Here is a 241,929-nt window from a genome sequence, read left to right as displayed (position 1 = left end):
CTAGAGAATTGTATACTCCCAACTTTGTGGTAACAATTTGGTGAAGGTCCTTTCCTGTTTCAGCATTAGTGTGGCCCCATGCACAAAGTGATAAATAGTTTGTGCATTTGGTATGGAAGAACTTGACTGGCTTTCACAGAGTCCCGGCCTCCACTCCATTGAACACTGTTGGTATGGTTTGAAAGAGCAATTGTGAGAAAGGTGTTATCACCCCCAACATCGCAGCCAGTCCGTACTAAAGATCGTATGGATTATTGCACAGGTTCTCAAACTCTGTCCTCAGGACCCCAAACAGTGCATGTTTTTCAGATCTCACAGAATCACTAGTAAAATAATTAGCTTCACCTGTGGATCTTTTAAAATGTGTCAGTGAGTAATGAATACACCTGTGCACCTGCTGGGTGACCTGGAAAATGTGACCTGTGTGGGGTCCTGGGGACCGAGATAGAGAACCACAGGATTAATAGATTCAAATTCCTGCAGCCATGTTTCAAAATCTAGTAGAAAGCCAGATGTGGGAAGGCTGCTATAGCAACAATGGTTGGCCTACTCCATATTAATGCATAGGGTTTTGAAGATGTTCAACAAGCACTTGTGGGTATGATGTATGGGTGTCCACGTACTTTGTCATGTAGGTTATATCCACCCTTGCAATCAATGAGCATTTTGGGGAATTAACTGAGTATTTCTACTTCAGGGTCCATAGGGTATCCACAGGATACCTTGGGGTATAGGTGTGACGTCAGTCGCAGGGCACCAAAGAGTTAAGCTTTCAGCCTCCCAGGATGCACTAGGTCCCCCTCCTATACCCCGCCCCCGGGCCAAGGCACCTCAGTTTAGTTTGGTGCCCGGCCGGAGTCGGGTGCACCTGTTGGAGTGGGGGCTAGAAGAGCCCCTGAAGCTTTTTCTTCATGCAGCTGTGGCTGCACATCTGGATGAACAGCATGGACAGTCAGTCCTGACGTCCATGCTGTCTTCCCTACACCCCGCCGGTACCAGAACGCCGGTACTGATCCGGGGATGCTGGTGGGCATCTGGGGTCACAGCTAGCGGTGACCCCAGATGCTCCGGACCATGGCCGGATTCAAGGGGGACAGAGGTAAGCAGCGGGGTCCCGCGGTGGGTCCCCGCTGATCACATGGTCCTAAGTCCCCAGGCAGGGGGCTCCCTGGGGACTGGCTGCAGCGTGGAGCCAGGCGACCAACCTGCGCTTCCACTACCCCCTGGGACAGCGGACCGCAGCAGAGCGGTAGCGCTGCGGCGTCCCAGGGGTTAAATGCATGCCAGGGGAGCGCGCCTTCCCTGTCTCACAGCCGGCGCCTCCCCCGCTGCACACAGCCCTCTCTGCACTGTGCTGACTGGTCCTGTGTCAGCGCTCCTCCCCCAGGCCAGCTTCTCTCTGCTCCTCGGCGGCCATCTTCTCTGCAACGCATGGTGAACGCTGCTGGAAGTCTGGAAGGAAGCATCGTGGTCTGGGTCCCCCCGCATACCTCTCCTCCGCTGTGGCTCAGGTCTGTGTATGCAGCGCTGTGTCCTACCAGGCCCTGTGTCTGTGTAGTTGAGTGATCAGCGCTGTTAGTGCAGGAATTGTTATTTCTCTGCATTGTATGTGACTGTGCTAGCGCTGCCTGTAACTTTTCTTCTCTAAACTGTCAGCTTTATTACTGTCCCTGTTCTTTCTGCTAAAGCCCTTGCGGTGCGGTGCTGCAGGGTGGTCTCTCGCCTATTTAATACTTAATTGGTGAGAGAGGTCACATACGTGGTGCCATAATGTCTGAAAGTGATTTTCCCCTCCGGCTACAGTGTACCACGTGCAAAGTACCGTTAGCGGAGGGGGAGGGTAGCGCGGAGGGCCTTTGCCGGCAGTGTTTGTCCATGGCGCGGCCTATTACGGTTACAGCACCGGTACAGGAGCCGCCCTGGGCTTGTTTCGCTCAGGCGTTAACAGCTTTAGTGGGCCAGTTAGCTCCGCAGCCCGCGTTTACTCCGATGGGTTTGTCCCAGCAGTCTGTGGTGTCGTCACCCATGCAGGGGTTCCCACGACAATTGGTGGTACCCCACAGTCTCCCTATTTCCCCGCTCCCGGGTTCTCAGGAGCCAGCGTGGGTTAACTCCCTGACGAGTTCTGTACAGCACTTGTCGGATGTGTTGCAAGGGGAGTCTGTGATGCGGCCTCATAAAAGGCCGGTGGCGTCTCTGTCCGCTCCTTATGAGGATGACGAAGGGACGTCTGATGATGGGGAGATTCTGGATCCTTACGATCAGGAACCTTTCCATACTAAGGACGCTGATGCTAAGTCCAAAGTATATATTCCTGGACTTATTCGGGCGGTCCGCACAGCCTTGGTGATTGAGGACGAAGTTCCCCCAGCGGCTAAATCTAAGTATGCCTTTTTCAAAGATGTGAAGGGCGATGCCACAGTCTTTCCTCTTTCGGGTCAGTTGGTGGACCATTTAGAGGAGGCGTGGAAACAACCTGGCAAAAGATACCAGCCGCAGAGACGCCTGGCGGTGGCTTATCCGTTCGCGGATAATTATTTTGCTAAGTGTGAATCCCCTCCACAGGTGGATTCTCACGTGACCCGTCTTGTCCGTAGTGCCACATTGCCGATGCCATCCATGTCCTCCCTTAAGGATGCTACGGACCGCAAGGTAGAAATCTGCCTGAAGTCCGCTTATTCCCTTGCAGGGGGGGCAGCACGGCCGGCTATGGCCATTTGCTGGGTTGCCAGAGTGATGGAGCGCTGGGCGGATTCATTAGAGGCTTCTTTTGAATCCGACTGTCCGGCCGAACAGGCGGAGTTGATTGGCAATCTCCGTGATTCGGCCACCTACATCAACGAGGCGGTTCTAGACATTAGTACTCTGGTGTCTAGAATTTCTTCAGCAGCGGTAGCTGCTCGTCGCACCTTGTGGCTGCGATCCTGGAAGGCGGACGCAGATCCAAGAAAGGTCTGGAAGCGTTGCCGTTTACCGGAGAAGTTCTCTTCGGTCCGGATCTGGATAAGATTGTGGCCACGCTGGCGGCAGCCAAATCTGCTTGTCGGCCGCTGCTCCTTCTGGTTCTGGACCATCGTCCTTTCGGTCATCTAGGGCCCAGGGCAGGCCCAAACCACAGTCGTTTCCTCGACAGGCTGGCCCTAAGAAATCGGTCAAGCCCCGGAAACAGGCATGGAGTACCAGACGTCCGGCCCCCAAGCCAGATGACAAGCCTGCGGCCTGACGGTCCGGGTCTCCCCTTGGGGGATCCCAGGGTGGGAGGCCGCCTGCTGCAGTTCTCCCGGTGTTGGTCGTTCACTACGACAGACACTTGGGTTCTGGAGGTGGTCTCTCACGGGTACGCCCTCTCCTTCCGGCACAGACCCCCGGCTCGATTCTTCACCACGGGTCTACCATCAGACCGGAACAAGGCTACGGAGCTGCGGAAGGTATTGCACACTATGCTCCAGGCTGGAGTTATAGTGCCTGTTCCATTCTCCCAGAGGGGCCAGGGTTTCTATTCAAATCTATTTTTGGTACAGAAACCCAATGGGTCATATCGTCCGATTCTCAACCTCAAAGCACTCAACAAGTCTTTGCGGGTCCCGAAGTTTCGGATGGAGACCCTACGGTCCATCATTCTGGCGCTGGAACCTGGGGACTACTTGGTGTCATTGGACATACAGGACGTCATGGCGGCTTCTCTGCGGCTGCAAGGAGTCCGCATGTTGCCGTACTTGGACGACCTGTTATTGGTGGCAGGATCTCCAGAGCTCCTGTTACACCACTTGGACCTGACCATTGCACTGCTGCAACGGCACGACTGGCTAATCAACTGGCAGAAGTCCACTCTAATCCCGTCTCGGAGGATTCTGCATCTTGGAGCCTTATTGGACTCGGGACAGCAAAGGATCTTCGTGACGGAGGACAAGATCTCTGCTTTACAGTCAAGGGTGCGCAGTTGTCTGCACAGCCGCCGGGTGTCCTTACACTCGGCGATGAGGTTACTGGGCTCCATGGTGTCGGTGTTCGACATGGTGGAATACGCCCAGTTTCACTCCAGACCTCTGCAGCACCTGATCCTGTCCAAGTGGAACGGGCTGCCTCAGTCTCTGAAGTTCCAGACGATTGTGCTCACCCCGGAGGTTCGCCTGTCCCTTGCGTGGTGGTTAAAGACGACCCACCTCAACAAGGGACGTCCGTTCTGGGTTCCAAATTGGGTCCTGTTGACAACGGACGCCAGTCTTCGGGGCTGGGGAGCAGTTTCGGGTCCACACTTGTTCCAGGGCAGGTGGACACCGACAGAAGCGGAGCTTCCAATAAATATCTTGGAACTCCGTGCGGTCTTCAATGCTCTCCTGCAGGCACAGCGGTTTCTCCAGGGTCACCCGGTGCAGGTCCAGTCGGACAATGCTACCACCGTGGCCTACATAAACAGGCAAGGAGGAACTCGCAGTCGGGCGGCTCTCGTAGAGGTCTCTCGGATCCTGGTTTGGGCGGAGTGCAATCTTCCAGCCATATCAGCGGTCTTCATCCCGGGAGTGCTAAATTGGGAGGCGGACTTTCTAAGTCGCCAGGACGTTCATCCAGGGGAATGGTCCCTGCACCCAGACGTTTTTCAACTACTGGTGGACAGGTGGGGTCTTCCAGAAATCGACCTCATGGCGTCCCGGCACAACAACAAGTTGCCGGTGTACGGGTCTCGCACAAGAGACGAAGGGGCGTCTCTGGTGGATGCTCTGTCCGTCCGGTGGACGTTGAGGTTCGCATACCTGTTCCCTCCGGTCTCCCTTCTTCCACGGGTAATCCGGAAATTCAAACAGGAAGGAGGGACGCTCCTGTTGATAGCTCCCGCGTGGCCCAGACGGCACTGGTTCTCAGACCTTCAGGGTCTGTCCGTGGACAGTCCTCTGCGGTTGCCGCTACGACCGGACCTTCTGTCTCAGGGTCCTTGTCTTCACCCGGACCTGACTCGGCTGTCTTTGGCGGCGTGGCTGTTGAGACGGCCATGCTGAGGTCCTGGGGGTTTTCCAGCTCTGTGGTGCGTACCATGTTACGAGCTCGGAAACCGTCTTCCGCGAGGATATACCATCGCGTGTGGCATACGTTCTTCCAGTGGTGTCGACCGAGAGGTTATGCACCGCGGGAGTTTCGTCTGTCTCGGATTCTCGCCTTCCTGCAAGCAGGACTAGATCATGGGCTTCGCCTTGCTTCTTTGAAGGTACAGGTTTCGGCCCTATCTGTCTGGTTTCACCGTAGGATTGCTACAATCCCGGATGTGCGCACCTTTATGCAAGGTGTTCTCCGTATTCAGCCGCCCTTTGTTCCACCTGTGGCGCCTTGGGATTTGGCTGTGGTCCTGAGGGCTCTCCAAGGACCGCCGTTTGAACCACTGGGCTCAGTGGATATTAAATGGCTAACAGCTAAGACTGTTTTCCTTCTGGCCGTTGCTTCAGCCAGACGTGTTTCTGAGTTAGGGGCTCTTTCTTGTAGACCCCCTTTCTTGGTTTTTCATGGGAACAGGGCAGTGCTCCGCACTCGGCCCGAGTTTCTTCCCAAAGTTGTTTCCCAGTTTCATGTTAACGAGGAAATAGTTGTTCCGGCCTTTAACTCACCGGGTCTTTCCGTGGGTGAGGCCTCTTTGGATGTTGTGCGGGCCTTAAGGACTTATGTTGACCGCACTTCTTTGTTTAGGAAGTCGGACGCTTTGTTGTCCTCTATGGCTTCTGTAAAAAGGGTTGGCCTGCTTCAAAGCAAACTTTGGCAGCCTGGATCCGTATGGCTATTTCTGAAGCTTATCTTCATGAAGGCCTACCGGTCCCTCCTTCTCTGAAGGCTCATTCCACTAGGTCTGTGGGTCCTTCGTGGGCAGCTCGACGTGGTGCCTCGGCAGTTCAGATCTGCAAGGCTGCTACGTGGTCTTCTGTCCATACCTTCGTGAGGTATTACAGGTTTGACACCTTCGCCTCTCAGGATGCTTCCTTCGGGCGGCGGATTCTCCTTTCTGCACAGGAGCGTCCCCACCCTTAAAGGATACTGCTTTGGGACATCCCCAAGGTATCCTGTGGATACCCTATGGACCCTGAAGTAGAAAATATGAGATATGGTAAGAACTTACCCTTGTTATCTCTATTTCTACGAAGTCCATAGGGTTCCACAGGACTCCCGCCCTGTCGCACCTGTGCTGCAGATGGGCTTTGCTCTGGTCACCGGTTTTCCGTCTCCCTCTGGTGAGAATGTGATTCTTGTATGTGTCCAGATCTTTGTTCTCTCTCTTCCTTCTCCTCCTCCGGCCTATGGCTTGGTAACTAACTGAGGTGCCTTGGCCCGGGGGCGGGGTATAGGAGGGGGACCTAGTGCATCCTGGGAGGCTGAAAGCTTAACTCTTTGGTGCCCTGCGACTGACGTCACACCTATACCCCAAGGTATCCTGTGGAACCCTATGGACTTCGTAGAAATAGAGATAACAAGGGTAAGTTCTTACCATATCTCATATTTTCTGACTCCTTTTCATCAAATTTACCTACATGTAGGGATTATTCACTTTTTTTAATTTTTATTGAGCAAGTCAATGTAATAATGTGCATTACCAGATAGACTACAACACACATTTGCACACCACACTGTCAACGTCATTTGTGCCAAAGAAATCTGCTAATTTACGTATCTATTTTTTTTTCATGCATCTAACATGCAATAAAACTGGAAGAAGAATGGGTAGATGAGAGCTGGGTGCAGCCTCTGACGGTGGCATTGGTGTGTGCATGCATAGAAGGCTGCAAGCTATTGTCACGTAGGCCTGAGGGGATTTAAACCTTTCTTTGCTCATCAGAAAGAAATATTGTTGGACATTAACAAAATATGTTCAGGTTATTTGAAAAATTAAATCCAGTTCTGTATTCTGGGTTTGGGGGGCAGTGTGATGTTGTACCCGGCTTGCTGACATGCCACCAATGCAATGTGAAGAATTGGAACGTGTCGGCTTTACAACTTTAAACAGGATGGTAAAGCATCAAGTTTAAAGTTATAAAGCTGACACTGGTACAATGCATTAGTAATATGTCGACTTGCCAGGATCGATATCACACTGTCAGCCTTATGATGGTCAATATATATCACGTTTCAATGAGAGAGGCAGGAGAGATGCATAGTCAGGTGACTGTACCAACCCTTTAAATTGTTTCTATGCAGGTTGGGGGCAGGGATCTGGTGTGCAAGATCCATGCACCAATTTATCACTGGTATGTTGCTGGCCATGTAAGTGTTTCAAATGGAACAAAGTTAATTTAAGAATTATTAATTTTGATGGAGAAACCATTTGGTAACCTCCTTTTATGGGGATTAATCTATGCGTTATTACCGGTATATGTGTGATAATAGTCTCCCAAGCAAGACTTCAACTGCGTGCTTTCCACCACATGTAACATCAGGCTTCCTTCCTGGTCCTTGTGCAAGCGGTAAAAGAACATTTTCCTATACTCAAACACCTTACCCAGCAATCGGAAGAGAAAGAAGCAATTTAGGGGAAAATGTGGGATTGTTTCTTTTATCTGATCAAATTAAAGTGTTGTACTGTTAATATTCATTATTTTCAATGGGAATACTTATGAGTGTGCCAATCCATCCAATGTCAGACATATCCTACACTATTATAGTGCCTTTGGTTTCCCTTGAGCATTTTACTTGAATTATTTTGTTGTACATAGCCTAAGTGAAATATATACCCTGAGTGGCTGACATTTCATGTGTTCTCCCATGGTAGATCCTTCTATACATGCAGCACAATACAGAAATATACAATGAAAAAGAGTCTATCCACTCGGTATGCAGTCGGCGGACCTAATCCCGACAGCCGGCTTCCCGACTGTCATATCCCGGCAAGGGTCTAAAGACTGGCGTCGATATGCTGACGCCTGTCATTAGACATACGTTGGGAGACCGACGCCCTGCATCCCGATCGAAGGGACGCCAAGCGCGGATAGCTGCGCAGGGGGGGGGGTTCGACTTAGGGTTAGGCACCCCTCCAGGAGGTTAGGGTTAGGCAGCGGGGAAGGAGGGGGGTTAGGTTTAGGCACTTAGAGGGGGGATTAGGGTTAGGTACTGGGGGGGAGGAGGTTAGGGTTAGGCACCCCTAAGGGAGGGTTAGGGGGTAGAACTAGGTTAGCTAATACTTACCTGGGGATGATTGGGATTTCTACTGCTGCCGGGATTCCAATGTCCGGCGGTAAATCAGACCGATTCCATCCACTCTACTACTTTTGCCCAGTATTGGAAAAACTGGACTGGATAACACCTAGAGAAGCATACTTCACCATTTCACATACATTATGGACCTCATTTAGTGTTGCTCTTGTGCGTCTTTTGCCCTGGCGACTTAACTACATTTTGTACTTGCAATGGAGACGGGATGGGTGTTGGATGGGGAGTGAAAACCTGAAATACTTCCCATGATAGCCACCTAATAGATGCAGATGCGGGGGATGACTTGCAGGTACTCGAACCCTGGGGTAAGATGCCCGCTCATGATGACTGCCACTGGTCCCATGTGATTCGCCATTATGCAAATCTAGTAAATTGCTGTGACTGCAATCTATTAGCAGGATTACATTGTACTGAACACTTCGTTTTAAAAATGTAGGAGAGGAATGCTGCTAATATGGTTATTTGTGCAAACAATTTTATATTTGCATCTTGTTCAATATGCTTTTAATAGGCTCCATTTAACACGCATACTAATCTACACTTTCTGCCCACTTACTGTAATGTGTGAAATGAATTGTGTACTGTTTTTACCTATGTTTTGTACATGGTTAAGGCACACCTCCTGTTGCATCTGCTTCTATTATTTTCAGGGGGTTGAAGGCACATTTGCGATCTAGGCAGAGTTACTCGTATCTAACATTTGTTGCAACTTTGAAAAGGTCTTAAAATTATTTAATTTTTTTCCTCCTGGGCGCGTTTTACATTTGCATTTAGACGGAAGTTGTGTCCAACACTGAACGAGGTACTATATGTCCAAAACAAAAAATAAACATTTTCATTTGTTTTTAAATACCCTTGTTTTGTTCATCTATGTAAATATTATTTTTTTATAGTAATGGTGCATACACACTAGACAATGTGCTCACGATGCGATATTGTGAGCAATTTCCCTTGAACTCTCCCCAGCACTCCAGGACACGGTGTGCAGCAAAAGCTACATGATGTTTCACAAGATCTATTGTGCACGATCTAAAGATTTGCGATCTTTAGATCGTGCAGGATAGCAGACAGATGCTTGCACGGAACAGGGATATCTGTGATGCATGCATGTGGCTGTAGTAAAAATAAACACAGATTCACGGACAGATCAGTGAGATCCGTCTGTGCTGCTGTGTTTAAAAAAAAAACTGTGTGATACAAAAAAAAAATAATATATGGTGTGCTACCCTACCCCCTCACCCCCCAAAAGAGCAACCAGCCCCGACTTTAGTGGCCAAGTGCGGGTTGTGCAAAATATGGGGAACAAACAACGTAGGGCTCCCCCGTATTTAAGCACAACAGCATCGGGCTAGTCGGAACCTGCCCTGGTTGGCAAAATACAGGGGACAAACAACGTAGGAGTCCTCCGTATTTTCTCAACCAGCACTGGGCTCTGATCCGGTTCTAGAAATACAGGGGGAAAAAAAATAGAAAAGGGGCTAATGCCACAGCCAGGGGAGCCCTATAACCGGGTCCCCTGGCCGAAGTATTAACCCTGACCGCTAGTCAGCCCAGGCGTATGTGTGTCCTGTGTTTATTTTAATATTGCTTTTGCTGTAGAACTACAGGTACCGGCAGGCCTGTAGTGCCCTCCATGCTGGTACTTATGGTTCTCCAGGTACCAGCATGCGGGGGAGGCTTTGTGTGACCTGTAGTTCCACAGCAAAAGACAGTATTTTCAACACTTTCAAATGCACTACACTACATAATCAACCCCGCACCCACCTCCCCGTGGTGCCGGGGATAGACCCGGGCTATCAGCCTAGGCCTGGGGTGCTCTGGAGAAGGGAACCCCTTTATTGGGGGGTCCCCAGCTTTCCTGCCTGCACTGACTAGGGGTCAGGGTTAATGCTTCAGCTGAGGGACCCGATGATAGGGTTCCCTGGCTGTGGCATTAGCCCCCCGCTAGAAAATGTTCAGTGCTGGTTCTGGTAAATACAGTGGGATCCTATACATTTTTTTTCCCCCTGTATTTCCAGAACCGGAACAGAGCCCAGTACTGGTTGCGCAAAATACGTGGGTCCCCTACATCGATTGTCCCCTGTATTTAGCACAACCAGCACTGGGTCACTAGGCCCGGGGCTGGTTGCTCTTTTGGGAAGGATGGGGGGGGGGGTGCGTGTGTGTGTTTCAATTTTTAGACACAGATGCACAATCAGATCCGTCCATGCATCTGTGTCTTCATGCTTGCTGCACGGATCTCCCTGATCCATGCCTGCAAGCATTGTATGCGGATCCGAATGACATATCGTACAGACATAAACACTGTACGATATGCCGCCGGATCGTGTATGAGATTGGCAGATCTTGCCTGCTGTAGGCAAGATCTGAAGATGCGATGTACGACCTGCAGGGATGCGCATCATGATCGTGAGTGGACACTCACGATTTGGACATATTTTACACGATCTGTCGGAATTGGGCAAATCATGTAAAATATCGTCTAGTGTGTACGCACCTTTAACTTAACTTCTAAAATAAATATCAATGTAAAAGTTCTTAGCACTTTCCTGTTCCTTTCCTTACAGGGCTGTGCTCCAGTTTATCTTGTATATTGTGGCTTTGATGTAGAACACCATTAAATAGGCTTCTAATAACACTTGTAAACCTTCCTCTTATAAAGACAGACAGCAGTGGCCCTTATTCACAACTTCAATGGCTCTTCTAGCACATTTTCAGTTGCCTATTTTTCAGCAATCTATAAAGTCTTCCCAGGTATAACGCCATGTGTTTCTGCTACTGCTTTTGCTGAGTAAAGAGGACCTGGTTCAGATAATGCCGCAATAAAACATCAAACTTATAGATTATAAAGTCACTTTTTTTTTTTTTTTTTTTTTATCGTAAACTGAATCAGCACACCACAATAAAATGTAGGAATTATTCTGTTTGTAGAATGACTGTCTATAGAAATGTCTAATACTACAAATAATGGGAAACAAAAGAATTTGAATAGGGCAACAAAGGCCATTTTTATAGCCTAAAAATACTAGTATAATAGATGTAAAATTATAGGAAAGTTCAATCACAGACATCTTGAAAAACATTTTACTTTGATAGTGTGGATATTCTATCTTTCAAATTTATTGTAGATTAACCCATGTGCTGTAGAGGATGAGTAGGGGCAGAGGCAGAGGGAGGGCGGTTCAACTGGAGCGCAAGCTCCAAGCGCTGAAGTTGCCAGAGGGCGCCCTGAAGTCGGACTCTGGAACCAACTGACAGCCTGCCAGGTGCTGTGGATACAGAGCAAGAGCAGCAGCTCCAGTCCTGCCTTCCTGCTGCTCTAGTGAGAGACTCTGTGGTCAGAGGAGCTTGTGCTGAGCCCTGATTGGTGGATCTCAGTACATGCTCATCTGACCCCAGCAGAAGGCGGGGCCACAGCAGCGTCAACAGGGATCCATCCTGTAGGAAGCTGTTGGGTCCACATAAAGGTGAGAGAGGTACCCCAGTTATGTCTATCTCCCTCCCTCTGTGTGTGTATAATATATATATATATATATATATATATATATATATATATATATACACACACACATATATATATATAATATATATATATAATATAAAATGTGTGTGACCCTGCCTGTGTGTGTGTGATATATATATATATATATATTATATATTATATATATTATATATATTATATATATAATATATATAATATATATATTATATATATTATATATATAATATATATAATATATATTATATATATAATATATATTATATATATAATATATATAATATATATAATATATATATATATATATCACACACACACAGGCAGGGTCACACACATTTTATATTTATATATATATATATATATAAATATAAAATGTATGTGACCCTGCCTGTGTGTGTGATATATATATATATATATATATATATATATATTAGCAGTTATATAGCTGCTGTGTGTGTATATATATCTCTACATATACAGCAGGTAAAATAAGTATTGAACACATCAACATTTTTCTCAGTAAATATATTTGTAATGGGGCTATTGCACAGTCCTCAGGACCCCAAACCGTGCATGTTTTCCAGGTATCCTCACAGAAGTTAAATAATTAGCTCCACCTGTGGATCTTTTAAAATGTGTCAGTGAGTAATGACTGCACCTGTGCGCCTGCTGGGTGACCTGCAAAACGTGAACTGTGGGGTCCTGAGGACCGAGTTTGAGTACCATTGGGCTATTGTAATGAAATTTTCACCAAATGTCAGCAACAACCCATGCAATCCACACATGCAAAGAACTCAACCCATATATGTCCATAAATTAAGTTGTGTGTAATATTGTGAAATTACACAGGGAAAAAAGGAGGCGCAAAAATCATGGAAAGCCAAGACACCAGCTGAAATCTATCAGTAATTGGAAAGCAATCCTGCCCCTTGTCAGTGCAAATTAATATAAGCTGGTTCAGTCCCAAGTGATGGCCTATAAAAGGTGTCTCATTACCAAGGTGTCATACAAAAAACATCTCATGATGGGTAAAAGCAAAAAGCTCTCAAGACCTTTGCAACCTTATTGTTGCAAATCACACTGATGGCATTGGTTACAGAAGGATTTCTAAACTTCTGAATGTTCCAGTGAGCACTGTTGAGGCCATAATTCGGAAGTGGAAAGAACATAATTTCACCATAAACCAGCCACGACCAGGTGCTTCTCGCAAGATTTCTGACAGGATTGAAAAGAATTATCAGAAGAGTTGTCCAAGGACCATTAGTGGAGAGCTTCAGAAAGACCTGGAATTACGAGGTACAATTGTTTCAAATAAAACAATAAGTAATGCACTCAACAGGCATGGCCTGTACGGACGCTCACCACGCAAGTCTCCAAATTTCTGAAGATAAAGCATGTTGCAGTTTGTTTACAGTTTGCTGCACAACATTTGGACAAGCCTGTGAAATACTGGGAGAATATAGTCTGGTCAGATGAGACCAAAATTTAACTCTTTGGATGCCATAATACACACCATGTATGGAGGAGAAATGGCACTGTACATCACCCCAAAAACCCCATACCACCAGTGAAGTTTGGAGGTGGGAAAATCATGGTGTTTGTCTGTTTTTCAGCATACTTAATTGAAAGAAGAATGAATGGAAAAATGTACATTATTGATAAAAATCTGCTGCCATCTACCAGGATGCTGAAGATGAAACGAGGGTGGACATTTCAGCAAAACACAACCAAGGACACTCTCAATTGATTTCAGATAAAGAAAATAAAGCTGCTAGAATAGCCGAGCCAATCACCTGACTTGAATCCAATTGAAAATCTATGGAAAGAACTAAAGATCAGAGTTTATAGAGGAGGCCCACGGAACCTTCAAGATTTGAAGTTTGTGTGGAAGAATGGGCCAAAATCACACCTGAACAATTCATTCGACTAGTTTCTCCATACAGGAGGCGTCTTGAAGCTGTCATTACCAACAAAGGCTTTTATACAAAGTATTAAATACATTTCAGTAAGTGTGTTCAATACTTTTTCCTTGTGTCATTTCACATTATTACACATAACTTAATTTATGGACATCTATGCTTTGATTTAATTGCATGTGTGGATTGCATGGGTTGTTGCTGACATTTGGTGGAAATATGATTACAAAAGCCCCATTACAAATGTATTTACTTAGAAAAATGTTGATGTGACTTATTTTACCCGCTGTAATTATAGGCAGGGGAGGTGGTTGGCTGGAGTGTCGTTTGGGGATAGAGCTCCCTCAATAAATATACCCTGACATTTTATCCACATGGACATTGATCGGGAATAGTAACCTGCCCAGATCCGAAGTGTGGCAACGAAGCAAGCCCGCAAAGGTTCAAGTTTTTAAAAGTGATGTTACTTGAGGGCACCTCACTTCCGCCCTCACTCCATGTCACATCCAGGTACATTAATTGAAGGGGATCTATACACAACCCTGGTGTGACGGAACTGAAGAGAAAGGGGACTAGAGTGATGGGGCTGTTGTATGATGATGACATTGGTTACATTCCTACACAAACAGGCATCTTCTGGACCATGTGATTTCCTATATGAAGAGTGAGTACCGACTGAAGACACTGTCTGCCCAGAGACAATCAATTTCTATAGAGGTTTCCTATTGCAGAGAAACCACCATATAGGTAAGGTGTATTTTTATTGAGTACACACAAAACTGGATTTTATTAGTGGAATTACTTAGTGGGTTGGAATATATAAATACCCTTTATGCCCCAGTTTGATGCTGTCCCTAATGTTTATTTCCCTTTAATTTATCCCCACATGCTGGACACACCACCTCTCTAGCACATTTGGGGGAGAGGGTGAAGCGCCGTAGCACGCACGTGTTCCAGGTGCCCTGGCCACATGCTACACCTCTGAGTGGGGGTCCCCGCATTTGAGCCACAGTGCACTCGTCCTCCACAACAGCTACTGAGAATCCGGAAATGCAGGCGCTCGCACGTGCGCCGGAGCACTGCTGTAAAATCAATAAAAAAATTGACAAGGGAGGTATTTTAAATCCCTCTATCTCCCCCACCATATAACCTATAAATATGGGTATGCCTTTGTTTGAAAGAGGAAAGATCACCAGATATTCACCCCCTGCTCTAGGGATAAATAATATAGTGCAGGCATGGGGGAAGATCTCCGCTAACCTGGCTACCAAGTAGCAACCCTTTTTAGAAAGAGATGGGTCTACTCTTTCTAATGAAGGGACCGCTTGGTACTTATAGGCTGATGATTACCCTGTGCTATGTAAACACATGTTCCATATATGGAGGGGTGGGCACTATGTATTCTATCGCCACCACAATGACACCAGCATCTGTGTGAGCACCCATAGTTGAAAGAGAGGAGTGCACTACTACGTGCCCTATCATGCACATAATTGCATTTATTAATGTGGTGGCACCTTTAGCAGCTATTGTCTGGTGATCATAAGATATCATCACCCAGCACTACAGAAAAACTTCCATAGATAAGGGACGAGCACATTCTGCCCTATCTCCCGCATACTGGCCCACACACACATGGGGGCACCTTACTTTGAAAAAGGAAACTTCTTTCAAACAATGTGCCCGCTTAGTAGTTATTGTCATGTGATTACCAGACAATGAATGGAATAATCCACTACAAAATCACATTTTCCACAATTGGGGGTGATTGAAAGCACAGATCTCTCCATCTTGTATCAAATAAAAAAAAAGGGGTCCCCTTATTTAATGCGGTAGGTTATATTTTTAAGGAATGTTACAAATAAGTATATGCCTGGAGTTTTTACAAAGGTTAAATATCTGAAAATTGAAATGAGAAAATATAAATGGATAGAGGTGATAGATGTGGGTGGATTTACTAAAGATAAAACAGGTAAGTGGCCCATAGCAACCAATCAGATTATGTCAATCATTTTCTAGAGCAGTGATAACTACAATCTGACTGATTGCTATAGGCAACACCACCATTTGTCTGTTTTAGAAGCTTTAGTAATTCTACCCCCTAGTTAGTTGTTAAGACCACAGGTTCTCAAACTCGGTCCTCAGGACCCCAAACAGTGCATGTTTTCCAGGTCTCCTCACAGAATCAGAAGTGAAATAATTAGCTCCACTTCTGTCAGTAAAATGTCAGTGAGTAATGAATACACCTGTGCAGCTGCTGGGTGACCTGGAAAATGTGACCTGTGTGGGGTCCCGAGGACAGAGTTTGAGAACCTCTGGTTTAGACTATATACTTGTTCCCCTTTCTCTCTCCAGGAAGCCCTCAGGTCTATTTGTCCATTGTACTATGAATGTTTGTTGGTAAAACATATAGAAACCTGCTATTTTTTTTTATTGCCATTTCAGAACTGCACCTTTGTATCATTGCAGCTGTATCACTGGGACTTGCTGTGTACTGAAAATATTTTCTTACTGCGATTAAATTTATCATGTATATTTTACTGCATTGGTATCTAGAACTTTCAAAATTGTTTCTCATAAATAGTAAAGAGCATGTTCTGTGTAAAACAAAATGGCAGTCTGTGTAGGCGATTGCTGTTTTTTAATTATTAAGGCCATTAAAGTTCTTTGAAAGCAAAGGAATCCATTGTATTACTTATGCTGGGCATACACGGCCAGATAAAATGTCTGTCAGATCGACAGACATTTTATCTGGCACCCTGCCAGCCGCAGATGTCGCCGGCATACACTGAGATTTCTCTCACAGTGTATCAGCCCTACATCCGCGCTCCGTCCCCGTGGAGGAGACATTTCCCTGTTCCTTCCGTAGGAAGGAACACAGGAAATGTCTGTCTGCCGCGCTGGGCATACACTGCCCGATGCGGCCGACAGTTTACCGGGTAAATATCGCATCAGACGGGCATGCTGGACAATCCTGCATGCCCAACCGAGCAATATTTAACCCTCGGTCGCACGCACACATGCTACAATTATCGGGGCGATCCGCCGATATCAGGCGGATCTCCCCGATAATTGTAGCGTGTATGGCCAGCATTACTAGTGTTATTTTGATTAACTATTGCATATAAAGTTAGAAAGCCGACAATGTCTCCTTTTTTATATTATTGTTATGCTCTACAGTTATATTTTAATTTGTAACTATATAGAAAATTTATAAATAGAATTAAATGAAAAAAAAAAAAAACTTCCATGGGTGTTGCAAATGACATTTTACTTTGCAGATAAAGTTAAATATTGTCAATATCTATAAAATATTAAAAAATAGTATTCAAATTAGCAGACTATTTCAAGTTTATTTAAAAAGTTGAGACCCCCCCCTAAAAAAAAAAAAAAAAAAACTTAATAATTGTATTTTAAAACTCTCATACAAAACCTTAACCCTGGCTAGGTCCTGTGGCTACAGAGCTCATTGTATTTGCAAAGAGTAAAGAAAATCTTGTGTAATTTAAAAATAAAAAATGTTGTATATGCAGGTGCCAACATGACCCTTTTAACACTAACTGAAAATACAGGATGGTCCAAAAGTCCTCATACTTGGGGAAAATTCCATACATACTAAAAATTAACACTTAACATTAAGTTATGATAAAAGTGAATTTTGATATTCACAAAATGCAGATACCCTTTAAGAATGCCTTTGTTAATAGAAAAACATATAGGGGGGGGGATTGTTTTATCGCGACTGTAATGAATGGGTGCCCGATGGCAGGGCCGAAACTAGGATATCTGTCACCCGATGCAAGGCAGCAATTTTGCGCCCCCACCCTTCCCGTACCTGGATTTTGTCCTTGCTCCTCCATAAGGCAGTGCACTAGTCAAACGTCCCTGGTATAGTGACTTACATTATTCCACACACTGTAATGCCTATTACAAAAGTGCCACTTACATATTTGCCCAACACCATTTTATGCACACGGTAAGGCTTCTAATTACTTTAAAATTACCTGTTTGGTGTCAGGGGTTCCATGCTCGTTGCCAGGGGGTTTCATGCTCATTGCTATGGGGTTTATGCTCGTTGCCAGGGGTTACATGCTCGTTGCCAGGGGATTTCACGGGAGAAGATGCAGCTTTCAGCATCTTCTCCTGGCATCTGCGCTGGCCTAACAGACCCTAGAGGTCCAGTAGGACATCTAGTGTCTGTCTCCTCCTTGATGGTGGCCATGTTTAGATGACCGTTTTCAGCAGAGTCCATGCGGACGGCTAGTACGCATGGAATCTGCTGAAAACGGCCAACCAAAAATGGATGCCGCCAAGGAGACAGACACTAGAGGTCCAGTAAGGACCTCTAGCATCTGTCTCCTCCTAAGAAGTGGTCATTTTTGGATGTCCGTTTTCTGAATCTGCAGCCCCCAAGCCACCGTGAGTCAGCCCTTTTTCACCCCCTGCATTCCGGCACCCGGTGCACGTGCACCTCTAGCCCCCCCCCCTTGTTGCGGCCCTGCCGATGGAACAATTCGATTGTTGCTCCTATCGAACCCGAGTGCCGCAGCTACACACATTTCTACAGACGAGCAGAAATGTGCGAAAAGTCAGTAGTTTGTGTGCCCAAATGGTAGTGTGCTTTTGGGTGCGACAAGTGCGATAATTAATTGACGCTCAAAACAATTGAATTCCCACCAATCATTCTGATGGCTGGAACTGGAAGCGGTCGCAAAATTTAACAGGAAACCTGGCAAAAACATCACACACACAACACTGGGAAGGTCAAGACAACTGGGAGTGTTATAGACCAAACAAGAAACGGTAGTCTGCGCATGTCAACTGATGAACGTTAAGTGATCATTTTCTCTATGCATGGAATTTTCCTTATGTATGGAGACTGTTGGACCACCCTGTACAAAGATTTGCACATATATATGGCAGGAGGCAGATAAGTCAGTTTGCAGTTGTTCTACAAAGGCAAGATACTGATACACACCTAAAGTTACAAGTTGATAGAAGAATGATGGATTAGTGTGCAGATGCTTATTATTTTCTTCCTGGTTTTGGAACAAGTTGTAAGAATTAAAAATTAGATCTAAAAAAGGCCCAGTACTGTGTAGCCATTGGTACCACCACAAAAAAAGCACAGGGTTCACACATCTCTACATAGGTCAACATTTTTAGATACATTGTGTAATACAATAGGACTTTACGCACTGATACTCTTCCCTTTTATACATGTACTATACTCAGACAATGGTGTATAAAAATAGGGACCTTTCCATGTCTTTCAATTTAGTGCTGCATATTTCTTTGACAAGATAGAAGATACATTGATGGAGGGGCTTGCTGTATATTCCAATGAACATGTGGGAGATGAAGCTACAGTCTGCTGCAAAATACTTCTACATTTTTATTCGAACTTACAGCAAGTCTGTAATCATGTTACCAAACACCACAAGTCGCATATTCAAAGTATTAAGTAGGGAATATTTAAATAATGGGCTGTTTATTGGGTAAACAAACATGAATAATATTGGAGTGGAGAGGTACATGGTATTTTTAATCATATTCTTAGCAAGCCACATATCACACCCCCATTTCATGTCACACTGGAGGTGTGTAAATAGCTTTCCCAGCCTCGCAGAGCAGGCTAGAGTGTTCCCTTCCCTACCTTTCCCCCCAAAAAGCAGAACAGTTCCACCAAAATTTGGGTGGTTGAGGGGGTAAGCAAACTTACACAGGGCAGCATGTATCATGTATACATATTTATATGCGATACATTCCGACACTTACCGTATGCAGTATCGTTTATTAACGCCGTATGCATGAAGATTTGCGATTTATGCAAAGGACGGCTATTCCGATAAGAGCTGTCCTTTGTGATCTGAGGACTTCCAGGTTTATGACCTGGGGATCCTACTGCACATGCGCAGCTGCTGGGAGGGATCCTATTGTAGCCCTTTTGGGGAGTTATAGGCAACGCCATCTGTAGAAGGCGTTGGGTATCTGGTATAAGCTCCGGAAAGTTTTGCATTCCAGAGCTTGATACATATGGGGAATGTGGTCAAATATCTGAAAATAGACCGCACTTTGCAGTTAGCACATCTTGCCAATAGTCATGCACATATACACTTACATAGTCACACATATATACAAATACATAGTTGCACACATATACACAGTCACATACATAGTTACATGCATACAAACAGACACTCTTATTCACAAATAGTCACACACACTAATACACACGTACAGTCACATTAATACACACACACATAGCCACATAGGGTGGGTAAGGGATGCCGCACTCGGGATCCCGGTGGTCAAATTCCCGACGCCGGCATCCTAACCCTACACCCCCCTTAAACTGGCTCTGGTAAAAATCCAACATGTTGGATTTCACCGATTTGCCGATCATGATCAAAATATGATCATGATTTGCAAGTTGGTGAAATTTAGCATGTATAATTTCACCGACCCTCCAACGGATCGCGGACGGATTGATGGCCCCCGGTCAGCATTTCCGACCGGAAGATCGGTATTGCCAATCCCATTGCAGGATCCAGCAATCCATCGGATAGTGTATGGGGGCCATTACCCAGCCTCAGATTCAACAGGAAGTAGAGAGAATGTCTATTAAGAAAAAGGACGGCTTAAGGAACAAGTTCCTTATTGGATATATTGCGGCATTTCCAAACCTATGGAAACTGTTACAGATATTTCAAACTCCAAAAGAGGCAGCAGAATTATTTAGTCAGGGCTGTCAGATACGGGCACAAGAGAACACTGGCCCTGATTCAGAGCCGGACGCTCTGAATCAGGGCATATTTTTTCTTTCTTTTGTGCGGCCTCCTGGCCGTACGCATAGCTGTGGGTGACCACCCACAGCTATAGCGAGCGGCCAGGTTGATGGTCGCGATGGTCAAGACCATTGCGACCACCGGGCTTGCGACGAGACCCTTGTGGTAGGGTCTCGTGGCCGCAAGCCCCAGAGAGATTTCGGCTCTAACAGAGCCGGAATCTCTCCACTGACATCACTCGTGATGTCAGTGGGGCCGCCCCCAAACGGCAGGCGTTCACATGGGAACGCCTCTGTTTGGGCGGCCACCCCCTCGGCTCGCCCACCAAAGGGGGCGAGCTGTCACTCAACATCGACAGCTCGCCCCCTTTGGTGCGAGACCCGGAGCGACGGATTGCCAGTCGCTAGCCGGGTCTCGCGCATGCGCACGACGGAGCCGGCTCCGTCGTGCGCATGCGCTGTGGGCCACCATCGACACGGTTGTGAGTGCTCAGCGCTTGTGACCGGGTCTGAATCAGGCCCACTGTCAGCTGATCCATGTAGTAAATGTGCCATAAAGCAAATTCAGGAAGAATTATGGATTTTTTCTATTAAATCTCTATTCAATCAATATTCAGCAATGTTCCTCTGTGAATAGCCCCAAAATATAGGCAGACGAGCATTACGTTGAAGCATGTAATTTGTGGACTGCATGACATGGACACAGTGTGTTTTTAAATCCCTACAGTCAGTGCATTAATCTCTCTCCACCCATGATGGATTTCACTACGTCTGTGCACTAGCCAATAAAGGATAAACCCGCCATACATGCTGTGACATTACTGGTTCCTGGAAGCTCATTAGAGGGCGCTGTACATGTTGTTTAAATACATACATCATAAGAAATATAAATATCCAGTTTGCAAGTGGAATGGAAAGGTAGGAATGAGAGGCGGTATTGTTGAGGGTCTAAACCAGGGGTGGGCAATAAGCGGCCCTCCTGCTGTTGTTGAACTACAGATCCCAGCATGCCTTGCAACAGTTTTAGCATGGCCAAATAGCAAAACTGTAACAGGGCATGCTGGGATATATAATTCCACAACAACTGGGGGGGTTATTGCTCACCCCTGCACTAGGGACTTGCCACCAAGTTGTATTATGAGAGGATTGTTAGACATGAATAAAATTGTCACAGGGGTTCTAGGAGAATAATAAAAGATTGTTTAGAAGAAATGACAATCTCAACTCTGCTGAATGGTGACTTGAATATACCTTCTTCTCTCGCTATTTACATGATACAAATGCACAGGAAAAGTAGAACTCCACTACTAATATTAATTACACTATGAGAAATTTGTATTTTTATTTTGCAGGGCAGCTTATTCAGCTGTGCCCTATAGCAGGCATATGATCTGCTATGGGCTACCTATGTCTGTGGCACTGATCACGGCTGGGTCTAGTCCTTTTGTTGTGTGGTGGCAGCAACTGAAATGAAGCTGTTCTCATCCCATATACAAGTTGACATAAGCACTTGTACTGATGATACACATTATACAAGACAAATATTGGGGCTTATGTACAGTTGGACAGAATTTGCTACTAAATTGCAAGTGAAAAATGCACTGCAAATAAGAAGCATTGTGCTTAGCTTGCATAGCTAATACAGGGTGTTCCAGCATTGCAAGGGTAGCCAAAGCCGATGCTTTACACCAGGGGAGATCCGTAGTATATGCACCTGGCTCACAGCAGGAGATGTGGCTTTATAGTGGCAGTAGTAAAAGCTAAAATTACAGTGCACAATTCATACATATAAAACCTAGCTAGACAGTGTAACTATTAACTAATAATTCTACATTTACCATATAATAGGAAATTAGAACAAGATGTAAAGACAAAATGAAAGTTAACGTTTATTGCTGCAGACCAATTGAAAATATCACTGTAATAATGCAAACTGATAGCAGCAGAGACATTACTATAGTATTAGCAGAAGTGGGATTTAGATGCACTCAGCCAATCAGAAGCAGCCGTTGATAAAAAAAAAAAAAAGACAGTTGACAAATCTTTTAAACTCTAGATGATCCCATTGTGAATTCCTGGATGTACCAACAAAGTCCATTGTAAAGCCATTTTTATGTTCTCCAATATCAGACACAATAGTCATTATTTTATGAGATATGTATACTCCTATTGACATTACATGAAGGCTCACATGATTACTGTGCACTTTCAATAAGTAGTACGTTATTACAAATAACTTAGAGTAGGATAATTAAAGCAAACCTGCCACGTATACATTAAACATACGTGTAAAGAGATAAAAATACAGGCTGTAAAATAATGGGAAGATGTGCCATCCACTAAACCCAACATGAATGACTTAAGTAAGATGCCAGCTGCCAGGCTCTTTGAATTTGCCATTATCCATTTTGCATTCTGTTGTAACTGTATATATATTTGGTTGTTCATCTTGCTGTGACTTCTGCCATTGTTGGTCAGTTATCTTGTAATCACGAGTTTCTGTCCCGACTACTGGCAATGTAAAGTCCCTAAATTCCCAAATCTGCATTTCTACCAGACTAAGGCATGCTGGGATGTATAGTTCCACAACAGCTGGGGGGGGGGCGCTAACTGCCCACCCCTTGTCTAAAATGTGAAAGGTCCTGTGTTTCATCTCTAAAACAAACTTAATTTATCTACAACTGTCCCATAGACATTTCTATTTTTTTTTAATTCAATTATATTCTATGTACACACACACTAGATGATGTATCCAGTGGGGCCCCCCCCCCTCCTCCTTACTCCATCTCTCTCATCACCCTCATCTATTTCTTTTATCAACACTTGGTTTTATGCATTATCCTTAGTATTCTTTGCAGTTGTACTTTTTGAGACAGCCTTGTTTTTTTTCTCCTACATAGGGCGGTATTCAATTCGTCGTGATAAAACGTTTTTTGCCCTATCCAATTACAAAACACGCGATAACGCATATGTGCGATAATTGCGCATGGCGACACTAGCGTAAAACTTGCGCAGATACTGTATTCGACACAGGAAAGTGTTTGTTAGTTGACCAGCCCTTCAGTCCCTCTATAGGACATATAAGGAATCCGTTTTCCTGATGGAACCAGTGCGGTCCACGTAGATCCTCAGAGCACGGACCACATCTAAGGAGGCCTCACCTGCCGAGAGGTCTGGTGATTGGAAGGCCGGAGCTAAAATTTCCTCATTAATGTGGAAACAAGAGACCACCTTGGGAAGGAAGCCAGGGCGAGTTTGAAGAACAGCCCTGTCCTGATGAAAGATCGGAAATGGGGAGCGACAGATGAGCGCCCCCAAATCTGACACCCTACAGGCAGATGCGATAGCCAGAAGAAAAAGCTTTGGTAGTGAGCCATTTGAGGTCTACTGAGTCTAGGGGTTCAAACAGAGGCCCCTGAAGTGCATGGAGAACCACTGACAAATCCCACAGAGCCACAGGAGGGACAAAGGGAGGTTGTTTACGGAGGCCACCCTGGAGGATGGTGTGAACATCCGGCAGTGGAGCAATTCTGCGCTGGAACCAGATGGACAGAGCAGAGACGTGTACCTTCACATAGGCCAGGTAGAATCCGAGATCCAATCCAGCTTGAAGAAAGGCAAGGATCTGAGAAAACCAAAAAACCTGAGGGTCATAGCTTCTGGTAGCACACCACTGGAAGTATGTATGCCACACCTGGTGATAGATCTGGGCGGAGGCCGGCTTATGTGCTCTGAACATGGTCTGGACAATGGAGCGAGAAATCCCTTTGTCTTGGACGGCATGGCTCTTGAGACATCCCTCCTAAGGTTCAGACGGGCCAAGTCCGGATGTAGACAGGGACCCTGAGACAAAAGGTCCAGCCGTTGAGGAAGTTGGAGAGGAGCATCTAAGGAGAGACTTTGAAGATCAGATTACCAATGGTGTCTGAGCCAAGCCGGAGCTACCAACAAGAAACAGTGCCCCCTTCTTGCTTCAATTTCCGAAGGAACCGAGGAAGAAGGGAGACTGAAGGGAAGAGGTACGACAAATGGAAGGTCCACTTCACTGACAAGGTGTCCACGAAGGCTGCTTCGGGGTCTCTTGTTCTGGACCCGTACACTGGAAGCTTGTGGTTGTGTCATGAGGCCTTGAGGTCCACGTCCGTGAGACCCCATTTGTCCACCAAGAGCTGAAAGACCTCTGGTGTAGAGACCACTCCCCGTCGTGCACGTCGTGACAGCTGAGGAAATCCAATTCCCAATTGAGAATCCCCGGGATGAACACCACAGAGATGGCTGGGAGTTGACGTTCAGCCCACGTGAGAATGCGTGCCACTTGGCCGCCCGACTGGCGTTGTCGGATTGTACTTGTGCTGGCCTGCCCTGAAGAATGTCCTGAGCCAGAGTGAGGGCTCTGTAGATGGCTCGGAGCTCCAAGACGTTGCTTGGTAGAACCCCCTCGGTGGGAGTCCAAAGACCCTGGAAGGAGTACTGGCTGGTCACTGCACACCACATGCAAAGGCTCGCGTCTGTGGTAAGGAGCACCAAATCTGGGATCCAGAATGGGCGAGCCTTGTTTAGGTGGGACGTCTGTAACCACCAGGAGAGGGATAGACGAACTTCCGGAGAGATGACCATCATCTGGGATCTGATCAGATGGGGCAGCCCATTCCACCTGGAGAGGATTAGATGTCGTAGGGGCCTGGAAAGGAACTGAGCGAACTCCACCATGTTGAAGGTGGATACCATGGACCCCAAGGTCTGCATTGCTGAGTGAATTGACACTCGGCGACTGTGGAGTAACCTGCGCAATTGTTGCTGCAGTGCGGAGAGTCTGCTGTCAGGAAGATTTTCTGAACTTGAGAACGAGAAGGGCTCCCAGATGTACCATCCTTTGAGAAGGGGTCAGGGAAGATTTTTTCCAATTGATCAACCAGCTGTGTTTTTGTAGAAAGGCCTTGGTTATCTGAAGATGGCAGTGAAGGCCCTCTGGAGAGTGTGCCAACAGCAAGAGGTCGTCCAAGTGTGGGAGTAGCCGTACCCCCTGACGACGAAGGTGGGCCGCCATAACTGCCATGATCTTGGGAAAGACCCACGCAGCTGTAGAAAGCCCAAAAGGCAGTGCTTGAAATTGGAAATGTTGCTGTAGGACAGCAATCCGGAGATATCGCTGAGGAGACGGCGCTATAGGTACATGTAGGTCCTGAATGTCCAGAGACACCACAAAGTCCCCAGGTTTTATAGCTAGGACAATAGAGCGGAGGGTTTCCATACAAAACCTGGGCACTCTGACAAAACTTGTTCAGAGACTTGAGATTGAGGATCGGTCGATGAGACCCATTGGGCTTCTGAATCGAGAAAAGGGTAGAGTAATAACCGGTCCCTCGCAGTGACAATGGGACCAGAATTATCACCCTCGAGTGCAGCAAGGACTGAATGGCCGTGGGAGGAGCAGGGCTATGCTCGGGTCTGATGGAGGGCCTGTGTAAAATAACTGCTGGGGGGGGCCATTTCAGGAATGAGAGGGCGTACCCGTGAGACCACTTCTTGTACCCAGGCGTCTATGGTGGTCTGACGCACGAACTGGGCGAACGTAAGAAGCCGGCCTCTCACCCTGGGATCCCCCAGGGGAAGGCCAGCCCCCATCAAGCTTAAGGTTTGTTCTCAGATTTGGCAGTTGTACCTCTAGTAGCCCAGGCCTGCTTGGTCCTGGGCTTGGAGGCCTTTGTGGAAGCCGACTGTCGTGGAACGGACTGACCTTTAGCTTTTCCCTCAGGATGAAAGGTCCTAAAGGACAACATCCGAGGCCTTGGTGTAGATGCTAAGGGCAGGAAAGCAGTCTTAGAAGCCGCCAAGGTAGCCACAATCTTGTCCAACTCTGGGACAAACAGGATCTCCCCAGTGTAAGGCAGTAATTCCAAGGCCTTCTTAGAGTCCGTGTCAGCCTTTCATGAATGAAGCCAAATGATACAGGAGGGCTACCACTAAAGTAGCAGATGCCTTGGAAGCTAAGAGACGAGTATCCAAAGCCGCTTCTCCTAAATAGGAGGCTGCATTCCTGATGTGCAAGATGTAGGACAGCTGTTCCCGAGAAGCATCAGAGGGAAATGAGTTCTCTAGAGCATCTGCCCAGCTCTCAATGGCTTGGCCACCCAGGCAGTAGCCATGGCTGGACGAGTAATAGCTCCTGTAAGAGAATACACAGATTTGAGGCAAGCTTCAATCCTTCTACTCCTTTAAGGAGGATGCTGTAGGAATAGGTAAAGTAGAACTTTAAACTAGACGTGTCACGTGGGAATCCACTGCTGGGTGAACTTCCCATTTAGCTCAATCAGCTGCTGGAATAGGATAAAAAGAAACCAGACGTTTTGGCAGCTGGAACTTTTTACTTGACAGCTGGGGAGGGGAGCACATCGAGGCTGCGGAAATATGCACAGGTGCCCAAGCCCCTTGGGCTTGCTGCTGATAATGCTTATTGTAGCTGCAATACAAATCTCTCATCCATGATCCTCCCTGTCCTTCCTAACACATCCCAATGGCCAGGCCCCAGCCAGCTGCAGGGCAAGCAGCAGGTGGGGTTATGGTGACACTAGTGAGATGCAGAGTGCAAAAGTGAGCAGGTGATTGTGGTAAGACGCAGGGGCCTGTTGTGAGATGCAAGGGGCTGTGGTGAAAATTAGAGTTATGGTAGATTGATCTAGATCTTCGGTCTATAGGGTCCACAGGGATACCATGGGGATATTATGGTTGGAAAGATCCAAACACCAAACAGTTAAAGCTTCAGTTCCCAGGATTCCTCGGGTCCTCCTCCATATATACCCCGCCCCTAGTCATAGGCCTTCAGTTTAGTTAACAAGCCTCAAGGCAGGAGAAGGAAAGAGGAGGAAGAGCAATCGTACACCAGAAACACTCTTATGTAAAATGAGGGAATCTGTGACCGAAAGAAAAAATTACCCATGCAGCCTGGTGCGTGAGGGTGGGTGCACTGTGGACCTCAAAGAAAAGAAGTTATCTAGGTAAGTCTACCATAACTCTATATTTCTTCTTCAGGGTTCATAGGGATCCACAGGGATACCATTTAGATGTCCTAAAGCAGTTCTCCGAGGGTGGGGGACGCTCATGAGCAAAAAGGAGAAGAACTTGTCACCCAAAGGAAGCATCCCGAGAGACAAAAGTATCAAAGGCATAGAACCTAAAAAAAAGTGTGGACAGAAGACCACGTGGCTGCCTTGCACAATTGTTCAGAAGAGACACCACTACTAAATGCCCACGATGGCCCTACAGACCAAGCAGAATGTGCTGTCACTGTGTTTGGGACAGGGAGATCAGCCTGTGTGTAGAACTGAGAGATAGTCATGCGTAGCCATCTCGCCAGAGTCTGCTTATTAGCTGGCCATCCTCGTTTGTGAAAACCATATAATACAAAAAGAGCATCTGATTTTCTAACAGAGTTTGTGCGCTCCACATAGATACGAAGAGCACAAACTACATCCAGGGAGGCTTCACCCACAGAAAGATCTGGAGCCTGAAAAAGCTGGACCTACAATTTCATTTACATGAAAACTGGACACTACTTTAGGAAGGTAACCCTCCTTTGTACGAAGAACAGCTTTATCCTGGTGAAAAATAAAAAATGGAGCGTGACAAGAAAGCATTGTCAAATCAGAGACTCTGCGAGTAGAAGAGATAGCGAGAAGAAAAAGAGTCTTCGCTGTCAACCACTTCGAATCTACAGAGTCTAGAGCAGTGTTTCCCAACCTTGGTCCTCAAGGCACACTAACAGTCCTGGTTTTAGTGATATCTATGCTTAAACACAGATGGTTAAATAAAAATAACAGAGGTACTATTTAAGTCACCTGTGCTCAACTATGGCTATCCTTAAAACCTGGACTGTTAGTGTGCCTTGAGGACCGTGGTTGGGAACCCCTGGTTTAGAGGTTCAAATGGGGGAGCTTGTTGTAGCCCCTTAAGAACCAAAGACAAATCCCACGGTGCTACTGTAACAAAAGGAGGCTGAACTAGCAGAACTCCTTGGAAAAATTCTAACATCTTGTAATGAGGCAATCTTCCTCTCGAACCAGACTGATACCCCTTTTACACCAGAGCTAAAACCCGTGTTATTGCAGAGTTAACCTGGGTTGCTTTTGGGTGTAAAAAGGAACAGGGTTGGAATCCTGGGTCGAGTGACCCGGCAATCCAACCAGGTAACTTGCAGAATTTAACACGGGAACGACTCGTGAAACCCTGCAGTGTAAACAGCGTGATCCGGTCACGATGACCCAGATCATGCCGCATGCCTGCCAATTGGTCGGCTTTAGTTGTGCTTGGAGATTACGTCATCGTCTCCCAAGTCTCCTTCAGCCTCCCACGTTTGTTCCAGCCCAAACCAACCCTCAGGCATGACAATCCATAACTCATTCAGCACCTTTGATGAACACCCTTAATTGTTCTTTTTGTTCTCTGCCAGTAAATGCACCATGATGTTTGTCAATGGCTTTTCTTATGTGGGGTACACACTTGGACAACGGATTACCGACCGATTTTGGTAAGCAGTCACAGTTACCAATCAGCTGCACGATATGACTAGCCAAAGAAAAAATCCATTTCAGTATGCCCGCTCAGTTTTGATGTAGTTTATAATGGTTCTTGCTGCAAACATAATATACGGTCGTTTGTACACACTATAAGATGTGAACAATATATCTATGTGGTATATCGCATCTGCCATGTAGCATGTCCGACATATCTGTGAAAGTTGTTGTTCACAGATCTATTGTTTACAAACACGTGCAGTTGGACTGAACGATATATCCAGTGTGTACCCAGCATTACCTGTTAGGGGTTTTTATTCCCCAGACTTCAAAGGTGCCACACAGCTTGTGTGTGTTAATATAATTATAATATAATTACTGGCTATAATAAAATTTCAAAATTGAAATGAAAACAAGTGATTTAGTAAAAGATTTTAATAAATGTGTCCATAAATAAACATGATACACTTTAATTCCAACAACGTTACTTACATTAAAAAAAGTATACATCTGACTCCATGGAGTAGGAGTGGAATAGATTTGCAATGCATTGGTGTAAATGCATTTACTTAGACTCCTATACAGCGATAACCCCACTCTTAAATTCCAGTGCAAGGGGCATCTATTTTACAAAAGGAGATTTACAAGTGGTGTTTGAAGAGACCCACGATCTTGGTACATGAGCTGGCTCTGACTCATAACAATCTGTAGCCAGGTAACGGTGGTAAAACTTTTTTCTTTTCTTGAACAGTTAACACAAAGTCTAGGATTAATCTGGTTGAGGGCATTCTACAAAAAAGAAAAACACCTTACAACAATGGCACTTCTGAAGGCAAGTATGTTACAGTTGGGCCCTAAGATTAGGACAAATAGTCCAATGGCACATTAGTGGAGACTGCCTGATCGATTTGCCCTGCATCACTATATATTCGTTCAAGAGGCCACAAAACTTCATGCTATGCTGGATGTTCATGTGCAGAAAGGATCTTTATCAAATGAATAAACATACATGTCTGCTCAGCATGCACATGTTCCATGTAAAAAGCGAAGTTAAACATGCTTTAGAAGTGGTCACACACAAAATATGGGCTCATAATGTAGTTTTAATTAACTGTACATGGAAAGATTGGCAGTTGACCCTTAACCCGTGTCCCCAGAAAATTACCACTGGTATCATACCTTGCAAATATAACTTTCTAATAGTCGTATACAAAAATATTTCTGCTTAATGTATGACAAATTATTTTCCGCCTGATTTCGGAAAGGCTTATGTTCTGCATGGTCCACTTCTAAAGACATACAAAGCTCAAAAGTTGAACAGTGTAAGAGCCAATACAATAAACATTACCAAGCACATGCCCTTTGATTGTGAAAAACATTGTCCTTGAAAGGTTAAACTTTTGTTCCAGTGTCAACCTTTTACAGCTGGTGCTTGTGGTGCTGGAGGAACCATTGGAGGAAGTTTCAGCAGAACTGAGGCTGGTAAACCTCAAACTTCTTTGCTTTTAAGGCCAAAATTGTCTTTCAGGTGCAGCTTTAAAGGCAAATATTTTATACATTATTTTTAAATTAGCTGATCTTTTGCAGCAGCTTTTCCTCTATTTGTCCAAACTGTACAATTACAGACATTTCGGCTATGAACTGTTCACAGCTTTCTTTAGTAACCTGCTTGCAGAATCGGAGGTCAATCAGACAGATGTTGCCACAGCGTTTGAAGTACGTCAGGCACAAGTCTGTAACGTTATTGCAGTCTGGAAATAAAGACAGAATCAGTGTGTTATCCAAATTTAGATGCCTTTACAATTTTAAATACATTGGTTTATCTTTCTAAGGGCCAAATTCAATTCAATGTGATGCTGAATAGACCTGGGAGGGAGCTCCTGAAGCTATTCAATATACCGTGCTGTTTGGTCGGTGTAACAAATCTGACAAAAGTTCTGGGTGCACAGCTGTTTGCCGGCTTAGCGCGGTGCTAACAGCCGCACGGTCAGCACTTTAGCCGCAAGAACCGGCATTCTCCAACTAATCACCCAGGTTAAGTCGCGAGAACCGGCATTCTCTGACTTAACCAATTCCCAACTAGGCAAACAGCGCAGGGTATTGAATAGCTGTGGGAGCTCCCTCCTGCGGCTATTCATCATCGCATTGAATTCGCCCATAAGTTTGTTTGGTCTTTAAAGCAGGCAAAACTTTAGTAGCTGATAAAAAAAAGGTGGCCTGGCTACAACACAGCTCAGCTTTGATACAACTATGTCCAGAGAGCAGCTTTATGTCAAATCTACTAAAAGATATAAATACAAGGAGTCTGAACAGCACAGAAGTTATAAAGTAAACAATAGGGCATTTCCAAGCTAAAAGTAGTCAGTCATTCACTGTTATGGACATTTATTTTTGTTTCCCAAATTTTGAATTGCATGCAACAGACCAAATATCATCCCTAACTAATTTGTTATGTTGTTTAGCAGATTGATTTTATTGATAGCTGAACATGCAGAAATAGAAAAACCTTCTATCTTAGGAGGCAAGTGTAGACTGCAGTTCTCATTACTTGCCCACACTAACCATCATCTCATATGTCTACATTATCAATTTATAAATACCAGGTACAAACTGATCATTTTTAAGTCCTGGCTAGTTTAGGTAAAGAACTATACTGTAGGGCAGGCTTACATATTATGCCGTTCCCCTGAAGAAAATAGGATCTAGGCAACTAAGTTCCCATCGAACTTGTATTATTGGTTTATAGAGACTATTAGGAGTAAATTTACTAAAGTGAGAGTGTTTAGAAGTGAGTTTTAAAAGTGATGTTGCCCATAGCAACCAATCAGATTCTAGCTATTATCTTCTAGCTATTTAAATGTTAAGTAGAATCTGATTGGTTGCTATGGGCAACATCACTTTTAAAACTCACTTCTAAAAACTCTCACTTAGTAAATTTACCCCTTATAGTCATTTTGATCAAATTCTGAAAAACAGGTCTACAATAATTGACATTTGTTAATATCGAATCATTAAAATTTACGCACCAGTATCAAAGATAAGAAAAGGAATTTTAAAGATACCAAATATTTGTGAATGTTTTTGTTTAATTGGATCTGAATATTTATACATTTTGGCATAGTAATGCAACACAAGAATCTTGTACCTTCCATGTATAACTGCTACTTCACATTTGTTGTACATACTGTAACAGTGTATTCACAGAATTTTTTTTTAATGTTTTTTAACTTGCCAATCATTTTTTATTTAACCGTTTGTGAGTATATGTATGTATTATATGGATTTCTAGCCACCTAAAGTATAAGGTTCGTAATTATAATCTAATATAATAAACTTAAAATCTCCTTTGCTCTGCACCTCTCATTACCTGATAAGTTCATTTCTGATAAAGAATCCCTGGTAGATGTACCCACTGCAGTTAGCAAGTTAATAGACTGATCAGTAACATGATTACAGTAACTCAGGTCCAGTTTGGCAAGAAGAGGCATGTGCCGAATCATGAGGCGTAGGGAGGCGTCAGTGAGGTCCAGTCCTGCTAGACGAAGGTCTGTAATATTCCTCAGTTTGCTACGGTTGTCTATCTGACCTGCAGGAATATAATGAAATTGTATAAAGAAAGCTGCAGTTTGTTTAGTTATTTATAATCATTCTGTATTTTAACTAGTAATCATTGTTTCAATGGTAAAAAGAGAGCATTAGTACTGTAGGATAAACGAATTGTATTCACATTTAGAAAGGAAAAAAAAAGTGAAGAGATTAAAAAAAAAGTCCATGTTTAATTGAGCTCACGCACAGGAAGATATAGGCTATTCATATTTATAGGTTTATCCTTCTGAAAAGGCTATGAGCAAACTTAGGGCTGCCGTAACTAGTGAGCTTTCTCTGCACATGAGAGCTGGTGCTCTAGCTAGTGAGCATTTTTCAGCACATGAGAACCGGTGTTCTAGCTAGTGAGCCTTTCTCTGCACATGAGAGCTGGTGCTGACTAGTGAGCCTTTCTCTGCACATGAAAGCTGGTGCTCTAACTAGTGAGCCTTTCTCTGCACATGAGAGCTGGTGCTCTAGCTAGTGAGCCTTTCTCTGCACATGAAAGCTGGTGTTCTAGCTAGTGAGTCTCTCTGCACATGAGAGCTGGTGCTCTAGCTAGTGAGTCTCTCTGCACATGAAAGCTGGTGTTCTAGCTAGTGAGTCTCTCTGCACATGAGAGCTGGTGCTCTAGCTAGTGAGTCTCTCTGCACATGAAAGCTGGTGTTCTAGCTAGTGAGCCTTTCTCTGCACATGAGAGCTGGTGTTCTAGCTAGTGAGCCTCTCTCTGCACATGAGAGCTGGTGCTCTAACTAGTGAGCCTTTCTCTGCACATGAGAACTGGTGTTCTAGCTAGTGAGTCTCTCTGCACATGAGAACTGGTGTTCTAGCTAGTGAGCATTTTTCTGCACATGAAAGCTGGTGTTCTAGCTAGTGAGCCTCTCTGCACATGAGAGCTGGTGCTCTAGCTAGTGAGCATTTTTCAGCACATGAGAGCTGGTGCTCTAACTAGTGAGCCTTTCTCTGCACATGAGAGCTGGTGCTCTAGCTAGTGAGTCTCTCTGCACATGAAAGCTGGTGTTCTAGCTAGTGAGCCTCTCTCTGCACATGAGAGCTGGTGCTCTAACTACTGAGCATTTTTCTGGTGACTGTACTGTGACATGAAAAGAAAAAACGTAGCTACAAATTGTTCCCTAACAGCAGTGATTACGCTCTAGGGCTGATGCAGAGTTTAACTCAAGTCCATTTGGAAATCCTGCATGTATTCGCACTGCACATGCTTTGCAGCCAAAGCGTAAGCAAATACGGTGATGTAAAGTGTAAGTGGGCTGTAACAGGGCATGCTGTACGCCGAGAGGGTTTATTAATAGAACTGTGGATATGCAAAGCTGTGCGTACAAGTCTGACTGTTTTCAGACGGATCTTTTGCACCAAGGATAGGACTGCTTGAAGTGCACCTTGATAATGGCAGCTATGAAACCAAGCATATGGTTAAGGGCAGTCTGGTCACAGACATGTGTCCTCCGCTCTATAAGGGGAAAATAATCCTATTACGTTATGTGCACTCAATGCAAGAGCAATTATAGGCAACTCTGAATCAGCCCCTCTGAGTGCAAAGTAATAATTACTTTATTAAGTTTATCTTACCCTCAATAGAGCCACATTTTGCAATATATTTTACCTACTGGGCTAAATATCTGAAAGCAGCATCTTCCAGCGGATCCCCTGGTAACATTGCTAGTGTGACATCCTGCGCTAACATCTGACGCAGAGCTATAGGAACATATTTGCACTAATTTTCAGTTGTGATTTTTACCAACTTAAAATATAATAGAAATGGCCAGTAAAGCCCCTCTCATCCGCTTTCCTTGTCACAATAATATAGTCTGAGAGGAGATAAAGGGATTCTGGGAAAGAAAATAACAAAAACAATGGAACTGTACTAAACTGTTTAAACCCAAGTCCTTTAACAAGAGTTCTATACATTACTCATTATTGACATTGCACAAATACAAAAATCCTTAAGGGGATAGGTGTTCAATTAAGCACACTTTAATATATAGCGGTACAAACAACATAGCTTACCGTATATACTCGAGTATAAGCCGACCCGAATATAAGCCGAGGTACCTACTTTTACCCCAAAAAACTGGGAAAACTTGTTGACTCGAGTAGAAGCCTAGTGTGGGAAATGGCAGGAGCTGGTAGTGCCCCCAGTAGTAATTCCCCCTGGTTGTGCCCCCATTAGTAATCCCTCCTGGTAGTGCCCCCAGTGGTAATCCCCCCTTTCAGTGCCCCCTGTAGTAATCCCCCACTGGTAGTGCCCCCTGTAGTAATCCTCCCCTGGTAGTTCCCCCAGTGGTAATCCCCCCCTGTAGTAATCCCCCCCTGGTAGTGCCCCCTGTAGTAATGCCCCCCTGGTAGTTCCCCCAGTGGTAATCCCCCCCTGGTAGTTCCCCCAGTGGTAATACCCCTTTTAGTGCCCCCTGCAGTAATCGCCCCCTGGTAGTGCCCCCTGTAGTCCCCACCCCCCAGTAGAGCGAGACGTGACAAGAATAAAAAAAAAAAAATCACTTACCTGTAACTCCCGCTCCTGGTCCCGCCGCTGTCCGCTCCTCCGACCGCTTTGCATGGGAGAGACGTCGTCATGACGACGTGTCTCCCATCACCCACTGCGGGAGCCGGAAGATGGCTCCCGCAGTGGGAGCAGCAGCAGCCGCTGAGAGTCTGACAGACTCTCAGCGGCTGCTGATTACACCAAACACGCAGCTGCCGGCTCCGGCGGCTGTGTGTTTGGCAGTGTGTAGCGCTGACCGAACTCCGTCCGGTCAGCGCTACACTTGACTCGAGTATAACCCGAGGGGGTACTTTTTCAGCACATTTTTTGTGCTGAAAAACTCGGCTTATACTCGAGTATATACGGGTATTTTTTATTTATTTTTAAGACCTCATTGAAAAAAAAAGAAAAAAGAAAAAGAGGATTGTTGTACTTCCATTAAATCCTTGCCTCTGAGTGCACTGGGTGAGGCTGAGAAGATGTTGGGTATGGAGGGTGCTGAAGGAGTGCAGGCACTTGTAATTCTAAATACCTTTCTGTAGTTCTTACCACCTAAGCCTCCTGGGAGCACTTCAGCTATGTTTTACCAAAGCCTCACAGGGTAGGAAAGAAATAAACAATCACAAAGGACGAAAATAACATCCTATTAAAATAACCAGCTTAACAAAAAACAAGATCTAAAAAGCATATGCGCAGTGTCCCAATGGACTAAAAATACAGGCTCCTTAGACTCCATATAAACTTCTCAGCCACAGGGGCCAGTGCACACAAACTGCCAATGACAAACTTCTAACATCCATATTATCAGCATCCTAAGCAGCATTATCCAATTACTCTAAGGCACAGGTTCCCAAACTCGGTCCTCAGGACCCCAAACAGTACATGTTTTCCAGGTCTCTTCACAGAATCACAAGTGAGATATTAGCTCCACCTGTGGATCTTTAAAATGTGTCAATGAGTAATGAATACACCTGTGCACCTGCTGGGATGACCTGCAAAATGTGAACTGTGTTGGGTCCCGAGGACCGAGTTTGAGAACCACTGCTCTAAGGTGTCCTGAGAATGCTCCTCTAAGGTAAGCAATTCTATTCTTGGTCTATTGGGCTGTAAGCCCTGAGAGAGCTCTACCATCCATTGGTATCCAGCACATTAATCACCCACGTGGAAGCATAATAGGCCTAAGGGAGTCACATAAAAAATGGATTGCAGGAGACCCTCCACCCTCTTATCTATCCCATCCTTAAGGAATGCAGCTCCAAGATTGGGAATGGTGGCGGACTTGCTCAAAATAGATGCATCCACCAGCAACTAAGATTCCCACTGAGGCTAAAATCTGTGCGGGACTTGGAACTTAAGTCCGGCTTCACCTATGCCTGGGTAACCAGATCTGCAGAAGAAAGAAATTAAACCATATGCTTCACTGTACGATATAACAAAGCAGCATTGGTAACTTCCAGAATCTCAGTTTCCAGGATGTCCACCAAATTAAGATTTCTGCTCACTGCCAAACCCAAGGAATTACCCGCAACCTTAAGAGGAAACCTTAAAGTATGAATCACGCGGTACATTGTCCTCCTCATGGGATGAAGCACTAGAGGCCTGAATCACCAGCAACATTTACACTTGTGCAAAATACCTGGAACATTCAAACATTTTTGCAAGGAGGCATCAATCATCCACTGTACAGATGAGGCTTGACCTATAACCCATGCTCGCTCCACCTGAGAGGGCTGCTATGGAGCTTGAAGGTTCCTGGCCAACAAAACCTGGGGGACTAGAACCCAACCTTAAATTCCCTCACAAGTAGCTGGAGGAAAGTCAATGAATCTGGCTAAGGATGGTTCTTCCACATCAGATGCAGTACAGGAGATGGGCAGCAAATGATAGTCCCACCTGCAGTTTAGTACGGCAGTTAGGGTAGGTAGCTCCCAGCATTTGCGCTGATCTCATATGACAGAAATTCAGACTAACTGCCATAGGAGTATTGCAGAACACAATAAGAGAAATGAAGGTGAACCTGCAAGGCCACCCACAGAGCCCAGTAATTCTGAGAGCAAAAAATGCCACCAAACTGTGTACCTCATTGCAGACAGGGGACAGAAGAGAGTGCTGGAGCATCTAAAATGGCTGCTGCCTTTGGTTAGCTTATGCACAAAGGACAGTCCACTCTACCAGTCTTACTCCATAGTGGGTCATCTTAAGGAACACTAAACAGTCCAGGTTTAAAGGTAACCCATATTTGAGCACAGGGGACTTAATTAGTACTTTAGTTATTTGGATTTAAGCATCTGTGCTCATACATGGATACCCTTAATACTGGACTGTTTCGTTTCAGTCCTAAAGGCACACTGACAGTGGTCCCAGAGCCCAAAGCAGCCACCGCACAGCAGACTGGGTCTCTGCCTTCCCTGCCAGCAGCCCTGCTCTCTCCAGCCCCCATACCAAGCCCGGGCACAGCTGTCAAGTACTGTCTGCAGAAATAATTTGACTGCAGCCACAAACTTGAGCAATGAAAATAAAAACACAAATAAAGTAATAACATAAATGCTGCAGGGGTATACCTAAAATAAACCACACTCCACTCCACCTTATCTAAACTGCTCCAGGCAGGTATGGGGTACAGGAGGACGGGCAACAAGTGTTTAGAATTCAAAGTTGCCGCACTCCTCCTGTACCAAACGTGTTACCAGTGTCCTCCAATTGAAGAAATAAGCATGCTTCATACCAGTAACAACCCAAGGAGACACATGCTTAATTGAATCTGGTACTTAAGAGTACATGAAACTTAAGTTTAATACGATGGGGTATTTAGAAAAATTAGAGAACAGGCAAACTGAGATGCTGCCTATAGCAACCAATCAGAGCCTGTGTGTAATTGTTCTAATGCAAATTATAAAATGAAGGCAGACTGTTGTTATGGGCAATAGCTGCTTTTAGGACCGATTCTGAGTTGGACGCAGCTGTGTCAGTTCTCGATCACCCATCTGCGACTCTATACAGATGTTGCTACAAAGCCCTTCCCTGGTGCACATCTGTGCAAGGACTGAGACACCCACTGTCAGCGTAGATAGGCGCTGACATACCAACTGATGCATCTTTAGACGCCACCATTGGTCACACTTGTACCAGCCCTCTGGCAGCATGGCCTCCTATGTGAGCATTAGGGCATCTGTGTGCGCAAACACTTTCACCGATACGCCCGCGACACTCCCATAACTTGCCCATAAGACGTACCATCTCAGAAACACCGCCTACAATTTTGACATTTCTAAAAATGTATCCTTTGTGCCTCAGTCGCTACTCTGACTCTGGGCCCACGCCAGCTGGACACAAGGGCAAGGGCGACATACAAGTACGTGCAGAATAAAAACAATTGCTCCACTGCGTCAGACATCGGTAGTGTGCGCGTCTCAGAATCAGGCTCTGTTATGTACAATAATTTTAATAAGTATCCACAAATGTATATTTGAACGAACAAGAAACAGTGTCAATGTCTCTGCACCTAAAGAAGCACATTTCTGTTTTTTCCAAGCATACCTGGCCGGTTATCTGTAGGTGGGGACAGGAGATCCCTCATCTGTGCATCTTTTAGCCCTTCTACCCACTGGACATTAAGAGACCTCAGTAACGGACAGCTGGAACTGCAAAGTGCGGAAACGGCAATCCAAGAACAGCCAGATAAATTAAGATCTCGTAGAGCTAAAAATAGATGCAAAGAGAATATAGATCAAATTGCCAACCTGACTTGGAATAATAGTCATGTCGCTGAAATAATCATTACAAGGTGCCTTCCAATCACATTTCATTCTTCAATCACAGCCTCATTAACTAAACACTATAATGACATCTGGAACATAAAACTGAATAATGTGGAATGTCAACTAGTTCAGGCGCTTATGGCCATTTATAATCAAATGTGTTACATGTGGAAGTGTTGTTGCATACACACAAAGGAAGCGGCCATTTTGGTGAGCCCATGCAATATTCATAAGAATTAAAGCTATTGATTAAATGAGGCACTACAGGACCAATATGCACAAGGCACAGACTGTTGCATTCTCATGAATTTTACTTTAACTGGAAAAAAAAAATGGTTGCCTCCAATATCTGTATGTATCAGGTGCTATTATTACGGATGAGGAATATTTAGACGTGGCTATTTTGTAGGTAGACAAGGCGTGATCACAAACTGAAATGGTAAGGGTGGTGCTCCTGACAAAAGAGGACCAGTCCACTCAGAAACCTCCATGATGTTTATTTAAGCAGACATCATGAGAACATCTATAAAGGAAAGATACTTCCCTCCGATGTTCAATAATTTACCTGTCGTCCTCACTTCAAGTGGATGCTCTCAATAATAATGATAATGTTCATGACATGCAGAGAGAAAGATATACAGAAAACACAGTGTAGTATTTTACACACAGATTTATTGTTTTTACATATGCTAAACAAGATCTAAAACCGTGGTATGATCCACATAGACAAAAAACAGATTGGAGGTCCTGGGAGAGGTATCCGGAGACCTCCATCTTACTATTTACAGGCCCATTTTATTGGATATCCGGTAATCCTCGAATCTGTTTTTTGTCTATATGAATTACACCACTGCTTTAGATCTTGTTTAGTATATGTGGAAACAATAAATCTGTGTGTAAAATACTACACTGTTTTCTGTATGTCTTTCTCTCTGCATATCATGAACATTATCATTATTATTGAGAGCATCCATTTGAAGTGAGGATGACAGACAAATTATTGAACATCGGAGGGAAGTATCTTTCCTTTATAGATATCTATGCAACATTCCCTTACATTATATACCTATCTCAACAATCACTATCATTATATTTTCTATATGCATGTCTGGATATTAGGGTGTGTCCTTTTGTGGTTGTCTTGGTGCCACTGTGGTTAATTGTTATTGCGCCTGGATGCATTCCAGTTATATCCCTATCATGAGAACATTATTTGGTGCTTCCTGTCCAACAATGACATGTTATGGTGCTATTCTGATTTCCAACTGGTGTTTAATCTGTATACACACTAGGACAATGGGCAGACAGGGTATAGTACCTGGAAGTCTGTTCATGAGCCAGCTGAGCTGTTTCTTGGATATATTTGTCCAGCTTAAATCTAAAGACACTGGCTGTCTTCTGATGATTCCACTGAGCATAAGAGGAGTAATCGATTTGCAGCGGTTTAAGTCAATATGTGTCCACAATCTTTTATCACAACACCTACAAAAGAAAAATAAATTACAATCAGACTATCATATGAAACATCCATGGGAATTTAATAGTTATTTTGCAGTAATAATGAGAGATATGGTAAGCACTTACCTTTGTTATCTCTCTTTCTACGAAGTCCATAGGGTCCACAGGGAGACCTTGGGGTATAGGTGATGGAGTCATCCGGGCACCACGCAGTTACATTTTTCTCCCAGGATGTACTGGGTCTCCCTCCTATACCCCACCCCAGGGCCAGAGGAACCTCAGTTTCGTAGCAAGCCAAAGGCTGGAGGAGGATAAGAGAGAGAGAAGAAAGTCTGGAACACTCAAGAATCACATTCTCACACAGAAGGAGATGGAAAACCAGTGACCAGAGCGAAGCCCATCTTAACCACAGGTGCGTCAGGGTGGGTGCCCTGTGGACCCTATGGACTTTGTAGAAAGAGATAACAAAGGTAAATTCTTACCATAACTCATTTTCTACTTCAGGGTCCATAGGCTCTACAGGGAGACCTTGGGGATGTCCCAAAGCAGTCCCTTTAAGGGTGGGGACGCTAATGCAGAGAGGAGAATCCGCCGCCCAAAGAAAGCATCCTGAGAGGCAAGGTATCAAATGCATAATACGTGGCCGCCTTACAAGCTGAACAGCAAAGGCGCCACGGCGTGCTGCCCACAAAGGACCCACAGACCAAGTAGAATGAGCAGTAACAGAGGGCGGCACTGGAAGGCCCTCATGAGTGTAAGCCTCAGAGATCGCCAAGCGAATTCATCTAGTCAAAATTTGTTTATTGGCTGGCCCCATCCCTTCTTGAGGAATCCGTAGAGGACAAACAAGGAGTTTGACTTCCGAAGGGAACTGGTACGGTCCACATAAATCCTGAGGGCACATACCACATCTAACGAGACCTCACCTGCCGAGAGATCTGTAGAATTAAAGGCCGGTACAATAATTTCCTCATTAATGTGGAAACTAGAAACCACCTTAGGAAGGAGCAACGGGCGAGTCCGAAGCACCGCCCTGTCCCAGAGAAATGGGGAACAGCAAGAGAGAGCCCCCAAGTCTGACACTCTTCTGGCGGAAGCAATAGCCAGAAGAAAAACAGCCTTAGCTGTAAGCCATTTGAAGTCCACTGAGTCCAGGGGTTCAAATGGAGGGCCCTAAAGACAACAGCCAAAGCCCAAGGCGACACAGGAGACGAAGGGAGGCTGAATGCGAAGGACACCCTGTAGGAAAGCGTGGATATCAGGAAGAGGAGCAATCCTTCGCTGGAACCACACTGGAAGAGCAGATGCATGCACCTTCAGTGTGGCAAGGCGGAGAACAAGATACAAACCCACCTGCAGGAAAGCCAAAACACTGGATATCTGAATACCTGGGGGTTGTAACCTCTGGGACGACACCATGGAAAGTAGGTGTTCCACACCCGGTGGTAAATCCCGGCAGAGGCAGGTTTACGTGCTCTGAGCATGGTGTTAACCACAGAGCCAGAAAAACCCTTGGACCTTAGGAGGGATGTCTCGAGAGCCACGCCGTCAAAGACAGACGACCCGGGTCCGGCCAAAGGCAAGGGACCTAGAGACAACAGGTCCGGACGTTCAGGCAAGTATCAATGGGGAGACTCTGAAGAGCCGAGTACCAGTGACGTCTGGGCCACACTGGAGTCACCAGCAGGGCAGTGCCTCCTTCTTGTTTGAACTTCCGAAGTACTCGAGAAAGAAAGAGTGGAGGAAACAGGTATGCAAACTGGAAAGTCCAGTGGACTGACAGCGACTACCAAGAGAGCCCTGGCGTCTCTTGCCCCGGACCCGTACACTGGCAGTTTGTGATTGTGTTAGGCCATAAGGTTCACGTTCGGAAGGCCCCACTTGGAGCTGAAACACTTCTTGGTGGAGAGACCATTCCCCGGGATGCATGTCGTGACGGCTGAGGAAGTCCGCTTCCCAATTGAGAACTCCTGGAATGAACACTGCCGAAATGGCTGGGAGATGACCTTTCAGCCCATGTAAGAATGTGTGACACCTCTGTCACTGACGTCTGACTAAGAGTTCCTCTTTGATGGTTGACGTAAGCCACAGTCGTGGCGTTGTCTGACTGAACTTGCACAGGCTTTCTGTGAAGTATGAGTCTGGCTTGTTGCAGAGCCCTGAAGACCGCCCTAAGTTCCAAAATGTTGATTGGCAGGGCAGCCTATATTGCTGTCCACCGTCCCAAAAATGTGTGGACCTGCCACTGCACCCCAAGCCCAGAGAAGGACCCAGACCGGAATCCAAAAGGGGCGCCCCCTGGTGAGGTGGCCCGTCTGCAACCACTAAGCAAGAGACAGATGCACCTCCGGAGAGAGCACCATCATTTGCTTTATCCGATGGGGTAATCCGTCCCACCTGGAGAGGATCAATTTCTGCGGAGGCTGGGAATGAAACTGGGAATATTTCACCATGTCGAACGACGACACTAAGGAACCCAGTAACAGTACTGCTGAGTGGATGGACACTCGGCGACTGTGGAGGCATCTGCGTACTTGCGTCAGCTAAGTGGAGACCTTTTCGGTAGACAGAAAGATCCGCTGCTGTTGTGAATCCAAAAGAGCTCCCAGATGTAGCATCCTTTGGGATGGGATCAGAGAGGACTTTTCCAATTGATTAACCACCCGTGCATCTGTAGCCTAGATATAGTCAGCTGTAGGTGGTGAAGTCCCTCTGGAGACCCTTCCAACAGTAAAAGGGTGTCCAGGAATGGTAACAGGCAGACCCCCTGCCGTCGCAGATTGGCTGCCATTACCGCCATAATGTTGGTAAACACCGGAGGTGTAGTAGATAGGCCAAACGGAAGAGCCCGAAACGGGAAATGTTGTTGCAGTACAGCAAACCTGAGAAAACGCTGGTGAGCCGAAGCAATTGGAATAAGCAGGCATACTTGAATATCCAGAGACACCATAAAATCCCCAGGTTCCATAAACCAGTATTATTGAGCATAGGGTTACCATCCTGAACCGAGGTACCCTGAGGAATATGTTCAGGGACTTAAGATTGAGGATAAGCTGGGATCCAGTCGGTGTTTGAACCAGAAAGATTGGAATAACCACCCGTACACCACTGGGTCAACGGGACCGGTACTATGACCTCTGCTTGAAGCAAGGATCGTACGGCTTTCTGGATTTGTAAGGCCATGTCGTCCCATGAGAGACTACTTCTCTTACCCAGGTGACTACGGTGGTCCAACACCAACACTGGACGACCTGAAGAAGTTGGCCTCCCACCCTGGTATCCCCCAGAGGGAGGCCCATCCCATTAGGCTGAGGGTTTATCCTCTGACTTGGAAGTAGGACGTCTTGTAGTTCAGGCCAGTTTCTTAGGTTTGACAGCCCTACTGGAAGCAATACTTTTCCAGTGTATGGGAAGCATTGTAGGCCTTTCTTGGAATCAGCATCTGCCCTCCAAGAATGTCACCATAGGGAACTGCGAGCCGACACAGCTGCCACCGAGACACTGGAAGTCAGGAGACCGATATTCAGAACATATGTGTGGCGGCATCTCTGATGTTACCAACCAAAAAACCTCTGAGGCCTAGAAGCATTTCACGGAAGGTATATAGATTTCCAGCAACCTCCACCTTCCTAACCTTTAGGGAAGAATGAAGCACTTGTAATTAACCATATTACATGTGAATCCACTGAAGGGGATGAGATCCATTTTGTGCAAGGAACTTCAGGAAATGGATAACACGCAGCCAAACGTCCCTGAGAATGATACTTCTTACCGGGCGTTCGCCAGGCTGTAGCCCTGCGATCAACTAATTGATCTGGTAAAGGGAATTCCGCAGAAGTAGCACTTTATATGTACAAACAGAGCCTGTTGGAACAGAAGAGCTGGTTCGTTATCCTCCATGACCCATACGGCTCTGACAGTTCACACCAAAGCAGGAATAGTAACCCCAAACCAAGTCTCATCTCCAGTGGAGGGGACTCCTCAGAGAGTTGTGTGGACTATGATGACACCAGAGGACGCCTAGATGGCTTAGCGGCTTTCTCCTCCTGCAACAAGTCTGTAGAGCAGTAGAGGTATCCGCCATCTACCCCCACGGGGGCACAGTATATGTGAGATATCAGAAACAACCTGACTACATCTGTAAGCAGGGCATGAATCAGAGAAAAGGTAGAAATGGCAGTTTGGTACTGACAGTTTGTCACATACAATGCAGAAATGAACCTGCACCATGGCACTATAATTAACTACGCAGACTCAGTGTCTGGTAGGCAATATTGCTGCATACACTGACCCAAAAGGGAGAGGTATGCAGGGGGGACCGGGCGCACGCTGGCCAGAGGGAGCCGCGACATTGCCACCAAGAAAATGGCAGCCGGAGACCTCAGAGGTGGCGTGGCCCGAGGAGGAGAGCAGCTCAGCGTAGCCAGACCGCAGTAGAAAGGCGCGCTGAGCTGAGAGGGGGAGCCGGTTGTTAGATAAGGAAGGCAGCCTCCCCTGGCCGGCGATTAACCCCCGGGACGCGAGTCCAGCACGTGTCCCTGGTGATCTAGTGGAAGTACAGGACTCAGTGCCTGACTCCACCCGCCGTCATCCCCAGGGAGTCCCTCAGCCCTGGAGGAAAAGACTGCGTCCCAGCGGGTCAATGCACACGATGACCCGCCGCTTACCTGCTCCTCGTAGCGCCTGGCCGCAGTCCAGGGATCCTCCGGGGTCCCTGCTAGCCAAGACCCCGGACGCCCGCCAAGATCCCCGGAGCAGTATAGGCGCCTTGGTGCCGGCGGGGTGACTTAGCGGTAGCGCGGATGCCCCCTGGACTGTTCGCGCTGTCCGCTCTGAAGAATGAAGAAAACTTCATAAAATAATAAAATCTTTACGAGCTGGAACAGCCCCACCGCGTGAAGTGACCCGACTCCGGCCGGGCACCCAAACTTAGGTGCCTCTGGCCCGGGGTATAGGAGGGAGACCCAGTACATCCTGGGAGAAAAACGTAACTGCGTGGTGCCCGGATGACTCCATCATCACCTATACCCCAAGGTCTCCCTGTGGAGACTGCAAAATCTTAAGTGGTACTACACATAATATAGCACTAGGAATGTCTGGACTTGTTGAGATTAGAGGACTAAGTCAGAGTTGGGAGCGGAGCAATAAGAGCAAGTAACTCTGCACCTTGGTAAAACAATGTTGCACTTCAGGTGGGGTAAACGTAACATGTGCAGAGATATAAATTTGAGACGGGTGTGTACAAACTCATCTATATTGCAGTAGAACTATAAAGCTGTCCAGCAATTGTGGGCTACATGCAGAAGCAGCCAGTATTTATTTACCCTGCAAAAAACGAAATACCTATACACCCCTTGCATTGCTGCATGATTTGTTCCAGATACACAGTTATTTGCTTTTTTGTTTTGTACCCAACTAAGAATTACCTCCTATAATCTATCACCTGTCAAATGATAACCGGGGAGCTGTGCACATTGTGCTAGTGCCAGTCTGTGAGCATGGTATATTAATAAAGGATACGTTATTCTTAGTTTAGGGAGGAGATAACTCAGAAGAGAGATAACTCAGAAGAGTATGTTTTAGGAATACAATTTAGCGGATTATTATGGAACACATGCCTGCATTGTGCAGCAAACATGATAGTAAATTAGCTGACAGTGTTATCTGTAGCCTAGTTCGGTGGTTCTCACATTTTCTTTGCCAAGACTCACATGCTAAGAATCGCACCTCAGAAAAGACAAAAACATAACCATAAGACCCAGCTGCACTCCCACTGTAGAGCTGGGCTGTTTGTACAGAGCTGTGTGTAGCATCTAACATACACGAGACGTATTTCTATCCTCTCTCTGATAAAAGATTATTTGTTTTCTATTTGATATAGGGAAGAAGAACCACTTTGTAGGGTGCTAGAGATCACAAATCATCAGTGCCTTTTATATCATATGTGTACCTACATTTATTCATAAGTACTCAATGCTGCTTTCTATTGATCACACTGGATTAAGGATACAACGTTATATCAGCATTCTCCTGTTTTCTATATTTCAATTTAAAGGAGGTCCCTGTCTGGCTGAATAAAAGTAGCAGCCACACTGTCTTTCATTGGTGGTTGTTTGTATGGGCATTCATGAATTATAGGACTTATTTACACACAAATACATTTATATGACCCCAATAAGATGAGCAGTGACAATTAAGACTGTAGAAGGGCCGGTGAGAATATACAGAATATTCCTACTAAAGCACAGCACGCAGATTCTCCCAGGTGTTATTCTGTTGTATTTACAATTTAGGGGACTAACATTAGATCCCATAGGACTGTACAGGATAATTTCCCCCTCTGTCTCTAGGAAATAAGAATGTACTGCTATCTGTACAGGTGTGCGCCAGCACAATGGTTTAAGAATTCATTGTTAAACAGCCTGATTTATTCTTAGAACAGGGGCTATAAATAACCACCCAGAATGCAAGTGCAGCAGTGTATAATGCAGATGTATTTATCAGGGATTGTGCACACAGCTGATAACCTATCACAAGGTTATATGTCTGACAATACTATAGCTTATTTTAGGTCATTTCTACCCTAGCACAACATAAATGTAAATGCATAGTCTTCCCTACAATATTTTACATGATCATATTTCAATGTAAAAATGCAGATGAGCATAAATCAAGAAGTAAATATAGATCCATTAAGGTTTATTAATTAACATGCTGCAAAAACGAATACCTAGCACAGATTAGAGAATCAGAGCTTACATTACTTACCATGAGACACAACACGGTTGGTGTAATGGTTAGCATTACCGTCTCACAGCACTGATGTCGTGGGTTCGATTCCCACCATGGCTTTTACTGTGTGGAGTTTATATATTCTCCCTGTGCTTGTGAGAGTTTCTTCCCACGATCCAAAAATATACCGGGCAGGATGCAGCAAGGTGAGAAATGTGGCCAAACCCCGAAAATACGTGTGTGACAGCATTTCTCATATGAATGCGATGCACTCCGGGGTTTGGTTGAGGTGGGTAACGCCATCTTCCTGATGGGGTTACCCATAGAAGTCTATAAATTTTCTGTAGAGGGGCTTCTGGGTCCCTTCATCGCAAAGAGCCGCTCTTACAAACCCCCATGCCAAGACCGGCGGGATGCTTCGCATCCAGAGTTAAGGCCCCCATACACGGTGCGATTGCACCATGCGAGGCGATAGGGGATCAGTCGTCCGACATATCGGGTGGTCCGCACACAGTGCGATCGGGTGGCCGACCGTCCGATATGCGGGCTCCCTCCTCCTTCACTCGCATAGCCATGCATGGGATCGCACATCGCATCCCCTGAGCTTTCGGTCCTGCAGAAAGATCAGGGGATGCAATGTACGACCCCACGGGAGCGCGCTTAGCCCGACATCAGGCAAATCGTACCAATCAGTTGATCACCTGCTTTATCGACCTGTGTATAGGGGCCTTTAGATGCGTCATGCTTTACACCCACTGGTAGATTAATTGGCTCCTGACAAAAAAAATAATCGTAGTGTGTACATGTAAGTACATGTGGTAAGGAATATAGATTGTTAGCTCCACTGGGGCAGGGACCGATGTGAATGGCCAAATATTCTCTGTAAAAGAGCAGCAGAATATGTGTGCGCTATATTAATAACTGGTAATAAATAAAATAACAATAATGGATTGACACCACCATCAACTACATCACTAAAGTAAATACAAGAAAATGGATGTTTAGTTACCATCTGTTCCATGTTTTGCAGACTCTCATACAGATGCACAAATCCCTGTGGCTGAGGTAGCTAAAGATGGCCATCCAGACCTCTCTCTGCATCATGTGAGTTGCACCATTCTCCAAGGGTAGAGAATCTGGAGGAGGGCTAATTGGAGGAGGCCTTATTACGTGACGCTCCATCTGCATACATTTGGGAGGTGACAAAGAAGGAGGGGGGCGTGTAATGACCCTTGGTGTGGTCCTTGGACTTGGGAAAGCTTGGTGTCTGAACTCCTTTGTAGTACCATTCAGTTCTTTGCTGAATCGGTGCATTCTCTCCCCATTGCTATTCATACATCTCTTGGGCTCTTCATCCTCACTCTCTGGTTCTGATTTGATGGGATGGTGGTTCTCATGAGCCAGGCTGTTCTCGGTTTTTTGTATCTCTTGGTTCAGCTCCTTGCTCAATTCTTTACTTAATTCTTTGTTAAGGACTTTCCTTTTTCTTCTGTTTTTCTTTTTCTCCTTTGGCTCTGGACCCTCTGTGCTGGGACCTGCAGTAGGTGAGCTGGACCTTGACTGGTCACTCTCCTTTGCTTTTGGGACTGCCTCCGGTAAGTCATCGTCTGGCTCCTGTTTTATACGCCTCAATGTTTTGGCCATAAGTGCCCGTTCCTCAGGTGTCTTCCAGGTTCTCTTCTGAAAAACAGGAAGCACTGTAAAAGCTCTGTTGCAACGGTAAGCAGACATGAGACTGACCTGGACAATAACTCTAATTGGGGATCTATTAAGACAATTATTTAAAAAATATCTAACTTTTTGATAATGGACTATCAATTGCAAAGCATAAAAGTCGCTTAATACTGAATTATTAGGTAGCATGGATGTCAAAACAGGTAGTATGAAAAGCAAATAATTGTTGTAAATCAGACACAGTTAATGCTTTTCCACACCATCCATCACATGTGCCTTTTATAGAACAAGCAAATACGTGGAGCAAGCATTCACATCATGAAAGTTCTGGGTGCCAATATGTACATACATTTAGCAAGTCTACACAGTTGTTCTGAGAACATAATAGTTGTTCTATGACATTACATGAAAACAGTGTTAAAAGCACATGTAATTATGAAGTTTCACTGAAACAGAATGTAGAAAATTATTGTGAACAAAAGGTCACCACTATACATCGGGAAAAATGAAAGCGGTGTGTTTGTGGAGTTAAAGGCATGCTGGGTAGCCAATGACCCATAAACCCTTGTACAGAATGTCGTATAGGCTCTTAAAACAATTTATATAAATGTAGGACTCTAATATGACTTAGATTTATGTTACAAGGTTGATCAAAAAAAATTAAGTACGTTAATGGACAAAAGTTAGTGTTATAGAATACATCAACAGATAAAGTTCAAGAAAGCAGATAACTACACATAAAACATTCTCAGAACCTAACGACTTCATGCTAGAAGGGTAAAGTGATGCAGTTGTATTATCAGAAAAATACTATCCAATTATAAACAGAACACACGCAATAATGCAATAACTTTGGAACAATGTATTTATGACAACTGGACGACTGAGTCTGGACAGGCAGAAATTTTTCAAAACAAACTAACTATCTATAAATACCACTATGTATAAAAAAAATTATGATTTTTTTTTAAATGTAATATTTTTAGTGTCTGAAGTGTAAACGGCAGAGGATATAACTGCTGACAAGGCTATTTGTGCAGCCTTGAAATCTAAATAAACCTATACACTACAAGGGCACTGAACTAAACCGAGCTTCCTGTAGGAGTGGGGTATAGAGGGGGAGGAGCTACAGGCATGGTTAAAATTTAAGTGCCCACACTCCTGGATCCACGCTCTCTAATGTCCTCAAGTAGGATATCTTAAGGTGTCCACACACTGAACGGCTCGCAAACGATGCAAAGTCGTTAAACATATCCCTTGAACTCCCCGGCAGCTCCCTGGCAGTCCTGGACTGACGATATCGTGCATAAAGTGTTAATTTTGACAAACGATCTACTAACGACCATTCATGCGTCCTTAACTATTTCCAGTGCATCGTTAACGAGATTGCCAGATCTTACCAGCAGGAGGCAAGATCTGAAGCTGCGATGTACGACCCCGGGGTACATGCATCGGCATCATGAGTGGACACTCACGATTTGCACATATTTTGTACGATTTGTTGTTCCGATGCGTCGAAATCGGCAAATCGTGCAAAATATCTGACAGTATGTGGACACCTTTAGAAAATCATATTATTTGCAGGTAGTCAGGAGCAGGTTTGAATATCAGATAACGACAGTAGCCAGCAATAGTGTATCACTTGTATTTCGTGGTTTATAAACATTTCGCTGAGGCAAATTGATGATCTGTACATCAATTGGGCATATATAATGCTCTTTTGTCCGTAATTCAGCAAAACTTTTTTTTGTTTTACATAAGACGAGTTGTTTCTGCTTAGAGTCTGATTCAGCAGTGTACGCAATCTACGTATGCAGATCGGCCGATCGCTCAGCACTGCACTAGGCGCTGCAGTCGCACTGCGATTACGCACGCAGAGGAATCCATCGCAGAGTGAGTGATAGGCTGTGAGCGTTTGGGGTGGTGACGAGGGAGTGGTTGGAGAAACGCAGGCGTGTCTGTCTGTGAACGCCACTGCAATTGCATACGCAGCTTCAGTACGCACTGCGTGTGACGAGACTTGCAGTTTCTGCGACTGGTCAGAGCTGCTGTAATTGTGCGTGACGGGCTGGTGTGCTTCTATGGTCCCAATGTATTTGCAGGACTGCAAGGTATTACGGATGTGAGAAAGCAGTAGTGGTCGCCTCTATGCTGGCTGAGCTGTGTCAAACATTAGCATATTTTCGCAGCTGCATTGACTGCGATTACGCAGCTGCAATCCATACTGAATCAGGCCCTTGATGTTTTTCAAGTTTAATTAATGCATGACAGTAAATGTGTTTGTTGCACATAAAATAAATGGTCAACAAACATGAGAATGTGGGATTTCTAGGCGTCTATAAAGGGGTTTGGTACTGGATCCTGGCGGTCAGAATAAAGACAGCAGCAGCCTGGCACAACCAAGTAAGTAAACCTACACTAACCCCTAAAACTGCCCCCCCTGCGGCCTAACCCTATCCCTCCCCCTAGTGCCTTACCCTATCCTTAATACTTATCGTCGGGATGCCGGCGGTCGGGATCCTGGAGGCGGTATTCCGACTGCTGTCGGGATTCCAGTGCCAGTATACTGAGCGCCGACACCGCAACGCCAACTACATCCCATGTAAAGGGTGTCCGGCATAAACCAAGCACCTATGCTATGATTGCTGACAGCTTCCTTTATGCATATGGTCACACCCGAATTTGGGGTGCATTTGTAGAGAACGCCCATTATACAGAACATACAAAGCTTTGTGTGCAATTATTGCAATCCATGACTGCAGAACATGTTCTAAATCAATTATTCTGGAAAATATCCACTTGCTAATAGATTCAACAAATACAAACATTTGTCCTACCCACAAACCCATAGAAGCTATGGGAGTATTCTATAAAAGCATGAGAAACTGAAAATGCTGTTTTCAAAATGAAAATGCTGGAATAGCTATACACCTGTAAACCATATAGTTTTATACTAAAGTCTTTAATATGGTACAAATATGTCATTTGTTTTTCTTCTTAAAAATGTAGTTTATTTTTCTGGGTATTACGGAGTAAATAAACTCTACATATGTCCTAATTCTCTATAGATTGTGTGAACAGTGACTTTTACCCCTTTGTTGGGCTTACTCTACAGTCTCATTTTATTCTTTTTTTTGTTAAAAGCTTACATTCTAAATTCTCTACCACACACATTCGTGTCCAATTAGAATAGGAAATGCTGCCTTATATCAGAGTCAAATATGCTGGCCGAACAAAAAACAAAGCTAAAGCTGCATACACACAAAGATTTTCTGTCCAACTATTAGATTGGTTGGAATGAAAATCTGGTAAGGTATGAAAGTAAATGACAATCTGCAATTTGCTCCCAAACGCCGGAAAATGGACAAAAACTGTTGTTTGTTAAATGTTTGATCTAAACAATTCGTTCAAACTTGTCTGAAGGACCATTTTCTTCTGTTTTCTGGCATGTAGGAGCAAATTGCTGATCATCAGTTACTCCCATACGTTATCAGATTTTCATTCCAACCAATCAATTAGTTGGATTGTTGGACAGAAAATCTTTACGTGTGTATGTAGCTTCAGAATCAGAAAGACCTGCACCAAATACAATACACCCAACAGTGCATTTTGATAGAAACACTTTCTTTCCGTGAACACAAATAATTTAAAAAAAGAAACATACTAGAATAGATAAAAGAAATATGGAAGAAAATTCAGAGGCAAAATTGTTCTTCTCCAAAATATATTTAATTTATATAAAGTATTTTTCTTTTCGATAACAGTCTCGAGCTCCCAATCACACAAAGGTGCACAAGCAACTGAACCTGTTCTAGAAATGGGTGTGCACATCTTTTGACTGATACCAATTTTGGGTATTAGCAATAGGCGTAACCACCTTTCATTATTGAATGTACCTTTTTCTTGAAGAGTTTCTCTTCTTTGCCAAGTTTTAACTACAAAAACAAAAACACACAAAAAATGTGTTTATTACATTCAGCATAAAAAACACCAGTAAAACAGTTATACTACTGTCTGAAGTAACTGTCCATACTAGGGGGTAAATTTGCTAAAGTGAGAGTTTTTAGAAGTGAGTTTTAGAAGAGATGTTGCCCATAGCAACCAATCAGATTCTAGCTATTATCTTCTAGAAGGTGCTAGTTAAATGTTAAGTAGAATCTGATTGGTTGCTATGGGCAACATCTCTTCTAAAATTCACTTCTAAAAACTCTCACTTTAGTAAATTTACCTCTAGATATCAGTGAATGCAGCCTGTTAGCGTCGACCTAAAGAAAGTTGGTCAGAAGTTCAATAGAATATTGCAAAATGATAATAAGACTAAAGTCAGTCATCTGGGTCACATCTACAGCAGTGCAGGCTACTATAAAACAAAACATCAACATTTGTAGCTTAAAAAAAAAATAAAAAGACAAAATCAGTGTTTCCCAGCCCATTCTAATCTATGTAGTTACTTGGATTCTGTCACACGCTCTGCATTTACATAACTGTGATCCATAGATCATGTGCTATCAACATATGACAGAGCTTCTGGAGCCAGAGATTATGTTAATTATTAACCATATAATTGCGTTTAGTGGCATATTTGATGTAGAAATTAAACACCCGCCGTCCAATTCCAGGCATAATAGAATGCAGCACTACCAGCAAGTTCTCACTAAATCCAGCAGTTTCCTAGTTCACCCGTCTGTCCCTGCAGGCTATCATTTTAAATAACCGATCCTTAATCTTTCCCAATTTTCCTGCTCACCCGTTTCCTGACTGCAGGATCCGGATTCTTTTCAAGCGGCCGTTTCCTCTTAAAGGGACCATCCTCAGATTTCCGTTTTACAATCCCTTCCATGATCTTCTTTTTAGGTTGCTCCTCAAGATTCTGCCTAGGGGTCTCTTCCCGTTCTCCTTTCTTTTTCACCAGTTCTGTTAATTCCTTATTATCCCGATTCATCTTCTGCTCCTTAAGCAGAGACCCAGGCAGGTTGGAAGCGTATTTAAATCCTGGGCCTCTTTTTTGCTTGTAGGCCAAAAAATTAAAAAACAAAAACGACTTTATATCTTATGCCTAAATATGAACAATTTGTCACAAATTCTTTACTAAACACTAAGTATACAGACACAGTACTAGAACTGGGTACACAGTATACAATGTGACAAACGATGCAATGGTCGTCCCAATTACACGAATTTCCATAACACACGATATAGAGCGTACACACTATGCAATCTTCCGAACGACAGCACAATATATTTTGTCAGGGGATTGTATCCAATTAATAGTTTCTCCAATACACTATGTGCGATTGTGCATACACACTACACAAGGTGCACCATAGCAGATAGGACGACGCGATGGACGACGGCCGGGAACGACGGACTGAGTGTACACACTATATGATGAGCACAACATTTTATTCCCATATGTCAATGATATTTTGGACAATATATATTATAGTGTGTACCCAGCTTAACATTAAGTAAGATCTTGAAGTCAACATGAAAGAAAAGCTCTGAAGGACTCAATATTCTCTGTAAAGCAGTGTGGGTTATGTGTGTGCTATATAAATAACTTAATACAATAAAGCCAAGTGATACACCCAATCAGAAGGATATTTATACTTCAAATATAAAGTTCCTAACTTTGATCTATATTATTTGTCAAATAATTGGCACATAAAATTAGCATTTGGTGCCACTTTGTGGCCTACATCCCGGTGCAGTCCTAGCAGAATCCAACAGCACCAAATTAAAAGAAAAATATAGTGAGCTCATCCCCCCAAAAGATGTTCCAAATGCACTACCCCCACTTATTTAATTAACAGAAACTTGTGTGCCACACTAAATTGGCAATCTGTGTAACTTTGATTCATAAAACCAGTGCCATTGCAAAATCTATTGACAATTCTAAAGGCAATTTATTACAAAAATATTACAAATTTCATTAACTTCAAAATAGTCCTAAATGTCAAATATCTATGTTAAGCCATTGTGAGCGGTTTTGTAAATATGTATTTAGTACATTATTACTCATTTTGTCAAGATGTAAAGCAATTTTTAATGTGTTACAACGGTATGAATAGGAGTTCACACAATGAAAGCGTTACAGACAATCTGACATTAAAACCATTTTTATATTTAATCTATTATTTAGGGGTATTTAAATATACAGCATAACAGAAAGATATATATATATATATATTAGGGATGTGCAGGCTCGGATAGGTTCGAGTTTGCACGTGGAGTTCGGATTTTTCCCTCCAAAAAAACGGAACTCAGAAAGAGGCAAAACGTCATCTTACATGGACGAACATCATCATTCCTGGACTTTTGTCCAGGAATGATGATGTTCGTCCATGTAAGATGACGTTTTGCCTCTTTCTGAGTTCCGTTTTTTTGGAGGGAAAAATCCGAACTCCACGTGCAAACTCGAACCTATCCGAGCCTGCACATCCCTAATATATATATATATATATATATATATATATATATATATATATACATAGAGAGAGAGAGAGAGAGAGAGAGAGAGAGAGAGAGAGAGAGAGAGAGAGAGAGAGAGAGAGAAAGTGAAATGCCAAAAGAAAAAGACAAATCCTTTTTAAAAAAAAATTCTATCACTTTAAAAGATAGTCTTAATATGATGCAGACCAAACAATTTTATGCTATTGTATATGTACCCCCTAGAAAAAAAAAAAAAAAAAAAGAGTAAAGCTGGGTACTCACTGATAGATATATTGCCAGTTCCAGTGAACAGGCAATATACCTATAGTGCATCGCAGAGTGTGTACAATAGATGTATGTCAACAACGTCGTTCACATACATATACGATCTGCTGTGCTGCACAGCAGATGGCCGATATATCTGAAAGATATATCGTCCATCTGCTGGTGAGTATGGGCGACCCGCCTATCGCCCGTACACATGCTGCAGGGATCTAGCGGTGATTGACAGCGCAACTGGATGGGCAATTTAAATGCCCGCCCAGTTGAGCTGTCAAGCCTGGCCCATCAGGCAGACAACTGGTAAGTCTGACCTAGTGTGTACCCAGCTTTGTAAACTTCTTTTACTAGAAGAATATTATATATATATATAAATAATATTTGTTTATTTTTTTTTTTTAAACTCCCACAAAAAAGAATCTATGGTGGGTAGTATTCATTGGACCTTGCTGGATTCTGTGGACAATGGGACGGATTCATCAAGTATCGCAATTGCCACAGCGTACACAGGGCCTGATTCAGCTTCAGACAGAATAGCTAAGCTGCTCGCAAGCAGCTTAGCTATTCCATCTGTGCTGATATGGTAATGCAGCAGGAGGCATCACATCTCCTGCTGCATTACGTATCCAAGCTGCGTTGTTTAATGCAGCATCAGATACTTTGCGGGACATCAGCCGGCTAAGGTGAACCATGGGGACACGCAGCCGGCCCCCACAGTTGAGATGAAAAAGCCAGGAAATCTCAGTCAGCCGATGGAGATCCTGGCTTCTTACCTCCCCCCCAACGGCCGAAACGCCTCCATTTCGGGGAATGGAGGGCATCGATGCCCCCTCCCCGCCACACAAATGGCAGCAGACTGTCAATCACTGATAGTCTGCGAGCGGGATTGCAGACCCGTTCTGCACATGCGCAGAACGGGTCATGCGTCTGCGCTGATTCCCTAACATCGGGAATCTGCGTGCACTACTGAATCAGGCCCACAGATCAGCCAATGGTGCGTACTGCACATGCAGTGCGCAGGCCAGTATTGCAATCACACTGCGATAACTTATACAGATACAAAGCCATCACAGAGTGAGTGACTGGACGTCAGCAATTGGGAGAGGTGACGGGGGAATGGTTAGGAAGGCTGCCATCAGAAAATATGGGGCCCGGGACAAACAAAATAGGCAGGGCCCCAACCCCAAACACTTACCTTAGTTACCGCACTCATCTTTCTGTTCTGGCTGCTCCTCAGTCCTCCTCTCTCATTCAGCGGTGCGGCGTGCTGTCATAGGGATATTAGTCAGAGGCGTAACTAGGGTAAATGTCACCCTAAGAAAAATGGTGCCTTTAACACTACACCCACCCGGCATGTAGTAGGACATACTGTACTACATACACACTGTGACCATTAGCTGTCTGTAGATAGTCCTGGGGGACCCAGACTTTTTACATGGCCTTGCTACCATATACAGGTAAATATACATGTTATAGTAGGTAAGTGCAACTCTGACTGCCTTACTATACAGAGAATAAGAGCTTGCAGCTCACGCTATGCAGTGAACGATGGTGTGGCAGCAAACCAAAATGCAGCTGTCTCATATTGATATGCTCCTATGCTGCCTGTTGAATGCCCACTGGCAGCAGGTATAAATGCAGAATTTTTTGCAAGGGAACTTTTAAATGTTAGATTTCGCTATAAAGGCGAAAAATAAAACCCCTTTTGACAGACAATATCAGTATATTTACATTTTTTTTATAATGCCCCCCTGTCTGTATTATTCTTCTGGTGCCCCCTTAGAATGCCCCGACTGTATTTTTCTTTTAGTGTACCCCTGTCTATTTTTTTTTATAGTGCCCCCCTTTTTTATTTTGCCCGTCCCCCTATTTTCTTTACATACAGTAGCTTCTCACCCCATGTTGTTTTTTTCAATAATGTGCTCCGTCCTCACCCTTTTCTCCACACACACACGGACTCACATACACACATACACACACACACACACACTCCTCTCCCCTACTGCCACAATGTATACTCTGCTCCCCTCCACCTGTATGTTCCTAATAGGGCTCTCCTTCGTATCATGCTTCCCCAGGGTTCCGGACTACAGCCTACTTACCTGCCAAGTTCCTTCTGTAATCAGCCAGGCGGCTCCTCTGAGGCGTTGTCGTCGCGTTATGATTACATCATGAGCACAACACTGCCGAGAGCTAGGTGCAGTTGCCTGGTCTGGAGACCATCGGCGCCAGCTGTTTTTAGGAAGGAGCACCGGGCTCCTGTGCAGCTTTCATCTCACCCTCGTTGTGCCACTGAGAACAGTAGCGTGCGGCGAACACTACTAGGAGCAAGCAGGCAGCCCCCCCTCCCACCCAGAGTGTCCGGCATCAATAGGAGGCGGAGCGGGAGGGTGTTCCTGGGCTGGGTCTGTCAGCTACTCACCGGAGTCCCTGCTATTGTGCGGCAGCAGGGTAGGAGCATGGGGGCCCCCCAGAGTTCCGGGCTTACAGTCCCCCCCCTGATGGCGGCCCTGGTGGTTAGATAAATTCAGGCGTGACAGTCAGTTTCAACACTGTTTCCTAGGCGTGCATAAATTAGCCGCTGTGACGGCATACGCAGCTTGAGTACTCACTGTGTGCGACAAAAGTTGGAATTTCTGAGAAAGGAGAGACCTGCTGTAATTGTCCGTGATCGGCCGGTGTGCCTCTATGGTCCGATGTTACCGATGTATACGCAGGACAGCGAGGTCTTACGGAAGTGAGAAAGCAGTAGTGGGAGTCTCGCTGCTGGCTGAGCAGTTGCAGACATTGGCATATTTTCGCAGCAGAACTGCGTATGTAATCACAGCTACAATCGCAGTAACGAACCATAATGAATCAGGCCCAATGGGACAAAGCACTGTTGTTTTTGCATTGCTAATAGAATCATTAGATAATGAACAAAATAAAGGGTGGAGCAGTGCTATGGGAGCTATATTTTGGGAAGCGAGTATTCCAATTATGCTGCCCTGTACTACACTCTGCTGTGTCAGAGGCATGCAGCCCTTTATGTTCCAAAAACCAAGATGTATGGTGATAGCCGTTATTATTAGATTTGCACCAGTGGTACAAAACAAAGATGTATAAATATGTAAAACATGCAGTTAGGGGTCCCTGGGGACTGGGTAAACACTGACCAGGTATACAGGCTCATGTCTAATGAATGACTGGTATTTGCAAGTGGTGAGTGCTGTGGAACTTTAAATCTACATTGTTGTAATATGAATAGATGTCTCTTTCTACATGCACTAGGTAACCAACAATGAGAATTAGCTGGATTGCTAATTAGAGGTCTGCAGTCAGAAGCAGGTCGTCAGTGTTTGTGCTGAGTGCAGGAGCTACTATGCATTTGCATTATTTGAAGAGAAAACCATTTTATAACCATCATCATTTTTCCTAAAACATACATATATGGTAAACGGTGTGTACTTGTGTTTGAGGAACATTTACTTCCTGCAGCTAGAAAAGTTACACATCAGCTGACTGATAACCAAATAGAACATACAGTACACTTCATAATGACAAACATGCAGTTACTATAGTAGACTCACTTTCCCAGTTTTTCCAGCATGGTTGCATTTTGGACATTCCCAGCAGTTTGGAAGTTCATCGTTCACCACACCATCAGATTCCTTTATCTGCAGAAATATATACATTACAAATATTCTGCTGACATTCAGTGCCCACTTCCTGCATTTACCACAAATACTAACAGCAGCTTTATTTTTACCATACATCACAGCGCACTACTACACTACAGACAAGTGATGCTTCACCGTGGCCACTGACTGTAACCGTGATCACAATTCAGAACACACACACAAACAACAGATATTAGAAACACACCAGCAAATGTGATCTGCATGCTGCCAGGCACATTGTTTGAAAGTAAAAATGTTGAAATTGCAAAAGAAGAGAAATAACACAAGAATTATAAATGGAACTACAAGTCCCAGCATGACCAGAGTTCCACAACTACTGGAAAAACAAGGGTTGCTTAAGTGTGAACAATACCCCCAAACATTTCTCCTTTACATTAGACTGAGTCAGAGAATATCAGAAGCCAGGTAAGAGGGGAGGTTGGATGTGCTGGATAGTAGGGAAGCACAGAAAATTGGGGAGTTTTGAGAGACGGGACCGGAAGAGATAGTAGAAATATATGTTTCATTGGAGCAGGTGAGAGGCTGGAACTAGACACTACAGGGGTACGTTACAGTGGTAGAGGAGAATTCTGGATCTAGACACAGAAAGGGGACATGTAAGTGAGGAAGGAATCCAGATATTGACCCAACAGAGTGGAGGGAGCAGGAATAAGAGAGAATGGAAAACAGAGCTATGGTCCAGGCACAACGAGATAAGGGATTTATGATGATGATGATGATGAAGTCGTTAATTGAATACAGCAGTGGATGACTTGATGTGCAACAAGACACAATATGGGGTGCCTAATCAATTAAGCTGAAGATCAGACAATTGCAAGTGAGAGGGGAGGAAGATAAATCAGGGAGCAGAAACAGCAAGGCTAAAGCTGGCCGCACATCTAAAAGATTATCTTTCCAACCAGCCAACTAGGTGGCCGGTTGGAAAGATAATCTGGTATGGGAGCAAACTATATTTGGCCATTTGTTCTCAGACACCAGAAAACAGACAAACAGTTGTTCAGACAATTTAGTTAAATCCATTGCATGTAACCAACTAGTATGAATGACTGTTTAAGTCTGTTTTCCGGCCTTTGGGAGCAGCTTTAGGGGCCCTATGTATCAAAGCTTGATGAGAGAGAAAATTGTGAGAGAAAAGGTATTAACCAATCAGCTCTTAGCTGTCATTTTTCAAACACAGCCTATAAAATGTTAGCAGCTGATTCGTTGGTGATTCATAAACAAATGTTATCTCTCATCAAGCTTTGATACATAGGCCCACAAATGTGAGTTGAGAAAGAGAGGGATCAGGTAAAGTGCATTTGAAGTTAGATAAGAAGAGTTAAGCTAGCTACACACGGTCAGATTTTTTTTTAATCGGGACGAGGAACGGTACGATTTTTCAGAAAATTGAAAGCCCCAATGTCTGTGCTACACATTAGGCAATTTTTCCATAGAAGCTAGCAATTTTTCACCACACCACACTGATTTTGCATATATTCACCCACAAGTTCTTGACTGACAGATCAGATAATCGAAGAAATGAGTTTGTGGATGTTCTAACAGTTTTATCGATGAAACGATCGTCCACACACTATGAAATAAATCAGCCCGATCACCCGATTATTTGCAAATCGGCCCGATAATTGTATAGTGTGTAGGTAGCTTTAGACCATGGGAAATATGTAATATCTTGCGATCTTCACCGCTGCGGATATTTATGCAAGTCTCCCTGTATTTTTAAAGTGGCAATCATTTTAAAGGCAAAACCAAGCTGTTTTTTTAGTCAGGTTTAGCCACTTTTCGAGGCTAAACCCAGTGCTTTTAGGCAAGGTAAACACTAATAGGTGTCTGAACAGAGAAACAATTGAATTGGAGGGGGGGGGGGGGGGGGGGAGCAGCCAAAACAATCAAAAGGAGATGATGCATGTGAGGTGAGGAAGCAAGGGGGAAATTGGAACTGGGCACATGGTGAGATGGTGATGTAGAGGCAGGGAAGGATGTGATCAGGAGAGGTCATGGAAAACACGGGATGGTGGGTTCAGTACACAGTAGTAGTTTAGTATAGCTCAGCTGGCATGCCGGTAATTGTGTGGCATGGGCAGATCTCATAGCAATTACGGAGGCGTGTCTGTGTGAGAAGTGTGTCCTTATTGGGTGCTGAGAAGAGGGCCATATTCACAACATCCATGAAATGAACTGTTATTTTCATTTAGTAAATAAAATACATATAGAACCACAGTACTGCACTCTAGCTGGAGATTAATTAGAAATTTCCACATATTCAGAGTAACAGTAATCAAAGTCCACATGATGTATAAATATAAAGTGTTCACATTAAGATGCAGTTGGTTGAGCTTTTTTTTTTTTTTTTACCAACTTTTAAACAAATATTAGCTTTGTCTTGAATAGCATGTACATTTACATAATACAGTCACAATTCATGCATACTTATTGATACACTAAAAAAGCAGACTTTCTAAACAAAAAAAATTCAGTTTCAATGCATTTTTTAAACCTCTTGCACATTATAAAATGAATGAATAATAGCACATTAAAATAGTTTGTGAAGAGATTTAGGCACCTATACTGATTCCACATGAATACAAAGACAGATTCTGGTGGAACTTCCACAACACTGACCCTTATTAAGCTTAAACAATTTAAGACATTGGCCCTCATTCAGAGCCACTCGCTATTTGCGGTCGTTCGTTCTAAAACAAGGGGTGGCTATTCAAATGAACCGTTCGCTGTTTGCGGTCTGTTCACGCCTCTAGGTCTGAACGAGCGAACAAAACTTGCGTTAGTTTTTTGGAAAAATACGCCCCCTGGCCGCTCGCATCCTACGTCATGTCCGCTATTTATTAGATTAATCGAGTACATCGACCAGGGTATGAACTGCTCGCTATTCTTGTGGTTGGTTTTTGCTACCACAATTTTGCGAGCAGTTCTGGCTATAAAAGAACCCAGTGATGTGGTCAATGACGCTGCTGTTTTAAATATGCACACCCATAAAACGCCCGTTTTGACCTTTAAGCACGCCTGCGATCGGATCTCCACTCCCCGTTTTCAAGCACCTTCCCCTGTTACCACCCACATACGCCTCTTTCTGTCACTCAAATTATCAGGCATTCGCTATTTTGCGAGCACATGAATTTCGGCCGCACTGAGTGGTTTGCGCATGCGTATTACGATCCGTACGCATGCGCAGTTGGGCAAACATCGCTCGGAGCGAACGAGCAGCCACTTGCGTCCAGCTCTGAATCAGGGCCTTTATCTTTAAATGACACGATTATCCATGTACGTATTAGCAGAGCAATGTATGTTTATAAAAATGCCAATATAGATGACTTGGTGGCTCACAAAATCTAATGCTGGATTAGAACACCCTTTCCTGTCTACATGTTAAGAAATGCAAAAGCTTGTTTATTCCAGCGTAAAATATTTGTACAATTACTATTCGCTATAAGAACTTCTAAGGCAGATCTTAGCTTTGTAGTTTAACAACAAAATAAAAGGAAAAAATCACTCAGCTTGACAAAACCGCTAAAAACAAACACTGCATCAGCACAATATTTTTTTTTTTGCATTATAAAGGTCCTTTCATATAGCAGAAGTCATGATTACTGCATTATTTAGTCTTTTTGTATCAGATACATTGAAGGAACAGAGCAGATGTTGGCACTTGCATAAAAAAAAGTAATTATAGCCGCAGAAAGCTACTGAAATTTCCTGCAAAACTATTAAGCATGGAACCCTGCCAAATAAATAGGATGTGTGCTAGCAGAAATGAAGGTTGATCAAGTGGAATTCTTACATTACCCAAATAAATGTTAAAACAATTCTGAGTTTATTTTATCATGTCATATATAAGTTGAATACAACCTTGCACTATTCTCTCTTACCTTAAGGCATCCTGGGTGGATTATTTCATTACAGATGGAGCATTCCATCAGCATTACATTAAACTTTGCTTCTGGTCCTTCTACACAGTCCTCCTTCCCCGCTTCTCCACACACTAGACAAACAGCTGTATGAGGCAGCACAGGCTAAATAAAGAACAAAAAAAGAAGTATAAATCAAAAGGTGCATATAGAAGGCTACAGTTATAATGAAAGGGAAACTAAATACAAGAGGCCATCTATGAATACTGCTATCTCTGCTGGTAAACAGGTTAAGAAATGTATGCTTCTTCTAGTGGGACAGTTTGTTTATTGATCTGTGCCAATGACTTGGGGTGTGTGACGGAATTTAATATACACGTCATAGTGTAGTGACCAGTGGCGTAACTAAGGGGGGCGGGAGAAGGGCATGTGCCTTGGGCACCGTGGCAGGCCTAGCAGAGGAGGGCACCGCCAGCCAGGGCATCATACCCGCACTGCCCGCCCCGCCACCATTGCGCTCGGACCGAAGACTTGTCACTCTAATAATGTAATGAGCAGGCAACTGTGCCTGCTGGTGCTGACTGTAGGGGGAGCTGCAGCAGAAGCACGCAGCCCCTCCCAGGCAGTCATTCCTATATTGAGAGCTGCCGGATGAGAGAGTGACATTTCCTTCCTCGGAGCAGCGAGGTGAGTATTCGTTGTTTTGCGGGAGGGGGGGGGGTGTACTGCCGCATTGGGGTGACCGTTAAAAACAATTGATGCCAGCGATGTATTTATTTGAAAGTGTGTGTGTACCTGTGCTAGTGTGCTGAGAGAAGACACAGGGGGGATGAGAAATGGGTGGCCCACCCCATTTTCAGTAGCCATGCCCATTTTTTTCGGTGCGCAAATATATTTTGCTGTGTTTGTGTGTGTGGGGGGCAGCGCCGTTCTTCAACTTGCCCTGGGCTCCAAAGAGCCTAGTTACGCCTCTGGTAATGACTAACACGTGACTGTTTTTATGAGTAAACCGTTCAGAATAATCAAAGATAAAAGTATATCTCAGCAGGGCTGGATTAAAGTTTATGTGACTCTCCACCAATAAAATAGGCTGGTGATGTAGAATGTGTAAATACTTCCAGCACCACAAATGTGTTAAACAGACTGCAGTGCCCCCAGTTCACATTATGCCACACAAAAATCCCAGTTCACATGCCACAGTGCCCACTCACTGGTGATGTAGCTTTGTGTGGAGGATCCCCAGTGTGTGTGGGCCCCTGAGCGACTGGCCCGGCCTCAAGGTTGTTAATCCGGCTCTGAATCCCAGTACATGGGAGGCGATGCAATTCAGCGGGAGTTGAATAGCGCTGGGAAATTGGTCCCGGAGCGATTCAAATCAGAGCGCTGTTAAGTTCGACACTGGCAAGTTAAGTTGGAGAATGCCAGTTCTTGCGACTTAACCTGGAAGTTAAGTCATGAGAACTGGCATTCTCCTAATAAAGCGCCAGCCGCGAGGCTGTTAGCGCCATGCAGAGAACAGCCTCGCGGTGGACACTTTAGTCGGACTTCTCCTCGCACCCTCATTTAGTCGACCTAACAGCGTGCTGAATTGAATAGCTGCGGGATCCACAGCGCTATCAACAGCGCACTGAATTTAATCGGCCCCATGGATTGGAGAACTTTAACAGCTGTGCACAGAAGGCAGCAACAACAAACTATGATATAAACTAACAAGCAATGATTGGCTCTGTTGCCCCAAACTACAGTGAACCAAGAAAGGTACCGCTAGTTTAATGGACATGGGGCCTGACTCAGAGTTGCACGCTTTTAGCACAGCAGCTGCTAATATATGCAAATGCCGTAGGCGCCTCCTGCCAGCTTCTGTGATCCGCTGCTCCGTACAAGGATGCATGCACTGGCTTCAGCACTCCCAGAAAACGCCCCCCTTTTCTGGCATGCTGCACTGTCTCCAAACGGATGCAGCCTGTCAATCACACTGTGGCGTCCGGACACTGCTAGTGAGCTTACAGAAGGAGATATGCACATGAGCAGTACAGATCCTATGCATGTGCAGATCTCTAGACATTGGAGTTGTATGCAAACCATCAGGTTTGCATACAACTCTGAATTAGGCCCATGGAGGGTGACGGCAGCAAGTACTATAATTTCACCTGTCAAGCTAAAAATTGACAATTCTTATTTTTAGGTGTGAAACTTCTAAAATCAGAAGAAGAAAACACGTGCATTAGGTATAGTTCCATTTAAAGCAGTGAGAGAGACTTGGCTGTAGAGTGTAAAGGTAAATAGAAAGACAGTTTAAAAAATACATACAAGCATCCTTACACAAGAGACATTACGTACAGCTATACATTGCCGCATGATACACGATTGTTTCATTCTTCCTGGTCCCCCAAACTTCTTCATGTCTTTGCAAAAGTGACACTCCCCACACTCTGTGCGTAAGCAGGCCTCACACTTGCGACATCGCGTCCGTCTCCGGCGTGCTCCAGCACTGGTCCTGTTAGCAGACAACTTTACTGCAGGGGAGGTGGCAATTTTCCCTTTTGGCCTTCCCACAGCGCGGTTCTATACCGGACAAAAGTAATTGTTATTTCAAAAGATGAAGTAAATAAAATGAACTTCTGCTCTCTCTCATTTTGAGTAGAAAAAGATCAAAAAGTATAATACAATACAATACGTTTAAATTTCCAATCCAGGGCCAATCAGCTACACAGGACATAAACAATTGTTTCTCAATGATTCACAATGAAAAATATGCTTGCAGCAATTTGGTAACCGAGAGACATTTTTCTAATCGTGCTGTTCCCAGGCATACAATACTAGCGCATCTCAGATTCACAAGCAGCACGTTAATGCCGAATAAATAGTTTTCAGTTGAAATATTAGACAGTGCCTTGGATTCAGCTCTTAACTAGACATCAATAGTAACTTGCATCTCTGCTATACTTTAAAGTACAAACATTATGGAATGCTTATTCAAGTGCTAAAAGCTTAAAAAAGGGACAATGTATTGGTTAAACATTCCAATAGTACGAATTGTACACATGATATTAGCAAACAACATTTCTATGCTAACTTCCATCTTCCAACAATGGCACAATTTTTTCCTGTGCAAGAACCAATATTTTCTATTGAAGAATGTAAGACTCATTTATACTATGAGCTTTTATATTAATTCACTGTGAATCTATGACCCGGCAACATGCCATGGGTATAGAATTAAAGACACACATACATCTATACAAGTTTTGTATTGTAAACATATGAATCCTAATACAAAGCTAGACTGGTCGACCGTGGCGGACTGTAGCATGAAGGGCCCACAGGGGAATGCAATAATAAGGCCCACAAAGGGGTGTGGCCAGTCACTGGAGGGGGTGTGGCCAACTAGACTGAAAAAGTATTGGTATAATATATGTACTAACATAGAATACTATAAAACTCAAGTTCAGATGCTGCAAATTAATTAAAATTTATATATACACACACACACATATATATATATATATATATATATATACATACATACATACATACATACACACACATACCACTACACATGTACTAACATATTCGGTCAGGTCTAACCTTGATGCAGCTTTTGGCTACCATACACCTCTTATTTTGTCTCAGGCTATTCTTCTGGCTTTGCATCCTGCACGCTGTAGTGCCCCCACATTATGCCACCCTGTAGCAACCGCACATTAAACCACACTATAGTGCATCCACATTATACCACACTGTAGTGCATCCACATTATGCCACACTGTAATGCCCCCACATTATGCCACACGGTATTCACCAAAAGCAAGAGTCACCTCAGGCAACTGGCAGACCAGTCACAGCCTCACAATGAGCCACTCCCATGAGGCTGCTCTGCTGTTCACCTCCATGGGTCAGAGGAGCATGTGATGGGCTCCTTCAATCAGAGATCAGCACATGCTCCTCTGACCTCTTTGCAAAGTCTCCTGGAATTTATTACCCAGTAGTGCAGTGCTGACTGCAGTGTCCCCCGATCCTCTGTGTAGCTACCGACCGAGTCAGTCACAGCCTTGATGACTGACCGGCAAGCAGCTGTACTGTGCCCTGCTATAGTGAACGGCGCCATAGGCCCTGCCCTCCCACGATTGAGGGCATGGCTACATATCAGTGGGGATCTCCCCGACGGCCCAGTCCAAGCCTGCTGGTGGGCCGTGTCTAAAGCTGGGTACACACCTCAGCGACGCAATGTCACGATATATCACATCGCCGTACACACTGCACAATACGCCTTATGACTATGCAATATATAGTTACATGCTTATTGTAACACCGCGTTGTCCGTGGCATCATCCCATCTGATTAGACGAGATGATCGCATTAGATGGGTAGATGCGACCACCCAATTCATCAAACAAGTAATTGGTTGGATTTGGGGGTACACACTATATAATGGTTCTTAAGATCCATCACAGATTGCAAGTTCGGCCAATATATCATATAGTGCATACCCAACTTTAGTGCAATATTGTTGATTGACATCTATTCAAATCACCTTATAACAGTGGTTGGTGGTCCAGGACCAAATCAAATTATTTATGGTTCATGTGATAGGCAAAACCAGTGCTGGTGGCTGCCAGTCATAAAATATATGGACAAACAGAATCGCTATCCTGTCCAGCACCAGCACATAACTGAACTTAAGGATGACATGCACTATTGACTTAATGTTTGCAGAATTTGTCAATAAGAAACTTTTGGCCTAGTGGTGCTGTGAAAAAAATGCTAATACTCTAGGGAGCCATGATTCAAAAAAGTTTGATAACCACTGCATTATAAAACGAGTGTAAACGCGTCTATTAATTGTGTGGATTTCAAAGTATTACAGAAAACATCAAAATCCATAGTTATGAATGTATCCTAAAGCAATGGGCACAAATGTAAATCAAGGATGCTTTGAAAATAATTTACTCAGGAAAAAAGCACCAATGATATTAGCAGTCAAAATGAGGGAAACTAATCTTAAGGTGCCTACACACTTGGCGATGTGCTCGCGATCCGACAATGTGTACGATTTCCCCTTGAACTCTCCCCGGCAGTCGTGGGCACGATTTGGTGTTAAAAACTGTCCAATCTGACAAACGATCTATCGTGCCTCCTAACTATTCCAGTGCATTGTGACTGAGATTGTCAGTTCTTGCCTACAGCACGGCAGATCTGAAGATGCGATGGGCGACCAGCGGGTACGCACATCGGCATCGCGATCGTGAGTGGAAACTCACGATTTGGGCATATTTTACACGATTTGGGCATATTTTACACGATTTGTCGTCACGATTCGTCGGAATCGGGCAAATAGTGTAAAAAAATCGCCAAGTGTGCAGGCACCTTTACACTATATAACCATACAGGCTGTCTGTCCTGTTCAGATGGAGAAGATGTTAATCTCTTGTTGGTGAACATCTAATTATCTTCCGTGTGTTTGGTCTACACAGGGTCAAGACTAACAAAGCCATGAATTTAAGACCCAAATGTTCAAATCAAAAGTGATCACATTAATAGAGAAAACCCTCAGTATGTTCTCTATGTCAGACAGTAGAAATATAACTGTCATTTAACATAAAGCGTTGTCATGTGCCTTTAGATAACAAAATACCACTTTATCTGTAAGCAATGCTGCTCACATCCTGATACTGAATGATTAACTGGGCCTCATTAAATATTCACATAGCTGATGTGTGCCATTGATGTGAGATTCACATGTCTACGAATAGCAGCGTTACCATGCCTAGCATGATCGATACATACATACACTACCATTTTTACCAGAGGAACATGTGAGAGCATTACCCGGACACCAACGTGACAAAACGGTAACACCACAGTTATTATACAGCAGATCAGTGAATTGTTGCGATGTATGGAATAAATAAACATAGAACGTAAAACCCCAATGAAGACGATCATTAATTGCTCCTGGTAAGTCCCTCCTCCACCTCCAATGTATTCTAAACTAAATCCCCCGTTTCCCACAGCTCACTATTCGGAGGGCAATGCCCGGGCTAGCATGCGATGGCACCGACCTGATCCTGCTCAGAATCGTATTCCTCATCATCGTTGCTCAGAGAAAGGGCCATGTCTCCTCCTCCGGGCCCAGTGTGACATAAAGCAGGGACAGTGCTGCAGACTACGGAGCCTGCACGGGCAATGGAAGGAGGCGGAGGAGGAGGGCTGCCGCTGGAGGAACACACTGCTTGCACAAAGGGGAGGAGGGCTGCTAGGCTGCTGAGTATTCATGAGCTCGGCCCAGGAAAGGGTTTGCCACCTGCTGCTCACCAATCAGTGCCCTGGGCTTGGCGGAGAGCTGCCAGCAGTAGGATGGAGAAAGGAGGACAGCAGGTAGTCTGTGTGCGGGCAGCCGGGAGCGTGTGCTCGGGGCTGTTTCCAGAATACACATCGCTGCCGGTGCCTGGAGACAGCAGCAGCACAAAGACTAGAACCTCCCTCCCTCTGCATCATATGTGTCAGCCTGGTCATCGCACTTTAGGATGCGTATATGTACGTACTATACAGTAACTTGTCACACGTATATTATTCTGTTAACACCTTCTGAACCAGTTACATCATCCGGCCTATACACTCTAAAAAGCCATTTTTTAACTGGTAATTACCTACGTTGTAGTTTTCCCAAGTGCATTTCCCATATTACTACTTGCTTTTGGTAGTATATTGTGAAATATATTTACCATTAAAAAACTTGCAAGAAAGGAAAATTAATGCACTAAACAAGTGGTTCCCAAACTTATTTGAATTACGGGGCTCTAGAGTAATGGAGCATACACACGGTCAGATTTATCAGACTTGTCAGATGAACGATTGAACGATGGACGATTCCATTCATTTTAATGCAGTCAAAAATCGTTCAAAGTCTGACTGCAAACACATCAGATGTCAGATATTGTTATCTGACCATCGGGAACGCGCATTGTAGATCGTCCATCATTCAGGCATGTCAGATTTTCCTTCAGATATGAACGACTGAACGATTTTTAAATCGTTATCGTTCATATCTGAAGGAAAAATCTGACCGTGTGTATGCACCAACAGAATTGTTTTCACAGCATCCCTAAGTTTAAGGGACCTATGTATCAAAGCTGGGAGAGAGATACAATTGTAGAGATAAAGCAGGGGTCAGGGAACTTTTTTATTTTTTACCCCAAAATATATTTAGATACGCCGACGTTACCCCCTTGATTTGAAAGGAAGGAAATCCTATAGTAGTGCCCCCATAGTTATGCCCCTGTAGCAGTGCCCCCATAGTTATGCCCCTGTAGCAGTGCCCCCATAGTTATGCCCCTGTAGCAGTGCCCTCCTAGTTATGCCCCTGTAGCAGTGCCCCCATAGTTATGCCCCTGTAGCAGTGCCTCCATAGTTATGCCCCTGTAGCAGTGCCCCCATAGTTATGCCATAGAAGCAGTGCCCCCATAGTTATGCCCCTGTAGCAGTGCCCCCATAGTTATGCCCCTGTAGTGCTGCTTGTACAAAAAAAAAAACTATGGGAGAGACGTCATGATGTCTCTCCCATAGTGCGCATGGGGAGAGCCGGAAGCTGGATTTCAGAAGAGAACTCCAGCCTCCGGCTAACGCGGCACTGCAGGGAAGGAGTCGGGCGCCCGCTGGTAATAACATCTCAGCGGGCGTCCGGCTTAGAGCCTCCCTGCGGCGCCGAGCTGGAGGTCACTGACGCCGGGTGCAGCGGGTGCACTCCTGCACCCGGTGCCAGTGACCTCCATTCCTGGGGGTAATGGACGGACAGCTGGGCATGCAATGATTCATATGCATGTCCGGCTGTCCGTCCATTACCCCCAGGAATTTCAGTTTTACCCCAAATGGGGTAATTTACCCGTTCCCCGACCACTGAGATAAAGCAGTTTAGCCCCGGTAGTTTACACCATCTGTGAAAGACTTCTCCAAAATGCACGCAGGGACAGCTGTCCCTGCGAGTTCCCGGTATTACATAGTTGGGATATTTTTATTAAAAATAAAATATTCACAGTGAGTTTGATTGTCAATAATTGCGGCAGTACCTCGATTAGTACAATACATAGGTCCCTAAATCTATCATTTATAACGTTTATAGTGATACTGTGTGTACTTTATTAGTTATGTTCAATACTGTCAAAATAAATATCATGTTAATGGAGTGTTGTGGTTTTGTTGCTTTTAATAGAAAGAACATGCGTTTATAATGTGCAAAACAACAGTTTTTAAGTACTGTACTGTAGCTGACAGTTACCACATACTCCCATACTAGGGGCAGTCTCTGGCTCCTACAAGTCTGAGGATCTCTCCCTACTTGATGGTAATTCAGGTGCTGACGTCACTGAGGTGCCCAGGTAGTAAGGAAAGAGGATAGTGAGTGTCACTACTTAGTGTTTTTCACACTATGGAGTCTGCAATAGAGCTCATCACAGATTTTGAGAAAAACCCAAATACCGTCTTAGGATGGTATCATGTGGTCCAGCATCCGAAGTCTTCTTATTATGTACTGTGTGCAATGTTCCCTTCATGCACATGTGCGGTACTGAAACTGGTACAACTGTCACAGGGCATAAACAGCCTAAGCAGTTTGCGCATGCCCAGTATGGAGATGAGGTTACATTTTTTGGGGTCCCTGCACAGTCTCTCTGGTCCTTGCTTGTGTGCTAGTTCATTACTTGCTTCCATCGCAGGTTGTTTTGTACTTCACGAGGACCTAATTTTGTGGACCATTTCACAAATGGTCTAAGTTAATATATGGCAGAACCACATTCTGTATCACTACAGTATGCAGTCCTTGTTAAATAGACCCCTATGTATAGTACAATGCATTTAAATCTACAAGTGGTTTGCAGAGTTGTTTATACAAGTCTTTTTAGAAAAATCTGTGCTAATTAGTGCATGAATAGCACATTAATACCAGGTGTTTGTAAACTGGCCTATATGGTTCCTAGGCAGTGCTCTGGATTTCTCCAACATGTAACTGATGCTTGGTGCACTTAAGCATAATGCTGCATTAAGGGGCCTATCCCCTAGGCGACCTGAAAGACTGAACGTCTAGCATTCAGACCTTCAGGTCGCCGAGGTGCGGTGCCCGCACTGAACGGCGTTCACTGAACATCATTCAGTGCAGGAGCCCGACCTATCTCTGAACATGCCGAACCTGACTAGCGTCGGTCAGGTTGACGGGCATGTTCAGTAGATAGTCGGGGTTGGCAAGGACCCAGCGTCCACACACACCGCTGGTCCTTGCCGGCTATCCATTACCGGACTTTGTGAACAATTCGACCAAAACCTCCTGGTTTGGTCGTAAATGGAAGAAGTTCAGAACCACCAGGACTCTTCCTAGAGTTAGCCGGCTGTCTAAACTGAGCGATCGGGGGAGAAGGGCTCTAGTCAGGGAGGTGACCAAAAACCCGATGGTCACTCTGTCAGAGCTACAGCATTCCTCTGTGGAGAGAGGAGAACCTTCCAGAAGGACAACCATCTCTGCAGCAATCCACCAATTAGGCCTGTATATTAGAGTGGCCAGACGGAAGCCACTCCTTACTAAAACGCACATGGCAGCCCACCTGGAGTTTGCCAAAATGCACCTGAAGGACCCTCTGGTCTGATGAGACAAAAATTGAACAGTTTGGCGTGAATGCCAAGTGTTATGTTTGGAGTAAAGCAGGCACCGCTCATAACCAGGCTAATACCATCCCTACAGTGAAGCATGGTGGTGGCAGCATCATGCTGTGGGGATGTTTTTCAGCGGCAGGAACTGGGAGACTAGTCAGGATAGAGGGAAAGATGAATGTAGCAATGTACAGAGACATCCTGAATGATAACCTGCTCCAGAGCGCTCTTGACCTCAGACTGGGGCGACGGTTCATCTTTCAGCAGGACAACGACCCTAAGCACACAGCCAAGATATTAAAGGAGTGGCTTCAGGACAACTCTGTGAATGTCATTGAGTGGCCCAGCCAGAGCCCAGACTTGAATCCAACTGAACATCTCTGGAGAGATCTGAAAATGGCTGTGCACCGACGCTTCCCATCCAACCTGATGGAGCTTGAGAGGTATGGGCATGGAATGGGCGAAACTGCCCAAATATAGGTGTGCCAAGCTTGTGGCATCATATTCAACAAGACTTGAGGCATCATATTCAACAAGACTTGAGGCTGTAGTTGCTGCCAAAGGTGCATCAACAAAAGCACTTAGCAAACGTTGTGAATACTTATGTACGTGTGATTTTTTTAAAATTAAATTTACAAAAATCTCCAAAAAAACTTTTTAGACGTTGCCATTATGGGGTATCGTGTGTAGAATTTTGAGGACAAAAATGAATTTATTCCATTTTGGAATAAGGCTGTAACATAACAAAAATTGGAAAAAGTGAAGCGTTGTGGATACTTTCCGGAAGCACTGTATATTGTACTAAAGTTCAGGCTATTAAAAAAAATTCAAACCGTAATCTTCTGCTTTGGACCATGTGAACATATCACAGCAGCCACACTAGGGAAAAAAAATAAATATATATATATATAAATATAATAATATATATATATATTTTTTTTTTATTTTCATATTATTTTTTCACTTGGGAGGGATCAGCAAGGCAGAAGTTGTTGCAGTTTGTCATCATTGTCAGCGGACAAAATCACCAGGAGCCAAGCTGCCTGGCAGACTCATGTCTACAGCTGGGTACATACTGGGCGATATATCAGTTGTTTGCAAGTGCGTCGGCGGGTGTGTACACCTGATAATGTCTGTGAACGTTGTCGTTCACAGACATATCTGGCAGATATATCGGCCATTTCCTCAGAGGGAATAATGTGGAAAACGGGCAAGTTTATGTGGCAGAGAAACGTGTATCGGTCTTCTCAGGCATCCTCTGAATTGGCAAGCACCCGCTCTGGTCACAGTATTGCCACCAGCACTCACGGCACATAAGAAGCCAAGAGCCCGCTCCTGAGAACCGCATTAAGGCTGCAGGTCTGGCTACAAACTGCAGTACAGCTATTCACACTGGGGACACACAATCAGCATATATCCTTATCCCTGCACGGTCTGCTCTCCACTATACAGTTAGCCACAGCTAAATTTGAGATATAAAGAATTTAATTCAGGAGCAACTTCTAGGATTTGTGAGTACACACAGCTATCCATGCATCTAAGCCTCTTTAAATGGATAGTCTCCCTTGAGACATACCAGATACGTATTATTGCATTTATTGTGGATACTTTACAAATATTGTTTCAAATGGACTGAATCATGTGCTTGCCTTTCTATTTGAACAATTTCTGGATATGGTCAACATATGCGCATGTGTCCTTTTTATATATATATATTTATTAATATTCATTTTTCATTGGTGTTTTATTGAGTGGTAGAAGAGAAGGTACTGGGAAGATAGAGGGGGGAGCAAACAAAAAGCTGGATCACAGACTCATTAGCTCATACTCCTGCAGGAGAGACTCCATTAATTATGTCATCCAAAAGGTTACTTGGTGCAAAATTCCATATACTGTATTAGTTGTAGTCAGGCCTGTACAGCACTGATCAAGAGCAACAGAATGGCCAGGTCCAACTAACCGTTACTAACTATTTCTCGAGGACCGGGTTGTCAAGCTATGGTAGAGCATCTATGGTATTGGATTGTTCTTGCTTCTGTAAATGTATGAAAGCTAGCATAACACCCCAGATTCATCCAATAAAAGTCTACTGTGGGCATTTACAGGTAACATATGTTCATACCCATCAGCCACTAATGCCCAACAACGTATGAGCCACTTAACTGGCTAATATCTTTTCCAATAGCAAGGTGTAATTAGACTTGCGCTCTCCTGTGTGATTATACGTGATGGTAGCTGCAGATTTATCAGAGAAACACAGAATATAGGATACATAAAAGAAGGGGTAAATCTGCACTCAAAATTAAGAGATGTGCATTATATACAAATGTTTAATAATGAAAATATTTTATTGTATAATATAAAGTGCCAATCTCATCCTATAATTCAATAATGTAGCAAAGTGGCCATGTCACAATTTGTGTGTCATGACAGACAACAGATACCGGAACTGGGATGCATCAGGGGCATTAGGGAGCACCTTTAAGTGTCATAACTGGAGGCTATAAATTTCCCGGTCACTCTGTGCACAAAGTCACTGTAATCATGAGTGAGCTTAAGACCTGATTCACTATGGAACGCTATTGCGATCACGCACGCAGGTATGCTGCATAAATATGCTAATGACTGCAATCGCAAAGCTAGTATAGAGACGCCCAAAGCCAGGAGAGACACCCCACTACCGCTTTCGCACATCCGTAATACCTTGCAATCATGCGTATACATCGGCCCCACACGCACAATTACAGCAGGTCTGACCTTACTTAGAAACTGCTAACCTTGTTGCATGCAGCGAGTACTCAAGCTGCGTATGCCATCGCAGTGGCTAATTTATGTATGTACACCCAAGTAATAGCGTTCAAATGGACAGGCATGTCTACGTTTCTACGACCACTCCTGTCACCACCCCCAAACGCTGACCTGATCACTGTGTTTCTCAGTAGCATCTTGTTGTGTTGTGTATCTAGTTCGCATATTTACCCCTTTTATGTATAATAATTTTTCCAAATATATCCCCAAAATTGTCGATTTTTTAATTATGTAAATGGTCGCTATGTAAACCAGATCTACTATATAATTTTATTAATAGATATTTACCAAAAACTTTTTTTTTTAAACTATATAAAGCATTTTCTTCCACTTCTTGTAGGACTACACAGTCCTAAAAGATCAGCCAGCAGCAGGGGCAATCCTAAGGATCACCCATGACTACAGGCTTGGTGGGTGGGTGGGAGAGAAAGCAGGAGGAGCAGGGGTTGTTGTAGTGCAGACAGCCCAGGCTGTTGGGCAATCCTATTAGGATTGTTTTTCGCAGTTCCCTGATCCCACTGATCCCAGGTTGCAGGAAGAGTGTCTTCCTGCAGCTGCAGGTGTGCAATCCTTTTCCGATCGTCTTCTGTACTCCAGCCCTGGGGGAAGGTTGCTAGGGTAACAGAGGGGTGGGTTGAGCCCAGCAGCTTCCGGAAGATTAACTTCCAGCAGTCGCTGCAGGCGTTTCTGCTATGCTCGCATCAAATGCAACAGTGTCAGGGAAAGCCCAGCTTGGCTTGGTCATATCTGATGCGACAAAGACATTTCTACCATCACAATTAATTCCAATAAAGGTAAACGAGCAATACATTACAGCAGTATTTTCCAAATACAGTCCTCTGTGAACCCTAAACAGTGCATGTTTTCAAAGTCTCCTCACAGAATCACAAGTGAAATAATTAGTACCACCCATGGATCTTTGTCAGTGTCCAGCAAGGAGATATGGAAAGCATGCACCGTTAAGCTTGACACACGTGTTAGGATCATTCCAACCAGCTAACTAGTTGGACCGGAAATTTGGTCATGTATTGTAGATAACGATAAACTAGTCTGTCAAAACATTTTACAACATTTTTCAGGCAAACAGACAATTGTCTTTGCTCCCATACTTTACCAGATTTTTGTTCCAACCAACCGACGAACCATCTAGCTGGCTGGAATGATAATCTTTAGACCAGTGATTCCCCAACCTCGGTCCTCAAGGCACACTAACAGCCCTGGTTTTAGTGATATCCATGCTTGAGCACACATGGTTAAATAACTGAGGTACTAATTAAGTCACCTGTGCTCAAGTATGGCTATCCTTAAAACCTGGACTGTCAGCGTGCCTTGAAGATCGTGGTTGAGAACCCCTGCTTAGATTGTGGCCAACGTTTGAGTTCCCTGAAGACTAGATACAGAATATACTGCATTAGTGGTTGTATAACTGGTTTAGTACTTACCTTTGCAGTCTTCTTGGGCCAAGACACCACAGGTACCCCAGAGATTGCCAGATTCTGGTCATCATCTGCATGTTCTTTCAGTACAGTCTGCATTACAAAAAGTCTGGTTAACTCCAACTATAACATTACACATACTTTATATGCATCTTTTCTCCCCATCCAATGTAACCTCCAAACAAAAAGCAACAATCTTTCAAGCATGGTCTCAAAAACCAATTGTTCACTATAGTGCAAAGGGGGCCAAAGCGTCGATCGCGATCTACTGATTGACCGCAGACTCTCGACCAGTCGATTGCAGTGGCCCATCCAGCAGTAGTTTAGAAGCGACAAATCAGAATCAGTATGATTCTTACTGGCTGCTGAGCTGAAATCACAGGCGGGGTGCTGAAGCCCCCTCCCGCCGCCTTCAGCCATATTTACTTGCAGTCATCTGTCCATCAGCAGCCAATAAGAATCAGGGTGATTCTAATTGGCTAGCTCAGCTGAGCAGAGCTGAAGCCGCGGCTGTCTCTGTCGGCTGTCACTGTGACAGCAATAGCCAATAAGAATCAGGTTGATTCTTATTGACTGAGGCTGTCACGTGTAGCAGTCTACAATGAGCCAGGTTAAGGGGGGGGGGGCACAGCCAGATCAAAGGCACCCTGGACCGATCAAGACTGGCAGGCTGGCACTGAGGCTGCTGCTGGACTGCTGATGTCACCCACAGCTGAGGGCAGGAAGGGACTGGGAGCTCCTCTCTCTCAGTCATGTCAGTCGTCTGTGGGGGGCATTGTGTAATTTCAGTAGAACAGTCCCCACACCCCTTGCTGCGAGGTCATGACCCACTTTTTTTGTAGATATTTGGTAGATCACAGCATATTTTTCGCTTTGAAAGTTGCTCAGAGTCCAAAAGGCTGGCCACCCCTGCTATACTGTATACTAATCCTACCCGATACTACTCCCTGTGGGTGTACTACTAGCTACTATCCACAGCACTGTCCTCTCTCTCTAGATCGCTTGCATTCACGAGCAGAGCCTTTTCCCTGTATTTGATATGATTTGTTACACAAACACAAATGATAAAAACAAATGATAAACACAAATTATAGCAAATAATGTTGGCAGGGGTAAAGCAGAACTGCACCAAAGCAAAGCTTTTAGAAAAGTTAAACTAAAATGAGATTTACACATAAATAATTTTAATATATCTAGCAAAAAGGAAGAAAACCTCCAAGAAGTAGTATCGTTACAGGTTGAGTCTCCCATATCCAAAATTCTTGGGACCAGGGGTATAATTTTGGATATGGGATTTTTCCGTATTTTGGAATATTTGCATATCATAATGAGATATTTTGGGAATAGGACCCAAATCTAAACAAAATTCATTTATATTTCATATACACCTTATATGAATAGCCTACAGGTAATTTTATACAGTGGGGGAGATGTATGAAGTGCCAAAGCGGCATCAGCGCACATTATGTGCCCTGATACCGCTTCTCCCCGATGTATGATCGGGGGGTTTGGTGGTAAATAACAGGGGCGCTATGCGTCATTATCGGCGCTGCTATCTACAAGATAACAGCGCCGATAGCCTGGGCAATGTATGAACGGTCAAGTCTGCCTGACAGTTTTGCCCGCTGTCGCTATCGACAGCCTGGCGATGCCCTATCCCCACAGCAGGGACAGCACTGTCCTTGCTGCGGTGGCTGCCGGCCCCAGGGCTGCACGCGGGATCTCACGATACTTGCAAGATCCCGCGCATGCTCAGTGGAGCCGGCCGGGACTGAGATACAGCGCATCAGCACTAGGCTGATGCGCTGTGGTCTCTAGCGGGAATCGCTGGAGGGGGGAGTTAACGCTTTCTCGCTCCGGCCGATGAGATGTTCATACATCTCATAGTTAGTGCTTCCTGCTTAGCCGCTATAATACATCTCCCCCAGTATTATTAATAATTTTGTGCATCAAAGTTTGTGTACATACATGAAATTCATTTATGTTTCATATTCACCCTATACACACAGCATGAAGGTCATTTTATACAATATTGTTAATAATTTTGTGCCTTAAGCAAAGTTTGTGTACATTGAACCATCAGAAAGCAAAGGTTTCACTATCTCAGTAATGCTTAAAATATTTTGTATTTTGGATTATTTGGATATGGGAGACTCAACCTGTACTATGTTTTAATTAATTTCCTTGAAATAGTTCATGGAGCCGTAATGGATGAGTAGGGATAACAAGAAAAAGGAATACCCTGGAAGTTCTATATAATGACTCCTCCTACCCTTTGGTGTTTCTGAGGAATCTTCCAAACTGTCCAATAAAACATACAAATACCACAGTTGGGAATAATCTGCTGGCAGTACAAATAATTGCAAAAACACACAACTTTTTATTGAATAACCCAGAGGTTCCAAAAAGTGGTCCACAAGGCTCCCCAACAGTTCAGGTTTAAGAGATATCCATGGTTGAGTACAGGTGACTTAATTAGTACTTCAGTAAATTTAATTTAACCACCTGTGCTCAACCATGGATATCTCTAAAACCTGAACTGTTGGGGAGTCTTGAGGACCACATTTGGGAATCTCTGGAATAATCAAAAGGATATTCCTTCCAAGCAAAAGATCTCACCAGAAGATAACTGTCAGAACCAGCTCTTACACAGATGCAGTGGCAAGGTTCTGTGCAATACCAAGGTTTTCGTGAGCCATTTTGTGTGTCAGACTTTATCGCTCCTACCCTGTGAGGTTGCCCTGGTACAGGCAGTTCGCTCACCAATATCGGTCACAGTAGTTTGTTGCATTGACAACAGATGTGCCCAGTGGCTCCACCCACGAACTGCCTCAGTGATCCCATGGGGCATGCGTGCCGCTCCGGGCCCTTGACAACTCACCTGGATGACATCACAACACTCTAGCACAGTGTTTTTTTAACCGCTGTGCCGTAGCACACTACAGCGGTTGTCAAGTGTGCCGCGCTGTCAGAGCCGCCAGTCAGATCTGCCTTTACTGTGTACTGCGGACCGGGCATCGCTGAGCGCTGCTCTGGGAGGCTCAGGCACACCCGGGCTGTGACCTATGTAGACGTAGCGTTGTGAAATCATAGGCCACGCAAGCCGCGTTTCTTGCCAGCCTGCTGCTCACATCTCTGCACAGTGTGCACCCCTAGCCAATGAGGGACAAATGTAATTCTTATGTGGGAGCCAGTGTGATTTGTTTTTGTGGGGAGTGATGTGTTTTGTATTTTTTCTGTATGGCCAGCCAATGTTATTTTTTTTCTGTGGGGAGTAATGGGTTATAGTTGTTTTTTTCTGTAGGGAGCAATGTGATTGTGCGTTTTTCATGGGAAGAATAACAAATCTCAAAATATATTAAATGTGTTGAAATTTGTTATTATATTTAATAAAAAAAAAACAGATGGTGTGCCTTGGCAATTTTAAAATCATGTGTAGTGTGCCTCGAGTTGAAAAAGGTTGAAAATCACTGCTCTAGCTTAATTAAAGTATTTTGCCAAGCTCTCCTGCACTGTTTTGCAAGTAACCATTTTTCACCTAGCTACTGTTCCTGACTGCCGTCTTGCAACGCTACCTTTAGCTTTAGTTACTGGGTACGTCTCCTGAATTATCCCTGCCTGTTGTTCCTGGCATCTCAAACTTTGTGTGCCTATCTCTGGTTATACAACTGACCACATCTTCTCAATATCTGCCTGTTGTTCTGCCATGGTGTCTAGACATTTGTCTATCCCATTGGATATGCTCTACTACCCATCTGCTATTCCACCATAATGTATTTATGGTATATAGACCCTTGGCTTCCCTTACTATCCCACCTAAAGTTTCAGTAAGACATTTGCTACTCTCAACCCACAAACAATCAGGTACATTGTGACAATGTCTGATAAAAGTATAAAGAAAAGACCACCACGCCACCTTGCATAATTCAACTGCTGAAGCCTAAGCCCTGCATGCCCAGGAGGTAATAAAAAAGCCTATTAGAATGTGCCATTATTACTACTGGTATCTTATGCCTGTTCCCTATGTAAGCCTGCAAAATGACATTCAGTATGTTTGGACGGAGAATGCACTCGATCCACTTTCCTAAATTCTGAAGATGTACACAGAAAATGCCAAGACAAGATCCAGTGTATATAATTGTTCTTTTTCATTGGTTGGATAATCTCCTTACTGATATGAAAAGTATAAAAGTACCTCAGGCAGAAAAGACAGGCTAATTCACAGCACCACTTTATCCATCCATATGTAAAAAAAAACAACAAAAAACTCTTTAGACCAGGGGTGGGCAATAAGCTGTTTTAGAACTACACATCCCAGCATGCTTTATAGTTTTGCTATTTTTCCTTGCTAAAACTGTTGCAGGGCATGCTGGGATGTGTAGTTCAACAGCAGCTGGAGGGCCGCTTATAGCCCATCCATGCTTTAGACCAGGGGTGGGGAATCTTTTTTCTGCCGAGGGCCATTTTGATATATATAACATTATTTGCGGGCCTGGTGCAAGCCAGGCCCCCTCCGTGTGATGTCACATGGGGACGGGGCCACAATCGCCGGTGATTACAGCAATGCCCGAAGCATACTGAGGATGCTCCGGGGAGCTGTAAGGGCAGCGGTGTGACCGTCTCAAGCGTCCCAAGTACGCTCCAGTAGGCACTTCTGCATAGATTCTGGTTGCTGGGTGCCATTCTTGGCACCCTACTAGCCTGGCGAGGCTAGCACAAAAAAGCTCCAAGGGCCAGACCAATTGATTCCGGGGGCCTGAGGTTCCCCATCCCCGCTTTAGACCATAAAGCACGGATGGCAAAAGTATCAATTGGGCCACCTGACCGGTAGATTGTGGCCCAATGCCCTCTGACGGAAGTCAATGGCATACACATGGGGTGTGCAGGGTATGCGTACCTCAATTTATTTTCAGACACTCTTGCATCTTTGCAATGATACCCTTAGAAAAACACAGCATTTGGATTGGGATGCAGATCTGGTCCCTGGTGCAGCAAACCTTAATGACATGGCAGAAGCATTCCCCAAACCACTACAAACGGCATGTCCAAAACAAAAGCACTGCTATGACCTCTACTCCTTTCTTGATTCGCTCTACAGTGAGGGCAATGAGAGGAAAAGGAGGGAACATAGACACTAATTGAAAGTTCCAAAGAATCGACAGCCTATATTGGCTTTGGTCTCTTATCCCTGTGATGGGAATAAAATTGAGTTACCTTAATTTTTGGATCAACATCAATTTAAAGGGAGTCCATACTGTACTAAGGGGTAAATTTACTAAGATGAGAGTTTTTAAGAAATTGAGATGTTGGCCATAGAAACCTATCGGATTCTACTTAACATTTAATTAGCACCTTATACTGTAGTAGATAATAGCTAGAATCTGGTTGCTATGGGCAACGTCTCCGCTTCTAAAAACTCTCAACTTAGTACATTTACCCCTAAGAGTTGAAAGACCTCTTCATGTAAGGTCCATTTTCCTGGACTTAAAATCTACTTAGATAATCTGCCAGCCTGTCTGTACCAGCTATGTGTAATCTCTTCTGATCATGACATAATTGTTGACATACACTTTCAGCAAGGCAAGGCGGAGTGCAAGCTCTAATCCAGCTTGAAGGAAGGCCCGGACTCTGGAAATCCTAAACACTTGAGGGTCGTAGCTTCTGGTACGACACCATTGGAAATATGTATGCCACACTCTGTGGTAGATCCGAGCAGAGGCTGGCTTACGTGCTCTGAGCATAGTCTGGAACACAGAGCTAGAGAATCCTTTGGACCTCAGGAGGGATGTCTCAAGAGCCACGCCGTCAAAGACAGACGACCCAGGTCCGGGTAAAGGCAAGGACCCCGAGACAACATTGAGGCAGCAGGAACGGAGTGTCGATAGAGAGACTCCGAAGATCTGAGTATCAATGATGTCTGGGCCAAGCTGGAGCCACCAGCAGGACAGTGCCTTAGTCTTGTTTGAACTTCCGAAGAATTTGAGGAAACAGGGAGACTGAAGGGAATAGGTACGCAAACTGGAAGGTCCACTTCACTGACAATGCGTCTACGAAGGTTGCCTCGGCATCCCTTGCTCTGGACCCGTACACCGGCAGTTTGTGATTGTGTCGGGAGGCCATGAGGTCCACCTCTGGTAGGCCCCATCTGTTCACTAGGAGTTGTAAAACCTCTGGGTGAAGAGACCATTCCCCGGTATGCACGTTGTGATAGCTGAGGAAGTCTGCTTCCCAATTGAGAACTCCCAGGATGAACACCGCAGAGATGGCTGGGAGGTGACCCTCGGCCCATGTCAGAATGCCTGACACGTCTGTCATTGCTGCCCGACTTCGAGTGCCTTCTTGATGGTTAATGTAAGCCACTGTTGTGGCATTGTCAGACTGTACCTGTACAGGTTTTCCTTTAAAGTATGTTCTGGGCCAGTATGAGGGCCCTGTATACTGCTCAAAGTTCCAATATGTTGATTGGCAGCGTTCATTCGACCGATGTCCAATGGCCCTGGAAGGAGTGAATGTTGACCCGTCACTGCGCCCCAGCCCCGGAAACTGGCGTCCGTTGTTAGGAGTACCCAGTCCGGGATCCTAAAGGGGCGACTCTTGGTTAGATGAGATGTCTGTAGCCACCAAGATAGGAACAGACGAACCTCTGGAGAGAGCACCATTATATGAGCTCTGATCCGATGAGGCAACTGTTGCACCTGGAGAGGATTAGCCCTTGCAGGGGCCTGGAGTGGAACTGAGCATACTCCACCATGTCGAAGGTGGACATCATGGATCCCAGAACCTGCATTGCAGAACCTGCATTGCGGATTCCTCCACAGTCCTCGTGGACTGTGGAGGAATCTGCGCACTCGTAGTTGAAGTGTGGCGATCTTGTCTGATGTCAGAAAGATTCTCTGATCCTGAGAATCTAGCAGGGCTCCCAGATGAACCATACTTTGTGAAGGATTCAGGGAGGACTTTTTCCAGCTGATTAACCAACCATGCTTTTGAAGAAAAGCGATGTTTAGCTGCAGATGGCGTTGAAGCACCTCTGGGGATCCTTCTAAGAGCAGGAGGTCGTCCAGATATGGTAGAAGTCGGACACCCTGACCATACAGGTGGGCAGTCATGATAGCCATAATTTTAGTAAATACCCGTGGAGCTGTGGATAGTCCAAAAGGGCAGAGCCTGAGACTGGAAGTGTTGCTGCAGTATAGTAAACCGGAGATATCGCTGATGAGAGGGCACTATAGGTACATGTAGTTAAGCGTCCTGAATATCCAGAGATACCATAAAGTCCCCAGGCTCCATAGCTGGGATGATAGAGTGTAGGGTTTCCATCCTGAACCTGGGTACCCTGAGGAATTTGTTCAGGAATTTGAGGTTGGGGATAGACCAATGAGACGATTCGGCTTCTAAATCAGAAAGAGAGTAGAATAATAACCGGTCCCTCGCTGAGATAGTGGGACTGGCACAATTACCCCTGCTTGCAGCAAGGACTGTATGGCTTTCTGGATTTGTAGGGCCTTGTTTGGGTCTGAAAGAGGGCCTGTGTAGAAAAATTGATGGGGTGGCCATCTTAGAAGTGAGAGGGTGTACCTGTGAGAGACCACTTCTCTTACCCAAGCGTCTGTAGTAGTTTGACACCAGCACTGGGCAAACTGAAGAAGTCGGCCTCCTACTCTGGGGTCCCCCAGGGGGAGGCCCGTCCAGTCAGGTCCTCGGATTTTGAAGCAGGGTGTCTGGTGGTCCAGGCCTCCTTGGTGGCCCTAGTGAAACAGACTGCCTAAGAAAGGACTGACCTTTAGGATTTCCTTGAGGACGAAAAGACCTAAAAGATGTAGTCCGAGGCTTTGTAGTAGTAGTCGCTGAAGGCAGAAATGCAGTTTTTGATGCCACCAATGTGGTTACAATCTTGTAAAGGTCTGGGCCAAGCAAGATCTCCCCGTTGTAGGGCATTACTTCTAAGCCCCTCTTAGAATCCACATCAGCCTTCCATGAGCGTAGCCACAGGATACAGCGGGCAGACACCGCCGTGGTCGAGACTCTAGAGGTTAGGAGACTGGCATTCAATGTCGCTTCTCCAATATAGGAAGCTGCATCTCGTATGTGAGCTATGAAAGATATCTGATCCCTAGAAGCATCTGAGGGAAAAAGAGTCTTCAAGTGCGTCAGCCCAGTTCTCTATACCTTTAGCCACCCATGCAATAGCCATGGTCAGACGAGCAACAGTCCCTGAAAGAGAGTACATCGATTTAAGGCAAGTTTCAACCTTTCTATCTGTAGGGTCCTTCAGAGAGGATTCTGTAGGGATAGGTAATGTAGCGCTCTTAAATAATCTCGTAACATGGGAATCCACAGCAACGGGAGTCTCCTATTTTGAACAATGAGCCGAAAATGGATAACAGGTGGTCAGACTTTTTGGGGCTGAAACCTCTTACCAGGCGTCTGCCATGTGTTCAGTTAGTTGACTGATAGAGGGAATTCTACTGAAGCCACTTTCTGTTGTTTAAACAGTGGGTGTTTTGATTTAGGGCCTGGTTCCTCATCTTCTATTAGTAAGATGGATCTAACAGCTCGCACCAAAGCAGGAAAATAAATTTTTGAATGACTCTCTGCCTTCCCTGGAGGGGAGTCAGTGTTAGAGAGATCAGCATCTTTTGCCTCCTCAGATGACACCTCAGAATCTGAGAGCTGCGTGGACTGTGAGGATAACACAGGACGCTTAGAAGTTTTACTGAGTAGGGGCTTCTCACCTTGCAACATAGTTTGAAAGGCTGTAGAGGTAGCCACCAGACTCTGTACTGAGCTAGGACTACGTCTACACATGGAGGCACATAAGGTACCTGTATAGCCTAACCTTGTTGTGGCAACCCCAGAGGGGAAAATAAAGCCTGTTGTGGCAACCCCCATAAGGGGAATTACAGCCAGGACCACTAGGTGGTCCGCAATAGTAGCCAGCACCTGAGAAAAGGAAGCCCAGGGCGGCTCTTGTGCAGAAGCTGGGGCATCTGACTGAGCTGGTGGAGTATAACAGCTAGCACATGACCCATCTTGTGTCAAATCCTCCTCACTTAAGCCTGCAGCACATCATTTGCATGACAGCAGTATGGGTGCAGATGCTTGCTTGCTACTCTTGCTAGACATAGCTGCAGAGTAGTATAACACACAATATGGCACTGGGTATTATGCAACCACTAGGTATGTAGAATACAAGTAGGAATGCAATATACTGATCCTGTCTTATGCTTGGGCAAGCTGCAGGAGCGCACAGCACAAATATGGCACAGTGCAGTAACAAACTGTATGTGACAACCCTCACAAATACAAGATATGTGAGGCACAAAAAAACCCTAAATACACCTGTATGTTAGGGCAAAGTAAGGAAAAAAGGGAAAGATATATACTGACAGTATAGAGACATATACAGACAGGCAGCGCTAGCACAAGTCACATACAATGCAGAAAAAACAATATAATTGCAGAATGGCACTACAATCAACTACACAGATTCTGTGGTCAGAGACTCAACATCTGGTAGGCTATAGCGCTACATAACCTGACTCCAGGGTGAGGTATGTTGGTAACCGGACCCAGCGTTTCCCTGAGAGAGTGCTGGCTGAGCCTGGAGAAAATGGCCACCGAAGACCTCTAAGGGGGTGTGGTCGGAGGAGGAGAGCAGCTCAGGGAAGTAAGAGTTCAGAGGAATGGCACCCTGAGCTGAGGGGCCGCTTTAATGGGGAAAGCTGACCTCCCCACGCTGATTATTAACCACTGGGACGCTGGATTTGTACCCTGGTGGTCTAGTGGATCACTGTGGACAAAGCCTGTGTTCACTCTCAGCACCTCTGGTCTGTCCCGAGTTCGGGGGCAAGACTGCCAATCCGCGGGTCACCACGAGCGGTGACCCGCCTTACCTGTCCCCTTGTGTCCGGGATGCAGTCTGGGTCCGCCCGCGGGACAGACAAGGTCCCGGGATGCCCGTCGGAGGGGTGACGGAGCGGCAGCGCAGATGTCTTGCTGCTGCCTGCTCAGCAGATAAAGTACTATAATTAATTAAAACCATTAAAACAAAGCTATTTGGGCTGCCTAAGCAGCCCACTGCATAATGGTGCCCCGACTCCTGCCGAGCACCGATGAAACTGAGGTGCCTCTGGCTCGGGGGCGGGGTACAGGGGGATGGACCGATGCATCCTCGGAGCTGAAAGCTTTAACTGCGTGGTGCCCGGTCTTCAACCACCACCTACACCCCAAGGTCACCATCTGGAGCCCTGAAGAAGAGGATTTTTTTCAATTGATGATCCATCCGTGCTTCTGTAGGCAGGCAATGGTCAGTTGGAGATGGTGTTGTAAAAACAGCCGGAGATTGTGCCAATATCAGAAGGTCAATTCCCTGACGCCTGAGGTAGGCCATCATAATCGCCATTATTTTGGTAAAGATCCGAGAGGCCGTTAATAAACCAAAGGGTAATGCCTGAAATTGCTAATGTTGTTGCAGGACAGCAAACCGTAGAAACTGTTGGTGGGATGGCGTAATAGGCACATGCAGATATGCATCCTGAATGTCCAGGGAAACCATAAAATCCCCAGGCTCCATTGCCAAAATAATTGACCAAAGAGTTTCCATACAGAACCTGGGTACAAGGATAAACTTGTTGAGGGTTTTTAAATTTAGAATAGGGCGATGAGACCCATTCGGTTTCTGAACCAAACAGATTGGAATAATAACCCCTTCCTTGCTGAAACACAGGAACCGGGATTATCACCCCTGCCTACAACAGGGAGTAAATGGCCTCCTGAAGAGCCAAGGCCTTGATGGCATTGGATTGGGGATTTGTACAAAAAAAAACTTCTGGGGAGGATGCCTCCGGAAAGTGAGGGCATACCCCTGAGAAACCACTTCTCGGACTCAGGCGTCTGTTGTGTTTGATACCAATAATCCGCAAATTGAAGAAGTCGGCCTCCCACCCTGGGATCCCTCATGAGGAGGCCCACCCCATCAGGCAGAAGGTTTGTCGTCTGGCTTAGAAGCTGGACGTCTGGCCGGCCCAGCCCTCTTATACTGCATTTATACGTAAAGTCCGGGTCTGAACCGGGAGGTTAGAACAGGGTTCCAAACTGGATCAGACCCGGAATTTAGCCCCGTGCCGACCCAGAAGATTCCTGAGTCAGCGCCGTTCACACCGGAGTTAGGTCTGCAGTGACCCGGCTCTTTCGGCGTGGACGCTTGGAGATGACATTATCATCTCCAAGCGCCATTGAAGCTGGCCAATCTATTTCCGGAAATAGTTATCTAAAATGGCCGCTGGACGCATGTGACATAAGCTGGAATGCAAAGACCGGAAGTAGCGGCAATGAAGCCTGTGGTCTACAGGATGAGTCACAGCAGCACCTGATTCTACAATTACTGAGGTAATTAAGTGGGTTTAAAAGTACCGATTTAAATGTGGGGAGTATTCTGAGAAAGCCGCTGAGACTCACAGAGAGATGGGGAAATGCATTACAACTCCAACAAGTGTGTCGCACCACACTGCATGCAGTGAAAGGACATTCAATCTAATTACGCTGGCGCTGAAAAAGGAAGAAAAAAATCTCCTATACAAAGGCTCCTAGTGAGTATTATCATATTGATTGAGTGATACAGGTCACTGGAGGACTGAGTTATTATCCCACCAAAGTGGGCTACGGCCACAGAGTGGGCTGATAGATTGGACTATCTGCATCTGTGTAATTAATATTGATACACCGATCAGGAAGGAGCAGATTGCTAACAGCCCTTGTAAAATGGAGATGATCCAAGAATACAATCTATCAGTGAAAACACTGATCAATTAATCTATTTGTGACTCCCCGGTTAACAAGTGCATTACAAGGGAGAAGGATCATTATCTCTTATACAAAGAGCAGCAGAAAAGCACTATATATACACTCCAGTTTAGGAAATTAAATATATATATATTTATTTTTTTTCCCTAAACTGGAGTACTGAACAAGTTTTAACCATTCCAAGGAGAATTAATCCACAATGAGTGGACAACTAGTCATTAGGCTGGTGGAGATGCGATTGTGTGTTTTAATCAGTCTAATAAGGAGACACTAGCAATTAAAGCCTGTATACGTATTTACTAATATCCTTTTAGAGAAGTGTGGAGCTTTTCACAATTAATTGGTAGCTATTATATTGGTTGTTTGGGTACAGGAACAATTAGCAGTTCAGGTGCATATGTATTATGCTAACCTGATTGAGCCAGTATTCTATGTATGTTTGTTATATTTGTTATTGGTCATTTTTAGGGGTATATATCATTATATTGTCTACTTTTGATAATTTATGGCCATATTTTTTTATGCATCAATAAAATATCTTAGAATTGCTTGAACAATGTGTGAGTAACTTGACCAATCAGCAGCACTCCCTGTTATATATATATATTTTGTTTCTTTGATTCTGTGTAATTAAGAGGGGTGGCAATTCCCTCTAAACAGGAAGCTGCAGCAATAATTGGTTCAAGTGAATATTGTTATAAGTTAGACTAGGCGCCAGGTTGTCTTTTTTGATTTATCTTAGTTTGTCGCCTGATCGTCCTGCGAAAACAAGACTGCCTGGAAGAACACTGCTCCCTTTGCTCGTCCCAGGGGATGAAAGGACAGAAAAGAAAACTGCCTAGACTTTAATGTAGCCGTAGATGGCAGACCTGCAGATTTTGAAGCTGCCAGAGTAGCTATTATTCTATATAGCTTTTCCCCAAAAAGTATATTTCCATAGAAAGCTAAGGATTCCAGAGCTTTCTTTGACCCTGTATCAGCTTTTCAGGACCTTAACCAATAGGACCCTAACCAATCAGATTCTAACTATTATCTTCTAGAAGTTGCTATTTAAATGTTAAGTAGAATGCTATGGGCAACATCACTTTTAAAACTCACTTCTAAAAACTCTCACTATAGTAAATTTACACCTAAGAGTACCTCATCTATTGCAGCTCCTCCCAAATAGGAGGCTGTTACCCGAATGTGGCAGATATATGGGAGCTGTTTTCTGGTAGCATCTGGTAGAGAATCCTCCAATGCGTCCATTCTTCAACCGCTTTGGCTACCCAAGCCCCAGCCATAGGTGGACAAGTAACAGCTACAGATGATGAAAATATTGTCTTAAGACATGTTTCAATTTTCCTATCTGTAGGATCCTTAAGAGAAGATGCTGACGGAATAGGCAACATATTGTAGCATTCCTGACTAAAGCTGGCCACACACACACGGCGATATTTTACATGATTTGGCCGATTTCTACGAATCGTGATGACAAATCGTGTAAAATATGCCAAAATCGTGAGTCCCCAATTTGGGACACAATGCACTGGAAAAAAAATTAAGATGCACGACAGATCTTAAGTCAGATTGGATGCTTTTTACTCCAAAAATTGTGTGTAAGATTCCCGGGGAGCTGCCGGGGGAGAGTTCAAGGGAAATCATACACTATGTCGGATCGTGACCACATCGCTATGTCTATGGCCACCACTAGTGTGTCACATGAGCATCCACAGTAAAAAGCTGGGAAAGGATACAATGATGCTAATCTTTTATTCACATAAAACAGTTTATCTGGGTTACCCCATGCCTCTTCCATAAGCTCAGTGAGCTGCTCTGATTTAGGAAACTCAGCTTTTACCACCTTCTGGTGTTTAAACACTTACTAGGAGCTGGTTCATCATCCTGTATATCTAGGATTGATTTGACCGCCCTCACCAAAGAAGGAACATCCACTGTGATCCTTCTCTGCCGAGCTAGACCTCGAAGAAGAACCCTGCGCATCATCCAATTCCTCCGATTATGCGTCTGAATCCATATGCTGAACAGAACGATAATAAGATAACTTCCGTTTAGGCACCTTATACCCCTTTCAGACATACTGAGATTCCCGGGATTTTGGCCTGCCTCGGCCAAAATTCCCGGGTCTCATGTCTGTGTGAAAGGTACCTACCCGGGATCACACGTTCCCGGGTAGCCGCCCCTGCAATCGACTTAAACTGCACCAGGCAGTTTCTGATTGGCCCTGGCTCCGACTGAGCCACCAGGGAGGCGGCACCAGCGGCGGTAACAGCGCCCGCACCCCTTCCCATACTCAGCGCTGGCAGCACTGAGAGCAGCGCCCCCCCTGTCCCTATAATTACCGGCAGTAGCAGCGCCGCTGGTAACAGCGCCCGCACCTCCCCCCCTTCCCATAATCAGCGCCGGCAGCACTGAGAGCAGCGCCCCCCATCCCTATAATTACCGGCAGTAGCAGCGCCGCTGGTAACAGTGCCCCCGCACCCCCCACTTCCAATACTCAGCGCCGGTAGCACTGAGATCAGCGGCTCCTCTGTCCTCAGCCCCAGCGCAGGAAGTTTCCGGCTGTCACCAGGCAAAAGTGGAGGGAGAGATTACAGCCTCCCCGTATTCTCACTGCTGCACGGAGCTGCGCTGGGAAACTACAGGTACAGTGTCCCTCTGTCACTTTCCCCACCTGTCCCTCTGCGCCTTACCATCCACTTTAATAAAACTGTCTAAAACTCTCAAAAACCCTGCTCTTGTCTGAAAGGGGTCTACCTGGGAATTTCCCGGGTAGACAGTGTAGTGTGAAAGGGGGGTCTAGACCAAATACCCGTGATTTTTCACAGGAGAAATTCCCGGGTCTGTGCAGGAAATTTCCCGGGTTCTATGTCTGAAAGGGGTATTAGTGACTACCGGTCTGCTCGCAAACAGCTGACTGACTTGAGTGGGCATAAGCATCCATCCAGGAAGGATGCATAGGAGGTGCAAACATAACATGCTGTGGGTACCCCATACAAGGAAGCAGTGTGGGAGTAGCTATACGATCCACAAACTGCTTCAATACCTGAGACAAGGAGGACACCCAAAGTGGCTCCTGTACAGGGACTGGTATACTGGACTGGTGAGGTGGCTCTTTACAACAAACAGCACACAAGCCATCCTTTATAAAGTCCTGAGAGGACAAGCCCGCCAAACAGGATTTACATGAAATCAGCACAGCCCTCCCCCCCCCCCCCCCTTTCCCTCCTGAATCCCATTACTTTTTGGCATATCAGTTATAAAGAGAACAATGCAAAGTAATGTAAATGTGACAGCCTTCACAAAAAACAAGTAAACGTGAAGTATATAGTAAAAATAATTAAAAACATACATCTGCAACAGATGGATGAGGAGAAAAACAGTGATAGTTATAACTGACAATCAGAAATAAAAGGCAGTATCAACACAGCAGCTAGCAAACAGTCACATACAATGCGTATGCAATTTAGTTGCAATGGGCTCTGAATCAACTACTCAAAACATGATGCTTGGTAGGATATAGAGCACTGTCAGGATCTGGCGGGGATCGGCCTTTACTCACCGGTGAACTGGTGTCTTTAGGCTCCGAGGCGTTCAGACGCCAGTGGCATTGGTGGGTTATGGCTGAGGATTTTCCCATGGGTCCGGTTGGACATCCATGCATGTGTCCGGACTCCTGTATTAGCAGGCATGGGCGCAGCCATGTTGGTTCCTCTCACCTGACCAGTCTCCTCCAATGGCAGCCTGGCAAGTCTCCCAGCTGATCTCGTGATCCAATGACCAGCTGCCTAGGGGTATTTAGGACCGACTCCTGCAACAGGAAGTTGCTGTTCCACATCACCGTATGACTGCACATAGTCATTCCTTGGGACAACCGTCTTATGCTCCAGAGGCTGTATTCCTTCCCTTGGTGTTTCCTGGCAATCTGTGTTTCAAGTTGCACCTCCGTTTATCCAGTCCCTGTGACCAGTACTATTCATCCGGTGTGTCTCAAGTCACTTCTGTGTATCCAGTTCCTGTGTCCAGTACAATTCATCCTGTGTGTTTCAGGTTGCACCTCCGTTTATCCAGTCCCTGTGTATTTTGTCCCTATGCGTCTGTACAAGTTGTCCATGCCTCAAGTTCGCCCCGAGTGGCATCTTTGTGTACTCTGTTCTGGAATCTCATAACTTCATCTCTGCACTTTCAGTACCTTTCCGGAGCATCCCTGTGTATTCAGTCCTTGTGTTTCAGTGCAAGCCATTCCTTCAAGCTATTCCCAGTGTTACCTGTGTTAGTCGTGTTTAGTATACTATCCTATTCTTCTGTCACTCCCAGGTACCTGTCCAGAGGGCCGCGACCTTCTCACTTGGTGTGGCGAAAACCATATCCCAATTGGAGAGGTCACTGGAGAAAACCACCAGGTGAGTTAGACTCCGCGCCTTTGGGTAGGTCTCGCCAAACCTGGGTTTGACCGCAATTGGCAGACAGTCTGTCAACCCCGTCATTCCTCTACAAATATCCTAAACCCCTAAGTGCCCGGTTGTGACAAGCACTATATACCTGACCCATGGGAGAAAACCTCCTGAGACCAACTGCTACAGCAGCGAATCGATAGTGGACTGTGAGCATCTCATATACACGAGGCGGTTAGTAGGAGCAACCCAGACGAAACCTTTGAAGGAACTGCGTCTGGGTCGGGGAGGAGCTGCCTGGGGAAAACCTACCTCCCCTAAGCTGCATCAACCAGCCGGGTACGCTACCCTCATGGCAGCAGAAGCATCTGCTGCCAATCCCTGATGTCAGACGATTAGGCCCCGGTAGTCTGGTGAGGACGCAGACGCTCCGGGCCCCCCACTGTAGCGGCTTCCAGTGCGTCACCAGAAGTAAGGACTGCCACGCGCAATTTCCCTGTAAGTATCATTGCTAGCAAGCTCTGCCATGACCCACCGAAATCACCAGAGAGGTTACTGGTGTTGCGGCTCGTCGGCGATAGACATGGTCACAGTGCAGGCGTCTTAATTCAGACGCTCAGCACTGCTAACTCAAAAACATAGAAAATAAAATAAAAACAACTAAAAGCTTAGGACTGCCTGAGCAGTCCTGTTACAACAGTGCGTCTGAATCCTGCCGCACCAAACGAACAACTGAATGCCTGTGGCCAAGGGTGGGGTATATGTGGAGGAGCACCAGAGGCATCCTGGGAGCTGAAAGCTTTAACTGTTTGGTGCCTGGATCATTCCAACCACATTATCTCCCCATGGTATCCCTGTGGATCCCTAAGGAACCTGTAGAAGAAAGCTTACTTAATGAAGTTGTGTATGTAGATATATTGCTTGTAGTTGAAGAAAGCCATATTGCCGGAGTCTAATTGTTGCTGAATGAAAGGTTCAGACTCAAAGGCTTCGGGCCGGAACACCAACTGCTAGGTCTGAGAATCATACAAAATTTGAATGCTGGGACTGTTACTATAGACCAAAAAGGATACATTGAGGCAATGCTGATCAAATTTTGAATCGCAGACGCAAAACCTGTCAGTACACCAACTGACAGAAGCCCAAAAATAACAAAAGCTATGGTCCAACAACAGAGGCAGAAATAGAGGAAATGAGGAGAGTTCCTCATCAAAGTGCCATAGGAACTTTAATGTATGCAAGTGTTGGTACACGTCCAGACATCACACATGCGCAGTCAGTTGTGTTATCCATATTGCAATCAACCCTGGAAAAGAGCAATGGACTGCTGTTAAAAGTATCTTGAAATACCTAAGGGGAAAAAGTTCCTTAATACTGCAGTTTGTAAAAAAAAAATAAAAAATGGAAGTTTGGAATTACAAGCTTTCAGTGATGCCATTTGGAAAGCAGATGAAGACGACAGATGTTCCTACATCAGATATCTGTTTGCTTTGGCAGGCGCAGCCGTCAGCTTGGTTAACAGGAAACGGCCTACAGTTGCCTTATCCACTACTGAGGCGGAGTACATGGCACTTCACAGAAACAGCCAAAGAGGTGTAGTGGCTAAATTTGACTTCGGTCTTTTAAATTCAGAAAACATGGTCAGCTTTGCATGTGACAACAAAGGCGCAACTGATCTGTCTTCCAGCACTAAACATCATGGCCGGTCTAAACACATTAACATAAGACACCATTTTATAAGAGAATAGGTAGACTGTAAATTGATTAGTTTAGATATGTAACAAGTATGGAGAACCTTGCTGATCTGTTGGTCAAAAATCTGACGTCACAAATGTAGAGTAGAATGCATTTGTATTTATCTATACCGTGTGTTTCAGTTACAAGTAAAGCATCCAAAATGTGGAATGTTGTGTCATTTTACTTTACATCTTGTTCTAATTTCCTATTATATGGTAAATGTAGATTAATTAATAGTTACACTGTCTAGCTAGGTTTTATATGTATGAATTGTGCACTGTAATTTTAGCTTTTACTACTGCCACTATAAAGCCACATCTCCTGCTGTGAGCCAGGTGCATATACTACGGATCTCCCCTGGTGTAAAGCATCGGCTTTGGCTACCCTTGCAATGCTGGAACACCCTGTATTAGCTATGCAAGCTAAGCACAATGCTTCTTATTTGCAGTGCATTTTTCACTTGCAATTTAGTAGCAAATTCTGTCCAACTGTACATAAGCCCCAATATTTGTCTTGTATAATGTGTATCATCAGTACAAGTGCTTATGTCAACTTGTATATGGGATGAGAACAGCTTCATTTCAGTTGCTGCCACCACACAACAAAAGGACTAGACCCAGACGTGATCAGTGCCACAGACATAGGTAGCCCATAGCAGATCATATGCCTGCTATAGGGCACAGCTGAATAAGCTGCCCTGCAAAATAAAACATTCTCATAGTGTAATTAATATTAGTAGTGGAGTTCTACTTTTCCTGTGCATTTGTATAATGTAAATAGCGAGAGAAGGTATATTCAAGTCACCATTCAGCAGAGTTGATATTGTCATTTCTTCTAAACAATCTTTTATTATTCTCCTAGAACCCCTGTGACAATTTTATTAATGTCTAAAAGGGAGGTATCCATTAGGTGATTTTAACAAGCGGTTGCACGATAACGTCGTTATCGTTCAATCGCTTGCAAATCGCGCATGCATCGGGCATGTTTTGGTCGGAAGCGAGCAATGATGCGCGTGCCCGCTGGTCGCTTCTGACACCCGACATCGCCCGTACATGCTGGTCAACCCGACGATCTCGTCAGGTTCAGCATGTGCGGGGATGGAGGGATGTGCCTGGACTGAACCTTTACTCTAGGCACATCACTAGATATACAAACGAGAGCACGACTGAAATGTCGTAGTCGTGCTCTCGTTTGTATATCTATTAGTGGATACCCGCCTTAACAATCCTCTCATAATACAACTTGTGCAGGTGTGAGCAATAAGCACCCCCCCCCCCCCGGCCCCCCAGCCCCGCCCCCCCCTCCATTAACAGTCACACAGATTTTCTTTTAGCAATCTGCTTCCAGTCACTGCTGACCATAATTAAGCCAATTGGAAATGCAAGTGGAAAATAGTTTCGCTTAAATCATTGAGATCTGGCAATTACCAGGCACGCAAAGCATAGCACCGTTCAGCAACGATTTGTAGAAACTTTTTGTTCAAAACCCAAGATTTACAGTATCAATTAACAGAGGAAAAGTTGCTCATAAATATGAAATCCGTGACTTTTCCTGAAACACCAATGTGACAATATCCTGTGCAACAGGCCCAATAGATTCTACATTGGTGGCAACAAAAGGATTATTTTTTTAAACACATACAATAAATTCAACGCATTTTCCCCTAAAATAAAGTAACCAATATGTCAAACTACTTTGTAAGACAGGGTAAGGAATGCATTTTGGAAGGGCGATATAGCATCATAACTAAAAATGGACAGACTTGTCCAAGATATTAGTTTACTCATTACCAGCTCAGCAGCCTGTGGCCCCCACCCCAGCACACTTTACCCAAGTATGCGATTCATAATATTTGTCAGAAAGATAAGCTGTTTCCCTGCGTTTAGAATACAAAGGCGGGAATTAGAACATGTCATTATACTGCTTTATTACTAGAAACACCAACCAGGGATTCCTTGGCTGCTGCATTTGTACAGCATGTTCTTATACTGGAATTTAAATCTGCACAAACCAAGTCTAAAGCCGGGTACATATTAGACTATACGTCGTCCGATCGGGCGGATTGGAAGACATATCATCCACATCGGGCAGTATATAACCCCTATGTCGCGGACTATGTGCGCTCCTGCACGTCGGACAGCGACATTGCCCGTCAGACCTGCATGCAGGTCCGTCGGGCGATATAGTCAGTGGGGGTCATGCTGCTGAGTGCACCATGGCTCCCGCTGTCATGCCATCGCTCTCCCGCCAGGACCTGCCACTTCGGCTGGGTACACATAGTTAAGTGTGTACCCAGCATAACTGTTCGTAGCCTACACTAGATGCACGGCTCTGTTTTCTGTACGGGATAAGAACATTATGCATACAGAATGTCAAAATGGCCTGAATGTAGACAATATCAACAATGACAGAATGTTGGCATGACAAAGTCAACATTGTGAATGTCGACCAATTATTTTTTCTGATTTCAGGGTTAGAATTAGGCTGCAGTTAGGGTTAGTTAACACGTCTATGTAGAGTTTAGCAACCATCGATGGTCTGAGGCCTAAGGTGAGCCGATGGTGGCTCACAAATGTCGACTGCGCATGTGCAAAACACAAACCATCGGTGGCCAATACCAAGTCTTTGAAAAATCACACGTTGGCATTCTGGCACTGTCGACCTCCCGCCCATGTCGACATTCTCAATGTGAACACTCCAAACCACACCCGAGAGAACATGCTCTGGACATCACAGTGACTCCATTATTTATAAAGTTGTTGTTGATGGCAACAAAGTAAACACACACATAAAAAATATATGTAAAGTGATTATAGTATTATGCAACTTCACACACTTTTAATTAACCACTTACCTGGTCACAACGTATGTGATGTGGCCAGAGCCAGCTGTGCTTCAGCCCTTTCAGCTGGCAAGGTTGCATCACATATGTTTGCGCCGTCAGGCTCTGTGCCCCAGCTGCAGAAGAGGAGGATCTCCAGAGCATGTTCTCTCGGGTGTGGTTTAGAGTGTTCAAATTGAGAATGTCGACATGGGCGGGAGTTATTTTAGAATGGGGCCTATGGACACTGAGGGATGGGGAATGGTGCAAAACACCACCTTAATATATATTTTGAAATAAAATATTTAAATATATTAAAAATACTTTTAAAACTTTATGAAATAAAAAAAATGAATTTCTGACCGGTTTTGTAGAAAAATAGTCAGTTAAGTGGTTAACAAGAACTTCAAGCTGTACGCAGTTCTTACCATCATAATCTCACAAGGGCATGGCTGAAGCCTGACCAGTAATTACACCACATTTATGCATCTAAATAAGACAGGATGAATTCTTTTTTTCTCGATTGGCTTTTATTCACTCACTTGTAGGATTAGTAAAAGCTTTAAAAAATATATTAAACCGCTATTTGGTAATACATAGAAAAGGCTAGCGTGTTTATTTGTAAACTGTATAATATACATGAAGTATCTGGAGTGCTTGTACTCAACAAATGAAACTCTCCATGCTCTTTTTTTACTCCACTGCAGCAGGAAAAGATTCAGTGACAGCTCTGCAAACATGCACGGAGTGGATTGGGCGATTCATACAGTGGCAGGGCCAGCAGTGTAACAGCAGAATCTGCTTTTACACCTGTATGAAATCTCATTGGGACACTGCTAAAGATGTGGGAGAAATGTAATCTGTTTGGTAGAGGGGTGAGGACGTAATGCTTTATGCAATTGTATACCAGGATAACACCAAGCAATGTAGTTTACTTCCATAGCACAAATTTGAATATTTCAATGTTGGGGTTTAGTGGTCCTAAACACCACTAATTAGTATAAAAGGCATGAAAACAAAGTATTGCATACCAACCTTTATGTCCTCCAAAAGTGCGTGTGGATTTTCAATTCCCTCTGGGACACATTTCTTATTTTCAGGAAGAGACTCTAATTTCTCCACAAGAGCTTTCAAACCCTTCAGTTCAAACTCTGTGAGGTGTGTCCACCTGGAAGCCACCTCATTGGAAGGAGATCCTGATGGGGTCTTAGGAAAATCGCTGTGGACCACGGATTTTGAGCTTTCGTCTGAGTCATTGGACAAAGTCCTTTTTAGGTATTGCATCAATGAAGCTTTTTGTTTCTTTTCCACTGAATCTTTACCATCCGAATTTGTACTGTTAGGCGTTAAGGGTTCGTCACCTGACAATTTGGATACCTTTTCACCATTGTCATCTTTCTCTTCCAGCATATGAGCATCACCCGACTCTTCCTCCATTTCTAACCAAGAATCTGAGGACAAGCTGTCTATACTGGGAATTCTTGATGAATCTAAAAAAACACAAATAGAACACGTTACTTACTGGACCTATGTTTTCACTGTGCAATTAAATACATTTTACCATCACACCCTATAGCAGGCCACTTCGCAAGGGAGCGCTACTGCTTTGGATCTGCACTACCACCTACTCAATGTATTACACTAACCTCCTTCCTCTGGCAGGATCAATTTTGTTTGTCACATTAAAATGGTAACAGGGGAAAGAGGAGGAAAATCTACGGACCATTCACAAGCTGCATTGTGATTGGCGGGATCCTGGGATTTTGGGGAAAAAAACTGCGGAATTGGAACCCCAGGATTGGTGCTTCCAATCCAGGTGATCTCCGGGAGTGAACCACGCATGCGCAGTTTAGCTGGGCAGCGCTGAGCACTTTCCACTGAGCGCGCTGCCCCGGACCGTGACGTCATGGAGATCATGCTGCACAGCCCTGTCACCAGCCCACACACTCAACAGCCATTCTCGCGCAGGTGAGACACCGGTGATGTGATTGAACCTAGTGATGAGTGCCGTGTGTGCGCCTAATGACACTAGCACTATCACACAGTGTCATTCTGAGGGCGCTGAGCCGCCGTAGACTCCGGACTGTCACTGCCCTGCCTCTGAGTGACTTGTTGGAGGGGCGAAGGCTGAGGCATTGAGTGAGGTCTGAGGAAGACTGGGTGGACTGGCATAGTCACAGACAGTTGCGGCTCCCGGGTACCTGCTGCTGCGCCAGTGAAGTGAGTGCCTGGAACTCCCTGCAAGTGCACTGTTTGCTGAAGACTGAAGCTGAGGAGTGAAGAGTCTGATAGGGGTATTCAATATGGGTGCGATAACATCCTTTTTTGCGTTAATATCATTGGTTTTAGTTTTACACCGTATTCAATTTCAAAGACTTATCGCAGCTTTGAAAAGTCTTTGCTAAAAAACGGGGATAAGCTTTCACCATTGAATAGGTGTCGAAAAAAAGTGCAGAATTGGGGTTTAGGGGTGCAGGCTTAAAAAAAATAGCCTGCACCCCTGGGAATGACATTTAAAAAAGAACGGTGTCAAAAAAAAGTTTTTTTAAAAAATAGGGACACCCCAAAACAATTATTTAAAAATTGGGGTGCAAAAAAAAAAAAAAAAAGTGAAAAAATTGTTAAACAATAGGGAAATAGGTTCAGGGCTATTCTGCAAGTATGCGGCAGATGTTTTCTAGAATAGAATTATAGCGGCAGGTGCACAAATGCAGAAATTAAAAAAAAAAATTACTTTAGGGACACCAAAATATGCTAGTACCCATTTTCATGTACCCCAAATTTGATGGGACCACTTAAAAAAACGAAAAAAATAACCTAAGTGCTCTTCTGCATCACTTCTTCAATGTCGGAAAAAAAAAACACCTGCTGCGGCTATTTAAATCCCCGACTTTCAATTAAAGGCTAAAACGGGGGTATCCATAGTGTTCCCCAATGTTTTTGCAACTTTAGGGGGATCTTACAAGTATTTTAAGGAAAAATTCGTAACTTTCCGCAAATCCAACTTCGGAGTTTCCCACTTTCGTTAATTTTATTTTGAATACGGGGAGAAGCGGGAGCGCGCACCATACCTTTACGCAGAAAAAAACTCCGATATGAAACGTTAACTTCGCCAGGGAAGTTAACCTTTCATATTGAATACCCCTCTGTGTGTGTTGCACTGCTGCTTTCAACTGGACTGGAGTGAGTCAGCTCTAGAGGGTAAGTCAACTGAATATTTATTTCATAGTGTGGTGCTGGGCTAGCTGGGGGGAGGGGGGAAGAGTTTTTTTTTCCTGCAGGCAGGTGGCCTATTTTCATTGATCTACCTAATCCTGGGATTGAGATATTTTTCACTCCAAAACCCGGGACTTGTAAAAAAAAAATTAGGCGGCATTGGCGTTTCTAGCTGCAATCAACAGATTTCAGACCAGGCTATAAGAAGAAGAATACTGGAACAGCCCCCTTGGCCTCCAGCTATTGTAAGGAGACAAAGTAAAATATGTCTAATAAATGGCAGCTCTAATGTTCGGCAACTTTCCCCATCAGTGATGAACAAGAAGATATTTCCCCAACATTGACAGAGGTGGTCTTGAGGGGTATTTTTCACACCTGTTTTAAGATGTCACAATGTCTAATGCGGGCCAAACATCTATGGCCCCGATTCCCCGTTTTGCTGAACCAATAATCGGGATCGGTGAATCGAGGATTTCCAACATGTTGGAATTCCCTGATAGAATGGGGAATTGGGCCAATCCATCGCAGATGTATGGGCCCCATTAGTCACGCTGAAATGATTTTCAAAGTATTACATAGACTCTACCAGACACCAGATAGGTAACACAAGATTTGGCCAGCACATTCTAAGTATTGTCGGAGAAACTGTGGCCAGGTTGTAAATATCTTTCATGCATTCCGGGTGATGCTTGGTCAATATGTGTGTGTAGTGATGGGGAGTGGGAGCCTTTTGACTGATTGCGAGGGTTACGGGAGTGTCACTTACTCTAGAGTTGTTGGTGGCACGCTCATGTATATACTGGGGTTCAGTGATGTGCGGTCAGTTGAGGCAGGTTAGCAGAGCCTTTCCGGTCATACTGGCCTCCCCAGCCATTTACCTAATCGCAAGTCACTGCAGGGGTTATACTTGAGAAGATCATTAACCAGTTACCTAGCATGGCCACCTTCTACCATTGCTCTATGGTCCAGTTCTGACACTCATGTGCCCATTGTAGGAGGTTTTGGCGGTGGACAGGGGTCAGCATGGGCATTTTGACCAGTCTGCGGCTACACAGCACAAAAGCAGCAAGCTGTGATGAACGGTTTGGTCTGACACCTTTCTATCATAGCCAGCATTCAGGGATGGTTCTAGGGGCGGGCTAACAGGGCCGTTGCCCGGAGCTCTGGCCCTTAGAGGGCACCGCCGAGTCCCCATGTATTTTTATTTATTTTTTAATCACAGTCTTGGTGGTGGCAGCAGGTCCTAGCTGCAGCCCGCGAGTACCCCCGGGGCCCCCTACCTCCGACCCAGCTCCTCCCCCCCTCCTCCCTGACAGGAGCAGTGCGCTCACTGCACTGATTATGACCGGGCTCCCCTGTGCTTGCGCTGCTGCACTGCAGTAATCAGGCATGGAGGGCCAGGGCCGGGGATCCCATGACCCGGCACAATAAAGTTGTTTTTTTTCTTACCCTGCACTGCGCGCGTGACGTCACGAGCGCTCTGAAGAATAAAGACAGTCGGGTAGGAGCCTGCACCCGTGAGGAGTATAAAGAGAGGATTCAAGTAAGCGAGTCACACTAGTTGTAGCCAGGAGTAGGATGTGGATATGCGAAGGGGAGACTTGTGTAGGATGTGGATGGGGGAAGGGGAGCCATGTGTGGGATGTGGCTATGGGAAGGAGAGCCATGTGTAGGATGTGGCTATGGGAAGGGGAGCCAAGTGTGGGATGTAGATATGGAAAGGGGAGCAATGGGTTGAGCAGCACAGACAGTGTAATGGTTAGCACTACTGCCTCACAGCACTGAGATCGTTGGTTCGATACCCACTACGGCCCTAACTGTGTGGAGTTTGTATATTCTCCCTGTGCTTGCGTGGGTTTCCTCCGGGTACTCCGGTTTCCTCCCACACTCCAAAAATATACTGGTAGGTTAATTGGCTCCTAACAAAAATTACCCCTAGTGTGTATGTGAGCATGTGGTAGGGAATATAGAGTGTAAGCTCCACTGGGGCAGGGACTGATGTGAATGGCCGTATATTCTATGTACAGCGCGGCGGAATATGTGTGCACTATATAAATAACTGGTAATAATAATAATAATAATAAATGTAGATAGGGGAAGGGGAGCCCTGTGAGGGTTCTGGATGGGAGAAGGGGAGAACTGTGTGGGTTGTGGATGGGGTAGGGGAGCGCAGTATGGCATGTGGATAGGGGAAGGGGAGCGCAATGTGTGAGATGTGGGAAGGGGAGCGCAGTGTGTGGGATGTGGACAGGGGAAGGAGAGCGCAGTATGGGATGTGGATAAGAGAAGGGGAGCGCAGTGTGTGAGATGTGGGAAGGGGAGCGCAGTGTGTGAGATGTGGGAAGGGGAGCGCAGTGTGTGAGATGTGGGAAGGGGAGCGCAGTGTGTGAGATGTGGGAAGGGGAGCGCAGTGTGTGAGATGTGGGAAGGGGAGCGCAGTGTGTGGGATGTGGATAAGAGAAGGGGAGCGCAGTGTGTGGGATGTGGATAGGGGAAGGGGTGTGAGATGTGAGAAGGGGAGCGCAATGTGTGAGATGTGGGAAGGGGAGCGCAGTGTGTGAGATGTGGGAAGGGGAGCGCAGTGTGTGAGATGTGGGAAGGGGAGCGCAATGTGTGAGATGTGGGAAGGGGAGCGCAATGTGTGAGATGTGGGAAGGGGAGCGCAATGTGTGAGATGTGGGAAGGGGAGCGCAATGTGTGAGATGTGGGAAGGGGAGCGCAATGTGTGAGATGTGGGGAAGGGGAGCGCAATGTGTGAGATGTGGGAAGGGGAGCGCAGTGTGCGAGATGTGGATAAGAAAAGGGGAGCGCAGGGTGTGGGATGTGGATAAGAGAAGGGGAGCGCAGTGTGTGGGATGTGGATAGGGGAAGAGGAGTGCAATGTGTGAGATGTGGGAAGGGGAGCGCAATGTGGGAGATGTGGGAAGGAGAGCACAGTGTGTGGGATGGGGATAAGAGAAGGGGAGCACAGTGTGTGGGATGTGGATAAGAGAAGGGGAACGCAGTGTGTGGGATGTGGATAGGGGAAGAGGAGTGCAATGTGTGAGATGTGGGAAGGAGAGCACAGTGTGTGGGATGTGGATAAGAGAAGGGGAGCGCAGTATGGGATGCGGATAAGAGAAGGGGAGCGCAGTATGGGATGCGGATAAGAGAAGGGGAGCGCAGTATGGGATGTGGATAAGAGAAGGGGAGTGCAGTAGGGGATGTGGATAAGAGAAGGGGAGTGCAGTAGGGGATGTGGATAAGAGAAGGGGAGTGCAGTAGGGGATGTGGATAAGAGAAGGGGAGTGCAGTGTGTGGGATATGGATAGGGGAAGGGGAGTGCAATGTGTGAGATGTGGGAAGGGGAGTGCAGTATGGGATGTGGATAAGAGAAGGGGAGCGCAGTATGGGATGTGGATAAGAGAAGGGGAGCGCAGTGTGTGGGATGTGGATGTGAGAAGGGGAGCGCAGTGTGTGGGATGTGGATGTGAGAAGGGGAGCACAGTGTGTGGGATATGAACAGGGGAAGTGGAGCGCAGTATGGGATGGGGAAGGGGAGCTCAGTGTGTGGGATGTGGATAGGGATGCACAGTATGGGATGTGGATAGGGGAAGGGGATCGTAGTATGTGGGCTCTACTGTGGTGTAACATGTATAAAATGTACTACTGTGTGGTATAATGTGTATAAGGAGTACTACTGTGTGGTGCAATGTTAATAACGGACACTATTGTGTGGCGTAATGTATATCGGTATTATTCTGTGGCCACGTTCCTTTCCCATTAGGCCACGCCCCTATATGTTTTTACTACGCCTTCGGCACACACTGTCCCTTTTTCAGTTATGGGGGTGCCAAAAGAGACATTCTCCCTGAGCTCCACAAGATCTAGAACCTGCCCTGCCAGCATTACCTTCTACTGCAATTTGTGCTACAGCAGCTCTTCTGTAGGATAGGTCAAGACAGGCTAACCATCGCTCCCCATGCGCATCAATGAGTCTTGGGTGTCTATGACCCTGTTGCCGGTTCAACGGTTGTCCTTCCTTTGACCACCACCGCATACCAGGAACAAGACCTGTCGTTTTGGCAATGCTCTAACCCAGTCATCTAGCCATCACAATTTGGCCTTTGTCAAAGTCGCGCAGATCCTTACACTTGCCAATTTTTTCTGCTTCCGACACATCAATTTCAAGAACTGACTGTTCATTAGCTGTCTAATATAGCTCACCCCTTGACAGTTGCCATTGTAATTAGATAATTACAGTTATTCACTTCATCTGTCAGTGGTTTTAATGTTATGGCTCATAAGTGTATATATAGCCTCCAATAATTTGTCTAATAATAAATAATTGCAAGCTTTCACATTAAGCTCTCCTTTGACAGACTGTCCTTAATGTTTGCATTAATTGAACCTCTTAGATGCAGTGCACTTACCAAATAGCATCGACTCTTTCTGAAAGTCCTTACTGAGGTGACAGCGCTTGGTTAAGGTGCAAACATATCTCTCCAAGACATACCAGCACATCTCATAATAGAAGGGATAGCGGAACTTGGCATGCACCTTAAAGAAAGATGAGTTAACTTCAGACATTATATTACCAAAGCCGTAATTCACTAGAGAGCAGTACAAGCAGTTGCTCATGAGTGGAGGCAGTCATCCAAACCCTCAAAACAGATCTCATGGTATTATACTTTTTGTAAGAGCAGTTCAACCTATTAGCAACAGAGCAGCCTATATGCGATCCTCCTCATGTATTCGGGTATTATTTCTACGCAAATAAATAAATATATATATATATATATATATATATATATATATATATATATATATATATAGCAGGGAGGTAGCACTCTCCGGACTTTTCAAACAGCGCCAGATATTATCGACGTTTCAAGTTTATTGAAAACACGTTCTTAATTTATATACACAGCAAGATCTCATACATACACACACAGTACTTTACAAAAGTTTTAGGCTAGTATGGAAAAAATTCTACAAAGAAAGAATGCTTTCAAAAATAGTGGTGTTAATAGTTTCTTTTTATCAATTAACAAAATGCAAAGTGAATGAAAAGAAGAAATCTAAAACAAATCAATATGTGGTGTGACCACCCTTTGCTTTCAAAACAGCATCAATTCTTTTAGGTACACTTGCACAAAGTCAGGGATTTGTAGGATTACAGTCAGGTGTATGAATAACGAATCATACCAAACAGCTGATAATGGTCATCATTTTCATATGTAGGTTGAAACACAGTCATTAGCTGAAACAGAAACAGCTGTGTATGAGGCTTAAAACTGAGTGAGAAACAGCCAAACTGCTACAAAGGTAATAATGTGGAAGACCGTTTCATGTCACAGGTCATATACCATGGCAAGACTGAGCACAGCAACAAGACACAAGCAAAAAGACATCAGCAAGGTCTCTCCCAGGCAAAGAATTCAAAGCAGACTGGGGTTTCAATATGTGCTGTTCAAGCTCTTTTGAAGAAGCACAAAGAAACGGGCAACGTTGAGGACTGTAGACGCAGTGGTCGGCCAAGGAAATTTATTGCATCAGATGAAAGACGCATCATGGACATCGGAAGATGTCCAGGAGTGCCATCAGATCAGAACTGGCAGAAACAAGTGGGAGCCATATCATCACTACCAGAACTCCTTGTTGTTTTTTATGCTGAAGAATTAACAAAATCTATTGTTCGAAGAAGTCTGGCCAGAGTGGTCTTCATAGAAGAATTGTTGCCAAAAAGCCATACCTTCGACATGGAAACAAGGCCAAGCGACTCAACTATGCGCACATAGGAACTGGGGTGCAGAAAAAAATGGCAGCAGGTGCTCCGGACTGATGACAAAATTTTAAATATTTGGCTATAACAGAAGGCAATTTGTTCGCTGAAGGACTGGTGAGCGGTACAATAATTAGTGTCTGTAGGCAACAGTGACGCATGGTAGAGGTTCAATGCAAGTTTGGGACTGCGTTTCAGCAAATGGAGTTGGGATTTGGTCAGGATTAATGGTGTCCTCTATGCTGAGAAATATAGGCAGGTACTTATCCATCATGCAATACTATCAGTAATACGTCTGATTGGCTCCAAATTTATTCTGCAGCAGGACAATGACCCCAAACATACAGCCAATGTCATTAGGAACTATCTTCAGCATAAACAACAAGGAGTTCTGGTAGTGATAATATGGCCTGCACAGAGCCCTGGATCTCAACATCATCGAGTCTGTCTGGGATTAAACGAAGCGACAGAAAGATTTGAGCAGAAGATCTGTGGTTAGTTTTCCTCCCTTCAAAAACTGTGTGCAAGTGTACCTAGAAGAATTGATGCTGTTTTGAAGGCATAGGGTGGCCACACAAAATATTGATTTGATTCAGATTTCTTTTCTGTTCATTCACTTTGCTAAAAATAATCTATTAACACTTTTATTTTTGAAAGCAGTCTTACTTTGTAGCATTTTTCCACCCCTGCCTAAAACTTTAGCACAGTACAGTATATATATATCTATACACACACACACACACACACACACATATATATTATTGTACTATATTACAGTTTTATTTTGTGGCACGGTGTAGGATTTGCGGATGTTGGCATCTTATTGCTGTTACGACTTACTGTTTTAACGTCACTGGAGGCTGCCGGAAGTCATGCGGGAGCCGCAAACGGAGCCAGTGAGTGGCAGGCATCTATGGGGTGATATTGTGTATATAAAAAGGTAAGAGCTGGTTGTATATTTTTTGTATGTCCTGATAACGGGTTTTCAATAAACAGGAAACGTCTAATATCTGGAGCGGTTTGAAAGTCCTGATAGTGCCACCTGTCTGCTTGTTGTAAATCCTCAGGCTGAGGACAGTGCCCGAGTGCCGCATCTATCCGATAAGTATCATTTCACATTGCGGGCACCGTGTTAAGTTGTTGTTTACACCTGGGTGAGCCGGATATATTGGTTTCATTATATAATATATATATATATATATATATACACACACACACAAAGATATACACACACTGAAGCGCCAAAAATCATGGGATAGGTGCCTAGTATTTCAGAACAACAGTTACGAGCCAGCACCAATGTGTATGTATAACATTTCTCTTATCCAGAGAAATAAAATTATTTGTTCTTAATGACCTAGAGACCTCATTCACGTAATTAAAAGATAGAGATAAAATATAATATCTCTCTATCTATCTATCTATATATCTATATATCTATATATATATCTATATATATATATATATATATATATATATATATATAGTTAGTATTCCCAATTAATGATTTTATGGAGGTGCTAACTGCTAATCTTGTAATTAGACAAATGAACTAACAACAGAAAAAGGAAAAGATTTTAAATCCCATGCACGGTTGTTAATTAAAGTGCCTAGTATTGTGTAGGACCCCCTCTAGCCCTGCAAGGTGCAGCAACTTGACGTGGCATTGATTCCACAAGTGGACGGAAGACCTGTGAAGAGAATGGTGACCCATGCCGCTTTGATAGCTTCCCACAGCTGCATGATACTTGTAAGGAGCTGTGGGAAGCAATGGACCTGTCCACCATGTCCCATAAATGCTCAATTAGGTTCATGTCTGGCGAACGTGGTGGCTACATCATTCGTTGAAATTCTCCAGAATGCTCCTCGTACCAATTCAGGACAACTTAGGAATGATGACACTGTGCATTATCCTGCTGGAATAATCCATCGTTGTGGGGGTACAGGAATCCTTGAATGGCTGCAAATGGTTTTCAAGCAATGCAACATAGCGGTTACTGGTCAATGACGTGTTCAGGCGGACCAGTGGACCCAACCTATGCCACGTGAGCACACCCATACCATTATGGAACTACCACCAGCCTGCATGGTGCCTTGTTGACAACTGGGGTCCATGGCATCATTGGGTCTGCACCACACCGGAACCCTACTATCAGCCCCAAAAAAACTGGAACCGCAAATCGGACCACACCACATTGCCAGTCCTCCAGGGTCCAATTAGTGACGTCACAAGCCCAGGTGAGGCGTTGTGTCCATTGTCGTAGTGTTAACAGGGGCTCTCTGGTGGGTCTTCTGCTCCCATATCCCATGAAAGCTAAAGTACGCTGCACTGACCTGCTGGATATGCGTCTGTACCTCCTGCATTGAATGCGATTTGAGCCAGTGTCTTTTGTCTGTTATCACAGACAATTCTGGCCAGACGCCGCACGTCGCCTTACCATGAGCAGCTAAGCCAGTGTTCAAACTGATTCACATGATGTGAGATTTTAAGTGATCCAGGTCTGGGTATGACCAAGAAATCACAGTACGTTGACACCATCTACCATTACCTTCATATACTGCTATCCCATGACTTAGCACGTCAGTTTATATACTGTAATACCATCAAAATATTTGGGAACAAAAAAAAAACATATATACGTCTCTCTGGTATCTTTTGACGATTTCCCAGTCCAGAATAAGGTATCCTGTTCTGATGCAAATATCAATCTCCAGATGGTTAGCAGACTTGTCTCTTTCCCCTCTATTTCACCAGTACAATGGATCCTGCTGCAAAGAGTTATGCGGCACATCCACTAAGCGATATTAATGAGCAATTGCATGATTACGACATCGTAATCGTGCAATCGCTCATTAATCGTGCACTATAATGACCAGCGATGTGTGTGACAGAGTCTCTGAATTAGTATACAAAGTGCTTTGATGCAGCTGCTGCAGCTTTTTTCCATGCCAAGTTTCGTTTACTCAGGTGCACACAGATATACAAGCATTGCATATCCAATTAGTCAGTGAAGTTTCCTGGTGTGTCCTAGTCGCATTGCATTGCTAGGAAGATGCATTTTCGGACAAACAAAAAAGATGCCTGACGCAGCAGACTAGCACGGGACCTGGCAGCACACTCGCACCAGGCATCTTACGCTGCGTAGCGTATTAAGGCTAGATGTATGAGGACACATCTGTATACTGACTATTTATATTTGGTACGAGGGCCTCCCTTTATATATTTTTTTCTCCCACATATATTAATATTTTATATTTGATGGTATTACGCTATATCATTTTATTTCATATGTATTGAAATCACTGGATACTTGCCTGTGAACTACATTTTTTGGAGAATGAACAAGTGATGCACAGTGGTATAGTATGTGTGTGAAGAGACCAGTTATATAACACAGATCAAATTATAGCTAGATGATCTATATGGAAAACATGTAAAGTAGTAATGGGAGAAAGTAATTTGTAATCATCGTCTAGGGGTCTATTCAGCAAAAGTGACGATGTTGCCCAGAATATTGTCGGGCAACAGTCACGATTTTTTATGAATTATTAAAATGTATGGATGCTATTCAGCATTATTTTATGCAGTGACAGCGGTTGCAATAACACGCTGTCCATGCGATGTTACAGAAGGCATTGTTATCAGTTTCCGAAAACAATACCTTCTGCTTCTGCTACTGCGCATACTCAGTCATGTGCTTCCGAACAGTCTCCGTCCTGGCTTCGAGGTGACCGCAGACGGGTAAGTGTAAATACAGCCTGTCCAAAGTGATTGACATGTGTACACAGGCTTTATATTAGTCTGTATACATGTATATTTATGTGCTTTTATATTTAACATTTATATATAAATGTTAAATATAAAAGCATATAAATATACATGTATACAGGCTAATATAAAGTCTGTAAACACGTCAATTACTTTCGGCAGGTTTAACAGGCTCTAATTGGTCTTACCTGCCGGTGGTCACCGGGAAGCAGGGACAGAGACTTGGCGGTGTTACAGGATGTTGCAGGGACTTATGGGAAAATTTCCCACTGTCCCGGCAGTTTTCGGGCAATTTAATGTAATTTCTTCATATAACGCTATTCTGAGATGGCACTATACAAAGTAAAGATTTATCGAGTGATTTGACACTTTTTGCTTTAGCAAAAAGCGTTAAAGCACTGTAGAGAACAATGGCTGATCCCTACAGTGCGGTACTCTGTGAAATGGGAATTATTGGAGAAAATAATTACGTTATCTTCTCCATTGCTGAATAGGGGATTTATATTAAAAAAGCCGAAATTTATGATTTGATGCAAAAAAGATCATTGCTGAATAGACCCCTCAATGTTTAACGATCACCAAGTTACAAGTTGTTCAGTTTCTCTTTCCACTGTAGTTATACCCCACTCATTACATTAACGACAACGATATGCAGTCATAACGTTAGAATGTCGACACTTGCATAATGTCAACCTAGTCAGAATGTTGTCATCTGATTTTAGGGTTAGGCTTGAATTCAAAGTGAATGTAAAAAGCGCACTGTCTACATGCAGACTATTGACATTCACAATGGGGACAAAATGTCGACATTTTACATGTCGACATTCTGGTGTCAATAGTCTGAATTATTCCACACAACTAAATACCACAAAGGACAGTTCTCAACAGTGATTAAGGCTGAGGAAAATAAAAGCAAACACGTTTCCTTCAAAATATAGGCAATACAATTTGTAATTAACTTCTGAACCATTTATTTGCCATCAACAAGAGTACCACTATTTTTTCTCTGCAGTGATAACATTCATCTTTAAAAAGTATATTTTTCCTTTAATTGGGTTGGAAAGTGATCTGGTTAAATGGGAACAGTGTATTACATTTAGGCCTATACATTGTACTAAAGCCTTACTCTCAATAACCTTGTACTCTGTCTCTATAGTTCAAAGGTCATAGTGACAGGCTGTCGTACTGTACCAGTCATATCAATCACTCTTTACGACAACAACAAAAACTGTACAAAACATATCAATATAAAGAAAGGTCAAAGAAAGGTTATACTGATGCATTTTCCCAATGGGCTTCAGTAAGCGCAGATTACGTACTGAGCAATATAGTGTCAGGAAAAAAATATTGCAAAGAAAGCGTACACAAGGATTCCTTGGAGTCACTTGAATTTACACACCATGATTATTTTAATGTTTACAGTCAGCTGTACATCCAAAGCCATCAAATTGCAATCTGTAAACATGATCAAGTACTGCACGAGTAATTCATATTTAAATTTGTAATAAGTTTGCATGAAAACTGAAAATAAAACATAGCATTACATAAAGTAAACAGGTCTTCACGGAAAACAAGACCAAAAACTGTATCCTCTAAGAACTACAGTAATCTTACCCTTGTTCGGTCTTCAATTTCATATACACGAAGTTGCATGGGAATATTAAAGCTGTGCAGTATGTTGCCACCAAACACCAGTGAGTCTGCTGGAGTGTACACAGCATGAATCCATCCTAAAATCAGAAAGTAACCAGCTGTGAGAAGGTCTGTAGATGCAGATAGAATGTGGCTTCAGAGTAAAGGTGGCCTGCGGCAGGACAAAGCCGGCGTCTTCCAGCAACTTGACAAGTGGAGAGCTGCACATTGTGCTTCATTACAGAGGTTATTGCTGTAATACCTCTCTCCCTCCTTTTCAATCTATTCTCATTCAGCACTGCAGTTAGACATTTTTTTTCTGCACGATATGTAATGCAGGGAGGCTGCCTCTCCACAGCTAACCAGCAGGAAGAAAACAGGCGGACTCTCAGTCCAGTGAGAATGAAAGGATTCACTCTCCCAACCCCCTACCGGAGGGGAAAAACACACACTTGAGCCATTAAACATGGTCTGAGCTATGTGTGCTCCAAGGAAGCAATTCCAGGGCAGTTCAAAGGGAAAGGAAGTTTAGAAAAAAAAAATCCAGTGAGACGGCTTATACGATTTCGTCAGACACTATGCATAGAGGACAGGCAGATCAGTCACAGCTCTGCCATTAGGTACAATTGTAGAAGAAGTCGCAAACCTAATTCCTTAGGACTGTCAGTATTTGCATGAGCATTGTCATTGTGGAAAGGAATAAACTGGTTTATTTTATGGCACATTGCAAAATAAAAACCCACAGAAAATCTCCATGGTTAGTTTCAGTTGGACATTCAACCAGTTTCTAAGGACAGCTTCATAAAGACATAGGAAAAGAGCATATCATTTTGGTGGTTTGTAGACAACACATGTAGACATCAACAATGGGGACAGAATGGCGTAAAGATGCCCTGTACTAATGCATTTCTGACATTTATCTTATTATTCATACATATGGTCAAACTAGATTTCACGACTGGGTATAAAAACAAACATTTTAAGCAACCTCTTATACGTCTAAAATCAAATACTTTCACCAGTCTGCTGTTGAATAGTTTTTATCTATATATTTTATTCATGTGCAAATCTCCTATGCTATGTACCTCAGCACTGAGCATTCAGAACTGAGACTACTTTACGGAGTTCTGTTTTATTGTGCATTTCTCTGAAACTACGGAGTATGCTGGCACTGAATACATGTAAATAATATTGTGGAAAGAGTATAAAAATGGGTATTATAAAAATAAAGGTTAAACCCACATGGCATCCCCTCTCACCAGTACTGGCTGGACTAGCCTTGGCTGGGTGCCCTATCTTTAGAAGTGTCCTATTTTAAAAGTGTCAACTTCTTTTTAAATCGATTAATTGGCATTATATCAGCGCTAAACAACAGAGAAACAGAAGGAAACCGACCAAACTACAAACAAACAACAGCCTCACCATTAATTGGACAAAGTGGAATGAACAATTGTGAGTTCACAGTCTCCATACTTCTAGCTCCTGTGGATACATAACCAGGACTTTCATTATTGAACTCCCTGTCTGGTGGCTGCATAAACCTGGTGCTTCCCTTCCTACTATTGCTGCTGGCTCTGTGCTTTACATATAATCCTGATGCATACTTATCTGTGTTATGTCAGTTTACCTCTATAATAATGTACTTTTACCTTAGCTCTTTTTCTAAGTCTTATATCATCTAGCTCCTACCACTGTATATTTTACTATTTAATTTCTGCTCCCACCAAATCTCCACTTTTTTATACTCAATAATAAACTTTTGCAGTACAGACTCTTTCCCCACACTGTACTATTACTTGCGTTTCTGGAAATCTGCTCTCTCCTACATTCTGTCTTCATTCCTACTTTTAACTTTTCTTCCCCTATTTACATCATCCTTACTATTATCATGTTTTCTTCAAATCCCACCTTCACTCAGTGTCTACCTAATCTTTTGTTCTGCCCCTTGCTTCCACCTTTATCCTTTCCCCCTTGTCTCTTCCATTTCCTCTTCCCCTTATCTCCTCTCCTCTGTTTACCTTCCTCCCCATCTTCTCCCATTACTCCACTTTCATTCTCTTATACTCCACAGGGGTCCTACAACCTCACTGCTAATCCCTCCTCCCACTCCCCTCTCCATGTCACTTTACCCCACATCATTAATTTCCCTTCCTGCCCACCTTCTACTGGCTCCCCTTCTAGCACTGGAGTCCGCACCATCGCTACACTATATTCAGCTCGGTCCCCCAAATTAATCTCACCCCCACGCTACAGCAACCCTGATAATCTCATTCAAATCTCTCCAACAAACTCTGTCCCTCTATCCTGTGCCCTCTGGAATGCCAGGTCAGTCTGTAATAAACTGGTCCCGACCCATGACCTTTTCATCTCCAACTCCCTGAATCTCCTAGCTATTACTGAAACCTGGATTTCACCCTCTGACACCGCTTCTCCTGCAGCTCTCTCCTCTGGGGGCCTCACCTTTTCTCACACCCCACGACCTGGGGGTCGCCATGGTGGTGGTGTTGGGGTCCTTCTATCACCTGGTTACTCATACCAACCCATTCCCTCTGAACCATCCCTCATTCTCTTCATTTGAAGTCCATGCTATACGTCTCTTCCACCCAGTACACCTCCAAGTAGCTGTCATTTACCGTCCCCCTGGCCCTCCCTCCAAGTTCCTTGACAACTTTGCTTCCTGGCTCCCTCACTTTCTCTCCTCAGACCTTCCCTCCATTATCCTAGGTGACTTCAATATTCCAATTGATATGCCCACAGAATCCTCTGCCTCCAAACTCCTCTCCCTCACATCGTCACTTGGTCTCTCCCAATGGACCTCCTTACCCTCCCATGTGAGTGGCCATGTGCTTGATCTGGTCTTCACACACCGTTGTGATATTTCTGACCACCTCAATTCCCCATTCCCTCTTTCTGACCATCACCTTCTCTCTTTTAACCTGTCCCTCTCTCCTTCCCCTCCTCTACCTCCAAAAGCCTCCATTACTAAGCGTAACATTGACGCTATCGACACAGGTTCCTTTTCTTCCCTGCTTGACTCACTTCTCTCCCCTATCCTCTCTCTCTCCTGCCCTGAACAAGCCACTTCCCTATACAATGCCTCCCTTACTTCTGCTCTGGACTCTGTTGCCCCAGCGATCACTATTCACACGCGCAGATCTACTCCTCAACCCTGGCATTCCAAATGCACCAGATACCTGCAAAAGTGTTCTCGAACTGCCGTGCGACAGTGGAGAAGATCACGCTCTAAGGCAGATTTTCTCCATTTCAAATTTATGCTCTCATCCTATAGTGCTGCGCTCTCCCTCTCTAAACAGTCATACTTTAAGAACCTCATCTCCTCTCAGTCCTCTAATCCCCAGCGTCTCTTCTTCACTACTTTCAACTCCCTCCTTCGCCCACCCCCTCCTCGTCTCCCCTCCTTGCTCACTGCCCTTGACTTTGCTACCTACTTTACATCTAAAATTGATTCCATACGTCAGGACATCATATCCAACCAGTCCCCCAGCTCTCCACCTCCTCCTTTCCCAAATCACACCTCTCCATCAACTTTACCAACTCTAACATCCTTCTCCCCTGTATCTGGAGAGGAAGTCATGGCCCTCATCCGGTCCTCCCCCCCCTTCCACCTCCCCCCTTGATCCCATCCCCTCCCGCCTCCTCTCTCTCTCTCTGCCTGCTCCCATCTTGCCCACCTCATTAACCTCTCCCTCTCATCAGGCACTGTTCCTTCTGCATTCAAACATGCCCTTGTCTCCCCCATTCTTAAAAAACCTACCCTTGATCCTAACCTTCTTTCTAACTACCGACCCATCTCTCTCCTCCCCTTTGCCTCCAAACTCCTTGAGCGGATTGTCTACAACTGCCTTACCACTTTTCTTTCCTCCCACTTCCTCCTTGACCCTTTTCAGTCTGGCTTCCGTCCTCTCCACTCCACTGAAACTGCCCTCACAAAAGTCAGCAACGACCTCCTTGCTGCCAAATCCCAAGGCCACTACTCTCTTCTCATTCTCCTTGATCTCTCTGCTGCTTTTGACACTGTGGACCACCCTCTCCTGCTGAATATCCTTCACTCCCTTGGTCTACGTGAAACTGCCCTCTTCTGGCTGTCATCCTACCTCTCTGACCGATCTTTCTCAGTTTCCTCTCACGACTCCTCTTCCCCCCCCCACAGCCTCTTACAGTAGGTGTTCCCCAAGGTTCTGTTCTTGGTCCTCTCCTATTCTCCCTCTATACTTCCTCTCTAGGTGAACTCATCAGCTCTTTTGACCTACATTATCATCTCTATGCTGATGATACTCAAATCTACCTTTCCTCCCCTGATCTCTCCCCCTCTCTTCTGACTCGTATCTCCAACTGTCTCTCTGCTGTCTCTTCCTGGATGTCCCAGCGATTTCTTAAACTTAATATGTCTAAGACAGAGCTGATCATCTTCCCACCCTCCCACATCACCTCACTTCCCACTATTTCTTTATCAATTGATGGAATAACTATCTCATCTAGTCCCAAGGTGCGCTGTCTTGGAGTTATCCTGGACTCATCCCTCTCCTTCAAACCACATATCCAGAACCTTTCACAGTCCTGTCGTTTCCATCTCAAAAATATTTCTAAGATCAGACCCTATCTCACCCAGGATGCTACTAAAACCCTCATACACTCAGTGGTCATCTCCAGATTGGACTATTGTAACCTCCTCCTATCTGGCCTCCCCAAATCCCATCTCTCTCCTCTCCAGTCTATCCTTAATGCTGCTGCACGGCTTATCTTCCTCTCCAAGCGCTCTACATCTGCCTCCCCTCTCCTACAAGCTCTCCACTGGCTCCCCTTCCCTTTTAGAACCCAATTTAAGGTTCTCACGCTCGCTCACAAAGCCCTCACCCAATCTTCTCCCATATACATCTCTGATCTCATCTCCCTTCACGCTCCTCTCCGCCCTCTTCGCTCAACTAATGCATGCCGCCTTTCATGCCAGCTGATTACTTCCTCCCACTCCCGCCTCCAAGATTTTGCCCGCACTGCTCCCTACCTCTGGAACTCTCTCCCACTCCCCATCAGACTCTCCACCTGTTTGCAATCCTTCAAACGGGCTCTCAAGACCCACTACTTCATCAAAGCCTTCCAGCTATCATTCTAACTCCTTGCTCCTTCGTCCCCATCTGTGTCAACCCAGTTTGTCTTCCCCCACCTTTTTAGAATGTAAGCTCTCACGAGCAGGGCCATCTACCCTCTTGTGCTTCTCCTTACTATAGTGTCATTTACTTCTTACTCACCACTAGGGCACCTAACACTGGGTTGCTTATGCTCTGTTGCTTATCTGGGTGATATGGTCGCTAATGTAGCAATATATATTATCCATGTCCTGTATTGTATTGCTCTGTAAGTCACTTGTATACAATTTGTTTTTGTACTTTGTAAGGCGCTGCGGAACACTTGTGGCGCCATATAAATAAATGATAATAATAATAATAATAATACTGTTCAGCATTCACTATTGTATATGATGCATTAGGTATGTTATGCTTTCAAAAACTAAATGCCACCAAGTGGACAACTCCCATCACCTTATCTCCGTTGTTTCACGATGTGCTCCATTGTGTTGTTGGTTTTTACCCAGTCTGGTTTTATTGAGCTCCTGTTTGGCTGGAGGGTACCTTATCTTATAGCACTTTTGATGCATGCTCCTGTCTAAACTATTCTCCTTATTGCTAGATCCGTGATCTTTTATGTGTTTTAAAGCGCAGTGCAAGGGGGTGGGATTTGCCTTGTAGAGGAGCGTGGTTGTCTGTGTAGGGTTTACAAGGTATGCTGAAGTTGGGTATACAGGGTAGGGAGTGTGTCTTCCTTTAGTTGGGGATTATTACGTATATCCTTGTATATTTAGTTTATTCTTCCATTTATGGTACAGCACTTCTATTGTTTATATTAGGCTTTAGGTTTCTATTTGTAGTGTAGCCTGATGTTGGATGTTTGTCTCCATATTGATTTTCTGCTAGGGGCAGCCCTATTGTTTATCCATGTATCTGGTGGCATTTTGGGAAGTAATTCTATTTCTGTTGTGATTCTGTGTCATTTTAACCTACTTGGAAACATTTTAGGCCCAGTTTGAATGGCACAGTCAGGCCCTTATATGCTTGCTTGAAATTCTCTGGTTTTTAATTCGGTGGGTCATAAGAAGTTTGCACATTTTACTAGATACATCTTTCCTATATAATATGGTTAAATTCTATCTTTTTATGTGATTATTATTCCTGGTTGGATGCCTGCTAGCTCCGGTATTAGGCGATGCCATCCGGCATTGGGTATTATGTCCTTCCTTACAATGTATATTAACATTATCACTGTTTATTGTTATTCTACTGCTTCTATACATTGTGATTCTATGTTGACATATGTGCTGTGCTTTCTTCTCCTATCCTATATATTTGCTTATTTACAGTCTTCTAATTTTCTTATTGTTCTGTGTATTGTGTAATCTTAAAACAGCTTCTATAAACTCAATTATCATCAGTTACTTCATATTACGTTGCGCTTTACAATTGGGAACAAACAGTAATAAAGATTGGGTAACAACAGACAGACATGGAGGTAAAAGGGCTCTGCTCGCAAGCTTACATTCATTCACCAGGTAGGTCTTCTATGTCCTACTAGGTAATTTTACTTGGCGGTATCTCCTGTAGGGGACACCGCCACCTGTAGCTCCAGAGTACTCAGATGACCAAAGGCATCCCAAGAACTTTAACAGACTGCTTACACAGAATTTGTGGAACTGGCCATGTTGTGCCAGAAATACAGCTGTAACAGACTACATATGGTTAAACTGGGAAATGTCTCAAGGGGACCCAGGGGGATGATGTGATTTGTGTTCCCTTTGATGATTAAGGGGATACATCCAGCTAAACTGCACAGCCACTTACCACAGTGTGCCCACTGTTGCATGGGGATGGAAGGGAGGCGATGACAGCTTATCCAACAAAGCTGACACCAATCTTGAGAATATATGTCAAAGAATTGCCCTGACGAGGCAACGCCACCATGGGAAAAGGCTGGGCACAAAAGAGAACATCACCGCATTCTCTGTGTATTATGTTTAGACAATTCAAACTATAGGTTAAGGCGTCTGGTGGATTGTGCAGGCTGCAGGGAGACCGACCCCTAACAAGCTGGTAGAGGAGCAGATGACCATGGGTCAGCAGCCGGGACAGTTCCATCTGGGAGCAATGACCACAGCTCCTTTTAGAAAGGGCTAAACGAGCCGTTAATTAGCAAAATTAACACTAGTGTAATAATAATAATAAGTTTGGTGTAGCAACCCACTGATACTTGTTGCTGTAAAGTGTTGCTATAAAGTGCTTTGACAATAAAAGTTCTTTACTTTACCCATTCATTTCCTAGATGATTTTGAACACAAAATTAGTACTAGGTGCTTTCCAGTAGCACTGTGGTTCTCAAACTTGGTCTCCAGGACCCCAAACAGGTCACATTTTCCAGGTCACCTAGCAGGTGTATTCATTACTCACTGAAACATTTTAAAAAAATCTAATAATAATTTCACGTGATTCTATGAGGAGACCTGGAAAACATACACTGTTTGGGGTCCTGAGTTTGAGAACCTGTGCACTAGCACATAAGGTTAGCTCCTTGTAAACCAGCTAACTTGATGCCACAAAAGAGCTAAACATATCTCTACCCATCAGCGCCTTCACAAAAAGTAACTCCCCCTCCCTTCCATTTGCCCTATTTGTTTGCTCTATGCTTAGAGATTGGATGTTTAGTAGATTCCCTAAATCAAACAAACACAGATACTAACAAGCAATGAAAAGAACTCCACATAAATTGTAAGCTTGCGAGCAGGGCCTTCCTACCTATATATCTGGCTGTTATTACCTGTTTTGTTCTATAAATGTTTCTAATTGTAAAGCGCAATGGAATATGCTGTGCTATATAAAAAACTTAATAAATAAACTCACTTGTAGGTGGAATTCAATAAGCAGCCTAGCCAGTGTTCAAACTGACTTACGATATATCAGATTAGAACCAATGCATGTCTGGGAATTTTTAAGATGTCACAGTACGGTGGATGCCACCTACCATTTCCTTTACATACTGCTATCCCATGACTTTTGGCACTTCAGTGTATCTACATTTGCAGTCTAAGGCTGGGTACACACGTAAAGATATTCTGTCTAACCATCCAACTAGTTGATTGGTTGGAATGAAAATCTGGTAACGTATGGGAGTAACTGATCAGCAATTTGCTCCTAAATGCCAGCAAACAGATGAAAATGGTTGTTCAGACAAGTTTGTTAAATGTTTGATCTAAACAATATATTCAAACAACAGTTTTTGTCCATTTTCCGGCATTTGTCATTTGCTTTCATACCTTACCGGATTTTCATTCCAACCAATCAACTAGTTGGATGGTTGCACAACCAAAAAATGAATATGTATGGGCGCTAGCCTATAAAGATGTTAATGGAGACTCAAAAAATCATCAAATATGTATAATGTTCGATATCCAAAATGGCTGACAGCAGCCCTTATATAGATGGGAAATTTGCTGGATTCCCATAAATCAAAGAACATACAGACAAAGAATATATAGGCGCTGGTCAGTATAAAAAAAAGATTTAATAAATATATATGAAAGAGACAATATAAAGAAAAAATACTCTAAAAATTATATAAAAAACTTATACTATAAACAATTAAAAACATGGATCGAATCTCAAGTAAAATATAAATTAGACTATGTAAATTGGTGTATATCAGTGTATCAGTTGGGACTGTATTATTGACTGGTGCTTGTTTAGTCATTCAGTGGCTTCTTCAGAACAGTGTGTAAGGGTCCTCTCCCATCAGCTCTTTATGAGCCCTGCTTTGCTGATTTAGAAAAACAACAGTGAATTTACATCAAATACTACGGTATAGGAGGCGACACATACGAAGAGACTGACATTAGCCAGCATCCGCCGTCTGCGGAGGGAGGTATTTTTTCTATTCATTTTTAACCCCACCTTATTGCGGTCCCGTAGCTGCTAGATACGGACAGCAGTCGGGCCACTAGTCAGTATAAGTGGTACCTACTGACAGAGTGGACGCTCTCCTGATCACGTAAGGATTTCATTTAAAGTAATCAAAAGGATACAGGTTATATAACCTATTTTTTGCATGCATGTCTTTTTCCTTTTGTTCTATTCCTGAGAACTCTACTCTCCACCAATTGATATCCCCAGAATAACGGGGCATAAAAAACTCTCTTTTTGTGTGATACAGAGTTTTAACAATTATGTACATAAACTAAACACTTGAATCATCAATATCTATATTGGATCAGATGTACTTCCCTTGTATGCAGAGAAATAGAACCATCTAAGAAACCTCTTGCAGTAGCATATATGCAGGGGTAGAGTTAGAGCAAAATAGCTAAGCATGCATAAAGGTGGCTGACGAATGCATGGAAGGCCTATGAGTTCCAGTGAGGGCATTATTTATCTATTTTTTCTGGACAATATTACAATTATTAAATCAAAACGCCACAATTGTGACATCAATTGTCTGTGGTTTATACCCCCCTTTTTTTTGTTCAACATTTATTATTTTTTCTGGACTATATTATAAAGATTTAATCAAAATGCCATAATTGTAATAATAATTTTCTGTGGTTTATATCGGTTTTTAGCAGGATGTGTCTCTCATGAATTATTAATTTTTCTGGATAAGTTTTAACCAAATGCTGAAATGATATTGGGAATAATAATTTTCTAAACACTGTATCAACTATCGAATTATCAATTTGTGGTTTTCTTAAGTACCTTTAGTTTGATACAATGTTCTGACACCTTCTTGTTTTTCTTTATTTCATCTTGGTATAAACAGCCCTTGAGATGGGCAATATAACTGAATTTACTAACCAGATATCATCTTTGACACTAATCATCTAGACCAGTGGTGATTATTTTCATATAGCAAATCAGTTTATAGGTTTGACACTTTTTTCTCATTAACAAGCACCAGTCAATAATATAGTCCCAACTGATAGACTATATATATTGGTGTAGATCAGTGTAATATATATATTACTTGAGATTCGATCCATGTTTTTAATTGTTATAATATATGTTTTTTTATATAATTTTTAGAGTATTTTTTCTTTATATTGTCTCTTTCATATATATTTATTAAATCTTTTTATACTGACCAGCGCCTATATATTCTTTGTATGTTAGTTGGACAGAAAATCTTTACGTGTGTACCCAGCTTTAAGGCTTTTAGAAAGATTTGTGGATCATCTGTGACTTTTTGCCTGGCGTTGCATACAATAAACCTGCAATGCCTTCCATTTGCTACAAAACACAACTGCACCAGTGGTGTTCCATGCAAACACCAGCAATGCCTCCAGTGTTTTCCGTGATAACATGCCTGCACTAACAATCCACCGCTTTCATTGTCCAGCTACCTTGGTATAACATTTTAAAAAGGAGGGAATAGGTTTCATCTATGCACAGCCTGATATGACAGATTAAGCGCAGCTCCTGAATATCAGAGAAGGCGGGATCTCTATATTGATAGAAGAAGTACTGCTAACTTAATGTGAGAGCAAATTCCTACCAATATATGGCAGAGCTGCTTAGGGGAATCGGTATGTAGTGCCGGCTGTCGGGATGCCTCCTGTCACAATACCGACAGCGGCATCCCAATGGTTGGTATCCCGACAGGGGTCGGGTAAGTATACTAACACTCTCACCTTACCCTCCCTTCTTCTAGCCCAACACTAACCCTCCCCACCCCGCACCCTAACCCTCCCCGTTGGGTTAGAGATGGGCATGAAGGGGATAGACTTAGTGTCTAAAACTAACCCCCTAGGGGTGCCTAACTCTAGCATTTCCCCCCCAAAACCTAACTCCGCTATGTAACCTAAACCTAGGAAAGTGTTTGTCCTTGCAGTGCTTCTTGCGCTTAAACCTATAAAGGGACATGTGTGAAGACAGGCGCACAGTTAACGAACATAAAAGTTGATGTATCCCAGATCAACCAATTAGGACGCTTGTTTCAGTTTCTGAGCTGCCATAGAAAAATAGCAATTACAATATACTGTATGTTCTGATGGGTTATAGGATTTTATTTATATGTACACTATTACGGGTTGGGTACGAAATACCGGCGGCTGAATGCCGCCAGTTCAAATCCTGATGCCGGAAGCCCGATGAGTGAAGATCACGACAGGGGCACACAAGTACCCTATTCCTTTCCTGTCCGCCCCTTAACTTTAACCGTACCTGAATGGTGCCTATCCCTAACCCCCCTTTCCCGCACCCTAAACCTCCCAGGTGGGTGCCAAACCTAACCTCTCCCAGTGGTGCGTAACCCTAACCCCCCCCCCCCTCCCCACAGCCTAACCCTAATTTCTTCCCGGGGGTCCCTAAACCTAATCTCCCCATCCCCGGGCTAACGCTGATACTTACACGGATCCTTCGTTTGGGATTCCGTCGCCGGTATCCTGATTCAATTCAGGATAGCGGCATTGACATTTTGCTGGCCACCGGGATTAGGGCGATGGTATATCGGCGGCTAGCATCTCGTCCGCCAGCATATTAACTACATTCCCACTATTAAATGCTTTAATTCAAGGTGGCAGCACATGTAACACAAGTAATCATTCTATGAAATGTGCTTTCATGCAGATAGCCCATAAAATGGGTGTGTTATGAGAACACTAAATAAGTACATACACTGTGCTGCAAGGACAGCTCACTAATGACTTTAATAGAGTGAGTACATAGTACAAGGTTTTACCTATACACCTGGGCACTTATTTTCAATGTCCATATGTTTGAGCCCTAAGACTGAAGCAGAGTGAATACTTTGTGTTTCAGCTGCCTTAAGGGCCCTATACATCAGACAGTCGTTTCTCCAATTCGACTGGAACAGTCAATACACCGGTCGTAAACGCCGATCCGTCAAGGAAATTCTTCATGCTGAAAATCCCTATTTTGCCGATCCCGATCAGATGATGGGTAAATCAGGGAAATTTCAAATATGCACGGAGGGATCTTCCTGCATCATGTAAATCATTACGGAGTTTTCCTAAACAATTTATCTGCAAATAAGCACTGCCATTACCTGATGGAATAAAGAATGTGTGACCCTGCTTCAGTTCAATCTTCTGACACCCCTGTGATCGGTCTCCCAAAAATATGTCCGTTTGCTTCCCTGATAAAAGCCATTCCTCATAAAGCTGTAAGTTATGCACAGTGGGAGGAATCAACCAAAATACCTGTGGAGGAAATAAGACATGTCACGCCAAAAACCAACCATTAAGTAAGCAGGAGCAATGTCATGCACAAATCTGGCTGAAAACTGGGAAAAACAAATGTACAAATAAAGCCCATCTGGCCTACATTCCAACAGGGAATACTCAGTGATATCACATAAGGTGGTCATATCATTTCCCTTTTTAAAGCACATACATAAACTGTATAAAAGGTCTCTGGCGTCATGGACATTTATAAATATCAGGTAAGAGATGCAAGTACCTTTATGAACAAATATGGCACATGGACTGTATGTTACACAGATTATTCTTTACCCAAATATATATTGCATATTTGCAGTGGTTTAAAGAGAGATAGTCTCTGGTAATAAACTACAGATGGTTTATATAATCTGACTAGCTGATGTAGACATTTGTCATTTGAGGAAAGTAGCCCAGTCAGTAGACAGGGGGTAAGAGCTAGAAGGGATGAAGGTGTAAGGCTCTGAAGCTGTCATTGTGGAGTATCACCTCAGATTGCCATCTGCAGCTTACGTCTGGTTGTAAAGGTGCGTACACACGGTACGATATCTATGAACTATATGAACGATAACGATATATGTTCATTTTTATGCAGTGAATGACCAACGATGAACATTCCTGCATGAACGATAACGATATCTATGACCATCCGTACATGCAGGCCAATTTGCACGATACTGTCAACTTTGCCTTTTCAGAGATGTGGCAGGATGACTTCACTGTAAGATCTCTTTCAAGTCGTTGGTGGTACAGATTGTACCGTGTGTATGCAGCTTAAGCAAACCACTGTACTGTATGTATGCAGGCTATCCAAATGGTATTTCAGTATACGCCATAAAGCATCTGGAACCGTATCCACCGTAGAAGCTAACAAATGACAGACCACTAGGATCTCTTTTTTTTAATTCGCTAGTAGTGTATAAACTACCTGTAAAATACCACATGCTCTATACTAGGATATAAAAGAAATACTGCCAATAAGATACAATCATATTAGGAAACATACTGGATTGTAGACTAAAAACTACGAAGATTGATTGCATACTTCCCAATAAGCTTTGGCACTCAATATCAGCCAGCAACAAGGTGGTTTGAAAAAGGAAGAAAGCCTTCAAGCTCGTATTCCATACATTGAAATAAACAATGTGAGAAACTGTAACAAGATAGGGCTTTAAATATGTACCTATACAGTTGGATATACAGAATCGTGTTCCTGATTCATAACAATCTAGTAAATTGCTGTGATTCGGTGTAAGCTTCATCTGAGGAAACATTAAGGGGTATCAAAGTGCTTTCAGTATACCCACAAATAATCCTAGACCACACTCATAGTAGTGTTCATTTTAACACCCTGCATCTGCCACAACCCGTGCAGTTCCTCTGCAGTTCCTCTTCCCTGCCTGGGGTGTCCTCTGCTCTTCTGGTGCTTCTAGCACACTCAGCTGATGCAACAGACTGCTAAGATTCTAGTACACTTTGGTCTGTATCTCAGCAGTTTGTTGCATAAGCTGAGTGTGCTAGAAGGACCAGAGCAGAGAGGGACACCCCAGGCAGGAAAGAGGAACTGCACGGATTGTGAAGGAGAAGGGTGCTAGGATGAACACTACTCATAGTTTGGTTACATAAAATAGGCAGCATTAAGATTATTACTACTATAGATAATAGGAATAGTAGCAATTATAGACTCATGGACATTAGTCAATTGGTTTAATGATAGCTCTGCTTTAAAACAAAACAAAATTGTATCTGTTATAGTACAATTGCTTTATTGCCTGAATAAATCATTAGAGCTGCCTCTTTGCTAGCTGGATTGGTCAGTCCCTCAAAATGGGTGTGCTCTTCAAGACAAGTGTACCCCTGTCACATCACAAAAGTAACCCGGGATATTGCCGGGTCGAGGTGCAGTGTGAACGCACCAGCAGAAAAATTGGTCGAACACTGGATCAACCCAAGTCGTAGTGCAGTGTGAACAGGCCCTACCCAGGTTATTCAACCCGGAACACCGCAAACACAGCTGATTGGATGTTCCTGGGTCTCACTTGATGATGTCAGCAGCCAGACACACAGGCAGCACACTGCAGACAACAGCAGATGCAGAATTCCAGCAGTCTGAAACGGGTTAATACCACTACTGTCATTACAGTGAAGGTTAGTTGGAGTGAAGAAGTGAACTGTACACTATGCTGTCAGAAGCTGCATCATGCTCTCACTGGCTGAATCAAATAGCAGTAAAGCACAAACACTCATGAACTCAGGCTACACAGCGGTAATCAATCAGCCATGATTTCTGCAATGCTGGGAGCAGTCCCCATCCCTCCCTTTTGTCATCTTACCTTTGTGAGCCTGAAAAAGTAAATGTTTAATTATATTCATAGGGTTTTACAGGGCTGACCCAGGTTCAGTGTGAACGGGGCCAACCAAGGAATAACCCGGGTCGAAGGTGCAGTGTGAAAGGGGTCTGATCCGGGTCGCAGCTGGGTTGGACCAGTGTTCAAAATCCCAGGTCAGAGCCTGGTTTGCGATGTGAAAAGGATATAAACTACATAAAATCCCAAATTATAGCTGCCAGTGAACGCTGCGATATACTAACATTTTCAACTTATTTGAGAGATCATCATAACAGCCCCAATAAGCAAACAATTAAGCTTGTTACACACTATACGATGTGTGTACCCAGCGACAGTGCGATGCAACTATAAATTGTGTGCGCTGTACAAACTACACAATCCGGTGTACGACGGCATGATGTATCATTACATGCTGCATGCAACTGCATCTGGTCTTTCACCGCATTTTCCCATCTGCTGTGCAGCGCAGCAGATGGGACGACACGATGAACGACCGTCATGCACACGCAATCAGGCGTACACACACTGCATCATTCGTACAATATGCCCCTCCAATCTGCGTCTGAGCGATATACCTTAAAGCAGCGATTCCCAAACTTTGCCAATACAGTCCACGTTTTAGGATATCCATGCTTGAGCACTGGTGACTTAATTAGTACCTCAGTCAATTTGATATAGCCATCTGGACTCAAGCATGGATATTCTTAAAACCTGGGCTGTAATGAAAAGTTTGGAAAACTCTCCAAAAGTGTAGAACCTGAATGGTTTACTTACCTCTAACATGGGGTCTTAATTTTGTTACATTTTTAATAATCATTTGTATTGTATTCTAAAAAGTACTTGTGCCAAAGAAAACAAAACAATCATGGACTTGCCTTTCCACCACGAAAAACATGGTACCATACGGATGTCCCTCCAAAATCAATATGAAAGTCTGTGAAACAGCCCTTCACGCTCATCAAACAATACCTGTGAAATACATCAGTTGTTCAAATTAAGTGACATCAGCAATATTTGCTAAAAATAAAGACGCAAAACTGATTTTATCTGCTTCAAAATGATCAAGCAATATGGTATATTACACAAAGTTGAACATTTATAGTGAACCACTCATCTTCTACAGGTTACACGTACTGATTTGTGTTAGAATTTTATTGCCACTAACACAAATTGTACATGTAATAGAATGGTCTTTCCCACTGTCCCACTCAGTTGTGTAACACCCCTCGTCATCAATGCTGCTTAACAATTGTTAATTGAATCTCTCCAACAAAATTAAAGTATTTACTACACCTGGTAATTTCTCCACCTATATATAGCCTAATATCAGACATTAAAGCTGGGTACACACTGAGTGAGCTGTACCCAGCCCATATGTCGGCCCGACATTTCGGATCATGAGAATGAGGTAATGAACGACAGAACGATACCTTGTTCTGTCCTTCATTACCTGCAACGGGGCCACTTGCGATATCGTCCGGTAGAACGTGTAGCACGGCCAACCGGACTATGCCGCAAGCGTCTGCAGGAGCGCGCATATTGGCCGTACACACTGAGTGATGCGGCCGATATGTAATTCCGATTCGGCTGGAGACATGTTGTGCCAACATCGCTCTAGTGTGTACCCAGCTTTAGGTTACAGTTGGTTAGGTAAATCAAGGTGCATTCTCCCTGAGTAACTTTTGATTAACGTGTATCTATTGTTTCCTTTTTAAAAAGGTTCTAAATGTTAAAAATGCAGTTTCTTCCTTCAGATCATTGTTGAAATCGGACATATTGTCATCAGAGCCCCAGATAAAGAAATGGCTGTGTTTGCCCTTATCCTATCTTGCTTTGGCTACAGCAGCTTCACGTGGCTTACCAGGAACCCCTTCTGCACTCAGTTCTGCCTGCTTCTTCTTAGTTAAACTGTACTGAAACCTCTCATCCAACTCATAAAAAAAAAAAAAAAACCACACCGCACCTTGGGCAAAAATTTACTAAGCAGCGGGTTCTAAACCCCAGGGGTTTAGTGGCGGCGGTTTCTAAATGGCAGCCCTGTTCTATTCTATTATTTGTCTTGACGGTGGTTTTGCTCTTAGTAAATCTGCGGATAGCAAAACCGCCATCAAACCGCCGGGGTTTAGAACCCGCCGCTTAGTAAATTTTGCCCTTGCGTCTCCACTTTCCATAGGTAGGCTTACTGTACTCATAAATTACACAGGTTCTGTGGCTGGCTGACTTCAAGTCTGCATTTCACCCGGTTTTAATCAGCCACAGAGCCTGTGTAAGTGTCCCGGTTTAAAAGGATAGTATGGCAAGCCTATCCTTAGAGCAACTCCAGTCCTCAGGGAACTCCAACAGTGCATGTTTTCCATATGTCCTTGTTAGAGCACAAAAATATTTATTACAGACATATTTTAAAAGAGCCACAGGTGATACTAATTATTTTCACTTGTGTTTCTGTGTGGAGACCTTTGAAAACATGTTAAAGATCCCTGAGGATTGAAGTTGGGAAACATGGCCGTAGACCAGGGGTTCCTAACCACGGTCCTCAAGGCACACTAACAGTCCAGGTTTTAAGGATAACCATACTTGAACACAGGTTACTTCATTAGTACCTCAGTTAAGTTATTTTGATTTAACCATCTGTACTCAAGCATGGCTATCACTAAAACCAGGACTGTTAGTGTGCCTTGAGGAACAAGGTTCTGAATCACTGACAGACCATAAACCTTGTTTATGTGTGTAAACTTTTCATTCGCCTCATACAAAACAAAAAAATTGCTACTAGGAAAGGTCATAAATGTAATGGAGAAGGCCAGCTATATAGAAAATGTCACTTTTTTTATATTGTACAGCAGTAAATTGATGAAGTAGTAAGTTAAATAGAAGTCTTAATCTATGTTAACAATCCAATAAAGATGTGGAACTTGATATAAAAGAAGTTGTATAATGTACAAACGAAAAGTAATTAAAACAATAGGAAGAAAGCATGAATTAAACTATTGAGGCACTCATGTTTGGCAACATTATTTAAATGTGCAAATTTGTTCTATAGCACTACAGAAACATATCAGTTGTTTGCTTTCATTATAATCAGATTGAGCGTTATGCATTTGCATCTAATACCCCTTTCAGACAAAGCTTCTGGCCTGGGATATTGCAGTGGGACCTTTCTCTGTGTGAAAGGGTCTACCATGGTCCAAATTGCCGGGGCCTCAACCCTCTCGCTACCAGGGTTACTCCCGGGTTTGACCCAGGATGCCTGTAGTCTGCATGGGTGCAACCTAGGTTATTCAACCTGGTTTACAGAATAAGGATCTCATTGGCGGTTCAGGAGTGCTGACACCCACTTTTCATGACTCATCTTTGTGACCCTGTAACAAATCATCCACTTCTGATGACTCACACATTTGGCAGGGCTGACACGGGTTGTGTGTGAAAGGTGACTACCAAGGAATAACCAGAGACCAAGGTGCAGTGTAAAAGGGGTTTTGGAACTGTGACCAGGGTCCAACCCATGTTTAATAACCCAGAAAAAGCAGGGTCGAAAATTCAAAACCTCAAAACAAAAATGCTGAAAAAAAAACAAAAAAAAAAAACAAACAATACCACAGTGCTCGTTTAGTACCAGTAGCATATAAAATGTGTGACATCCTGAATAATACAGTGTATATTTTAATATGCAAACATTATTGTTAGTACTACAAGATGATTTTTTGTCACTGCATTTTATAATATATGTATGCCTACATAATGTAGTGTTAGATATTAAGATTATTTATTAAGATAATTAATTCACACTATATGTAAGCTGGTCAATTTCGTATCAATATGGAAAGTCGATTTTAGCCAAATGTTAATTTTAGTAATGAATTTCTCTCTTTTTTTTAAAAAAAAGTTATTTTTTATGAATTATGATTATATTACTGTTTATATTCTGATGCTTTAAATCTTTGTGATTTTTAATAATAGTTTACTATATTTATATTACATTCCTGACCACAACAAAATGGCCACCGTCTGTAAGAAATACAGACTATTTGTAAATGGACTACAGCAAAATGGCGCTGCTACTAAATAGAACTAATGACGGAACAGAGAATGCCGCACTTGTGGGATAGGTATGCTGGCACTGTGACCAGTTGGACCTCTCCACGCATGTGTGGCGGAACCCGAAAGTCGCGGGAGTTAGACTTACGGCGCCTGGTTATAACGTCAGCAATAAGGACATCCGGCGACCGCGAACAAGGTGGATCGCGGGTGTGCTTGGGTAACTCCACGCATGCTGAAAACAGTGACGAAATCGGGAATACCCACATGTGCTCCGTCTGCCATCATTGCTGCAATGCTGTAAGCAGTTCCCACCCCTCTCTTTTGTTGCCTTTTGTGACCTCATCTTTGTCAGCCCTTAAAAAAAGACCATTTTTAATTACATCTATAGGGAAAAGCAGGGATTACCCGGGTTCAGTGTAACGGGGCAAACCCGGGAATAACCCGGGTCGAGTTGCAGTGTAAACGGGGTCTGAAGCAAAGTTCGACCCGGGATTGACCAGTGTTCAAATTCCAGGGTCGGACCCGGGATTTTGGTGTAAAAGGGGTATTATTGGTGGTGGAATAATATTTTTTGTTTTTATTGCACTAGGAGGCGCTGTTTCACATTTTCTTTTTTAGATACCTATTTTGAACTGTTGGGGCAACGGTTGCCTGGAGAATAGCAGCCCCATTTGAAGTAGGGGAAGTGCAAGATCATTGGGACAAAAAGAACTGTCCAGGACTGATAAACAGCCACAAGGGGGCTAATTTAGATATTATTAAGTGAATAGTAAACCAGCGCCATACGCCATATTTGTGATATATATATATATATATACATACACACACACACACACACACACTACCAGTCAAAAGTTTGGACACACCTTCTCATTCAATGGTTTTTGTTTATTTAAATTACTTTCAACGTAGTAGATTAATACTGAAGTCATCAAAACTATGAAAGAACTCACGGTTATTATTGTATCCAAATGTGTATTTAGCAAATATTAAAACAAAGAGATTTCATATGTAATTGAATGTATGAAAAAAAATTAAATTTGGCACAGTATTTTGTGTTGAGCAATGATAAGAATTGTCCAAAATCTATTTTATTTCCATAATGTAAGAAATCAACATTTCAAAAATGCCGAAGTGGGTGAATATTTCATAGCTAATGTAAGGGTCACAAGTTATCCCTCCAGACTGCAAGCAAAGTCTACCCTTGAGAATCCTTTCCAACTGCCCTAATTTAGGAGAGACCGTGCAGGTAAGCTCTGTTCACCATCCATCTACAGACATATGTATATCCATGGTGAGAAGGTTAAACTGAATGTAGAATGGTCAGCTACACATACACACTTGGCCATAAAAACGAAAATAGAAAAAAAAAAAACCTTTAAAAATGTAAAAACAAAATTATTCATCCCTCTAAACCATTTGCCCCGCTGAGCACTGTGGAATTTCCGATTAGCATCATCTGATCAGATGTGAGTGGCTCCTTGCTTATCTCCCAGAAACCACCGGCTTTGTATCATTATTTGTCCCTGGCTCATATCACCAGCACAGGTGTAAGGAGGACACTATTATCTGGATATATGGGTTTCAATCTATTAGCAGTAAGCTCTAATGGTCATATTTCCATACTATCTATCCATTCCCATTGGAGGAGGACCTTCATATATTTCATGTTATTTCTATTATTTATGATTATTATACTTACATCAAGTCACATCAATATGGACACGATTGACAAAATTGCCCATTAGTGTACAGTCAGGTGCATAAATATTGGGACATTGACAGAATTTTCATATTTTGGCCTCTATTCACCACCACAATGGCTTTGAAATGAAACAAACAAGATGTGCTTTAACTGCAGATTTTCAGATTTAATTTGAGGGTAATTACATCCAAATCAGGTGAACAGTGTAGGAATTACAACGGTTTCTATATGTGTCTCCCACTTTTTAAGGGGCCAAAAGTAATGGGACAAACTAAACAGTCCTAAATCTAACTTTCACTTTTTAATACTTTGTTGCAACTTCTTTGCAGGCAATTACAGCCTGAAGTCTGGAATGCATAGACATCACCAGACGCTGGGTTTCATCCCTGGTGATGCTCTGCCAGGCCTCTACTGCAAATGTCTTCAGTTCCTGCTTGTTCTTGGGGCATTTTCCCTTCAGTTTTGTCTTCATCAAGTGAAATGCATGCTCAAATCGGATTCAGGTTAGGGGATTGACTTGGCCATTGCATAACATTCCACTTTTTAGCCTTAAAAAACTCTTTGTTTGCTTTTGCAGTATGCTTCGGGTCATTGTCCATCTGCACTGTGAAGCGCCGTCCAATGAGTTCTGAAGCATTTGACTGAAGTGTTTCGGGCAATATTATATGCTCATATTCAGAATTCATTCTGCTGCTTTTGTCAGCAGTCACATCATCAATAAATACAAGGGAGCCAGTTCCATTGGCAGCCATACATGCCCACGCCATGACACTACCACCACCGAGCTTCATTGATCAGGTTGTATGTTTTGGATCATGAGTAGTTCCTTTCCTTCTCCATACTCTTCTCTTCTCATCACTCTGGTACAAGTTGATCTTTGTCTCATCTGTCCATAGGATGTTGTTCCAGAACCGTAATGGCTTTTTTAGATGTTGTTTGGCAAACTCTAATCTGGTCTTCCTGTTTTTGTGGCTCACCAATGGTTTACATCTTGTGATTAACCCTATATATTCACTCTTGTGAAGTCTTCTCTTGATTGTTGACTTTGACACATATACACCTACCTCCTGGAGAGTGTTCTTGATTTGGCCAACTGTTGTGAAGGGGTTTTTCTTCACCAGGGAAATAATTCTTCGGTCATCCACCACAGTTGTTTTCCGTGTCTTTTGATGTTGCTGAGCTCTCCGGTGCGTTCTTTCTTTTTAAGAATGTTCACTGATAGTGACAGCTCTTTGGATCTCATATTGAGAGTCGACAGCAACTGATTCCGAATGCAAATGTCACACCTAGAATCAACTCCAGACCTTTTACCTGCTTCATTGATAATGAATTAACGAGGGAATAGCCCACACCTGTCCATGAAATAGCTTTTGAGTTGATAGTCCCATTACTTTTGGCCCCTTAAAAGTGGGAGGCACATATAGAAACCGTTGTAATTCCTACACCGTTCACCTGATTTGGATGTAATTACCCTCAAATTAAATTTGAAAGTCTGCAGTTAAAGCACATCTTGTTTGTTTCATTTCAAAGCCATTGTGGTGGTGAATAGAGGCCAAAATATGAAAATTCGGTCAATGTCCCAATATTTATGCACCTGACTGTATCTCCATATCCTCCATACAAGGAAGTTAAACACTGATCAGCCACAACATTAAAACCACCCACAGGTGAAGTGAATAACGTTGATTGTTTCTTACAATGGCAACTTTCATGGGGTGGGAAATCAGGAACACTCAGTTCTTGAAGTTGTAGAGTTGGAAACAGACCATACGTAAGGATCAAAAGAGCCAAACTGATAACTAGACGACTGGGTCAGAGCATCTCCAAAATGGCAGGTCTTGTGGGGTGTTCCCAGTATGCAGTGGTTGGATCCTAATAAAAGTGGTCCAAGGAAGGACAAGCGGTGAACCAGCAACAGGATCATGGATGCCCAAGACTCATTGATGCGCGTGGGGTGCGAAGGCTAGCCTGTGTGATCCAAATCCACAGAAGAGTTGCTGTAGCACAAGCTTCAGAAAAAAAGTTAACACTGGCTATGAAAGAAAGGAGTCAGTGCACAGTGGACTGCAGCTTGCTGTATAGTGGACTGTGCTGCCGCAGACCAGTCAGAGTGCCTATGCTGACCCCTGGCCACTGCCGAAAGTGACTACAATGTGCACATGAGTGTCAGAAGTGAACCATGGTGTAATGGAAGAAGGGTCTGGTCTGATGAATCTTGTTTACTTTTACATCATGTCGATGGCCAGGTGCCTGCATGTCGTTTACCTGAGGAAGAGATGGAACCAGAATGTACTATGGGAAGAAGGCAAGCCAGCGGAGGTAGTGTAATGCTTTAGGCAATGTTCTGCATGAAAACCTTGAGTCCTGCCATTCATATGGATGTTACTTTGACACATACCAACCTCCTAAACATTGTTGCAGACCGAGCACACCCCTTCATGGCAATGGTATTTCCTGATGGTAGTGGCCTCTTTCAGCAGGATAATGCACCCCACACTAAAAAATGTTAAGGAATGGTCTGAGGAACATGACCAAGAGTTCAGGGTGTTGACTTGGCCTCCAAATTCCCCAGATTTCAATCCAAATTGAGCAATGTGCTGTAAAAACAAGTCCAAGCCATGAACACCCCACCTCGCAACTTACAAGACTTGATGGATCTGCTGCTAATGTGTTGTTATCAGATATCACAGGACCCCTTCAGAGGTCTTATGGGGTCCATGCCTCGACAGGTCAGAGCGGTTTTGGTACGAGGGGGACATACACAATATTAGACAGGTGGTTTTAATGTCTATTAGTATGTAGCGTTCCCGCTAGGCTGTTTTAGCGGGGCGCGGCACCCTGCCCTCCTTCTGGAGGGCAAAAAGCACCCTGCCCTTTAGAGACATGACCACGCCCCCTTTTCGGACGCTCACGACGAAGGCGCCCCCTTTTCGGACGCGCACAAGGTTGCCCTCTCTAGCTCCGGCGCTCTGCCTGCCGCCAGAGCTAGAGTGAACACGAAGTATGTAATCATTAACATATATAGATCTGTGCTGTGGAAGCTCCATGTATACACAGATGAAATGTGCCCTAACAATTGACTTTAAATTAGCCTCTACCTGTGAATCATTAAAAAAAAATGTCAGCTTTAATGGGCAGAAGACCCCCGAATTCAAATAACATTGATCATACTGTGAATCTAAAAGAAAAGCTGTGAAAATGAAGACCAGAGAGCATTCCAAGAAAATTAAATATAAAGTTAAAAACACATGCACAAGAGAGGAAAAGGCTACAAAATAAATAAGTACTTGAATATCCCAGTGAACACTGTTGGATCAATATCAAGGATAAGGAAGCTGCATCATACCACCCAGCCACTTGCTAGATAAAGTAATCCCTCAAAACTCTATCAGAGCAATGAACAGATGTGTGAGGAAAGCCACAGAGAAACCAACTACCACTTTGAAGGAGCTTACGAGTTCAATGGCTGAGACTAGAGTGGATACAACTGGAGAGTATAGGGGCCTAACCATTAGCAGATAAATTGAACGATAGAAAGATATATCGTTTAATTTATCTGCTACAGGATAGGCCCTGAACGATGACAGATGCATACTCCCGCGGCCGAGAAATTGAATCTTTCATCTCTCGAACATGTTGGTCAATTATCACATATAGCTGCCAGATATTACAAATATCTGGCAGTTTATATGCGGTAAACGACGAAAGATTAGCAGCAGCTACAGAGCGGTGCAGAGAAAAAAAAATCCACTCCCTGAACGATGTCATGCGATATCGTTCATCGTTCGGCAAAATCTGTCATATACATGACAGATATCGTTCAGCACAGCCACCAAAATTTTCAAATGATATCTTTTGTCTTTCATCGCTCAGAAATACATCTGCTAATGGATAGGCCCCTTATGAGAGAATGGCTAGAAAGAAGTCACTATGGAATAAACACCACATCAAAGCATGTCTGGAGTTTGCCATAACACATAAGCGTGAGTCTGCTAAAATGGCATATAGTTTTGTACTCATACCAGACAAAAACGTAGCTCTTTGGCTCCTATTCAAACGATGTGTGGTGCAAACCAAACACTACCCATTCCTGGGCAAACACCATTCCAACAATAAAAGTATGCAGGTGGCAGCATCATGCTGTAGGGATGCTTTTCCTCAGTGGGGACTGGACATCTTGTAAAAAGTAAAGGGCAAATGGATGGTGCAGATCACAGGGAGATATTTGCAAGACCACATTCTTCAGTCTGCTTGAAAATAAAAGCTTGGGAATAAGGTCATCTTTTATCAGGACAATGATCCCTAGCAGAGGGCCAAAGCAACATTGGCATGGTTGAATAGCAAAAAGGTTAACTTTCTATAATGGCTAAATATAACTCCAGATCCAATTGAGAATCTGTACCACTCTGAACAACCTAATCTGCAAGGAAGAATAGGCAAAAATCACTCACAAACAGCGAGATTCAGCAAGGATCGCAGTTGCTAAGACGCACGCAATCGGCCGATTGTTGCGTAGTGTGCATGCATTGCAGTGCGTGTGCGCTCAGTGCTACGCAGACCCATCGCAGAGTGATTGACAGGAAGTGCAGTTTGTGGGTGGTGATGGGGGGGGGGCGGGCAAACGCAGGCGTGCCACTGCGTTTCAACGCTGCTGCATGGACGTGCATAAATTATCCACAGCGATACCATACGCAGCCTGAGGCCTCATAGCATGCACTGAAGTAAGCAATTCCTAAGAGAGGTCTGACCTGCTTTAACTGTGCGTATGAGTCCGATAGTACTCAATTGTACAGATGTTTTCACAGTCTTGTGAACCATTACGGATGTGCGTGTAGGTGAAGTTGGCGTCCTTCTGCAGTGCTGTGGCGGCATTGCGATCGCTATTGATTAGCATACTATTGCAGTTGAACTGCATGTGCACGCTATATTGCGATCCGTAGTGAATCAGGCCCAGTGTTCAAACCTTTTGGAAACTTTACCCCAATAGACTACTTTTATTGCGACAAAAGTTCTACAGAGCACTAGTCTGCAAGAGCTGGATACTTATGCAAACAGCGTTTGAAAACTTATTTTAAGAGCATACTGATTCGCAATAAAAATACTGTGTAAGTATCATTTGTATTGTAGACATAACTGTTGATATTTAGGGGGTTGAATGCTTTTCTAAGCCACTATGGGGGGGAATTCAATTGCCCATGATAATTTATCGTGCAGTAAAAACGGGACTGTACCACAATTTTTTTTCCGGGCAATTCAATTAACCTCTGTTTTTACCGCACTAAAAATTCCTGTTTTGGCTGAAAACACAGAGGATCCGGGATAAGTTCTCAGATCCATGTCTTTTCGCGATTGCGGGCGCGAAAAAACGGCACTTATCTGGGGTTTTGTTTCACCTGCCTTCGGGCAGATGAAATAAAATCACCAAAGGTGCCAGCTTCCGGTCAGCAGTCTAGCACACGCTGTGCTGGGCTGCAGTGGGACAAGGAAAACTGCTGCCGCTGAGCAGCAGGCTCCTCTCCTCTGGCCCACCTGGATTTGCCCCTGGCCTCAGCGCGGCTTTTTCTTTGTCTTTTTTTCTCTGCGGGGGGTGTGGCCACGCCTCCCATGATTCGGCCATGCCCCAATAAGTCCAAAGTCTTCAGGTCGAATTTAATTAGCCTGGGGAATCAATTGGCCGGCGGTAAAGTACCGTGGATAATTGAATTCCCCCTTACATGTCATTTCTGGAAACAAATCCCAAACTAAGGGGCACATTTATCAATAAGTTTTATCATTCACAACGAGAGATAAAACTCCTTGCGTATGATAAATGGTGCTCCAGCCAATCAGCTCCCAACTGTCCTTTTTCAAACAGAGGACAGTTGGGAGCTAGTTGGCAGAGCACCACTATCATATGCAACAAGTTTTATCACTCACTGTGAATGATAAAACTTGATCATCAATCAGGCCCTAATTTTTTTACACATTGATAGTCAGCACTCCTGGCTATATGAAGTTACACAGCGATCAGTTTACTGTAGACTTCCCGCATTGAGTTTATAGTTCAACTGACCATGGTTATTTCAGATCTAGAAGCAACAGAAGTTTAGTATGTTTGTTTTATTGATTGATCCTGTTGACATGAAAGGATCAGTTGGTTTTAGAAATATGAGAGGTTTAGCTCACCTCTAGAAATGCTTTAGGGTAACTAAAGCTGTAGTAAAGCACGTTGCAGCAAGTTCATACATAGCAGGACATTGATATACAGATGCTACCATACAGATTGCAGAAATTTCATCCAGAAAATAGTTAAGATATCCAGAACATTCCAAAACAGAGAAAGCTGCTGCTTGGTGTTAATGTCAAACACAGACATGATCAGTACCTTCTTCCTACTGTCTCTCTGCAGAACCTTGCTAAACTATTAATTAGGAAAAAAGACAGTCATTTTTAATTGTAACACATTTTAGGCAGTGTTCCAAAATGCAAAAAAATCCCTTAATTCTGAAAAACCAGAGTTATAAACAGATCCTATACCTTAACATGCTCCCTACCTGCAAATTGAATTCCCTACATTTGACATGCATTATTGGTTGTTCATGAGACACAGTGATATGCTCTCTATGGCAACGAACAGTTTCTCTCATTTTCACAGGTCTACCGAAAATGTCAACAGCACGGATCAGAATAGAGTTGTACAAACCCTTTAACACAAGACTAAATTTACCAATTATATCCACCAATATAATATCTTCAACTTCACATACTACATGCTCTCATTTTTAGTTTATGTGAGGTTAGCGCTCCTTTAGGTTACTTAGAACGGCATAGCAAGAAAACTTTTTATAATGGTTTATAAAGTTGTGTTTTTTTAAACAATTATAGTACATGCATGTCATGGAGCGGTTTCCAGTAAAGGAAAATTAGAAGACCATGTGGATATTACAATATTGATACACAAACCGATGCAATACACACAGACACTAAGAATAGCAGAATAAATATTTGTATGCTTACCATTACATGGACATTCATGTATTTTCATTTAGTATTAGTGTATGGAATTATAAAACAAGTCTTTAATTTGCTGCAACATTGATATAAAACATGTAATATATTTATCTGACATAACTTCAGTTTCGCACAAATGATATAGGTTAACTCGCCAGAACAACTTTGTCTCTGATTCCTTATTGCAGCTCACTGTAAATTAGGAGTGAACCAAATGACATCATAGCAAAATTATTGCCATTGTCCATTCAATGCAGATAAAGAGGGGAGCAACACATTGCACTGGATGATATAATAGTGTGTATTAGAGAGCAACTGAATAAAGAGTTATGGGCATTAGATATTTGAGTGACCTTGAAATAACAGAGCATCGGACAACTGAAGAGCAATACAATTGAAATGCAATTCCAAAACTGAAGAAACCAAACACTTTCTAACCAAAGGCACATATTTCCTGAGCTGGATTTTCTCAATAATCATTGCAAAATTGTCGACTCTGTTTACTGTGTGTCAGGCAAAGAAACTGCAACTCGGAGAGAGGAAAAACAGCTAGAAAGACGATCTCCATCTCACATGCAATGCAGGATGATTAGGTCTGTTCACCAGCCATCAATCTTAATTAGGAACCAAGAACAGCAATATTCTCACATCCCTCCCCCGCAAAACCACTTAATTAACACTGTAAGCATTAGCCCTACCGAGTCTCCATTACCTCTCTGCAGAAGAAACAACGATAGGTCACAAATGCATCGGAAAGAATTCACTTAGCAGTGCCTTTACCCCCTCCTCCTCCTCACTGAACACACCGAGCTGAAGGATGGCAGCAGGATGCAGACGGCGTGCATGATCTCTGGAAACAAGAGGCTGGCGCAAACTAGAGACACCTCCAGTACATCAGCGCGGGCTGCCTAGCAACCACATCCAGGGCTGGGGCTGACGGCATGATACGCAGTGCTGTCAGGAAGACGCTCTTTGCGTTCCATAACCCCTTATGGCTGCCTCCACCCTTAGACAGCTTGTAGATCACAGGTATTGCATGCGCTGTGCATTACAACAGAGCCACACTACACATGCCAAATGGGACACCATCCCACAACAATTTACTCTTCATGTAAACCCTCTTAGCACTTTAATGGCTAGAACGAAACACACGAACACACAAATATATATACACATACACACATATATACACGTATGCATACATGCAATAGGGAAGCAATATTCACTGCAATGGTGATAATACCTTGTAACAAGTCATCAAAATTTGACAACCCATCTAAGTTTAAATTCATTAAGCAATAAATTAAAGCATCAGCCAGAATCATGTTCAGGATGAGGATATAGTAGCAACCCATTACAGAATAGGAGAAAAGTACACTGCGGTAATACATTAAACATCACTATGATGCTTTTTCAACGCCAACCAAGTTTCACAAAATAGCTATTTTATTAAGTTTTTCAATGTAGGAACACCATATTATTGAAGTTAACCTGTCGAAATCTCTCTTCCCACTTTGTGTGATTGAAGCACATAGCCACCATATTAGTTCTGTTTGTAATTCATACTGAAAATAGTAATTCATGGTCACACTAATGGGCCTATGTATCAAAGCTTGATGTGAGATAAAATTGTGAGATATATATCACCAACCAATCAGCTTCTAAGTTACATTTTGCAGGTTGTGTTTAAGAAATTACAGTTTGGAGCTGATTGGTTGGTGATATACATTTCACAATTTTATCTCACATCAAGCTTTGATACATATGCCCCTAACACTTTTGGCTCTGGCTTCTGAGACAGTTGTACTACCTTCCATGTTCTGACTGTTTTGGATCTCAATACTAGGAAATCAATGTAACAATGCATAACACATCCAGACCAGCTGTGACCTTAAACCAGTGTGACATCTGGACAGCACTAGGTTTGACCCCCTTTACAAGACAACAAATGTCCACCTCATATCCCCAAAAGCCGTGAAGACAAGCTAACAAACACCCTATGTAATAAAAACAAGTGTGGGACTTGGTAATTTAGTGTAAAAAAAATTCCAGCATGCAGTATTAAAAGGAGAGTTATGGTAAAAAACGTAACACACGGAGTGATCAGACAACGATAAAGATATATAGTTCGGAAGACGCGCCATGGCGGGCTGCCCACGAGGGACCCAGAGAGCGAGTAGAATGAGCAGATACTGTAGCTGGCACAAGAAGGCCAGTCTGATTGCAAGTCTGTGAGCAATGCCCAGAAGCCATCTGGCCAGAGTCTGTTTGTTAGCTGGCCATCCCTTCTTGTGGAATCCATATAGGATAAAGAGTCAGATTTCCTGATGGAACTTGTACGGTCCTTGTAGATCTTCAGAGCACGGACCACATCCAAAGAGGCCTCACCTGCCAAGAGGTCTGGTGATTGAAAGGCAGGAACCACAATTTCCTCATTAAGGTGGAAATGAGAGACCACCTTGGGAAGGAAGCCATGGCGAGTTCGAAGATAAAGATCCATGGTGGATCGAAATAGCGTTGGTGCTGAGAACTGTGGGCAATTCTAGGACAATCTCAGAAACCTGGACATTTGTTTTGGAGGTATGCAATAAGATATATGTTTCAATTTTTCCATCAATAACTGACTGTGGACTCTGATGAGGATATAGAGATACTTTTGATTGTGCCTATTTTGGTTCTATGCTTTTACTGCTTGGAATAAAATATTTAGAATTTCTCACAGAGTATGTGAAATACTTCCAGTAAGAAGTTCAAAGATACCCTTTTATGTGGACCCCAACAATTCAATTACATGAGTTGGGGTATGCTCGTCTATCACGCTCTTATTTGTGTTACAAAGTGTACTATATGGAAATAAACCTTTACACATTCTCAATACACTCCTTAAGTGAGTTTATGGTACGCCCATCTCTAGAACTAGTGGTGGTGAGGTCCTTTCCTGTTCTAATCAACTTACACTTTGGACTGAAGGAATATCTTCATCACCTTTATTTTTCCTATACACAAGGGGGAAACCTCTATTTTTTAGCATTACTTAACATGTGTTTCCTTTTTTTTGTTTATTTTTCATATTTCGCTAATTGGAGTTGATCTTATTAAGAGGTAGAAGTCGCCTTGATAACTTTGTGGTTTGAATATATTTTTATTTTCTGTGATATAAATGTATGTATCGCCTTAGATCTTATTCCCAAACCTTTATATATCATTATTTCACCTGAATGGGCAGGCTCAGGGAAATAGGATTGGGCTGACACATTTTTTGTGCCAGAATTCTACTTATTACTTACATTTTGTAACCACTGAAAATATGTATGTCACACAGGTGATAAATTCTGGCAGAGGCCAGTTTACGCGCTCTGAGCATGGTCTGGATCACAGAGCTAGAAAACCCTTTAGCCCTTAGGAGGGATGTCTCAAGAGCCAAGCCGTTAAACACAGACGAGCCAGGTTCGGATGGAGACAGGGACCTGAGACAACAGGTCTGGTCGTAGTGGAAGTTGGAGAGGAACGTCTATGGGAGAGACTTTGAAGATTGGAGTTGCTTGAGCTTCCGAAGAACCAGAGGCACAAGGGAGAATGGAGGAAAGAGGTACGCCAAATGGAAGGTCCACCTCACAGATAATGCATCCACGAAGGCTGCGTCAGGGTCCCTCGTCCTGGCCCATTACACTGGAAGCTTGTGGTTGAGTCATGAGGCCATGAGGTCCACATCCAGTAGACAACATCTGTCCAGCAGGAGCTGAAAGGCTTCTTTATTGAGAGACCACTCCCCTGCATGCACATCGTGACGGCTGAGGAAATTCCCTGCCAATTGAGAATCCCCGGGATGAACACTGGAAATGGCTGGTGTTCGGCCCATGTGAGAGGACACATCTGCCATTGCTGACAGACTCCGAGTGCCTCCTTGGTAATTGAGGTAGGCCAGTGTTGTGGCGTTGTCTGACTGTACTTGCACTGGCCTGCCCTGAAGAATATCCTGAGCCAGAGTGAGGGCTTTGTAAATGGCTCGGAATTCCAGGACGTTGATTGGTAAGACCGCCTTGACTGGAGTCCAGCGTCCTTTGAGGAATACTGGCCGGTTACTGCGCCCCACCCATGGAGCTTTGCATCCGTGGTAAGAAATGCCCAGTCTGGGATCCAAAAGGGACGACCCTTGTTTAGGTGGGACGTCTGTAGCCACCAGCATAGACAGACGAACCTCCGGAGAGAGGCCCATCGTCTGGGATCTGAGCAGATGGGACAGCACGTTCCACCTGGAGAGGATCAGGTGTTGTAGGGCTTGGAGTGAAACTGAGCTAACTATACCATGTCGAAGGTGGACACCATGGATACAAAGTCTGCATTGCAGAGTGAATTGACACTCGGCAACTGTGGAGTAATCTGCGCACTCGGTGCTGTAACAGAGATTTTGTCTGCTGTCAGGAAGATTCTCTGAGCCAGAGAGTCCAGGAAGGCTCCCAGATGTACCATTCTTTGAGAAGGGGACAGGGGAGACTTTTTCCAGTTGCTCAGCCAACAGTGCGTTTGTAGAAAAGTCATGGTTACTTGTAGATGGCAGTGAAGAATTTCTAGGGAGCTTGCTATGAGAAAGAGATCACTAGGAGCTGTAGAAAGCCCAAAAGGCAATGCTTGAACTTGGTAATGTTGCTGTAGGACAGCAAACCGGAGATACTATTGATGAGAAGACGCTATAGATCCATGTAGGTAGGCGTCCTGAATGTCCGGAGACACCATAAAGTCCACAGGCTCCATAGCCAGGACAATAGAGAGTAGGGTTTCCATACGAAACCTAAGCACCCTGATAAACTTGTTCAGAGAGACTTGAGGTTGAGGCTAGGCCAATGAGACCAGTTGGGCTTCTGAAACAAGAAAAGGGTAGAATAATAGCCCTTCCCTCGCTGTGATGAGGGGACCGGAATTATTACCCCCGAGAGCAGTAAGGACTGAATGGCCTTCTGGAGTAGCAGGGCTTTGCTTGGGTCCGATGGAGGTCCTGTGCAAAAGAACTGCTGGGGGGGCCGCCTCAGGAATGAGAGGGCGTATTTGTGGGAGACCACTTCATCTACCCAGGCGTCTGAGGTGGTCTGACGCCAGAATTGAGTGAACTGAAGAAGTCGGCCTCCCACCCTGGGAGCCCACAGGGAGAGGCCCGCCCCATCAGGCTGAAGGCTTGTCCTCAGATTTGGTAGGTGGACGTCTAGTAGGCCAGGTCTGTTTGCTTCTAGGCTTGGAGGCCTTAGTGGATGCCGACTGTCATGGAAAGGACTGACCTTTAGTACAAAAGGACCGTAAGGATGACATCCGAGGCTTCATAGTAGATGCAAAGGGCAAGAAAGCAAGTCTTGGAAGCTGCCAAGGTAGTCACAATCTTGTCCACTTCTGGGCCAAACAGGATCTCCCTAGAATAAGACAGAGACTCCAATGCCTTTTTAGAGTCCAAATTTGCCTTCCATGATCGACACCAAACAATATGGTGGGCTACCACAGAAGTAGCAGATGCCTTGGAAGCTAGGAGACCAGTATCCAAAGCTGCCTCTCCTAAATAGGAGGCTGCATCTCTAATGTGAGATATTTAGGACAGCATCACAGGGAAATGTATCTTCTAGGGCAGTGGTCTCCAACCCGTAGCTAAGCGAGCTACTGGTAGCTCTCGGTTTTAATTTTGGTAGCTCACCTACATGTAGCTGCAGTACTGCTGAGTAAACAGAAGGAAGTGACCTTTGACGCGTGCTCCCCCGTGGTGTTGATGCCATGGGTGGAGCCACAGGAAAACACGTCAGGTGATTGCCACAGCTGTGCTTCCCTGTGGTTCTACCCAAGGCATCTATGCTACAGCAGAGCGAGTGACATCCGCAAGTACCATATAGCGACTATGGGAATAGGTCATATACCATTTTGGAAATTATAAACATTTGTGACATTCATTCCACAGCCATGGCATGGGAAATGAGCTCTCATTGCCCCCTCCACAGGCCACACTCTGCACTCTCTCCCATGCAGTTACCTTAATCCTGCATCTTTAGGATGCTGCTCTACCTTATGTCCTATTCAGCTTGTCTGAGCACTGTGCTGGCGGCTGTCTGACACGTCTCCTCTGACTGCTCAGCAATCCGGGGGGACTGTGCTGTTAGATTAGCCACAAGCATTAAAGTGCATGAAGCTAATCTCTGCTTAGTGCAGAGGAGTTCATGTAAAGTGTAAGTCGGCTGCTCCTTTCAGATCAGGAGCAGCCAGCAGGGGTTGTGTAGATGGGTAGCCATCACTTTAAAGACTGATTGCTGTACCACGAAGATTTAAAGTTACCATAACTTTAATTTTGGAAAACTGATACATCAGTAATTGCTGTAATTGTCAGGAAAACAGATGATACAGAGAATAATGGGCCAGATTCAGATTTCCACACAATTCCATCTGTAGATGGATCACACAATTTTTTATCAAACTGTGCATGAGTCAAAGTTTGTATACGCAGCTTAGAGCAATTACAGGTGAATCAGAGACCTACAGATCTTAGTCATATCTCTACTTGTGGCTGACTGGGTGTTCGTATGTAGGATAAGTGTGCCATGAGCTTGTAGACGGAGTAGAGGGCTATTCATAGGTGTATGAATGTTTTTAGGAATTAGACACCATGAACTACAAGGTCTTCAATTTCTTTGCCAAGAACAGAGTTAATGCATTTCTAAAACATTTTGTATAAAACACTGTTCTGAAAACAGGATTACTTACCGATAAATCCCTTTCTCCGATTCCATAGGGAACACTGGAGGCTTCAGACAGTGGGGTATAGACAGTGCTAAGTGGGAGCTGGCACTTTACATTATTTTGTGTGACTAGCTCCTCCCCCTCTATACCCAACTACAAGCCCAGTCTTAGTTTGTGCCAGAGGGGAGCTAGTGTGTTATTCACATTCTCCTCAGGGTTTTAATAAATAGAGCGCTGCTGCGCTGAAGAAAATAATTGTACATTGATAGGAACAGACAGCCAGCAGCTGCACTGCCTATCTGCACCGATGGAGCTGCCGGCGGGACCAGTTTGCAACTGTGCACAGTTCACCTAGGTTCCCCGACTACAGAAACCGGCCTCCATATAAGAGATCCCGCATGCCGCTGCTTGCAGCATGCACAGCAGACCTCCATTAGTCAGCCGCGCGCCGGCAGGGGAGCAGTATAGTAAGTATAGGTGAAGCAGGTACACAAAACATTTTAGAAGGTTGAAATAGCAGTAACACAACAAGGGAAGAGACTTCAAAAACAATTCTCTAACAGTCATAACATAAAATGACCATAACCCTGGCAGGAAGGAAAAGCGCAGGGTGAGCGTCCAGTGCTCCCTATGGAATCGGAAAAAGGGATTTATCAGTAAGTACCAAAATCCTGTTTCTCCTTCATCCACTAGGGAACACTGGAGGCTTCAGACAGTGGGGACGTCCCAGAGCTTCCATCACGGGCGGGAGAGCGCTGAGAACCCTGTAAAACAAACCGGCCATACTGCGCTGCAGAGGCCACAATGGTAATCTCTAAAAAACTAATAAGGGTATGCCAGCCAGACCAAGTAGCCGCCCAGCAAAGTCACTCCATGGAAAACCCCGCGAGTAGCCGCCCACGAGGAACCTACTGTCATGCCGGCCATACATGGTGCGATATTGAAACGTCACGATGTGTTGTACGATTTCCCTTGAAATTTTCCATACGATGTGTTTAAATGGTGTACGATTGATAGTTACGATCATACGATTCGGATGCTAATGTGTATCACATTGTACACAATAAATCGCAATCTTATAGTTTTGCCGTACAATCCAACTATACGACCATGGGGACGAGCATCGGCATCGTAAACATACAGATCCAACACACGATGTGCACAATTGATTGAAATCGTCCACATCGCCCAAAAAAAAAAAAAAACGCCCCGTGTATGGGCCGCTTAAGATAAGGCGGAGGCTCGCTAAATGAGGCCCGTATATGCCTGTCTGTTGGTCAGAAGAATCCAGCGGGCCAGCGACTGCTTGGAAGCTGGCCAACCAGGACGAGCAGCATCCCACCGTAACAAATAGTGTTTGTTCTACTTATGGCTGCAGTCCTCTCCACACAGATACAAAGAGCCCTAACAACATCCAAGGGTCCTGACGAAGGTGGATCCTGTGGAAGAAAACTGTACCACACTAGGTTGTTGATGTGGAAAGCCGAAACCACCTTAGGAAGAAAATCCATCCTGTATGGAGGTCCGCTCTGTCCTCATGAAATACAAAGTATGGAGGATGACAGGATAGAGCTTCCAGATCCAAACACCCTCCTGGCTGAGGCCAGTGCGAGAAGAAGTCTTACAGTCTACAAGATGGATCTGAACTCTATGGACTCCAAAGGTTCGAACAGAGAAGACTATAAGCAGGAAAAGATGAAATCCAAATCCCCTGGAGCCATGAGACAGGGTGGTCGTAACCGTGCAGAAAAAAAGTCTGCACCTCAGATATGAATACCATCTTTTATTGTAAGAAAATCGTCAGAGTTGAAAGCTGAACTATTAGAGAACCCAAACTGGCTGAAAAACCTGCTTTTAGAAAAAAAAAAACCAGAAGTCTGGCTGGGTTGAATTCAGTAGGAGGAGACCCTCTACGTTCACCCCCTGAAACATAAACCTTCCAACTACGGTGGTAATGTGTCGAAGTAACTTCTTACTGGGTTCCCTGGGATTACCCTGGGTGGGATCCCTTTACGTTGTAAGAAGGCCCTTTCAACAGTCATGCCGCCAAACCTAGCCCTTTAAGTCAGAATAGACTAAAAAGAACTCTGTAATAAGAGATCTTCTCTTAGACGTTAGAGCCATGGATCGTCGATCCGCAGAAGTTGAATGATGGAATACCAAGCTCTGCTAGCGTTGTCCGACTGGACCCTGACTGCTCGGCCTCACCACAGGTGACCTGCTGTCTTTTTAAGTCCAATATGTTCATCGGCAGACTCGCTTCCTGTTCTGTCCAGCGGCCTTGGAATTAGTGTTCCTGAATGATAGCCCCCCAGCCTCTCAGACGCGTCTGTGGTGTGGAGATTCCAATTGCACACTCCGAATCTCTTTCCTTCCATGTAGGTGTACGGAGTACAACCACCAGAGAAAAAGATATTGAGTTCTGGGACCTAATCTTACCCGTTAGTGAAGGAAAAGATGGGTTCCTGTCCATTTTGAGAAGAGGTCTAGCTGAAACGTCCTTCCGTAAAGAATTGCCGCAACCATCTTCACCAGGAGTCGAATACAAACATGCACAGATACCTGACTGAGGTCGAAGGACCGTTCTCACCATCTCCTGAATAGAAGTTGCCTCCTCCTGAGGGAGGAACACCCACTGACAATGTCCATGATCATTCCCAGAAACTATAGCCTCTGCGTCAGTTGCAGATGGGACTAGGGAAAGATCAGGATCCAGCCTTGACGAATGAGAGTGCTGTGAGTCACTGTGATGTGCAATAATTTGTCCCTGGAATGCGTCTTCAGAGGAGATCATCCAGGTAAAGGATAATAGTGATCCCTTGTTTCCGAAGGAGACTCAGCCATGACTGTGAATACCCTGAGGGCTGATGATAAGCCGAAGGGAAAGGCCTGAAAATGGAAATGTGAATTTCAAACTTCGAATCTCAGAAACGCCTGAAGAGTCGGCCAGATAGGGATGTGAAGGTAGGCGTCCTTGATATCTATGAATTCGCCTTCCTCTAGGTCCGCAAACACCTACTGAAGGAACTCCATCCTAAACTTGAAAATCCTTAGGGATGGCATGAGATCCATCAAGTTCAGAATAGGTCTGACCGAGCCAACCGGCTTCAGAACCACGAAGAGACTGGAGTAAAAACCCTTTCCGGTCTGATTTCTTGGACCACCACTCTCGTGGATATAAGCCTGTCTATTGCTTCATGTAAAACGACACTCCTGGTAAAAAACCTAGGTGTAGGTTGAATCTAAAAAATTAGCTTGTATCCATACTTCACTGAAGTCCCAAAGACGCACTCCCATACTGGGGTCCCCCAGGAGAGAGGGAAGCCCGTCCTGCACAAGACTTGGTAGTGGACTTAACCTCCGGTTGAGCAGATGTTATTGCGGCTTTGTCATGTCCTCTGGAACCACGGTAAGTTGATGGTCCTCCTCAGAAGCAACCACGTCAATGTCCCCTAGCTTGAAAGGACCGAAACGAAGCTCCAGAGTAATATCATCTAGAGGGAGGAGCCGCAGACAGAAGAAAAATGTATTTACCCCCAGCAGCTTGAGAAAACCATTTATCTAGTCCCCAATAAATACACTTCCCGTGAATGAAAGTGCCTACACACGTTCTTGCATTCTGTCATTGATTAAGCCACAGCGTCCTACTCGCCAAAAACGCCAGAGCTGAAAATATTGCCAACGTCTTTTGACGTCAATCTCTCATACCGTCAGGCAATTTCTCCAAGATAAGTCGCAACTTCATCTATATTGCTAACAGAATTACAAATCGCAGGACGCAGAGACCTGCATATAAATGGGCTTCAGAGTATTCTCTTGCAAAGGCGTGGCCCCAGGAACTGGTAGCGTAGTCTTCCTAGACAGTCTACTGTAAGGTGGGTAAACTTAAAGTGGCATCCCAGATTTGTCACTGGTATACTCGCCATATCATGTGAGCCACTTGAGCTCCTCACCAGATTTTCTACTATCTGTAGGAAAAGGATAATAACCGCCGGGACATCTGTCCCCAAGCTGACATCAGAAGAGAATCTAAAAAAAGCTTGTCTTTGTTTCCTTAGAAAGAAAGACTGTCGTGTAAATACAATACCTGGCGGATTGGATTTCCCTAGGCGAATTTGGGGCATATTTGCCCTACGAAAACTGGCACTGATTGGACGACTGAGTGCAACAGTCTCTTTGAGACCTGTGGAGAGGATCCAGTTGTGTGCGGGAAATAGACACGCTTTTAAGATCGCATCCTTGGATTCAGCTAAGAACCCTGCCCATGCTGGTTTTTCTAAAGCCGCTGACCTGGAGACCCCGCTTTGCTGAGAAGCCTCCAGCTCAGCAGAGAGATGGGACATAAACTTACATTTGCTCCAGGTACTGCACTTAAAGCTTGGGAAGAATACACAAACTTCACACAACTAGCTTTGGTGGGAATCGAAGCAACGTGCTGTGGGGCAGTAATGCTGCCACTGGAGTACATTGTAACCTGCGCCGTTCAAGACGGTGGATCTGACGTTTTAATTCAGGATTGTCACACATTAGGGAGTTAAATGACTGCCCTTATAAATTCATACTTTTTGCAGGTAAATAACTTTTGGGATGCCTTAGTGCCCCTTTCCGTCATGATACATACAGACCCCACTCAAACAGTAGTAAAGTGTAGTGAAAAAAGGTCAGAAGAAGAAACCGATATACAGAGAGGCAGGAGAGAGCCACATTTGTCCGAATAGAGCTCCTAGCAGTGCCAGAAAACGCTAGGCATAGAAGGAAGCAACCATTGCAAGTAGTATTGCCTTATAATGCTCTCCTGACCAGCCTAAACCCCACAATCTACTTACAGTCAGGGTAGGTAGGCTTTCAGTTTCATGTAGCAGCATTTATTCTTTATGTAGCAGACTGTCCCTCTGTGTTAATGGCTGCTAGTACCCTTGAGAGAAGCGCTGATGGCCGCTATAAGGAAGGAGCAGGACTCCGGAGCTAAGCTCCGTCCCCCCTGCTATGGCGCCTAAACTGAGTTATATGCGCGCTGCCTGGTTCACTAGCTGTTGCTAGTAAATCTGTTTTGACTGCCCCGCTTATCGGAGCAGCCTGCTTCTGTAAATGCCGCTCTTATGCTAACCTGGCTACCCTGCTAGACGGGGAGCCCGGGTATACTTACGATGCTACTACACTGCGGCTGACTAATGGAGGTCCGCTATGCGCGCTGCAAGCAGCGGCATGCGGGATCTCCTATATGGAGGCCGGTCTCTTTAGTCGTGGAATCCAGGTGAACTGTGTGTAGTTGCAAACGGGTCACCCCAGCAGCTCCATTGGTGCAGATAGGCAGTACAGCTGCTGCCTGTCTGTTCCGATCAATGTAGTATTATTTTCTTCAGCGCAGCAGCGCTCTATTTATTAAAACCCTGAGGAGAATGTGAATAACACACCAGCTCCCCTCTGGCAAAAACTAAGACTGGGCTTGTAGTGGGGTATAGAGGAGAAGGAGCTAGTCACACAAAATAATGTAAAGTGCCAGCTCCCACTTAGCACTGTCTATACCCCACTGTCTGAAGCCTCCAGTGTCCCCTAGTGGATGAAGGAGAAATCGTAGGTAGCAGATATTAACACTACAGTCAAACATTAGAGTCTACTTGGGTTCCATGTTTCCCACAACAATCTGTCTTTTTGCAACTAATTCTTAATGATACATTTTCTTACAGTTTAAGAAGAGTCAATGGGAATAAGAATCAATGGGAATATTTACTAGGACTTTTGGTTGCCACAATGATTACGAGACGTTTACCAGCTGAGCACATTTCTTATCACCCTGGTGTCCTCTTTTCTCACTGAAAACACGACTAGAGTTTTATCTCCGTAGAATCCAGATTGGCAATGCACCAAAATTAAAACCGCATTAGAAAGTAATTGTAGTATAAATGTTTTAAATATTTAGCAATAGAAAGAAAGCATGGGTTACCCAGGAGATAAGGGTTGTAGCAGTGATACTCATTACAGCGGTATCGGTATGAAATACAGACAGTCGGGATCCTGTCGGTTAGAATCTCAACATCGAGTTCCTGACAGGGTTAATATACAGGCACTTGTTGTTCGGTATGCTTACTCTCCCCCAATCCCTACCCTAACCCTCCCTCTTTGTTGCCTAACCCCAACCTCCCCCCTAGTGCCTGAACCTAACCTCCTATTCCTTGCATCCTAAACCTAATCCTCCCCCTTACTGCTTAACCCTAACCCTCCCCCCAACCCGGCTACTTACCTTCGGCATCCCGGTGGTCGGGATGCTGGTGCCGGGATTCTGACTAGCGTCGGTATTCCAAGCGTCGGCATCTTGACTGCCAGGATGCCGAACACATCCCATTTTAGACTACCTATTATAAACTCACACGTACTTTCATAGAAAATACACAGATATTCTTTCAAGCAATAAAGATAGATTCCATTTACAGTTAACTGCAGCAAAATATCCTAAAATAGTATGTAAAATTGTATGGTTAATAGCGACGAAAACAGCTGAATGCACCAAAAGCACTGGCACTGCTCCATGTAGTATTTTATATACAACGGACAATGAGTAATACATGCTATACTGTTAACAGGTTAGGGTGGTTGTCAGGGAACAAGTGGTTTAAAGATATTTGGCAGAGACTAAAACTCTACTGGCCAGCACTTTATGGAAATAACCTCCTAGACAAGCTCCTGATTTCCCAAAGTGACAAACAGAAAAACATATATAAGCTTGTTTCAATGTTAAGTATTCACCCACACAACAATTATAACTGACCTACCCTTAAACCTACACATCAATAGTCATGCCTGCACTGGCTATACAAAAACTGAAATGAAGTGTACTTTTCAACAATAACATGAACAGTGTTTTTTCTTTTTATTGTAAACATATAATACATATATTCCAGTGTATAGAAGAAATTACATGCTGTCATTACAGGTAAGACACAAAATGGTCATCACAAAAACTAAAGAGGATTAAAAAAAGGGTTTCCTATATTATAGTTACAGTTTAAAAAATAAAAAGACCCACCCACAAGACTTACTTCTTTACTTTAGGATATTTCATTTCAGATATCACATTTGTTGAATCTTTCTGCTTTTCCTTTAAATGCTGAGGCCACATATTATCAACCCAATCTACTGCATCAACCTACATAAGGTAAACAGACAAACCAATGAATGCTCGCTCATAACATGCACAATTGTGCGATTTTCTAAACATGCAAAATTCAGTAAGTGCCAATATTCTATGCTAAAGAAACAAACAATACTGCAAATAGGTAATTTAAACTTAAAGTACATAAAAACGATGGAAATACCACTATAAAAAGGTACACCTATTTGTGAATGCATTGGTATCCTGTCAGAATGGCGATAGAGTGTTGACATGTTCAGATCATCAACAGATTGTCGACAGTCAAATGTCGACATGTCATTTTAGTGCTATAATTAGGTTTATGGTTAGGCTAAAAGAGACAAATGTTATGGCTACATTTTGATTGTCAACATGTACAATGTTGACAAAACAAACAAGTCGATATTATGACCATGTAGACATTTCTGTATGTCAGCATGTCACATGTCGACATAACGTCCAAGTAGTCATTCAGAACATGTCCTGAATATCAACATACCACACCCAAATGCATTTAAACAGTTGCTTGTCGTGGTGATACACAACGCCAGGCTGGGCGTTCCCTGACAGTCGCACAACTGTATCAGAGGAGCCTGCTAATCTTCCAGCAGCTGCCAGGCTCAGTCCACCTGGGCGGCCCCACAGTTGCCACAGCAACCTGCTATCTGGGCTACAGAAAAGTGGTGATCCTAAAAGTCAGTCTTCCTGCAGCCAATGCTCAGGGAAGCTGTGGCTACCCTTCTCTCCCCTGGTCACAGTTACCGTGGGGGGTAGGTGGCTGCAATAAACAATCCAGATAGGATCGCTCACCAGTCTAGGCTGATAACACTGCAGCAGCCCCGCCTCCCCCTGCTCTCCCCCCTTCCCAGCCAGCAGTGAGTCATGTATGGACGCAAAGCAGTCGGGAAGCTGACAGAGGAAATCCCGACCGCCTGCTTCCCAACTGTCTAACCCCGGCAAGTGTTTAATGACAGGCGTCGAAATCCCGATGCCTGTCATTAGACCTATGCCGGGAGCCAGACACCCGGCTTACCAATCAAAAGTAAGCCGGGCAGCCGCGGGGGGGTGGGGGCTTAGGGTTAGGCACCCCCCCGGGAAGTTAGGGTTAGGCACCACCCCGGGAGACTTAGGTTTAGGCTAGGGGAATGGGGGGGGGGGGGGGTGTTAGGGTTAGGCACTTGGAGGGGGGAAGCTTAGGGGGTAAAAAAAAAAAGTTAGCAATACTTACCTTTTGGTTTTTTCCCCCATGCCGAGATTTGAACCGCCGGCCATGCGGTAAATCCTACTGATCCCGTATGGACGACCCTGTTGCTGAATGCTCTTCTTATGTAAGGAAACCTGTGTATTGTATAAATAAATAAATGCATACACAGTGTGTGTATAATATATATATATATATATATATATATATTTATATATATATATTTAGTAACAGGGCCAGCATAATTCCACATGAAGTAAATGTGGAATATCCAGATCTCCAATGTTTGGCAGAGCAAAGGCACTAGGATTGTGTAAATGTCCAGTTCAGGTGTTTCCTCAATCAGTGCCTGGAAAGGCAGCTGATTACAGACACCTGTGAGAAGCTGGTTTAAGAACTGCAGAGACACTGGGGAAACTGAGCCTGACGGTGAAATAGTCACCCAGCTTATAGGCCTGGGGGTGACTAGTGTAAAGCTGGCCACACACTAGACCAACTTACATCCAACCAGCCAACTTGTTGATTGGTTGGAATGAAAATCTGGTAACGTATGGGAGTAACTGATGATCAGCAATTTGCTCCTAAATGCAAGAAAGCAGATGAAGATGGTCATCAGACGAGTTTGTTAAATTTCTGATCTAAACAATTTGTTCAAATAACAGTTTTTGTCCATTTACCAGAATTCATTCCAACCAATCCATTAAATTGGCTGGTTGGACAGGTAATCTGTAGATGTGTGGCCAGCTTTAGGGTTCCTGGACCTGCGAGTCCACTGAAGAAATATTGCTGTATTGGAAGACTTTGTATGACATCTTGCCTGTGAAACTGCCATATCCTGTGTTCCTGCCTGTGGTGAGCAATAAAAAGCTACTGATGGATTTTACCCAGTCTATGTGATTCTTGTCACATTTGGTGCCCGAACAGGGACTCTATCTGGGCTCTTGCTGCGTAGCAGTATCCAGCAACAGTGACCGGATACACCCACAGCGGCAGTGAGACGCTTTGCAGGATGCTACCCACTACGCAGAGGCTTGGTGAGTAAGTTTCTTTACTAGCAGCTGGGTGGGAGAGTGTGGCAGGCCAGCCATAAAATGCCAGTTCACAGTGATAATATGTCTGTGTATATGCAAATTGAGCACAATATAAAGCTGCTTAATTCCTGTGTATGGGTGAATGGCCAAGGAGTGTGGTGCAGTTTTAAGAGAAGCCAGCTGATAGTTTGTTGGGAATCTGGCTTCCAAAAGAGAATTTAAAAAGCCTCCTAAGTTTGTCCATAAAGGGATAAAGCAGTGTAATATGGAGGAGCTTTTGAAAAGTTTTGCTGAAATAGCTGCAGGGCAACAAGCTCTGGCAGCAGGGTATCAAGCACAGATGCAAGGACAACAAACTCAAATTCAGTTATTACATGCAGAGTTAACTGAAATAAGGAAAGGTGGGCATGAGCTGGAGGTGTTACAGACGCTTACTCCATCTGATGATATTGGAGCTTTTCTGTGCACCTTTGAGCATACTGTGCACGTTTAAAATGGCCCGAGGACGAGTGGGCTGCCAGATTTGCTCCCTGTCTCACAGGGGAACCTCAGAGAGCATATGTTGATTTAAATGTGACTAGAGGCAAACTCCTATCCGCACTTGAAAAAGGCCATATTAAGCAGAGTTGGAGTGACTGGACCTAGCAAAGCTCAGGAGTTTCAGAAATGGCGGCTAAATTCGTCTGAAGCTTCAAGGGTCCAGCTGGCCAAATTAGCCAGGTTGAGTAAGGCGTGGTTGCAGCCGGATAAGAACTATGTTCAGCGTATAGTAGAAATGGTGACTTTGGACCATGCTGTGCAGGTACTAGACCGTGTTGTGCAACAGTGGGCTCTACAGGCTGATCCTCAAACGTTTAAGGAGTTATCGGTGGTGATTGAACGGTACCTGACTCTTGGGAAGTTAAAGAGAGCCAAACAGGGATTCCAGCCAGTTCCCAAGCGTAGAACCCAGGTCCCAGTTGTTAAAGCCAACAGCCCACCTCCAGTTGTGTGTTTTGACTGCGGCGAGCCCGGTCATCTGCGCCACAACTAACCAAAGCAGGGCAAGCCGATGGACTGTAGTGCTGAAAAAAACAACTCGACCAGTGGTAAGCATAGCTGCTGGAAGCACTTCACCGATGCAAACCACCTTGTTTCATTTGATGGTGCAAGTGGAAGGCCGGGAGGTCTGGGCCTTAGTGGATACTTGCCGCAAATTAACCATCATCTCTGCCAACCTGGCTCCACCTGGGGCTAATCAGGTGCTACCCCCGGTAAAGGTTATATGTGTACATGGGGTTGTAGAAGAATGCCCCCGTGTGCACTTCCCAATAGTGATCAAAGGGCGATGAATGAAGGTGATAGCCGCCAGGCCACCCTACCCATTGATCCTAGGTTGGGACTTTCCGACCTAGGAGGTGGTTACGTGGCATGATGACTGCAGTAGGTCCACATCAGAGGTGTCCCAGGTGCCAAGCTCTGCTGTTTCCCAAAGTTTGGTGGCTGTATCGCCCTCCTTGGCCAGTGAGCAACCAGAGGGGAGTGGGATCGAGACACAGTGGGATCCCATTGGCAAGGAAGTGTCCGTGCAGGACTTTGGCCAGGATCAACAGAATGATGGGAACTTGATAAATGCATTTGAAAATGTTGTAGAGATAAATGGTAGAGTAGAGTAATCATGGCTTTACCAGCAGTGTACCATACCTTGCATTGAAAAATGATTTGTTATATCGTGTAACCTATTTGCAGGGTAAGTGAGTAGACCAATTGTTGGTTCCCCCGGAAACATGAGCAGTTGGTGTTAAGGGTGGCTCATACACACCTGTGGGGTGGCAATTTGGGGGGAGGAAAAAAACTCTCCAGCATATTCAGTTAAGATTCTTCTGGCCCAGCATTCATGCAGCTGTAAAAAGGTATTGTCAGGAATGTCCAGTGTGTCAGAAAACAGCCCCCCGGCCACGGTTTAGGGCACCCTTGGTTCCCCTCCCTGTCATTTCTGTACCTTTTGATAGAATTGGTTTGGATCTGATAGCGCCGGTGGAAAAAGCTGCTCGTGGGCATCAATACATATTAGTGGTGGTAGATTATGCCACAAGGTACCCGGAGGTCATCACACTAAGTAACATGAAATCTAGCACTATTGCCCAGGAATTGTTAATGCTATATACCCGCTTGTGAATACCAAAGGAGGTCTTAACGGACCAAGGTACCAGTTTGGTCTCTAAACTAATGAAAGATATGTGCAGACTGTTAAAGGTGGATAGGATTACTACCACAGTTTACCACTGCAAACAGATGGGCTTGTTAAACGCTTTAGCCAGACTCTTAAATGATACAAAGGGCGGTGCCTGAGGAAAAGCGAGATTGGGACTTACTCCTACCCTATTTAAATGTTTGCAATGCGAGAGGTGCTCCAATCCTCTACGGGATTTAATCCCTTTGAACTCCTGTATGGGAGGCAACCTAGAGGGATTTTAGATCTGTTGAAAGAAGGGTGGGAACAACAGTCATGCCAAGAGCCTAACATCGTTCAGTTTGTGTCCCAATTGTATGGCTGTTTAAGGCAAATTGTGCCACTCGTGAACAAGCACATGGATAGTGCACAACAGCGGCAATAACGTCAATATGATGTGACTGCGGTTAATCGGTCTTTTAAACCGGGAGACAAGGTACTGGTTCTGGCACCCACCACTGAAAGCAAAATGTATGCCCAGTGGCAAGGCCCTAATGAAGTTATAGAGGCAGTGGGACCTGTTAATTATAAGGTTCGACAGGAGGGTAGAAGGAAAGAAGTGCAAATCTACCATGTAAACCTGTTAAAACCCTGGAAAGAGAGCGCTGGTCAGCCCTGTTTGGTTGCCAAAAAAAACACAGAATGTCAAGTACCCATTGAAGTTACCTTTAAGCCCGCCAGAAACAGGAGGCGAAGAGTTTAGTAGCATGGCACCAAGATATGTTCTCTGCCATTCCGTGAAAAACCCAAAATTACCCAGCATGATATAGTTACTCCTTCCGGGGTGGTAATAAAATAGAGGCCATACCGTATACCCGTGGCAAAGCGAGCAGTGGTTAAACAGGAAGTAGAGGAAATGCTGTGCCTAGGGGTCATAGAGGAATCAAATGGCAAATTAAATAATCCCATAGTTTTAGTGCCTAAGCCTTCAGGTGCTTTAAGATTCTGCAATGATTTTTGCTAATTAAATAAAGTGTCAGTTTGATTCCTATCCGATGCCCCGGGTGGACGACCTGGTGAAGAATTTAGCAAACAGTCAGTATCTCACCACCCTAGATTTGACAAAAAGGTATTGGCAGATTCCTTTAACTGAGGCTGCTAAGGCCAAAACAGCCTTCTCTACCCAAGGTGGTTTGTTTCAGTATAAAATGCTGCCGTTTGGTCTGCATGGGGCTCCAGCAACCTTCCAGAAGGCTATGAACAGGTTGCTGCGACCTCACAAGGAATATGCAGCTGCATATCTAGATGACAGTCATCTTTAGCCCCGACTGGGAGTCACACCTACCAAGAGTAGAAGCAGTGTTGCAAGCTTTATGGGCACATGGATTTACTGCTAATCCTGAGAAGTGTGCCATTGGAATGGTGGAGGCAAAATATTTGTGATATATTGTAGGCAGAGGGCAGGTAAAACCTCAGCCCAGTAAGGTGGAAGCGGTCCTCACATGACCTAAACCCAAATTTAAATCCCAGCTCAGAACATTCCTTGGCCTAGTGGGTTACTACCGCAGATTCATTCGTGATTTCGCCACTAGGGCAACACCATTAACTAAGTGTCTTAAAAAACAGTCCCCAGACAAGATACCGTGGTCTAGAGCAGCAGAAGCTGCATGGCAGGATTTAAGGCACGCCGTATGTGTAGAACCTGTTTTGCAGGCTCCTAACTTTAAAAACCAGTTTATATTGCAGACACATGCCTCAGGTACAGGATTGGGTGCAGTCCTTTCCCAAGTGGTAGAAGGGGAAGAGAAACCCATCCCCTACCTCAGCCGGAAATTGCTGCCCAGGGAGCGCAAGTACTCCACTGTGGAGCAAGAGTGCTTGGCAATCAAGTGGGCACTAGACTTGTTAAATATTATTTGTTGGGGCAGGAGTTTGTGTTGGTTACAGTTCATGCCCCTTTACAATGGAAGCACACGAACAAAGAAGTGAATGCTCGTGTAACACGCTGGTTTTTGTCTTTGCAGCCATTTAAGTTTGAGGTGCAGCATCGTCCGGGGAAACAGCACCTCAATGCTGATGCCCTTTCCAGGTAGTTTGTTGGGCCCGATCCTCCAAGCAACCCTATGGTAAAGCTAGAGGAAGAGTGTGAGGATGGCGAACTGTGGAAAATGGCAGTGAGCTGTGTACCCGGACGGATAGCACAAATAGATGTGGGCGAGTCAGATAGCTCGCCTGAAAGTGTTTTAGCTTCACCAGGGTGGTTGAAGCTAAGGGGGGAGGAGAGTGACAGGGTCAGCATAATGCCACATGAAGTAAATGTGGAATATCCAGATCTCCCAGGTTTGGCAGAGCACAGGCATTAGGATTGTGTAAATGTCCAGTTCAGGTGTTCCCTCAATCAGTGCCTGGAAAGGCAGCAGATTACAGACACCTGTGAGAAGCTGGTTTAAGAACTGCAGATACACTGGGGAAACTGAGCCTGATGGTTAAATAGTCGCCCAGCTTATAGGCCTGGTGGTGACTAGTGTTAGGGTTCCTGGACCTGCGAGTCCACTGAAGAAATATTGCTGTATTGGAAGACTTTGTATGACATCTTGCCTGTGAAACTGCCATATCCTGTGTACCTGCCTGTGGCAAGTAATATATATATATTATTTTTTTTACTATTATATCAATTTTTATTGTATAAAAACTATGTTCCAAACAATGTCCCCAAAATGTGGTTCTTTAAAATGATGAAATTATTTCAAATAAACTAATCAGTATAATTTTATTAGAAAATTATGTAGATCTATTAATAAAATCATACTGGAAAAAAAGGCTAAATAGCTCTTATTTAAATAATTTGATTATTTAAAAACAATAACAAATCAATAAAGGATCCTTATTTAATGAAATTAATATAGTAAAGTGACATGCACACAAATAACTCAGGAGAAAAAATGCTCAATGCAGCAACTTGACAAAAAAATAAATATATTTTATTATTTAAAAAATATATATTGTTTCACATTAAAGTTAACATCTACACACTGAGTAAAGCCAAAACATTTTATCCAGCAAATTACATAACATGGAAAAGCATTTGGCATCTTCATTTTAATTGTATCATAAAATCCTCCTGTACAAAGTGCCCAAATAAGCTGCAAGTGATGAGATATTTGTTTCAATTTTGAAACTTCATAGTTCAAAAGGTAAATTAAGAGCACCTATATGAAAACTGGTGATTAGGAAATGTAGCATTCAGTAACATTCCACCATTCTGATTGGTACAGTTTACAAAGCGAAAGCAAATGATAAGTAGCTAGGGGTTACAGAACACTATTGCCCAACCACCAGTGTCTATAAACGTCCCTACTCAGAATAAATAAAATACCATTGTTTTTATTTACAATACCTATAAGAACAAAAAAGTTCTGGCTGTAATTTCAGCGCTCTGTCTCCCAGCACAGGCAGGGGACAACGTCTCATCAACGCTGTCCCCAATAAAAGCATATATTATAGAACATAAAATTGAGCACAAAAAAACCCACAAGACTTGAACAGGTTCTTAATATAAAAAAAATAAAATATGACAGTTATGGTAAGAACTTACCTTTGTTAACTCACTTTCTTCGAAGTCCATAGGGTCCACAGGGAGACCTTGGGGTGTAGATGATGGGAACCAATCCGGGCACCACACAGTTAAAGCTTTAGCTCCCAGGATGCACTGGGTCCACTCTCCCTATGCCCCGCCCCCGAGGCACCTCAGTTGGTAATAAGCCAAAGACTGGAGGTGGATAAGAGAAGGTAGACTGGCACACTCAAACACTCTCAAAAGAAAAGGAGACGGGAAACCGGTGACCAGCAATCTCACCCATATGAAGCCAGGTGCATCAGGGCGGGTGCCCTGTGGACCCTATGGACTCCGAAGAAAGAGTTAAAGGTAAGTTCTTACCATAACAACTCATTTTCTTCTTTAGGGTCCATAGGCTCCACAGGGAGACCTTGGGGATGTCCCAGAACAGTCCTTTTAAGGGTGGGGACGCTCCTTTGATGAGAGGAGAATCAAGCGCCCAAAGGAAGCATCCTGAGAGACGAAGGTATCAAATATATAGAATCTTAGAAAGGTCTGGACAGAAGACCACGTGGCCGCCTTACAAAGCTGAATAGCCGAGGCACCACGGCGAGCTGCCCATGAGGGACCCACAGACCGAGTAGAATGAGCCTTAACAGAAGTCGGAACAGGCAGGCCTGCCTGCGTATAAGCCTGTGAGATAGTCATACGAAGCCATCTAGCCAATGTTTGTTTATTGGCTGGCCATCCCTTCTTGTGAAATCCATAGAGCACAAACAAGGAATCTGATTTCCGAAGAGAACTGGTACGGTCCACATAAATCCTGAGGGTGTGGTCCACATCCAATGAGTCCTCACCTGCCGAGAGGTCTGGTGATAGAAAGGCCGGTACTATAATTTCCTGATTAATATGGAAACTAGAAACAACCTTAGGAAGGAACTCAGGGCGAGTATGAAGCACCGCTCTGTCCTGGTGAAATATTAGAAAAGGAGGACGACAGGAGAGTGCTCCCAATTCTGACACCCTTCTGGTAGATGCAATTGCCAGAAGAAAAAAAAAATTCTTCGCTTAAGGTCCACTGAGTCTAGTGGTACAAATGGAGGACCCTGGAGGGCCCGAAGGACTACTGCCAAATCCCAAGGAGCCACTGTCGGGTCAAAGGGAGGCTGAATCCAGAGGAAGGTGAGGATATCCGGAAGCAGAGCAATTCTACGTTGGAACCACACTGACCGTGCAGAGATATGCACTTTCAACAAGGCCAGGCGCAGACCAAAGTCCAACCCAGCTTGAAGGAATGCCAGTATTCTAGAAATTGGAAACACCAGCCTTTTTACGACACCACTGGAAATATGTATGCCACACTCTGTGGTTGATGTTGGCGGAGGCACGTTTATGCGCTCTAAGCATCATGTTGATGACCGAGCCAGAGAATCCTTTGGACCTTAGGAGGGATGTCTCAAGAGCCACACCGTCAAAGACATACGATCCAGGTCCGGGTAAAGGCAAGGACCCTGAGCCAAGAAGTCCGGACGTTGATGCAGCAGGAACGGAGTGTCGAAGGAGAGACTCCGAAGATCTCAGTACCAATGACATCTGGGCCAAGCTGGAGCCACCAGCAGGACAGTGCCTCCGTCTTGCTTGACCCTCCGAAGAACTCGACGAAGCAGGGAGACTGGAGGAAATGGGTACGCAAACCGGAAGGTCCATTTTACTGAAAGCGCATCCACCAGGCTTGCTTCGGCATCTCTTGTTCAGGACCCGTACACTAGGAACTTGTGCTTGTGGAGGCCATGAGGTCCACCTCTGGAAGACCCCATTTATCCACTAGGAGTTGAAACACCTCTTGGTGAAGAGACCATTCCCCTGGATGCACGTCATTACAGCTGAGGAAGTCCTCTTCCCAATTGAGATCTCCCGGAATGAACACTGCTGATATGGCCGGGAGATGAGATTCTGCCCATGTCAGAATGCGTGACACTTCTGTAATTGTACGCCACTGAGGTGGCGATGTCAGACTGAACATGCATTAGCTTTCCGTGAAGAATGTGCTTTGCCATCATGAGGGCCCTATACACAGCCCGAAGTTCCAATATGTTGATGGGCAGGGATGCCTCTGCCGTTGTCCACCGGCCCTGAAAGGAGTAAAGACCGGTCACTGCGCCCCATCCCCGTAGACTGGTGTCCATTCTTGGGAGTATCCAGTCCGGGATCCAAAAGGGGTGACCCCTGGTTAGATGAGATATCTGTAGCCACCAAGAGAGGTACAGACGCACCTCCGGAGAGAGTACCATTGTCTGAGCTCTGATCTGGTGGGGTAATCGGTCCCACCTGGAGAGGATCAGCTCATGCATGGGCCTGGAATGGAACTGAGCATATTCCACCATGTCGGATGTGGATACCATGGATCCCAGAACTTGCATCGCCGAGTGGACTGACTCCCGGCGACTGCGGAGGCATCTGCGTACTCGCACCTGCAGCATAGATATCTTTTCTGGAGTCAGAAAGATTCTCTGCTGGTGAGAGTCCAGAAGGGCTCCCAAATGAACCATCCTCAGTGAGGGAATTAGGGAGGACTTTTTCCAATTGATGAACCACCCTTGTGTTTGTAGACAAGCAAATGTTAGTTGCAGGTGGTGGTGAAGCACTTCTGGAGTACTCGCCAACAAGAGGAGGTAGCCCAGATATGGTAGGAGTCGGATACACTGACTCCGCAGGTGGGCTGCCATGACGGCCATCATTTTGGTAAATACCCTTGGAGCCGTGGATAGGCCAAAGGGCAGTGTCTGTAACTGGAAGTGTCGTTGCAGTATAGCAAACCGCATATAACGTTGGTGAGAAGGCGTTATGGGAACATGAAGATATGCATCCTGAATGTCCAGCGATACCATGTAATCCCCAGGTTCCATAGCCAGTATGATGGATCGTAAGGTTTCCATCCTGACCTTGGCAACCTTAGAGACTTGTTCAGAGCTTTGAGGTTGAGGATAGGCCAATGAAACTCATTTGGTTTCTGAACCAGAAAGAAAGAGAGTAGAATAGTAACCAGTCCCTCGTTGAGATAGTGGAACTGGTACAATTTCCCCTGCCTGCAGCAAGGACTGTATGGCTTTCTGGATTTGCAAGGCCTTGGTTTTGTCTGAAGGAGGGCCTGTGCAAGAAAACTGGTGGGGAGGCCTTCGAAGGAATGAGAGGGCGTAATCCTGGTGGTTTGACACTAGTACTAGGCGAACTGAAGAAGTCAGCCTTCCACTCTGGGGTTCCCCAGTCAGGCTGCGGGTTCATCCCCGTTTGGAGGCTGGGCATCTTGTGCTCCAGGCCTGTTTCCTAGGCTTGGCTGTTTTCTTGGAAGCGGACTGCCTAGGGAAGGACTGTCCTTTGGATTTTCCTTGGGTACGAAAGGACCGAAAGGTGGGGCTTCGAGACTTTGCGGGAGCAGATGATGATGGCAGAAATGCAGATTTGGATTTGGCCAATGTGTCAACAATCTTGTCCAGGTCTGGGCCAAACAAAGTCTCTGTTATAGGGTAAGGCCTCCAGGCCTTTCTTAGGCGGCCCATACACGATAAGATTTTGCACACGATGTGCATAATTTAGATTGATCGTAACGATCAATCGTGCATATCGTGTGTGGTTTGGCATGCTGTACAACGGCAATGCGCGTCCCCGCCACCGTACATCGGCATCATAGATCTTATGGAAAAACCATAAGATCTGCGATCAGTCATGCTGTTAAATAGGTAAACGAAGCATCTTGTACGATGCATTGTTTACCATTCACAGCAGCATGCGATGCATCGGGCTGAATTTGAAAATGTACCAAGGTGTCGTAAGTTTTCAAATCGCCCCGTGTATGGCCCACATTAGAATCGACATCCGCACTCCAATAGCGTAGCCACAGGGAATGGCGAGCAGACATGGCCACAGCCAAGACCCTAGGAAGACTAGCACCCAGAGCGGCCTCACCAATATATGCAGCCGCATCCCTAATATGACCAACCAGCGACACCTGATTCCAAGGAGTCCTCAAGTGTATCAGCCCAACTCTCTATACACAGTAGATAGCCATGGACGGCCGCGCAGCAGCTCCTGAAAGAGAGTATATAGACTTTAGGCAAGTTTCCACCTTCCTAACCATAGGATACTTTAAAGGAAGAAATGGAAGGCATAGGCAATGTTGCACTTTTAATTAATCATGTAACGTGTGAACCCACCGCAGGGGGAGATTCCCACTTCTTGGATAACATGAGGTCAAACGTTTGAGGTTGATACCAGGCGATTGCCAGGCCTCAGCCGTGTGATCCAGCAACTGATCTGATAAAAGGTGTCTCCGGCAGTATTCCCCTCTGCTTAAACAGAGGGTGTTTGGATTTAGGGGCTGGTTCGTCATCCTCTATAACAATGCGGACCTGACCACACGCACCAAGGCAGGAATATTAATTCTGGACTTGGGCTCCGCCTCTTGCAGCAGGGAGACAGGGTTAGAGGCAGCAGCTACCTCTCAGTCATCAGATGACATCTCAGATTCTGATAGCTGTGTGGATTGAGATGACAACACAGGATGCTGGTTTTACAGGTTTCTCACTCTGCAACATGGTCTGAATGGCCATAGAGGTCATAGCCAGACTCTGTACTGAGGTAGAGAACACATCCACCCATGGTGGAGAACCACGCTGTAATAATCCCACTGTGGGAATGACCACCTGCCGTGGTACAGGAGGGGTCTGCATGATCAGTGGAAGTCCTTTTGAGTGAGGGAAGGGCTGTTGTACCCTCCCCATAGGAGGAACAACAGTCGGGACCGCCAGGCGGTCCACGATTGAGGCCAGCATCTGAGAAAAAAACACCCAAGGGGGCTCCTGTACTGATATCGGGGGGTTTGGGGCACATGGCGTCTTGGGAGAACTGCGACTGCACAGTTAGAGAATGGCCACCGGAGAACTCAGAGGGGGCGTGTCCAGAGGAGGAGAGCAGCTCAGGGAAGCCAGACCGCAGTGGAAAGGCGCGCTGAGCTGAGGGGAGGAGCCGCTTAAACAGGGAAGCTATCTTCACAGGCCGGTTATTAACCCCTGGAATGCTGGTTTTTGTATTTATTTATTTTTTTACAAAAAACTATTTAATGGACTCAGTTTTTAAATTGACACCATTAGCAGTACATGACAGGAGCACTTAGGACTGACTGGAGTGTCCAAGTATGTTATCTGTAGGGGTTTTATGATTAGTGGCCATGATCTAAGGATGGAGAAGAGACCAGGCTGAAAGTAAATTCTAGTATAAGAAAAAAATGAATACAAATAAGGAAAATAAAAATTTAAATTTGTGGCAAATTTCCCTTCCGAACTTACAGCTTTTACATTTTTAAAGTAGAACACATGGAATTGGAAATTGACTTTTTTTTACTTATGTCCAAATGCCAAAATACAAACGAGATGGAGAGAACCATACCACAGTAGGCCGCTTGACTACTTTCTCTAGCTTGGTGTGGCTGAACTCCAGGCTGATCACATTGTAAAGTTTTTCCCTTTCAGTTTCTGGCGTTTCATAGTATCGGACAAACTGTGCCATACTCATGTCAGTGCCCTTCTGTGTGTTCACATCCATCACATCCACTACACGCCGGCTTCCTGCAGGAGAAGAGACATAGCAAGCTCACACTAGGTCGCATATTGAGGAAAGGCATTCAGATACTAAAGTGACTGCTAGATTAATCATGATCCGTCAGTGCACATTTTCTGTGGCTAATCTTGATCAAATGAGAAATTCCAAACTAGTACCTGTAAATCACTTCTTTCATGTTATTCATATATCTACTGTCGCCTGTTCTCAAACAAGGAACATTTAACATTTTCCTAGCGTCTCAAAAAGAATACAGAAAAAAAAACTGTACATGAAGCAAAAGGACCTTATAAGCACACACACAAACAGTATAAAGTCATACGTTTGATCAAGAGATCTCTATATCAAGTAAAGGAGATGGCTACAATACAATAATCATCCTCAGTATGTAGCAGGTGTAGTTATTTCAGCAATGCAATTCTGACCTACATTTCTGAAAACTGGTGCTAAATAAGAAAATAAAAATGCTATTGCTCATACTGTAGCAACCAGATGCTTGATTTCTGTTTGCTGCTACATTATGTCCAATCCGCACCGTGCCCTTTTTGTGAATGGGAAAATGCACCCTGTCCTTTTAGAAAGTGCCATGCTGATTGGATAATCAGTGTCAATCTGAACACCCCCCAACCCACCCCCTGCTGAAGGCTTGGCAGAAAGAGGTCTGCTGTCAGACACATCTAACTGCAGCAGAGACTCTACTGATGGCACCACTGCTGTCCTGTGTCTGCACTCCTCTCTGGTGGAAAGGAGTTTTTCCCCCTCTCTGCTGGAGAGCTGCACACAGATCTGTTCAGTTACTTTGTGGAGCACTGAATTTTAGTGCAGGGGCATGTGGCATGGGGTCTGAAGTCTGGGGTCTGAAGTCTGATGGCATGAGGGGAGGACTGAGGGGCATGTGGGATAGTCTGAGGGGCATTAAAAGGGCATGTGGGGAGTTTAATAGAAAGATTGAATAATACATATAATTCTATCACACACATGTGTATACAATTCTTAATATGCAACACAGCTGTAGCGACACAATGCATCCAAAATGTTGCCCTTCAAAATTAAAATGTGCCTTTCGTACTCTGTCCAAAAAAAAAAAAAAAATCCTAGAGGCGGTAGCGCACGCAGGGGGCGATTCTGACTACCCAGAAACCCCCAACGAACCACATTTTTTTTTCAGAGACTGAGACAGCTCAATCTCTGACCCTTGCTTACTAATACTGCTCCTTGCAGCTGTGAACGCTGGCCTCTGAAGCAATCGGAGGCTATAGAAGCCTCCAATCGCTTCAGAGGCCAGCGTTCCCAGTGATGCACTGTCATTACGTCACCCGCGATTTGAGGAGCTGCCTTGAGCGCCTGCTGGATCTAGACAGATCCAGTCAGAGCAAAGGCAGGGGCGCTGCGGGAACGGGACCCAGCATGGTGAGGCAAGTACAGGGCTACTACTTTAGGTGACTTTGCATAAGGGCACTACTTTAGGGGTTCCCTGCATAAGGGTCACACATATACAGGGGGCACAGCATATGGGACACATATACAGGTACAGGGGGCACAGCATAATAAGCACTACTGCCTTAGAGCCAGTAGGAGGGGGGAGGGGTTCAGCCCGAGAGCTGAATGGATGATGCCTGCTTTCATGCTTCTGGAGGCAGATTGGGGCTGTTGAGATAACTCAGGGGGGCAGGAGTGACATGAGGGGCTGCTGCAGTGACATAGGGGGGGGCTGCAATGCCACATGTGGGCTGGAATGGCAAGGGAGGGGGCTGGAGTGACACGGAGGAGCTGAAGTATGTGAATCTTGCTTTTTCAATGTATTTTATGAGGTTCTGGATTTCAAAATGTATTTATGTAATCGATGTGGTTTTTAAAACGCATTTTATGTGGACCTGGCTTGTTTCAGTATATTTTATGTGGACCTGGCCTGTATTTTCAATGTGCTGGGCACGCCCTCAGCGTGACTATAAACTAGGGTGTATCTCACATATTCATATATATATTAAAATATGGAACACCCCCCCCCCCCCCCTAAAATCCTGCGTTTGCCCCTGAGAGTGAACACTAAAACAATCTACTTTCCAAACCAGGCACAAAAACGAATACTTAAGATATGTCTAAAAAGTACTGAAGAAAGTCAAAAAGGTAATGTCAAACGTCTAGTTGCAGGAGGGCATGTTCTAGCTAAATGTTATAGATGTCATTCTACTACTATGACTAGCCCAAATAAGACAACAGCCTCTACTGCTATATCTTATAGTTAACTGATTATTTACTGAGATGCAAGTTATTTATTTATAAACATTATAAAGCACACACAGGTACAAGCTTGCAAAAGAGAGTTTGTTTATTGAAACTTGCAAACATGCGCACTCCCAGGAAATGTAAGATCCAATTAGAAATGCCTATTCAAAGTAATTGCCACGAGCGAGAGATTCTTCTACAAAATATGACCTGGTAGAAGTGCATGAAAAAGTGGGGAGACCATCCTGGACCCCAAAAAAGTGACAACTTCATTACCAGAATCATATAGAAGGCAGCTGGTGGGCATAAGGAAAGTACTGGAGGTATTTGAAAATAGTGTCAAATGGCTGATTCGTGCATATATATATATAAAAAAAAAAAAAAAGGCAAACTGTTTAAATCACAAAAGAATTAAACAAAAATGCAAAGCAAAAAAAAAAAAAAAGAAGTGATTTTGTGGTCATTTCAGGCCACTTTAATTTAAAATTTTTTTTTTTTTTATAATATATAAATTTATTTATTTTTCTTCAAATAAACAGAAAAAACCTCTTCATTTAAAAAAATACTTTGGGACGCCTAACGCCTAAACTAGCAAAAAAGTTGATTGTCATAATTTGAGGCCATTTTTTTTTTTAACACCTAATAATGACACACACACACAAAAAAAAAAGGCGGATTTCCTCTGGAAAAGCAATGTGAATTTGGAATTGGATTGCAGCTGCAATTCGCAGTGTGAGTTTGCCGTAAAAACAGCTTGCATAAGACAACGCACATTGAATTTGATTGGTCCCATATTCTGCTGCACTTTACAAAATATATATGTCTGCTATTCACATCAGTCCCTGCCCTAGTGCAGCTTACAACCTGTATTCCCTACCACTTTGTACACTTAAGGGGCCCCTCCATTAGCAGATAAATTGAACGACTGAACGATATATCGTTCAATTTATCTGCTAATGGATAGGCCCTGAACAATGACAGATGCGCACTCCCGCGGCCGATAAATTTTATCTTTCATCTCTCCAACATGTTGGTAAATTATCGCATATCGCTGCCAGATATTAGAAATATCTGGCAGTTTATATGCGGTAAACAACGAACGATATTAACAGCAGCTACAAAGCACTGGAGAGAAAAAAAATCCACTCCCTGAATGATGTCATGCAATATCGTTCATCTTTTGCAAAAATCTGTCATGTACATGACAGGTATCTTTCAGCACAGCCACCAAAATTTTCAATAGATATCTTTTGTCTTTCATCGTTCAGAAAAACATCTGCTAACGTATAGGCCCCTTTACACACTTTCAAGAATACAATTAACCTTCCAGTATGTAATAATTTATTTTAAAATTGACAATACATAAACTGATACTGACAACCTCCTTATTGTGAAGATATGCAACATACAGTATGCTATTTTCCGATTGCTTCAGGTGAAGATCCCAGAGTAATATAAAATAAGACTACCTATGCCAGAAAAAGAGAATGAGACATATTAAAAGGCCCCCACACATAAGGTCCACAATAGATTTATCTAAAATAACAGGAGGTCTTGCCAAATGGAAAAAGGATTTTCCAGAACTAGATTTATCCTTATTAACTCAAGCCACCAGACGATTAAACAAGGAATTGATATCCATTTCCTACACAGAAATGAATTATAAAATCCTACACAGGGCATACTATACCCCTAGATTACAATATTTAACCGGGAAATCTGTAAACACCAATTGTTTTAAGTGTAAAGCTCCAGATGCAGATATATATCATTGTTTGTGGTCATGCACATATGTTCAACAATTTTGGGAGCAGGTCCATTGGTATATTAAAAATAAGCTACATATAGATTTCGTGATGACCCCAGAATGGGCTTTTTGGAATAGACACGAATTATCCTCAACACATACATTGACCAAATCAGAGAAATGTCTTTTGACTAAAATAGCAGCCACAGCCAAAAAAACTATTTTATCCTGTTGGGTTGAACCCAATGTACCCTCTATTAACCTGATGTTGCCAAGAATAGTCCATTTGTTTAACATGGATTGGTCCTCTACTTCTATTAACAAAGAAAAATTGTCAGGGAAATTTTTTTCAACATGGCTCCCTCTCATTCATAGATTATCGCCTGAATTGAAAGCAGCTCTTAAGCGCAGTTTTCAATGGACAACCTGGTACAGTTTAGCAGTTATGGAAGGTCAACCTCCTTTCTAATGGGTAGGATAAGACAAATGTGTATGTTAATGCTTTAATGATTTGTATGGCTTTTGTTCTTGTTTTTTCTTTTTCTCTCCTCTTTCTTCTTTCTCCTATTGGTAGATTTATGAAGAATTTATTTACAATTAAAACCGATAACTAATATAAAAGGTTAAACAAATCACATAACTCCAGATGTCAGTTGGAGTAATTTATTAATAATTTAACAGTCAAGTAACATGATCCAAGTCTATGTAATGGCTTATTAAACATCAGGTTGGGAAGGAGAGAAGAGAAGGGAATTATTTTTGTTATGTAATAATTTCAAATTGTTCTAAAATATTCTGTAACAATGCAACACTGTATATCTGTGTCAAATAATTATAATAAAAATAAAATGTAAAAAAAAAAAAGGCCCCCACACACGGTACGATTTTTAAAAAAATGATATGTCAGTTTTCGACCGATTGGAAACGACATATCGTTTAAGAAGTGCCGTGTGTGGGCATGATAACGATGCGTGCTCCTGCTGTCGTTGATCAAGGTCGCTGATCTCTTGAAGATGCAGAAAGATCTCGACCTGTCTTTCACGACTTGGCACACATCGCTCTGTGTGTATGCACAATGAACGATTTGTCGTCAATTTTCCTGGCCACTCCCCTCCTCCATTTTGTGAGAGACGACGGACAGTATCAGCAGCGTCTTAGCTCGGATTTGGCTACTTGTTTGTGCTACAATGTATACTCTCATAAATTTATTCCACTGCACCACCAATGTGATTATGGCAGTGCACTACCAATGTATATCACTGCCCCAACAATGTATTTATTTTTACAAGCCCTCCAATGCTTGCCACAGATTTAGTATTACAATGCAATGCAAAACTGTAAACACAAATAATTGAAATGTAATGTATTTAAAAAAAATAAATAAAACAATAAACAGGTCAACGGTATTCAATTAGTTTCGCACCCGCAATAAAGTTCTGCCTGCCGGACTTTTCGCCAACATCACGTATTTTGGCCGCGGGAACTTATCGTGCACGTCCCCACTATTCGCCGTATTCAATTCCAAAAGACGCGAGTACAGCGACACGCAAAGTCAGAACAAACGGAAAGTGGTGGCAGAATCGGGGAAATCAGCCTTAACAACCCCAAAAAGATGCAGAAACAGTGGGGATCAAAGTTTTAGTGCCGGATTAGTCCTAATTAAACTGTTTGGGGTACTTAAGTTGGTACAACTGCCGCTAATTAGCGTCTTTGCACAAGTGGTGAAAAATGGCATAAAGCAGTATTTTTTGGAGAAAATAAATAATCCTGTCAAATTTGGGGTACCTGAAATTTTAGTGTCTCTAAAGTGAAGTTTTAATGAAAGTGAAATTCCTCCGTCATAAAAGCACCTGCAATCCCGAAAACACTTGGCACCTTCTTACAGCACGCCCAGAACTTTATTTCGCTATTTTTTTAATTTGTCCCCCCACTTTGTTCTTTTTTGCCCTCAAAATGAAAACAGGAGATATGGTAAGAACTTACCTTTGTTATCTCCATTTCTACAAAGTCCTTAGGGTCCACAGGGATACCTTGGGGTATAGGGCTTGGCTCCAGCCATGGGCACCACAGAGTTAAAGATGTCCCCTCCCAGGATGCACCGGGCCCCCTCCTATACCCTGCCCCCAGGCCAAGGCACCTCAGTTTTAGTATCAAGCCATAGGCCGGGAGAGAGGAAAAAGGAAGAAGAAAGTCTGGAACACACAAGATTCACATTCTCATAGAAAAGGGAGACAGAAACTGGTGACCAGAACACCACCCTACGGAAGCACAGGGCGTCTGGGTGGGTGCCCTGTGGACCCTAAGGGCTTCGTAGAAACGGAGATAACAAAGGTAAGTTCTTACCATATCTCCTGTAAGTTCTTACCATATCATCCCTAAGGACCATGTGGATCCCTAAGGACCTCAGGGATCCACAGGGATACCTTGGGGATGTCCCAAAGCAGTATCCTTCAAGGGAGGGGACGCTCCTGTGCCGAGAGGAGAATCCGCCGCCCGAAGGAAGCATCCTGAGAAGCAAATGTGTCAAAGGCGTAATGCTTGACTAAAGTATGGACAGAGGACCACGTGGCCGCCTTACAAAGCTGAACAGCTGAGGCGCCATGTCGAGCTGCCCACGAAGACCCCACAGATCTTGTAGAATGAGCTTTCACAGAGGGTGGCACTGGAAGTCCCTCATGAGTGTATGCCTCAGAGATCGCCATACAGATCCAGCGTGCCAAAGTCTGTTTATTGGCAGGCCAACCCCTCTTATGAAATCCATATAGGACAAACAAAGAGTCCAATTTTCTCAAAGAACTGGTACGGTCCACGTAAATCCGCAGAGCCCGTACGACATCCAAAGCCGCCTCACCAGCTGAGAGATCAGATGAATTAAAGGCTGGGACCACAATTTCCTCGTTAATGTGGAAACTAGACACCACTTTAGGAAGGAATTCGGGACGGGTACGAAGTACTGCCCTATATAATGAAAAATTAGAAATGGGGGACGACACGAAAGAGCCCCCAAAGCCGACACCCTTCTTGCTGAAGCAATAGCCAAAACACTGTTTTTGCCGTAAGCCATTTCAGATCCACAGAACCCAAAGGTTCAAATGGAGGATCCTGTAGCGCCTTCAGGATCACAGCCAGATCCCATGGAGCTACCGGATCGACATAGGGAGGCTGGATGCGAAGGACACCCTGCATAAAGGTACGGATATCATGCCGCGTAGCAATCCTTTGTTGAAACAAAACAGACAGGGCAGAAACATGCACCTTCAGTGAAGCAAGGCGTAGACCTAAATCCAAGCCTGCCTGAAGGAAAGCCAACACTCTCGATATTCTAAACTCGCAAGGATCGTACGCTTTACGGCGACACCACTCAAAATAGGTATGCCACACCCTGTGGTAAATTCTAGCTGAAGCCGGCTTACGAGCATGTAACATGGTATTGACAACCACTCTAGAGAAACCCTTGGACCTCAAGAGGGAAGTCTCAAGAGCCACGCCGTCAAAGATAGCAGACTCAGGTCCAGGTAGAGACAAGGACCCTGAGACAATAGGTCCGGCCTCTGAGGTAACAGCCAAGGAGTGTCGATGGATAGACACTGGAGATCCGAGTACCAACTCCTTCTAGGCCACGCAGGGGCCACCAGCAGGATCTTGCCTCCTTCCTGCCTGAACCTTCAAATTACTCGAGGCAGCAGGGAGAACGGAGGAAACAGGTACGCGAATTGGAAGTTCCATCGTGCCGACAGAGCGTCCACCAGGAGAGCTCCTGCGTTTCTTGTTCGGGATCCATACGCCCACAGCTTGCGGTTGTGTCTGGAGGCCATGAGGTCTATTTTGGGAAGACCCCACTTGTTCACCAGGAGTTGGAACACCTCCTGGTGAAGAGGCCATTCCCCCGGGTGTACATCGTGGCTGCTGAGGAAGTCTGCCTCCCAGTTGAGCACACCCGGAATGAAGACTGCCGAAATGGCCGGAAAATTGCCTTCTGCCCAAGTCAGAATGTGGGACACCTCCCTTAGAGCCGCTTGGCTTAGAGTTCCTCCCTGACGATTTAGGTAAGCCACCGTGGTGGCGTTGTCTGACTGTCTTGCATGCTGCAGCGCCCTGAACACTGCTCGAATTTCCAATATATTGATTGGCAGGTCCGATTCCTCTGACGTCCACCGGCCCTGGAAGACGTGTGGGCCTGTCACAGCGCCCCAGCCCCGAAGGCAGGCATCCGTTGTTAGAAGGACCCAATCCAAAAACGGACGTCCCCTGCTGAGATGAGACTTTTGTAACCACCACGTCAAAGACAGGAGCACTTCCGGAGTGAGCCTGATCATCTGCGTCTTTATTCGGCGGGGATTTCTGTCCCATCTGGACAGGATCAACATTTGTAGAGGCCTGGAATGGAACTGGGCATACTCCATCATGTCGAACGTTGACACCATGGAACCCAGTAACTTCATCGCTGAGAGAAGAGACACTCGGCGACTGCTTAGAACATTGCGTAACTTGGACTGCAACAGGGCTCTCTTTTCCTCAGTCAAGAAGATCCTCTGTTGCTGAGAGTCCAACAATGCCCCGAGATGGACCATTCTCTGAGAAGGAATTAGAGAGGACTTCTTCCAGTTCACTATCCAGCCGTGAGCCTGCAATACTGATATTGTCAGTTGTAGATGGCTGCAAAGGACTTGTGGCGAACCTGCCAACAACAGAAGGTCGTCCAAGTAAGGTAACAGGCGAACTCCCTGCAGCCGCCATGACCGCCATTACTTTTGTGAACACCCGAGGAGCCGTGGAAAGGCCAAACAGTAGAGCCTGAAACTGGTAATGGAGGTCCGACATTGTAAATCTGAGGTAACGCTGATGAACCCTGGCAATGGGGATATGCAGGTAAGCATCCTGAATATCCAGGGACACCATAAAATCCCCAGGCTGCATAGCTAAAACAATAGAACGCAGAGTCTACATTCAGAACCGAGGGACCCTTAAAAACTTGTTCAGGGACTTGAGGTTGAGTATAGGTCGGTATGATCCATTTGGTTTTTGAACCAGAAAAAGGTTGGAGTAATATCCGGTCCCTCTCAGGGATAACGGAACAGGTTCTATTACTCCCATCTGAAGCATAGAACGCACTGACTCTTGGATCGCTAGAGCCTTCGTTGGATCTGAAGGACGTGCTGTTACCATGAACTGATGAGGAGGCCTTCTGCGGAAGGAGAGGGCATATCCCTGAGATACCACCTCCCTTACCCAAGTGTCTGTGGTGGTTTTGAACCAACACTGGGCGTATTGCAAAAGTCGGCCTCCCCCAAGGGGAGGCCTAACCCGTCAGGCTGAGGGTTTGTCGTCCGGCTTGGCAGCTGGACGTCTGGTACTCAAAGATTGCTTCTTGGTCTTAGCGGTCTTTTTGGGACCTGAAGTCTCGGAAAAGACTGAACCCTAGGTTTTCCCGGAGGGCGATAGGGCCGAAAGGACGGATTTTTAGACCCAGACAGAGTCGGGGCTGAAGGTAGACATGCAGATTTGGCAGCTGCCAAAGTGTCCACTATTTTATCCAACACTGGTCCAAACAGGACCTGCCCATAGTAGGGTAAGCATTCCAAGCCTTTCTTGGATTCAGCGTCCGCCCTCCAAGAACGTAACCACAAGGAGCGTCGAGCGGCCACAGCCGCCGCAGAAATCCTAGAAGTAAGCAGGCTCAAATCCAAAGCTGCTTCGTTAATGTACATAGCGGAATCCCGAAGGTTACCCACTAACACAACCTGTTCGCTGGTACCCTCAGAAGCAAATGATGCTTCCAAAGCGTGTGCCCATCTTTCCATAGCCTGAGCCACCCAGCAGACAGCCATAGCTGGTCTAGATGCTCCTCCAGCAAGGGAATAGATAGACTTTAGGCACACCTCCACTTTACGGTCTGTAGTATCCGTTAGAGAAGACGGACGGCATAGGCAAAGTTGCGCTCTTTACTAAGCGCGTCACATGAGAATCCACCTGAGGAGGAGACTCCCATTTAGTGAAGTAATCTTCCGCAAAGGGATATGTACGTGCCAGACGCTTGTGAGGTTGAAATCTTTTTTCTGGAGATTTCCAGGCCTCCTCCATGTGATCATCTAGCTGACCAGATAGAGGGAATACTGCTGCAGCTCCTTAACCTCTTTAAAATAAGCATGAGTAGGCGCTGCAGGTAAGTTGTTGTCAGTAATTACCATGGCCGCACGGACTACCCGTATGAGGCCTGGAATGTAAGTACTAGACTTAGCCTCTGCCCCTACTTGAGGAGTGTCAGTGTCCGACAAATCTAGATTTTCGCCCTCATCAGACGAGCCGTCATCCTCATCATCCTGAGCGGATGGATATGACAATAACGGTCTTTTAGCAGGTCTAGATTGATCCTGCTGAGAGCCCCGCACCCCAGAATCAGACAAACCTGGGTCAGCCTGATTAAGGACATGTTGCGGGGGGCACTGCATTACTATCGGCCCCGGAACTCCCAGAACAGGAGGCGGGACTACCGCCTGCTGTGCAGACCCCAATTGTGGAAATGTAGGAGGGGCTGCAAGAGCCTATTTACAAGAACAGTCAGGGCTTGTGCAAAACAAGCCCAAAGTGGTTCCTGAGAGGTGCTGGGTACCGCAGAGGTACCAGGGATGGCCAAACATGCAGCACATAACCCATCCTGAAGTACTGCCCCCCCCCCACACCTGCTTTACATCTGAAGCAGGAAAATAGGGGAGGTGCTCCTCTAACAGAGTCCTCACTGGACATAGTGGTATGTGACACTCCTCTCACAGAAATAAATCTTAAACTGTGGAGGTAAATTCCTACCCTGACAGTACTGGCACTGAGAGGGCTGGTCAGGAGGAAGAAATAGGGATAGTAAAATGGCTGATAGGAGAAAAGATCAGGCACACAGCACTAGCATAAAGTCACATACAATGCAGAAACCCTGCACTAAGTGCACTATCATTTACACAGACCTACAGCCTGGCAGTGACATCGCTACATACGCTGACCTTATACTGGGAGGAGAGGTATGTAAGGGGCACCCAGGCTCCGCACCCTGCACCACAGCGTCTTTGCTCATAAAATGGCCGCCGGAGGATGAAGGGAGGCGGGCCTGGGGAGGATCACTGCCTCAGCCCGCCAAAACCTCAACGCAAGGCGGCGGAGAGCAGTGATGGGGGAGGAGCCTCCTGTGCACTACAGGGAAGGCATCCTCCCCTGGCAGGCCATTAACCCCGGGATGCTGGAGCGTGTTCTGCAACGCTCCAGCCCCGTATGCCTGATGTCTAGTGGAGAGCGCAGGCATCCGCCTGGCTCCACTATACTGCCGTCCCCAGGGAGCCCCCAGCCCTGGGGACGCCGGACTGTGAGTCAACGGGCGCCTACCGCTGACGCCCGCTGCTTACCTTATGTAGCCCCCTGTAGATCCGGCCACAGTCCAAGGCCCCCGGGGGTTCCGCTAGCTGGAACCCCCAAGAGCCCGCCGAGCTCCCCGGATCGCTACCGGTGGTCGGCACCGGCGGGGGTGTCGGAGCGGTAGCAAGGACGTCCGCTGGACAGTCCTATGCTACCGCTCTTGAAGATCTTCAGGGGTTGTTATACACAGCTCCCCTCTGCGATGACCCAGCTCCCAGCCGGCACCTACTGAAACTGAGGTGCCTTGGCCTGGGGGCGGGGTATAGGAGGGGGCCCGATGCATCCTGGGAGGGACATCTTTAACTCTGTGGTGCCCATGGCTGGAGCCAAGCCCTATACCCCAAGGTATCCCTGTGGATCCCTAAGGACCCTGAGGTAGAAAGTACTTTTTTGGGGTGTTAAGTTTTTCCCTGGAATTTTTTGACGCAGTTGTCCTTTGGGGGAATGCCCCAAGGATTCTGAGTGGCTTCCCCACCTCTGCACCCCAAATTAAAAATGTTGCACTTTTCTCCTGCTATTCAGATGCAAATCTTTTTCGCCTATTACATTACATTGACTTTCCGCGTACACGAAAAGCGGGTGGAATTTAATACGGAGATAAGTTTCCGACAGGGGAAAAGACGCAATCGGTGATACTTTTTCTCGGATCTCGGTTTTCCACTTCAAATTGATAACGGCCCTAAGTGTATCTAAACATTATTTTCATTCTTTTTCTATAAAGTCATGGCAAGCGAGCTCGAATTCATAACCGGATTCTTACATATTTACCCCAACCATGAATGTTTATGGAAGGTTAAGTCGAAAGACAGAAGAAGGCAGCAGCCATTGAGGAGCTTGTTGTACATAGCACGCCGTACCATCAGGAAGCGTGTCCTAAATGGGTCAAGGCCAAGAATGTCAGCACGGTCTACCAGAAAGAATATAAGAAGATGCAGGACTCGCGGACTTCTGGAGCAGGGGACGTATATCGAACACAGTTATTGCACTACGATATGCTCTGGTTCATTCATTCATCCAAAGACCATCACAGAGTCTCATGGTTGAGAACGTGGCAGAAGAGGACACAGAAGAAGCGGGTGAACCGTTCTCTTTGTATGTGGTAAGTACAGACAGTGCATACACACCATGCCAAATGTTTTTAAATAAAGTCCATTTAACAGTCCTAAATTGTCCACAGTGGTTCATTGGAGACAGTCCTCCTGCCATGGCTCTGCTCCCAACTCCATGTCCTTTGTTAGGAGGTTTTGCGCCTGTGGAAGTTGTGCAGGACACAGCATGCCAAGACAACCCAATCAATTCTGTCCACGCGCAGGTTGATGGCGGTGTGGAAGCGGTTGCTTAGAATTCCAAAGGCGTTCTCCACAATATGGCATGCCCTGAAAAGCCTGTAATTGTAGATTGGCTTCTCTTGGTCAGGCCCCTTTGCACGTATGGCTTCATTAAGTGTTCTTGTAGTGTGAACACCTCGTCGGCCACAAACACAAAATTGAGCCCTTGCTTGGTTTCCTCCACAGTCAGCAATATTAGGGTATTGGAGGTGAGCCTCTCGTAGAAAACTGTTTGTTTCAAAGACCCACCATCCAAAGCACAGGCATTCTTGTCAACATCAACAAAGATGAACTTGTAGTTGTCTTTAACCACCGCCATCGGAACAATACTAAACAACCCTTTATAATTGTAATAAGATCTGCTGTTGGCAGCTGCGGTAATGCAGATATGCTTTCCCTCAATTTCTCCCATGCAGTTTGGGAAATTCCAACGCCTATCTAAATTCATCAGCGATGGTTTTCCACTCCTCCACGGTTGACGAGAACTAAAATTAAAAAAAAGAAAAAAGAATTTAGAACATGATATTTATGCAACTTTTTTCTCCCCTCCAACAGTCTTCTACACCAAACCTGGATCTGAGCCGTACCCCACAAATGGCTATGGTGACTAAAAGAGAGGGTGATTCAAGTCAACCACCAAGCATGCGCAGATATCGGCGCAAATCAAAAGGCTACCAGTCGACGTCATCTCCACTAATGAAGCAGGTGGAACAGGCTCTATAAAGACGCCTGATAATTACGACAACATCGGCACCCATATAGCAAACTTCTTAAGAGTGATGGATCCGGATCAGCAGATCCACTTTGAACGACTTCTATATGATATGGTGATAACGGGTAAACCCAAACAACTGGCCAGCAACACAAGTCTTACTGACGAGCCTCTGCCCCAGCCGACTGTCCAGCCTGTTCAGGTCATCACATTATAACCTCCCAACCACCTACCAGCCCACTACAGTGATGGGTCCAACTCCATCCCACCCTACTCCCCAACCCACATTCCTGCCCTCATCGTCAGGGGCTATCTACCAAGCCATGCTGGAGGCAGACGAGGAGCCGCCTCAATTTTATGATTTTTAAAACGCATTTCAAAATATAGATTTTCAAAAAGCAATCATCAACAAATTTTAATCTCTCCCAATAGCTACTATATGGTATATGGTGGTGATGACGCCGATTGGACTTGTGCCATGTATTTCTTGGCCTATCCAATCCGGCATCAGACCCACCATATACCATAGAGCAGCATAGCTATTGGGACAGATAAAACTTGTCGATAATGCAGTTTTAATAAGGAAATAACGCTATTTGTAGGTAGCAAATTTATATAGAAAGCATCAAAGTGATGGAGCAACTATACCTTTAGCGCAAAAAAGGGATTTCAAGCTCCCCAACTACAGTCTGGGTTAGCACCCCTAAACAGATCAAATAATATTACAAGAAGTAACTAGAATTATGGCGCTAATCCCACTAATGAAGCATTTACTATTTGTCAAAAGATAAAATAAACAAACATTTCCCTTAATGCAATGGTCTCTTTCTTGGTTCAATGGGAAGTATCAAGTTATAAGCAGATGTTTTCCATATATGTAAAACAAAGAGTGATAGCGCAACATAGTGTAATGAAATACAATTTAATAGACTGAAAAATTCACAATAAAATTAAAAATTTACACTCGATAAACATCACTATAACACAGGTAATGAGTGGAGATGTTACCAGAGAGTAGTGATAATGTAGACCAGGAATGACCAACCTGTGGCTCTTCAGCTGTTGTTAAACTACAAGTCCCAGCATGTACTGCTTCAGTTTTGCTATTAGGGAATGCTAAAACTGTGGCAGGGCATGCTGGAATGTGTAGTTTCACAACAGCTAGAGAGCCACAGGTTGCCAGGCCTGTGTAGCGTATAGAGGATTTAGAGTTGGAGGCTCCGGAACCTCAAGCTCAGCCATCTCTGTCACCGCTGTTTAGTCTTTTTTTCTCCAACCCACAATTTAAAAAAAAAAAAAAGGTCCTTCTGTCCATCCAGAATATTTATCGGAGTGTAAATGTTGAACTTATTGTGAATTTTTCAGTCTATTAAATTGTATTTTATTGCACTATGGGCCTGATTCAGAGCCACTCGTAAGCGCTCATTCGTTCCGAGCGATGTTCGCACATCTGCGCATGGGTTGTAATGCGCATGCGCAAACCAGTCAGTGCGGTCGGAAATCGAGCGCTCGCAAAATAGCGAGTGCCTGCTAATTTGATTGACAGGATGAGGCGTTTGTGGGTGGTAACAGGGGAAGGTGCTTGAAAACAGGGAGTGTTGATCCGAACGCAGGCGTGCCAAACGGTCAAAACGGGCGTTTTAAGGGTGTGCATAATTAACAAAGCAGCGTCATCGGCCACGTCACTTGGTTGTCTCTTAGCCTGAACTGTTCACATGATTGCGGTAGGAAAATCCAACCACAAGCACTGCGAGCAGTTCAGACGCCTTTCGATGTACTCGATTAATCTAATAAATAGCGGAGATGACGTAGGATGCGAGCGGCCAGGGGGCGGCTTTACAAAATAGCGAGCACATGTTTCGTTCGCTCGCTCAGACATAGAGGAGTCAACAGACCGCAAAGAGCGAGCACTCAATTTAAATATCCGGCCCCTTTTTCTGAACGAGCGAGCGCAAATAGCGTCCGGTTCTGAGTCAGGCACTATGTTGCTTATCACGCTTTGTTTTACATATATGGAAAACATCTGCTTATAACTTGATACTTCCCATTGAACCAAGAAAGAGATAATCGCATTAAGGGAAGTGTGTTTATTTATCTTTTGTGACGAATAGTAAATGCTTCATTAGTGGGATTAGCATCATAATTCTAGTCACTTCTTGTAATATTATATAGTAAGCAGCCTTGTTGGTTGCCTCATTTACAAAATGCAAACATTTTCTTTAAAAAAAAAAATACACATTTTTATTTTTACTTACAATAGTGGTACTTGAGCACATTCACAATGGCTTTGGAGGTCTCAGGAATGATGTTCCCCAAAAGCTTGAGGGGAGAGGAGGGTCCCAAACTTCAGGTCTTCCAATGATCTTCCTGTAACCAGGAACCTCAGGGTAGCAATCAATCAGCCTCTCCTCAGCAGGGATGGCCCTCCGCATATTAGTATTCTGCATCTGGGTTTAATTTATGCAGAGCGCACACACTCTCCAATGCTGATGCATGATCTTTTGAATAATATCAAGCCATCATATTGGGTTAACTACCACCGGCTTATAAGGAATAGTACATTTGAAAAAGCAGTCAAAACCCAGCTCTGAAGCAGCACAGATATGTATGTATATAAAGTTTTATTTATCGTCACACCTCATTTGCACAGTGTGCTCAGTGAGAGATGTCGCACTGTGCACGTTAGGTGAGACGTGCAAGTGCCACAGCTGTTTTTATGATGGCCCAATATAGTTGAGGGTCCAATTTTATAATAGATACACACTGTGTATATTCTCATTTTCTCTATGTCAAACATGACAAGTATTCTGCTATGACTAATACAGGTTTGTTCAATCCAGAACCCAAAGAGGTCCTGTTTTTTGTAAGACATTACAATTCACTATTGTACATATTAAAATATTTTACAAGAGGCATTCCACATCAAATCAACACAATTTTTGAAAAAATTCTACATTACAATCTCTGTCAATTCAATTGTATATAATAAATGCTGCCATGGGTGTAAAGAAACCCTCCAAATCTTAGGCTGATAAGTACACTGGTTTTGAAGTTATAAGCCTTTAAAGCACCAATTTTTTAACAAAAAATTTGTTAACATTTTTTTAAATTGCATTTGCAGCTCACCTAATTGAGCTAGAGAGTTAGGCAAGGATTCATTTTGAACCTCTTTTTATGGGCTTTCATATAACAGCAGTATGTGACTTTTTGAATGTATTTGGTGGTGGGTGTTGTCACTTAGGTAACTAGACGCTGTCCGTCTCGTAAGAGACGTCTGCAGCTGGAGCGCTGCCTTCTGATGTCATCTCTCTTGGCAGGGGCGTCTGATTGATCGGCACGAGAGTGAGTAATTGTGACTTTTTGTATGTACAAGTTATGGAAAAATCTCCAATGAAAGGAGATTGAAACGTCGGTAATAGCTATAACCTGGTGTTGAGACCTTTCTTTGAAAGTCCTCTGAGTGCCGCCCATTCTGCTGGATATAGATAGAGATATACATCTCTCCCAGGATTAATGTTTAATACATACAAAAATAGGGAGGGGGGGGTATCATAACAGTATCATAATGTCAAATGCTGACAGCATATTTTGATAGGACCTGTTGTTCAAAAGAGGTGGGGTAGCAACAGCACTGGTAAGATGAGAGCTAGCAATAAATGATATGTCTGATAGCAAAAAAAAATGATAATCACATATGATTCATGAATCAATAAATCACAGAACAGTATTTTGGCATAGGACCTGTTGAATAAAAGGTCACAACGAGAGTTCAGTACAATACTGGTATGATAGTAATTTACAAGTAAAAATCTCCCAAAAACACAGGGAGTGAAAGTATAAAGTTTATAGCATAAGTTAAACTGCATTCTCATACGTTCAGTCACAATCAGTATAATATAATAGCAACTATTACATAAAAGGTCAGAGCACTTATTCATCATAAATAATATCTGGAACATAAAAAAAAAATCAGATGTCTCATATCACAATTCAACCACCAATTTTCTTAATAAAACAGCACGCTATATTAAAGTATAGATATAGATTACCAGAAATAATGCAACTATTTGATAGCTGCTTCCCATGTGTGTGCAGTGGGAGTGAACACACAAGTAAAGGTGCACATTCACTAGCAGACATGAAAACGACTGCACGATGACGACATTGTAATCGTGCAGTCTTGTCAGTCTGATGAGCCTTCACTGAACGAGCAGTCGCTCACTGCAGGCTCATCAATCATCTGCAAACCAGCATGTTTGCACGATGATAGATGTCTAAACGACCAGCGGGCACGCGATCGCGATTGAACGATCGATAACGATCGTTCAAACGCTCAACTTAATCGCCTAGTGGATAGGCACCTTAAGTGTGTCTCCCTGGTGCATCTAACGGGTTAAAATAGTGCAGCAGGTACCTGCTTTTGCCGCCTTCCTCCGTGGCTGGTCCTGATCAGTATAGCGAAAGTTTTGAAAATGATTATACGACATAAGCCAAATAATTGCTATCGATACTGGAGGAAACAACTAAAATGTATCCGCTTCTGTGGCACTGGACGAGGGTTCGTTATATTAGGTCAACAGTGACCATGTCGACATTCATAATGTCAACATGAAAATAAAGACATAGTCATTATGTCAACAGAGAACATGTCTACATGTTCAGTATGTGGATACTAAAATTATATTTTGACATTCTGTCCATGACGACATTTTAATCAGGTCGACTATATGACTTTATATCCCGGACAAGAACCACAAGAGTTTCTGTTACATGTGCTCAATCGACCTACGTGCCTGTAATTAAGAAGCACTTCACCACTTTCGTGGCTGTTTTTTTTAGTTTTAAAGTCCCAGGTCACATGAGTCATCTCTATAAAGCTGCCGACTCTCACTGGGAATCTCTTCTTTCTGCCCTGAGAGAAAAATGACTAACCCTGGATTCAGGCACATCTGTTACACACATCTGCTGTAACAAAGAATGGGAATTGTTGGTTCATTTTGCCCCCCAAGGCCATTGATACTTCCACAGTGCTTGTGGACAATCATTTTTATTCTGCTCTCCTCTGTATGACTATTATTGTGGATAATCCTTAGGCCTCAAGGAACACTTATTTAGTGGCAGACTTATGCAAAGATTGCTTGTAAGAATCTTATGGGGGAGAAAAAAGTCCCCTACATCAAAGTATCTCTTTAATCAACAAGAAATGTACACAATTCCAGCTTTGTTTGCTGCATGATATCACTCAGTTTAATAGTTAAAAACAAAACAATTGGTTTGGCAGGCAGGCAATTTCCTATTTCAATATATTTCACAATGTACAGAAAAGTGTTTAGCACTTAGGGGCCTATGTATCAAAGCTGGGAGAGTGATAAAATTGTAAAAAAAATAATAAATTAAATTACCAATCAGCTCCTAACTATCATTTTATAAACACAGCCTGCAAAATGTAAATTGGAAGCCGATTGGTTAGTACTTTCTCTCTCCCAGTTGATACATAGACCCTTTTGTCTCTACTTGTTTGAATTTATTTGAAAGAAAGAATCTGTACTTTTAGAAACTAGGTAAGGCTACAAAGGACCTGGCTGCACAGGCAGAGCGATTATTAGTAGGAATAGTATTTTATTATCATTTATTTATATGGCGCCACAAATGTTCCGCAGCGCCTTACAAAGTACATAAACAAATTGTAGACAAGCGACCATAACACCCAGATAAGCAACAGAGCATAAGCAACCAAGTGTTAAGGTGCGTATACACTGGGCGATTAAAGTGGACAACTGAACGATAATGTTATAGTTATCGTTCAGTCGTCCACTTTATAGTCCATTTTTAACACAAAAACGATGAACGCACGTTCCCGCAGGTCCTTCGTCATTATCGTTCATCGGGTTAACATGCAGGCCAACCTGACGATGTAGTCAGGTTGCTGCATGTTATGGAATGGGGGAGAGACCTCGGCGCTGAACGATATCCTTAATAATATCGTTCAGCGGGTGTGCTCAATGTCATGAACGACATTGAGCACACCCTGCCAGGGACACACTAGACGATATCGCTCAGGGAGCATATCGTCTAGTGTGTACGCTCCTTTAGGTGCCCTAGTGGTAAGAAGTAGATGAAACTAAAGTAAGGAGAAGCACAAGAGGGTAGAGGGTAGTACCAACATAATTCTGCTACACAAAGTTAATTAGAGAGCAATTGGATTGCAAGCTCGGAAGACCGAAGATAATCCCTCCCCCCAGGATTTAGGTGAGCAATAAAGTAGAAGATTGTATTGGGTATTTTTTATTTAAAATAATATATAGTTCCCTATTTTTTATATTAAAAGTGATTTACAGGTCAGGTGGGACTGAAAGTGCCCGCAAGCTCCGGCAACCATTGCTATATCCACCAGCATACCCAGCGGCAGGGCTTGCTGGGACCTCTAGTTCACTGTAAACTATTTTTGATATTTTATTAACACACACACACACCTCATAGTTCCATCAGCATGGAGTTGGATTTTACTAGGGAAAGATGGGCCTGATATCCCTAAGCATTTCAGACCTACAGCTGCTGGACATGAGGGCTGGGACACCCAAGCCTAGGCTGTGGGTGCTAGTTATACTTTGAGGAAGAGGAGTGGCCACCGTTTTTGGTTTGGGATTTTTAAACCTAAATCAAACACCAGTCATCATCTTTAAAATGGAATGAAAGTACAAATAGTGAAGGGGATTGGCGCTAAAAAGACAGATATTCCAATAATTACCCAAATAACCGAGAACATGTATTAAAAATGTGAAATATTACATCCAAACAAAGACAAAACATACTTTCAAATAAATACAATGGACAAAATAAGGGGTGATCCTTCAGCCTCTCACCATAAGTGGGTGCTGCAGTGGGCTAATGCCAGCAGAGCAAAAGGCCCAGGGCTATGTAGCTCGGCACAACCGAGATCCGTACCTGAAGAAAGGTTTATTTGAACCCGAAACTTATGTTGCACGGACTGCTTGCAGTCTACACCTGGGGGACTCTGATCTACAGCCTTTAGGAATCACACTTTCTGCGGTGGTGGCAGTTATTTGGGTAATTATTGGAAAATCCATTGTCTTTTTAGCACCAATCCCCTTCACTATTTGTATTCCATCGATTTTGGAAATTGGTGCTTTTTCCTTACCAGTGTTGTGGGGACTGCTTTAAATCCAATTTATTGCGCAAATACATGGTATCTTTTCACTATTAAATTTTACCATCATCTTTAAAATAACTGGCATATCAACCCGTGATGACACACTTAATAGTACGATTTGACTCCTATATTAGTGCAGCTCTGCATATAGGAACATATATGCGAGTTTAGTTTAAGGTTTTGTTTTTTTTTTGCTGCAAAATGCTCTTATTTTGCTACTAACCCTGTATCAGCACCAAAGCGAATATGGGAAGAAAAGGTGTTGCTCAAGTTCTTTGGCTGGCTGCTGTTCCACTCTTATTGATAAACAGCGTAGTGCTGCACAAAATATTAAAGTTGCGTATTCAGATCAAGACATAGTTGCTTTGTTAATGCAAGCTTCATTGCAGGTGGATGAAAAGCAAAGTGGAGGAGACTGATACACCCTGTTCACAGGGTGCATATTTTTGCTTCCCTATTGCTCAGTACCAGTCCCTGACCATCCTGATCTCACTATTCAAAATCAAAATGCAGCAAGGTCTGATGCTGGGTACACACTGACAGATACATCAATTGATCGGCCAATGTATCTATCTGCTGCACGTCGGCCAGTGTGTACCCGCGAAATGTTGGAGAACGTCGACGTTCACAGACATATCGCATTGGCTGTGCTGCACAGCCAATGGACAGATATGTCTGTAGACATACCTGCCCATTGGCAGATGTGTACGGGTGGTCGGCAGATGGTCTGTACACACACAGCGGCAGCCGCGAAGACGGGGGCGGGACACGCCCCCGACCCGCTCACTGGCCGCATGGACCCGAGGGCACAAGCAGATGATGGCCGTTCAGTGTGTATGAACAACCATCATCTGCAGATATATCTGTCAGGTGTGTACCCACCTTAATGTAAGTACAACATAGTATTAAACTAGGCGCTGGGAGGTAGTGATATTTCTGTACACCACCGAAAGCAGCTGCAAATGGGTAGCCAACCCAATATTAAAAAGACAAGGAAAATATAAGCAGCGCTATAGTGGTGTAAATTAATCAGATACATATAAGTAAAATACCTTATTTATTAAAAAAATATATATATATATCTAAAATATTCTATTAATCAACCTATAATCATAAGCATCCTGTACAAAAACTTATTTGTAAACATACAGTGTACATGAGAATTACATCAGTGTGTATCACAATCTGTGTGCAAATATATAAAAAAAATCTATTCATAGTTAGCTCAATGATTGTTAAATTCAGTCCAGAGCAATGTAAGAAACAAGCCAGAAAGCAGTCTTTGCTAATAAATATGTAAGCAAAATGATTGATAGAGCCGGCTTGTGACCTGCCGTGTGCTCCAATACAGTCACTCACCGCCGGTATCCAACCACTGTGGTATATTAAAAGGGGCAAACGGAGTTGGCTTGCAGCCTGCCAGATGACGCTCCTATGCGATTGTATCCCGATACCTCCGGCATACACTCTTGCTGGTCTCCAGATATTGAGATGTGTAATAATGAGGGGCCAGAGGAGCTGGCTTGTGACCTGCCAAATGTGGCTCCGATTCGACTAGGACCCCCACTAGGCTCAAATACTGGATCTCTATTGAGCAGAATGTGGTGTAACCTCAGCGATACAACAGCATGCAAATAATTCTGCTCCTGTGTAACCGCACACCGGCGTGTATACTGTCATGAATAGCAGCATGTAGGAATAATGAATTTCCCAAGCATGTGTGGTTACACCACATTCTGCTCAATAGAGATTGAGTATTTAAGAGCCTAGTGGGGGTCCTAGTCGCATCGGAGCCACATTTGGAAGGTCGCAAGCCAGCTACACCACAGTGGTTGGATACCGGCGGTAATGGACTGTATTGGAGCACACGGCAGGTCGCAAACCGGCTCTATCAGTCATTTTGCTTACATATGTATTAGCAAAGACTGCTTTCTGGCTTTTTTCTTATATTGCTCTGGACTGAACAAAACAATCATTGAGCTATGAATAGATTTTTTTATATATTTGCACACAGCTTGTTATACACACTGATTGATGTAATTATTATGTACACTATGTTTACAAATAAGTTTCTGTACAGGATGCTTATGATTATAGGATTAATAGAATATTTTATAATAAATAAGTATAAGATACTTATATGTATCTGTAATTTACACCACTATAGCGCTGCTTATATTTTCCGTGTACCCACCTTAAGGCCACTCAAATTAACCTCCATCTGCTACACACAAAGGAACATAATAGGATCATATTACTGCTAACTTGATATTGCATCATATAGATAAGTACATCCACAGATGCCACATATTTGAGAAACGACACAAATTGCAAACATGAATGATTTGTAACAGACATTTAAACCACAAGAACTTTTGTACAATAGGACAACTTGTCCCATAGCCAGGTAGCTGACAAGACCTTAGGCATCATCATTCTAATGGGTCAATTAAAAACACACAAAACACAATGCATTACCTTTTGAACTTGAAAACAGTTTAAAAAAAAAAAAATGCATTTCCTTTATTATAGTTAGCAGCGCTTTTACAAAAGCTGAAGGAGAGTTTGCGTCTTAGAGATAAAAAATATTTTTTTTTTGAAGCTTCTATAAAAATTAGATCGTTACAGACTTACCTAGATAACTCCTTTTCTTCAAGGTCCATAGGGTCCACAGGGATACCATGGGGATATTATGGTTGGAGAGATCCAGGCACCAAACAGTTAAAGCTTCAGCTCCCAGGATGCCTCGGGTCCTCCTCCATATGTACCCCGCCCCTAGCCACAGGTCTTCAGTTTAGTTAATAAGTCTAAAGGCAGGAGAAGGAAAGAGAAGGAAGAGCAATCGTACACAAGAAACACACTTACACAAAATGAGGGAATCTGTGACCGAAAGAAAAAATTACCCATGCAGCCAGGTGAGTCAGGGTTGGTGCCCTGTGAACCCTATGGCCCTCGAAGAAAAGGAGTTATCTAGGCAAGTCTACCATAACTCTTATTTTCTTCAGGGTCCATAGGGAAACCATGGGGATGTCCTAGAGCAGTTACTCTACGGTGGGGGATGCTCCTGAGCAGAAAGGAGGATTAGTCACTCAAAGGAAGCCTCCTGAGAGGCAAATGTATCAAAGGCATAGAACCTAAGAAAAGTGTAGACAGAAGACCACGTGGCTGCCTTGCACAATTGTTCAGCAGAGACACCACTACTAAATGCCCACGATGGCACTACGGACAGAGTAGAATGTGCTGTCACCGTGCTTCGGACAGGGAGATCAGCCTGTGTGTACACCTGTGAGATAGTCATGAGTAGCCATCTCAACAGAGTCTGCTTATTAGCTGGCCATCCTCATTTGTGAAAACCCTATAATACAAAAAGAGCTCCACGTAAATACGGAGAGCACGAACTACATCCAGGGAGGCTTACAGAAAGATCTGGAGCCTGAAAAGCTGGAACTAATATTTCTTAATTTACATGAAAACGGGACACTACCTTAGGAAGGTAACCCTCCCTTGTACGAAGAACAGCTTTATCCTGGTGAAAAATAAAAAAATGGAGAGCAACAAGAAAGCGCTGCCAAATCAGCCACTCTCAGAGCATAAGAGATAGCGAGAAGAAAATTTGTGGTTGTGACGTGATGCCATGAGATCTATCTCTGGAGACCCCATTTGTTTACCAGGAGCTGAAACACTCTCAAAGACCACTATCCGCCGTGTTTGTCCTTACGACTTAGGAAGTCTGCTTTCCAATTGAGTTACACCTGGTATGGCCGGAAGACGACGTTCTGCTCAAATTAGAACCTTTGTCACTTCCTTCATAGCTGCGTAACTTCTTGTGCCTCCCTGATGATTGCGGTAGGCCACTGTAGTCAGTCGCATTGTCGGACTGAATCTGGACCGGCCTGCCCTAGAGCAGGTCCTGTGCCATGTCGAAGCTGGATAATTGGCTGAGACAGAATCAGTTTAAAATTAGATTGGAACAACGCCATCTTGCGAATGGCCACAAACACCATCTTAAAAATGAGATCTCCACGACGCCATTTTGCAAATGGCCACCCAGCGCCATTTTAGAGAAACTCACACTTAAGTACATACGCTGATGCTATTATTAGCATCATGCGATCGCATATTTCACCGTACCCCATACACACATTAAATACGCACCGTTGCGCTGTTAACACGACGCACATTAGCGAATGCATAATACCCAGCATGCGAACGCTGTTTATTAGCTTCATGCGTACGCATCTGCCCCAAGTTAAAATTCCTCACTAAATAAATACAGACAGTCACTGATACATACAAAAGGATCAATCCTGCAAACACGTACCTTGGTGAACTCTAACTAGCATCCTTTCCCAAACCCCCTCATACTTACACACTGCACACTCACATAAAAGGTTCCATAGCTTCAAAGTGTAATATTCAAGGTTTATTCATTTATTACTAATGTTGTGAAATAAAGACTATTTGGTATCTAAGGTTTAGTACATGATAAGCAAACAGTGTTTGGTGTTATACTGATCTACTCTGTCTCAACAGCTTTCCGGTGTCATCGGTGAGATCGCAACATGCGTTCGCAACTTATGTACTGTAGAGAGTTAAAACACTAAAATGTATTATGTAATGTTAGCAGCTTAGATTTACATACGGCGGGAAAAAGGAGATGAAAGGCGTGCGTATGTAATAACTGTACCTTGGGTCTGTATGATTTATTTGCGCTAAATTGTCTTTAGATCACAGCGTGTAACCTATTGTTTTTATGTTGAACCTTTGTGCGTTGGAAACACATTTCAAAGTCTGAAGGCATTTATTTACTCTATGACTGCGTACGCAAATAGCGACCATTCTAGAAGTTATAGGCAGGATTTAGAAGGTATAGCCAGGAGCGTATAGAGGTTTTAATCCAGTATCGTTAGCCATGATAAGTGCCTTGTACACTGCTCGCAGTTCCAGAATGGTTATTGGCAGAAAACATTCCCGATATGTCCATTTTCCCTGAAAGGTGTGATGACCTGTCACTGCCCCTCATCCACAAAGACTGGTGTCTTTGGTGAAAAGCACCCAATTTGGAATCCAGAATGGGCACCCTTTGTTCAGATGATCCTTTCTCAGCCACCACAGGAGAGAGTGATGAACTTCTGGAGTGAGAATGATCCTCTGAGACCTTTATTAGATGATACTATCGGTTCCAATTGGAGTTTATCAACTTTTGCAGAGGCCTGGAATGGAACGGAGCATACCCCACCATGTTGAAGGTGGATACCATTGTTATCCAAACAGAATGGATACCCTTCGCTTGCGAAGCAGCCTGCATATTCACAATTACAGGGCCACAATCTTTTCCTCTGGCAGGAACACAGTTTGCGCTCGAGAATCCAGCAATGTTCCCTGATTTATCATCTGCTGTGTTGGAGAAAGTAATGATTTCTTCCAATTGATTATCCAGCCGTGCTTTTGTAGGCAGGCTATGGACATTTGAAGGTGGCTTTGTAAAACAACCGGAGTCTATGCCAATATCAGAAGGTCATCCAGATACGGCAAAATTCTGACTCCCTGGCGCCTGCGATAGGCTGTTATGACTGCCATAGATAGGCAAAATGGTAGAGCCTGAAATTGGTAATGCTGCTGAAGGACAACAAACCGTAAAAATTGTTGGTGGAATGGAATAATAGGAACAAGCAGATATGCATCCTGAATGGCCAGTGAAACCATGTAATCCCCAGGCTCCATTGCCAAAATAAATTACCGGAGAGTTTCCATACGAAACTTTGGTACATGGATACACCTGTTGAGGGTTTTTACATTTAGTATAGGGCGATAGGCCCCATTCAGTTTCTGAAGCAGAAATAGATTGGACTAATAACCCCTTCCATGTTGTGACACAGGAACCGGGACTACTACGCCTTCGTGAAAGGCCAAGGCATTGACCGCATCTGATAGAGGATCTGTGCAAAAGAACTTCTGGGGAGGATGCCTCCTGAAAGTGAGGGCATACGCCTGAGAGAACACTTCTCAGACCCAGGCATCTGTTGTTGTTTGATGTCAATCCGCAAACTGAAGAAGTCGGCCTCCCACCCTGGAATCCTCCAGAAGGAGGCCCGACCCATCAAGCCGAAGGTTTGGCGTCCGGTTTAGAAGCTGGACGTCTTGCCGGGCCAGACCTCTTACTTTGTCGCCTTGTCATGCGAAAACTAGTCAACCTAGAGGAAGACTGCTTCATTGCTCATCCCTGAGGACGAAGGACCGAAAAGAAACCTGCCTAGACTTTATAGTTGCCCTAGATGGCAGTCCTGCTGATTTTGAAGCTGTCAAAGTAGCTATTATTTTATCCAACTCTGCTCCAAAAAGTACCTTTCCATAGAAAGGTAAGACTTCTAGCACCTTCTTTGATCTTGTATAAGCTTTCCAGGATCTTAACCAAAGGGTACTTGCATGCCACTATTGAAGCTGCTGATGCTTTAGAGGCTAAAATTTCCAGCATCTACTGCAGCTCCTCCCAGATAGAATACCGCTTCCCGTATGTGGGAGATATACATCCTCTGTTCTCTGGTAGCATCTGGTAGAGAGTCCTCCAATGCCCCCTTTGGCTACCCTGGCTCCAGCCATAGCTGGACGAGTAACAGCTCCAGATGATGAAATTTTTGCCATAATACATGCTTCAATTTTCCTATCCGTGGAATCCTTCAGGGAAGATGCTGACAGAATAGGCAATGTAGCATTTCTGATTAAATGTGTTACATGAGCATCAACAGTAGGACATGCCTCCCGCTTAGTACATGCAGAAGCTGGGAAAGGGTACACGTTGTTATTCTTTTATTCACATAAAATTGTTTATCCAGGTGACCCCATGCCTCATCCATAAGCTCAGATACAGGAAACTCAGTCTTGAACATCTTCCAGTTGTGATTAAACATTGGAATCTTCTTACTATGAGCTGGTTCATCATCCTGAATATCTAGGACTGATTTAACCACCCTCACCAAAGGAGAAACATCCACTGTGGATGGATGGTCCTCTTCCCCTGAGCTAGACCCTGAAGAGGAACCCTACGTATCACCTGATTCCTCTGATGATGCGTCTGAATCCATAAGTTGAGCAGACTGATAAAAAGCTAAAACTTGCGCTTAGTAACTACCGGTCTGCTTTCAACATTAGATGGTGCCATACTCTGACTAGAATGGCCATAAACATCTTTCCAGGAAGGATGCATAGGAGGTGCAAACATAGCATGCTGTGGACACCCCATCCAAGAAGGCATTGTGGGAGCAGCCATACGATCCACAAACTGCTTCATTACCTGGTACAAAGAGGATACCCAAGATGGCTCTTGTCCAGAGACAGGTAAACTGGACTGGTGAGATGGCTCTTTATAAACAGACAACACACAAACCATCCTTTACGTCCTGAGAGGACACATAGGCCATACATGATTTACATGAAACCAGTACAGGGAGCTCCCCCTCCTGTTTCCCTTTATCTTTAGACATGTTCATAAAGGTAATAAATGCAATGCTATGTGACAGCCTTCACAAAATCTCAAATGAATGCAAAAGTACTCAAAAAAGAAAAAACCTCCACCCCAAAGGATGGAGAGAGAAAAAAATAGTGATTGTCTTTTATTTCTGTCTGTCAATTATAACTATGTCAATAGAAGCTAGCAAACAGTCACATACAAGGCATATGTAATATAATTACAATCAACTACACAAACACCAGGTATGGTAGTTTATAGAGCCCTGTATACCTTAACCACGGTAGAGGTATACACGGAGACTGACCCAAACCCTCCTGAGACCAACAGCGCACTGATAGTGGACTGTGAGAGTGTCATATACACGTGGAGGGTAGACAGAGCAACCCAGACGCGCAAAAACCCTTCATAGGGACTGCATTGGGAAGGTGCTGCCGGGGGAGCGCCTACTTCCCCTAAGCTGCATTAACCAGCATCAGATAAGGCCCCGGTGGTGTAGTAAAGACGCGGACAATCCTGGGCCCTGACTGCAGCAGCTACTGGTGCATCTCTGACACCAGAAACAAGGACTGCCACGCGTGATTCCCCCGTAAGCAAGGAACAGTCTTACCTGACATCTCCGTGCGTCCAGTTGCAGTCAGAGTCGCAGCATTGCAGCCGTGACCCGCCAGAACCACCAACGCAGTTACCTGTGTTGCGGCCCGGCGGAGATAGATGGAGTTGCAGAACATGAGTCTTAATTCAGACACTTAGTATTGCCAACCCAAAAAAACAAAAATAAAACAAAATCTTAGGACTGCCTGAGCAGTCCCGTTACAAAGGTACGTCTTGATCCTGCCGCACCAAACGAATTGAAGGCCCATGGCTTGGGGCGGAGTATAAATGGAGGAGGACCAGAGGCATCCTGGGAGCTGAAGCTTTAACGGTTTGGTGCATGGATCTCTCCAACCATAATATCCCCATGGTATCCCTGTGGATCCCTATGGACCCAGAAGAAAGATACAAATATGTAATACAATAAAACAATGTCCCATACTGGATATACGTTTAAATTGCCGACGGATGGGATCCCAGATGTAGATATACAGACGCTGGAATCCCGCCACCCGGCGAAGTGCAGACTCCGCTATATAGAATGAGATCAGGATACCGGTATTGGCATCCCGAACGTAAGCATCCGGGAAAGCATTAGGATTTCTCCAGGGATCGGTGTGGGTTAGGTTTACAGACCCCCGGGGGGAGATTAGGGTTAGGCACCACCAAGGGAGGGTTATGGTCCCTGTCGGGATCCTGAACGATAGGGTTTCAGGCGGAGGGATTTGAACAGATTCAGCTGCCAGCTTATCATACCGATTCCCCATACTGATACATTAAGCTCAAATTATAATACTGTATATACACACTGTGCATATATCAAAGGAGATCGTAACAGAACTCTGTTTAAAATAATGTCCCAATAGTGCACAATAAAATTAATGAATTTCTATCAGACGTCTATAAATAACAGCTGTAAAAGGGTTTTTGTAGAACCTTAAGGGTGTGTTATATCGAGTTAGTATAGTCAGTCTAAAAAGGATGGCTGGTGGAGAGTACTCACTTTTAAGTTTAAGAAAATGCGAGGAGGAGGATATCGAACCACAAAACGTGATCTCTACAGACGCAGCTCAGCGCGTCTTCTCTTGGAGCATGGAGTCCCTTTGCAGCGTTATAAAATAGCTCCAGGGGCAGGAGCTTAAACGAGACGTGATATCTACAGACACGGCTCAGTGCAGTTTCTCTTAGCTGCAAAGAAGCGGGGCAGCCTGGATCTCTGTATAGAGCTTTCAAGTGAGCCAATTTGGACTCTTAGGAGCTAGGTAAGAAGAGACAGTAACTGATTGTCATTACCTTCCTGCTGAGAGTCTGTCCACGGTTGCCCCACACCAATGACTCTAGTCATAAACGCAGAGTACTCAGAAGAGACTGAGAAACAGTAAGGGCCGGCATGGTAGTGACGTCGCAAAGGCCACAGATTATGGTTGTTCAGTGTGTACGAACAACCATCATCTGCAGATCACTCGATCTATATAATAAATAGATAGATAGATATCTATCTATTTATATCTCTATCTATCTGGTGTGTACCCATCTTAAGGGATTTCAATTTCCCTTCAATACAAAATAAGAAAAACGAGGGCTGTGGGGCTAAGCGCTACCAAAAAAATATATATAATATTATTAAAAATTTAATGAACATAAGACCAATTGTAAATTCAATTATTTATCAAACGCAAGTAAAAAGAACTCCCGACAAACATATACAAATCAATTACACATTAAACAAAAAAAAAAATATCAGTCAGACTCAAATGGAATCATATGTAGAAGTGTTTTAAAAACACACTAATTACAAGATGATCCTGCAGCAGGGTTGGAAAAAACAGTTTTATTTGCAGTAATGATTTAATGGAAAAAATAATTAAATACTGCATATTATATTAATACTGTGAAACATTGTTTCTATGTATTAGAAACCTTTATTAACCATGTTTTAATGCTTTCTAAATCAGGGTTGGGGAAAAAAAAAAAAAAAAAAACCTACATTTTATTTTATTTATTTTCTTTTTCCAAACCGGTCCTGCAGGGCATATAAAAGTTCCATGGGAAGAACCTCTACCCTGAGTATATACCAACCACTTTTTAGATAATAGGCAGGGAATTAGTGTGAACAAGAGAGATCCGAATGATGAAGCTTTGTTCTTCGGATTTAAGCATGGGACGGGCCTCAGTTTGGCTGCCCCCGATATACAGATAAGGAGATAGATGTATACTGCATTCACATTCAATGTTCAGCAGCTGGGGTGCAACACCGAAGGAGGAAACTGACATTTTTTCAGGCTACTTCATGTATAACTCAAGGTCTCAGTCATTAGAACAGACCTTTTTCAAGACCAATATAATGTCCGTTATAAATGACAAACCGACATGTGTGATCTGTAATGGATTAAAGAAGATTTTATCTGCATGAAGATTGATGAGTGCCTTCTTTCCAAAGCTATATACTGTGCTTGCAAAAGTATTCAACCCCCAAAGAGTCAACATAGTTGTCTGTATTATAAGTTACACGGATTGTTCCAGGCAGTATTTTATGCTAACCAATAGGCTCTTAAAATACATTTTCAAACTCAAATATTTATCTGCAGTTGAAACGTTTATTGCAGAAGTATTCAACACCAGGTGTTGTGGAACTTCAAAATTTATACAGATTACTCTAACAAATGCTTTTCAATTAGCCTCTACCTGCGAGGTATCAAAAAAAAATAAAAAATATATATATATATAATATATATACACACACACACTATATATATATATATATATACACACATATACACACACAAAAAGACAGGTGCATAAATATTGGGACATTGACAGAATTTTCATATTTTGGCCCCTATTCACCACCACAATCGCTTTGAAATGAAATAAACAAGATGTGCTTTAACTGCAGACTTTCAGATTTAATTTGAGGGTAATTACATCCAAATCAGGTGAACAGTGTAGGAATTACAATGGTTTCTATATGTGCCTCCCACTTTTTAAGGGGCCAAAAGTAATGGGACTATCAACTCAAAAGCTATTTCATGGACAGGTGTGGGCTATTCCCTCGTTATTTCATTATCAATTAAGCAGGTAAAAGGTCTGGAGTTGATTCTAGGTGTGACATTTGCATTTGGAATCAGTTGCTGTCGACTCTCAATATGAGATCCAAAGAGCTGTCACCATCAGTGAAGCAAGCCATCATTAGGCTGAAAAATCAAAACAAACCCATCAGAAAGATAGCAAAAACATTAGGTGTGGCCAAATCAACTGTTTGGAACATTCTTAAAAAGAAAGAACGCACCGGAGAGCTCAGCAACACCAAAAGACCAGGGAGACCACAGAAAACAACTGTGGTGGATGACAGAAGAATTATTTCCTCCGGTGAAGAAAAAACCCTTCCCAACAGTTGGCCAAATCAGGAACACTCTCCAGGAGGTAGGTGTATATGTGTCAAAGTCAACAATCAAGAGAAGACTTCACAAGAGTGAATATAGAGGGTTCACCACAAGATGCAAACCATTGGTGAGCCTCAAAAACAGGAAGACCAGATTAGAGTTTGCCAAACAACATCTAAAAAAGCCATTACAGTTCTGGAACAACATCCTATGGACAGATGAGACAAATATCAACTTGTACCAGCGTGATGGGAAGAGAAGAGTATGGAGAAGGAAAGGAACTGCTCATGATCCAAAACATACCACCTCATCAGTGAAGCATGGTGGTGGTAGTGTCATGGCGTGGGCATGTATGGCTGCCAATGGAACTGGTTCCCTTGTATTTATTGATGATGTGACTGCTGACAAAAGCAGCAGAATGAATTCTGAAGTGTTTCGGGCAATATTATATGCTCATAATCAGTCAAATGCTTCAGAACTCATTGGACGGCGCTTCACAGTGCAGATGGACAATGACCCGAAGCATACTGCAAAAGCAACCAAAGAGTTTAAGGCTAAAAAGTGGAATGTTATGCAATGGCCAAGTCAATCCCCTGACCTGAATCCGATTGAGCATGCATTTCACTTGATGAAGACAAAACTGAAAGGAAAATGCCCCAAGAACAAGCAGGAACTGAAGACATTTGCAGTAGAGGCCTGGCAGAGCATCACCAGGGATGAAACCCAGCGTCTGGTGATGTCTACGCGTTCCAGACTTCAGGCTGTAATTGCTGCAAAGAATTTGCAACAAAGTATTAAAAAGTGAAAGTTAGATTTAGGATTGTTTAGTTTGTCCCATTACTTTTGGCCCCTTAAAAAGTGGGAGGCACATATAGAAACAGTTGTAATTCCTACACCGTTCACCTGATTTGGATGTAATTACCCTCATATTAAATCTGAAAGTCTGCAGTTAAAGCACATCTTGTTTGTTTCATTTCAAAGCCATTGTGGTGGTGAATAGAGGCCAAAATATGAAAATTCTGTCAATGTCCCAATATTTATGCACCTGACTGTGTGTGTGTGTATATGTATATATATATATATATATATATATATATATACACATATATATATATACACACACACACACACACACACACACACGCGTAACTAGGGCAGGGCCGCCGGGGCCCGCGCCGTGGGGGGAGGCACCGCCGGCCACGCTACAGGCCCGCCCTAGTCAGTCAGTGTAGTGCATACCGCAGTGAGTGCAGTCCGCACTACACTGTTACACATACATCGGCGCTGGGTAGTACACTCAAACTACCCGGCTGCGATGTGTATGTTTCAGCATCCAATGAGAGTCAGACAGTCAGTGTTGTCTGTGTCTGTCTATACTACGGAAGGCACTGTATAAGGGGCAACTCAGTGGGGATTACTACTGGGGGCCTTCATAAAGGGGGCCACTACTGGGGGCACTACTGGGGGCCTGCATAAGGGGGACCATTACTGGGGGCTTGAATAAGAGGGACCACTACTGGGGGAACTGTATAATGGGCATTACTGGGGGCCTGCATAAGGGGGACCACTACTGGGGACATTGCATAAGGGGCACTACTACAGTGGGCATTGCAAGAGGGGCACTACTACTCGGGGCATTAAAGGTACATATGGAATTGTAAGAAATGTTCCCAGAGTGACAAGAAAGGTGTGTAATGTTGACACGCCCCAGTTTTCAGTGGCCACGCCCCTTGCTACATTTGACCACGCCCAATTTTCGCAACGCGGGTACACATAGGGGGGTCTCCATTTTTCAAATTGTCCTGGCCTCCAAAATGCCCTAGGTCACGCACATACATAATATATTATAATAAATACATTATATATGTACACAAACACTCACATAAAAAGTTCTTAATGAAAGAACAAGGCGGCACTCCAATTCATCAAAAGCAGAAGTGTTTGTATTCAAAACATTACAGTGGTAATGTGACCATCATCGATGTTTCAAAGTCATTCAGACTTTTTCTTCAGGATAATTAAAAAAAGAGGAAAAAGGAACTCTGTTTGGTGAGCACTCTAAGTTTTGGTAAATCTTATATAAAATAAAACATAACTTTTAATGTAGATAATTAATATAATTAGACTCACTGTTGTATAGAACACTCAAAATTTATATCACAAAAAATATCAAAAAATGTTTGTTATAAATCTAATACACTTGAAATCCTAGAAATCCTGTGTATTTTTATTAGACATATACAAAATATGTAAATATACACAATAATATTAGTAAATTTCAAACACCCTCCTATATATCAAAAAAGAGCGAAATATACAGACAATAAAAGACAATTAGAATCAAGCTTAAAATAGCATATTTATGCAGACATCGGTTTATCCCCTAAAGCATATCATGAATACATCCTTGCTTAAATAGCATAATCATACAGGCATCAGTTAATCCCCTAGTATATAGCATGAAAGTATCTTTAATTTAGGTTTAGAAAAGTCCGGGCATAGGAACTGACAAACCTCATTCTACTTCTCCTCACTTGGACCACGGTCTATCTATGAGGAGTGAGAGATTACTGGAAAGGCAGGTTGCCCTTAGAAACAACAGTATAACCGCAGTGTTACTCAAGTGTTCATTTCTGCTGTTAGGGGTCTTACTGTGTAGAATTGGACCCCTAATGAGAGAACTACTAACTTGAGGTAGCCGTCAGTTAATAGAGGGATAGAGAAGTGACAGCAAACGTCAATTATAAGAAAATATGATAATAATAATAAAGATCAATAATACTCAGCGCTATGTCTATCCTGAATGAAATTCTATCTCAGTGAAAATGCAGCTCTAACATTGTAAATGATGAAGACAGGCAATAAATTCCATTCACATAAGTTATGTCACTAATACTGCAATATAATATTTTTTCACTTTCACTCATTACCTATAGCATTTACTATAATAATTTTGAACAAGCCGCACAATAAAACTTTCACTGAGATAGAATTTCATTCAGGATAGACATAGCGCTGAGTATTATTGATCTTTATTATTATCATATTTTATTATAATTAATGTTTGCTGTCACTTCTCTATCCCTCTATTAACTGACGGCTACCTCAAGTTAGTAGTTCTCTCATTAGGGGTCCAATTCTACACAGCAAGACCCCTAACAGCAGAAATGAACACTTGAGTAACACTGCGGTTATACTGTTGTTTCTAAGGGCAACCTGCCTTTCCAGTAATCTCTCACTCCTCATAGATAGACCGTGGTCCAAGTGAGGAGAAGTAGAATGAGGTTTGTCAGTTCCTATGCCCGGACTTTTCTAAACCTAAAATTAAAGATACTTTCATGCTGCATACTAGGGGATTAACTGATGCCTGTATGATTATGCTATTTAAGCAAGGATGTATTCATGATATGCTTTAGGGGATAAACCGATGTCTGCATAAATATGCTATTTAAACTTGATTCTAATGGTCTTTTATTGTCTGTATATTTCACTCTTTTTTGATATATAGGAGGGTGTTTGAAATTTACTAATATTATTGTGTATATTTACATATTTTGTATATGTCTAATAAAAATACACAGGATTTCTAGGATTTCAAGTGTATTAGATTTATAACAAACATTTTTTGATATTTTTTGTGATATAAATTTTGAGTGTTCTATACAACAGTGAGTTTAATTATCTACATTAAAAGTTATGTTTTATTTTATATAAGATTTACCAAAACTTAGAGTGCTCACCAAACAGAGTTCCTTTTTCCTCTTTCAATTACTTATGTACCTAACTCTAGTGAGCACCACCACTACCTGATATTTCATATATATTTACATTGATATAAATTATTCTGGGAATAGTGGCATAAATATTTACACCTCCATTTAAACTGCCTGTGCAACGTTTTTTCCAATTTTCCCTTTCCCTTTGTTTGACACTTTTTCTTCAGGATGCATCACAGTGCAAAAACCAAACAATGCTACATCCTGAAGAAAAAGTCTGAATTACTTTTCTGCTGTTCTCTATGGGGCATTTTTGGAAAGGCATAACTCAGGGTGGGGGCAAGTTTAGACTTGGGGTTTGTTTTATTAGGTAGCTCTTGTTCCAGGGTAGGTGCTTTTGGGGTTCAGGTAAATTAGAAAGTTACAGTTTTTAAACTATTATCTCACAAATCTGCCATTATAGAGATAGGAAGTTTCAACTTGTTACACAGCCTTAGTTGGTTCCTTCAGCAGGTGTACTCACTGTGGCTTCACTTGGGTGCACAAAGATGGCTGTCGTTTGCGGTGCTGGGAACCGGCAATGGCAGCGGGCGGTAGCAGCGGCAGGGACCCGGTGGTGGTGCACTCATCAGCATCGCGGGTATCAGTGGCGGTGAGGGAGTCAGCGGGACCCAGCGGCGGCGGAGCAGGCTTTGGCCTAGTTCCGAGAGGATCCAGTCCTTGCGTGCCACTCTGCAGAGTTCGGCAGCGAAGCCCATTTAAAAAAATGGCGCCTCAGCGTCATTTTTTAAATTCAAAGATGGCTGCCGCGGGCCGTGATAGTCATCGCTCCACCCCCTCGGCTGGCTTATATAAGCCAGTGCGAGGAGGCAGCATGGCAGTTCGACGGCTCGGAGGGAGCAATGAAGAGCACCTGAAGAATGAAGATGCCGTGGGCGGCGTTCATGCAAAAGAGCTAATTGGCTGCCGCCCCCCAGGCGAAGACGCCAGAAGCCCTGGCAGGTTGGCGCCCGCCAGGAGAAGACGCCAAAGCCCTGGCAGATTGGTGCCCGCCAAGGGAAAACTCAGAAGCCCAGGGGTGGCAGCGGCGGTCTCGTAAAATAGCTTAAAGGCCACCGTCCCCCAGGTGAAGACACAGTAAAATAAATGACTACAATATTAAAGTGTATTGTCTTTATTTTAATATTTTCTTTACAGGTGGACTACAGGTGCCAGTGGACCCTTATGCCCTGCACGCTGGTACTTGTGGTTCTCCAAGTACCAGCATGTAGGGGAGGCTTACTGGTACCCGTAGTTGACAATATTTTTTCAACAATACACTATACACAACCAACCCAGCACCCACCGCCCAGGGGAGCTGGGGATAGCCCCGGGATATCAACCTAGGCCTGGGGTGCCCTGGAGAGAGGGACCCTTTTATTGGAGGGGGGGGGTCCCCAGCTCCCCAGGGATCCCCGGCCTGGACAGACTAGAGGTCAGGGTGAATGCTTTGGCTGGGGGGGCCCGATGAAAGGGCTCCCCGCTAGAAAAAGTCTACTGTTGTGTGTTCTCCCATTTGTGTAAGTCAGTATTCTCTCATCCGCACCAATCTGTCTTTACCCATCTGCGCTGCTGCTGTTGCTTCCCGGGCCACTCCATACACGTCACTCTGTCCCCCCAAACCATGCCACTCTGGCCCCCCCCCATGCCACTGTTTTCCACCCATCTGAATCACTTTGGTTTCCCCCCCATCTCTACTGCTTAATCTTCCCCTTCGCCATGCCTTTCTGCTCAGACCTCAGTTGCATAGACCGCATGGTGTGTCTTCCAATGAGCACACAATTGTGTGAATTAGCAGCTCCATCATTTTGTGAGTGACAGCATTATTTTGATATACAAAGGAATGCTACAAAATAATATCCGAAAACTACAAACAAAAGATATGTTGATTTTAAGAGGGTTGAATAAATTTGCAAGCCACTGCATATCTATACACCAATCACCCAAAACATTAAAACCACTGACAGGTAAAGTGAACAAGATTATCTAGTTGCAATGGTACCTGCAAGGGGTATGATAGATTAGCAAGTTAACACTTAGGGCCTGACTCAATACTGATCGCAACAGCGATTACACACGCAGAAGGCCAATTGTTGCGTCAATATGACTACGCAGAACGATCGCGAGTGATTGACAGAAAGTAACCATTTGGGGTTGTTGAAGGAGGGTGGTCGGTGAAACACAGGCGCACCAGTGCGTTTGAAAGCAATTACAGGTGTGTGCAGAAATTAGCCATTGCGATGCCATACGCAGCTTGGACTTTCACTGCGTGCGCTGAGGGTAGCAATTTCTGAGTAAGGTGCAAGTGTGCGTGAGGCTCCGATGGTACTCGATGTTTTTCAGACTTGCAAGGTATTACGGATGTGTGTATGGGGAAGTGGGCGTCCTGCTGTTGTGCTTCAGACATTAGCATATTTTCACAGCGAGACTGCATGCGTAATCAGGCCCTTAGTTCTTGAAGTTCATGTGTTGGAAGCAGCAAAAATGGGCACCTGTAAGGATCCAAGAGCCAAATTGTGATGGCTAGATGACTGGGTCAGAGCATCTCCAAAATGGCAGGTCTTGTGGGGTGTTCCCGGTACGCAGTGGTTAGTACCTACCAGATGTGGTCCAAGGAAGGAAAAAATTGATCCATTGACAGGGTCATGGGCATCTAAGGCTCACTGATACGCCGGGGGGAACAAAAGCTAGATCGTCAGCATAAATTGCTAAACAAAAGCTAATGCTGGCTACGATAGAAAAGTGTCAGTACCCACAGTGCATTGCAACTTGCTACATATGGGACTGAGTAGCCATAAACTGGTTAGAGTAACTACTATGGGCACATAAGCATCAAAAATGCACCATGGAGCAATGGAAGAAGGTGGCAGTTTGCTGCATATGGGGCTGCAGTCAGAGTGCCCATGCTGACCCCTGCCCACCGCCGTAAGCGTCTACAATGTGCACATGAGTGTCAGAAGTGAACCATGGAAGAAAGTGGCCTGATATGATGAATCACATTTTTTTTTACATCAAGTGGATGGCCGGGTGTATGTGCGTCATTTACATGGGGAAGAGATGGAACTAGGATGCACTATGGGAAGAAAGCAAGCTAGCGGAGATAGTGTAATGCTCTGTTCAATGTTCTGCTGGGAAACCTTGGGTCCTGGCATTCATGTGAATGTTACTTGAACAAGTACCACCTACTTAAACACTGTACGGCAACGGTATTCCCTTATGGCAGTGGCCTCTTTCAGCAGGATAATGCACCCTGCCACACTGTAAAAACTATTCAAGAATGGTTTGAGGAACATGACAAAGTGCTCAAGGTGTTGACTTGGCCTCCAAATTCCCCAGATCTCAATCCAATCGAGAATCTGTTGGATGTGCTGGAAATAAGCTCACAATTAATAGGACTTAAAGGATCCGCTGCTAATGTCTTGGTGCCAGACACCACAAGACACTCTCAGAGGTCTTGTAGAGTCCATGCCTTGATAGGTCAGAGATGTTTTGACGGCACAAGGGGTCCTACACCATATTAAGCAGTTGCGTTTAAGGCTGATCGGTGGATAAAATTAACATTATTTGTTAGCTCTTTTTTAGAATTGCGAATTACCATATGTTCGTGTCATCTCACTGAACTGAATTATTGCTTGCAACAAAAAATAGTTGCTGCTTTTCTGTTACTGAATCAGATGGATATAAGCACTTCTAGCTAGTACAAAAGTGACTAAACAAACAGACTTCCTAAAACATGAAAGGGAAAAAAAAAAACAACACAGTAAAGGTGAAATTGCAGACTGCTTAATCACTTTTGCTACGTATATATGAGTAAAATGTACAGGTTATCTATATTAAAAAGGGGAAATCTGAAACCTTACTGTAGATAAACATTTACTACAGAAGAGGTATTGGCTAAACCAAATATGTGGTAAATAATGTTCAGCTGTGCTCATCCTTTGGAACTACACAGTACAGAAACACCTTTATGGGAATCCAGGAGAAATCTGTGATATTGGTGGCTAAGAAAGGAAAACCGTTAATACGCCGACACCTCGCAACCATCAGCGCTATTTGAGCTGCCCCTGAAGACTATGAAAGGAGTTGAAGAGAAAAAAGTATTTTTACAAAATAGGAAGATTTTTTTTTTTTAAATGAAAGAAAGAAGGCATGGGACAAATCTATAGCTGTTGCTAAAGCTGGGTACACACAAACAATATCGGGCCGATTTGTCGTTTCCCAGCACTGTCAATAAGAAGATATCGTGTACGGTTCCATGTTACCATGGCATCCTACATCGCGCCGTCGCCCCCTGCAAGTGTATGCACTTGCCGATGCAGGGTCCAGTCGCCCGTCGGATGGTCCGGCTACACATCACTCTGATGTGTAGCTGGTTTAAAACAGATCTTACAAAGAAAAAAAAAAGAACACACAAGAATAAATGGATCCGTAGATAAATGTGTATAATAATAGATACTTTCACATAACGTAAAATTAAAAGGTCATCGGAAAATAAAACTAAAGTGTTAGTGTACCTTTACAATGATAAGTCTTGTTGACACCAACAGACTACTTTGCCATGCCAGATCCAAGACTGTGCAAATCTAGCATACACACACACTGGGGCTCTTCTGCGGTGGGAGCAAAGCAAAAAGAGGGAGAATCTATATATGTTTAACTAACCAAGGCGGTGCAAATATATTAGTTTTGCAGGCAGGGTAATTACAGCTGCTTCAGCATGTAGCCAACAAATGCTGGGTAGATTTAAATTTAGATTGCAATTTAGATATTAGTTTGGACATGCCCCTTTCAAATCCAGATCAATCTGCGCATTTTACATCTGCCCCACCCACAGTGCAACATGGTTTTGCCAAGGTGCAGTTACTTTGACTTTTTTGCTATACTCCCACTATGGACAATCCTACAAAACTTCCAGCTACTATGTATAGTTCAGACCATAACTATGTACAAAACATATGAAGAGAAATAACATGAAACTGAAATATGGCAAGGTCACCCTTGAGGCCATGATAAATTCCTGTCGATGAGTGGTTGTGATGAGTTACTGTGCACATCACTGCTTAATATGGCAGCCCAAAATGGCAGATTTTCCTGCGTAACTTTATGGAATGCATGGAAAAAAGTCTGATGTTGGATGTCATGAAGTACCGGAATACGGTCAGAATGCTGGCACCTCACGGCCATTGGTGCTAATTGAATCACACCCTATAATAGATTAATTTGCTAATCTAAACAAACTACAGTAATAAGTAAACAAAAGCAATTCAAAGCAACTGTGTCATCAATCACAACATAGATTAGGCTGCATTATGGCAAGGCTTACATCTATTTAGCCACTCTCTGCCCTTAAACACCAGAACATAAAAGAGTAGCTAAAGAGATCAATATGAGGCACTGGTATTGCTAGAGAAACCTGGTAAGGCCATCATGGCATCACCAGATTTGCCTCCAGATAGGGGGACACACTGATATTTTTTTTGATAACAGTCCATCTACCTCTAACTTTGTACTGATATGTACCATGACTGCGGAGTCCTTCTTAGCCCCGACCGACAAGCCAAATGGGGTCTGACGAGTTGTACGCAAACCTGATGATTTGAAGATTGAAGTTTGAAGATCTGCGCATGCACAGGGTCTGTACTGCGCATGTGCAGTTCTCCTGTTGCTCACTCGCAGTTGCCAGATCCCAAAAGCTGACTGAGAGGCTGCGGTTATTTGGGGGGCAGAGTGAGAGTCCCAGAAAATGAGGCATGTGGCCCCGTTTTCTGGGCATGCTTAAGCCAAGGCCTCCATCCTAGTACACAGGTTCACTGGCTTCTGCAGCGCGTAAACACAAGCTTATCCTGAGTAACCGGAAGGTTACTCGGATGATCAATGTTCACGCAGAGTATCCTGTGCAACAATGATACTCCCAGTAACATCCCCAATATCAGCTAACGTGGCACAGTTATTGGGATGAGTCAGAGCAGTCCTAGCCTAAGAACACTGCATTATGGGCACACATTCTGAAACATAAACCACTTACCAACTAGTAGTTTCACATCTCGAACAGTGAAATCTTGTTCGGGCATTCTACAATAGATACAGAAAGAAAATATTTTATATGATGGATGGATTTACATTGAAGGCGGCACTCAGAGGTAAAACAACAATGTTAATTGCCAACATTTCAAAGAGAGAGAAAGAGAAAACAGACAGACACACCGGGGTCGATTCAATTAGACTCATCCAGTGAGTCTATGCGACCACATGCCACACTTACAGCAGCTCCATAGGGCTGAGTACAAAACTCAGGGAGTCTGGGGCAATATCAGACCACTAGGGGGCGAGATGAGGTGCCATTGCTTCCACTGCAATGGCAACTCGTCCCCTTCATAGCTAATTGAATCAACCCCTATGTGTGAGTCTGCATGTAATAGTTAAGGTTAAGGGATTCTCATATTTAAGGGGATGGTGTATGTAGAAGATACAACATAAAAACTATTTTGAGACATTTGCAGCACAGACTGTGTAATGGTTAGCATTACTGCCTCACAGCACTGAGGTCATAGGTTCGATTCCCACCACGTCCCTAACTGTGTGGAGTTTGTATGGTCTCTCTGTGCTTGTGTGGGTTTCCTCCTACACTCAAAATATACTGGTAGATTAATTGGCCTCCAAGAAAATTAACCTTAGTATGTGTGTGAGCATGTGGCAGGGAATATAGGGCCTGATTCAGAGCCACTCGCTCTGAATCAAGGCCGGGCTCTTTTCTTTTTTTGGAGCGGCCTCTTGGCCGCTCACATAGCTGTGGGTGACCACCCACAGCTATAGCGAGCGGCCATGATGATGGTCGCGATGGTCAAGACCATTGCGACCATCGGGCTTGCGATGAAACCCTTGTGGTAGGGTCTCGTTCATCGCAAGCCCCAGAGAGCTTTCGGCTCTAACAGAGCCGGAAGCTCTCCACTGACATCACTTGTTATGTCAGTGGGGCCGCCCCCAAACGGCAGGCGTTCTCACGGGAACGCCTCAGTTTGGGCAGCCAGCCCCTGCCCGCCCACCAAACGGGGCGGGCTGTCACTCAACATCGACAGCTCGCCCTCTTTGGTGCGAGACCCGGAGAGACGGAGTGCCCATCGCTAGCCGGGTCTCGCGCATGCGCACTACGGAGCCGGCTCCGGTTGCGAGCACTCACGACAGGGTCTGAATCAGGCCCATAGAGTGTAAGCACCACTGAGGCAGGGACTGATGTGAATGGCCAAATATACTCTGTACAGCAGTGCAGAATATGTATGCACTACATAAATAACTGGAAATATAATATATATCCCATCATTATTACCATGTATACTTTTAAAATTAATTTTTGGTTTAAAGTCTGAAGGAATAGTTAGAAGTTTACAATCAAAAACAGGAGAGGTGTAGAGATTACCAGTGAATGAAGGTACAATGTTAGCAAATAAACAGACATGTCCAGTAAATGAAAAAAAATTACTTACATCAGTAATACCTAGTCAATAGATTTAAACCAAAAGGTGGGTACACATCAGATGCCCCACAATGCGACATACGACCCAGCCGACGGATGAAATATTGTGTGGTCCTTACACAGCGCAGAATCTGGAGAACGACCATACAAAATGTAGTTCACCTTCCGCATCCATATGCATGGGGTCGTTCATCAAACTGACAGTATGTACTGCAAATCTCTCGATGCGATGAACGACCCCACGGGAGTGCATAAGGACAGACATAGTGGCTACACAATTATATTTACCAATGTGCACGATATGTCGGCGGGCGACATATTGTCTAATGTGTACCCACCATTAGATTGTATGCACTAAAATTTAAGATTACTGTATTAAACCTGAAAATGTTCATTCAATGGCTAATTCACTCTACATAATTTTCTGGTTGAATTAGGTTACCCTTTGTGGTCCTATTGGCATTTACGGACATTTCTATTGTAAACTTTTGTGTAAGTCTGAAATCCTAAAGAAATATTCAAGAAATAAACCATCCATGGATGTGGCCAGCAATAGGACAGATTATACAAAAAGGAATGCTTGTACTTACTTTATACCCAATCCTTCCTTTGTGTGGAAAATAAGGGGGACTCGGAGAGCTTCTCTTTGTACATATTCATATGTAAAGTCTGCAGAGAGTTATTAAGACATAATGTCAAATTTAGTTTTACTGTACAATGAGCCCTATACAGCTCCATATCTGGCTCTGACGACAGAAGAGGAAAATAGCTGTATAAAGTTGGATATATCGCTCTAATTTTAAAGAATACTATTACTGTACACATATTTTCCAGCACATCACACACACAAACAATGTAATAGATAAGTTTTAGACTGAATCATTCTGTAGTAATTATACAACTACAATCTACAGATGACAAGTGGACAACAGCCAAAAGATACCCAGCAATGAAAGCAAGAGATTTCTGGGAACATGAACAATCCATATCAAAACCATGAAACCAAATTGAAGCTCAAAATACATGTGATCTTTTTTTCTATGAGTATATTAAGTAATTGGGAGCATTATGCCGGCCCCACCCCATCCTTTTAAGGGAGTACCTCAACCATCCACAAACTTACTTCATCATCTTCGTACAGCGCTATAAATTTCAACAGAAATCTATATCTTAATATTCAAGGTTATAGCAGCCTGATTATATTATGCTAAATAACGGTTTCCTCCTTTAAGGAGCCAATATATCAGCAATCAATTGGGGCAATTCTCCTGAGTGCTTATTGGAATTTTTCAACTATTTGAAATAGACTTTATGTGGGAATTCAATTAACCGCAGAACTTACCACAGACTTTTAGCTACCAGGTTAATAGCCTGGAGCTTTGCCTACGGTAAGCACCAAGGGTGCACTTTACACAGATTGTTCTTCGCACCTCAGGAGCGTTAAGAACACCATCGGGGCTAGTCACAGGCTTACTGCACACAGTGGGGGAGATTCAATTTAAAGCGATGTTGAATAGCCCCGGTAAGCAGTTCCTGGAGCTATTCAATTGACCGCTCTGTTTAGTCCGACTAGAACCACTTAAGTCGGAGAATGCCGGTTGCTGCACCTTCAGCTGTGTGTTTAGTCGCGGTAACCGGCATTCTTTGACAAAAGTGGCAGCATTGAGGCTGTTTGCGCTGCGCTAAGCCGGAGAACAGCATTGCGGCTGGCACTTAAGTAGAATTTTGGCTCGCTCCGGAGGGTGCAAGCAAAAATCCTGTAGTCTGACTTAACATCGCGGTCAACTGAATAGCTCCGGGAACTTCTTCTCGGGGCTATTTACCATTGCGCCGAGTTGGATCACCCACAGTAATTGTATAGCTCCAGAAACTTAACCCAGAATCTGCGCCTTAACACAAGTTAGCCACAGGGCTTACCGTGGGATATGAGGTTTACTACAGGATATAATCGAATAGCTCCGGGAACTTAACCCGAAGGGCAAAAAGCCCAGAAGTTCCTCAGCTAATCGAATTATACCTATTAAAAGAAATTGTTGGTACCAGTAGATAAAAGTTTTGACTAACCGACATTCCATAGGAACATAAACAACCTTGGAAGCAACGAATTGGAAGGAAGCCAGCTGCACCAGATTTATACAAAATATACTCTATAGGGGGCCCGTTTACAAAAGGTGAACAGGTTGATTATACATGCAGAAACAGAAGTTTCCACATTTTTTACCACTCACCATTAGTGCCTCTGGTAAATTTAATGCTTGACTGAATGAACTAACGCCAGCTCTTCAGATGGCATTATCCCCACTCTTTATTATTGGGCTGCAAACAGGGATCCATTTGGATCCTTCTGGTCCTTGCTATGCGCATGAGGGAACTAAACTCATGCATGAGCAGTAACACTGATAGTGTAAATCTTACACAGTTACTAGTTAGCAATGAAAACAGTACAGATTGAGTCTCCCATATCCAAAATGCTTGGGACCCAGGGGTATTCTGGATAATGGAATATTCAGTATTTTGGAATAATTGCATATCATAATGAAATATCTTGGGAATCGGACCCAAATATACACACAGCCTGCGGGTCATTTTATACAATATATTCAATAATTTTGTGGTTCAAACAAAGTTTGTGTACATACATGAAATTCAGTTATGTTTCATATACACCCTATACACACACAGCCTGAAGCAGGGGAGTCTTAAGAGAGGAGGGGGCCCGTGTGCACTCCTCGTGCAGGGCCCTCTCCTCTCTCCCCGGTGGCCGGCAACCGGCTGACGCGGCTAGCCAGCCACCGGAGAATTAGTAGACCCCTCGGGCACTAGAGTGTGCCCAGAGTCTACTGCGCATCCGGACAAATTTCTGGCGTTCTCCGCATGCGCAGTAGACTCCGGGCACACACTAGTGCCCGGAGTCTACTGCGCATGCGCAGACAACCGGAAAAATGGCCACGGTGGCCATTTTCCGGTGTTCTGAGCAGCGCAGACACCCGACATTGGACCAGGGACAGGCAAGTCTAAAATAATATGGGTGCAGTGTGCGCGGTGCGGGGCCCCCCTGGACACTGCACCCATTATAGATACGCCACTGGCCTGAAGGTAATTTTATATAATATTTTTTAATAATTTGTGTACATTGTACCATCAAAAATATCATTATCTCAGTCATGCCAAAATGATTCCGTATTTCGGAATATTTGGATATGGGAGACTCAGCCTGTAGTAGGAGGGCTCATAGGACAGCTGCTTTTCTGATAATGAATTGCTTTTGTTCATTGGTGTCCAATTCCACAGCTGACTGAGTTGGAACCATAATTAAGGTAGATGATTAGGCCCCTAAATGTGGTGTACACAAGGAGATTGCCCCATCTCTTCTCCTAAATGCTAGAAATGACAATATAATATTTTCTACATATAACAGACACTACAGCGGCCATCAGGGTTTTTTGTTTATTTTTACATAATACTTTTTTGAACTGTACACCAACACCCAGCTCTCCGTACTTGCTACCATACATGGCCAACACTCCGTCACACCCACTCCATCTAGTCTACCGCAATAACAGTCACTATTTCCAGGCTTGGACATATAATACAGCAATCTAAGCGCTGGTCCTCGCCTCAAAATAAAATACTCGGTGCCGGGGGTCCTGCACTGAGCCTGCGCTGCTCGGGATCGTCACGGCAACCAGGGACCCCGGCGGGAAATTCAAACCCGGTACAGAGAGGCACGTGTAGGCACCCGCACTCATCCCGACACCAGCACTCCGCCACTCACCCCAACACCCGTCAGCAGCACTCAGCCACTCACACCGCGGTAACCACTACAGCAGCTACCTTTGCCCTCCATGTACTGCACGTAGTCCCCTCGGTAGCTGTTGCTGCTGACCTTCTGCTCCAGGCTGAAGCTGCGGATGCTGACCATCTCCTCCATGTCCGACACGTCTTCGTCTTCAGCGTAACGAGTCCGTCCAATGGCACGCTACGGGAGAGCAGCACACAGGGCAGGAGTGAGCTTTGGCCGGCTAGTCACCATCTCCTCCCGCGCCCCTGTCCCGAACCAGCCGGTCAATTCTCATCCAACAGCCCAAGCCCAGAACTGTGTGTGTGCAGGTGTACCATAGTAACACACATACAGGTAAGACACACACTGCTCCCAAAGTAATTCCCAATGTAGTGTGGTGATCCCAATGACCCAGTTATGGACACATCCCAATGGCAAAGTGCTAACCCATAAAGTCAGCTGGAGTCCTGTTTGCCCTAACTGGAAAGTTACTGGAATCAGTATAGTGACAGGATGTTCCTGTGAGAGCAACGACAATGGGCGATGCCAGTAGAAGAGGCCGGGCACCCAGGCTCACCTGCACAGGGTCATGCCCCCTCAGGCCGGACATGTATAAGCCATGTGCCGACTTGTATGTAAACACTGAACAGGGGGCGGAGTGGGCAGGATATGTGCTGCTGTAAGACACGGTGCACTGTGTGATCACACTACCCAGGGGGTGTCACTGTTACCGATGCTGTCCCTGGGGGGCTGGAATAGATTTATGCTGTGCTCTGGGCCTGTGTATCTCTCCCAGGCAGTCAGGGCCATGATGATGCTAGAAGCGTGTTTCCTCCTCCCACAGAGGAAGTTGTGGCTCAGGCTGCAGCCAGCAGGGACACAGGGAGCTGCACGTTCACATGAGCAGCAAAACAATAACAAAGCCACTCCATGAGCCAGCCGATCCCACTCCGGGGAGCCCCCCGTATGCCCCCTTACCTCCAGCATGTGCCATCTGTACAAAGGAAACACTGTGGCACAGTCTTCCTGCATGTCCCCCCACACCAGCTGCACAGCTCTCACCACTGGTTAACTGACATATACCCTTCCCAATTCCACCTCCCCCTTGTCTGCTGCTAGCCCACCCCCAGACACACTCATCTGATCTACTACAATAGATCCACGGACAGCTACACACCAATCTTCTTCTTCTTCTTCCAGATGCTTTCTTTGCCTCCATGATTTGGTGAAGGGAGGTAGTTGTGTGGTAAAGAGTGGTTGCTGCAGAGGAGGGCTCCTCAGTTACAGACCCGGTCGTCTGCTGCTTTGCATTGTGCTGTGAGGGGATAGGCAGCAGCTCCGTGTGCGAGGCAGCAACACAAAAAGAATAATAAAACAAAGTTAACGCCCGAGTAACAACCTCCTGGTCCGCGCTACAAAGTGCAGCCTGGGAGCATTGCTGGTGCTAGTAGTGGGGTCGCTGACGTCATGCTGTATGGAAGGTAACAAGGTTTCCAAGCGCATCAGGGGCCACATGACTTAGAACTTTGCTGCGAACACGCGTGGGCTGTTGCTGGTAAGAGTGAATCAGACATTTCCTGACACTCGGGAGCCTCTCATATTGTTATTTTGGTCGGTCACGGGGGCTGGCATGTACGCAGGCGCCGTGCGTGCGGGCGGCCGCTTTATTTGTTGTGACTGCTGCTGGGAGTCTGCTGCACTTTTAAGCAGTAGTTTCCCCACCAGCAGTGATACGCTTCGTGTAGGTGGGGCCTCCCATGTGTCTATCCTCACCCCCCGCATGGATGTTGTGTGCTGCTTTTCCCTTCCCTCCTGAGATCATCAGCACTGGGCAGGGTGACAGTTCTGGGACTGTGTTTGTGTCTCACTAGAACTTATTAATGAAAAGATTTGTACATTAACCATTGGTAGATGACAAAACTTTCACTTACAATTCATTCATTGATTTTTGAAAATTAAAAATAAATTGATCGATGAGCAGTGTTTTCCCTTATGTGTCTTCAAAATCTCACTAGCAGCCCTAAAAGAACATATTTGGAAAACGCAGAAAAGGTGCATGAACATTACCGTAGTTTTATGCTAAACAGAATCACTCTCTCAGTTGCTGTAACCCTACCTATTAACTAACAGGTGCTGTTCATTAATACTGTGAAATACAACATTGCAGCTATATTCATGCCTTTTTCAAATCCATTAGTATCTTTTAATAAAATGACAACCTTTGGGGTCATTTATTTATTATTACCAGTTATTTATATAGCGCACACATATTCCGCAGCGCTTTACAGAGAATATTTGTCCATTAACATCAGACCCTGCCCCAGTGGAGCTTACAGTCATTTCAATTAGGTGCGAGTTGGGTACTGCGAGCCGTTCTCATGGCAAACTCGCACCTTGATTTATTTTCAGAGGAAATTCACGTTTTTTTGTGCCCACCAGCCTGAGCAGGGGAAAAAGTAGGGATAATCTTTATTTTAAGGAAAAAATGTGGGGACACAGGACCTGATTCAGACCCGCTCGCTAGATGCGTACGCTGGTACCCAGCGTATGCAAATCCGGCCAACCAACAGCAAGGCATGCGATCACACGGCAAGGCATTAGAACGCCCACTATGTCTTGGCGTGCGATCGCTTTGTGTATGCAGACACCCACCAGCCTATCTTAAGATGCCCACTTGCGCACGTCATTTCCAGGAAGTGTTATGTAACAATCGGTACATCGGGTACCATCGGATGCGATCACAGCGCTTGTGGCAGACCATACCCTATCGTGAGCACTTCAGTGTGAAATACAACGAGGTGACGTGTACTATGGTGCTGCCTATTAATTATGCATGCCTCTGAAACGGTGTTAAGGCACGCCTGTGTTCACACCTCCACTCCCCTGTTTTTAATGGCTAGCCCCTGCCACCACCCACAAACAGCTTCTCCTGTCACTCACTCTGCTGGGCTGACTGTGCGCAGCGAGCGAACACTTCCTGATCTCTCGCACCTGTTCGCGCACTGCGATGCGTAGGATGCGAAAATCGGCCAGCTATTAGCAAATGCATCCTAGCGAGCGGGTCTGAATCAGGGCCACAGTGCAGAACCTCTGGTACATCCCTCTTAATGAATAATTATGCACATGGAGGGGTTTAAAAACCATCATTTGGCCAATAATGACATGTCAGTTTTCAGGTGAATTTCTCTAAAAGCTCAATAAAGTGTTAAATGATGTGGGACAGGTATGTGGAGGTGTTAGCAAAGGTTTTTGAGCTAGTAGATGAGAAGTTATTTCAACTTTTTATAGACTTGATTAAAAACATTTGCAAAATTACTGTACAAGATTTTCCTGTTCCCCAAAATACTAGCAAGACTTTCATTTGATGAAAAACACTTGCTTCCTAGCAATTTTCCACCATTATTAAAAAGTGCAAAAAAAATTATATTTGACACCTTTTAAGAACCTCCAGTACTTTCCTTATGGCCGTTAACAGCCTTCTATATGACCCTATCTCAGTTGACAATTTCTGGGTGTCCAGGATGGTTTCCCCACTTTTTCATGCTCTTCTCCCAATTTGCTTTTTTTACAAAATTCACACAACATCGGCGTGAGTTGCATGGATTGTCATTTCTAATTGGATGGCGCGTTTCTTATGAACGCGCATTAGTGCTAACTGTGCAAGTTTCATTTAACAAACTCACATTTGCAAAGTAACAACTAATTCGATTGAGCCCTTTGTGGCTGTAATATATATATATATATATATATATATATACACACACGCTGCAGTACCCAACGTTGCCTGGGTTTCAATCTCCAAGTTAAGTTTTGTTATGTGATGTCGTCCAAATCCATCCACTGGAAGGCCCAGAACCTGGATCAAAGTCCTGTCCAGTGCACTCCGCCATGAGGTCCGACAGGAGCCCCAACCACTCCATTAGACAACCCAGACCAATTGCCACCCCTCTGTGAAGTTTTCATCCAAATCCATCCAGTGGAAGGCCCAGAACAGGCTCCCCGGGTCAAAGTTATGCCCAGTGTATACAAACGGGAGGTCCAACCAGTACCTCAACCCCCCCAGTATGTCTTCTGGGATACAATGATACCAATCTGAAGTTTTTGTCCAAATTCATCCAGTGGTAGAGTCAGAACAGGCTCCACGGGTTAAAGTTCTGCCCAGCGTACACCAACAGAACCCCATAAAACTTGGCCAGGATCCACCTGGACCACCTCGCGTTGATTTCATCCCAATCGTTGCAGGGGTGTCCAAATGCATAACCGGACAGACAAATAAACAGCAAGAATTGTCCTATAAAGTAGGACAGCAGAAAGAAACTCCTTTCTGGGGGCACTGTTAGTAAATCATATATAGAAAATTGCTTAATACATAACCTTTATTTATAAATGCACTTAAAAGGACAAAGACAGACAAACAACAATAAACATAAACCATGATATATATATGTTTTAAGAAGAAAGAAATCCGCTCCACGGTGTTGTGTACCATATATAATCGTAGAATATGGACATAGATTATACCGCGGTGTTAATAAACCAAGTATAACCTCCATGTATAGAACACATAATAAGAACGGGACTGGATATACAGTGTAATATCCTATTGTATCCCTTCACCATCCAATTGTAATGGAAGCAAATCTGGTGAAAATATTGAATATGCTTGACACCATAAAAAAAAATTAGTAACCATATAAACTGGTTCCTGTGTTCAAGCAAAGACAGTGGCAGGCATCTGGTATTACAATTCTTGCACTCCAGTGCATAAATTTAATCATAAGCATAGATTCTTTATTAAACATGAGTTATATGGTTTATAATACCCGTACTAAGATGTAAATTGCAGCTTTCATACTCCAGAGAGATATAGTTAGTAATAATAGCCCTATTTCTTTGATGCTTCTTTAATTAATATCTCATATTTATGAACATTATAATGGTCTTATTATGAGTAATAGCCCATGCCAATCCAAAAGGGGCATGTAAAACTCTATATATTGTGTCAGGCAACTGATTTATGCATGTAATCAATTAGATGGTCACAACAGTCAAGCAGCATAAGTTAAATATGATGATAATAGATAATAACAATGTAATCATACAGTCTGCAGCAGATTTGTCCATATGAATAATAGTTGATTATATCACAATCTTGTAACAAGGATATAAGCCCTTTAGAATATCAAGGGGTTAATCACATATGTCAGTCAGATCATTATAGTCTGACCAAGACCATCTGAATAGTAGTACCATCTACGTCACAAAATATAAAGAGTTAATTGCGCAGATCATTATAGTCTGACCGCTACCATCTGATTATCAATACCCTCTAAGTGGCAAGATATCTAAGAGTTAATTGCGCATAACAATCTGGGCATAATGGTCAGATCTAAGTGGCAAGTATCACTTTAGGGAGCAAACCAGGGAGAAAGAAAATATGTATAGTACCTCTCCGGAGTCGCCGCGATATGCAGCGGGGCTATAGACAAACGCCTGCCATGAGGTCAGCTGGGCACAGCTGATACTCACGTGACCTGGATGCGCGTTTCGCCGTTCTGGCTTTATCAAACAGGAAGCCAAGTGACAAACAAACAGACCAGATGATTTTATATATAAGATTTGTCGGTTTATCGCTTTCATTTTTTATACTAAATAACTATGTAAGAGTTGTCAGTTTTACCTTGAGAGCTGTTGAAGATAGTCACCAACAAAGAAACAAATCCTTTTATATATATATATATATATATATATATATATATATATATAGTAGATTAGCAACCCACTCCAGCTTCGCATGGGTGCAATTTCATCTCGCCAAAGTCCCTGCATTTCATAACAACCTCCTGCTTCTTACTCCTGCCTCCAGCATCACACAACAGGCTCCTGCTTCTCACTACTGCCCCTTGCATTTTACCACATCATCCTATATTTCACCACAGCCTTTTGTATCTCACCACAGGTCACTGCAACTGCCCTGCAGCTGGCTGGGGCACAGCCACTGGGATATACTGGGAAGGGCAGGAGGATCATAGATGAGAGATTTGTAGTGCAGCTACTGTAAGCATTATCAGCAGCATGTCCCCAGGGCTGAGGCACCTGTGCATATTTCCACAGCCTCCATGTGCACCCTTCCCCAGCTGCCGAGCATGGCGATGAGCAATGTCATCTTTGCACAATGCACCCTATATTTCCTGGGCTTCCTGTTGAGCTTCCTCACCATGGTGCTCTTGTCCGAGAACAGTGCTGACTTCCATGGGAGGTGCATCCTGTTAACCGAGGGCATGTGGCTGAACAGGAACATCACGCTGGAGAGGAGTGGTGGCTGGAGTCTGCCTGCAGGTTCAGTGTAGGGATTGACATCGGAATCCAATGGTTACTAACCATCAATGATTTTGTTTCAATGGTAGTGTTTGAATGGGTTGACCCTGGAAGCCTGATGGTGCCTAGCCCTAACCCCCCCCCTTCCCGCCTCCTAAACCTAACCTTCCAGGGGGGGTGCCCAACCTTACCCTCCCTCCCCGTAGCCTAATCCTCCCTGGGGGTGCCTAACCCTAATTTCCCCCCGGGGGTCCCTAAACCTAACCCCCCTCATCCCAGGCTAATGCGCGGATACTTACCCGGATCCTTCATTTGGGATTCCGGCGATTACGATGCGGACGCCGGTATCCTGATCCCCTTCAGGATATCGGCATCAGCATTTTGGTAGTGTTATCTAGAACTGTAATCCAAAATAAATGTTGTGGACTAATTTGCTACAGAGTAACACCCATATGTTTTACATGTAGCATTATAATATTTGGAGGGCAACACAACAAGAGTTCTCTCATATATTGATTTAGTTGTTATTATTGGGTTGTTTCACCGACAAACATATAAAATGTGTTTGATCTCCAATCAAACAGTAACCCCCAATATCAGAGGGGATAATACTAACCCCCTACTGTGCAGAACCACGGCTGTATCTGGCACATATCCTGTGTTAATGTATTCCTACCTCATATAACTCTATAACCAGGACTGGCATGTGTGAGGCAAGTAAGGGGTTGCTATAGCTTGCTTATGGTAACATTCTATGTATAGGGCCTGATCTCCCCCCCCCCCCCCCCCCGCCTCCCCTGCAGATTTTCAGAGTAGGGTAATCTGAAGGCTCCATTAGGCAAGGTTGTTAGAGAGTTCTCATATGTATAATCTGATATGCCAGGGGGGACCAAGATAGCCCTGTACAATATCATAAACCCACCAGGGATGGCAGTGACGAAGGCTTTATAGGCTTAAAATGGGGAAGACTGCCTTTTCCACTCTGTTTAGCCCTCCATCAGTTTAAAACAAGCTCTTATGGTCTTCAGGGTGCTCATGCATTTTTTCAGAGATGAATGGACCGAGCGCTTTGTTCTCACCAGAAGTATGCTGCCGCATACCTGGACGATATTGGCATATCTAGTTAGCATTGGAAAGGCCATATTAACAGACTCATGGTGGTTCTTCAGTCCTTACGGAAGGTTGGTTTCAATGGTAATTTAAAGAAATGTGCTCTAGGTAAGAATTAAACCAAGTATCTAGGGTATGTGGTGGGCAGTAGTTTTCTGAAGCCCCTTGTGAGTAAGGTGCAGGCCCTAGTTGATGCCCTGACTTCAGGCACAAATAAATAATGAAGATCTTTCTTGGGTTTGGCGGGCTATTACAGGAGATTCTAGCCCCAGTTTTCTACCATAGCAGCCTCATTGTTATAGATCGTTTGAAAAATTCTGACCCAAATAAACTTGAGTGGTCTACAGGATGTCAGTCTGCATTCACCACAATTAATGTTTTTGTGAGTGCACTTTTAGCAACCTTCTGTGTGACCATGACCTATCTGAATGTTGTGCTCCTGGGAATGCTGTTACTTGTAAGCTGTACTTTATCTTCCAAGTTGATGATGATGACTCACTATTGCATGAGCAACATAATAATTTATTCTTAGTCCTTTACCTTTACATTCTGATTGTTATACCCAAGTTTAAATAAAGATGGTTTGTTGCTGCATGATACGCATACAGTGTTTCATACTCCACCATATGCGTTTTTCACCCGCAGCCTAACTGTAACCTTCCCCCTAGTGCCTAACCACTAACCCTAATACTTAACGTCGGGCTGTCAGCGGTTGGGATCCTAGAGCCGGGATTCTGACTGTGACTCGGGATGCTAACTACATCCCCGCATGTCACTTAACATCATTTCATTGCAAAGCTTGCCATATTGTCTGATGCTGAAGTTCTTACACGCCATTATTATATAAAACTAGACCATGGAAACCACAATGAACATTTTTGTATCACATAATATTACTGTAACATGAGTACACCAGTACAAAAATAGTTCCACAAAAACTCCTTCAAAAATATTTTTATTTTGTTATTTTTACAAACATTTCAGTGTATGGAAACTTCATAGAACACTTATCCCTTCTGTATTTATAAATTCATGAAACATATTTTCCTCTATACCGTCATCTCTGCATTTGTCTGAACAAACTCCTACCTCACAAATCTACTTAATCACTATAACCACTATCAGGGGCGTAGGGAGGGCGGTTCCACTGGAGTGTGAGCTTCAGGTGCCTTACTTACCAGAGTCCGACTGCAGTCGGACTCCGGAGCAGCTGTCAAGTAGCTGACAGCCTGGGCCGGGTACGTAGCAGCAACAGCAGCATCCTGTCCTGCCTTCCTGCTCTAGTGAGAGACTCCTGTTCACTAGAGGAGCTTGTGCTGAGCCCTGATTGGTGGAGCTCAGCACATGTTCATCTAACCCCAGCAGGGAGTGGGGCTACAGCAGCATGTCGAGGAAGAACTAAGGTTGATGCTAGATCCTATGTGGTGAAAGGACCTCTGACGTATCAACCACGTAACCGCAGCAGGAAGGGTGGACTGCTCCTGTGTTACCATCCAAGTGGGCATAGAGGGGGAATAAATATTTGTGGTGAGCCACCGTGCCCGAAGCGTAGCAAGCCCGCGAGGGGACACTTTTGGTCCTCCATTAGCATCCCCGCCCCTCCCTCTTTCATGCCGGGTCTCGTGGGTGTGACATCACAGGTCCATTAGAGCTCTCTAGTCTAGACCTAACAGAAGAACTAAGCTGCAGGGTCCACATTAAGGTAAGAGAGGTTATACCCCAGTAGTTATGTCTATCACCCTCCCTGCCTGTATGTACTGTATGTGTGTATGTATGTGTGACCCTTCCTGCCTGTATGTACTGTGGGCCTGATTCAGAGACGGACGCTCTGAAAGAGCGTTCGCTCTGAATCAGGGCGTTTTTTATTTTTTTTACGGCCTCCTGGCCGCTCGCATAGCTGTGGGTGACCACCCACAGCTTTGGTGAGCGGCCAGGTTGATGGTCGCGATGGTCAAGACCATCGCGACCATCAGGGCTTGTGGTGAGACCCTTGTGGTAGGGTCTCGTTCCCACAAGCCCCAGTGAGCTTTCGGCTCTATTAGAGCCGGAAGCTCACCCACTGACATCACTCGTGATAACTGGGGCCGCCCCTCCGTTTGGCCAGCCACCCCCCCAGCCCGCCTCCAAAACGGGGCAAGCTGTCAATCAAAATCGACAGCTGCCCCCTTTTGGTGCGAGACCCGGCACGACGGAGCGCCTGTTGCTAGCCGGGTCTCGCGCATGCGCACATCGGAGCTGGCTCCGGCATGCGCAGTGGCCAAATATCGACACGCTCGTGAGCGGGTCTGAATCAGGCCCAGTATGTGTGTATGTATGTCTGTGTGACCCTTCCTGCCTGTATGTCTGTGTGACCCTTCCTGCCTGTATGTGTGTATGTATGTGTGTCCATCCCTGCCTGTATGTACTGTATGTGTGTCCCTTCCTGCCTTTATGTACTGTATGTGTGTCCCTTCTTGCCTGTATGTATGTACTGTATGTGTATATATGTATGTGTGTGTATGTATGTATGTAACCCTGCTTGTATGTGTGTGTCTATATATGTGTGAATGTGTGACCCTGCCTGCATATGTATGTATGTATGTATGTGTGACCCTGCCTGTATGTGTATATGTTTGTATATATGTGTTTGACCCTGTATGTATGTATGTGTGACCCTGCCATGTATATATGTACCGGTTATATTATGTAGCGCACACTTTTGGGGGGGGGGGCGCGCGGTAGCACGCTCGTGCTCCGGGCACCCTGGCCATATGCTACACCTCTGACCACTGTATTTTTCCATAGTCTGATATTATAAAAGTGGTTTCTTTATGTAAATGTCTCTGTAATCTTAGTAAAGATAAAGGGCCAAATGTAATAGGTAGTCTGTTTTGGTAAATTGCGAGTTTGGTGCTAAACTCGCAATTTTTCACAACTCTCCAATGTAATAGGGTGTCTGTTCACTAAAACTCGCATTTTTCAGAGTTACTAAAACTCTCCATTCTCAAACTCGCATCCAGATGTTTTCACATTGAAAACAATTAACTCGCCCAATGTAAGAGGGTGTCTGTTTCAGACTCGCAAAAAAAAGATTACCAAAAGTCCCCAAATAATAGACCTGCTTCAGGCTAGCGAGTACATCCTGAGCAGGTCAGATTAACACAGAAACATGCACATATCCATGAGATATGTACATGTTTCTGTGTGTATATGCTAAATGTTTTTAAGTAAAAATAAAAAACGTGCACCCCCTCCCCAAAAGCATAACCAGCCCCGAGATTTATAAAGCCTGTTCTGGTTCTAAAAATACAGGGGCCAAAATGCGTAGGGGGCCCCTGTATATTAAGAACCAGCACAGGGCTTTGTTGAGCTGGTTCTGGAAAATCAGGGGACAAAACGAGTAGAGGTTCCCTGAAAATTCCAGAACCAGCACCGAACTCTTTCTAGCGGGGGGATAATGCCACAGCCAGGGAAAACCTTTCACCAGTTTCACCGGCCAAAGCATTACCCCTGACCACTAGTCAGTCAAGGCCGGAAATCCCTGGGGAGTTGGGTACCCCCCAATAAAGGGGTATCCCTCTCCAGGGCACCCCAGGCCTAGACTGATAGCCCGGGGCTATCCCCGGCACCCTAGGGCGGTGGGTGCCGGGTTGATAGTGTAAAGTGTAAAATTAAGTTTTCAATGTTGTCTTTATTTGTAGAACCACAAGTACCAGCAAGCCTCCCCTGCATGCTGGTATTTGGAGAACCACAAATACCAGCATGCGGGGCATTACGGGCCCGCTGGCACTTGTAGTTCCACAACTAAAGAAATACGTAAATAAACAAACATACCGTGAAAGTATAATTTTAATAAAACATACATGCACACTCACACTCACACATACTCACCTAGTATCCGAAGTAATCCATAGGGGTGTACCTGTAAAAAAAAATCCATACTCACCTCTCCTATGCGTAGATCACGTCCACTTGTCCGAGTAGGCAATCCAGGGGTTAAAATAAAAAAACGAAAAAACGAACCATACGGACTGAGCAAAGGTATGTGTGTACATATACCTTTGCTCCGCGTAAATGACCGGGGCACACGTGTGCCCCGTCAGTGAAGGGGCCGCCAGCCAATCAGGGAGCATCTCCGTCGGAGCAGCTCCCTGATTAGCTGAATGCGGCCAGCCTGTGTGTTCCATACACGTCTATGGTGAGAAATCCCCATAGACGTCTATTGTGGGAACAGCTACATCTCCGACGGAGATGCTCCCTGATTGGCTGGCGGCCCCTCTTCACTGACGGGGCACACGTGTGCCCTGGTCATTTACGCGGAGCAAAGGTATGTGTACACACATACCTTTGCTCAGTCCGTATGGTTTTTTTTTTTTCCGTTTTTTTATTTTAACCCCTGGATTGCCTACTCGGACAAGTGGACGTGATCTACGCATAGGAGAGGTGAGTATGGATTTTTTTTTCAGGTACACCCCTATGGATTACTTCGGATACTAGGTGAGTATGTGTGAGTGTGAGTGTGCATGTATGTTTTATTAAAATTATACTTTCACGGTGTATATTGTGACACAATTAGGTTAGGGGGTACCTCTCTTGGGTAGAGGACTCCTTCCTTACACACACACACAGCAGCAGGGAAGCAGCACACCAGTCTGGACGCAAGTACAAGCTGGTCGGCGCCAGTCTTTATTGTACAATGTCAGAAACAAACATAAAGAAAACATAAACATAAATCCTAGCCCTGTCGGGGCACTAACTTCACAGGTGGTTCCCTCACTACCAGAACCTGGCAGGGCCTAATGCCCTCACCAGCAACAAAAGGCACAGCACAACACTCACAGTTAGGTTTTCAAGTGTCTCTGAGCAAACTCCCTGTCTGCTCTCCCAGGTGAGACAATCAGCCCTCAACACACTAGGCTTGTATTGGCCACTCTCAGGTGGAAACCTTAACAAGTCTGTTACCAGGCTGCAAGATCCAAAACCTGGAGTGGCCGTGGGTGGAGCCCTCCCTCTCCTCTCACCCACAACCCCCAGGTCCCAAACCGGCTTTTCAAAAAAAACGAAACTCAAGCCTGCTACACTGCAGACTTTCTCCTGGGGGTTTAAAACACATAAGACAGGAATCTGGGACAAATGTACCTGCCACAGACCACTTTACCAATGATCCTATCACAATGTTTGTTTATTTACGTATTTCATTAGTTGTGGAACTACAAGTGCCAGCGTTCCCGTAATGCCCCGCATGCTGGTATTTGTGGTTCTCCAAATACCAGCATGCAGGGGAGGCTTGCTGGTACTTGTGGTTCTACAAATAAAGACAATATTGAAAACTTAATTTTACACTTTACGCTATCAACCCGGCACCCACCGCCCTAGGGTGCCGGGGATAGCCCCTGACTATCAGTCTAGGCCTGGGGTGCCCTGGAGAGGGGTACCCCTTTATTGGGGGGGTACCCAACTCCCCAGGGAGTGACTAGCGGTCAGGGGTAATGCTTTGGCCGGGGAAACCGGTGAAAGGTTTTCCCTGGCTGTGGCATTATCCCCCCGCTAGACAGAGTTCGGTGCTGGTTCTGGAATTTTCAGGGGACCCCTACTCGTTTTGTCCCCTGATTTTCCAGAACCAGGACCAGCTCAACAAAGCCCTGTGCTGGTTCTTAGTATACAGGGGCCCCCTACGCATTTTGGCCCCTGTATTTTTAGAACCAGAACAGGCTTTATAAAGCCCAGGGCTGGTTATGCTTTTGGGGAGGGGGTGCACATTTTTTTTTTTTTACACACACACAGAAGCCATCACGGATCTCACTGATCTGTGATGGCTTCTCTAAAACTCGCACCTTTTAATGCTACTCGCATTAAAAGGTGTCAGTTTACATAGTCCTAAACTCGCAAATGCAGTAGCCTCGAGCTGAAAAGTTCGCAGGCTATTGAATTTGCGAGTTTCAGTACAAACACGCACTTTCTAAAAGTGCGAGAAAGTGCGAGTTTGTACTGTTACTAAAACAGACTACCTGTTACATTTGGCCCAAAATGTGAATATATGCTATGACATAATGTGCAATCCCAATGGATTGACATACTCCACTTCCAATGGGAAGGCACTGCCAGTGAAAACACCAAAGGGTATATTTACTAATGTGCGGGTCTTTAGAAGTGGAGTTGTTGCCCACAGCAACCAACCAGAATCTAGCCATTAATTTCTAGAAGGTGCTAGATAAATGATGAGTAGAATCCAGCCCCCCCCTCACCCCTCCAGTAAAAATCCACCACTGATCCAAGCATTTCAGCTAAGGTGCCAGTACAGGTGATTGAGGTTGCAGCAATCCCCCCCCCTGCTCTGGTCCTGTGCCACAGCCCTCCCCGTTCCGGTACCGCACTGCCCTGTGCGTCTCCTATGTTTCGGTGCAGGGCAGGCACAGCTGAATGTCTGAGCACATCAGGGGGGGCGTGGCTGGTTATTATGCTGATTTGGGGGCGGAACCAGGGTGGGGGCACATGATCGCATCATCGTGGCTCCGCCCCTCTTCACAATGCCAAAAATATTGGCATCATGAAGCAGGGGGCGGGGCCACAATGACGCGATTCAGCGCAAATCGTGTCACTGGCCCCCTCCGTTGCGGGTGTTTCTGTAAGTAACGTGAGGGTCAGGCGGCAGTCGGGAGGTTTGCCTGCCTTTCGAGGGTTTCGGGAGCGGCACTCGATATTCGGGAGGCTCCCGACCAAATCGGGAGGGTAGGCAAGCCTGGGGAGCTGGAGATAGTCTCCCTGTGCAGACCTGCCCTGTGAGGAGGAGTTTGCCTGGTAGTGGATTCCTATTGCAAGCTGCTACTGCTAATCTTACACAGTGACAGGGCTAGCAGGTTTAGGGATGAAAAGTACCACTGACAGATACGTCACTAAAGCAGAATAGAGTTTCTTTAGGTGTTTGGTATAATGTATATAGCAATCGATAGCAATGATGGTTCAGCCTGTAGGAACTTATTTTAGTCCCACTGTAATAGAATGGATAATGGAAAGAAATGTACTACTCCTCTTTTAACTTCATTCACATACCGCTCACATTTTATATACATCAGAAACTTAGAGGCATCCATGTTTAATAACACAGTAAATTGTGTCTATATAAAGTAAAATACACGTGCTTTATTACACATTTCCTCTTAAAAACAGAAGAAAATCCTATGAAGAAAAGTAAGGTAAATATTCTGTAAGTATCAAATATCCTCTGGTCTGAAGTGTGCTGGGAAGGTGGCAGTGGCACTTTGGTTGAGAACAAAACATTTCCTCAAAATACAAACTTATCCAAAATTTAATATGCCATTGATAATACCCATCAACTTGAGCAAGCAGTAATATACCAGTGACACTGCTAGCAAGATTTAATACACCAATGCAACAATAATGCAATCATCAGTATATGGTATGCCAGTGATAATTGCCAACAAAATCTAATATGCCAGTGATAATGCCCACTCAGCATTGTCAGTAACCATGCTTGATTAAATAAAAAAAAAGTCAAAATCGATGACATTTTTCAGGACTCAGGCTGGCATTTAAATCCTTGTAAGTTGAGTACTGCTGACAAGTTCAGTATGCTACTATGTAATCAAAAACAAAACCATTGTATCAGGGGCATTTTAAGAGGAGGGGGCCTGTGTGCAGACTCTCTCTCTGGTGGTCGCGGGTGCAGTAGATTCTGGCTAAGTGCTAGAATCTACTGCTCATGCGCGGGTCTCCGGGAAAATGGCGCCAACACAGTTTTCCCAAGGACAGCAGTATTGTGCATGTGCGAGTCACCATAAAAATGTCTGCCGCCATTTTCCCAGTTATTTTTACGGCTCTGCAGCGCCGGCCCGGTGCTGCAGAGCAGTACTCTGGAGACAACTGACAGGTAAGTATAAAGACTATAATGGGTGCGGTGTGGGCCTCCCTGGATACTCACCTGCATTGAATTCTATGATTGTGTGGTAGCCCCAAGTTTGTTCCCAAATAGGGGTCCCCCAATATTTTTTTTTATGTATATACACATAGATATACTGCAGCCCCATTCCTTATTATAGGCAGGTATAGTGAACTTTGACTGACCCTGCTCTCCCTGAACCCCACTGAGCATGTGAAAACAGGGAGGTAGAATGTGCCCATTGGTCAGCGACCCATTTTTGGAGGGAAATCCTGCCCCATTGATTGGTAGCCTAGGTGTCCAGGCAGAGATCCCTGTAGGCGGCCTGTTGCTGAGTCCCCCCTGTCCACTCATAGATGCCAGACCGACAGGGAGGAGATTGAGGGAGAGCTTATATAATACCTTCCTCTAGGCTGTCAGTGCTGAGTCTGGGAGGAATTTCTGCAAAAGGAGTCTGGGAAGAATTTCTGTAAAAAGAAGTCAGGGAGGATTAGTCTGTGGAGAGCCCCTGGATCTGTAAAACTAAGGGGTGCTGTAACCCTTTTATGTGCCCTGGATTACAAATACTGCACCTGGTATGCTGTCTGTAATGAGTTGCTGTGGAGTGTCCCTGGATCTGTACAAATAGGGGTGCAGTAACCCCTCTCATTTACCCTGGATTACAAATACTGTACCTGGTGCTGACTGTAATGAGTTGCTGTGGAGTGCCCTTGGAGCTGTAAAAATAAGGATGCTATAACTTTTATGTTTGCCCTGGATTACAATTACCAGACTTCACATTAGCCTGGAAGGCTACCTTTCCAATCTGCCAGGAGAGGTGCTCTGATGCTGGATGTGAGTCCCTGGAGGAAGCTTGCCTGGGGATTTGCATAGAGCACCCTGCTTTGGAAGAAGCCCCCTCTGAATAAAGGACTGCCTTCCTAAGTGCTTGTTATCAGGAGGAGCCCCATTTGGAAGTCGTTGTATGCTGGGAGAGAAGAGGAGCTGCCTGGGAAGGAGGTCTCATCACTCCATCGTCGTGGATGAAGCCCCAGCTGAGGAAAAGGACCCGCCAGTGACGAAAACCCTGCTGTCACCCACATGGGCAGAAGAAAAGACAGCCCCAGAGGAAGAGTGCTTCAGGACCCCTCCTGCTGCTGTGTGTGTTTGCTGGACAGAGCCCCTGTGGAAAGGGATTTTGCACCTGTTGCTCCTTGTAATATACCTGCTGGAGGTCTGCAGCTGGAAGCTCCGGTGCAGTGCTGTGCATCCCGGAGTTTCCCTGGACATCGTGGGAGGCTGAATAGCCACTGCCAGGGGTGAGATCATACCAGAACCTACCTATACTCTGTCCCTCCACAGCTCCTATCTTCCCTCGAATTAAGGCCCTCCTATCTGGGTCCCCTGGGTCTATTGCATTATCCTTTACCTTGTGGCTAACCATGATTAGGCTGGGAGACTAGGTTTTGTGTAAAAGCTGCTACCGGGGGCTAGAATCCAACACAACTGGGTGTAGAAAGGGGTCATAGTGTCTTAAATTAGGTAAAGTGTGTGTGTGTAATGTTGAAATAGGGGGGAAGTAAAAGATACGTTACCCCCTCTTTTCCCCAAAAGTTGCATTGGTGGTCATTTTCTTTCCTTTGAACCTCTGGCTCATGTCCAGGAGGGGGCCTGTCTTATGGGTGTTGGCTCATGTCCGATGCCACTGTGGATGATGTACAAAGTATTTTATGTCTAGCTTTAAAGTAAATGTAATGCCATGTGATATGTATTTGGCTCTGTTTACTGTTTGGCTCGTGTGTTAGCTAAAGGGTTGATAGTGGCCCTCCGTGGCCCTTTATCTGTTATAATACTCTGTAAAGCTGTTCACTGCTCGCTGTGTTATTATTGTCATTGCTGATTAATATTTTGCTTGCATAAAATGTTTGAGTATTTACCCGTATTGGTGTTGATGTAAATTGTTTCTTATACACTATTTGGCCCGGTAACCATTTCAAAGTCCATTCATGCTGATGTAATGTATATTGCTTGTTTATTTAGCCCTGTGTAACCCCGGCTGGCAATTCTGGTGATAGTAAATTGTGGCACAGGAAATTATCAAAGACTGTGTTAAATGCTGCAAATCTGCCGGTGAACTACTGCTTCCAGCATAGCCCTTGTTATTTTTCTCAGTAGGGCCAAGTATTAGCAAAGACTGTGTTAAGTGCTGCAAATCTGCCGGTGAACTACTGCTTCCAGCATAGCCTAATTGTTGTCCCTATTTTTCTCAGCAAAGGCTCAAAGACTGTTAAAACTGTTGCAAGTTGCCGGTGAACTACTGCTTCCAGCATAGCCTAAGTGTTGTCCCTATTTTTCTCAGCAAAGGCTCAAAGACTCTGGGCCTGATTCAGAGCCGTACGCTATTTGTGGACGGTCATTCTGAAAAAGGGGCTGGCTATTTAAATGAAGTGCTCGCTCTTTGCGGTCTGTTGATGCCTCTAAGTCTGAACGAGCGAACAAAACCTGCGGCCGCTATTTTGATAAAAACGCCCCCTGGCCGCTCGCATCATACGTCATCTCCAGTATTTATTAGATTAATCGAGTACAACGAACGGCGTCTGAACTGCTCGCTATTCTTGTGGTAGCATTTTCCTACCGTAATCATGCGAGCAGTTCTGGCTAAAAGACAACCAAGTGACGTGGTCAATGACGCTGCTTTGTTAATTATGCACTCCCATTAAACGCCCGTTTTGACCGTTTGGCACGCCTGCGTTCGGATCTCCACTCCCCCGTTTTCAAGCACCTTCCCCTGTTACCACACACAAACGCCTCATCCTGTCACTCAAATTAGCAGGCATTCGCTATTTTGCGAGCACATGAATTTAGACCGCACTGACTGGTTCGCGCATGCGTATTACGAGCCGTACGCATGCGCAGTTGTGCGAACATCGCTTGGAACGAACGAGCGGCCGCTTACGAGCGGCTCTCAATCAGGCCCTCTGTTTAAACTATTGCAGGTTGCTGGTGCACTACTGATATAAGCCTAACCTGCATGTATTTTTCCCACGTTTCCTCAGCAAAAAGGAGTGTTAGCACAGACTGTATTGCACAGCTATAGACTGCCGGAGCACCATTGATTCAAGCTAGACCAGCAGGTTTCATATTTAGGTCTCTCATTTGTTTTTTTGGTAAAGTTCTGCAGGAATTGTGGTTCTTGTTGGTTTCACATGCTTGCCAGCTGGGGTCACCGGTAGATGACAAGAAGGGTATTAAATAAATACCTTGTCATTGAATAGTGTAATTAATTTCATTCCATCTGTAAATGGTGAATATCTCCTGTCATTAGTTGTTAATTATTAACAAATAATAAAATTGTGTTGCACCTTCCCTCCTGACTGGTCATTGTGTCTGCAAAAGGGGAATTCAGGCTTGCCTCTCTGTCACAGTGTGTCCTATCTGAACATGGGGAAATCGTCCACCGAAGCAATCCGAACACACCTGAACCTGGTGTTAGTGGTGCAGCACTGTACAAACCAGTCAGTACATCACAATTGTCTTAACCTCATAGGAGGGAACGCAATAGACTGCGGATTTCTGGAACATTATAACTCGCTGCGAGTTGTGGCTAGTTTCTGTCAACTTTGATCTGAATGTCGCAGAATGTAATAGGTGGCAATTTAGAAGATACCAATTTAATTCTTGTGCGCCTTACATCTTGTGGTCATGAGCCAAACATGTTGGAAATGTGTGGACAGATGGTGGTTTGGCAGAGTTACACACCAGCGGAATGTGTGATTGACCCAAGGATAAGTCCAGTGTAGCTTAACCAGGCAGTATGATTTGAGCAAATGGTAATACAGCTGTACTCACTGTTACACAGGTTGCAGAGCATGAAGCGGAGCAGGGTTCAGACGGATCACCAGGTGGTGACTCTCTTGGATGCAGTAGCAGTGCGGGTACTGGAACAGTAGTATTGCAGGTCCTTTTCCTAAAGGAAAGGAGATCGGTGAAGGAAGACAGAGGGGAGAAAAGGCAAGGGGCTCAGTTGTTGAGGAGCATTCCAAAAGAATGTAAATCATTTGTTGTGTGATATAAAGATTTAAATTTTCTGTGTGTTCCATTTTGATTTAATTAAAAAGTGTGTATACTCACATTTAGAATTCTCTATTTTACTATAAACCATATAGAACACATTTTATTAAACAATAAAAAAGGCTTTCACTTTAAAGGGTAACAGCTATATTACATGCATTACATTACATAGCAAACTAAAGGCACATATCCACTAAACGACTAATGAACGACTGTACGATAACGACATCGTTATCGTTCATTGTACTGTGCAGTGGATATTGTGCACACACTGAATGTGCAGGCTCCCTCCCTCATCCCCAAACTTGCACAACCTGACGATATCATCATGTTGGGCAGTATGTTCAGGCAATGACAGATGCAGACAACGACCAGTGGGAGTGCGCATCGATGGTCGTTGCTGGCATATTCACTGCACGATTAATGAACGATATCGATATTGTTATCGTTCAATCGTCCATTTATATTGTGTAGTGGATAGGCGCTTTTTAAATTTAACCCATCAAACCATACTTGCCTACTCTCCCGGCCAGGAGGCTCCCGAATATCGTGTGGCGCTCTCAGCTGCCCAGAAGAGTGGGCGAGTCTTCCATTCAGCCACCATCCACTTCCCTCCGCAACCGCCCTCTTATAGAATACAAGTGGGCGCCCAGGGGGAGCAGATGATGTGATTCGCACTGAATCGCGTCATTGAGACCCCGCCTCCTGCTGTACAATGCCAGTAATCCCAGCATTGTGTAGCGGAGTCAGGGCCGCAATTATGTGATTACGCAGTCACGCCCCCCTCAATCACGCCCCTCGCCACACCCCCTGATGTGCCGACCTGGCTGCCTCCTCCAAGGTTGGCCTGACGTCATAGAGCATACACAGTAAACGATTTTGAACAATATGTCATTCCGATGTGTCGGAATTGGGCATATCGTTCAAGAAATCGTCTAATGTGTGCGCACCTTTAGATGGACATACATTGTTGATAAAATGTCGTAATCTGACAGCTTGTAACCCAGTAGATCAAACACTTGTGTTTAACAGTGTATTGCCACATGAAATCTGGCAAACTGCTCTGGGGAGGAACCTTTTCGTGTTCCTCCCCTGTGAGAAACAAGGGTAATGTCGGTCCCCCTGCCCGGGGCAGCACATACACTGCCCAATGTGACCGATTAGCTACTCATAAATTATCTGATCTTTCGGCATGTCCGACAGACAGATCATTTGTAGTCTGCTGTGCAAATACACTATACAATTATCTGGCCAATCCACCAATATTTAGCAGATTGGCCAAATTGTATAATGTATGCCCAGCATTTGAAGGAAAAGGCTAAGGGACAGTAATCTTGATTAAGGCACCAAATTAGCAAATGCAGTTCAGTATTATAAAATTGTTTGATCAGGGAAGTTCCCATTATGCCCTACACCAAAACTTATTTTACCATGTGTTATCTTATTGAAATTCTGTTATGTGATGTTGACATTGGTTATATTCCTACGCAAACAGGCATCTTCCCAGTGCGCACTCTGACTATCCCTGCGCACCCAAGTCTGAAAAGGGGGCATGGCCTAAAATAAAGATGCTGGGCTGCCCCCGGAGACTGGACTGTCAGCACTGTCAGCTCCTCTTCTATGACAGGAGCCGGGTGCTGCAGGAGAATTCCACACTCCAGCACTCGGCTCCTGTCACTGCAGAGGAGCCACATTTTGGTGCTACCCCCTCATGACGCTACTGGTTCCAGACCATGTGATCTTCTATGTGAATAGTGAATACCGAATGAAGTCATCATCTGCCCAGGGAGGATCAATTTCATCACAGGTTTCTCGTAGGTAAGGAAGACTCAATCCGACTGGCCTGTACCTGTCGGGGATGGGTGGCCCCAAAATGTACTGGGCCCCATGATTTCTGTTGTTGGTCCTAAGACCATATATTAAACTATTAGTGGCCATAAGGAAAGTACTGCAGGTTCTTAAAAGGAATAAAATTACTTATTTTTGCATTTTTATTAATGTTGGGAAAAAAAGTTGTTTTCTGCAAATAAGTTTTTACAATATTTTGAGTAACATAAAAATGTGTTTAATGTGATTTTTCAGTGTTTTTATACAACTTTTAAAAAGCTGGGGGAAAAAAAACATCTCCCATCTACAAATTCTAATACCCCTCTCCCATCAATACAACACAATATACCTGTCCCATTAATCCATTATTGAGCTTTTTAGAGGAATTCACCTGAAAACTGACATGTCTTTATTGGTAAAATTATACTATTTAAATCCTCCCAAGTGCATGACCATCTATTGAGAGGAGTTTACCAGAGGTTCTGCACAAGGGGCCTGATTCAGAGTTCATGCTATCAGGGCCGGATTAAGGGGGGGCGACGGGCAGTCGTCCTGGGGCCCCCACACACAGGGAGGGCCCCCACACACATACCCGGATGGGGACTAGGGGCACAGGTGGACTGCTGCCTGCGCTGCTGCATGATCAGCAGGGCGCAGGCGGATACCTGTAAGGGGACAGTCTGGGGATCCGCTGCGCTTAGTAACTTTATTGAACCGGCGGTGCCAGTGGCCGGTGCAATAATGTTTTATTTGTTTAATCGGTGCAGCGTGCGTGACGTCATTACATCACGCAGCGCTGCACCCATTGAAAGAGAGCAGGCATCCGAGGAGCTGTGCTGCAGTGAGCAGCCGAAAAACAAATAAGGTAACTGTGGGGGCTAGGCGCTGGGAAGGGAGACACAGTGTGACGAAGAGACAGACAGGGTCTGTCAGAGTGTCATCAGGGGGAGGAGGCACTGTGGCTGTATTGGAGGGGGACAAGGGCCCCCACAACTTAGTTGCCCCGAGGCCCCTACATAACTTAATTTGGCCCTGCATGCTATGCTGATGTTTTCACAGTTGAGTCGCATTGCGCATATGTCAAGATACATTACCGTAGTCCCTCACCATGAGTATTTATTCACAGTGTGATTGACAGTCATGGAGGGAGGTAACGGTGAATGGTGGAAAGGAAGGCAGACAAGTCGCAACCGTTTCAGGGTTGCGTCTCACTCTGCGCCTGCGATCCTGTACTCAAGAAATATGGCTCCGGCGTCTCAATTCCCTCTACCATTCTGCAGGACTATAGACTCACTCAGGACTGCAAAAATCCAATGAGCTGCGACCAGTGCTGCGTCTTTGTATGCAGATGATACCATCAATAATTTACACAGGTGCTTGGATTTGCAAAGCTGCGGGTGGATGGCTCAATGCATCTCCTGGCATCTGTGACATCTGTATCTGTGTACACATTTGCAGCATCTGAAACATTAGCATCCATCTCTGAATCAGGCCTTATGTCCCGTTATTTTTACCTTAAATTAAGGATTTTCTCCACCTTTTCACCAGCCCAAGGGGTGCACACATAAACAAGTGAATTTGCTATTAAAATGCAGTGAAAATTGGAATTGAATTGTAAATGCAATTTGCTCTGTGAATTTACTGTGAAAATGGCTCGCAGGACCCAGCTCACTCCTAATAGCATTGACCGCTATATTTGCATTAATTTACAGTATACAGGCTTGTTATTCTGATATCCGACAGTAAATTCCTTCCTTTGACCAATAGGAGTTTTTTTAATTTAACGCTGTCATGATGTTATTTTTTTTTTAATTAAAGAATATGTCCACTTTAAAATAAGTGGCTTGTTTATTTTGATATCTAAACATACATACAAGCAAACAGGACATGGCACTGTTAGCTTTAGTACCCAATGGCATTGAACTTGCGGTTTTTAGCATGAGTGACAACACTTGTCAAACACAAATAAGCTTGTTACTAGCATTTCAGGATAAGTGGAGGTTTCCTCAATTCATTTAACCATAGTAAAAGTAGTGAATAGGGCACAATGGATTCTGAAATGTAAAAACCAAACAGTGCACTAACAAATGGTAGTAACAGCAGTAGTGGGTATGGTGACACTAGAAACAAATGTTGAAAATACTAGACAATGCATGAAATAACTACTAGGGGTATATTTAATAGAGTGCAGGTTTATAGAAGTGGAAATGTTGCCCATAGCAACCAATCAGATACTACTTAACATGTATCTAGCAGATAATAGCTAGAATATAATTGGTTGCTATGGGCAACATCTCCACTTCTATAAACCCGCACTTTAGTAAATATACTCACTAATGTGTATGAGACGTTAGCTAAGAAGACTCTGCAATGCTTGGCATGTGAAGTAATCCCGTTTACCATAGTATGTTTGGGTAACAGATACTTCTATGCCACCTTTAAGTGTGTCACATGAAATCTTTTCACACAGCATTGAGGTGAATACGTGATAAAGATACTCAGTATTTTCAGAGAAACACTACTTGAAAAGTTTTAAATAGAATTCAGCTTATCAGCAGCTGTTCAATATGTGTATGGCATGTTTAGGAGCAGTGGTAAGGACTAGCAGATCCTAATTACCAAATGTTTCTCATAGATGTCTATTGAATTTCTGCTGCCACCGTCACTCAAGCAATTAAACATCTGCTGAAAAACTGCTTGCAGAGGAGTTACTCCCCCTAGAACGGCGCTGTCTGAGAAGAAGTTTACTTTGTATAATGGCCCTGACTGCTTGTATGCTGTGTAGGACTTGTCAGGCAGCCTTTCTTGTGCAGCTACAGAAGAGCTGCTTTCTTTATCTGTTTATCCTTGTGTTGTGTAATAAGTTCTCTCTAGGGGAGATGTATCAAAGCTTGAAGAGAGATACATTGCCAACCAATCAGCTCCTGTCATTTTACAGTCTGTGTTTGAAAAATGACAGGATCTGATTGGTTGGTACTTTATCTCTCTCTCATGGTTTGATACATTTCTCCCTTTCTTCCTAGTGTCACACTGAAGCAATCAAGTTTAAAAGATGCTCATATATAAAGAGCTCTGAACTTAATTGCCATAATTTGACGGGAAATCGTGTTCCCCTTACACAACTCTATGGGGGCGTGTGATCTGTACAGAAGCATCAGTGTTCTTAGCACCCATGCATCATCATCCTAAGGGTAGCATCAGAACCTTGAGCGCTAAAAATAGGGCATGTAAACCTTGCTTGTTTTTGCTTGCATCCCATAGAGGTGTGCGCAAATAGGGAAGGTTTTCCTACCGTAATAACTGGAAATGTGCACAGCCACACCCTGCTCCCATATATGGATAATGCCATCCTAAAAGACTTAAGTTTTCCTATACAATACTTTTTTTTTAATGTTCCTAAGCATAACTTGTGGTTTCTAGTAACAAATATCTTATGTAACAGTTTTGTACCAATTTTGTGGCATACTTTAGTAAGACAGCCCTTTAGAAGTAGATGGACTGCAAACACTACTACCAGGTGTTATGTACTGTAATTAAATGTTATTACTTTTATGCCGCGCTCATAGGCGTTGCTTTCACAATCTCCCTGAAATTCTTTTTCAAAAGTAGGCAAGTATGGTTTAGGGCAGAGGTTCACAAACTCTGTCCTCAAGGCATCCTAACAGTCCAGGTTTTAAGGATATCAATGCTTGACAAGAGGTGACTTAATTAGTACCTCAATCAATTTGATTTTACCACCTGTGCTCAACCATGGAGATCTCTAAACCTGAACTGTTGGCCGGGTACCTTGAGGACCGCATTAGGAAACCTCTGGTTTAGAGTTATAAGATCTACTACCTGTACTGAGTATATAAGGTGCGTACACACATAACGATGTTAGTAACCAATGATTTTAGTGAACGATTTTCGTCCAGATTTTCCCTTGAAAAAGTGAACGAAAATCGTTGGTTAGTAAATTAATGAACGATTTTCATGAACAATTTTTTAATCATGCATACAGTGACTGGACATCATTCATCGTTCATTCTGTACAACATGAACGATTTTCTGAACAATTATCGTTCATCGTTCACCTTAAAAAGATGAACGATTTTATAAACGATTTAACGATAACGTCGTTATAGTTAAATCGTTCAAAAAATCGTTATGTGTGTACGCACCTATAGAAGTTAGGTAACTGCTCTGAGCCATTTTGTTCTGGGAATAGACATTACAGCCAGAAACAATAATACCAATATAATTTCTTGAAAAAGTGACCTGAACATAGAAAATACTTTCTGGGTTTTGGTGCAGTATGTCTTTAAAGTCTTCTGTAATTGATGTAAGATGAGAGTGACTTGAATGCAATTATGTTCTACTTTACCTGGAGATGGCAAGAGAGAAGCAGGATTAAGAACAAAAGCCCTTTTATGCACGAATGAAAAATGTGGATTTAGGCAAAATCTGTAATTTATAAATTATGAATCAATGTATTAATGCACATATTTAAATATTTTAATGTGCATTTTTAAATCTGTTAGGGTAAGTGCCTAAATTGTACTTTTACAAGGACACATTTTACAAGTAAAAAAGAAAGTTTGACATTACTTTGCATTGACAGATGCTCTTAAAACCTAGGGCCTGATTCAGAGCCGCTCGTAAGCGGCCGCTCGTTCGTTCCGAGCGATGTTAGCCCAACTGCGCATGCGTACGGATCGTTATACGCATGCGCTAACCAGTCAGTGCGGCCGAAATTCATGTGCTCGCAAAACAGCGAATGCCTGCTATTTTGAGTGACAGAAAGAGGCGTATGTGGGTGGTAACAGGGGAAGGTGCTTGAAAATGGGGAGTGGAAATCAGAATGCAGGCGTGCTTAAAGGTCAAAACGGGCGTTTTATGGGTGTGCATATTTAAAACAGCAGCGTCATTGACCACGTCACTGGGTTATTTTATAGTCAGAACTGCTCGCAAAATTGTGGTAGCAAACACCAACCCCAAGAATAGCGAGCAGTTCATACCCTTGTCGATGTACTCGATTAATCAAATAAATAGCGGACATGACGTAGGATGCGAGTGGCCAGGGGGCGTATTTTTCCAAAAAACGAACGCAAGTTTTGTTCGCTCTTCAAGACATAGAGGCGTGAACAGACCGCAAACAGCGAACGGTTCATTTGAATAGCCACCCCTTGTTTTAGAAAGAACGACCGCAAATAGCGAGTGGCTCTGAATGAGGGCCCTAGTGTCAGGATGGAATAAATGCTCATGTTAAAATATAGATATTTACAGAACCCACATTATTTTATATATGTGTGAAATGAATGAATCTCTACTTTTATAATACTTTGCTCCCTTTTCTGTTAATCTTTTTTAATACCCAAGCTGTTTACTCTATACTATATTATATATTTATTTTATATCATGTTTTGAATCAAGCACAATATAAATACAATTTGTTTTATATTTTTGTAGTTATAAAAACAAGAGGTTGATCAAAGAGTGAAAAGCTCTATAGCTGGTGAAAGGACGGGCAAGTTTCTGTAACAAAGATCCCGGTATGAATACCCCTCTGGATAGCGATAACTGAAGAAAATCATAGAAAAATGCTTTTTTTTTTTTTATAAAGCATTTTTATCTGTAAGGAAATTATGAAATATATATTTTGTCAGATAACCAGTTCACGACTAGATATATGCCATGTGATTGAACAGCAAAGTGGTACGTTCTCCCTTACAGCTCCAGGCCAAGATAGTTAAGTATCACTGATAAGCCAATCTGAGGATCCAGCGAATGACACCATGCTTCTGGATGCGGTAGGGAACAACATCCGATTGTACACCAGATGTGCGATTGTACACCAGTGTGTATGGACCTCCCGATATATCGTGCCATTGCATCTGCCGTCACGGGGTACACACTTTGCTAGTGGTTACCTAGCATTAGTTCCCCTCCTTGCACTTTTGTCTCCGGCACATGTGCTCCAGAATGCCGTTCGCATGGCATTCTGGTGTGTGATTCATCAGAGAAGGACAAGCAGGAAGAAATCCATTCTGCACATGTCCAGAACGGATTTCCTCCTTAAAACCCGGGGGACGCAGCAGGACAGGGGGACACATCAGGACAGCATACCATGCGACCGTGTCAGCTAAAGACCAGCTGGCTGCAGTTGCATCCCATGCCACCGCGACAGTTAAATAATTAATTGCTGAAATGGCAAAGCTTGGCCCCGCCATCTAATTACATCGTCAGATGCGAATATGCAAACACGTTACAGCTTACTAATTAATTCAAGGCTCATACATTAAGATTCCTTATTGATGCAAATTATGGTGATAAGGAATCTTTAATATCAGAGGCACACAGCAATTCAATTAAGTATGGCACTAAAGGAATTGTTCAGACATGGAATGTGGCACAGCAACCATAAGTGGGAAATCCAATCTGCATCCTGAATGGAATACAAACAAATTTTATTTAGCAGCATGAAAAAGTTGTATGAGAAAACCACTTAAAAGCCCAAAGCTTATGATAAATGACCCCTTTTGAGCTGGTCCAATTATCCGCATTACTTCCGAGCATTAAAGGGGTCTATTCATGTAGCAGTAAAAAGCCCTTTATCAGTGATAACAGGGCTTGTCAATGCTTCCTCCTATTCACAGAAGGGGTTACCGTGGTGACATCACAGATGTCTCCAGCAGTGCCCCAGCTCTATGTCAAGATTGCTTCCCCATATACTAGAATAGGGAGAGCTTTTCATAGAAGCACGGAAATCCCAGTTTTCTGTTTTGCTTCTACAAAAGCATGTGCCATCTCAGGATGGCATAAGCAGCGTTGTTAGGGGAGAAGAGCAGTAAAGACTGCAGTCTTCGTGCCTTCTCCCTGTTCTATCCACCCTATTCTGTGACAGCAACCAATCTGGAGCCTAGGGCATATTCATATGCCGTGTCACCTCCACCTGACTGCCTGCTGCCCAGCCAGTGTTCCCTTGCTCTGCCCTACCCCCGCCGCAATTAGTAAGGTGACCCGACATATGCACATGCCGGGTCACCGCCTATTGACTGCCAGTGCTCCCCGCTGCCTACGCTATGTCTTCGTTAGGTATAACCCAACATATGCAT

The 241,929-nt window shown here is 44.2% G+C and overlaps 1 protein-coding gene across 6 annotated transcripts; it reads right to left on the bottom strand.

Moving 5' to 3' along the window:
• Positions 1 to 29,313: 29,313 nt before the first annotated feature.
• On the bottom strand, positions 29,314 to 214,951 carry KDM2B (lysine demethylase 2B). Of its 6 annotated transcripts, none has more exons than XM_088449175.1 (22): positions 214,832 to 214,951; positions 213,708 to 213,852; positions 210,464 to 210,542; positions 208,428 to 208,474; positions 166,453 to 166,631; positions 152,979 to 153,085; positions 127,379 to 127,472; positions 123,984 to 124,137; positions 111,849 to 111,964; positions 105,114 to 105,240; positions 98,521 to 98,975; positions 76,735 to 76,821; positions 65,189 to 65,413; positions 62,870 to 63,013; positions 58,878 to 58,964; positions 53,345 to 53,605; positions 52,494 to 52,532; positions 47,933 to 48,603; positions 40,052 to 40,215; positions 38,513 to 38,674; positions 32,261 to 32,479; positions 29,314 to 30,644 (listed from the first exon to the last, which is right to left on the bottom strand). In XM_088449175.1, the coding sequence occupies exons 1-22, from the start codon at positions 214,871 to 214,873 to the stop codon at positions 30,463 to 30,465; spliced, it is 3,786 nt and encodes a 1,261-aa protein (XP_088305301.1). In that variant the 5' UTR covers positions 214,874 to 214,951; the 3' UTR covers positions 29,314 to 30,462. The 6 variants fall into 6 exon arrangements, with proteins under 6 accessions (XP_088305301.1, XP_088305300.1, XP_088305302.1 ...); XM_088449174.1 differs by lacking the exon at positions 214,832 to 214,951 and adding an exon at positions 214,633 to 214,774; XM_088449176.1 differs by lacking the exon at positions 214,832 to 214,951 and adding an exon at positions 214,232 to 214,279.
• Between the last annotated feature and the right edge of the window lie 26,978 nt (positions 214,952 to 241,929).

The sequence above is a fragment of the Taudactylus pleione genome, unplaced genomic scaffold (genome assembly GCF_031769625.1).
Source record: "Taudactylus pleione unplaced genomic scaffold, aTauple2 ptg000479l, whole genome shotgun sequence".
In the NCBI taxonomy this organism is placed as follows: Eukaryota; Metazoa; Chordata; class Amphibia; order Anura; family Myobatrachidae; genus Taudactylus; species Taudactylus pleione.
The sequence above is the reverse complement of the archived record's forward strand: the minus strand, read 5'-3'. Positions and strand labels throughout refer to the sequence as shown.

Bases quoted from the DNA above. Each gene is read 5' to 3' on its own strand.
- KDM2B (XM_088449174.1), bottom strand. From the start codon at position 214,686: ATGCAGGAAGACTGTGCCACAGTGTTTCCTTTGTACAGATGGCACATG. The intron at 65,414-76,734 runs GTAAGTACTAAA...TGTCCGGTATAG, and splicing joins GGCCCAAGAAGACTGCAAAG to AACCGCGCTGTGGGAAGGCC. The intron at 30,645-32,260 runs GTAATGAGAGGT...CTTTATTTCCAG, and splicing joins ATCAGAAATGAACTTATCAG to ACTGCAATAACGTTACAGAC.